The 233,370-nt window shown below is 45.6% G+C and overlaps 4 protein-coding genes across 12 annotated transcripts; 2 read left to right on the top strand and 2 right to left on the bottom strand.

Moving 5' to 3' along the window:
* Positions 1-3,635: 3,635 nt before the first annotated feature.
* On the bottom strand, positions 3,636-10,677 carry EEF1AKMT2 (EEF1A lysine methyltransferase 2). The gene is made up of 6 exons (XM_064716935.1): positions 10,547-10,677; positions 9,634-9,699; positions 8,992-9,106; positions 5,811-5,918; positions 4,765-4,981; positions 3,636-4,014 (listed from the first exon to the last, which is right to left on the bottom strand). The coding sequence occupies exons 1-6, from the start codon at positions 10,600-10,602 to the stop codon at positions 3,887-3,889; spliced, it is 690 nt and encodes a 229-aa protein (XP_064573005.1). The 5' UTR covers positions 10,603-10,677; the 3' UTR covers positions 3,636-3,886.
* Positions 10,678-11,911: 1,234 nt separating this feature from the next.
* Positions 11,912-25,302, top strand: ABRAXAS2 (abraxas 2, BRISC complex subunit). Its single transcript, XM_064717215.1, has 9 exons — positions 11,912-12,031; positions 13,216-13,306; positions 15,122-15,158; positions 16,795-16,861; positions 17,243-17,433; positions 18,000-18,119; positions 18,771-18,855; positions 20,301-20,415; positions 23,599-25,302. The coding sequence occupies exons 1-9, from the start codon at positions 11,960-11,962 to the stop codon at positions 24,066-24,068; spliced, it is 1,248 nt and encodes a 415-aa protein (XP_064573285.1). The 5' UTR covers positions 11,912-11,959; the 3' UTR covers positions 24,069-25,302.
* Positions 25,303-54,173: 28,871 nt separating this feature from the next.
* ZRANB1 (zinc finger RANBP2-type containing 1) lies at positions 54,174-97,172 on the top strand. 3 transcript variants are annotated; one of them, XM_064717487.1, is made up of 11 exons: positions 54,174-54,272; positions 66,316-66,413; positions 67,099-67,949; positions 78,786-78,973; positions 80,444-80,597; positions 82,938-83,009; positions 84,300-84,498; positions 88,624-88,744; positions 89,585-89,714; positions 93,816-94,045; positions 96,588-97,172. In XM_064717487.1, exons 3-11 carry the CDS (start codon positions 67,136-67,138, stop codon positions 96,804-96,806), a joined length of 2,127 nt encoding a protein of 708 aa, XP_064573557.1. In that variant the 5' UTR covers positions 54,174-54,272; positions 66,316-66,413; positions 67,099-67,135; the 3' UTR covers positions 96,807-97,172. The 3 variants fall into 3 exon arrangements, with proteins under 3 accessions (XP_064573557.1, XP_064573559.1, XP_064573558.1); XM_064717489.1 differs by having other exon boundaries at positions 67,053-67,949; positions 96,588-97,048; XM_064717488.1 differs by lacking the exon at positions 54,174-54,272 and adding an exon at positions 54,547-54,567 and having other exon boundaries at positions 96,588-97,047.
* A 3,834-nt stretch (positions 97,173-101,006) lies between these two features.
* On the bottom strand, positions 101,007-233,129 carry CTBP2 (C-terminal binding protein 2). Of its 7 annotated transcripts, none has more exons than XM_064717482.1 (10): positions 233,001-233,129; positions 155,865-156,023; positions 111,585-111,739; positions 109,772-109,916; positions 107,096-107,302; positions 106,347-106,561; positions 105,677-105,807; positions 104,758-104,885; positions 104,042-104,159; positions 101,007-102,550 (listed from the first exon to the last, which is right to left on the bottom strand). In XM_064717482.1, exons 2-10 carry the CDS (start codon positions 155,920-155,922, stop codon positions 102,370-102,372), a joined length of 1,338 nt encoding a protein of 445 aa, XP_064573552.1. In that variant the 5' UTR covers positions 155,923-156,023; positions 233,001-233,129; the 3' UTR covers positions 101,007-102,369. The 7 variants fall into 7 exon arrangements, with proteins under 7 accessions (XP_064573552.1, XP_064573551.1, XP_064573550.1 ...); XM_064717481.1 differs by lacking the exons at positions 155,865-156,023; positions 233,001-233,129 and adding exons at positions 139,273-139,771; positions 139,805-140,956 and having other exon boundaries at positions 101,197-102,550; XM_064717480.1 differs by lacking the exons at positions 155,865-156,023; positions 233,001-233,129 and adding an exon at positions 139,273-140,956 and having other exon boundaries at positions 101,197-102,550.
* Between the last annotated feature and the right edge of the window lie 241 nt (positions 233,130-233,370).

Raw genomic sequence — 233,370 nt, 5'->3', positions numbered from 1 at the left:
AGTAAACAAACAAACAAACAAAGAAACCCCCACAACCCTGAATCTCCTTTGTTATAGGTGTTAAACACCTCAAATCCTGTGATACAATCAAGGCAGCTGGCTCTTCCCAGATTTCAGAAATGCTGTTGCAACAGTGGGTTTGGATTCCAGAAGGTGAGCCCATAATGCAAACAGCTATTTCAGCCTCAGTGATGCTTTGCAACAGTGCTCTCAATAATGATTTGCAGGAATATTCTCCTGATGGGACAGAGAGCCTGCAATCACATGCTGCATCACTGCTGGCCCTGGCTGGAACAGCAGCTGCCATAATTCTGTTGGTGTTTCTGATGTAACCCAACAGCTCTTAAAAAACAGTTGTAGCTCCCAGAAATTCTTCATGTTTCAGCACAAAATTATACTGAGTTTCAAGAATAGAATATTCATTTCTTATCTCTTAAGCTTTCAAAAAAGAAAAATCTACCTTTAGTAAAGCAGCCTATGGACAGCACTGCAGGGCAGGCTGGGGAGGGTTTAGTGGAAGGTGTCCCTGCCCATGGTAGGGGTTGGAATGAGATGGTTTTTAAAGTCCATTCCAACCCAAATTCTGGGATTCCTTAACTATTCCTGCTCCTTAAGAGCCATCAAATGAACATGCCTCTCCTGCAGATAACAAGCCTGGTCACCAAAAGGGCAGTCAAGAGTAAGGAAACATTATCCTTCCCTCTGAATTTTCTGTGTTCATTCAGTTGTGCCATGATTTTCATGTCTGGTATTTCTCACTTTTTAATCCTTATAAAAATGATTATAGGAGTACTTATTTCAAGAAGGTATTGTGATGCTGAAAGGGCAAAGGCTTTCTGTCTTGAGAACCCATTTACCTGACACTCCAGCAGAGTCCCATGAGTAGAAACTCTCCTAGAACAGACATCTCCAATCAATAATTATTTCATTAATATCGCTTGTTCACCTCTCTCAGATATTTCACCCTGACAGTTCAGCTCTGTGATAAGCCCCATAAAATTCCAGAGTAAAATGCTCCAAGCTCCTTCAGTAGCACAAACCCTGCAATGAATTCAATGGTCTCTCCCAGTAAATGCCTCAGAAGAGAATCCCTAAACTCAGTTTTCATGGCAATAGGAGGCATCAGGAGCCAGGTTTGAGCTGCACCAGGCACAGATGTTGGTGGAGGTGCTTTGTTTGGGCTCAGGCACTAAAACCCATCCTCAATCTGCCAGGAATAAAAGGTCAGTCCTGGGAGAATTTCACCCTTCAGCATGCTGTCAATGAAGCAGGGAGCACAAACCCTTTCTGTTCTGCCCACACTCTATGCAAAACCACTGCAGGAAGGTTTGCCAGCTCTGCAGCATCACCCAGCCTAAACTCAGTCCTGCAGGAACAGCCTTGGGCTCAGCCACCTCTGGGATCCATGGAAGATGCTCATTTTACTACCCACAAACCTCATATTTGACAGTGAAATCACAGACAGAGTTTTCAGATAGCAAAACAATAGGAGTGAAACGTGTTTCAAATGCTGCATTTATTCTCCTGCATTTAGCAGCTGCAACCAAGAGTCACACACACAGCTGGGCAATGAAGATTCCAACCTTCAGGAACCCTCATGGAGCACTCCCCCAGCTTCCAGCAAAGACTTGCTCCTCCTAAATCACTGCTTTTTCCTCTGCCTCTTTTTCCAAGGTTTTTTTATTTTTTTCCACTGAAATGCATCAACATTTCATGAACTGCCCCAAATCAAGGACAGTCTTGGACAAGTCATTTCCAAATCCTCATAGCCAAAAATACCCCACTGCCTAAGTCAGTATTGGAGCAGCTTCCCAGACTCCATTATCCAGAAAATGCCAGGTTCCCAACAGAGCAGATTTTAAATAGTAAGCCTTTGGTTACTGTTGCCTTAAAAGAAAGCTCCTAAAACATCTTTTACAAGCATTTTTCTGCTCTCCAGTGACACCTGGAAGTGCTTGGGACTGAAGGAATATGCAAACTACAGATCAGATGCAGAAATCCTTATTTTCAGGCAATTTTAAGAAGCTTATTTTTTAGCTTTACAAGTTATATAAAAATATTACCCAGAGAACAAAAACTAATAATAATCAATTCTGTGAAGTGGAGAAAACAATCCTTGCCCTGACCCTTCCATATCTTGTGGAGTGGGAATCTATGGTTAAATTCCAAGTAATTGATTAAAAGAAAATCCATGACAGTCCTGATTTTATTTTCATCCCATGATTAAATACACATCATGACTTCATTAGCAAAAATTACAGATGGGAATAAAACAGATGCCCAAAACACATCCTGCCAGAGTCCTTGAAAATTAAAATTTCCTTGTATTAACTGTACCTGATGCCAAAAATGCCACAGGCTTTTTACTGAGGCTGTTATCAGCATTGTACTTTGAATCCTTTGTGCTACTATGCTAAAAAAATTCTCTGTTTGGATTCCCAGTTACATTTCCTAGCATTCCAGCTGGCTGCAGGGCAGGGGCAGAACACAGAACTACAACAAATGGTAACAAGCCCTTGCTTTTGGCACTCAGGTTAGAACCCAACTCTGACCAAATATACAAAAAATCATTCTGGGACTGAATTTTTTTCAGCACTGCTGATAAACCATTCTCTCGATTGAGTATATTTAATTTTACAAAAAAGATGCAGCAGTAAGATTTCTATATTGAAAACATCAACAGATGGATCACAGAGGGAGGACTCACCACTGTGCAAAAGAATGCCTTGATTCCTATCCTGGGAAAGGACTGGAAGTATTTATTGACCCTTAAAGATCTCCTGAGCCCTGGGAATGAGGAGAAGCATGGAAAGTAGGAGAAGCAATTCCCTGATAAGCAAACATGACCTTGCCTGTGAAACAAAACCTGATTGCCTAAGAGGGCCTCCTTGATGTTTGAAAGAACAAGTTTATTGTCACCTGCAAATGTGTTTGTCGAGGCATGAAGAAATCTCATTTTCCTGCCTTTCAAGCAACAGCAATATTCTGAGATTACAAAACAGAAGAAATGAAGGCAACGAAATTGAGCAAAAGGATTGCACACAGAAGTTTAAAAAACACATATAAAAAAGCATAAGGAATGGATAGTTATGCTTTGAATTCTTTTGGATTTATGCAGTTAAAATCCACCCTGAGAAATTCACTGGAAAACTTCTTGTCATTGTGGCTCCAAAGACATTCCCATACAGCAGGTTAATAATGAAGGAGGCACATGTCACACACCAGAGGCTGCAACATCACACCTTTATGTATTCATGAGATCAGGGAAAGGAACTGACCAGGCATGAACACACTCAGCAAAGGGAGACTTAAAAAACTCCCTCTGTGGGAAAAGAGCTGAGCTGCTTCAGAGGAGACACAATTATGCTAAGTCTGAAAATCTGAATTTAAAGTACCAACTGGTCCTTTTTGGAAAGTGCTGTGGATTTTGTATTCATTTCCCTCCCTACCAGCCACCCTCGTGTTCATTAAAGAGCCAGCACTTACACTGCAAAAGCTTGTTCCCTATTCCACTGCACAAGAGAGAAATGAGATTTTTGCTTTGTAGGATACCTTTACCTCTATAGGTCACTGCTTACCAGCACAGAAATTAAATATCAGACAATCTTTATATTTCAAACACAAATACCATTCAGTTATATTGGTCTCTGTATTTAGCACATCTGATTTTCTTCTCTCTTGCAAACTCGCAGCTTCCCTGAAACAAGTGAGGTTGTAGCAAGGACACAATTTATGGGCAAATGATGCAAAGCTGAAATGTTTCTAGGGCAATGTTTTATAGTCCCTCAGAGCTCCATACATAGTATTTTACTGTGCACTCCAAAAGCATTTATTTACACACGTGTCTGAGGTTTTCTGTCAGGTTTAAAGTTCAGACTTTTCTCATCTAATCTAATTTGTCCAAGATGGACGGCCTCACTTTTTTCCTTTGGAAAACCAATGCTGTAACACTGTTTCCAATTCTTCCTCCAAAGCAAAACTTGGGTGTTGGCAGCTCCTCCAGAACTTCAAATCCTGCCAGACAGAAATTGAAATGCTTTTATTAGAAGGAAGTTGTTTTATTCGCCTCTTGGATAACCCTTTGCAAACCATTCTTTATTTGTCTGGAAAACTTGCAAGTCAGTTAATCTGTGAGTTTATAGGACTGTTTTGTTACACTGCACCATGCTCCATACAGCTGAAACTCTTCCATGGATAATAAAAATCCTAGCAGGCTGACTTGCACAAATTAATGGCAGAAAAGATGAGAACCTGCCAGTAATTTCGGTTCCCCAGAAGGGATGGTTGTTTCAGATCCACACTGAGTTTCAAGCCTCAGGCATGAGATTCAGGAGCTGACTGGCATGTAAAAAATCAATCCCAAGTGGATCAAAAGTGATAGAAAAGGTCACAGACTTGCCAGTTCCCCTAAACATGGGTAACAATGTTACCCCAATTTCGGAGCAATCAAAGGGTGAACTGGGCCTGGTAATCAAGTACCCAAAAAGTATCAGCCAGCCACACACACACTTTCCCAGGGTAATTAGACTGAAATTCCCAACCTCCAAAGCGTCAGCAAACCTGTCCTCCCTTGGCACTGGCAAACACAGGAGTGGTAATTCCCGAGGAAAGCAGAGGGAGGACAGGCTGGAGCATTTACTAATCGCTCCACCTCCTCTAATCCTGATCTGGGAAAGTCAATATGCTAACACACACACATTAAAATTCCCTCATCCCTTCCTTCAGCAACCCCACGCTGGCAGAGGGCTCTGCTCAGCTGCCTACCTTCTCTGAACTCGTCCAGCAGCTCCTCCTTGGTCCAGTTGCAAGAGGTGATGAGGAAGAAGCCCTCTGGTTTCAGCACCCTGCCCAGGGATGCCACGTACAGCCTTCGCTTCCCCGCCGCGTCGCTGGGGTCCAGGCTGACGGCATCAAAAGTCCCCTTGTCGATGCAAATGTCAAAGCCTGACAGCTCAGCTGAGGGGGCCAGGAAGTCTTCTACCTAAAGCAGAAGTCTGCAGCTGTGAGAACAATCTTCTGCTGCTGAATCTTTAATGCAAAGCAAGACTTGAGGACGCAAAGCTTCAATGCTGACAATGGGTGTGCTCAGGGAGGGGTAACTCACAGAGCCGTGGCAGCTTCTTTCTTCTCCACACATTGAGTGATGATCTGTGTGCTGGAATCTAAAGCTCAAACTAACACACTTGAAGCTCACTCTTTAAATCACTATTTGTACTTTGATCCCTGCCATGTGCCAGGCACTGCACAAATGCAGGAGAACAGACAGAGGCTGCCACTAAGAGATTTTACAGCTGTGTGATGAGCAGAGACATCACACAGGTAGGGAGCAGGAGGGTACAACAGCACAGCAAAGAGCTCACAATGACAGGCAGCCACACAATCCCAGCATGGCTGAGGCTGGAAGGGGCCTTTGGAAATGATCTGCTCCCACCCCTGCTCCAGCAAGGCCTCTCAACCCTCCTGTTGTTCAGCTAATGGTAGGCATTCAACACTTAAGGATTTCTTCCTCTACCTCAAGTCTGAAATTCAGAATGTAGCAGCTAAAATACAGAACTTGCCACTTGGTAAACCACTACCCTGCTCCAAGCAGGGAAACTCTTGTTAGCCTTAATGACTATTACAAACAAAAAACAAATAAGGACCAAAAGCCTTCCCATAAACAGATTTATTTGGGTAGAGATCTCTCACAAATGAATCCCAAAAGACATCATTCATTCAGTACACTGAGTACATCTGAATATCAATTAGCTCATTTAATCTTGAGCTCAATTGCTTTCTATTTCCTCAATTACCTTTCTCTCAAGACTTACCTTTAATTTAATGTTAGACATCCCTTCTTTGTCTCTCACTTTTTCTGAAAGCTGTATTGCAGAAGGTGAATAATCAATCCCTGTGAGATTCATGTAGCCAGACTTTGCCTAGACAGAAGCAGAGAATCTTAATCAGTGTGCTAGCAATTGTTTTTATCCAGCCAGAACATTCCCTACCTACAATCCATCTCATCTCTCCTCCTCTTAATAATAGGAAAAAAACCACAACTGACCTTTTAGTCATTTTTATACCTGTTACCATTACAAGAGCTCAATAGCTGAATGAGCTGAAATAACTTTATTCTGCCAAAAAAACCTCACCAAAACGACTGGTGACTGAAAGCTGGTTTATGTCAAGTGGAAAACTGAGCACAACTGGGAAAAGTAACACCCTGGAGGGGCTCTCTTATCTGCACCAAAAGTAACTTAGAAACCAGGAATTTTCAGTGATGACACGTGACAGATGCTGCAAAATAAGGGGAAAAAACCTCTCGGACATGTACCATGGGAGATTGAGCAATTCTTTAGTGTATAACCCAAATTTTAAGAGCCAAAAGATGTAATACATTGCACTAGGACAGAAATCCACTGCAAAATCATACATTTTTCTAATTATTCATGCTAATGTCTATTTGAATACAACTATTTGCATGCTGCCAGGTGTCTGTATCAGCAATTTTCAGGCAGGTTATGCACCACATATAATAGCACACAGAGACTTTGTTAATCTAAGTTTGTTGGAGATAAGGATAACTCAGTTTAGGGAACTCAGTGAGATCCCAGCAGCCCTTTGGCAAAGCAGGTGGGCTCCTGGCATCAGCTGGAGCTGGGCACGTGGGAGGGGAGCAGGGACACACGTCCTGGCTCTGAGGCAGAGGCTGAAGGGACCAGCTTGGGGTAGAAGGTACAAACTCAGGGTACCCCACGTGTCTGGCAAGATCCAAACCTGATGGAAGAGCTCTGATCCTCTGGCCAGCTGCAGGCTGTCACAGCACAGACAGGGAGGAGGCTGGGCTTTGGAAAAACACATGGAGTGCTGTTAAGCAACCAGCTGCCTGTCTGCTTGTTCCAGAGGCTGACACCCCAATTGCCAGGAAAAGGATGAGGAGTTTCCACAAGTGTCCTTCCTCCTTGCAGCAGCCCCTGAGGCCTGAGCTCGGTGCTAACCAGCTGTTCTGAACTGAGGGCTAATTGCAGCTGAACACAAAGCCACTGTTGTTTGCATGGGATGGAGAACATTTATTGCTCAGGCTCCTGCCCACGTTCCTCCCCGGAGCAAAGCAGGCTTCCTCAGATGCCTGTGCTGAAGGTTTGGGGGTGGAGGAGTGGTTCCCACAACAGCTCCTCTGTTTGCAAAGGAAAGGCTTGAGTCACTTGAGGGAGTTCCCATTCACTCCTCTAGTCTGGGGGCAGAGAAGGAAGGTTTAGAGATAAACAACATTAAATGCTGCAGAACCTGTAGGGCCTGACTGTGACAGGAAGGGATCCCTCACTTGTGCCAAACGTGAGCACACTGCACCCTGCAGCTGCCCTGGAGGGGATTTGCAGCACTCTGTGCTGCTGCTGCTGCAGAAGATTGAAGAGCAGAAGGAGTTTGGAACATTATCAGCTCTGCCCTGTGTTCAGGGCTGACACCCCCACTTGGTGAACACTCCCCACTCCAGAGTATTCAATCTTCAATAGTGGTGGCTCCCATATTACTTATGAATACAAGAGGAGGCCAGAGCTTTCTGTGGCAGCAAGGTTTCCTCAGAAGAGCTGGAATTTTTGGAAGGCAAAAGAACAATGTCATGAATCCAAGCTCCCAGATCCCTGAAGTTCACAGGGATAATAAAAACAGCAAGGGGTGCCACTTATGTGATACTTTTGTACCCTCAAGCAGCAGAGAGCTCCTACTCATGTCCTCTATGACTGAGTTTTTTCCAGTATTGCCATTTCTGTCCCATCATGGAGTCCAACTCCAGTGGCAGAACACTCCTATGGTAGCGGCCAAAAGAATTCCAACTTGATTTCCAAGCCTTGCAGCTAGCACAGAAAAAATTCCTTTTACATCAACTAAGCAAGTGAGATGCTGAATTACTCAGCAAAAATAAACAAGGTAATTTTTGAAGCCACTCTTCAAGAGGGAACTGGACTGACAATTTCCTGTGAAAGAAACCACAGTACTGTGAGGTGCTTAATGTAAGGGAGGAGGGTGCTCTCACAGGAGTTAATAGTTTTTAAAAGCTATCAGGCTGTCATTTGCCCATTATAGTATGAAAAATCAGCTCCCATTTGCCAGTGGAGTCAGTATAAAATGGAAGTCTTACAAATAAGATTTTTCTGTTGGGTACTTCAACCATGATAGAGCTATCACTGCTCTCAACAATCACCATTATCAGGCTAATTTCTCTTAGTGAGATGAGCAATTTCTGCTTTTGGTGACATAAATTCTCCTGTGCTGTGGTGTAGCAGTAAGTCTCCACAAAGGCTTTAAAATCTTCTAAAATCAAAGTCCATGTTAAATAAAAATTCCACTTCAAACCAGACTTTGACTTTCAGTCCTTCCAATTCCATCAGGAACTAATGGAGCCAAAGGGGAATGCAAAACAACAGAAACTGTGACAATGTGACAGCCCCTTTTTTACCAACTCCCCTGCAGTATTACATCAAAAATCATCAATCAAAACCAGGAAAAAAATACTAGAATTCATTAACATCTTGTGCACAACAAAAACTTCAGAACACACCTGGTCAGATTTCCCACCCACCCTGACAGAAATGGACATTTCTTTAAAAGAAGTGTGAACAACTTTTAAAGTTATTTACATAAAATCCCTTGGGTTTACCTTCTTTTTTGTATCAATGAGTGCTATTATCAGAAATGTGTGCAGAGAAAGGGTCTGGTTTTGTACATGAGGGTACTTTGTGAATTAATCAACTTAACTTCCTTATCTGGGGGAGTTTAAACAACAGTGGGAAGAAATGCAGTTTTAAATGTGGGGAAACAGGAAGGTAAAGTTAAAACAAGAGATGCTCAGGCTGATTGATTTAGAGAAAGACTTCAAATTTTGAAGCCTGAAGTATTGACACTCTTGGTGTTTCACACAGGTTACATGACCACCACTGCCACGTGTGAGAACTGTATTTAAACTGCTCTGATTCTGTATAAAAAAATACACAAACTTTGCAAAATACCAACCAATTCAACCAGTAAAACACCATTGCCAGTCCCAATGTCAAGCACAGAGCTGTCAAGGGGGACCTTGTGCTTTTCCAGCCACCTGATTATGCGCACCATGCTTTCCTCTCCAAACCTGCAAAAAACAAGGGCTCAGGTAATTAAACCAGAAAAAAAATGTGCAAAAGGTACAGCAAGTTTACTTCATCTCTCACTCTCTCCAGCTTTTGCAAAGCCCTTTTCATTGTTACTCAAGTAAAAGCTGCCATAGCTCATATTTCATGTTTGCTTTGTTCAGATGAAAATGAATCCTGCAGCCTTGAAATTCACTGAAACTCCAACTCTGGCAGGTGAAAACATCCCTATATTAAAAAAGGAAGCAGCAAGGGCAACTTGTGTAGTTAAACCTGAGCTCAGGGATAAAAAGCACATTTGCCAGTAACATACAGCTCAATTACCAGCTCAATTTCTGTGTAATGACACTTGTCCAAGTGCAGCTGAGCAATCTTCACTGTGAAATTGGGCCAGAGAGGAACTGCTGGTTTCAATGGGAAAACTCCCCATCATTTTGTCACCAACTCATTGAATTGCTGGCTGTGGTTTTGCAATGTCTTTTACGGTAAAGAAACTACAGAAACACTCTGCAGAAGTTATTTTGTTTACCAGATTTCCCCGGTATCTCCAATGTCTTGAAAAGTTTGCAGTTCTCTTTCGTAGGCAGCATCCCAGCTGGAGTTGGGGGGGGAAGAAAGGAGAGGATATCATAATTAATACTGGGAAATATTTAGATGAAAGAGGGATGGGAAGAAAAATTGTAAGATAGATTTAGGTTAGATGTTTGGAAGAAATTAATTGTGAAGGTAGTGAGGCATTGGTCCTTAGCATAAGATGAGCATGAACATGTGGGAGAGAGCCCAGGGAGTTTCCAGGGAATGCCTGGAGATGCTCCAAAGGCTGGAGCCAGACTGGGAGAGCAGTGGGTGCATTCACCTGGAGAGAAGGCTCCAGGGAGACCTCAGAGCCCCTTCCAGAACCTAAAGGGTCTTCAAGAGAGCTGGAGAGAGACTGGGCACAAGGGATGGAGGGACAGGACACAGAGCATGGCATTAAGCTGACAGTGGGTAGATTTTGGTGGGATATTTGGAAGGAATTGTTCCCTGGCAGGGTGGGAGGTCCTGGCACAGCTGTGGCTGCCCCTGGATCCCTGGCAGTGCCCAGGGCCAGGCTGGATGGAGCCTGGAGCAGCCTGGGACAGTGGAAGGTGTCCCTGCCTATGGATGGGATTTAAGGTCCCTTCCAACCCAAACCATTCCACAATCCCATGAAAGGCTGAGACCGCTCTATCCTCTGTGCAGCAGTGCCACTCTACAGAATCACAGATTCTCTAAACAAATAAACAGCACATAAACCAGAGATCGGTTTGTGCCGAGAGAGGCACCTTAAACACCTTCCGTGTCCCCTCCCGCGCCGTGGGCAGGGCCGCCTTCCCCAGCGCGGGTGGCTCCGAGCCCCGTCCCGCCCGTGCCCGTGGCCGTGCCCGCCCCGCTGGGGCACCCGCCCGTTCCCCGGCACTCACTGCTCCCTGGTGCCCAGCACCGAGGGGCTGAAGGGCTCGTCCCCGGCCAGCGCCATGCCCGGCCCGCCCCGGAACCAGCGAGCGCTGCGGGCGGAGCGGCCGCGGCCGCTCCCGGGCGGGAGGAGCCGGGCTCGCCGATCCGGCCGTGAGGGGGGCGCAGGCACCTGAGTGGTTTCTAATGTTTTAAAGCATTTAAAACCGGCCCGCTCCGGAGCCTGGCGTGGTTTCTAATGTTTCCCAATCCCCCCGGGTTTATAAACTGGATATAATGTGGATTATAAATAAATATTGCAAATCCCCTCTGAGTTGGATGGGGTAGGGGGCCACCCGGTCTGTGCGAGGTGTCGCTGCCCACGGCAGGGGTTGTAATTAAACGGCCCTGAAAGTCCCTTCCGATTCCAATCGCTCCGTGATTCCATGAAAATCAGCGCAATATTTATATTCTTTTGGATATTTATTCGTTTATTCGTTGCAAATGCCACAGACGTTATTGCTGTTACAAGGTTTATTGCAAGGTGTTTTAATAAGGAAGTGAGAGTGATAAATAGCACTGCTGCTCAGTTGCCTCCTGTACAGCTCCGTGTGTGTGAACCGCGGCGTTTCTTCCCAGTATCCCATCCAGCCCTGCCCTCTGGCAGTGGGAGCCATTCCCTGTGTCCTGTCCCTCCATCCTTGTCCCCAGTCCCTCTCCAGCTCTCCTGGAGCCCCTTGAGGCCTTGGAGCGCCTCTGAGCTCTCCCTGGAGCCTTGCCAGGTGAACAGCCCCAGAGTAGAGGGGCTCCATCTCCCTCATCACCTTTTTGGCCTCCTCTGGACAAGCTCCAGCACATCAACGTTCCTCAGGATGAGATAGAGAACAGAGTGTCCAGGGAGGAGAACACGGAGCTGGGGAAGGATCTGGAGCCCCAGGAGAGGCTGAGGGAGCTGGGCAGGGGCTCAGCCTGGAGCAAAGGAGGCTCAGGGGGCCCTTGTGCCTCTGCACAGCTCCTGCCAGGAGGGGACAGCCAGGGGTTCAGGCTCTGCTCCTAGGGAACAGAGAGGGAATGGCCTCAGGACGGGCCAGGGGAGGGTCAGGTTGGACATCAGCAGGAATGTCTCTGTAGAAGAGGTTGTTAAATGTTGGAAAGGGTGAGGAGTCTCCACCCCTGGAGGTGTCCAAGGAACCCCTGGACGTGTCACTTAGTGCTCTGGGCTGAGTGACCAGTTGATGATCGGTCACAGGTTGGACTCAGGAATCTGTTCCAAACTCAATGTTCCAATGGCTCCCACAGTTTTCCACCCTTCCCATGGGGGATATGTGATCACACTGTCCCCCCCAGGACTACACCCCCCATGACGCCCCGCGGCGCCGCCGGAAGCCGGCCTGCGTCCGGCGCGCGTGCGCCGTGGCGGCGGCGGCGGCGGTGTGTCCGTCATGGCGGCGTCCATCTCCGGCTACACCTTCAGCTCCGTGTGCTACTGCAGCGCCAACAGCAGCGCCGACCACGTACGTGCCCCCCGCCGCCGCCCCGGGTCCGCGGGGCTCCCTCACGCTGCACCCCGGCCGGCGGCTGCGCTGCGGAGCTTCCAGGCCGCGCTGCCGCCGGTGGGGCCCGGCCGCGGGTCACAGCGGGCGGGGGCGGCCCCAGACGGACACAGCGGGGCGGGATGTGGGGTGTCCGGGCGGGATGTGGGGCGTCCGGCATGTGGGGTGCCCCGGATGCTCCGCGGGGTACCCGGGATGTGGGCTGCCCGGTTTGCTCCATCCCGGGTAGGATGTGAGGTGCCCCGGCTGCTCCCTGGGATTTGGGGTGCCCGGGGTGCTTCTCCTGCAGTGTGGGGACCCCAGGATGCTGCCCCCGGGATGTGGGGGTGGCTGGGTGGGGTGTGGGGTTTCGGAGAGGGATGTGGGGTCTGCGGGATGCTGCCAAGGGATGTGGGGTACCAGGGGTGCTCCCCTCGGGATGTCCGGGCTGTTCCCTGGATGTGGGGTGTCCAAGCGGGATGTGGGGTGCCCGGGGTGCTCCCCGCGGGGTGTGGCTCCCGCAGCACCCGGGCTGTGGCAGGAAAACGCTCCTGTAAAAGCTCCATGAGGGATTTTCCAGCAGCCACGGGCGCAGTGCAGATTGGGCTGTTCCCGAATCGCTGGGTTTTGTTGGCACCTTTTTAGCCTGAGCTTGCTCTTTTCCTCTGCACCTTGTGCCAAAACCTCCTGGTTCCAGCTCAATCTCTCCTTTATTTTGGGTAGGGATGGAGAATAAATTAATGTACCTTAAAATTGCCTTACTTTTAAATTGCCTCCTGGGTTTTGCAATCCCTGGCGTTGGTCAGGGTCCAGCCCAGTCTCTACACTAAAATTTGTGTAAGTCCCTGCAGGTTTGAACTCCTCTTCCCTTGGCTTTGCTGGAGCTTTTCCCCCTTGTATCTGGGGCTGAGCCCTCCCTTTTGTGATGGGTTTGCCCTGTGTGGGTTGTGTGCAGAGTGTTCCTTCTGGACAGCCCATCCCTGCAGTGTTGTAAAAGCAAAAAAACAGCTTTGGTAAAACCTCAGGGCAGTTTCTACCCACTGCAGCTCAGATGTGTCTTTCAAACTTCATCTTTGTTTCAGTTTGAAGCTAAGAATGTTACAGTAAATGACTGCATGTAGTGGATTTTATTTTCTATTTTTAATATTTTTCTTTTTGAATTGCAGGAAGGATTTCTGCTGGGAGAGGTGAGACAAGAAGAGACTGTCAGCATTAGTGATTCACAGATCAGCAACACTGAATTCCTACAAGTGATAGGTAAGTGAGGTAACTTTGAGTTGTTCTGAAACAGGCACTGCTCAGGTTTCATGTTTTCAGCAGGTTTCATTAAGAATTGTTTTATGGTGTGAGACAATCACAGGATTGTCTGTGTCAGACTTCCAGGATCACGTTTGCCACAGTGTCTGTGTGTTTGTGGTTGAGATGTGAAGAAAAGAAACAAATCTTTGCAAGTTACAGGGGTTTCATGCACCTCCTTTTATGGAGGAAAGATTATTTATTGAAGATATTTGTCTGCATTCTGTGATGGAAAAATTACTGTGGGGAATTTCCTGCTTGATACAGTTGCCTAAATACAGCTTGTGCTCAAAATAAAATTAATTTATTGCTTGATTTACCGGTACTGGAAGGGGCAGATTTTCAGAAGCAGGTTTGGATGGATGGCTGGGAGTGGGTGACATCATAAACTGTCACAGCAGGACTGGACAAGGAATATCAGTCAGACAATTTGTTGATAAGCACAAGTTCTGTACAGCTGATGTGTTGTGAAAACTGAGCAAAAATCAAAATCTTGCTGCTAAGTGTTGGTTGAAGGAGATGTTTTAGACATGAATGAGAGGCTGTTGCATGTTTTGTTTATAGAAAATAGGAAAGCCCTGAAAGAAAACTGCCTTTTTATTTCTGGGTATAAAACCAGCTGTTAAAATAGATTTAAACCTCCTTAAATGCCTGGCTTTGTGGCTGTGATCCCAGATCACAAAGCAGGCTGTGCATGAAGCTCAGTGAGAGCACAAACAGCAGTTAAAAACTGCTCCCTTTTAAATTCACCCCTTTGTCACATTATTGGTTCCAGTGAGAATGGAAATCACCCCCTCCTCAAGACCTGCTGGATATTTTTTTATTTGCCATTTTTAATTCAATACTTATTCATCAAAATTAACTCTTGAACTGCCAGTTCAGCTCATGAGATTGACAGTTTTGTGGCACTGTTGTCACAGATGACTTTTCACTTTCTTTTGTGTCTCCTTAGTGGTGGTGTTTCAATATATGTGTGTGTACATAGTATGTGTACTAGATACATATATACTAGTGCATATATACATATATGTACTAGATACATCTATTTTTTTATATATATATATAAAAATAAGTCATGTTTGGTGTTGCAAAGGCAATGTAAGATTGGATTTTTACTCTTTTCTTATTTTCCTCTGAGGTTGCTGATATGTTACAACCTTTGCTGATTAAATAAGCATCTTAGCGTTTGTCACAACCTTTTCAATGAAAAAGCATTGCCCTGACTTTTTAATATTTCATGTAACAGAATTATAAAGTGCAGCTAAATGTTTTGAAACTGCTTTTAACCCCTTTTCTCATTAGAGATTCTGTTTGCCTTGCCTCCTTAAACACCACAATCAGTGATTCCCTTCCCCATCTCTTTTTTATTCCTTGCTGCTGTAAGAAACAATGTAGATGGATGCAAATAAGGTGTTGTGGAAGGGTGTAGAAAAAAAGAAAACAGAAATCAGAAATGCCTTTGTGAGGAGTTTGTAACTATCAAATAGTATCAAAAGTGTGTATTTGAGGCTCAGATAAATCTCTGTGCATCTGAGCAAGTGTATGCCTTGCTTATTGAAATATTTTTCTAGGTAAAAGATCAAATGATGAAGTGAAGGCAGTTTTCTGTGTCATCACGTGTGGAGCCAGTGAGGGCAGTGTGTGCTGTGACACAAATGTTTCTTGCTCAGTAGCTCTGGTGTGGGAAGTTCATGCAAGATATGCCACTGTAATTTCTCTTTGCCTGGAGCAGTTGGACACATGTCACTTTTTTAATTTGTTTGTTTGTTTTTGCAGAAATCCATAACCATGAGCCTTGTTCAAAACTCTTTAGGTAAGCTTCTTTTGTTGTCTTGCAGTGGTGGCTGCAGAATATAAAACCAGGGAGCTCCCTGCAATGTATGAGCATTTCAAATGTCCCCAGCAGTGTTTGCTCATCTGATGGTTTTACAGGAGCACACACAAGTGGCACCAACCATGACAATCAAAGCAGGAGTTTACAGTTGTAGAGTAGCTTGGAGGGGTTTATTTCTCCATCTGTTTGGATTTCTGTGCAGCTGTGGAGGTAGGGCAGCTGTCAGGTCAGCTCATATCACTCTGATGATGAGGAGGAATGTCAAAATCAATTGAAATTCAATTAAATTTAAATGTTGTAGGCTAGGCTGGCTCTGCCTGGGCCTGGTGGGTCCCTGTGTGCCCTAACCCTGGTAACCAGCTGGGTTAACAAGTTGCTTTGTGCTTAGTGGTGCCAACCTAATTATTGTACAATCTTCAGCTTTCCAGTTATTTTTGCCTTCTGATCTTCTGAACTCAAGAATTTAAATTAAATATGGGGCTAATATATTCTATTTAACAGCTTCCATCTATTTACATGTAGATTTTCTCTATAGTCTTCCCTTGTTACCCAGTGTTGGCTGCTAAAGCACTGTCTAGAATTCCTTTTGAGAAGGAATTCCCAATTAATCTCCTCTCATCTTGAGAGATTTCCAGCCAATTAAGAAGACACAGTAGCTTAGACATTATGATTGACAGTGGTTGCATTAAAGAGAAAAGCTGCAGTCAGTCACTTTGCTGGCTGATAATTACAGAGAGGATACTCTTAACCCAGTGATTTAAAATGCTGCAGACTCCACACATGGAGATAAAGCACAGACACAGAAAGAGTTGGATGTCCACCAGGGTTATAAATAAATATTGCAAACATGAATTGAAAAATTTGTGTAAATATAACATAGTGTCTCAAATTTGTCATTAGTTGTAGTCTGAGTTTTCCCAACAACTTACACCTTGAAGTAAATGGCATTTCCACCCTTATTTACCAGCCAAGCACTGAGCTCAGGATTTGGTGGTTTTTTACCCCACCCCCCAAAAGTTGAAGTCACAGACCCCTAAACCAGAGCATTTTCCTGCACTGCTTTAGGTGTTAATATCAGCTCTTGAAAGAGACCAAGGAGGAATCTATTTTCAAATGTTCTTCCTTTTATCATCCACTCTGATCTACCTCAATACCTAAACCTGTCTGCATAAGTAGATTTATAAATTCCTAAATCTGTTCTGTCCACAAAATAACATGTCAGGATTTGAGTTCAGTTGTGGAAGCAGAGCCATTTGGAAAGCCCATGATACTTTGAATTATTGCTGACTCTTTTGGCATCAAGGATCCATCCAAGTGAGTGCAGTGGCAGCATTGGAGCTCCAGAAATTGATTTGGAGTTGCATTTGCAATGGCCCTGCTTTCATTTCTTCTGGGCTGGTAGGCTTCTGATTATCAAAGCTGAGTTTTACAGAATGCTGGTCACAACAAAACTGCACAGTGCATTTCTGTGGGAAAAGTAAGGCTCTGGAAGTTGCTTTGTATTGTTGAGAATGCCATCTACTTGTAGAACAGTCAAAGTAGAAATTATTTACTTTATGTATAATATGTGTGTATAAACTGTGTACTTACCTTTCTCTCTTCCTTTTTGTTCAAGCTTTTATGACTATGCAGGCAAAGTTAATGAGGAGAGTTTGGACAGGATTCTCAAAGACAGAAGAAAAGTAAGTTTTCTATCTTTTCATCCATTAGAAAGAGTGGGTTTGAGAAACAAAGGTGTTTCTAGAATAATTACTTTCCTTCACAAATCTGATGGTTTGTTTTGATCCAGGGCTTATCCTGTACAGAATTTGTTGGATTTGTGGTGCTTAGATTAAACTGGGAGCAATGTCTAACTTCCCTGAAGAAATGCAAAGGATTTGAGTGTAGATCTCCAAAAGTGTAGGGCTCTGTTGAGCATCTCAAACTCAAATCTTGAGGAATTCAGTTTGTTTTGTTGTGCTAAAGCTTTTGGGTGATGGTGATACCACAATATCAGCCCCTTTAAGGTAAATGTGTGTCTCTCAGGTAACACTGTGGGTTTTTCCTGATGTGTTTGATTGCAGAACGTTATTGGGTGGTACAGATTCAGGAGAAACACTCAGCAGCAGATGTCATACAGAGAGCACATCATCCACAAACAGCTGACACACATCCTTGGAGTGCCTGACCTCGTCTTCCTTCTCTTCAGCTTCATTTCCACTGCAAATAACTCCACACATGCTTTAGAATATGTGCTTTTTAGACCAAACAGAAGGTAAGCAAACTCTGCCAGTGAAGCAGTGCTCATTCTTTGTTCTGCTTTTTACTGCTATTTTTAAACTATTTAGGAGTTTGTACAATTGTACTTAAAGAGAGCTTTGTGTCAGTCCAACAATGTCTTGGGGTGCTTATTAATGATGACAGGTTTGGTTTTATTTTGGGGTTTTGTTCTGGTTTTTTTTTTGGTGCAAATAATTTATAAATTAATATTACGGTGAACAAAAATTCTTTCCAGTCTCTAAGTCATCAGACAAAAAAAATCTATTTTAAGAGACATCAAATGTCACTACCATGTTTCTTCTAGAGGACCTGAATATACCTCTGGTAGTTTGCACATTATAAAGGTTCTTGGAGGTGTAGAGGTAGCTCTGTATTAAGGGTTTTGATCCTGCATTTATTTTGAACACAACTTGTAAAATTCAGCTACTTTTATAACAAACCTAATGCAGGAGCTTTAAAATTAGATGAGTTCTGATTGTCAGAGGGATGGGATAATATCAATGCTTTTGTAAAGAACCTTTTTCAATTGAATTAATAAATCTTTCTGAACCTTCTCTGCAGGTATAATCAAAGGGTGTCACTTACTATTCCTAATCTAGGCAACACTAGCCAACAGGAATACAAAGGTTCTTCAGTGCCAAATACTTCTCAGAATTATGCCAAAGTTATTAAGGAACATGGGTAAGGACTTCTCCTTTTTAAATGAAGTAGTCATCAGGCTCTGCTCTCTGTACCTGACAGAGAATAACACAAATGTGCATGTTGAGCTGCAGAAAACCAGGTCTGGAGGAGAGTGGTCAGTTCCCAGTGTGCTTTTTTCCTGGTTAGATTGAATCTTTTAGAAGAGCCAAGGGAACTCAGTGCACTTTTCAGAAAAGCAGAGTTGGTGTGGCCAGTCCATGCTGGGACCCTTCTGGCTGGAAATTCTGACTTGATTTCTCCAAGTGTGCACTTGGAGTCTGCCTCAGAAGCATTGAATTCTTGATGGTTTTCTTAAGTATTTTCAATTAAATGCCATAAATTCAAAGTAGCTTTTCTGGCTGTTAACAATGAAATTATACAAGCTTAAAGATTTTGGCACAAGTTTAATCTCATTCAAATGAGACTTTATTGTTCCAGAAGGAGTTTTGGTATTGAATATGCTGCTGTCCAAATTTTTGTTTATGACAGTATGGTACATTTTTAACAATATACTATTGCTAAAATAGCATATTTAGCAATAAGATACATTTAAAAAATACAGTGATAGACTGCTTAACTGGAATTCAAAGACAGCATGAGCTAGAAGCCTGTATTGTCTTTTCTCACATATGATTTCTGCTTTCTTTTTAGTACTGATTTTTTTGACAAAGATGGAGTGATGAAGGACATCAGGGCTATCTATCAGGTTTATAATGCACTTCAGGAAAAAGTACAGGTAACATCCTTTACTCCATACTGGTCTGTATATATGTGGCATCTTTTATTCATCCTTTGGTTAAAGCAGGCATGGAGGAGATGGAGATTTTTAGAGCTCATAAGGAATTATCATGAACTGTAGGAAAATAAGACTGACTTTAAAATGAAATGTTTCAGTTTCTATTTAATGTGAGCTTCTGCAGTGCTTCTGTGTGGCCTCTGTGAAAGTGGTTGGCACAAATAGCACCAAATTTTTCTCTTTTGCAAGTAAAGGATTTAATACTTAGTGATTTAGGGGAGGTGTTAGTCATTTTTAAGGGTTTGCAGTGAAGAGAAGCCCTGCTGAAGGCTGTAGGGATTTGCAGAGGTTTAAAAATGCCTCCTGGCTCTGGGTATGGAGCATGAGCAGAGCACCATCTGTTAGTTAAAACTTGTGAACATTTTGTGTGGAGCATGAGTGAATCCTGCTCCAAATGTGCCAAAGCATCTGAGAATGCCTGGAGTGTCAGCTCTGCTCATTGTGAGCTTGTCAGCTCGCAGCTTGCCCTGTGTGAAGAGCAGTGGAGCTGTGCTGCAGGGGAGCAGCTCACACATCTGCTGCTTCCAGGCTTTCCCCTGCCTCTGCCCTGGGGGGATTGCTGCCTGTGCTCTGCTGCTTCCCTCCTGAGCAGGGAGCCAGGAGCAATCCCTGCAGCCAGCCTGCACAGGGGGAGCTGCTCCTTCTCACTGGGGATTTGCACCTTCCAGGGAATAGCAAAGTTTCTCTTCAGAGCTGTGTCCATCAGCTAATGCATTGCTGTGGGATGCTGTTCTTGCCAGGAGCATGGCTGTCCTCTGTGTGTCTGGACAAATGGAAATGGGCTTCCTTAGCCTGGAGAAAGGGAGGCTGAGGGGAGACACTGTCGCTCTTCTCCCAAGTAACAAGCCACAGGAGGAGAGGAAACCACCTCAAGTTGCACCAGGGGAGGTTTAGGATGGAAATTAGGAACAATTTTTTTCCCTGAGAGGGCTGTCAGGCATTGGAACAGGCTGTTCAGGACAGTGGTGGAATCAGCATCCCTGCAAGTGATCGTGGCCAATATTTAATTTCATAGAATCACAGAATGCTTTGGGTGGGAAGGGACCTTAAAGCTCCTCTCATTCCCATGGCAGGGACACCTTCCACTGTCCCAGGCTGCTCCAAGCCTCATCCATCCTGAACACTTCCAGGGATGTTGGACACCAACCAATTTTGCATCTTATTGCAAATCTCATGATGCATTATTTGGAGATGCTTTTCCTATAATGCAGCAACAGCCAGTAAAGAAAACAATCTTGAGGTTGAGTATTTCTGCTGCAGTTAAATCCTTCTTTTAGTTTTGTGCTTCAATGGCTTCTTGCCTGGTACTAGCTTTATTAATGTTGTCCTGAAACTATTTCCTCCATTTTTGCCCAATCTTAGCATATCTTACATTTTTCTCCCAGGCAGTATGTATAGATGTAGAAAAAAGTGAACGTGTTGTTGAATCTTTCCAAGCTGATGTAAACAAGTTAAAAAGGCAAATCGCACAAAAGAAGAATGAAAAAGAACAAGAAATAAGTAAGTTGCCTTTTAATTACCTTTTTTCTTTCAGAAGCAGGTGCTGTGAGGAGAAAATGTTTTGTGGAGTTAAAATAATTGTTGTATTGCTGATAACTCATGGGAAAAACCATCCCAGTGGGAAGGGCAGTATGATGGATTTGTGTTGAGTGACACCTGAGCTGTGAAAGTGTGTGTTGAAGGTCTTCCTGCTGGAATCATCCAGTGTTAGCAAGCTTAAAATACAGCAGAGACAACACTGTAAAGAAGGAATGAGCAAGTCAGTTCTGGAAATAACACAGGAAAAGATCAGTTGTAGGAAAAGAAAAGTGAGGGGAAAAAAAAGCTAAATACTGAAGAGATTCTTTTTGAAGTAATGTACTGTGCTCACAGGCCAGGAGTTATCTATCCATGGTTTTATAAAGTCTTTATTCCCACTCCCATTTGCTGACTTAGTGGTAAAGATGTTCAGCACTGAAATATCACTTCTCAGTGTTGAAGAAAATCTTTGTAGGTGTTGCTCATCTCATTTTGCTGCTCCATGATTTCCTGAGTCAGTGAGCCTTGCTGTGTGAGCACATTTGGCTGATTGCCACTCTGTCCTTCCCTCCTAAAAACGGAGTGTGGCCTCAGGAGACTTTGGTTAGCAGCAGATAAGTTTTGTGAAGCTCCTTCCAAAGAGGTATTGCTGATTTAATTGAATTTGTGAGTGCAAGGGAAGACTGAAGGTAGAGAGTAAGGGCAGAGAACAGGCAAATGGGAAATAAGATAAAAACCTAAATAATTCATAAGCAAATTCCACATTTCAGCAAACACTGCCTCTTTTTACCCATGTTTGATAAGCAAATAATGAAATTTTGTCATTTTAGCTATGAGGTGTTTTTTATTATTTCTGTATCCTGTTACCCAAAGCAGTGTGTGACAAAAGGGGGTTTAGGTGGGTGAGCACCCTAAACTCTGCAAAGGGCCTGCTGCTCCTGCTGTGAGTGGTATTTTAATTTTCTCCAGGCACTGTTATCACATGAGCATTTTAGTCAGCACAAGTTCTTCTTTGAATCTCAAAGATAAGGGAGCAGAGCCAGGATTAGCCCAGGACCATTTGAAAGGTGGAAGTAAATGAGTCACTGCTGTTTCCTGCTTGGCTGGAGATGAAGTAGGCAGGGAGCTGCTACTATGGGGAAGCAGAGGTGGATATTTAGTGTGACTGGAGCTGATCCCAGCACAGATGGGAAAAGCTGGGGGAGGAGGAGGAAGAGCAGTCAGTGCTCAACTCTGGCTACTACCAGGGAGATGCAAATGCTGGACTGAGAATTGATGCCAGAGCAGAGAATCATGTGAGAGGGCTGAAGCAAGAAAACATGCAGTATTTTTAGATGTGAGTAGTTAATTACTGAATCTGGCCTTCTGTTCCCTCACTTGCTCAATGCTGGGAGAATTTCCTTGGTTTTAGTGAGGAAAAGGGAGAGTTTGATTCCAGTTCCTGTGGGAGTGTTGTGTGAGAGCTTGGTGTTCCTACAAACCTTGGGTTAACAGGTTATGACTTCAACACTCCATTATAAAAGTTGGGACTTCAGCTGCCAGATCACTGCAATAGTTCTGTACATGCAGCAGGATGTTCCAGGTTTGCTGAGTGCTGTGCACTTCCCAGATGCCAGGAAATCTGCCAGTGCTGTTCTCCTGGTGTGGCCCAGAGCTGGAGTGCTGTTCTGCAGCCTCTTGAGGGAATGTGCTCTCTGCATTCCCAAGAGACATCTCAGTGACTTGGTCAGAGGGACTCTCACCTCCATGTGGGGTTTCTCCAGTAAATGGAGCTGATCCCATTGTGTCCCTCACCTTGCACATTCCAGTGTCAGTTCTGGCAGGATTGTTGGTTAGTAATCCCTTAGGAACCAGCCAAAAACTTCAGTGTCTGCCAGTGCTTAAAAAACTTCCTGCCAGGAAGTCTTTCCTTCTGTCTAGTGTGCAGTACTCAAATTTACCTTTCTGCAGCAGCCTCTTAGGCACATTTAAGAATAAAATGCTTTCTTCAGTCTTCCCTACTAATCCCAGTTATTCCACCCTTTCCTCTTAGGTTATGATTATTAGATCCCTTGTGTTTTGTAGGGTTTCTCCAGTTTTCCCTATTTTATAAACTATGGTGTTCATAGTTACATATATTTTGGTTGTATTTTTAGCAACTACAATGAAATGATACATGGCTGTATCTCCACAGCTGAGCACACCTCATGCATATTGATTTATAGTTTACATGAATCAAGTTTCTTTTCTGCAGAAGGATGCAAGTGTTCCTCATTTTTGCAGCTCTTGCAGTTCATTATTCCTGTGCATGTCTTCCTCAAATTATTTTCCAAATCAGCTCATTTAAGATGACTTTCACATTCTTGTTCTGATACCCTGCTACACTCCCAGCTATAATTCCATCATTTAGATTTTTAGTGTGAGTGCAGTTATTAAAATAATAATTTGAGAGAAGAAGACATGGTGATTTCTTTGCAGGTGTTATGAGATTGTCCCCTAGCACAAGGGGCATTGAAAGTACAAAGTGATACTTTTAAGATACAATATCAAATATCAATTATGGATGAAAAATGAGTTGAGTTTTGCTGAGTAAGACACAGGCAGAGAGGAACAGGTTGAGCTCTAGCACAGGTGCTTTTTGATGTGAGAAGGAGCTGAAAAATACAGAGAAAAGATGAGATGGAAACAGCAGCAGGCTGTGGAAACATCCTGTAGCTGTGTTTTTTGGGAGCTTAAACCGGAGGAAATGATCTGTACAGGATGACTGTGCACATGAAAGTGTAGCATGTTTGCACTTGGATAGTTTATTTGCTTTCTGACTCATTTTGGGTTTGAAAAGGGATCACTGGGATAATGGAGCTGATCCTGATGAGGTTCAGGCTGCACTGCTGAATTTAGGGGAGTTTGTCACGCTCAAAGAGAAGGGTGCAGCGTTAAACAAGGTTTGATGTGACAATCAGGGGCAGTGTATTGATGACTCCCTAAGCCTTAAATCAGAGGTATGAAAGATGGGTAGAGCAGACTGAGAGGACAGGATCCAGTGCTGGAGTTGGAAAGCAGTGCCAGGGGTGAGCATTTGATAACAAGCAGAAGGAAAGAAGCGAGGGCAGGCGAGGTGGTCACACTCAGGTATGTGGAGCACGTTGCCAAGAGAGCATTAAGTACCTCCTGTTCTTTGCTTTGTAGGAATGCAGCAGGCAATTTTAAGCAGGCAAATGCCAACAGATAACGTGGAAGCCATGTTTGTTCCCCGAATGTCCTACACTGGCTTTGCTGTGGAAGGCTGCACGCTGGAGGATTCCGACGTGTCCGATCCTCCCCCGCCCTACTCGGATTTCAACACAAGCACTCACGACAGCTCTGGCAGCCCCGGGCTCCTGGAGAGCAGCAGCATCTTCATGCCTCGGCCTCAGGCAGTGGGGTCTTCCAGTTATGTTTCCACAAGTGCAGGATTGAAATATTCTGGCAATGGAGCATCCATGCCATCTTCCCAAAGAGCGCTGCCTGACAATGTTGACGAATCAGAAGACAGTGATTATGAGAATTTGCTCGAACCCACAGAGTCCTCTGACAGTGAATACTCACAGACAAGGGAGTCACGACCTTCAGCACATCCCGATGGTGATTCCAGGAACACTCAGACTTCTCAGATTTGATAGGGGGGAAAACAGAACAAATCCACGTGACACTGTTTTTTCATAATTGTTACCGAGAGATTTTGGGGATTTGACCCGGAGGAAATGAACTACACAGGATTACTGTGCACACGAAATGTAGAAGACTTGCACTAGATGGTTTATTCACCTTGTGATACATTTTGCAAGTTTTATAATGGAATCATTAGGATAATCAAGTTGTACTAATACTGATGAGGTTCATGGATGTACTGGTAAAATTTAGGCAAAATGAAATTTATAGAGATCTTGTAGCTTTTGTTGCCATATTTTCTTTAAGACAATAAATTGGGATGTAGTAACTAAGCACAGTTAGTCTACAGATAATGTTCTCAAATCAAAACTTACCTCTTGCACTATCATGCCTTGAATTTTAATTTTTGAAAGGGAATAATAAATATATCAGCCGCCTTCCGAATAGCTTTCTATGGTAAGCCAAATTGGCCTTTGCAAGCAAAGAAATTTTGATAATTCTGAGAAGCCTGATAGGAAAAGACGTGGTCAACCTCCTTCTGTGGGCATGCCCTCATCAGAGGAGGGGTTTGGTCTGACCTTTTTTACAAACAGAATGTGTCTCACTTCAACTGATGGTTGCCTTTTTTTCTGTAAAGGATGTTTGGGGGGGTGGGATGCCTGGTAAATCATCCAGATGAATGTCATAAATAGAATTATTCTGGTTTCGCTGGGTTTACAATGACTTTATGCCACACTAGCCTCATTTATTGTCTCATGTGTTCTTTTAGCATAAATATGAAGTGCACATACAGGAGTAAATGACCGACAGAAGTAGTAAATTCCATCATGATTGGACTTTGGAGTCTGCAAATTGCAAACATCAGAGACTGCTACTTGCATTTTATTTGCATCTGAGTATTGGATTTACGCTTCTAGATGAGTTATTTTATGTGATAAATAGGGGATAGGGTAGGAGAAGATTGTTTGGAGAGTCCCCTGGGTTTATTACCTCTTTTCCTCTGGGTGAAACATGTAAATGATTATTTTAATTTGAATTACAGCTCTTGTCAGAAAACTGCCGTTTGGGATAAATGAAGTGTGGTATATTTAGAGAATTTCATGTTTGGATGCACTTACTTTTATTTAAATACTGCTTGTATGCTAACGTTGCCCAAAATATGTGAAATTGTGCCACTAAGAAGTTTGTATTATTGGACTTTATCCCTGATGTGTAAATGAGAAAATACACATTTTAAGATGAGGTTATCTGCAGCGTTTATCACTCTGAGGTATCAATAGCCACTTCTTCAGTTTACACCCAGAACAGCAAAGCAGTTGCTGAAAAATTTTAAATATCTCCAGTTTACCCACTGAAATTTTAGTCTTCTGGATCATATCCATAGGCAAAAGTCTGTTCATTACCCTCTCCTTACCTGTATTAAATTAAGCAAAATAACTTTGGGAAAAAAAAAATGAGATGTTAAAATTGCCACTTTTCTTCAAAGTGGTTCCATCTTTAAACATCAAGTGCTCTGGTTTTAACTAATTGCCATTGTTCTCATTAGCCTTAACTGGATGGATTTTTGTCTCGGAGTGTTGCAATCCCTGGAACAGAGACCTGGCTGTGGAGCCAGCACCTGTGAGCACCTGTGGCTCAGGTGTGGGCATGTCCATGCTGGAATCACAACTGACAGGTTGGCAGCCACCCTCTTCATTTCTGTTCTGCACAGAAACCTGCAAAATGTACATCTCTGAGAAAGCAGTTCAATGTGACAATAAAATCTTATTTAATCCTACCGCAGGTTTTAATGCTTGTCAGGTGCCAGCTGGTGGAGGAGCTCACTGGGAAGCAGAAGTGCAGCTCAGAAGTGTGTGAAGTTTGTTCAGGCTGGGGCTGAGGGGATGTGGCAGAGGGAGTTTTCCATGCCTGACACATGTTTGTACAAGATCTTTGAATTCTGGGGTTATTTAACAAAAAATGTCACAAGTTCTGCTTGGTTTTCCATGCACCATGCAGGTGGGGCAGGTGTGTCATTTTGTGCCTCCAGCCAGTGCTTACCTGCAGGTGTTTTCATTCCCCATAACTGCTGACTCATAAGGACAAAGGGTGTGGCTTTTTTGTTTTTAATGCAGGTGATCTTCTGGTAAAAATACACCTGCTTCAACTTCGCAGTTTTCTTGACAGTCCTGTCAAGAAACAACAATGGTGGGTTGAGATCTGTCAGAAGGCCCCAGGGAGCAGCTTTAATCCCAAATTGTGAATTTTCACACCTGTGCAACACCAGGGTTCCAGTGTGACTCCTGCACTGTCCCTGTTGGTGATTCCCAGGAGCAGGGCCTGTAGCTGTGTCCTCTCTCTGACAGGAAGGCAGCACTGAGGAAAAGCTACTGAAAATTGGTTTCTGTGTCCTTCTGTTCCAAATCCTGGAGTTTTCCTGGTACAACAAAATATTTTCTGGTTGATTGTGAGAAACCTGAAACTGCTGTTTCCTTTATTTCCAAATTTATTCCCCCTCTGACTGTTGATAGTAAGAAGAACAGGGATGCACCATATGGGAAGCCTCAATGAATTAGAACTATCACATATGCTTACAAAAGGAAGCATCAGCAAATATTTCTGAAATTAGCTTGGATTGACACTCTGGGAGTCTCCAAGTCCTGTCTTTGCTTATGGGATGGAACATGTTGGCAGAAAGACTTGTGAGCATTGTTAATTTTGGCATATTCATGACTCTGCAGGTTTGGAGCTCATGTCTCACGTCTCTGGGGACATTTCACTGCCTCTGACATGTCCTGAGTTAAAATGTAAAGAGAAGCTGTTACTGTTGGTGTAGCATCAAGATAAGATAAGCAAACGGATAAAACTCCTGTTAAGTGGGAAGATGCTTCTGAGTACACTGAATGTAACTAGAATCAGTCTGAAACTTTGCTTTTTTTGGTGCTGCAAGGTTTATTTTAAGGGTTATTTTTGATAACAGGCTTGCTTTGCTGGGTTGTTCCATGGTTCTGCCTCTGAGCAGTCTGCAGATCAGCTTAAAAGGTGTTGGTTTCTGGCTTCCTTTGAGGTGAATCTTCCTGAGGTGAATTTTCCTCTGGCTTTGTTTTCTCTCCAATATCTGTGGTTTCACACACACATTTCTCTGTCATGTCAGATTTGTGGGGGTATTTGCATTTGCCTTTATAGTGCTGCTTCTGTAGCTTATGGATTTGGGAAGAAAGCAGAATTTAATTCGTTTCATTAGTAAATTGGTAAGTACTTGGGCACCTTGCAGTGCCTGAAGGGACTCCAAGAGAGCTGGAGAGGGGCTGGGGACAAGGAATGGAGGGACAGGACACAGGGAATGGCTGTAAGATGAAGGAGGGGAGATTTAAGTGGGATTTTGGGAAGGAATTGTTCCCTGGCAGGGTGGGCAGCCCTGGCACAGGTGCCCAGAGCAGCTGTGGCTGCCCCTGGATCCCTGGCAGTGCCCAAGGCCAGGCTGGACAGGGCTGGGAGCACCTGGGACAGTGGGAGGTGTCCCTGCCATGGCAGGGGTGGCACTGGATGGGATTTAAGGTCCCTTCCAACCCAAACCATTCTGGGATTCTGTGAGCTGTGTTCAGGTCAGTGACAGGAATATCCTGTGGCTCACATTCCCATTTGTCCCCCTGGGGGGCTCCTGCAGAGCTCTCACCCCTACGCCTGTCACACCCCATGGAACCGAGAGTGACAATGTTCAAACTGGTGACTCCTGGCTTTTCTTGCTTCACTCTTACTGTAAATAACCTGATATTGTGCAGCAGCATCTTGACTGAAGTTCCTAAAAGAAGAAAAAGAGGAGATTCCTTTGCTGTGCACAAAGATCCCTGGATTCCCCTCTGGGAACAGCCGGTGTTATTCCCCCTGGTGGGAGCAGAGAGCTTCAAAGGCAGGAGGAGCAGAAGTTCAGGAGAGCTCGCTTTCCCAGAGCTGCAGCCTGGAGATTGTTCTCCTCATTCTGAGAGAATTTCAGGCTCAGCTCCCCAGGGCAAGCCCTGCAGATGGAGATGGATGTCAGAGCAGGTCAGCTGCATCCAGCAAAGTTACCTTCAGGAAAGAAGGATCATCACAATCCCATCAGCTCGTGGTGTGGGTGGCTCAGGAGTAAATCCAGCAGCAGGCTGTGTGCCAGTGGAAACACAGGAGGCTTTTCCACCTAGGAAAGTAGTTTTTTCCTCTTGCTGACCTTTAAATAAGATGGTAACTTGCACATCCTTGTCTTTTCCCTAGGCATCATCCAGAGAAAACAAAGCACCTTGTTGCCTTTTCCAGGTGTATAAGGGAGGGGTGCCTGCTGAGCTCTGCAGAAGGAGCTCCAGGCCAGCAAGGCTGGGAAAGCTGCTCTGCCCCACTCCAGCTCACTGCAGGGGTTTGCATGAATCATTTCCAGCTCTCCTCAGATCCTGCTGTTCCCTGCTCCAGGCTCTGCCAGCACCAGGGCTCTCAGTTCTCACCTGGTGCTAAAGAGTTGGGTGCTCCCCTCATGTGGATTTGTCTTTATTTGTATTTATTTCCTCTGGCTTTACTGGAGAAGGTGTTGGAAGGGGAATATAAAAATCCACAAGAGACAAGTCAGTAGAATAAACTACTAGAATAAACACACAGGTGTTTTGAAATTTTTCCATTATAAGCAATATATTTTTTTAACTTTTACCTAATTTATTTTCCCGCTCAACATTTTGTTTTGGGCAAATGTGGCTTTTTTTCCAAAGGAGGAAAAATAGTACTGCTAATAGTTTTCACTTCAGAAAGCCCATTTCTACCATGGGGATTGTTCCAACAATTCTTTTGGTGGCAGTTTGTGATTTTTAACACATTTTCAAGAGTGAGAGGCTGCTGTAGCTGTGAGCAGGGATCATTGGCAGTCTGTGATATTAATAAGAAATAGCCAATTTTAGCCATAAATAAAATGTTCATACTCAGCACTTAGGGAAAAGTGCTTTAAACAGGATGATATCACCCAAATGCTGTGGCTGTAACTTTTAGCCTGAGCAGAGAGGTAGCACAGAAGGCACTGCTTGGTGCTCAGCAAAATTTTTATCTTAAACCTGTAGAGAGGTTTGAGTCATAGAATATGGAATGTTTAAACCTCTCTGCTTTAAATATAAACGTATATATTATGTGATATATATTTGATGTGATATATTTTAAGTGATAAAGATTAGTTTTGCGTGGTAGGTTTTGATTCCTCGAGTGTAGGTTAGATTCCTGCTTTTCTAAGTATCATATATATATATATATAAAATTATATAGTTATAGATATTAAATATATTTTAATATATATTATATATTTTATATAATAATATATATAAGTTTATAATAAATATATACTATATAATATAGTATAGTATATATATTTATATATGTAATTATATAAATTTTATATAATACTAAAATATTTTATATATAATGATATATAATTTTTATAATAATATTACAAATATATATATTGTATTTTATATATTATATTTTTATGTTTATATATAAATAATTAGTTATAGATATTATATTATATTATCAATATGTTTTAATATATATTATACATATTTATATATTTTTTTAATATATATTATACTTAGAAAAGCAGGAGTCGAACCTACAGTACAGGAAGCAAAACCCTCCATACTTCCTTTATATTACTATATTACTATTTATTACTGTTACTATACTATATGACTAATATATATATTGTATTTTTTAATATATATATTATATTACATTATATAATATATATATATTTTTTTTTCTAAGTATAATATATTGCTCTGCAATAATACAAGGCTTTGGTAGGCAAGAAGGTGAATGCTCTGCTGACTTTGGGCACATTTAAGTAGCTGTCACTTGTTCACAATAACCCTTAATGCAGGGATGTTAAATTTCATCCAGCCTGGATACCTGGAAGAGCAGAAAGCTGAACTTGCCATGGGTGTATCAGCCATGCAAAGGGGGAGTTTTAATTCCCACAGAAATGGAGCTTGGTTTCAGCAGGTGCTTTTGAGCAGGTCCCTTCAGAAAGAGACACCTCAGGCTCTTCTAATCCTTGAATTTCAGAGTGCCCCACAATAAATCCCTGAGCAGAGACAGGAGAAAGCTCAGTCCCTTGTCCCCAGTCCCTTGTCCCTGTGCTCAGACTCCCAGGAGTGCCCACCCTGGAGCTCCAGAGCCCTCACACTGCTCATCCTGTGGAGGATGATCCCACCCTGCTAGGGTGGGATGAAGGATGTGCCAGTTATCCTTATAAATGTCTGATTTCTAAGGATAAATCAGACATTTATCATGATAATGATTAGAACGATATTTATAATGATAAATTTGGTGGGATTAAGGCTGTTACTTTAGCAGCAGGTTTCTTACCTGTCCCTGGTGGTTGAGGGGGGGTTTGCTCCTGTTCTGCCATTTTTTCGTGGCTGTGAATTGTCCAGACCCAGGTGAATTGTTGGCTTTGGCACATTTAAGGGATCTTAACCCAGTGCCTTTCCCTGTTATGGATGCACAAAGCCCAGTGCTGCTATTCCCATTTTTAACTGCTCTCCTACAGGTTGCTACCAGGGAATGTTTGCTTTCTGAGCTGTTGATTTTGCACAAAACTCCTTAAATCAAGCTTTTATACCCAAATTCAAACATTGCCTGTTGAGCCCATCTCCCAAAATGTATAAAGTATCTGTGCCTTGCTGCTGGAAGAGCAGGGAGTTTGCAAGGATAAAGGAGCAGGAAAAGGCATTGAGGCTTCAGCAGGGAGTCAGTGAGCCCTGCTGTGAAAAATCACCCTGTTAATTCTGGCAGTTCCCACTGAGCTGCTCACCCATGGCAAGGAGGAGCTGGGGAACTCCTCAGTTCATTTATCAAAGCCCTTGCAATTCAAAGCAGGTGAGGCAATAAAAAACTATGGAGCACTGAGAGATCATTTCTGCAGCCTGTGTGGGTGCTCTGTGTGCAATCCATGGGGCAGGGCTGGGGCTCATCCTGGGCACTTCTTCTGTGCTGATGTTCCCCAGGAACGAGATTGGTTTTGCCAGATTAAAAAACAGCCTTCAGTGTTGTAGGAGGGTAATTTCAAACCCAAATGCTGGTTGGTGGTGTGGAATTAACCCCAGGCTTTTGATGGGCTTGCCTGCCTCAGACAGGGTTTTCCAGAGCCCTGGAGGTGCCAGGGGCAGCCCCAGCCCTGCAGTGAGTCCCTTTGCAGCTGGAGTGACCACATGTGCACACATGAGGCACAGCTGTGGCATTGCTTTGATCTTCAGCTGAAGCTGGCACAGGTTACAGAAATCCACCTGCGACCCAGAAATGCACCTGTATCCCAGAAATCCACCCTGGTGACACCCAGCCTTGCAGGGAGAGCTGAGTGATTCCCTTTATCCAGCTGTCCTAGAAACTCCACTGCAGCTCATTTCATGCTGGCCCTTGGGAATCACATCTGAGCAAGGGAATTGGGTCGGTGTGGAGTCCCTGCTAACCAGCAGCTCACAGCACCTGGCTCCTCTATTTCTCTAATTTTCTCTGTTTCATGGTCCATGTCTTTGTCATTAAGTACAACTGGCTTGATTTTATTTTTCCATCTCATAGTTAGGATTGTTTTGAGGGCCCTACAAAATCAGATGGGGCAGCCACAGCTTTTCTGAGCAAGCAGGGCCTCCCCGTGTGGGACCTTCCCTCGCAGCCAGACCCTCCACTGCTCTGCCTCACAATTTCTTTATTCCTACTGTTTTTGGCAATGATCATTTTTAATACCTTTGGATAATTCTTAGCTGTAACTGCACAGTCATTGTGGGGGGGAATGATAATCAAAACATCCCTGATTTGAACAGCCCGTGCTTTTCCCTTGCCAGAAATACTCGTGCAGACTGACACCTGCTATTGTGTGGGGCTCTTTCTGCTTCAGCAAACTTCTCTGCAGATATTTCATCTACCCTTTTTTATTTTTTCAGTTGCAGTTACAAAAGGCACTGACTCAAGTTGTCATTTCAAAAATGGATTCAGAATAACAAGCTAAAAAAACCTGGATTTTTTTTCAGAGGAAGGTGAGAGAATGCAAAGTACTGAAGCCAAGCACAACTTTTTACAGGTGCTGGAAGGGGAGATCTGCACTTTTATCATCCCTGAGAATCCACATTTCAGGATGGTTTAGGCCAGGGTAACACCCTGAGAAAGCCAGGCAGTGTTTGGGCAGAGCTGGGGCTGCACTGGGGACAGAGGAAAGGCACAGAGGAGTTCCAGAGCTGGAATTGCAGGGGAGCTGGGATGGCAGGAGAGGCCATGGGGCGGGCTGGGGGCTGGCTCTGCCACACAGAGATACCTGAGGGACACTGTGGGACGGCGTGGGGCAGTGATTGGCCATTAATTAATTAGAAACAACCCCATGAGAGCAATCCCAGATGCACCTGTTGCATTCCACAGCAGCAGATAATCAATGTTTACATTTTGTTCCTGAGGCCTCTCAGCTTCTCAGGAGTAAAGATCCTAAAGAAAGGATTTTTAATAAGACATGCCCATGACAGAGTGTGAGGCCCAGAGCCTTTGGTGCGGCCTGTGCAGCAGGAGCAGGGCCCAGGCAGCTGCTCAGGCAGAGGGGAGAGCTCTGAGCAGGTGAAACTCTCATTGTTGCTACTGGCAACATCTCTGGGGTGCCTTTGATGAGTGGGAGGGCAGGAGGAGCCTGGCTCATCCCTCTCCTGCTCCTGCAGGATGGGAAGGTGTCTGCCACCCCTTTGCAGCTGAGCTCATTATGGACTCTAAACTGGTATTGATCATAAATTCTCTATTTAAACCACTTTGCGAGAAAAGCCCTTTCAGTCCACAGTGAACCTTTCCTGATATATTTTCAGGTTAATCAACAGTTTTCATCCTTTATGAAAAATCATGAAGCTTGTGTACTCTCTCTTATTGCAGCTCTCTCTCACTTGGAAACCTGCTCCACCCCTTCTATTTTCCAAAGCAAAACAATTAAAATCAGAGGTTGTTTTGCATTCCTATGTAGCTATTTTTAATGTCAACTCAAAAAATGGCACAGATAATTTTACCATGGGAGTATTTTAATACACATGCTTGTCACAGACACATTTTATGAAAAATCCTTTCCTTAGGATCTTTCCTCCTGAGAAGCTGAGAGGCCTCAGGAACAAAATGTAAACATTGATTATCTGCTGCTGTGGAATGCAACAGGTGCATCTGGGATTGGTCTCATGTGGTTGTTTCTAATTAATGGCCAATCACAGTCAGCTGGCTTGGACCCTCTGGTCAGTCACAAGATTTTATTATCATTCCATTCCTTTCCTTGCCAGCCTTCTTATGACTCCTTTTTCTATTCTTTTAGTATAGTTTTAGTATATAATTTTCTTTTAATATATAATATCATAGAATAATAAATCAGCCTTCTGAAACATGGAGTCAGATCCTCATCTCTTCCCTCATCCTGGGAGCCTGCAAACACCACACACACAGTTTTCCCCAAACAGTGTGGGTATTATTCCTGCCTTGCAGTGGGTTTGCTGAGTTCCCCATGCCCTGGGGTGTTGCCATCCCTCTGGGTTGGCCCTGGGAGCTGAGCAGAGAGCTCAGCACTGCCCAGCCCCTGCTCGGCCCAGCGCATCCTTTCTGCCATCCTGCTTTCCCCTTGCTGGCTGAGCACCAGCAGCTCGTCCCCTATCCCTGCCAAGCCTTCCCCAGCCACAGGAAAGGGATAATAATGCTGTGCCATGCATGAGGATTAATATTTTAAAGTGGGTTGAGGCTAAAGGGTGTTACATGGATCTGATCTGTGCTGCTGGAGGTCAGCAGAAGCTTTAGGATAAGGATGGAATAATAGTACTTAAAAAAAATAATTATGGTTTATTCTTTTGAAATCCAGTGATTTCCTGGAAGAACAGTGGGTGGTTTCAATGTAATGGAAGTTGATTACAAGACATGCAAACCCTGCATGGCCCCCAATGCCTGCCCCAGCCCTGGTGCCTCCCCTCCTCAGCACCCCAAGCTCTGCTTGCAGAGCAGTTTATAGCGAGCTCTGTGCTGCAGAAATATTAAAACATGTAATCAGATGATTGCCCACATGTTGTGTTTTCCTTTGCAGGGGTGGTTTTTACTCTCAGCAGTGGCACGGGGTGCATTGCAGGCCTGGGGGATTTGTCCCATCTCATATATATATATATATATATGGGACATCACCCTCTGCATGGGCACCCCAGTCTGGTTTGCAGATGAACTCCCAAATATGGAAAAAAGAAGCAGCTGCCTCTTTGCTGGTCCTTCAGCCATGCAGACTGATGGTCCATCTGCAGGGTGTGCCCAAGGGCTGGGTGGCAGGAATTTAGTGCCCTTTTCCTTCCTCACATTGTGTAGGGATCCAGGTCAGGATTCTGTGTGGGGATCCAGGTCAGGATTCTGTGCGGGGATCCAGGTCAGGACTCTGTGCAGGGATCCAGGTCAGGATTCTGTGTGGGGATCCAGGTCAGGATCCTGTGTGGGGATCCAGGTCAGGATTCTGTGCGGGGATCCAGGTCAGGATTCTGTGCGGGGATCCAGGTCAGGATCCTGTGCAGGGATCCAGGTCAGGATTCTGTGTGGGGATCCAGGTCAGGACTCTGTGCGGGGATCCAGGTCAGGATTCTGTGCAGGGATCCAGGTCAGGATTCTGTGTGGGGATCCAGGTCAGGATTCTGTGCAGGGATCCAGGTCAGGATCCTGTGTGGGGATCCAGGTCAGGATTCTGTGTGGGGATCCAGGTAAGGATCCTGTGCAGGGATCCAGGTCAAGCTGCAGGTGGGCACTGGGTGATGCCTGGTTAAAGAGCCAGGGATGAGCCACCCCAGCACACCTGAGTGTGCAAACACAGCTCCTGTGGAGTGAATCCATCCCTGCTTTTACCACCCCTGGCAGCCCTGGCCCTGCTGGTGTTTGGTGTCAGTTTGTTGGCACACGCTGCCCATCCCCTCATGGGATGTGCTGCATTATTCATCAGAGAGATGAAAAACTGGAGGAGCCGCTGTTGGTCCTGCTGAAGCTGTCTGTTCCTGCAGCATTGAAAGGAGCAGTCATTACCTGTCTCCCCTTTCAGCTCCAATTTGCCAGGATGCACATTTCCTGGGAAGCTCTGCAGGGCTCCTCGGGGCCGGCATGATTTATTTATAGGAGTGACCTTAGAGCCACTTGGAAGTCTGTCTGCTGACATTTGTGCACTGTAGAGCACTTGTGGCAAGAAACTCCCTGTGTTTCCAGTTCCCCACCCAGCCTGAAAAACTCTTTGCAGCCTGTTTTGCTGTTGAGTAAACCCCTGGATGTCCCAGCTGGATTCCTCCCAGGCTCACTCACACCCTTTGCTCATTTTCCACACCTGTGTTTCCCTGTTTCCACATCCAAAGCCTGTTCCCCCTCCAGACCCTGAGCAGCCCCATGGAACAGCACTCTGTGTTTCCCTGCTGTGGGATGCACCCCTTGTGCTGAAGCATTTTCACCAATTTAAAAAGTCACCAGGGTGAGCCAGCATTACCCAAACCTGCTCTGCCTGTGACCAGGGCAGATTATCAAAGGGCAGGTTCATGATCCATGGGCACACAAAGCTGCAGGCATGTTCAGGAGTGCCTGAGCTTCCCAGGCAATGTGACTGAGCTTTGTGTGTCCTGTTGCAAACAGCCAGGCTGGGCTCTCCCAGAAGGGTTTTGTTTGTACCCATGGGCTGTGAAGGGCTTTAAATAGCTCCTGACAATTATTTTAGGATTTTGAACAGGGAAAGAGCTGGTAAATGTCTTTGGAAAAGGTCTGATTGTTGCAGTGGGAGGGCAGGGACAGGGAGAGGGAGGTGTGGGTGCAGAGGGGTGTGTGGCTGCCCCATGATGGATGTGCAGTGACAGGACCCTTCTGACCATTGCTGTGTGTTTGGGGGAGGCAAACTTAGGGCTGAATCTTCTGCTGAAGCTGTTAAAATTCTCCAGCTTGGGATCTCTGATTGTGAACCATTTATCACTCTACATGGCTAAGAGCAGAGAGAAAAACAAATTACCCTAAAACTCATCACTGAGTTGCTGCCACGGGATGGGGATCAGAATTTGGCATCTGGTGCTCACCTCCTTTTCGGGGATCTCAGAAGTGTTGGTTCCCAGGCATCCCCCTGAGACCCTCCAGCAATCCCCTCTGTCCCCAGGTTCCTCAGTCCTTGCACTGTGCCTCCCCCTCACTGAGCAGCCCAGACGTTCATCCCACTGCTGCCTCAGCAGGGAAGGAGAAGAAAACTCTAAAATCCCTCACAGAAGGGTGGGAGAGCCAAGCAGATCCCATTGCAACAGAGAAACACCAAGCATGAGGCAGGGGATGGTGGATCCCACTGGTTCCGCCTGGGAATAAACAGGGAATTAATTCCTGTCTGGCACAGCCAACTCCTTCACAGGCTTTGGGCTTCACTCGGGGAAAACATTGATCTCTGCAAAGCAAAAGCACTAAAAATCTTCCAGGAAAAAAAGTGGTTTATTTCTACGGGGAGAAAATGGGACAGCTAAGGGAGAGAGAAGCAGAAGGGTGCCAGGGTGGCAGGAAGGCTTTGGGGACAGGATGGGAGGGGACATGGAGCAGTGGCAGGGCTGGACACCGAGCTGGAAGCCACATGTGCTGGTGCTGATGGTGGCAATCATTGCAGTGCCAGGCAGGGGAAGGGGGAGCTGCAGCCTTCACTGGTGTCTGCAGTGTTTATTGTCCCCACTGCGTTCCTGTGGGCATCACCTGAGCTCCTTAACCCTCCTCAATCTGCTCTGGAATATGGGCTCTGAGGAGGCTTCATCCATCCACACCTTGCCAGCTGATAAAGGACTTTCAGTCCCCTTCAATTATTTTCAGGTATTAGATATTCTGCAGCAGGAGCTGAGATGGTCCATGACCTCTGAGACATCTGAGTGAGAAATGATGGTGATGCTCCATTTCAACGAGGCAGACACTCAGCCTGGCTGGAAACATTCTGAAAATGAGGTGAACTAAGGAGTTAACAGCTTTTAAAGTGTCATAATGATGAAAGGAACTTTTAAAGTGTCATAATGATGAAAGGATTACAAAACCCTGAAGGTGGGAACAAGTCTTGACCCTTGTCTTGGGTTAATTCTGTGGGGGCAGCCCAGGACCTGGTGCTTTTCAAAGGGTTGTTCCAAGGGTTTACATCAGAGCAAAGGGAGGGAAACTTCAGATCTGCCATTGGATCGGGGTGGGAGTTCTCTGACAGGCTCTAATTTGAAATCTCTGAAGTCTAGGAGAGAGCAGTCCTTTTAAAGTCTCAAACTGGTGGCAGCTCCAAGCTGGGACATGATGTGCAGTCAGGGAATGGAAATTCAGTCATGCAAAACAGCCAAACATAACAGCTGCTGAAAGAGAGCCTGCTCTGGGGGGGGAAACAGGGAGGCTCAGCCTAGAAATTTATCCTCTCATGTCCTGCATGAGGCTTTTGGAAATTCCCCTTTAAACAAAGCAAAGGTTAACCCCTGCTTGGGAGAACCCCTAAAACCCTGCCCTGCTCAAGTCTTCCAAATGCCTCTGTGGAATTAAGGGTTAAATCCTGAAACCCATCCCTCTGTAAAGCGTCTCAACCACCTCCAAATCAGGTGAATTGGACTTGGAACCTCTCTTTAGGCTCTTCATCAGACAACAACTTCCATCTCATTTCAGAGAATTTCCGCTAAAGTAAAATATTTAAGCAGAAAATTTGTATTACTGGAAATCAAATTTGGAAAATTTGTATTGCTGAAAATCTGAAAGGATGATTTCCTCCCAGTTTGGCTTACAGAAAATAACAAAGCATCATGTGCCCTTGACCACACACATAAGTGATGAGGTAAACAAGGGAAGTTTATCTCACATCTGACTTACCAGGGGTTGTGGTGACCTACCCACAAGGTTTGTTTGAGCATTTTGCTTTTCACATGTTGTAATTTTGTTGTTTTCCTTGAAAAGCCATATCTATACTTGAGAAAACAAAAGGACAGAGGCACAAATGTGAGTGTACCACAGAACCCCCTCAGCAATTTGTGGTTCCCAGCTTCACACACATCTTTAAATTCTGCTCATTTTCAGTCCTGCATGGGGTTTCCATAGGGTTTCCCACCTATCTACAGAGGAAATGGGAATTTTCCTCCTCATAACAAATATTTGTTATTTTAGCTTCTGGTCACCACAAACATTTATTCAATTTTTTAAAATGAATTTTGAATTTCATCTTTTTTTGTGCCAGACCTCCTCATTTCTTTCCCTTGTGCTGATTTTTCATGCCTACATATGATTCAGTTAATCTTTCCCAAAAGAGTGTAGCAAATTAGATTAACGAGGCAAATTAATAAACCAGTGTAGCTGTGAGACCTCGTACACTTTACTTACCAAGTGCAGCACATCATCCTTCACTCAGAGGCCCAGCACAAGTTATTCATGAACAGATTTTTGCATCCTTGGTGCTGTGTGCCTACTGCTGATGCCTTGTGCAGGCTGCCCTGGAGCAGAGACTGGACAGAACTAAAGGATAAAGCAGGGATTTATTAAAGGCCTCTATGGATCCACCTTGGGCAGCACAAGAGCCCAGCCAGGGCTGCACCCAAGATGAACCAAAATGGCCCCAAAATGCACGGCCGGGCACGGGCTCTGTCCCTGGGATCAGTTCTGCTCCATTTGCACCTTGCAGTTCATTGTCCCATCCCAGCTTTAGCCCAGGCAGTCCCACCCTGCTTGTTTTTCTCTCTCCAACCCACGGTGTTTGTGCTCCTGGGCTGAGATTTGGATCATTTGTCCTTGGTGCCCAGCTGGAGCAGGAATTGTTTTGTCTCCCTGCTCTGTGCACAGAGCTCAGCATCCCCTGATGTGAGCCCAGACCCACACACTAAAGCAGAATAGAATCTGAAAAACATAAAAGCTAAACCTGAGGCATCGCTGCCAACCTGGAATGCCACAGGAGTTTGGTGGCTGTGCCCTGGATGCTGATGGCCACTGCCACAGCTGGAACCGAGGTGTGCTGGCTGCTCTGAACCCCTGCCAGAAATGCTCTGTAGAGCTGGAGATTTTATCACAGCCCATTGTAACCCGACAACAATGAAGCCATTAGAGCTTGGCCCCGAGCCCACAGCACTTGGAAATGTGACAAACTCACCTTTATGGGGACTAACAGCACGGTTTGTGGCTTTATCCATCAGCCCCTAAGTGACTGCACCTTCCACAGCCTCGCTGGGCTGAGTTTGGGGCTCTGCACCCTCCTCTGAGCTTTCAGGTCTTCCCCATCATCAGGCACACGGAGATCTCAGGGTTTCCCCACCTGTTTCCCTGCTGGGGTCAGGAAAAAGCAGCCCAGGCTTTGCAGAGGCTCAGTTTAGGAGCAGAAACTCTCTTTATTGGGCTGGGGAAGGTGGAGAATGACCAGCAGGACCTGCCTCAGCTCCCTGAAACCCTGAGGGTGCCCAGCCCAGCTGTGGGGGATGCTGTGAGCTCTGGACAAGCTCACGCTCCAAGCCAGGCCTGGAGCTCATGATCCTGATATTGATCTTTGTTTAATACAATATATTAAGCAATTTAAACAGGCAGCACCTGGCAGGGCTCCTTGGCAGGCAGCCCAAGCTCTGGGGAGCATCACTGCTGCCGCTGCTCAGCCTCCCCCAGCAGCAGCTCTGGGAGAGGCACAGAAACCAGGAGGGCAGGCAGCAGGGACCTGGCTGAGCACAGCCCCAGACAGCTTTTGTCTGAGCAGAGGGACTGGAAGATTTCTCTTTTCTCTTTCTAGAGACTGGAATTGTATTTTTTTTAAATAATATTGCCTTTTCTTGTCAGTTTTTTCCTGTGGGGTGGCTCAGGGGACACCAGGGAAGGCCACATTCTGACAGGCTGCTTTTGCTGTCCAAGGCAAGGAATGCTGAGAGACAAGGAAGTGCACAAATCCAGATGGGATTTGGCTTTTTTTGGTGGCTTCATTGCAAAGTGCACCTGTGTCTGCCTGAACAGTTTTAAAAGACAGATCCTGAGCACAGGGAGGTGGGACAGAGCAGGGGCTCCTGTGTGCCCTGTTCCAGGTGGTCTCTGCAAACTCAGAGGTGCCTGAGCATGGGGATGATGCTCTCCTGATCCCCCCAGTTCTCTGGGTGTGGAGATATCTGGGGATATCCACTGACTGGATATCCACTGACTGCCATGGAGCACCTGCTGGGAAGTGGGGACCTTGCCTCTGGTTTAGTCAGACCCTAAAGCTTCACCCATCCAGGCTGGAGACAGAAACATTTATCTCATCAGGGGGAGTAATTTCTGTGCATCCTTTAATCTGGGAATCCCACCTTCATCAGGGAGAATGGATCCAAGCACCCAAGAGCATCCTGCAAGAGACTGGGACACTGCCTGGAGCTCTGGCAGGTTTGGGACTGAATGTCTTCCCAAGTTCCTTTATAAGCAGAGTTTCCTACTTGTTTATGTCAATTGTGCCCTGTGTAATCTGTTTGGTTTGCCTGGGGGAACAGCAGGACACTAATTAATTAATGATGACAAGAATGACTCACTTTCCTTGTGCCCTCCTGTGGCACCTTCTTTGTCACAGGGGGAAGCAGGAGCACAGATCCTGGCCCAGGCTGTCTCCTGGGGAAAGGAGGGCAGCAAAATATGGATTTGTAGTGACTGTGCAGCATTTGTGTCCTGCCCAGTGTCACCACAGAAGAGGCTGCTCCATGAACAGCCACTCAGTGTTCCTGAGGGAAGCTGGGAATGTTGGGATTTTAATAGCACTGGGATTAACTGCCTGCTTAAATGAGGAAAGCAATAGCTCTGTAATTAGTGTGTGACTTCCTGAGCAAAAATGGGAATGCTGCTTGCCCTGCTGCTCAGGGAAGGGGCCCAGCCTGGCCCCAGGGCAGGAAAGCTCCTCCTGCAGGCTTGGACATCCCCACTGCTTCCCCAAAATCCCACAGCCTGCAGCAGCCCCAGCGCTGCACAAAGGCTGCTGCAATTCCATCTGGGAATCTGCAAGGGTGGGAAATCTCACCAGGATTAAAATTCTCCCCCACAAGCTGTGATCTAGTGAGAGCACAGAATTAACACCGTGTTTAGGGCAAAATAAAACAAATCCAGATCTGACCACCTGTTCTGGAACAGGAGAGAGACAGGAGGCTGGGCAGGGGGAGGAGCTGGGAACATCATGTGGAGGGGTCAGTTTTATTTGTGAGAGGGCAAAAAGCTCTTTGTTGTGGGCAGGTCCCTTCCCTCAGGCCGTCCCCACACTGGGCTGAGTTCTCCATTCCCAAACAAGGCTTGGTCATATCCTCTTATGACAGCTTAGAGTCTGTCATTACTGCTCATTACCAGATTGACAGAGCACAGCCTGTCCTTGCTGCCCTGCCTGCAGCTAAAATCCTGCATGCAGGAGTCAGGAATCCCTGCTGCTATTACAAATCATTGGAAATCCTAGAGGGAAAAAAGCCTCTGAACCCCAAACTCACAATTCCTCAAGGTCACTGTGTTAAAATAATACATATATACATATATTTGTATTTTTTTAATAGAAGGGAAAGATTTCCATGTTAAATTATTGCAAAGCAGCCTGATTGAGCCCCTTAGAGTTCCCCTGTACATTTATTTTTCATGCCACACTGTATGAATGTAAGATTGAACATCACACAGCTTCCTTTGGCCCCTGGCCAGGCAGAGGTTGGAAAATAATTCCCTTTTTTACAGATGTCTTTATCCATGTAGAATGGATAAGTTTAGACAAGAAGGATGTGAGCACTTCAGAGAAATTGATGTCCAGTGAAAGAAGAGCCCCACAAGGTCCTTGCCTATTTTCCTACGGATATTATAATGGTAGGAGAATGGAGTAATCTTATTTTCATTCCAGTGTGTAGGACTGCGAGCCAGCAATGCCTGGGTTGTGAGGAGCTAGTTTTGGATCGTTTAGGTATCTTCCTCACTCATTTGTCGATCTTAGAAACTCTCATCAAATTTATTAGTGGCAGAATGATGGGGGAATAGTTTCATGGAATAGGGCAATTTCTGCTCCACAGGAAAGAGGGAGCAAATGTTTCCTGGTTGGGGGGTTTGTCAGGCATGGGGTCTTAGGACGGATTAGTACTTTTCCTCAAACTAATTTGTCAGATTTGAAACTCTCAAACATAAAGACTCCAACTGAGGCAGACCTGCACTCTTGGAAAGTTTTTCTAAAGGAATAGGGAAATTGTGCTCAACAGAAAATGGCAGCTAACATGTTTTCCTTTCTTTCTTCATCTTCTCTTAGCCATTATTTTTGTGCTGAATGTTTTAATTTATCACCAAATACAGGTTTCCCTCTGTGCCATGTAAACTCCCTTGTCTGTTCAGTTTTAAAAGTGTACAGTGTTTTTTGAGACCATTTATTTAAAAAGAGCTTTAAAAATGAAGGTGGTTCATTGTACAGAACCCCTGAGACAGCTGCCAGGAGTGCTGCATAAATTACAGCCTCTTCTGGTGACCATTTAATGCAAGGAAGATGGAAAAAACCAGCATGCAGATGATGCTGAAAGCCAAGAACATTTTTCAAAACTCAAGGTCTTCACGCTAATAATGAAAAATTCCTTGTCTCTGCTGGGGGTGACCTTGTGAAAAGCAGCTTGCATGTGCATCTCAAAACATCAGGGCTAAATTAGGTCTCCATAACGTGAGTGCAGTGTGAACTAGGGTGTCTGTGCTCCCCAGAGGGGTCAGCGTGCCTGCAGGTAACTTGTTTAGCCTAGTTCAGATGCACTGAAACGCTCTGGGTCGTGCTCAGGTGTGCTGAGCTGCAGGTGCTGCTTTCTCCCTGCTCCAGAGGAAAGGACAGTGCAGAGCAGCTCACAGGTGAGGGCTGCTGGATGAGAAGTGAAACTTTTCCTTTCAGGTGGGAAATGAGCAGCTCAGAGGGAAGGGCTGTTGGAGAGGTGAATGCTGGATGAGAGGTGAAACTCTTCCTTTCAGGTGGGAAATGAGCAGCTCACAGGTGAGGGAAGAGAAGGATGCTGGATGAGAGGTGAAACTTTTCCCTTCAGGTGGGAAATGAGCAGCTCACAGGTGAGGGATGTTAGAGAGGAGGATGCTGGATGAGAAGTGAAACTCTTCCTTTCAGATGGGAAATGAGCAGCTCACAAGGTGTGAGGGAAGGAGAGAAGAATAGGTAATAGCATGGATGAGAGATGTGGAAAACTCTTCCTTTCAGATGGGAAATGCTGCTGCCTGGAAGATTCCAGACCCAGAGGGGTTGTGGTGAATGCTGGTGTGTTGAATCCAGGCTGCTTTGCACAAGCTCAGGAGCTCCAGCAGGATTCTGAGCTGCCCCAGAAGTGCTGCCAGGATGACCAGGAGATGACATGGAGCTGATGGAGTGTGTCTCTGGGGACATTTCCCATCTCTGGAGGCACCTCCATCACTTCAGGGTCCATCTCCAGCCTCGCTCCCTGCCCTGGACACCAGAGGCTTTAGGAGATCCCACAGAGCTTTGGAGAGCAAGTTTCAGAGTTCCTGGATAAATTACAAAAGCTCCAAATTCTGTGATAATTTTTGTTTTAAGCAATATTTTTCTTTTCCTGGAAAATTTTCCTTACTCATTACTTTCATTACCTCTTTTGTAGAATTAAGTATTTTAGAACTTTGAAAATTGAAGCAGGAAAGAAATAGAGGCTTTTAATCAGCTCTAGCTATAAACTTGGATGAGAAATATCAATTAAATTATTTTTTTTTCGTGGCCCTTCCAGTATTAGGCTGGCAGAAAAAGAAGCCAAAACTGTTCTTGGTGTTCTAGGTTAATGGTTTGTGTTTCTAATCCATAATCTCTTTTATTTCACGCAGTCTCACTACATTTGGGACTTCATGCTCTCTAGTCACATTATCTCTCAAGGAAAACCAGCTCAATTAAACTTCATTTGGGTTTGAAAAGAGGCAGAGTGTGCATGTTTTGAGACAATTAGTGCAAGCTCAGACTGCTTATCAGGGAAAGAATAATCAGTGTCAGTCAGACCTTGGAACAAGGCTCAGAGAAGCCATCAGTGGATCTCTATCCTTGAGTGTGAATCCTCCAAAGGTACAATCTGACCAGATTTTGTCTAGACTGCGCTTTGGCCAAGGAAAGCTGGACCAGAGGATCCTTGAGGTCCCTTCCAGCCTGCTCCTCTGGGATTCTCTGATACACATCTAAGCCCAAAGCCCTGTAAATCTGCAGGCAAACCTATGAGTACAAAAAATATTGTACAGGAGCCTCTGGGATGGGCTACAGCAGCCAGGAATCCCACTGCAATGCATGAGGGTATGGAAAGGAAAGGATTATGAAGGTATTCTGTCAGATGAGGAAAACCAGCTAAACAGGGCATATAGACCCAAAATGCCAGGCAGAACACAGATGCTAATATCCCTTATTTTTCCTGGAGTGTTTCAGGAAGCCCTTGATCAGTATTAGATGTGAGAACAAATCTGCTGATCCCTCTGCACTGAGCTGGGGTATTGATCCAGCACTGGCACAAACAGAAATGCCTTCTGCACTCTGGCAATCAAAAACTGCAGGAAAAAACCTAACCAGCTGGTTTGTTTTGCTCCAAAACACAGGAATTATATTTTTAACTAATGAGTTTGAGGAACTGATATTTGTGGTTCTCTTTTGGTCTTTGCTTTTAGTTTCTGACCCCTTTATTTACACTTAGTTGATATTTTATGCTTTTCTGTGCTGCATTGAGGATTAGAAATCTACTTTGAAAATAAAGCCTCAGATTCTAACTCAACCACTTGACTCTAGAGGCAGAAGGTCTAGGACAGGAAGCAAACATTCCAAGAAAAACATGAAAATACTGACAGCTGACAGAAGTGTGATGTAACAGTGTTTAACTGAGAAGATCTAACAGGACCATATGCTGAGGCAGTCAGCAGCTCTGAGGGGAAGCCAAAGTCCAAGGGACTTTTCTCCAGGGGTTATCAAACCTAAATCAGAAGCAGCTATTTTGATTCTGAGCAACACCAGCGAGGCCTTATTTGGAATATTCTCTGATGTGGGAGGAAGACAGCCAAGAAATGAACAGAGCTCAGCTTTGGAGCTGTGTGCTCTGGGGGAAGCCCAGCTCACTTGGCCTCTTCTCTGAGTGCCTGAGGACACTGGGAAAACTCTTGAGGATGAAGCAAATCAGGCAAGATGTGTACTTGGAATAAGAGAGTGAAAATTCAAAGCCAGGATGGCAGGATAAGAGAAATAGAAACAAAATGAAATGGCAGAATTTCTGTTTCTTCAGCACAGAGGTTGGAAAGCTCTAATCCAAACAGGTTTGGGCTCCATTTGAGAAATGAGCTCCCTCATTTGAGGCAGGTGATCAGCCCCATTCATCTCAACAGCCTCTGCTTCTGACATGGGTAGCCTGGACTCTCATCTACATCAGGCTGGATGGGGCTTGGAGCATCCTGGTCCAGTGGAAGGTGTCCCTGCACAGGGCAGGGGGTTGGAACAAATGATCTTTAAAGCTTCTTCCAACCCAAACCATTCTGTGGTTCTATGATCAGCTGTGTAATCAATATTCCTAATATAACCAGTGTAATGTGATGTTTCTATACCAGTGAAATGTGGCTTGTGGGCAATGGGACAAATCTGGACTTTCTCCCCAGGCCTTGGGTTTGCCCAGGCCCCTTGACTGTAAAAGTTGGCTTGGCAGAGGGAGGAACCATGGGATGTTTTGGGGAAACTGGGCTGTGTGAGAGCCATGCCCAGGAATAAAAGGACATGAATCCCTCCTGGCCAAGGATTTCAAAGATTCCACATCCAGTGAAGGAATGTGACCTTCCTGAGACTGAGCAGCTTCACCAATTTCCAGTTATTCGAGCAGCAGCTCAACATTTTGCATAATTTTGCAAAATTGGTTTTATTGATTAGGCTGAATTGCATTGTGCAGAGCTCAGACAGTGGCTCGGTCTCTCTGCTGCTGTGGTAGTGAGATGGACAGAGAATGATGGCACATGGAGCTGGCTGGCTTAGGGCAGCAGGGGTTTGCTCCTCAGGTAAATACCCTCCCAAATTCTCTGACCTTGCTCCTCACTCTGACCTCTATGGGAGATCCAAGTCCTTTCAGCTGTACACAACCCCAGAGACGCTCTGAACTGTCCTTTGGTGTTAGAGCCCTGTAAATTTACAGCTGTGCCTGGACATGGGCAGCTCCAGAGCTGCTGTCTCATACAAGTGAGAGCTTTTGAAGCTTAAACTTTCTTCAAAGGGCTCAGGCAAGAGAAACTCAGATGCAGCTGAGACATGTGGTTGGAAAACTGAAGCAACACGTTCCTGAAACACAAAATCTGTAATGTCTCAGGGTGGCAAGGATTATTCGGGAGACAGCAAACATACTTTTCATATGAAAGCAGCAATGTGTGCTACAAAAAGCCTGTTTATAATGCAGCTTACCTAGCAGACAGCCATGTCAAGCTGTCAATGGAGAGAGGACTGACAACAAGCTAATGACCTCCTGCTGCTCAATAAATGTCTCAGCTTTGCTCCAGCATCTCTTTGTGCAGTGGGAGGGAGACAGAGATGCCAGGCAATGTTCTCTTGCAATTATTTTATTCTGTTTCTACCCATTCTTTTAACACAACATACAAGAAAGGCGGGCACAGCAGCTTTTGTGAGGCCTGATATAAGTAAACAATAGTCGCTCAAGCTATAATTACTAAATTATTTTTTTCCATTTAGGAATAAAAGCAATCAAAGAAATGTCCTTCCAGAAAAATAATCTGTTTTGAAAATGATTTATTTTTCTGTTCCACTCATTGTATCTGTAAATAAGGCAAAGCATTATGAGGTACCCTGCTAGACAGCTTTCTGCAAGATTAAATTAGCAGTAAGATGGAAAGCTACTTTTTATGCAGTTGTTGAAACTGCCTATTAGTAATGAAGAGGGCTAAGAGAAGGTACAGGTTTTTACAGAACACACCTCTAAAATATATTAAATCATATTAATGTGATAAGAATTTATGGATCAGGCTAGGCCTGAATTAAAATAAAAATCTCATCCAACATTTCATGGTGGTCCAGAAAAAATGTCTTTTCCCCATTTTAATTCCAGACTTGTGTATTCCTTATCTTCCTCAGTTACCATCCAAGGTCTCCACTAATGGCTCTAAAGTATCCCTGATATTTTTCCACCACCCTGCTGAGCCAGTAGTGTGGTAATTGGCACTGCTCTGTTGGAATCTCACTCTTACTGGTTTGTGTTCTGGTTTCAATTTGAGCTGTCTGTGTTTAATCCTAGATTTGCTCATAAAAAGGATAAGTTTCAATAAATAGGTAAGAGAAAGGCTTCTGAGACACAGAATGAAAATATCCAGAATCCTTAAGCAGTCTATTGGTGGATTACGTCAACTCAAAGATAGATTTTGCTCCCTCTGGCTCATCAAATAATCTGATTAGCTGGTGCTGATTATGCTGGGCATGATGCACTGTGTTCTGCAAACCAGACACAGAATGTCCCTTCTCTGCTGCCTCGTGTGCTCCTGGACAGCCTTATTTATAATAAATCCCATTTTCACTTTTGCCAACCCCTAACAGCTTTGGCTCAACTTTGGGCCATATTAAAGGCACCTGATAACGCTGCCTTGCTGCACAGGAGAAGGGCTGGGCTCTCCTAGACCAGAAAAATGTCTGAGATTCTGCCTCTCAGCTCCACTGCCACTGGGTTTAGCATCTCTGGCTTTTACACAGTGTTTGGGGAGGGGTGATGCCATCACAAAAGCCAGCAGTCAGACGAGGGGGTTGCCTAACCCAGTATCAAAACCTGTAGCAGCACAATGTGGCATTTTCATCTCCTCCAGCCCCAGCTGGCAGTGGTGGAGGAGTCAGTGTTCTGCTGACCCCACACCTCATTTTCTGCTGCCAGAAGCATTTTGGAGGGGTCTGGGCTTGGTGCTAGTTAAATGTGTCAGTGGTGATGGTGACAGAAACAGTGGCCATTGTGCAGAGCCATCCAGGCTCTTTAGGCCTGACATTTCTGTACAGCAGTAAGTTTGTGGATTTCAGTCCATTTTTCAAATGGATTTTTGTCTCAGGTCCTCACAAATGTCTTCCATGCCCCTGAAGGGACTCAGGCTGTTGCATCCTTTAGGAGCTGCGTTGTGACTTGTCACTGCAGTCCCTGATGGCTTTCAGAGCACACCCAAAGAGCTCTGTGCATTCTCCTGTTCTATTTTTCTTTCCCCTTTCCCACCCTGTCTCACATTTCTCTCGGTCCCTCTGTCTTTTCCTCCTGTCTGTCCTCCCCCTGCATTCCTGAGCGGTGCCAGCCCTGCTGATGGTGCTGGGACAGCAGCAGGCACGCTGTGCTCACCATCTGGGCTGGGCAGCTCCTGCAGCCTCCCGGAGCCTGCAGATCCTCACTGGGGCTGCAGCACGGCCACCATCCCAGCTTCCTGCTGTTCTCCACAGAGCCCCCAGATCCTCACTGGGGCTGCAGCACAGCCACCATCCCAGCTTCCTGCTGTTCTCCAGAGCCCAGATCCTCACTGCGGTTGCAGCACGCCACCATCCCAGCTTCCTGCTGCTCTCCACAGAGCCCCACATCCTCACTGGGGCTGCAGCACAGCCACCATTCCCAGCTTCCTGCTGTTCTCCACAGAGCCCCCAGATCCTCACTGGGGCTGCAGCACGGCCACCATCCCAGCTTCCTGCTGTTCTCCACAGAGCCTGCAGATCCTCACTGGGGCTGCAGCACAGCCACCATCCCAGCTTCCTGCTGTTCTCCACAGAGCCCCCAGATCCTCACTGGGGCTGCAGCACGGCCACCATCCCAGCTTCCTGCTGTTCTCCACGGAGCCTCCAGATCCTCACTGGGGCTGCAGCACGGCCACCATCCCAGCTTCCTGCTGTTCTCCAGGGAGCCCCCAGATCCTCACTGGGGCTGCAGCACGGCCACCATCCCAGCTTCCTGCTGTTCTCCAGGGAGCCCCCAGATCCTCACTGGGGCTGCAGCACGGCCACCATCCCAGCTTCCTGCTGTTCTCCACAGAGCTCCTGCCAGTCCTCACTAGGGTCTGCAGCACGGCCACCATTCCAAGCTTCCCCTGGCTGTTCTCCACAGAGCCCCAGATCCCATGGATTTGCAGCACAGTCCACCATCCCTGCTTCCTGCTGTTCTCACAGAGCCACCAAGAAAACCTCACTGGGGCTGCAGCACGGCCACCATCCCAGCTTCCTGCTGTTCTCCAGGGAGCCTCCAGATCCTCACTGGGGCTGCAGCACGGCCACCATCCCAGCTTCCTGCTGTTCTCCACAGAGCCTCCAGATCCTCACTGGGGCTGCAGCACGGCCACCATCCCAGCTTCCTGCTGTTCTCCACAGAGCCCCCAGATCCTCACTGGGGCTGCAGCACGGCCACCATCCCAGCTTCCTGCTGTTCTCCACAGAGCCCCCAGATCCTCACTGGGGCTGCAGCACAGCCACCATCCCAGCTTCCTGCTGTTCTCCAGGGAGCCCCCAGATCCTCACTGGGGCTGCAGCACGGCCACCATCCCAGCTTCCTGCTGTTCTCCACGGGAGCTGCTCTCTCTTGGCCAGGCTCCTTCACCTACACAAGGTCTGCCCAGCTGAGGAAAGCTTCCAAGGTTCCCCATCACAGGGCTCAAAGCCTTCAGCTGGGCAGCCCCATCCCAATGGATTTGCTCCTTCATCCCCTTCCTCTGCTCCATGTGGAACTAGAGAGGAAACAAGAAAAATATGAGAATGTGGAAGCTTTCAATGTAAGTGCTTGCCACTTTGAACCTTTTTCTTTTTGCTGCTGAAATACATTTCAGGGTGCAGACTTTAGAGACATTTCTGCCCAGTTTTTCCAAGCTAGGTTTATTTATTCTCTATCTTTCTGGCTGTTTTGTCCCCAAAACAATCACCCCCATGCACTGTGACTACTTGGAGAGCTGTGAAGGGTCTCTTGCTGGCTCTTCCACATCTCTTCCAACCCAAGATATTCTATGGTTCTGTGATTGAGCCTCCTCTGACTTCAGCCTTGCCTGGATAGGACGGATCGTGATCTAGCTAGAGTGGAACACTTTTATGATTCAAATGGAATTGAGAAAAGCAGCCCAAGGATGGGATTTACTGGATGTAAAGGCTCAGGCTGACTCAGAGGATGGAAGACTGGTAACCAATCAGTGAACCATTTAAAACATCCTGTTCTCAATCCAAAACCTGTGCTTCCTTTGGATTTTTGTGCGCTTCTATTCCTCGCCCTTTATCTAAGCGTTGCTAGTCCTCCTTGCTCCTGAAAACACAGGATAAAGAACAGCAAGAGCAGGATCTGAGGAGCTGGTTGAGTAGGGAGCTCTGCATTTCCAAAGTTCAGCTAGTGAGGAATAACCATCTGGTGAGCACGTCCATCCCTGCTGCTGGAAAAGCTGAGGATGAATCTCCTGATGGGAGCCAGCGCCCTGCCTGAGAGCAAGGAGCTACCAGGGTAAAGAGAATTACATAAGAGCAAGATCTGCACTTAGACATCACTAACTAGATGTAATCTTTGCATTCAAGCTGAGGTAATTCTGCTGCAGCACAAAAACACTCCATGCCAGCAGAAAATAATTAGGTTTTTGTCTTTTTTACTTTTTTTTTTGTTGTTGTTGTTTTTTGCTTACCTGAAGCACAATTTTGTGTCGCTGAGGCTCCCCTGCTACTACACGCAACAAATGTGCTCCTGTGGAATGTTTCAATGCTTGCTTTCTAATTATAGCTTTGGGTATCATTTGCTCTGGTATAAACAGGGTGAATCAGAACAGAAACGTCAGGCAGGCTTGAGGGAAAGGCCTTTTACTAACAGGACTGAAAAAAATCAGGGCATCTTGTGAGGCAGAGCTCTCAAAGGGTTTCACGGGAGACAGCGGCAAATTGCAACTCAGGGTTGCGCCAAAAAAATCCTGAATTTATAAATTCTTTGTGGGAAAGGAAGGGAACTTCCCAGCCATCTGCCTCGCTGGCTGCCTGCAAGGCTCACACCTCGCAGGCACACAGGGTTCCAGGCTGCTGGGATGGCAACCAAGGGGGCTCTGAGCCGGGTAATCCTGCAAAATCTCAGCACTTGTGCACACTGCTGGGGTTTTACCAAATCTGTGGGCTCTGACAAGGAGATCTACTATCAGCTCTGGTAGGGAGAAAGGAGATTGGAGCTAGGATGGCTAAGGAAGGTGGGGAGTTCCAAGGGATTTATGATGTTTGAGAAATCTGGAACACATATATGTGTAAATGATATTTTCATCCCGTGGTTCTGCCGTGGGTTTGTTGTGAGGCACAAGGGGCAGTTGTACAACTCTGTGTGAAGGATTTGCAAGGCCTGAGCAAATCCAGCTCTGCAAAGGAAGGTTCCCAAAATAACAGCTTCAGCTGTCAAGTGAGTGTGACTGTTCCAAATTCCTTCCCAGGGAGTCAAAATTTCTCCTTAAACTGGTGAAAGAAAATGAAAATTTTGGGTGGGATATAGGAAATTATATCCCACCCTCCTTGCTTACAACTTCTGCCACCTCTAACAAAAATAGAATTATCTTCCTGACATTTAAAAAAAGAAAAGATGATCAAATACCAAATCTATTGAGGACTGGACTATCAAGTCATGTAGATTTTGATGTGTCTCCAAATTAGAAGTCTGAAAGCTTTTCTGGGATAAATTATATGTGTAAATATCAATGTTCTAAACTGCTGAAAGGTCATTCCTCTTGTATTTTATTGTTTAAGTCCAGAACAAATGGCAAACTCCTGCAAGGTAAACCTGGAAGGAGACACCAGCAGCTTTTTGAGCTTAAGCCAAAGACACGGCCTGACAATAAAGTCACCAACTTCAAAAACCTCAGGTAATTGGGAGATGCAGCCCAGGATTTGCTTTTGCTCTGGTAAATATTTTCAAATTCAATTTGACCACATGTTCTCCTTCAAACACTATCCAGGGACCTCTTTCACTACTCAGAATGCTTCTGTTCTGCAGATCAACTGTGCAGAGATTAAAATCTCTTAGAATCATAGAATTCTTTGGAATTATTCTTTTTCAGTTGGTCATAACTTTTTTCTAATCCAAGCCCCTCTGTAAATCTATGGTTCTAAGATATTCCTTGTATTTTCATATCTTTTAATGCAGTCTAATCTATAACAATTATTTCTGGAAATTTCCATTGTTGCACATATAGGGCAGCATTTACAATTTACCCCAACAGCTCTTCCATCATCTTGCCTAGATGTCAACAGCAAGGGATACATTTTCATTTTCTGGATGATTTCTAAGCACAGAGATGGTAAAATTCCTTAAGACAAGGAATATTTATTTAACATGACTTACCCAAGTCTTATTAAAAAAAAAAAAAAAGTAGTTATCTCCCATTTTTCTACAGTTTTGAGAAATGCACCAACTTGTTCAGTGGAGTCAGAAAGAGAATTTAGTAAATAATTAGTCTGGGAGAGAGAAATCACATTACCCTCCCCCTGCAACAGTTCTCAATGTTTATAGGGAACTAATTTAATTGCAAATGAAGACAAATTTCTATTTCAGTCTCCATAACTAATTACATTTTGCTTGTCCTGACTCCAGTCCTGTTTGCTTGCTGGACAAAGGGATTTTCTCTAGCACTGCTCTGCTGGAACATCTCAGGTGCTTTTCTTTTGTGCTGACTGAGGGAGAAGGGATGGATCCAGCTGCTCCAGGATAAGTTTCCCAATGCAACACCAAGCCTGGGGCATTGTCTAACAGAGTCTGGGAATGGGGAATGAAACCATGGAAATAAGAAAGTGCTAAAACATCTGAGAAAGCCTGAAATAAAAAGTAGTAACTGCAGCGGGGGGAAAAAAATCATGTATCAAATGATGTAAAACCCATGAGGGAAAAGCAAGGATGTGGAGAAATACACATTTTCTGTCACTGAGCCTACAAGGGCAGCTTAAGGAAGATGCAGGCTCGCAATTTTTGAGTGGAAAGCAAAAAAAATATTGCACAGCCAGCACAAGGACTGAACCCAAGGGCTGGCAGAGCTGTTGTTGCTGGTCTTTTCTTCTCAGAAGATAAATGGGCTTTGCACTGTGGGGCTGCTGAGTCCTTTTGGGCAGGGTGACACCCTGAACTCCAACCCCACACATTCACTGACTCCAGTCAGGAACAGCTGGAATCAACATGTGGAAGAAATGTTTAAATTTTATTTCACAGAATCAATTTAGATTGAAAAAGACCTCTGAGACAGAGTCAGACCTATGACCCAACACCACCGTATCAACCTGACCATGGCACCTGGTGGACTCTGGATTCCCATTAATTCCTTTCGTGCTCCATAGTGAAATATTTCCCAAGTGCTGATAAGAAACAGAGGACAGGGCCTTAAGCTGCAGCCAGGGGAGGTTCATGAGGACATCAGGAGGAATTTATTCACAAAAAGGGTGATTTGACATTGGCAGGGGCTGCCCAGGGAGGTTTGGAGTGCCCATCCCTGGAGGCGTCCAAGGAAGGGCTGGATGTGGCACTCAGGGCTCCGGGGACAAGGTGGGGATTGGGGATAAGGTTGGACTGGATGTTCTGAGAGGGCTTTTGCAACCTCAGAGACTTTGTGATCCACAAACCGGTGTTCCCCACGCCTGCTGCCTGGCCCGGTGCCATCACAAGGAGGTTTATTGAGGGATCACTCCCTCAGGAACCTGCGATGTCCATACATCCCGTACCACGGCGTGTGCGGGGGGGATGCTCTCGCCTCCACACCGCAACGCTCTGCGCGTTATCTCCGGCAACCCAGGTGCATGTTTGGCTCGGGGAAGGTGGCGGGGTGCCGAGGGGCCCGGGGTCCGTGCAGGGACAGCCCGGAATAGCCGGGAATAGCCGGGAACAGCCCCGAAGGTCCCGCCCTGAGGGGCCGGCACGGGAGGCGCCCCCTGGCGCCCGCCCTGCGCGCGGCACCCCGCGGCACCGATGACATCACCGCTCTGCGCAAAGAGCCGCCCGCCGATTGGCGGAAGGCAGGAGCGGGCCCAGCCAATGGGCGGCGCGCAGGGCGGCAGGCCGCGCTGACGTGCTGCTCGGCCGTGCGGGGGTTTATTTTGCTTTGGGCCGCTCCGGCCGCCGCCATTAGAGGAGCGCGGGCAGAGCCTCCCCCCCCCCGCCGCGCCGAGTGGGAGCGCCCGCGGCCGCGGCAGCCGCGGCGCCTCGGGAGAGACCATGTCGTGAGCGGGGGGGGAGCGCGGGAGGGGGGGGGGGCGGCGCGGGGCGCAGGCGGCTCCCAGTGCTCCGAGCGTGTTCCTGAGGGACTGAGGGACGGATCCCGGCGGAGAGGTAAAGCCCCTGTGCTCTCACTGCCCTCCTCGGGCAGCGCTGCAGGGCGAGGGGGCGCGGGGGGAGCGGGGGCGAGCTGAGCCGGGGCCGAGCGGGGACCCGCTGCGGGGTCGGGGGGGCTGTGAGGAGGCGCCTCCGGCGCGGCCCCGGATCCCGCTGCGCTCGGTGTCCCGCGTGGAACGGCTTGCTGAGGGCAGGCAGGCTGGCACAGCCTCCCTACAAAGGCAGGAAACTCGGATTTTTTCTCCCGTGGCTGCTGCTCCGGACCCCGGGCTGTGGTGCCTCAGTGTGCCTGGTGAGATCATGCCTGTGCTGCCTCCCTCCCACTTCTTCCCACCCTCCTGCTTTGATTCTGTTGGTGCTCGGATGTGCCTGTGTGGATCTGCACGCCGTGCTGGAGTAGGTGATGGGAGTGATGGGATGTGTCTGTGCATTTTGGGTAGCAGAACTTCCATGGTATTGCCTGTCCCATCCTTGGAAGTGTCCAAGACAGGATGGACAGGGTTTGGAGCACCCTGGGATAGTGGAAGGTGTCCCTGCCATGGCAGGGGGTTGGAACAAGATGATCTTTAAGGTCCCTTCCAGCCCAAACCCACTCCGTGATTCATTCTGTGATCACCTATTGTCGATGCTTCATCAGAAGTAAAGTACAGCGTGAGAAGCGTTTCCAAATCGAGCTCGTTCTTTGGGAACCGAAGTCCAAACAAAAATTGGGAAAGTTGAATTAAGGAGCGAGGCAGACCTTGGTAATCCACGCTGCCAGCGCCTCCCTGTCTGCCTTCCCCGTCCCAGACTGCAGCAGCTTCCTGGCAGGATAAGATAAACTCGTCTGCGGAGGTCATGGATGTGTCTGTGAGTCCTTCGCATGTGTCTGTGAGTCCTTCCTTGGCAGTGACAGGGTCAGCCTGTCCCCGCGGCCGGTGGCAGAAATAAATGATGGAGGAGCTGGATCCCGGTGTCCTGCACGGCTGGCACTGCCCGGCTGCTGAGAACTTTCTGCTGCCACGGTGACTTTCAGCCGTGGCAATAATGACAACTTTTTCTGGAATTCTTGGGGGTTGGTGTGGTAAACAGACGTTGTTTGACGGGCTTTGTGCTGTGCTTGAACAGTCTCTGCTCACCAGCTGCCTGCCGTGGGGCTGGCATGTGAGTTTAGTGCTTTGATGCGTTTGTTTGGGCAAAAATTGAAAGGTGAGCTGTCTTCTGTGTAGTAACTCCCTCTTTCTCTCCTTAGAGCTCACTCTGTTGCGAGCAGAACCTTTTAACCGTGGTTCAGGAGAGATCTGTTGTAATCAGTTTTGTTTTTCCATCTGCTTATCGGTCTCACAGAAGAGATTTGTGAGGCTTATTTATTTTCCCTCCCCTTTCTCAGTAGTTACTCAGACAGGGGGAGACAGGTGAGCAGCAGGAGGTGTTCTGGAACTCTTGCTGGCCTCCCTCTGAAGGCCAAGCTGAGTTGGTGTTTCAGCATGTGGAGGCTGGCGTGTCATATGTGAAGGATCAGTCTGCTTTAAGTCTGTCACAGCACTCAAAGAGAATAAAGCCTTTGGATGCGTGGCATTTGTGAAACTCTAATTATGTGGTGTAGTTCTCTTGAAGGAAAAAGAAATTGCTACCTTTGCTTTGCTTCTGCTGCTTAAGCAAGGGCAGGCAGGTGGGGGTGACACTGGTGGCACTGTCATCTGTTCCTGAGGAGCTGTGGCTATTAGCATTCTCTCAGAAGTATAATTACAAATATTAATGTAATTGGAATGCTGAGTGGCACAAAAGCATCAACGGGGTTCATCACAGGAGCGTGACTTTAATTGGGGACTAATTGCAGCTCAGAATGGGTCAGGGGGACATTTCTAGCTTTGTGTGTGGCCGTTCTCACTGTGTGTTGTTTGACCTGTAAATTCCTCGGGGACAGGAATTCCCACCCATCTTTGCTGCCCTTTGCAAGAAGGATCTGTAAATAAGCCAGAAGTGTAAGTAGGAAATAGTTTACTGATTGAATGGGAGGTTATTTTTAATACAGTCAATCAAATAATCAAATGTTCTCTCAGGCTCTTTAAAGTGAGATTTACAGGCTCCTTGGTGTATTAAGTTGGGTGTTACTGTTTCTCTTTCCAGCTTCTCTTTGCCATATCAGTTCTAGCACAGCTTCAGATCAATCCATTCCCTGTCGTGATGTGCTCTCTGCTAATCACAGCAAAGCATTGAAACTGCTCCTGCCAGTTCTCTTCATAATCTCGTGCCCTTTCCTCCCCCCAAAATTTGAAGACTGGGTTATTTTGGGCTGTTCAAAATTGATGTCAACAAGTAATCCTCAGTTTAACTCGATGAATTATGATCCACAGTCTCCTGGTACTAAAATGGAACTAAACTTTAGTTTGGCAGCTGAAAATGGCTGGCTTAGCTGTAACAGAGTTCTTAATTTTTTTTTTAAATGTGTGAGGAGGGAAACAAGGCAAAGTTGAAAAGATAATTTTTTTCAACACAGCTGCTGAAGAGTTTGCCATTTCCCTTGTCAGATGGAATAGCTTGGTAAAATCAGTTTAGTAACACGGATAATTGTAATTTTGTCATGTCAGTTGAATGGAATTTATTACACCTTAAAACCATTTGTCTTCAAATTAAGATTTCAAGCATTTGGGATCCAGGCAATTTGCTGGTACTTCTCATAGCGTTTCTTGTGTGGCTGTCATTGCTTCAGCTTGCACAGGATTGTGACTGTGCTCATTTTTACATCAGCAGTGGCTGGAGCACTGCTGCTCTGTGCAGTTCATTTTTTTGCAGCTTTCTTGAGGTGCAAGATTAATAATTACCACTTTGGGGTCTATCAGTTAACATGCTTTAAAAGAACAACTGTCACACTAAGAGAGTGATAATCTATAATAATATTTATGATTTTGTGTTTCCTTCTTTCGTGGCATAGGCGGTGTTCAGGAGCTCTGTGCTCAAACTGGAGCTTTGTCCACCTGGCATTTTTCAGAACAACTTCATTTTCCTCTGCTGATGTCCCATTGATGCAGAAACTCCCTGTGGTGTAGCCCAGGGAGAGGAGAGGATGGAGGGGATGGAGCAGGGAGTGAGTGAGGGCAGTGAGGTTTGAGGAGGGAACTCTCTGGTATGGAGTCCCTGGTCCAAGAAAGCAGAAGGAATAGGAGATTTTTTACAAGGAACACGGGCAGGTAACACAGTGCAAGCATTGCTGGTGTGTGCAGAGCATCTTGCCTAGGAAGCAGCCACGTTTGCAGCCCTTTTGCATTTTCTGCTGCACAGCAGATGTAATGAAGTTGGCATTTTTCCCTTTGGTTATTTGGGTTTGTCTTGATGTAATCTGTTCTGCTTGTCCTTAAGACAAGGATACTACTGCGTGCTTTGTTGTTGTTGTGTTTGTTTGTTTGTTTCTTATTATGGTCTACTAAGTTGGATTCTTTTTTTTTCCTTCCTAAGAATGGCTTGCAAATTTTAAAATAAGGACTGTTTTTACTACTGGAGATGACACAGGATTTAAGATCTTTTCAGAGCTGAGCTGAAAATACCTGTAGTGCTGAGACCAAGGTACAAAGTGAAAATATCCATGTAAGCTGCTGTCCAGGGAATGTGGGGCTGGAAGGATGGACTTGTGTCTGCTCTGGCAGATGGAAATGGGGCTGTGTAAGCAGGATCTGTGAGCCAGGAGGCTGCAGCTCCTCCTCCTGCTGTGCCAGCAGCCAGGGCACGGTGCTGCTTGGTTTTCTTTGGGTTCTGTTTGCCATTACTTCTGTAATCAAATGTTCAGGTTTCAAAACCCTCCATGTGGCTCTTTGACTTCACTTTGATTTAGCATCTGGTCCTGAGAAGCTGCTTTTAATAAAACACAGAAAGTTGGGGTTGCTGAGGAGTTTGTGGGCATTAAGAAACTTTGGTGTGTTTGTTTTCTTGGTAACTTCTGCGTATTCAGGAGTTGGGGTTCCTGAGCTAAAGAAAACTGTTAGAACCGTGATTTCTGTGACTAGAAGGAAAAATAAACTTGAGTGATGTGTTTTTTCTGTGGTTGGTTGTTATTGTTTTTTTGGGTTTTTTTCAGTGTATTAGAGCTGTTTTGATCAGTAATCTTTTTGTGACTTTGAATTTTTGCACACTTTTATAGGTCCACTCATTTAAAAGCTCTGTAGTTCTTGGTGCAGTCAGTTGATTATCTGGAAAGAAAAATATGTCATAAATCTCATAAATGTGTATAATTCCAGCAAAAAACAAAATAGGAAGTTTGTTTGATGATTGTTGGTTTATGAGAGATTCTTTTTTTGTGGTTGTTGGGACATAAGTGCACTGTGAGAACTTGACTTGTGGCTGATGTCCTTGAAAGTATTCCTTGAGTCTCCAATCCCCTTCCCAGTGTGTGAGCAGGGATCTGTGGGGACACTGGCATGTTTATTCCTTGCTGTTATTTCAGTGCTGCCCTGGAGCAGCTCAGTCTGCAGGCCCTGCGTTCAGGAGGTGCTGAGGATCTGCTTGGGGCTGTGCTGGTTCTCAGTGCCCTGGGAAGCCAGGAGTGCTCTGTGCTGGCTTTGCTGTCACTGTCACCCCCTGACTCACTGCCCTCACTCCCTGCTCCATCCCCTCCTCTCCCTGGGCTACACCACGGGGAGTTTCTGCACCAATGGGACATCAGCAGAGGAAAATGAAGTTGTTCTGAAAAATGCCAGGTGGACAAAGCTCCAGTTTGAGCACAGAGCTCTTGAACACCGCCTATGCCATGAAAGAAGGAAACACAAAATCATAAATATTATTATAGATTATCACTCTCTTAGTGTGACAGTTGTTCTTTTAAAGCATGTTAACTGATAGACCCCAAAAACCACTGGGCTCAGGTTTTACCTGCAGAGGCTTCCCCTTACCGGCTGCCTGCTGAGCTCATTTTTATCTTGCTGAAGGGCTCACATGGGCTGCTGGGCGAGTTACTTTTTGATTTTTGACCTCCCCATTGCTGTGTAGCTGTGCAGGGATAAAAAGAAATGTCACCTCATGGCTTTAAAAAAGGCTTATTTAAAGAAGGTTGTTCAGTGTTGCCTTTAGTAGAAACTTACTCCCACTCCAGAACCTGTTATTGCTGTTTTAGAGCTGCTACTCTGCAACTTTCCAGGAGTGCAGAGTACCCTGCAGTGATATGAAACGGATTGCTAATCATATGGTTAAAAAAAGGTGATTAAAAACAACCACCAAACTGGTGTCAGTGTCTTTAGAAGGAGTTTGGATTTGTTTTCCCTGTGGTATTTAACATTAGTCCTTTGCAGTGTGGTAAGCAGCAGCACCCACACTAGTGCACTTTGTGTGCTGTGATAATGACATTTTTGCTACTATTTTTTCTTTTCCCCTCTGTTTGATACTTTGCTGCCTTGGGAAGAATTGGATAGAATGAGTGTGGTTTGTTTGGCTCACTGGAGCTGAGGTGTATTCCAACAGCAAATCCTTTCCCAAAGGCGCTCCTGGGATGGATGAGGAGGGCAGTGCCCCGTGGTGGGTGCTGAGCGCGTTTCCTTGGGAGTCAGGAGCTCCCTGGTTGGGCTCTGCTCCCATGGAACAGGGACAGGACAAGGGGAAATCCATGCCAGGAGGTTTGGATTGAATGAGGGACATTTTTTCACTGGAAGGGTTATCAAGATGCCCTGGGAAGGAATGGTGCCAGCATCCCTGGAAGTGTTCAAACACCAAGTGGATGTGGGGACATGGTTTGGGGGCGGATCTGGAAAGGCTACGGAAGGGTTGGACTGCCACAAGTATGTGTCTGCAAAATTCCCAGGTTCAGCCCAGTTCTGGGTAGGACTCAATTATCTTTTATTTGTATCTTTGAATTTTAAATGTGAAAAAAAGGGAAAGAGCTGATGATATTTTCCTCCTCCCCACGGGGGCTGCCTGTGTAGCCCTGCTGTGATTCATGGTCAGCCCGCGCTGGGGAGCTCCGGGGGATAATGACCAGAAAATGTTCAAGTCTCGGTGTAGTGTTCCTGCCCTGGACAGGTTGAAGCGGCTCCGGGTCACGGTGTGTTTGCAGTCACAGCCTGACATCTGGTTTTCCTCCTGGTGTGCGAGGATGGCTGAGAGCTAAACACAAATGGGTCTGGTGTTTGAGGCACAGCCTAAACACAGATAAACTGTTTCTGCATTTGACCTCACTTTTTATAAAGAAACATCTTGTTCAACTTCTGTGCTTTGTCCAAGGCTAATGCCTTTTTAAAAAAGAAATTTTAACAGTTCTGTTGTTTTATTGTGTATGTTTGTTACTGTAGATCTTAAGTCAGTATTCATCTGTTGCTGTTCATGGTCAAATTCATTAAATGCTGCTGGCTGTATTTATGCAAATCTTCTATCATAGCTCATTATTTTAAGTAATTTTGCTTGGCTTTTGATTAGTATTGTGTGGGAGATGCTGTGCATTATGTAACAGTTAAACTGCTTACCCTTGTTTGCCCAAATGGTGTTGGTTTCTAAGCAGTCGTATTTAGTCCATCCTAACGTGTGGTAACATCTCATCTGGACACTCATTCACTTTTAATTGAGCTTAAAACAAAACAAAAGGACAGCCCTGACAAAGAAAGAGCACTGATCTGCAAGCTGCTGCTGCTGGGCTTTATAGATTATTTTCAGCAGTTAAGATTTCCCTATCTTTTAGTCACAAGTATAATAGAGCTGGATGGAGTTTGACCCATTTGAGATGAGTAATGAATAAAATGCAAACTTGCACCATGCAAAGTACACAAGAGGGTTAACTGTAGTGGCTAAGAGCACAGAAATGCTTCAAGAGATAAACATGAAAATAAAAATAAAGACAGCAGAAAGAGAAAATGTTTACTATTCTCCAATATCTGTTAATTCTGTAATGAGTTTCCAGCTTTTGCAGACATGTCCATTTACATTAAGTTGTAGACCTAAAGTTCATTGTCAGTCTTGTATTTCAGATGTCTCCAAAGATCAGAATCCTCCCAGATGTTTTCATTCTTAGTGCATGGAGCATTAGCAGAATTGGACATCCTCTTGCATGAAAGCTGCATATAAATTCTTGTGCTTATGAAAAGTCAGCAGTTGGGTTGGAAGTGTGAACAGAATATTGAAAAGAAAGCTGAAGCAAAATCAGCGTAATTTTTCTGAATACCATAAATACCTAATAAAGTAGATTTAAGAAGCTTTGAAATGAGATACGAATCCGTAAAGCAGAATGAAAACAATTTTTTATTAATTTTATGTAAATGAAACCCATCTGAATTCACCCAATGAACAGACTTCTGAATGTGTTCAGAAGTTAATTCTTACTTTCTTGCTTTTTCTGGTTAAGAGAACTGTGTTTCTTGCCATGTGTATCTATGTGAGAGCTGAAGTTGCCTGGATTTTAACTCATTCCCCACTTAGAAAAGTTTTAGGTAGTGAGGCAGGTCATACCTAAAAATCTGCAATGAGGAGTATTTTTGGTGATCTGGACTGTCAGAACTGAAGAAAATGTTAGAAGTCATTTAACATGCTAGATTGAAAATATTTTCATTGGAACTGTGTGACTATTTACAGGTTTTTTTTCTCTGTAGTTTCTAAATTGTGTTGTGATGTGCACGGGAGTGATTGGGTGTTCAATGGAATTGAGATTTGTGCCAGTCTGAGGTGGGTGATGCTCTCTGAGACAGCAGCCTGGTCCCTGCTGCTGGGGGGCAGAGGGGTCCAGGTGCGTTTGGGACAGCCCTGAGGGTGGGAGGGTGGGGCAGGCAGAGCCTCCCAGCCCTGCCTGTGTCTGTTTGCTGGGAAGGTTTCTGGGGTTCTGCATTCTGGGCTGCTGCAGCCTGGGTCCAGCTCTGCACCTGGCTGGTGTTCTGTAGGGAAATCAGCATTTCCCATGTAAAACCCCCACCTTGGAGAGCAGCTTGCAGAAAATCATCCCAGTGCTCTTTTGCTGAGATGACAGTGTGTTTTCTCCTTTTTGCTGTTCTCTTTGGGATTGAATCGTTGCCTTTTTAAAGAACTGTCCTAACAACCAAAGCAAACTGGGCTTGTTTGTTAAATTCCTTGCTTCAGTGTGTTTGGGCTAATGCACAAAATGCTTCTATGTTTGTGGCCTCACAGTAATCTTTCCATTCTCTGTTATAATACATAGATACTACTGCAAAGCTTCCAGACTAAGTGCTGATCTGATCTGTTTGTTCCATTGACAGGGTCAGGGTTCTTAATTTTATTAAAATTAATTTGAGGAGATGACAATGGAGCTTATTGTTCATTCCCATCAAACTGCAGAAGGCCAGGTTGAAGCTTTCTGCTTTTAATATACTGATCTGTGCAGGCTTGTACTGAGTTACTGAGAAAGAAGAGCAAACAGCTGAAGGTAGAGTGAGTTTGGTAAGGTAAGAGAAGAAAGTCAGTAAATGTCCCCCTTGGAACATAAGGCTAGGATTTGTGAAAGGTTTTACTTCTACACTCCTGAAGTGCTGAATAAATAGATTCTGCATTTGGTTACAGAGATCCCTTTCTTTTAGAAAAAGGTACCTCTGCTTATTGTGTTCATGTGAAAAGTTGCTTTAGTGTTTTTAAAGTAAAGAAACCAGCCTGCCTTTCTTTTTGGAGCAGCCTGTGAGAGGCACAGGAGGGGAAGGAGGTGGTTCTTGATTCACCTTACAAGCCTTGCTGCAGGCTGGAGCTGGCACCTTGGGCTCCCTTTTGCCTGTAAACCCAAAGCAGTTTTATTTGAAAATCCATAGACATGAAGCAAATGGATTGGAGGTGGGAGCCCTGATTTGATGGTGTGGTTATGTAAGGTTTCAGGCAGCACAGATGCCAGCACCATCCCAGCACAAATCTGTGGTGCAGACTGGGCTAAATCAGCATCTGGCCTGTGTGCAGGGAGGGCTTGATGCTTTCATGAAGTGGAGCTCCATGTTGTTCCTTCTTTGAGCCAAAGGAAAAACAACTTCTGGACACAGAGAATCATTAAATTGAGGGAGTGTAATGGATCCTGTCATAAAAGTGGTATTTGAGACCTTCTTTGTTTCTTCCCAGTTTGTGTGAGCTGTTTGGTGTTTTCCTGTGCACCCAAAAAGAAGAATGTTCTTAAAAATAGAAGCAAAGCAAAAAAAAAGTTATTCTAGGTCACCTTTTCCAGCTGACTTTATGTAGTAAAAGGGTGATCTGATAAGGTTTTGATTTGTTTTTTTGTTCTTTATACAGAACTTAATGTATTTTTCTCTTCAGTGTATTGAGTTACTCTACAAGTATGTCCAGAAGATACACAGCACGCTGTCTAAAGTGATCAACTGGAATTTGTTTGAAGTTTTGTGGGTTTTAGTTTCTTGTCTGCTGGTGCTTTTTGGACATAAAGGCATGCACCTGCACTCCACAGTCACTGGGTTGCTATTTCTCTGTCACAGGAGGCGCTCTGTGATTCAGCTGCTCCTCTGGGAGGAATCTAAAATAACAAGTTGACTTGAAAACAGAGTCAAAGAAGTAATTGGGAAAAAATGTAATAAGCTTCAAACTGCTGTGGCTGGATGGTGATGCTGTATCATCAGTAAATCACAGAATCACAGGATGGTCTGAGTTGGAAGGGACCTTAAAGCTCATCCTGTTCCAATCCCCTGCCATGGCTGGGGACACCTCCCACCGTCCCTGTTGCTCCAGGCCCCTTGAACACTGCCAGGGATTGCCAGGGCCTCCCACCCTCACAGGGAACAATTTATTCTTGATACCTCATCTAAACCTACTCCCTTTCAATGTGAAGCCATTTCCCCTTGTCCTGTCACTGCAGTTCCTGATGTAAACAAATGGGATGGGTCTGGTGTCTGTGACCTGCAGCTCTGCTCCCACCAGAGCCACCTGTGGGAGCTACCATGGTGGGTAGAATTGGAGGTCAGATCAAGTAAAAAACAGTAAAAAAACCCCAATGCTGAATTTCCTCACTGTACTTGATGTTAGCAGAGCTGTCAAGGAAGAGAAATTGTGTTGCTCTGTTGAGCCTTTTTATATTCTTTACTTCATAATAACCCGAGGCCTTGTGTTCAGAGGTGGTGAGCTCATATCTCAGAGGCTTTCAGAGCTGCACATACTCATCCTCTCTAAGAATTATGTCTGAGAGCATCTGCTTTTTAAGTGGCACAGAAGATGATTGCAGCTAAAAAGCTGATCTTGTGATATGGATGAAAGCTTTCCTGTAAGGTGGGATGTCCTGAGCTATTTTGTTTCCTGAGTAGTATCTCAGTTCTTGTTTAGATTGCAGCTCAAGTTGGAAAGGGGCTGGCTGCAAAAACAATCTCCTTTCCCAGCCTTAATAGCACTAAAACAGATGATGTCTTGTTTTCCTGCCCCATCCCAAATGGGGGTTGGGATTTGTCTGCAGTGGGAACTGTTTTATTTTAGGCCTTACAAAGCAGGGCAGGGAAAGAAACCATTTCCAGTTCCACATACCCATCACAGACTGTTTATGGATTTGATGGGAAGCATCACCTACTCCAACCAAACCAACTTCTCCTTCAGTAGGAATTATTCTCAAGCATTGGGACAGCCACTTTTGGTGGTCCTTGGTGGCAGTGGGCAGGTGCATGGGCAGTGTGCTCCTGCCTTCTCTGTTCTGAAAACTCTGTTCAACTCTCCCATGTTTTGAACTACAAAACATTAATTCCTAAAAATCCTCTACTGTTTCTAGAGAGAAGAAACTTATTAAGAAAGTAATTAAAAACCTTATTTTGGGAATTGAGGGAAAAGCTTTGACCCAATGGAATAGATAAATCTAGTGTCTAGTGTGCTCTTACAGGAGGTGCTTTGGCAGAGTAGAGAAACTTTTTTTCCTTAAAATTCCCAAAAAGTCTTCCTTGCAAAGTCACCTTTAATAAAATCAAGTTAACTTTGTATTCTGCTGTATATATGTATTTTTCACTTACTGTATTCTCCTGTGTATGTATATTCTCCTGTATATATGCATTTTTCACTTTGTCACAGATATGGGGCAGCTCCTTTTTTCCCCATTATAAATGGGCATGGACATCTGTCAGGAATGGTGGAGGGGAAGCAGCAGGAAATGTGATTGCCTTTCCAGCACATTGCTCAGTGTGACACAGTTTTATGGTGTAGAGGTGGGAGTGAAGTGCTGTGCAGGCTGCTCAGAGCAGTGCTGTGGAACCTGAGCTTTATGAGAGAGCTTTCTGTGTTCCTGCTTGCTCCTGGCCTTCCATGCAGCATAAATATGGATTGCTATGGAAAAGGATCGTGCTGCCCTCTCCTCTGGGCCAGCCATGCGATAGCCCCTCATTCATGCAGCCACCTGATCTGCTCCATAGATCACTTGAGCTCTTGGAAAAAACCCATGGGCAGTGCTGGAGTCCTCAGGAGCACAGAGTAGGAGTAAGGCTGGCAAATTTCAGTAGAAGGTTCAGCTATGCCTTAGAGCAAGGTGTGTGTGAAGGTATTTCAGTGGAGAATGTACTAACTCATGAAGCACTGGCTCATTGGGGAGCAGCTATTAACTAATTTTTAGCTTTAGGTCTAGTTTTGAATTTAATCCTGTTGTGAGTTTTAGTTTCCTAGGCTCTGGGTGGTTCTGTTAGCTGAGAGAGTGGCAAAATGATAAATAAGTGTCAGTCAAGTGATGTGACAAGTTTGTATTTAATGAGTTTTGCCATCTTAAAAGCAGCATTTTGTTGAGTTTTTCATGCTGGGTAACTATTCTGGGGTAAGAGAGGAAATGCTGTGTACGTTTGTCTGTTTGTCCTTTATCTACCTGCCTCACCCTTTCCCTCTATTATGCTCTACACAAAGCTTTTTCTGCCTTCCCCATCCAGTTTCAGATTGCAGTCAGAGTGTTCAGGGATGTTTTGGTGTGAACTTGTTGCTTGGATTTACTTCTTTTACTTCAGCAGATTGACCACTTGTGTAGCCACTGTTTTTTAATAAATATTGGTTTATGTTAACCAGTCTCTCGTGGCCTCAGCAGGTCGTGACTGGGTTTAACTGAGTAAATTGGGATTAGAATAGGTGTGGCATTTAATAATTAACTTTCTGGTTACTCAGGTCCAGTAGGAAACGTGTAATGAGTCTGTTTTCATTTTGTTTACAGGAATAGTTATCTGCTTAGTCTCATCCTTCATATTCAGCAATCTGAAGAAAAGGTCTGAGCCAGCATGAAGACAGAATCCCCTCTTCATTAGAGAAAAAGTGAGTTAGAATTGAGTTGAAATCTGAATTTGTAGCATGAAAATCCTCTCTCAGCCTGCCAACACACACAGCTTGTGCTTGCTTTCAAGTGGCATTTTCACTTTGTAACACCACTGGTATGGGTGATGTCCAGTCAAGACCTAGTCTTGGTTAAGCACATTTCTAAAATTTTCATATTGTAAGTATTTAATATAAATTCCAACACCCTCCTTTTCTGACAGAACTGCTTACTCACTGTGTAACTGCCCACCTGATACACTCTGTCCTTCCAAATCCTGTGAGGTCTGGTACAGGACCTAGGCTTTGTGTTCCTTTTCTTGTACTGCTGGATTCATACTGAATTTTATTTTGATAATTTAATATTTATAACTTGTTTCTGTAGCTGTACTGGTCATTGCCCCAGTATTCTCAGTGCTTAATGGGTATTCTGAATTTGTTGGGAATTGCAAATTTGAAGAGTTTTAGAAATGTAGGACTCATTTTTGCACTAGTAAATCCCGAATTTTGCATGTAAATGCCGGTAGTGATTTTACTCCCCTTAGATGTTGTAATAATATCAAATAAAAAAGACTGCCCATTAGGCCAGCCTGATTTTTATATCCACGGGGTTAAATCATTTGTTTTTGTTGTTTTGAACAGCTCCTTTGCTGGCTCTGTGTACTGATGGTGTGTTCTGACCCCTCAGCTTTCTGCTCGCCGCAGTTCATTTCAAGGAGTGCACGATGACAGAGCGTGGAATTAAATGGGCCTGTGAGTATTGTACATATGAGAATTGGCCTTCTGCAATCAAGTGCACCATGTGTCGTGCCCAGAGACCCAGTGGAACAATTATCACAGAAGATCCTTTCAAAAGTGGCTCCAGTGACATCGGGAGGGACTGGGATCCTTCGAGCACTGAAGGAGGGAGCAGTCCTTTGATCTGCCCGGATTCCAGTGCAAGACCCAGGGTTAAATCATCCTACAGCATGGAAAGTGCAAATAAATGGTCGTGCCACATGTGCACGTACTTGAACTGGCCCAGGGCTATCAGGTGTACCCAGTGCTTGTCCCAGCGCAGGACCAGGAGCCCCACGGAGTCCCCTCAGTCCTCGGGCTCCGGCTCCAGGCCCGTCCCTTTGGCCGTGGATCCGTGTGAGGAGTACAATGACAGAAACAAACTGAACACGAGGGCTCAGCACTGGACTTGTTCTGTTTGTACATATGAAAACTGGGCCAAGGCCAGGAAATGTGTTGTGTGTGACCACCCCAGACCCAACAACATCGAAGCAATAGAACTGGCAGACACAGAAGAGGCTTCTTCCATCATAAACGAGCAAGACAGGGCTCGGTGGAGAGGCAGCTCCAGCAGTGGTAATAGCCAAAGAAGATCTCCACCAACAACCAAACGTGAATCTGATGTGAAAATGGACTTCCAAAGAATTGAATTGGCTGGAGCTGTTGGCAGCAAGGAGGAGCTTGAAGTTGACTTCAAAAAACTAAAGCAAATAAAAAATAGAATGAAAAAGACTGACTGGCTGTTCCTAAATGCTTGTGTGGGTAAGTTGTTTACTGCTACCTTCTGCTCTTGTGCTGGTGGTTAAATATTTTGGGGCAATGAAGAATTAAAACAGAAACTTGGCATTTGATTTCAAACCAGCTTTTTTTATCCCTGTGTTTCCATTTAAAAAAGTAAGCCAAATGTAGAGGTTCCTGAAATAGCACCTGCTGAGAGAGGCTGTGAAGTTCATCCATAATCTGAACAGGGTTAGACGTGTCTCTCAAGTGTACTTGGACTTTTCTGACCTTTTGTAGAAATGGATATTCTTGTAACCAAATCCTGTTGTTCCATGTAATTGTCAAAAGGTGGAAAAATTACAAAGCCAATCTACAGAACATGAGTGCAGATAGTGCTGTAAAAATGCCATTAATGGATAATTAAAATTACTTTTCTTTCTGCTATAGCAAGACATGCTCTGAGAGTCAGCAGCTGCAGCTTGGGAGTATTTGTAAACAGTGTAGAGCTTGCAACAGTACAAGATGCTCTGTCAGATGTTAAAAATAACACCAAAATATGTAGCTCCAAGAAACTGCATGTGTAATACTGACCTTGAAAGTAATAATGTTGTATTAATACACATACTGTGTTGTAAATGTTTACAGGCTTTCTGAAAGTATTTTTGAAGTCAGCTGCTTCAAAAAACATTCAAATACCAGTTTTGTTTTGTATTTTAGTGCTTTGCTGAGGAAATGCTGGATAATTCTGGCAGTGCTGTTAAAGAACAGAGCCATGTGAGAGCAGGGTTTTCTGCAGTTTTTGACCTTGTGAGTGAACTCCTGTGCTGTGGCTTCCCAGAAGCAGATATCGTGTGCCCCAGCATACGAGCAGCTTCAACACTTGAAATATGCAACTATTTTTAGAGTAAAACACTTCATTTGAAACTCTGGCTCCGCTAGTGTGGCTCATGCTGTTCCTTAATGTTTCACAAAGTCACTTCATGGTTGTTGTAATCAAAGAGCTAATTAGTGGAGCTGCTTTGTGTAACATATTTGATCAGGTGGAAATGTTTTTGTGGGTATGCTGTGTTTGGTTTCTCTGAGCTAATAAATATTCTAGCTTATTTTTGTGTTGTGTGAGTAGTTAGACATGCTCACTTCCTTTTGGAAAGAGATGCCTCAGTATTTCCTGATACCTCCAGTTTCCTTACAGCCTTTATGCCTTCTGAAATGAAGCAGTTGAAATTCTGCATGATATTTTTTAAGTTATTGAGTACCAAGGGTCAGTTGTTGGAGGTTGTTCCTATGCCTTACAAGGGCATTTATCTTGCATTCTGAAAACAATTGTATTAAATATTTGGCTATTTTTTCCCTTTGATTTTTCAAAAGTGATTTTTTTTTTTTAGTATTCTAATGTTACTTAAAATATTTCACACTTTCTGATTTATCCTGTGTGGGAAGGGTTGTATTTATATTTAAGAAGGTGGGTTTGCAAGTATTTAATGTTGCTTGTGACTATATAGTTGTACATAAAACCCAAAACCATGTTCACAGAAGTTTTGTAATGCAATAATGATTTGGTCTGAAGGGATCTTGGTGAGAAAAGCAGAATGCAGGTGGAGTTGTGTGCTGGTTGTTGCTGCTGCCTGCTGAAAGCTTTCATGGGTTTCTTTCTCTGCCTTAAACACCTCCTGTATTCTTGGGGAGAGGGATGATGGGGGCACAGGAACAGCAAACAAAGCTGGTAATGATCTGTCCTTCAGCTCAGATTTTCATTTTGCATGTTGCAGATATAATTTATTTCCCCCATAATTACTCATTCTAATAGGAATAACCTTAGGAAGATTGATGGAGGTTGCATGGATTCTCTTGTGCAGTGGATCTGTGCTGCAAGAGCACACCAGTTCAGCCAGTAACCATTAAAGCAATAAGCTGAATTTCTGCTTGTGATCTTAGTGTGACTTACCTAAACCAGTTTAACTGTCAATTGAATAATTTTGCCCAAAGCATCTGTTTTTACCATTGAAATCCAGTGGGTCACTGTTACTTAGTGAGTTCTGTTTGTTTGCCAGCTGGAACTCCTGGGAAGTTGTAGCTGAGCTGAACACTTGTCAGTCCTTAGCCAAACCAAATTATAAACCAGGACAAGTTCCTGTTAAATACCAAGTAAATTTGTGAACATTGATGACCAGAGTTTGTGTGTTACCCTGCTCCATCTGACAGATGGTGCCTAACAAGGATTTGGGGGCTTCAGACTGAAACCTGAAAGTTTAAGATCAGTTCTGGAGGGTCCATTAGCTTTGAATCCATCTTTTGTAGGAGAGATGTTAAAATGTTAACATTTAAAGTTAGCCCTGAAGTTAAAAATAACGATTAAAGGAGTGGGAGGCATTCTTGGCAGAGTGGTTATTTTCTTTTCTCTGAGAAGATATTATCTGTCAGAAGGTACCAAGGAAAATGTCTGATACTTCAGGACAGCTGTTTGGTTGCACTCCCTCTTCACATCTCAACTCCAGTACAAAATTCTTTTTACTAGATTTTAAATTGAATGTCAAGTTTCATTAAAAAACATGTATCAGATTAGTCTTTTCCACATTTGTTCTTTTTAGCTGAAACATGGAGAGATGTGTATAAAGTAGATTTAAGAAGAGGTGTTTGTATTTGTTTTGTTTTGTTGGAGGCATCCATTAATGTTTTTCCCACCTTGGTAAGTAAATGTGTCATCAAGGCTTCTGTTCCCTGCAAATCCAGGCTGGAGAAAATGTGAGGAGTGCAGCTCTTGCCTTTCAGCATGAATAGTTTCCTTGATGGAGGGAATTCCTTCCAAATCAGAAGGATTAATGGTATTCCCCCATTCAAACTCTGCCAGCAAATGTACTTGAATGTTGCTTTTTTTATTGACTTGTTTTTTTCAGAGTGAGTGTATCTGCTGGGTGATTCTTTCTCAGAAAGATGAGATTTTAAACTGATTCATGTGGTGAAAATTGATTAAAATCCTAGCAGAAACTGGAGTAAGTGTGGCTTACTGGCTTCCTCCAGATGCCAATTTAAATTCCAAAGAGGAATTACAAATGGTTTCTGCAGTGACACCAATGTTTGCTACCAGAGTGGCCTAGAACAAGATTAATGTGGAGTCTAAGGTGACTCATTTCTTAGGGGAGGGAACTGATGTGCACGTAAATTAAACTTTATGACCTTTTCTGTAAGTTATGGCACCTGTGGCAGAGGCTGTCAGGCAGCCCTGGTGGGATGACAGAATGTGCTGTGCAGCATCAGGAGTTCTGTGGGGCCTGCTGAAGCTGCTTGCAGCTGGCTGTGGGTTTAAGGAGTGCAGATGATGAGGATGCCTGTAAAACCTCTGTGGCAGCCAGAGTTTGCTTGGGTGTTACCCTGGAGCTTCCATCTCCTGGCACCCCAGGGCTGCCTTTGTCAGTGGTGCTGGCACAGCGTGTTTGCTGCAGGGCACTGCTGGGGATTCCTGAGGTGGGAGTTACTAGGTAGAAGTAAACTGCATTTCTTCCCCTTTTCCTTTCTGCTCCCCTGTTTGTCACCTGCTGCCAGAGTGTGTTCTTCTCTTGGTTCAGGTCAGGTGGGTATTGCTGTGACAGAGCTCCCTGTGGGGATGGTGCACACATTCTCAGCTCTGTGAAAGAAACCACTAAGAGTGTTTCTTAAACAAATCCAGAGTATTTAGAGCAATCTGTGCTGAATCTTGTTTTGCAGTACATCCTTAAAAGGACTGTGAGTTCATTCCTAGTATTCCTATTTATGTCTGCTTAGTTTTTCCTTTGTCAACAGTTGTATCTCTCCATTAGATTTTTGAATTAGTGCCAGATACGTTACCCAGGCCTTCAGGAACCCTGTGGGCAGGGAGAGTCTCCCTGGCCAGACACTGGTATGGGGTTGTTGGGCTGAGTCCCACGCTGAGACACTGAGGCACCTCCTGCTCTGTGTCCTGCAGGGCCTCTGCCCCTTCTCTGAGTGCTCATAAAGGGAGGTGGCATGAGCAAGGTGCTTTCAGCTGGCACTGCCACCCAGAGCCATCCCAGGTGCCCCTCGCTGCCCTGCTGGCTGTTTGAGAATGCAGCTGGGTTAGGGGATGTTCTGGTGGGGGTTTGTTTCTCTTTGCCGGTGTTGTGAGTTCAGACTGACCTCCTGTCACATCCAGGGTACAGCTGGACCTTGGTGCTGTTGTTCATGCTGGGCAGCTCTCCTTGCTGCTGGAGCTGCTCAGGGAAGGGCAGCAGGGATCTGTCCCTCACTGCCAGGCTGTGCCTGGGGGGGCTGAGGGTCCCTGGGGGCACTGGGACAGCCCAGGCTCCCTCCCTGGGACAGGGGAGCGTGGCTGGGCTGCTGGGCCAGGTGCCAGTGATGGGAGATCCCAGCTCTCACCTGGCTGGGAGAGCTCTGGGTAATGTCACCTGTGCCTTGGACAGCTGTCCTGTCAGAAATGCTCTACACATCTGTGTGTGCACCTCTTTGAGACTCAGAACTTTCCTGCCTTGCTCCCTGGCACAAAATCATAACTCCTTTTCTTAAACACTGTGATATTTTATACTGCAAATAATTGAATAAATGATCAAGTTAAAACCAGTTATTTCAATTTCCCTTAGAAGCACTGATGGTTAACTTTAATAATTAACTTTAATGATTTTCCACTGTCCAGCCTCCCTTTGTGGTACAACCCTGCAAGTAACAAGGGGTGTGACAGATTGGAGAGTGATATATGGACATCTTTAAACAGTTGTTCTTACATCTGTGCTGCTTTGTCCTGTGATGATACATTCAAAACATACTATAGGGGTGTATGTAGGTAGAAGAGCTGTTTGCATGGAACAAAGAATAACCAATATTTATGCTCTCCTGCATTGAATGGCTTCAGGTTTTAGGTATGTGTCTTCTTGGAAGTATTTACTTCTCTTTTCTTTAGCTGATGCAAGGTGCTGAGCTTGAAGAATCAAAAAAATCTTAAGATACAGAAGTTTCTGTCTCTGTCATTACCTGCAGAGTGACCTACTGTTGATTATGTACTAATACTGACAGGGGAGGCTCTGGAAATCCAAAAAGAGAAGGAACAGAAGGGTGTGGAAAAGGCCCATAAAGGTTTTTCAAACCCTCTTTTTTATAAGTTGATGTGTCACATTTGCTTACAAAGCAGTCTGTCCTTCAGGACTAATTCTTCCTTGGATGAAATTGTGAGTCACTGTCAATAAAACTTCATTTATGGCCCCCTGATGTGCCCCTGGTGAAGAGCTGGAAGAGCCTGAGGGCTGACTCAGCTCCAGAAAATGCCCCAGCTCCTCAGCAGTCTGTGTTAGAGGAGAGGAGATTCTTCCCAGGTGGCAGAGTTAGGTTTTAGTGCCTCAGTTGAGCAGCCTCTCACTTGCTGGCACTTAAACCAGTCTGAGGATTAGTCCTTAGATGAGTAAATGAGAGAGAGCAAATCTGTGACAGACCACTTGCAGTTGTATCTGTGGCAGAAGAGAAGCAGCCCAGGGCTCTGTGCTCTGTCTCTGATCTGTTTTATGTTACAGCAGGAGCTGTCTCCACTTCTGACTTCTAAAATGTAGAACTTGGTTGTTTGAGCAATTTGCCCTCTCTTGCCAGGCAGATCAAGGCATTGTCCCACACAGAGGCACAGTGACCTCTGTAAGATGAAATATTTCCTTTTGCAGTTTGCTCAGATGGAAGAACAGAGTTATTGCAGGCATTGCTGCCTCCTTGAACCCCAGGAATCCCTGATCCCAGGGTGTTCTCTGGATAGTCCCAACTGCAGCAGTCTGCTGGAAGAATTCCCTTCCTGCATTTGCAGCTTGTGCCAGGCAGTGCCCCACAACCATCAGAAAGGTACTGAAGTAAATAAAGGTTGTGCTGTTGTGTTTTCCTTGGGAATTTTTCTACCTGGCTGCTCTGAAGCCACTGAAAAAGCCTGAAACAAGACTTGGTTTTCTAGAAATGCATGTAAGCCTATCTTGCATATTTTCCAAGTTTCTGTTACTGCACTAAACCCTATAAATATTTACATGTTCTAAAGTATAAACTTAATAGCACCTTAAGCTGAAATAGTTTGGTTTTAGCAGCTAATTCTGGCTTAGTTAATATGAGGATAATGTTGACATCTAATAAAGAAGGAAGTTGTAAAAGTTGTAGGAGGATCAAGATGGTAAGAGTTGTAATTGGGTGATTGATTTTTTTAAAAAATTTAGTCTTTTGGAATACCCTTCTTAATTTCTGTCATCTAATATATACTAAGATTGCAAATATCTGATCTGTGCTGTTTTTAAGAGGCAGGGCTTTGCTAAAAGAAGAAAAAAACCTTGGCTCCTGATGCTGTGAAAGTCTTCCAATGAGAGGAAATGCCTGAATTGCAAAATGGGAGCACAGTTGAACCTGCAAATGCAGAATTCTGACTTGCACTTGGATTTTCTCATGGCATTCTGTCCTCTCCCTTAGGATGTCAGACTACAGTCAGAGATTTTCCATGGGGCCAAGCAGAATTTTAGGGGTACACACACAGACTGGGGTAGTCAGGGGCAGCAGCAAAGGGACATTGCTGGAGTCCCCTTTAGAGGGGAGCTGTGGTCACTGGGATGTGTTTGCATTTGCAGCCACTCAGGGCTGTGCCCTCACCAGGGTTGGAGCTCCTGGAGCCTCTTCTGGGAACAATCCTAAGGCCAATGCCACTCTCCCTTCTGACATTTTACCAGTCTGGGGAATGCAGTGGGTGTCAGTGGGGAATAATCCAACTGGCACAGGACACAATTCAGTCTGCTTGTGTAAGTAATGAGGCACTTCTGTGTTGTGAAATGCTGGGAATTAGAACATCAGTAAATATTTCTGTAGTATTTCTCATAAACAGTGGGGGTTTTGAGCTCTGTTTAAATAGACTTAATGAATTGGAGGCTCTGGCTCATCCCACAGAAATCAAAGCCTTTGTAGGAATGTGCCTCCTATTGTCAGTACAAGCATATTCAGGTCTCATTTTAGTATGGTGATACTGAATTTCAGAACTGCAGGCATGGTGCATGTAGGCAAATTCACCTCATAGTTCTGGGGCAAGATTTGTGTTTGCTGGTTCATGTTTCTAACAGTCTGCCTGTTATCAGTCACTGTTAGATTTTGTGTTCACTGCTGCCTTGGGTTGTATGGACTGGCACTGTAAGCAGGGTGGCACTTGCTGGGCTGTCAGGGATTTTCTCTGTTTTTCTGAAGTGGCTGCATGGAGCAGATATTTGGTAGAACAGGTAAAGAGAAATGTTAACTTGCTGTGGCTCAGAGGGGCCAAGGAGGCTTGTAATGCCCAAGGAGTATCAGCCCTGTGAGTTGGACTAGACAAACAAAAACTTCTGATGCTTCCCCCTGCTATAAAGAGTAATTTTAACCTGTTTGGATTAAAAAACAGAGGATGACCAGATAGCATCCATGCCCACAGTCACATTGTGAGCTGTAGCTCTGCTGGTTTGTGTCATGCAGCACACCAACCCTGTACCTGAAATACTACTAGAAATACATTTCCTTGTTTATTTTTTTAAATAAGGCCTAGAAAGCATACTCAGCCTGGTTTTATGCATTACTTGATCTTGAGCTTAAACTTCATCAGCAAAGTTTAGAAATGTACTTTTGAACTGACAGCTTATATAACAATTTTAGTAATTCTAGGACATGGGGCTTTGAGGAATGTCAAGTATTGCAAGATGTGGGAATAAACTTCCAGAACTGGCAGTGCTGCATGGAGCACATGCACTGATCTGGATCCTTATGCAGCTTGTAGTAGTTGGTGCTTGGAAAAGGCATTGCCAAACCTCATGTGAGCCCCTCAGCATCAGCCTTGGAGCTCAGTTGTTGCTGAGGTTTGATGAGGAGTGGGATGGTAATAAGCAGCTGAGGGTGGGGGACTGGAAGAGCAATTAAAAAGATGAATTTCCCAGTAGTAGGCTGTAGTAACATGTACTGCTTGACAGGCTGGCTGGAATGTGATTTGGGTCTGATCATTGTCACCAAAAGATCAATTTAGGGATATTTGTTTGAATTTTGAAATCAGTTGTGGATGTTTGGATTCTCAGAATGGCCACCTACCAGTCCTGGGTGGTGTTTGGTGTGTTTGTCTGGGGGATGGTGCAGATGTGGTGCCAGGAGTCTCCCCTGTGTCAGTAGAGGGGTTAAAATACAAAAAGGGGTGATGTGCCTTTTGGCCTTTAACAAGGTGCTTCTCCTGAATTACTGTAACAATAAAAAACCAAGAATATAATAAAATAGCAGAGAATTCGCTCTTCTATCAAGTTTCTTCTTTCCTTTGATTCTTGAGTTTGCCAGAGCTGTGGTATAACTTGTTTTAAGAGGGCAGGTCATGAGAAATTTGATGTGTTATCTGGATAACTGGAAATTTGATGTGTTATCTGGATAAGAGAAAACTAACCACAAGCAATGCCATGCTGGAGCTACCTTATCTTTTATGGACTTAAATGCCAAACAGGTCTTGCTTTAGAATACCTTCCTGACACCAACTATACCCAGAAATACAATGTTTTTGTGGTTTTTTCTCTTTTTTTCCTCTTTATATTAGTCTAACTTAAAATGTGGTTTCTTAGCTCTCAATCTGAGTCTTATTTGTCTTTGAGGGATTCCCTAACAGCATTCTTAGTACAGTATCCTTTTGATGGCTCACCCAAGAGAGGAGCTGAACTGTTTTAATATTACCACAGGATAATTAATTTTGTTTCCCGTGTGGATTTGCCAGAGAAGGGAAAGGCTGAAGGGGCTGTAACTCTTTAGATTGGTGGCATCTTCAGGGACACATGTGCTTTATGTGACTGCCTGTTCTTACTGTGCCTCCATTGCATTTCAGCTCATAACAGCTTGTTACTGTAACAATAAAAAAACAAGAATATAATAAAATAGCAGAGAATTTGCTCTTCTATCAAGTTTCTTCTTTCCTTTGATTCTTGAGTTTGCCAGAGCTGTGGTAAAACTTGTTTTAAGAGGGCAGGTCATGAGAAATTTGATGTGTTATCTGGATACACATCCACATCTACACACACACCAAATACCAGTTTGGAGCAGTTGGTTGGAATGATCATTGCAGCAGCCATGAGGAATTGCCTTATCAGTGGCAGAAATGTTGCTTGCATGGAAATCAAGTCCTACACTTGGCACTTGTGACTCCTACAGAGCAAGAACTAAAATAAAATAAAACAGATAGAGCTCATCTGGGGAGAAAGCCAGGCAGGCACTGAATGAGAGAGTAGTGCTGGAGAGGAGCAGGAGTGTCTTCCTTACAGGAGACAGACACCTGCAGCACAAAACTGCAAAACACTGTCTGTGTGGTTTTCCTTCTGGCCTGGCCTGCTAGGACTCTGCAATGAGTGGGTAGCTACTGGATGACTGAAATTTGCAGTTGAATTGTTGTTTTGGAACTTCTCTGCTTCAGACCACTGTTGAATAATCCAGCTGGTATCTGTGGAAGCTTACACAGCACAGCTGATAACTTTATAGAGAAATGTCTTGCACTGATAATCCATTTTCTCCCTGTGTTTCTTCTGAAAGCTTTATAATCTCAGCATTCAAATGATACTTTTTGGCTGAGCTAAGAATGCTTTCCTAAATCCTGGATTAACCAGCAAGCCAGTGGTTACTGTGCTTCTCTGCTAGCAGCCATTTCAATTTGTTGTGTTGGAGTTTTTTTAATTTTGGTAGGGGATTTTTACTCATTTGGGATGAGGGGGTGGGAAGTGTTGTGGTTTTTTTCCTTTTTTTATTTAATTTCATGTCCTGAGTGGGAGTGATTGTCCTGACTGGGTTTGATGACCTTTCCTGTTCATCAGCTTGTGTGTGTTGGTGAGCAGATGAAGTGAAGGATGGAGTTGGGTCTCAATTTCCAGCCTCCACTCAGCTGCTGACTCTCAGGAAGGAGGTTTAGCTGCAGAAAACAGGGACTGGGTTTTCTCATTTGTCATCTGTGCTCTTCTCTGCTTGAGCTGCTGCAACAAGGGCTGCTTCTCAGGAGTGAGATTCCATTTACTGCTCCAGTAAAGATGGCTTTAGGGACACTTCTGTTTCCTCAGCTCAGCACTGCACTGTTCTCTCGTGGACCACGCACCTAAAATAGAATATATCTGAAGGAATTTCTAAATTTGGGAAGTCTTGTATTGGAACAGATCCTGTTAGCAGCTCCACATCTTACTGATGGTGTGTTCTGATAATTGCAGCTAAGGAATGCATTCAGCAGGATTGGGCTTGGTAGGAAGCATGGTACATAAATCCATGGTTTCCAGGGACTCTAGGAGACATTGGGGTCATTCATTGTTCCTCTCATCTTTAGAAGGTACACACAGTGTATTTAATTTCTCTTTAATTCAGTTTTAATGGAGTATCCTGAGTGAAACTCTCAGGCACCATTAGTAGCAGAGATGGTGAGCTGAAGAGAAAAATTTATGCTTTGTACCATTTGTACAAAAAAAAAAAATTGGAAAAAATAAAACTTTTAGTCCAAAAAAGATCTTTTAATAGGTCCTATTTCTATGATCTAGTAATTGGTGATTAAATAATCAAATTAATCTCTGTACTGTGAAGAAGTTTCTCTCTGGTCAACTGAAATGCTTGTGTGGATGTTACTGCTGGTGTTGCATCATGGGTCCACTTCTGAGCTGCCTTTTGGTCTCTTACATTTTCCAGCTAGTGTGGGTAATAGAAATGGTCTGAGATGAGGTAAGTGTAAATATTTTGTAGCCTTCTGCCTGAAATGATAAAAAAATTGGCAAGTTTCAAAGATTCAACTTGCAGTTATCTTTGTCTGTTTGGCCTGTAAGAGAACAGCTCCAGGTGAGCTGTGAGATGAGGTGGCTTGTTCCAGAATGGCTCCCTGTGTCTGAAACGGGCTGTGTGTTGTTTCTGTGCCCTCAGGAGTTGTGGAAGGTGACCTGGCTGCTGTGGAAGCCTACAAGTCGTCCGGAGGGGACATTGCCCGGCAGCTGACGGCGGACGAGGTGCGGCTGCTGAACCGCCCGTCCGCCTTCGACGTGGGCTACACGCTCGTGCACCTGGCCATCCGCTTCCAGAGGCAGGACATGCTGGCCATCCTCCTCACCGAGGTGAGTGAGCCCCCCTGGCCCCTGCAGGAGCTGCTCCCCTGTGTGCAGCCAGTGGTGCACAGCTCTGCTTGGTGCTGCTGCAGGAATTTACGTCCCCGTGCCTTGGGTTCTCCTCAAGGAGGGAGTTGGCTTTAAGAGACTCCCTGTGATGGTGCTGAGGATGTTCAGTTTGCTCATTAATGAACAGTCTTGGCACACGTTGGGACTTTACTGGCAGTGGAAGGGAGCTATTGTGAGGCTTCCTGTGCGCTGGTGAGGGAGAGGAAATGCTCTCAAAGCAAAGCACTGACATCAATGACAGCGCAGTTTATTCTCTGTTTGTTAATGAGTTTGTTAATAAGTCTACCTGGGCTGGCTTTCCTGGCTTTTGGGGCAGCTTCTCTTCCAGAGAGAGGCAGATTTCTTGCTTTGCAAAATTGCTGCATTTTTTTCTATTTCTTGCCCATTTTATAGACTGACTGATTCCTCTATTTTGCTCTTCCACATTCCATTGTGTCACCTGGCTTCTGGTGACCTCTGCTGTTCTCCATCTTTGCCCTGTAAATAATTCTGTTACCTTTTTTTGTCTGTTTCCCTAAACTCAGACTTTTGGTTTCTCACCTGATCAAGGCCAGATTTTTATTCTGCCTCCTTCCCTGATGCTTAGTGCAATTCTGAAAGCTGCTGTTTGCCTACAAAGCACATAAAGATGATGGAATGCTCAATGTTGAATAATTAAAAAGAGTAGATGAAGCAAGACAAATGTAGCTAAAGCCTTGAGTATATATTTATATATGAGTAATATCAGCAGCTTTGTGCTGCTTACATAACTCTGTGTGGATGGAGTTACATGTTTTAAAACAAGTTAATTTACTGAAATAATGTCTTAGGGATTTTTGTGTTTGGTTTTGTTTCAGTGCCTAGGAATACTGACTCATCTTGTCATTTCTGGAAATGCTTGGTAGTGTTTGAGCCCCAGTGATAATTTCCTTTTCTAGGATATGAATGAGTGAAAATGTGGGTCTTAAAGGTACTTTTTTTATATGCATCTGGTGTCATCCCTGTGCCACCTGTCCATCATTGAATGGGTTTCTGCTGCTGGTGAACTGGAGAAATGTAACTGTCTTAGTTTTTGGGAAGATTGTAGGAAACTTCTTGTGCAGTGCTAATAAAGTTTTGTTGAGTCTAGACTTGACTCAGGCATGAGATTTGAGATTGCTGTTATTATGAGCTCTTACCTATTGTTTTCCTCTTTTTCAGCTGGGAGTGGTCACCTTTTAACTCACTTCTTCAATTTAAAGATGTTTTTAACCAGGTCTATGTTATCATTCCCATGACAAATGAGACATTTCATGAAGAGTCACTAAACTTTACGTTTTTCAGGGTGCCAGTGTTTACAGCTCTCTTGCACTCCTTCTGCTGGTGCTCATCCCTTCCAGATCTTTACATTGCAAGGGCTGATGCTGAGTGCAGTAATGTGTTGTTTTCCAGGTGTCCCAGCATGCAGCCAAGTGCATTCCTGCCATGGTGTGTCCCGAGGTCACGGAGCAGATCCGCCGTGAAATCGCTGCATCTCTGCATCAGCGCAAGGGAGACTTTGCCTGCTATTTCCTGACTGACCTTGTCACCTTCACCTTGCCTGCAGGTAGCTACAAACCCCTTCTTCCTGCTGGGAGATTTTATTGCTTGGCCACTGGTTGGAAATTAGGTATTTTGACTTTCTGGTGGTGATGTAGGTTTTATTCATTAAGAGGCTTATTAATCAATTTATTAAGAGTTTTATTTTTCAAGACCTATTTTATTAGGTCAGATTTAGTAGCTGAATTTGATTACTCAGTATTTGCACTCTTCAGTCCATACACTTTTCCTGTGAACTGAGCATCTGTTGCCCTACTTAGACATGAAGAAATGGAAGACAAGTGGTGTGTTCTAAGGAAAGGCTGTGTTTAAAGTGAAGATTGGAGCCCAGACATTTCTGGTCCATGATGTGACTTTTCCCATGGCTATTTTAGCTTCCAGTTCTTGCTGTGGAGGCCCAGAGCTGTTCTTTTTACCTAGTTGTAGCAATTTTTGAATACTTTTGAGCTGCTCTGAGATCAAGAGAATGTTTACCTATTAAGAAGGAGCTATTAGAAGACTTGTAATCTTCAAAAGCTGTTTCCTTTAATAGAAGTGCTACCACTAGTCAGAAAATGTGTAGCTGCAAACTGTGCCAATCAGCAGATCTGTTTGTCTTTTTTATAAAACATTGCAAAAATTCTGTTTGGAACCCCCTGGGTTGAGTATTACCTCATCTCCTCTACAAAATTCTGGATAATATTTACCACTTGTGCACCTGACTGAGATGCTGTGTTCAGTTTTACTCTGTGGGTTGTGTGTGAGAGGCACTTGGGGTGTCTGGGAGAATAAAGTTTCATTGCTTTTTAAGGGAGAGGAGGGAAAGGGGCAACAAGGATTTCATAACATGTGAGAAATGTTCTCTCCAGAGCTTAAGAATTTGTTTAGTGTTTTCAAGAGAGACATCTTAAAGCACTGTGCAGATCTTTGAGTCATGTAGTAGCCATTTAGTAATTAAAAAATAAAGCTGTTCAAAAGCTTTTGTGCATCAAGACTTTCTGCTTTCCTCACACTTTGCCAACTGCACATCTTCTGCAGTTTGGCTCCAGAGAGCATTTCCAAGGATAGAAATGTGAATCACACAATCCTGCTAAGATATTACCTGAACAATGTAGTTTAGGAACCAGTTTCCACTCGACCTTTCAGATAAACAGATTGGATCCTCCTGAAGAGCCAATGCTTGGATATTAGAGAGCAAAGCTTTTACATTGATTACTGGTCACTGCAAGCAGTTTTAGCTTAAAAAGCCCCAATCAATCATACAAAAAAAAAAAAGACCACTCCACATCACCCTGCCTGCAGCAGGCATTAATGTGCTTCAGTAGCAACTCATGTGCCTAAATGTGGGCTTGAAGCCCTGGGGTACTGGACATCTGAGCAGGACTGGCAGCTACCACACTGCAATTAAGAGAGATCTTTGTGTCCTTGAAATACCACTTAGGCCCCAGTCCTTGTCCCCTAAAGTGCCTGAAGGGGTGCTGGATGTTCCTGTTCCTATTTTATTACTGCCTTAACTTTCACATGTTTAAGTTTCATGATTGTGCTGGAACCAGTGAAGTTTCTCTGGTTGCTGCTCTGCCTGGCAACCCTTTACTGCTTATCCTCTGTTGGAATGCAGGCCAGGAGCAAATATTTACTGTGTGGCACATGCTGAGTTTTAGAATGTGTGGCAGTGTTTGTTGCTTTAAATGATACAGCGGTCACAAAACAGTTCTGCCCATTATACAGTTTTCCACCTTTTTTTTCCCTTTTTTATTAGGTAGTTGCAAATTCTGTCTGTGATGCTCTTGGAGCAGTTGTCACTACTGGCATTTTCTATGGCATAGCTCAATAGTTTTCCCATGTCTTGTTTTTTAATTGCTGCAAACCATTGGGGTTCTCAGAGCTGTTTCATTGAAGCCTGAATGAGATCACAAAGGAGGGGAATGTTCTGGAGAAGAACTCATCCCTTGGCAAACTGGGAATGGATCCCTGTTCATTGGGATAGACTGCAGAGGAGAAGCCATTCCAGATGGGTGGAAAAGCATTGCTTAGGATTGAAGCTGTGCTAAAATACAATAGGGTTGAAAGTAAAAATACTCTTTTGTAAAATTTCTCATCTCAAAGTGCTTGTTCTCCACTTTCTCCTTGAGAGAAATCCAGTCTTACCCTGTGCATGCTGTGATGATCCTTTCTGCATCAGAGGTGTGACAGTGAGGCTGAGATGCAAACCTGCCTCAGCAGCTCTGCAAAGCCCTGGGTCACACATGACAGCAGCTTTCCAGAGGAGGTGTTAGGGCTGATAGGGCTAAAGCTGTTCTGTGAGTTCTCCTGAGCAGCAGTAACAGTAACATTTAGTGACTCTTGGATTTGCATTCTGTTTTTTCAGATATTGAAGATTTACCGCCCACAGTCCAGGAAAAATTGTTTGATGAAGTACTTGACAGAGATGTTCAGAAAGGTAAATGCACTGAGAACAGCTGGGATCACTCCTGGCTTTTCATTAGAGAATGTGTCTCTTCCTAAAAATAGACTACATGTGTCTCTATATGCATGGCTCTGTCCATGAACATGTTTTAAATGGAGATTGGATGCTTTCAGCTGGATCTGCACCCTGGAATTCATAAAGTCACAGAATGGTTTGGGCTGGAAGGGACCTTCTAGAGATCTTCTAGACCAGGTTGCTCCAAACCAGCAACTTCCAGAATGGGGCAGCCACAGCTTCTCTGGGCAGCCTGTGCCAGGGCTCACCACTCTCACAGGGAGCAATTTCTTCCCAACATCCCATCTAACCCTGCTCTGTGATAGTGGGATGCCATCCCCCTTGTCCTGTCACTACCTGCCCATGTAAAATTATTTTAATTTTAACATTTCCAGTCTATTTATGAGGCAGAGGGAAAATGGAGTCTGTAGAAATCATGTTTGTAGAGCTTTTAAAAAATCTTTAAAAGTCAGTTTTGAGTCACAAGCTTTTTAAGGAAAACTGAAAAAAAAGTCTTTTCATTTCAGTAACAATTCTCAAACAAATGATGGGGGAGCTGTGGTTTGGTTTTGGTTTATTTTATTGACATTAGAAGAAATTTCCTCAGCCAGTGTTAGTTGACCTGTTCATGTTGATGCCTTGTGAGGGCTCAACATGAGGGCTGTGAGAGCTGACCTAGAGCAGAGACTGGACAAAGTTAAAGAATAAAGCAGGGATTTATTAAAAGGCCTCCATGGATGCACCTTGGGCAGCACCAGAGCCCAGCCAGGGCTGCACCCAAGATGAACCAAAATGGCCCCAAAATGCACGGCCGGGCACGGGCTCTGTCCCTGGGATCAGTTCTGCTCCATTTGCACCTTGCAGTTCATTGTCCCATCCCAGCTTTAGCCCAGGCAGTCCCACCCTGCTTGTTTTTCTCTCTCCAGCCCACGGGGTTTGTGCTCCTGGGCTGGGATTTGGATCATTTGTCCTTGGTGCCCAGCTGGAGCAGGAATTGTTTTGTCTCCCTGCTCTGTGCACAGAGCTCAGCATTCCCAACTCACCATCCACTAATGTGAAGCTCAGAAGTGCACACTGTGTTTCAGAGTCTTGCTTTAGCAGCACAGACCCTGAAACATAGAAAAGCTAAAACCTGAGGCATCACTTGTAGTATGAAGACAGTTTTTATTCATGCAAAGGGGTAGATCATTGAGACTATGCCATTATTGTGCTGTGTGAATTCCCTGAGATAAACAAGAGCTTGTTCAAGAGCTGGCTGTGCCCTTGCAGAGCTGGAGGAGGAGTCTCCCATCATTAACTGGTCCCTGGAGCTGGGGACACGGCTGGACAGCCGGCTGTACGCGCTGTGGAACCGCACGGCCGGGGACTGCCTGCTGGACTCGGTGCTCCAGGCCACCTGGGGCATCTACGACAAGGACTCCGTGCTGCGCAAGGCCCTGCACGACAGTTTACACGACTGCTCCCACTGGTGAGTCTGGGCAGCCTCTGCCCCTGCTGCACAGCAAAGCCCCACTGCCAGCCCTCCCCAGTGCCCTGCTGGCTTGGCTGGAAAAGCCAGGTGTCTGCTGAGGAAGGTAGAAGCTTCCCTTGAAATGGAAAATGTAAATCTCCTCCCTCCAAATTGTTAGAATTTGGAAATTAAGGGGCTCTCAGGCAAAAATACAGGAATAGAAATAACAGAATAACAGTTGTTTACTAGGAAAATTAAAAATACAAATGTAATAGTGCCCCAAGAAAACAACAAAAAACCCAAACCAAACGATTGCCAGAGTCAGAGCAGTCCCTGCCCCCTGTGTATCAGGCGATGTCCCAGCCCCATCCATGGGGGCTCAGCCCTCCTGCAGTGCCAGCTGTGGCTCTGCTGCAGCAGGGATCCTGCACAAGGGGGGAGTTTTCCTTTGCAGCTCCAGGGCTGCTGCAGATGGGCCTGGGCTCCCTCTGGCCATGCAGGGCAGCAGAAAGCTGCTCCTCTGGCAATGCAGGGGGCAGAGGCTGCTGGGGTGTCCCAAAGCCCAGATTGGATCCAGGTAGGAATGCTTGGCTCCTCCCCTGGGCGGGGCATCTCCCCATGGGATGCTGGGATTGGATCAGCCCTGCAGGGACACTCACTGGCCATGGACAGAAGATAATTAATAATTAATGGCCCATGAACAGAAGAGATCTCCTGGAGGGAGGATTGGTTGTGGGAGAGATAAAGAAAAAACTGCCCAATGAACAGAGAGAACTGCCCCACCTCTGACACATGGCAATAGAATTCACACCCCAGCCACATCTTACACTGCAGCCCAAGACACCTGTGGGTTGTGCTCCTCAAAGCTGTCCAGTGGTCCCAGCTGGGATCTTCATCTCATGTTTTAAATAGGAGCACTGGAAACTTGGATGCTGTGAACTCAGGGGTGTGTGATGCTCAGCAAATGGCATTTCAAACACTAAAATGCTTTATACTTGTCAGGCATGCACTAACCACAGTTACTGCAGCTGCAGTTTGTGTCCTGGCAATGTAAATCATGCACATGCCATGCCCTGCTGCTCGGTGGGAGCTGTGCAGAAGATTGTTAGTAGAAGATAGCCTTTTATTCTTTATAAACTTTTCAGTGTTTTCATTCCATCTGCTTAGTTACAGCTTTACTCAGGATTGCTCTTTTTATCCCTGTTCTGTCTGCTGAAATAATGGTAGTAAAGCAGACAGTGTTGACATTTAACTGGTTCTATCATTTGGCCATAAAATTGATTTATCATTCTGTAAAGTTCTGTAAAACAACTTTTCTTGCTTTGCACTGACCTCCTTTAGTTGGATGCTGTGGTTTCCTTCTGCTAGAGGGACAATCTCAGTTGTTCCCCCAGTGGTGTCCAGCAGCTCTCCAGGGTGTCCTGGACTAAGGGATGAGCTGATAAAGACTGATAATCCAGTCACAGGTGATCCTTTCTTTGATGTTCTTGTAGTCAAGGACAGGAGAAACACTGTCAGCACATACTGCAGAAAGACTGTCCCTGTCCTCTTGCTGTACAGGAGATTAATTTAGGGGTACCTGTGAGTAAATTTTGTGCTGTTGAGGGAGAACTCCCCAAATTAGCATCCAGAGCTGGGTTCCAGAAAATGATGCTTCAGAAGCAATTCTCCCAAGATCCATGTCTGAGAGGATCTGTCACTGCTTTGGAGCTGTTCAGCATGGAGTGTGCATCTCAACCATGCAGGAATGTCCCTGGCATCACAGGCAGCTCCCATGAGGCCAGAACAGAAATTTAGGATAGAACAGGTTTTGTTCTTTGTGGTAACAAAACAAAACATGCTATCCCAAAACATGCTGCAAACTACTGAGCTTTGGACCAAATCTCCTAAAATGTTGGTGTTAATTGTGGTTGACTTACTGCTCTGTCTTAACATTACTCTCACTTAGAGGCTACTCAATCTTTTAAGTTTTTTAGTTTATGTCTAGACAGAATTTTCATTTTACTCTGTATTTGTGTACTCTGTATCTTCATTTTACTCTATATTTGTACTCTGTATCTTTATCCTTAATAGAACCATAATTTTTAACTGATTGATGTGCTCCTTCAAGGGAACAAGTCTTCAAGGAACAAGTCATGTTCTTGTTAGGAACAAGTCTTTAGAATAAATCTTTTAGCCAGATTTTGTTGTAAATTGATCATTCTGTACATCCTGTAAGTGCTGTATAGATTCCATTTGAGAAGATACATTTAATTTTGTGGGCTAGGACATGTGGCTGATAGGAAGAGATGTCGTCACTGGAACAGGCTCTTAAATGCAATCCCTGCTTAAACTTTTTTATCTAGTGGAATTATTTTTCAAAGCCTCCACAAAGACACTTAAAGATGGGTATTTTTATAGTCAGACAGAAAACACTCATGTAACTCATTTGACCTTGTTTTGTTATGTTTGTTTAGATGCTGAACAAAGAAAAATCTATTTACCAGAGACAGTCTGTGTCTGGTACTCAGAAAAGCTCCACAGTGAAGTTCCCAGAGGCTCTGGCCTGTGGAGTCTTTTCCACTCACCTTTCAATAACTCCCCTTTTTTAGTTTACACAAAAGTGTGTTTTGAAGTGCCCCTTTTGTATTCCACCATTAGCTTTTGCTGGAGAACAGGCACAATGCCCTAAGTTGACTTTCAGAATTTTATTCTTTAATGGATGCACTCAGTTCTCTTGTGTTAACCTGAAAAGTTTGCTTTTTATGAGATCAAAATCTTCTCTGACTAACTCAGGGAAGAAACTTCTTTAGGAGAACACTTTCACAGTCCAGCTTTTAGGGAGTAGTTTGGTGTTTTCCTTTTTCCTTTTTTCCCTTTAATTTTCTGGATTTTCTCTCTCATTCTGGTGGTGTGGGAGTTTTTGTTGTTGTTTTGCTTTGGTTTTTCTTTCCCCCAGAATCTGATTAAATTTCTTTCAGGAGAACTGGGAATGAACTAATTTAAACTTTTGAACTAACAAAGTGCTGTTAGAAATTTATGAGAGAAAACAGGCAAAATATTTATCAGGTTCAAAGGTAGAAGTGTTGGTGTGTTTGGATAAAAAGTGGAATATAGATACAGAAGATCCCCTATAGATATTACTATCAATCAGACCTATCCAAATATCTCAATAACAGGATTTTTAAGCTATGGAAATTTTTCCTGGACTCAGGAAACCCAGCCTGGCTGGTGGCTGCTGTCCTACACACCAAGATTTTAGGGTGATTCCACCTTCACTGAAAGCATAGGAAAGATCTTATCCACACACACTCACTGCCTGCTGATATTCTCACATTTTAATTAAATGAGTTCATTTCAGTGACATTTTTAATAAGCTGAAACTTCAGAATGGTTTCTTTGTCTTCACAGTAAAGGCCATTGTTTAAAAATTGGCTTAGCACTGTTCCCTAAATCCTGGTTCCCAATATGAAGTTATGGCTTTTCCATAGTGTGGTGATTGGACAGAGTTAAAAATTTAAAAAGAAAACACCTTCCTTTTAATGTGTCATTTTTCTTGGTAAATGGTTAAATAAAATATCATGACTAAACTAAATCCAATTTTGCACATTTGATTCTTATCCACACTGCTTTACAACTCCATAGAATGTGGAATTACCACCCTTTTGCTCCAAAATCTGGTATAAAACAGATTCTGCTTCTTAACCACGTGTTGGAAATGGAGATGCAAGCATTTTGAAGTTAATTGACTCATGATGTGGTTAAAAATAGACAATACCTATTTTTTGTGTGAGAAGAATGAGCAACTCCTGCTGTATGAAATGGAATGTCTCACTTATATTCCGTGTATATCAACACTTCAATAAGCCTAAATAAGACTTGAAAAAAACCAAACCAATCCCTATTGCAAGAGGTATCAAACTAGGCATGAGCCTGGCAGGAGCTTGGATCATGTCCTTTTTTTTTTAGTGGTTTTTAAGTGAAGATTGATAAATGGAGTCTCCTGAAGATAAAAAAAACAAAACAAAATTCAGTTTTCCTGCTACTTGCTCTCTTTCTTCCCCTTTCTTGGGATGAAGGTGAAATACTGCTGTCAGGATTATGGTGGTTGAGTAAATATTTTTGTCTTTACCACTTTTTTTCTCTCTCTGTGTAACATTTTAGGTTCTACACACGCTGGAAAGAGTGGGAATCGTGGTATTCCCAAAGCTTTGGTTTACATTTCTCCTTGCGAGAGGAACAGTGGCAGGAAGATTGGGCATTCATTCTCTCTCTTGCAAGCCAGGTAAGAAAACTCCTTTGTCAAAGGGCTTTTGGAAAAGATATTTTAATAGCTGGAAAGAAGTTTCAGAACTAGAAGATTTTTTCGGGAATAAGAATATTCCTGTATGAAGGAAGAATATTCCTCTTAAGCCAATGATCTTAAAATCTTACTGGGTAAGCTTTTCTGCTGATGTGGAAAGGTTCATTTGAAATTATAATTTTTGAGCTTCCTACTAAGCAGTGCAACACAAAAAAAGAATGGTGGTATTCGAGTGAAGTCTGTAGAACAAACTCATAGACAATCATATGTTTAATATCCAGCTCCTGCAGCACTTTTACCTCCCAAACACAAATCCAAATCTGTCAGCTTACACTGCTCAAACTCCAGCAAGCTGAGATTTTATAACTCCCCTCCAAAATGAGATTTACATTCCTATAAGCTTCCAGCTATGGGAGTTATTTTAGCTCCTCTTTTCAAGTATAAACATGATTTTGGTGCTATTTTTCTGAGATTTGTTTTGTATGTGCCCTTTTCCTATCATCAAAAGGTATTTGCCTTAAAGTGCCCTCAGATGAAGGAATTATTTTTAGACCTAACATTATGTAGAGTTTCACTTCTAAGTGGGGAATGAAATCCATTACATTGAATCTGGGCAGTAGGACAGAGAATTATTACTGACAGCTGACAAGCTGAAATGTTTTTCCTTATTTCCCATAATTTTCCAGTCTTTTGTTTTTCCTGTCAAAGCTTTATCACTCTTAAAAGCATTTTCTCTCTCAATTTGAAGACTGTTTTTCAAATTTCAAAGTAGAGGATGGTAAGTTCTGTTTCAAGTTCTGTCTTTCTTTGTGTTTGGTTCAGCCTGGAGCGAGTTTGGAGCAGACACACATTTTTGTACTTGCACATATTCTTAGAAGACCAATTATAGTTTATGGAGTAAAATATTACAAGAGTTTTCGGGGAGAAACATTAGGATATACCCGCTTCCAAGGTAAGCCTTGCATTTTCTAAATTCACTTTTCAACAGGGGTGGGCTGTAAATCACTAGTGACATGAAGTGACTGTCTGGAAAAGGATGGAATACTGTTGTAGGTAAATTTTCATTTGCTATTAAAAAGAACAAAATAATCTCCAAACTTGAAGTTTTTCATTTTATAGTGGGCATGGTGCCTGTAAAAGTGAATTCCATGATACTTTAAATGGGAATAAAAATTTTATTTGTGTTTCAGTGATTCACACTTTACAGCAAGTGTGAATACTGACTTATTTCCCATCAGTACTATAATTTTGCATAGCTTGATCAGGTTCTTTCTGAATTTTTTTCCCTCCTTGTCTTCAGGACAGCCTGACTGTCCTTCAGATAAATGTGAAGATGACTCAGTCCAGTTTTGCTTAGACTTAACATCTGTAGATTTCTAAAGATGCATTTGCTGCTTTGCAAACCAAATCTGTGTTTGGGCAATTTTCCCCTCTGTGACATGCTAATACTTTATAATTCAAATAATAAAACATGAGAGGGGATTGGGAGCATCTGCACAAACTGAGCTGTAAACAGAACCATGAGAAGGAGCTGTGTGTGTTCCAGGGCTTGGGACATTTGTTTTGCCCACAGTTCATGTTCCTGGCCTCAAGTACATCTGCTTGAGGGGGACCCATCTTTATTTATAGCTTAGCTGAGGGCTTCCCAAAACATCTTTGTGATTTGGAAGAAAAAAATGTGGTGATTTTGGAAGGAGGCAAGGCCATGATCTGTAGAAAACACTAAGCTGTGCAGTTCATGTTAATTTATAACTGTTTAGAGTCTTGGCTTTTAAGTTTGGGGCAATAACAAAACTTCATGTAGGGAAATTAATTACCTATTTGAAGAGTCTAAAAGTTTAGTAGTCATTGTAGTTAGATGTTAACTTTTATTTTGATGATGAAAGGCAGCTGGGAAGGGACAGTACTTGTGTCACTTAAAGCTGACACTGCAGCTTTGTGTTGCTTTTAACTCCAAGGCTTAGTGGTTTGCAGAGGTTTTATTTCCTAGATTGGGCATCGAGGCAGACAAGTGTTACATGGCCTAAATGTGCTGAAATTTTCCTGCACTGTGAACCAGAAGGGTGCCTGGAACTGCCTTTTACTGCACACAGGTTTCCAGGAATTTAGGCAGCCAGATAGTTACAGCTTGAGATTTGTTTGCCACAAGCCCCATCCATCCATGCATGGGAGCAGCCCTGGGAACAGGTGAACTTGGAGTCCAGTGTCACAGTAACTGGAATTGCTCCTCTCCCTGGCCAGCCACGTTTTTGTGCTCAGTGTGTGCTCATCCAATGCCACTGGCACAGCTGAGACCCGGCTGGGTGGGGTGGGCTGCCAGGAGGAGCCTCCTGCTCTGGGCCTGTGTGTGGGCCCTGCTCAGCCCCTGGGGCTCTGGGGAGTGCTGGGCTGTCCCTGCCTCTGTTTAACATCACATCCACCAGAAAAGTTCTGGAAGTGTCCAAGGCCAGGTTGGACAGGGCTTGGAACCACTTGGGAAGGTGGAAGATTGGGCAGGGGGTGGAACTGGATGGGCTTTAAGGTCCCTTCCAACCCAAACCACTCTATTATAGAAATGGAGAATTGAATTTTTTTAATGCTTGTTCAACATCATGGTTCAGTTTGTAGCACCCTCTTAGCCACCCCTAAAATACTCTTTTCCCAGGGATTCCTTGTTCCAGCTTGGCATCCTTGCTGTAGTTCCTGTGAATCCCATAATTGCCAGCGTCCTTGTTCCCCAGATTCCAGCTGACTGTTAATTCTTTAAATCCTAAACCTTCAGTGGTGGAATATTGAAGTTGGAGGGGAGACGACCCACCTTGCGTTGGTCAGCCATCGACTCTGATTTATTAATCAATCAATCACTTTTTATAACAGTGTTAATCAAGTTCATGCATATTGCAAAATCTGAGCTCACAATAAGTCCGAGATAACACACCAACCCCTCCTTATGTTTCCAATACTAAGATTTGAGTTCTCAAAATTATTCTTGCTTTCCCAAAATAGCCAAAGATAGAACATTTACTTGTTATGAGAAAGCTGCCTGAGAACTCTGATGTGCAAGGCTCTCAAAGCCTTCATGTTTGTCACTTTTACCTGTAATTAAAAATAACCTGAGAACCTCTGCTGTTCACAGAAACAGGCTGTGAGAACCTGCTCCACACAGCTGCCTTCTAGGCCATCTCTAAAAAAATCTCCAACAGTGGAAGATCTGCCCTAACTAACTTTCTCAAGCCCTAACTATGACCCTTCTGGTCTAGCCATGTGTATTTAGTGGCACAAATGTACAGCTTTTAAAATTGAACAGGAAAAATGATGACTGACTGAAATGATCATCAGGTCAGGCTGGAGAAACTAAATCCTGTCTGGGTGGCTTCAGGATAGGTGTCAGCCCATCCTCTTTATTTTCTGTGGCTTGTGTTCATGTCAACTGTTGTTACACGACCTCCTGGCTGTATATCACAGTGACTTTTATAACTCTTAAGAGCACTAGATATTCTCCCTGGCAATGCTTGAAATTCTTTTCTTGTGGAGCTCATCACAGTGTTGAGGAGGAATAGAAAGCACAGCCTTCTGTCCTGGGGAAATGATTAGTGTGGAATTTTCACCAGGATAAAACGATGGTGAAGGAGGATTTCCAAACACTTGCTGAATTTCAGTGTAGAGATGGAGGCAGACAGATGAGTTTCAGTCCTGAAAGTTCACATAGCTGTGCTCCCAGGAATTGAGGGACTGTCTTCCTTACATTTGGCTGGATGTCATCTTCAGTGTAAATTTGAACTTGGACTGGATGTTTGATTCTTGCCCTCAAATGCGAAGGTTTGAAACTTTGTGGTGAAACTTATCCTGTGTTTTTCACTTTCTGTGTTTAACATTGCTTTAGAGTGAGTCTTAATAATGGGGACAGGAGGGAGGGAGGGCTAAGAAGGTTTTGAAAGGATCTGTCTTTAAATTGAGATGTTGTAAAAACTTGTGTGACTCTTAATTTTAAACAAATAAGACTTTTAGGTAGCTCTTGATTGCCAATTCAAAAACAAGGTGGGGGGAGAAAAAAGGCACAATTATTTACTGGTAGCCCCCACTAATTTTTACTGCAGTACAAAAAGATGAGCTCAACACTTCAGCAGAACCTCCAAAGCCAGCCCTGCCTCAGGTTCCCATTTTAGCCCTGCCCTGCCCTCTCCATGGCTGTGAGGAGCTGTTTGCAGCAGCAGCTGTGCTAGGAGGGGTTGCTATGCTACATGTGCACTTGAGTTTATGTGGGGCTATTTTTAACCTGTCACAAGGTGAGCTGTGCTTTTGCTTAAGTTGTCTTGCAGCAGTACACACCAAGAATTATTTATGTTCCTGGAAGAAAGGAGTTCCAGTTTTATTTTGAGACCTCGAGCAAATTGCTGTCTTTATTGCTAAAAATGGTGATGAGAAAAAGTGCAGTTCTTCTCAGAATCTGTGACATCAGGTGTTGGTTGGAGCTGAACAAAGTAGTATCAGCTTTTTGGTGCTTTTTCATTTTTTTTTCTTTTTTTAATTGATATGAATAATTGATGTGTGTTAACTTAATCTGTGAGTACTGTATATGAGCAGTCCCATTCTCTGGGATGGGTTACATCAGTGCTGAGTAACATTTTGTGCAGTGAGTTCTTTTAATGCTAAGTTTTGAGAGCAGATGGTGGAATTTTTGCTCTGGTAAAAATAGACATCTGACTGTAACCTTTATTTCTGTCATGCAGAATCTTTTTTTCTTCAGTTTTAAGAAGAATTATCAAACATAAAAGGCAGCTTTTCTAATCTTGTTTTTTTGCTCATCACTGCACTATAGACCATAAATTTTAGGGCTGTTGTAATGTAGTGGTTGTGATTGTAAATTCCTATGTTTAAACTTGTATTGCAAAGATTGACTTGTGTTAATTAGCAACAATTAGCTCTACTGCAAAGCGTGGCCTGTGTCAGTGCAGACCAAACCATGTTTTAAATGTGCTGTGCTTCTCTTTGGCCCAAACCCCAAGGTTTGTATCAAAACCCTTCCTTGTGGAGCAGCATTCTGAGCCTTCCCCTGTGCTTTCCTTGCCCACAGGTGTGTATTTGCCTTTGTTATGGGAACAGAGTTTTTGTTGGAAGAGTCCCATAGCTCTGGGCTACACGAGGGGCCATTTCTCCGCCCTGGTTGCCATGGAGAATGACGGCTATGGCAATCGAGGCGCTGGTGCTAATTTGAACACTGACGATGATGTTACTGTTACTTTTCTACCCTTGGTGGACAGCGAGAGGAAATTATTGCACATTCACTTCCTTTCTGCTCAAGAGGTAAGAAAGAAACACCTGGTGTGTGCTGGGGGCTTTGTCACAGCCAATCCCTGCAGCTCAGCAATCTCTGTAGCCCCCTGAGTTTTGGTGTCTAGAGAATTACAGGGAGTGTGCTGTTCTGGGTAATTAAGGCTGCTCCCTTCCCCATCATTCCAGGTGATGCTGAAAGGTATTTTCCCACAAATTTGATGCTTATTTAGAGTTCTGTAAATAGGATGGAACTTCATTGACCATGTAAATCACAGAAATGAATCACAGAATGTCCTGTGTTGGAAGAGACCCACAAGGGTCATCCAGTCCAACTCCTGGCCCTGCACAGGACACCCCAACAGTCCCACCCTGTGCCTGAGAGCACTGAATACCACAATACCTAGAAGAGGACACAAAAATAAGGGGTTTGTCACTAAGGCAAGACTGAAATCTGCCTTTTAGGCTTTTTTTTTCCCTAAAAGATGAAGTACAAATATTGGCCTAGAGTTGCAGCATTTCCCACCTTCTATTCTAATGAAACTCAACTCAATTTTGCTTTAATAACTATGATAAAGACATGAAATTACTTCCCTAAAGGGTGTGCATGGGTGAAGAGAGGGCTGGAAAACTGAAGTAATTGCAGAAAGTGGGCATTCTGTAAATAAAAGGAGAAAATGATGAGCTTCAGGTCTAGAAAGGGATGTTTCCTTAGCAAGTGATATTTGTTACATTTTACAAGAGAAAATATTTCACACTGAGAACTTACAAAAATGTGTTTGTAAGGCCAGAAAGCTCTGTTAGGACTTCCCTCCTTATATATGGTGCCTACTGTAGATAAATTGCTGCTTAAAAATAACTGAAGGCCGTACTGGAAATAGACATGTGAAAAAGAGAGAGAGAGAAAGAGACAAAGAAAGAAAGATGGATGGATGGATGGATGGATTAGAAGAGCTGGAGAGTACTTCCAGAGCCTTTGGCTGAAAATGCAGTGGGCATCAGTTTTTCCTTTTGTGGGTGTGATGCTTTGGGGTGGCTACCTAGAACAGAGGCAAGATTGGGAGAATCCTAGACAAGATTAAGAGGATCCAGCGGGGCGCGCTGGGAGCAGAGCTGGCGCTGGACATCTGGGAGAAAGTGATGTTTCCTTAGCAAGCCGTGATATTTGTTGTATTTTACAAGAGAAAATATTTCACACTGAGAACTTATAAAAATGTGTTTGTAAAGCCAGAAAGATCTGTTAGGACTTCTTTGCCAATTGTCCAAACACACCGCAACAGACTTCCCTCCTTATTGTGGTGTCTACTGTAGATAAATTGTTGCTTAAAAATAACTGAAGGCCGTACTGGAAATAGACATGTGAAAAATAGAGAGAGAGAAAGAGACAAAGAAAGGATGATGGATGGATGGATGGATGGATGGATGGATGGATGGATGGATTAGAAGAGCTGGAGAGTACTTCCAAAGTCTTTGGTTGAAAATGCAGTGGGCATCAGTTTTTCCTTTTGTGGGTGTGATGCTTTGGGGTGGCTGCCTAGAAGAGAGGCGAGGTTAAGAGAATCTTAGACAAGATGAAGAGGATCTGGGAGCAGGGCCGGCACTGGGCGTTTGGGAGAAAGTGATGTTTCCTTAGCAAGCCGTGATATTTGTTACATTTTACAAGAGAAAATATTTCACACTGAGAACTTATAAAAATATGTTTGTAAAGCCAGAAAGCTCTGTTAGGACTTCCCTCGTTATATATGGTGCCTACTGTAGATAAATAGCTGCTTAAAAATAACTGAAGGCCGTACTGGAAATAGACATGTGAAAAATGGAGAGAGAGAGAGAAAGAGACAAAGGATGGATGGATGGATGGATGGATGGATGGATGGATGGATGGATGGATGGATGGATGGATGGATGGAGTAGAAGAGCTGGAGAGTACTTCCAGAGCCTTTGGCTGAAAATGCAGTGGGCATCAGTTTTTTCCTTTTGTGGGTGTGATGCTTTGGGGTGGCTACCTAGAAGAGAGGTGAGGTTAAGAGAATCTTAGATGAGATTAAGAGAAGGCAGCGGGGCGCGCTGGGAGCAGGGCTGGTGCTGGACATCTGGGAGAAAGTGATGTTTCCTTAGCAAGCCATGATATTTGTTGTATTTTACAAGAGAAAATATTTCACACTGAGAACTTATAAAAATGTGTTTGTAAAGCCAGAAAGCTCTTTAGGACTTCCCTCCTTATATGTGGTGCCTACTGTAGATAAATAGCTGCTTAAAAATAACTGAAGGCTGTACTGAAAATAGACGTGAAAAATAGAGAGAGAGAGAGAGAGAAAGAGACAAAGAAAGAAGGATGGATGGATGGATGGATGGATGGATGGATGGATGGATTAGAAGAGCTGGAGAGTACTTCCAAAGTCTTTGGCTGAAAATGCAGTGAGCATCAGTTTTCCTTTTGTGGGTGTGATGCTTTGGGGTGGCTACCTAGAAGAGAGGCGAGGTTAAGAGAATCTTAGACAAGATGAAGATGATCTGGGAGCAGGGCCGGCGCTGGGCGTGTGGGAATTCTCACTGCTGGTGTTTGTGTGCCCCAAAGATAGGCAACGAGGAGCAGCAGGAGAAGCTGCTGCGGGAGTGGCTGGACTGCTGCGTGACCGAGGGAGGGGTCCTGGTGGCCATGCAGAAGAGCTCCCGCCGGCGCAACCACCCGCTGGTCACCCAGATGGTGGAGAAGTGGCTGGACCGCTACCGCCAGATCCGGCCCTGCACGTCCCTGTCCGACGGCGAGGAGGACGAGGATGACGACGATGAGTGAGGGGGAATAAAGTGCAAATGAGCAGCGCAGAGTGTGTGCCCCCGAGTGAGCGTTGTGCTGTAGCAGTTGGGTGTGGAGCGACCCAGGTTAGGGGATACATGCTGGGAAGGATTCTCCGACGGCACGGGGAGAGGATGGAACGCTCATCCTGCTGCCCGGAGAGAGCCGAGTGGGCTGGACTACAGTTTGTATAAAAACACGAAAAAGAAACAAAAAACAGCTAATTTTATTATCAAGATGGAAAAAAAAAAAAAACCAACCAAACCAAACCGACCCCATTTTTCTTTCTGACTGTAAATCTGTCTATAAATGTACCGCATGTGGTTGTGTAAGAGGTTGTGTAATAGGAAACGTATACCAGCATCTTAATTATTGCAGAGAAATTTTTCAACTAAGGGCACTTCTGAAAGCACATGTGAGCTGGATGGATATCTCCTCCCTCTGAGATTCTTTTACAGTAGAACCTGGTCTTCTCCATCACCTTTTAGATACTCTGACACATTTCCCTGAAAGGCCTTTTCCTGTGAAATCTCACTAGTGCCCAGGTCAGATTGTGAGAGGTTTTTTTTGTTTGCACAGATATCCACAGCAAGTCATAAGCAAAAATGCGTTTGTTATTTTACTAATATTTTAGTTATTGCTGTGCCCACGTAATAAAGCCTAAACTCTACGGAACAAACTGGAAGAGAAGCTAAATTTACATGGAGTGAAATGATTTGTTTCCTGAAAAAGCTTTTTTGGGGTTTTTTTTTGCCTTTTATTTTTTCTTCTAATAGTTAATAGATTCCTTTCAGTATACATAAGGATATTTATTCAGAGAAGTGACCTAAAAGATTTTATTCCTGTGAGCATACACTAAACAAAATTGTGTGAAATCTGAGAACTTGAACACAATTGAGAATTTAATCTTGTCAAAACTCAGTCTTGCTGTGTTACAAATTATATCTTTTTATCATTTATTCTTTGATCACTCAAACTTTGCTGCAAATGAAAAAACACCTTTTTAAAGGTTATTCCTCGGTCACTAAATCTAGTGAGAATCCACTTGGCAGTTCTAATTAAAAAGAAAGAATCTATGCTCAAGTTGTTTAAAAGCACTGTTATATATTTCTCAGTATGTAAACCTGGGAATTTCTTGCATGTTGATTGATGTGGCCATACTTAAACTTATGTAAGTTCCTAAGACTGTAAGTTCAGAGTATATTCTCCAGTAGAAATTTTATTATATTTGATAACTTTAGCCATGTAACCTGTAATGGATAAAGTTTATCTAAAAATCTCACTGAAACACTAAAGGTTAATGCCAGTTTTTACCTATACAGTGCAATTCAGGTTGTCTTGAAAAGCACTTTTGATGGTGTGGTGGTTGAATAAGAAATTTTGCAGTAGATGAAATTGTTTTAATTAGAATTTGGAAAGAAGCCCCATAGCACCTATTTTTATGTAGTTCAGAGCTATGGAAACCCTGAGGAAGTTGCTGCTTTTTCTTCCAAATGCTGCTTAGATGGTGTTGAAACGTGCACAACTCCTACAGAAACTTGGTGACGACACCGAAAGTAAAGAAATAATGAAGTACTGTATTAATTTTGCAATTCTCCCGTCCTAGATTCCACTGAGGTTTATTATGTCTTCACCTTTTTTGGCCATTAGATTTGCTCTGCTTGGTGCATGCCCAGATTTCCAGGGGAAGGATGGATGCTGCTGTGCCATGTGTGAGTGACCCAAATTCACCACCCAACCCCACGTGCTACAGGGGTTCTTCATGAGCACACGGTCCTGGTTCAAGTTCCCTTTCTAAATTGGGATTTGTTTTTTATCCTTACCTTGCAGTGAAATCCTTTTATACCTTGTCTAGCTGAGGGTGTAAAGCTTTTCTGTCAGGGAGCTGAATGCAGGGTAAGCTGGGATGAGGATTTCTGTGCCCTGAGCTGGCGTGTGCAGCCTGTGCTGGAGTGGTTTATGTGTCGTGCTGTGACCATGGTGGTCCTAGCTCAGCCAGCCTGAGGAGCTCTCAGTGGCCAAACCTGTAACTTGAGATCCCAGCTGCCCTGTGGACAGAAGGAAAAGCCCCTGGTTCCATGGGCTGCTCAAGGATGCTGTGGAGTTCTCACCTTGCACCCATGTTCTTCTGGCAGCGCTGTTTGTTTGGGGAAGCAAAGCTTGTCCCAAGGGGAGAATTAGCAATGTGCAATTCTGCCTTGAGCCACAGTGGCCCAGCTCTCCTGCCCTGCCCTCCTGGTGTCCATGGGCAGCCTGCAGTGTGCCCCTGTCCCCAGCCCTGTGCTCAGTTCAGCTGATCTCACACGCACGCACCGATGAATTCCGCACTGCTCCGACAGGACAGTCCTGCTACTTTGGATCACTTGGCTTCCTTGATCATTGTTGTTTTGTTCTGATGTGCTGTACAATGGGCTGTTCAGGTTCACAAGCTTCACAGGCCCTTTGGGAGCTGGTGAAGTGTCTTTTCCAGAATCAGAGTAATCCAAACCTCCCGTACTGATGGATTAAAGAGCTGCAACCCCCGGCTTCGTGCTCACACTGCAGTCAGTGTGTCAGTGGCTCCTCAATCACACACCTGAAAGTTTACAGGCACGGAGGTTCATCTGCACACACTCCCTTGCAGCTTGTCAGCAAGTTCTGCACTTTCAGCCATGAAAATACATACAAAAAAATTGGGTTTCTCAATGTTATTTTCCTCATATATTGCTCGCAGCAGCACATGCTTTCCTAGCAAAGAACTTAGCTTTTCATTGCTACCTCCTTTACAGCTGGTCAAGAGTTTTTTCTGGTTTTATTTATGACTTCCTCAGTGAAAATCCCTGTATTTCTTTTGTTTTTAATATATTAAAATTTAGTAATTCTGGATTCTTCCAAAGTTCTGCTGCATGGCTTATGGCAAATACCCCTGAGTTGCATTTCCTCCATTACCCAGGTTGGTTTGTGTGTGTGGAGACTTTAATTTCTGCTTTTCCCTTTTCTCCCTTTGATTCAGTAACTTCCCTAATACCTTTTTAAAAGGTTTTATTCAGTGTTTGTCACCTTGAAGCTGCTTGTTTTGACAGCTACTTTGACATCTTTGGAGTTCTCCCTGGAGAAAAAGATGATTATCCCAGGAGATAACCTGTCTGCTTTCCCTGAGTGGGACAACAGCAGCATGGCTCTGTCAGCCACAAACCTTCAGCAGCAACTGTTCATTTCCAATTTCTTTGCCCAGTAATTTTCCATTTGAGAGCTGCAGCTCCTGGTGCTCTGGCATCTCCCAGCTGTGATGATATTCTTCCCCTTCCACGGCTCCAATCTTTGCATGTTTTGCTGGTGTTCTCCCTGCAGGCACTTGTAACCTTTGGGATGGCTTAACCTGTGTTCCTGTTGAGCTTGTGGCCCTTCTGACCTTGGTTTTGGCTGAAAGGGAAGCTGTGAGTTGGATGAAAGCTCCAGCATGTTGTGAGCTCGGAGTCACTGCTGGCACACGGATCCTGCGGCGCAGGGAGGGACCGGATTATCCAGAACAAAGTACCAGGGCTCGTTTATTTTTATAACAACTGAACCTTAACATCAATTCAGTGTTTTCCTCTTGGTTTTGATGGTCATTTTGGTGTCTCCCAAATGCTAGCCCTGTATGTGGCCTGTTTTATCCCAGTTTCTCACAGAGGTCACGGATAATTCACTGCTGGGCTGTGCTGAGCACTGACAAGGAGCAATCACTCTGTAACAGGTGACCTCTTGTTTGGATGTTTGAAGCTGGTAACCAAGTTTTCAGTTTAATTTTAAGCAAACAAAATACAGAGTTTTGTAACTTGGGCACTTTGGTTTCAGCGTTTTTCAGTCCCCATCTAACTCCATGTGTGTGGCACTTGGACACAGTGGTAAAGAAGGGTGCAAACACGAACAGCCAGGCCTCTTGCCCAGTGAGGCTCAAAGCCAGCAGCACCTCTTGAGCACTTTTTTGGCTTTATTTTCCAATGGTTTGATAATGCTTCAGCTCTTGAGAATGTACAGAAAATGTTGTTTTGAGTTGTAGCTGCCTTTGTACCTAGTGGAAACCCACAGTGATCTCTTCATCCCAGAATGGTCTGAGTGGGAAGGGACCTTCCCCTCCCACTGGACTGTAAAATGCACCAAGTGTGACCAGAATTATGTTTCTGTACCTTATGGTTACCTCTCAGTGTCTCCAAGCCCCAGATTGCAGCGAGAGCTCTTGCCTTTCAGAAATTATAGAAATTTTATCACTTTTTATTGAAAACTGCACTGAACGCTAAATGTCCACCTTTACAATAAACAAATACAGTAACGGTAACACACTAAACCAAAACATACTGATAGCCATTGGTTTCTTTTTTTGTCTGTTTGGGACAGCTCAAGATTTCTTTTTTTTTTTTTTTTTTTTTCACAGAAACAGGAATGTACCCATACAAAGGCTCAAAACAGGCCATCTTTAAAAACAAAAGGCGGTGATTCACAAAAGACTATGAATATAACATGTAACTAGTTGATACAAATCTAATAGGATTTGTTAAAATCAGTCACATCTAATAACACATCTTGAAGTGTTCTTGTATAAAATATCACGTGAAGAAAAGAAGACTTTTATCAATGTCTAAAAAAGTGGATTTTGTTCATAGACAGTCTGACAAGTTACCATAAAAAGTGTTTCCTGAGACATAAGGAAATGCAACATTATTCTTGAACCCTTTCCAGCTCAAGACTTTTTCCACTTGATAAAATAGCTGCAGATTTAAAACTGAGAAAATATATCTGAGTACAAATAGTGTGTGAAACTTAATACTTTCTTCTTTTTTTTTCCTTTTTTTTTTCTTTTTTTTCTTTTATTTTTTCTTGCATCATTGCAGGGCGTAGGTGGATGCACAGCTACTTTATTCAGTGTATTGGGCAGAGAAGAGACTGGCAGTTTGGTTTTCCTTAGCCTGGGAGGGCAGTGGTCACTGCCAGGAGCCCTTTCTGCCCTTCCCATCCCACAGATCCCAGCTGGAATGGCTGGAACTCGGACCTGGCAGGAGAACTTCTGTTACACGGCACTGGCCACTGCAAAAAGGAGGAGGAGGAGATTTTTCTTTTTTTTTTTCTTCCACTTCTAAGCCAGGACTGCTGCCCCCTGTTAGGAGAGGTCACCAGATGCAAGAGAAAGGAGAGGGCTGGAGCCACACAATGGTTTCCTGTTAACTCTGTAAGGATGGCTTAATTCAGTGGCCTGGACACAGTGCAGGAGCCCTGTCCTTCCCAAGGAATTGAGGGGGGAAAGAAATTCATTTTTATTCATGTGATTGATGCACAGATGAAGGAAACTCAACACACAATAACAGAAGTTGCTCATTAATGTATCACATCCTATTTTCAGCACTGCAGGGAGCAGGTGACTTCTCCAGGGCTTCTCCCCAGTCTTGGCTGCTGTCGCTTTGTCGGGAACACTGGAACATCAATGATGCCTCTGTCCAAAATCAACATTACAAATTTCGTATCAAATTCTTCTCTTTTTAGTTCATGTATAACTTCTTTTCCAATGTCTCTTGGTCCTAAGTTTATTGAATGGTTTTTAAATTATCTGCTATTGCTCGTTGGGGTGTTCCCTGTTGTCGCCGTGTTTCGTGGGCTGGTTGGGCGATGGAGCTTGGGAAGGATGTGCCACTGTGGGGAGGTTGTGGGTGACAGGGATGCCGCCGGGAATGATGCCCTCCATGGCTGCTGGGATTCCTCCTGGTGCCACACTGACCATCCCAGGGGGATACCTGCCACAGGGGACACAGAGAGGCAGGTTTGTCACAGCACAGCTCGTCACACACCCCTCAGCCCACACCACTGGAGGAAACACAGCAAGGACATCCCACATCCCTCCTGCAGCCAGGTCTGCTTTTCCTTTTAAGGTACAAGGGAGAGCTCAGAGTTAAACACCAACTGCTGTGCCTTGGGTAAGTGTCTTCTGCTACATCACTGGAACTGCAGCTTGTCCTGTGCCCTCACCATGGAGAGGCCCTTCTCCTTTGGAAATCTGGGTAAGGAGCCATCTAGAATGTTCTCTGAAAGCCCAGATGCTGGTGTGCTGACGCCATCATCCCTGTGTGTGAATACCTTGAACACCTACACCTGGTTTGTAAATATTTCCTGGAGCTGCATCTTCCTTGGGGAACAGCAAAACTCAAAAGATGGTATCAGATCTAATGAGCTTTTCCAAGAGCAGGAGGAATTGCACACGTTTCAAGAAACAACAGTGAGTTTGATAAAGAAGAATATTAATTATTTCTTCAGCTGTGATGTGGGGGCAACGAGGACAAAACCATGTGGAGCTCTGTGGCCATGTGAGGCCTGAGGGCTCCCACTTCCCTGCAGCTCCACTGCCTTGAGGCAAGGTGGGTTGGGAAGGGAGAAGGGAATTTCACCTGCCTGTGAGGGTGGTGAGCTGAGCCAGCTTACAGGGAGGGGCTCCAGGGAGCTCAGCCAGGCTGCAGCTCCCTGCAGAGCCAGGTTCAGCTGGGAAGCCAAGGCTGTCCTTGGGTGCTGGCACTGCCCTCGCGTTTGGGAACAGGAGTGGGAACAGGGACAGCTTTTTCCAGGTTTGGACATTGTGCTGCTCAGAGGGAGCCTTCACTGCCTGGGGCCTGCATGGCCCAGGAGCTGTCCTGGGCTCTGCTGCTGGGTAACTCTGGCCTGGCTCTGCCTGACATGACCTGATGTGCCCTGCAGGGCATTTTGTAGCTCAGAGTATTTTTGGCAGTGAGATACCCTGAATGAGCCCATGCTCCAGCTCCTTGAGCCTGATGTCTCCTACCAGCGCACTTGGAGCCATCTAAACAGAGCAGTAAATAACCCTTAATCTCGGATTAGGTGGAAATTGGGTCACCTGACTACAGCCCTGTATTTGGAGCTTCTCCTGTGGCTCATTAACCTACCTGTGAGCTGGGTCTGGCTCACAGAGATTGCTCATGGACAGGAGCACCGAGCTGCTGCTGCATTCAGAACTCACATCCAGTTTGTGGGGGTGTCCTGCCACTTCCAGAGGCACTGCCCAGTGATTCCCAGCCCATAGGGATGCGGCTGTGGGAAGGGAGGCTGCACCCACCCTTTGGATTTGGCTCAGCCCCATCAGGAACCCCCGTGCTGTGAGTGCTGGTCCCCGGGGAGGGGGTGACAGCACCGGGTGCCCACCCTCGCTGTGCCAGCCCGGTGTTCCCGCTGTCCCTGTGTGTCCCTGCGTGTCCCGGTGCTCCCGTTCTCCCGCTCACCTGTACGTGGCACCATTGAGCTCGGGATGAATCGCCTGCTGGTCTATTACTGACCACGGGGCCGTCGTGACAAAGAATTCCTTGTTCACGCAGTTCCTTAGGCTCTCCGGGATGCGCCCTGCAGTGGCAGAGAAAGGTGAGGCTGTGTCGGCTTCATCACCCTCCAAAGAGCTGCAATGCTTAAAATTCCACTATGTCTGTCAGTGTAAGGGGTGGGAGGAAAAAATATCCCACATTCCTTGTTTCAGGAGGGTGTTTGGGCTGTCCCGAGGTGCAGGGTTGGTGACCAGTTTCCCACCCTCACTCCCAACACTTGGCTTTCAGAGGAGCTGTTCCCTTGAGGATGACTTTCAGGACAAGAGAAGCACTCTTTAGCTGCGATATTGAGCCCACCACCTTGGAATTTGGTTTTGGAATGCAGTGCTGTGTCTGCACCACTGTGTGGGTTAGCACCAGGAACAGGAGCAGCTTCCTTATCCTGTTCTTCTTCCCAGTCACAGACACCAGTATTTGCCCATTCATTAAAAAAATAAAACTAACATAAAACTTGTCACCCAGTCACAACTGAACAGGGAACTTTGGGTTCTCAGCTCTTTTCCTGGGAAGCAGGCTGGGGTTAGATCCCTTTCCCCTGGGCAGGGTGAATCCTGTCTCTGCTCCTCCTGGCTCCCGTTGCAGGCACCCAGAGCCAAGCCCAGCACGCCCGGGGCTGGTACCTGTGATCGCGCGTCGGATTTCGGTGGCAGCAGCTTCTCTCATCTCTAGGGACGCCTGCTCGCTGTACCAGGCTGTGTGTGGGGTGCAGATCAGGTTGGGAGCATCTTTCAATGGGCCTTGAGCAAAACTGGGAGCAGGGGAAAACAAAAAAAGAGATTAATAATGTTTGAAAACAGAATGAAAGATGAACAGCAAAAGGCTGTGGCCTGCCCTCTGCAGATGGGGCTTGATGAACCTGCTCTAGTTGAAGATGTCCCTGCCCATGGCAAAGAATTGGAACTAGATGAGCTTTAGGGTGCCTTCCAGCCCAAATCATTCTCTGATTCCCTGGCCTTACCAGCCAGCCCAAAATGGCCACAGAAGTGCTGGGGAGGAGGCACAGCTTCTGTGCAGGGCTCAGAAAATGCAGGCTTCTGAAAATGCACCAAAAAAGGGCTGAAACACCATCCCATGGGATGTTTGGGCTTAATGCTCCCATGGGAATAATGTTTGGGGTGTCTGCAGCAATGTGGGGATAAAGGGACAGGCTGTGGGTGATCCTAGGGGTGGCAGCGGGGTTGCCCTTGTGTAGGAGCAAACTTTCTGTTCTTAAAGTATTTCTGTGGTGAGAGAAGCTGCACCCTCAGTTACAACCCAGCCCTTCCCAGGCTGCAGGCAAAAATGCCCAGCACTGAGTGCAGTGAATTTGTACTCAAGGGCTAGTGAATGTTTTGGGGTTTTTCCTAAACACAGGTTGGGTTCTCGTTCCAAGCTCCCAGTGTCCCTTTGAGCACACAGAGCCCCAGTGCTGGACTACACCGATGGCTGCTGCAGGGTGACAGCAGCAGGACTGTCCCCTGGGGCTGGGCAGTGACACTCAGTGGGTGCCGGGTACCCCTGATGGTGACACCGATGGCACCCCGCGAGCGGCAGCGTTACCTGAACGGCTCCGACTCGTGCACGTCGAGCGCGGCCCCTCGTATCCGTCCCTCCTTCAGGGCTTGGGTTAAGGCCTTCTCATCCACCAGGCCCCCGCGGGCCGTGTTCACCAGGAACGCCCCCTGCCTCATCTGTGCCAGCCCAGAGAGGGATGGGGTCAGCGGGGTGCACCCACCCCTCCTGTCCTCACCCCCAGCTCCAGCAGCATCCTGCTTTGTGTGCTCCAACCCTCCTGTCCTCACCCCCAGCTCCAGCAGCATCCTGCTTTGTGTGCTCCAACCCTCCTGTCCTCATTCCCTCCCTGGGATGTAGCCCCAGCTCCAGCAGCATCCTGCTTTGTGTGCTCCAACCCTCCTGTCCTCACCCCCAGCTCCAGCAGCATCCTGCTTTTCGTGCTCCAGCCCCAGAGCAGCCCCATCCCGCTGCATGAGGGTTTTCCATCTCTGGTTGGAGCTGGCAAATAAAACCCACTGTTGCCATCACTCTGCACCACAGGGATGGGGATCATTTACCTGGCAGGACACTGCTCCCCCTGAACACCGTGGGGAGACACACCTGGGTGCAAATATCTCTTCTGGAGCTGCTGGGGAAGCTGAGGGATCTGTGGCCAGCCCTGCCCACCACCCAAGCTCTCCTCAGCCATGCACGCACGTGAGGGTGAATGAATTACCTGCTTAATCGTGAAGTCGTTGATCAGGTGGTGGTTGTGTTCGTTGAGGTTGCAGTGCAGGGAGACGCAGTCGCTCTGGTAGAGCAGGTCCTGCAGGGTGTAGACCCGCTGGACGCCCAGGGAGCGCTCGATGCCGTCCTGCAGGTACGGGTCATAGAAGATCACGTTGAAGCCAAAGGCCTTGGCTCGGACCGCCACCGCCTGCGCAGTGCGACCTGTGCCGAAGGGAAGGGACAGGGCGAGTTAACTGAGCCAAATCCCCTGTGTCCGTGAGGCTGAGATCCCAGCAGGACCTGAGGATTGTCCCCAGGCATTGCCATGCCTTGCCTCAGTTTCCCCATTTAAACAAGCTTTTGCATTTAATTTGCTGATCCCACCTCTAACGCTGAAACTCTCTACAGCTGTGGCTGAACTTAAGCTCTGTTTTACACAGCCCTGACACTGTGCAGGCCAGAGTGGCTCAGGTTGGTGTGGCTGTGGCGCAGGGATGGGGTATTTTTGGGAGAGGACAGTAGCACTACCTCTAGAGTTGTGGTCCCTCTAAAACCCCACTGTGTTTCACCAGTGCTCCTCCAAGGACTCAACCACAGCTCACAAACAGCTCCCTCCCCAAAAACCCACGTGAGATATTCTCCCCATTTCACACCAGTGGTGGCTCTGGGTTTGGAAATGCTCCTTTTGGCTCCTCCCAGGGCCGTGCAGAGGCTCTGAGCCCCCAGGAGCAGCCCTCCCCCGTGTGTGGCACGCACCGAAGCCGATGAGGCCGAGCGTCTCCCCGCGGATGCGCGCGGCCCCCGAGGCCACCTCGCGGATCTGCTCCACGCTCTGCACGCGCGTGCCCTCGCGCAGCGCCTGGTACAGCCACGTGTTCCGCCGGTACAGGTTCAGCACGTGGCACACCGTGGAGTCGGCCGTCTCCTCCACCGCCGCCGACGGGATGTTGCACACGGCGATCCCTGCGGAGCCACACACGTCACACATCACTAATCACAGATAACACACACACATCACAGATCACAGATAACACACACACATCACAGATCCCACATCACAGATCCCAGATAACACACACACAGATCACACATCACAAATCACAGATAACACACACTCATCACAGATCCCACACACACATCACACATGAGAGATCACACATCACACACACACACATCACAGATCCCACATCACACATCACAGATCCCACATCACAGATCCCACACACACATCACACATGAAAGATCACACATCACAGATCCCAGATAACACACACACATCACAGATCACACATCACAGATTCCACACACAGATCCCAGCCCTGCCAGCTCCTGTCCCCTGGCTAAGGGATGGCACCCAGCTGCCCTGCCCACAAGCTCCTTACACTGCTATTTACTCTGTGTCATCATGATATTTTCTGAAAAATCCTCTTTGCCCAGGATTTTCTCCTGGGAAGCTGAGAAGCCTCAGGCTCTTCAAATTGAAAAGCCTCAATTTGAATTCAATAACAATTCAAATTGAATTGTTTTTGAAAACAGTAACAAAATTATTGTTTTCATGAATGGAAACAATATTTATCTGATTTGCTTTTCCTCTGTTTGCTGCTTTGGAATGTGGCTTGGACATTGTTTATCAACAGGTGAATGTCTGATTGGTTCCATGTGAATTGTGCTGAATTAATGACCAATCACAGCCCAGCTGTGTCGGACTCTGAGTCCGTCAGGAGATTTTATTATTCATTCTTGTTAAGCTTTCTGATGTATCTTTTCTCTTCCTGTAGTATAGGTTTAGTATAGCATAATATAAATATAATATAATATATGTTATATAACTATATATATGTATATATATATATATAACTATATATATGTTATATATATATATAACATATATAAATATATGTATATACTATAATATAATAGTATAGTATATAATAGTGTATTATAATATATACAATATAATACATATTCTATTATATTATAATATATTCAATATAATTTATTCAATATAATATAATAATAAATCAGCCTTCTAAGAACACAGAGTCAAATTCTCATCTCTCACCTCGTCCTGGGGACCTCACAAACACCACACTCTGTGCCCCTTAAACACCATGAATGATGGTTCCACCCCATCATCCCAGTGTGGGTCTAAACTGGAGCCCAGCCCAGCCCAGCCCAGCCCTGGCACTGTTGTTCAGGCACTGGTCATTGATTGACTACACAGTTTAAAAACCACCTTATGGAAAGCAATACCAATTAAACTTTACGCTACATTTGTGGGGAGTCATTACATTTTCTACTCGAAACCACATCATTTGGCCACCCAATTTGCCAAGTAAAAAAAGAAGGATTATGCTGCAGTATCCCATTACTTTATTCGTTATATCTTTCCTTTCCTGATGTTCAAAGGCACAGAACATTGTTATAATGGATAATAACAATAAGAGTTAAAAACATGAAGAAACCATTACACTGAGGAGACACTGTTCTCCTCTTGAAAAAAGAAAACAATTCACTATATTGAGAATTGCTTTTTTTAGGAATGACTATTTGCGACTCTCTTATCGCAATTATCTCTGTAAAACAGCTCAGGTGGAATGGCTGCTATTCTTCACTTCCCCAGAGATAACCTTTAATACAACATATCCCAAACACCACTGCAGGGCTGCTCCACAGACTGAATCCTGGGAGCAGATGGGTAAAGCCTGTTGTAACTCAGCTGCTGAAACCAGGGTACAATTAAACTCCTGGAGCTGGGGCTGTGCAGCCAAAAGTCTCTGTGAGCACCCAAACCAGTTTGGAAACTGGGTGGCCCCAGCACTGTCTTACAACATGACCCTCCCTATTTCTGGCAATCCACACTAAAAGCCCTTTTCAAGCTCCTGAGGCACCTTTGATGGGAAGGCAAAGGAGGTGGCAACAACCCAACACACAATTCCTGCTCCACCATCCAACACAGAGCCTTCCCAGCAGAGAGGGCATGACTCAGAGAACCAGCTCAGATCAACAGACTGATCTTGCTTAACTAAACATAATAAAACACCCTTCCTCCAATTTTTCTAAAGCTGTATCAGCTCTCCTGTGCCAGAAACAGAACAGCCATACAAATATCCAGCAGTATGAGGGGGCACCTGGAACTCAGAACAGTGCAGGAATGAGGGATTCAGGCAGGGCAAATTTAACATGAAATGAACTCAAAAGCTGCCTTCTAAAACTGCCCAGTTTTGTTCACTTCATGGTCAAGTTTTCTTGTCATCATAATCTCCGTGTGCAAAAACCGTGAACTGCACCTCTGACTTTAGGGGCTGAATGGAGATCCTGCCTGGAACTCTGCTGTGCCAGCATGGTCCCACGGAAGCAGCAGATCCCTGTGCTGATTTTAAAGGATTGGAAGGGCAGGGGAAGGAGTGAGGGTGCAGAGCTGGGACCTACCGAGCTCCCCAGCAGCTTTGATGTCGATGTTGTCGTAGCCGCTGCCTATTCGGACGATGACCCGCAAGGCCTTGAACTTCTCCAGGTCCTCCCGGGTCAGGGTGATGGTGTGGTACATCATGGCCCCCACAGCTTCATTCAACACCTGCAACACACACAGCAGTCAGGGCAGGGTGATGGTGGGGTACATCATGGCCCCCACAGCTTCATTCAATATCTGCAACACAACAGAGGAGTCAAGAGCCACCAGCACACCTGGGGGGACACCTGCAGCTCAGGAATCAGGAATATGACCCAGGGAGTTGGGCATTTTCACTGCTGACCTGCTGTCTGAGCCAGGTGTCACCAAACCCTGCGGGGTGTGACCCACCAACAGCTTTGGGAACGGACCTGGTGAATGTCTGAAAATGATGATGTTACATCTGAGCAGACCAGGCAGATAAAAACCACGTTTGTCTCTCACCTGGACCCTTTTCCACGTGGGTATCTGCAAACCCTCTGCTTCCAAGCAGCAGTAATTCTGCTTTTGAAAGGAATGAGGTGTTGCAGCAGTGTCTGTTGGGGTGAACAGGACTGTGTGACACCCCTGACACCTCCACCTCCTTGTGCATGTGAAACCCCAGCCACTCCAGTCACATCCAACCTTCCCTGGCTCTTCTCAGGGGGCCTGAGAAGCTCAGCAGGGGCTGCACAGTCACACAGGGCTTTGTCCCTTCAATAAAGATCCAGACCTATTCACCATAACCTACCTCAGTGCTCCAAAAACCCAAGACTCACCCAAACCCCCCAAGCCTGGCTCACCTATTAATGTCTCACAAAAAACTGCCATTCTCCTTCCCCCAAATTTAGTATCTGCAAAGACCAGCACTGATGCTATTTGTATTCCTCTTTCCCAGTTCTTGGAAGTGATTTCTGATCACTTCATTTGAAGTATCTAAAATAATACTTTTAAGAGAAGTATTTACATGCATTTGAGCTTCCAAGCAGAAACACTCATCCACAGTGCATGGATCTGCCTGAATGATTCCCAAAGCTCCTCCACTCCCCCTGGAGAGGGAGGAGCTGCTGGAGGTGCAGGAGCACCTGTGAAGTCCCACCAGCTGCACCTGGGGTGGTGTCAGCACAGCCACAGCAGCAGCACCACAGGCTTCAAAAAACATGAGAAACGTTAATAACATTGATGTGAAAAACCTGATGCAAAGAGATAAAGTGACTTTTTTTTTTTTTTTTCCAAAATAACATCTGGCTCCTGAAACAGCCTGAATGAATTTTAATCTGCTGTGGCTTCTGTTGATGTTATCTGCTGATTGACTCAAAGTGCAGCTTTGTACACTTTCTGCTCAAAAATCAAACAATCACTGACTGGTTTGGGTTGGAAGTGAGCTCATTTTTCTAAACGCTTGCTATGGGCAAGGACACCTTCCACTATCCCTGTTCAATCTGGCCTTGGGCACTGCCAGGGATCCAGGGGGAGCCACAGCTGCTGTGGGCAGTGCCAGGGCCTTCCACCCTCACAGGGAACAATTCCTAATTCCCAATCTCCCTCTGGCAGTGGGAGCCATTCCCTGGCTCCTGTCCCTCCATCCCTTATCCCTCTGCAGCTCTCCTGGAGCCCCTTCAGGCCCTGGAAGGTCTCTGAGCTCTCCTGGAGCCCCTTCAGGCCCTGGAAGGTCTCTGAGCTCTCCTGGAGCCCCTTCAGGCCCTGGAAGGTCTCTGAGCTCTCCTGGAGCCCCTTCAGGCCCTGGAAGGTGCTTTACAGACGTGGAAGAGCCCAGCCCCCGGTGCCCCCAGCCCACCCCAGCTGTCCTGGTACCTTCTCGTGGATCTCCTGAGTTGATTGTGCGTCACAGAAGGCCACGGTGGCCAGGTCCTTGAGGATGGGCATCTCCACGGTGCAGTCCCTGCCGTCCAGCAGCGCCACCAGGGGCCGCGGGTGCATGGGGCCGTTCATGATCTGCGGGCGGATACCTGCGGGCACACAGGGGTTAAACCTCAGCGGGGACCTGGTGACATCCCGGTGACACAGCAGGGACAGGGGTGACAGCAGCACGGGCTGAAGCCTGGCCAAGGGACTGGAGCACTCCCTGAGAACGCAGCTGTGGGTTTGCCCCTGGTTTGGTAGGGAATGGCTTTACCATTCTGATCACCTCAGAAAAACAAGTCCAAACAGAATCACTCAAAAAACAGGATTATTGGAAAATCATGGGAAGAGCAGGACACTGAAGAGCTCTTTAGCACAGAAGGTTTACTCTGATGTATTACCAGCTACCAAAGGTTCATGGGAACAGCAAAGCTCATCTTTGTACACCCAACACTCTCCTCTGAGATGAGGATGGAATTGATCACCAAGGGCCACAGAAGGCTGAATTTTATATTCTATTTATTGCTCTGTTGGGGATTAACTGGTTCATTTTGGGATAAGTCACTTAGAAATCTCTACACCCTACACCTCCCTTTCAGTAAAGGTGTTTATTATACCAGGACCCTGTGAAATACCTCAGGTGCCTTTCTCAGCTCCCAGGCAGTTTCTGGGCAGAGCACAGGGGAGGGGACCAGGTGCTCTGGGTACAAGGTGATGCTTTATTTCTGCTGCTGCACCATGAGGTGGCTGGAGCTGGAGGGTCTGGGTTTGAGTCCCCAAACCCTCACAGAAGCAGCCCCAGCTCCTTATCAAACCCCACATCTGCACAAGAACCTGCCAGGGCCACCAGCCAACATCTGTCTGCCCTTTAAATGCAGTGGTTGTGCTGCTTAGGGGAACAAGCCCAGGGCTTGGCTGAGGGCACTCCAGGGGCTGTTTTGGGGTATTTTGTGGGGGCATCTCCCCCAGCTGATGTGGGTGTTACAGACATGGGCACTGCTGGCCACAGTGATGAACCCCAGACCTGTGGGCACCAAGAACGTGGTCCCAGGGAGGGACCCTGCATTGCTGCTACACTCACACAGCCACACTCATTTTACATGGGAAAAAATAACTCCATGGAAACAGGCAGGTTAAATGGAGTGGGTTTAGTGGCTTTCCATTCCTTTTCTACTGAATGTGCTCAACAAACCCAGCAGACCTGACTGAAGGTTTTCAGCATTACAGGTGGGCGCTTTTGGAACTGGTCCTTCCCTCCCCCTTCCCCAGTGAGGTCTCCATTAGTGGAAGTAATCCATTATGTTTGCCTGCATTTCATCCAGATGGGAGTGCAAGTGTGTCAGTAGGCAGGGTAGAGTGCCGAGACGATCTGGATAAGGGAAAGAAGCTTGTGATAAGCAGATAAGCAAGAATAAAAACATGGCCAAATCTCCGAGCGCTTACACAATCCCTCTGGGCAGCACTGCACCCCAGCTAGATTATTTTCTCAGGTTAACAAGCAAGTGAATTATAACACTGACTTAAATGCTTTCTAATGTGTATGATCTCCAAGGCTTAGAGCATCACCTGCCAGCCTCACACCACAACTGCAAACTAAAAGGAATCTGATGCAGGGCCAAGGTGGCCGTGGCTGTGCCAGTCCCAGTGCCCACCAGGGACCAGGACCATCCTCAAGGCAGAGCAGTGGGCACACAGAGGTTGGAGTGGCTTCCTGTGAGCGTGGCAGGTGGAAGATGAAACCACAGGTTATCTGAAACTTTGACATTTAATCCAAGCCCCAAAATAACGGGTTATTATGCTGCCTTTACATAAGCTTCTTTGAAAGTCAAACGAAACATAGCTTTTTCTTCTTCCCTTTATTTTTTTTTGAAGCAGCATCTGTGTCTTTGCTTGGGATTAGGGATGTAATTGTGCATGATGACACAGGCTTCTTAGGCACGTCACCCTTGCCCACACACTCAAGTGCAGTCACTGAGGATGAATGTGGCTGGAACCCGTGAGGTACTCACAGGAACTGCTCTCGTTTCTCCTACTTCAAGGAGGAAATTTATTTCAGCTCGACAAGGAAAGTTCTGAAGCAAATCAGTACAGGATGAAGTGCATAATGTATGGAAATTACGTTTTAATGAAAACCATTGGCAGGTTTGTAGCTTAAACCCTGCTCTGTTTCCCTCACCCACCTCTCCCGCTGCCTTTCCACCACCCTGCATCCAGGAACCATCGTGGTTCCCACCTCTGCACAAACACATCCAAACCAACACATTTGGGCTGGCAAAACCAAAGCACCCGGCTCATACAGCACGTTTGCTCTGCAGGCAACTGCTTCATTGAGAACGAGGTATGCCAGGGATCAGAAAGTAATTAAACAGCAGCCACTCCTCCCGAAATTGTGCTAAAACATCGCAGCCATTAACCCTTTCACTCTGCCAAACCCAGGGTACAACGCTGTGTAAACCACGAGCATCACCGCCCCTGTGGGGCTGGGTACCAGCTCTCCTTGGGGCTGGGGTGGGAGCAGCTCTGCCTCCCAATTTCGGTGCCTCCCAATTTTGGTGCCTCCCACGCCATCTGAAGCTGATTTTTGCTGAGAACCCCCCCAGCTGTTCCTGCAAAGTTGGGGCAAGTATTGTTCAATACATTTTGGTTTTTTTAAGGCGTTTTTAGCCGCCTGGGGAGCCTGGCCAGCAGTGTGGGGAGAGCTTGCTAAGAAAGAGGGAGAGGAGGAATGGTTTACTGGGGGGGCAAAAAAAAAAAAAAAAAAAGAAGGAAAGGAAAAAGAAAAAAAAGAAGAGGCAAAAAAAGCAAGGTTTTTCAGGCACAGAGAACTCCAACTCCACCCCGGCTCACAGGCAGCGCCGCTTGTTGCACGCAGCCCCGCGTATAAAGTGCTTTTGTTTCATTTTTAATACACAAAGCCTGCTTGTCCTTTCCTGCCGCTCCTCCCCTTTGCCACCCACTTGTATCCGATCCCAATGGCACCCCTGCCAAGAGAATTAGGGAGTGCTCCCTGCTAAATGGCAGCCTTTGTGTGACCGCAAGACGGCTGGTACTATCTCACCGAAACAAAAGCAGAAGCCATTTGCCTAATTCTTATTAATCTCAGTTGCCTGCGCCATGCAGTATTAAAATAAAAAAAAAAAAAGGAAAACAGAAAAAAAGGCTTTAAACATGTTGCCCCTGCAGTATATAAAAGTGCATCAAGAAGCGATCCTGACACTCGCCTGAATTACCCGCTCACAACCAAGTAGCTACAGTTTTACAGTCAACTACACACTTTATTAAACAAACAGAAAAGAAACAGGAAATTTCCCCTTGCCTGGAAAATGTTGCCTCCACATTCTTCTTCTTATTAAAAACCACACATGGCAGTGGAGGAGTAGGGAGGGAGGAGGAAGGGGGGGACCCACACACGATAAAATACTACCACTTCTCAGTGCGCTGCCTCTCCTTTCGTCTACGAGGGGGTATCTTCAAACAAGCGATCCCGCGGCCCACAGCTGCAACATCTCAAGACAAATGTCTCTTTGAACACGCAGGGAAAAGAAAAGGCTTTTGTCCTGAGCCCCAGAAGAATGGTCTGAAATTGCGAGAGGAGTTTCAGTCACCTCTGCGCGGCTCCCAACTCTTCAGAGCACTCCCTCCAGACTTTGCCGAAGCTTTTAACTAATCGTAGTTCTTTCCCAGCCCTTGAATAAAATCATGTGAGTGCCAGCCAAAAAATCTTATGCTATGCACACTAAAGGGTTTGTATATGTCACAGTTGCTTTTCCCCCTTCCACTCCCCTCCTCCTATTGACTTGCACATATGACGGGGTTTTTTTTCGACTTGTCTCGAATGGATTTAATCTGTGCCACACTGCGTTTTATGTTTGTTTGGGTTTTTTTGTGTGCGTGGCTTTTTTTTTTTTCCCAACTTAAAAATGAAACATGCCTTTCTTTCCATGCAGAGCGTGGCTCCAGAGAAAGGCTGATAGCCTTGAGGAGCAGCACCTCGAAAACAAACACAAAGCACTGGGGAAAGCAAGGGCTGTGCTGATCCCAGCTGCACCCAGAAACCAAGGGCCAAATTCTTTCTTGATGTGTGAATCAACTGATTTTTCAGCATCACAAATGACACTCGATTGCTGGCAGGATTCACATCTCGGACACGTCCATCTCCTGGTCCTGCCCAGTTTGTCCCAAATAGGTAAAATCAGCCCCACGTCATTGTTTGAGGGAATGGCTGGAGTGTTGTAAGGAGGGTTTAGGTTGGGTATCAGGAAAGGTTCCAGAGGGTGCTGGCACTGCCCAGGCTCCCCAGGGAATGGGAACGGCCCCGAGGCTGCCAGAGCTCCAGGAGTTTGGACAACACTGCCAGGGGTGCCCAGGGTGGGATTGCTGGGGTGTCTGTGCAGGGACAGCAGCTGGAGTCAATGATCCCTGTAGGTCCCTTCCAACTCAGGATATTTTATGACTTTATAATTGTCACCCCAATCCCCCACTCTGCCAGGAGTATGTAGGGCACTGCTGCCGCTCAGTGAGAACGAGGGCAGGCTGTCCCTGTGCAGTGCCCCATCTCCAGAGCATGGCTTGCAGCAGTTGTTGGAGCAGTTGTTTTTCCCTCTTTCCAGTTGCCACTGCCACTGCCAGCAGCACCAACAGCTACAGACAATCCCTGTCCAAAATAACAAAAAAATCTGCACCTCATTCCTGTTCCACACCATCAGCACTGCCTCTGCACAGTGTCACTGTGCCCCCATTTCATCACCATCCTGCTGGTTCCAGAGCATCATCCTGAGCACACACAGCCCAGTGCAGATGGGTCCTGCCCACCCTGCAGGAGCTCTGGGACCCCCAGGGCAGTCCTGGAACAGGAGGAGGGGGCAGGAAAAGGGAGAACAAAGGTTGATTACCTGGAGTTGGTACTGACTAGTAACACTGACAGCACTGTCAGTCTCCCTAAAGTCCAGTCTCTGCAGGACAAGGGGATTTAGGCACAACTTTCTTGAGCATAAACCATTGCTAAAACACTTGAAGTTCCTAGAAGCTCTGCACATACAGCTGCAAGGACATGAACTGGTGTTAATGCAATGAAAGAAGAGTAGTGCATGGCCTCCGCTCTATACCAAAATGGGGGTGTTTGGGTTATTCTCACATTGGTAAATCCATGTCTGTGAACACCAAACACCAAGGAGGGACTCCAAGAGGAGCTAAACAGGGTCCAACATCAAACTCCCAAGGGTCACACAAGGGGATGGGAGACAGGGCTGCCCCAGGGATGTGCTGGCCCAAGGGCCATGCAGAGACCCTGAGAGGGGGAAAATGTGTGAGCAGGGCATGGATGGAGGGGATGGCAGACCCAGGGGGGCCGTGGGAGCTGCCAGGGCAGGGAGAGGCAGAGCAGATGGGAGAGGCCATATGGGGTGGTGAGGGAGGGATGCTACCAAGAAAGCTGAAAGGAAGCACCTGGGAGAGAAACTGCTTGCTCAGAGCAGCTCAGATTCCTCTATGCTTTTTCTTTGGGGTTTCTTTTTTCTCTTGTTTTTTGTGGTTTTTTTTTTGGGGGGGGGTGTTTGTTTGTTTGTTTGGTTTTGTTTTTGTTTTTTTGTAAGAGAGGGGTAGAAGAAAGAGGAGAAAAGCTCAAGTTAGGGTTTGTTTGGTGGTTATGATTCAGACACCATACAGACCCTCAAACTGTCCCACTGCCCAGGGCTGAGCTTTGCACTTTATATTATAAAAAAAGCCATGGAGAAAGTAGCAAAAAAACCCCCAATAAATTCTCCTTGAGTATGCTCCATTACCAAGCCCAGTGTGGGGAACAAATTGTACTCCTGGTGCTCAGTGGGCAGCTTTCCTGATATTATCCAGCACTCCCTCCTGTGCTGCACTTCAGCTGCAGGATATATCCTTTATTTTTCAAGGGTGGGATGTTCACCTCTGAGCTTCACATTCCAGCCATATGGAATGATGCACCAGGGACAACATCCCATTCCAGCTCTCCTTTGGGTCCCTCCCTGTCCTCTTTATCCATTTATCTTTCTCCCTTCCATCCAAACAGAAAAAAACTACAGCAGTAAAAAGCAAACTAGCTGCTCCAGGAAACGGACAGCTTTCATTGTTTTGGTTTTTGGTTGGATTTTTAGTTTTTTGATAGAAAAGATAAAATAAATAAACCCAAGGAGAAGGATGCTGTTGCCAGGGGAGAGCTGCTGATATCGGCCATCTGGGCAGGAGGCTGCTCAAACTTCAAATTGCCCCGAGGGATTCAGAGGCTGTAAAGACATTTTGGAATATGAGATCCTGAAATCAAGGCTAAAGATGAGTCTGTCGACTTGCAGTGACAGCCCTGGCATGGGGACAGCCTGAATTCTGCTGCCTGAGACCCCCACCAGGGCAGCAGCCAGGCTGTCCCCAACACACCAGCACTGAGGGTGCAAACCTGCCTCCAGCACACACAGACCACTGGCAGCACTATGGTTTAGACCAGAAATCCCCTCATATTAAAGAAAAGGTGAAGTATTAAAAGTATTAAAGCAAGCACTTGGATCCAGTTTGGGAAGTGGAAGGGATTCAATCCCACCAGCTGTCCATGTGCCAGCAGCACCTTTGGAACTTGCATTTGCACATTGATAATGAGAGATTCTGAGTGGAAAACAAAGAAAAGGCAACACTGGGAGCTGGCTGTAGGAATTAAATGCTGCTGCTAAGCACTGCCATCAGTCCTTCCTACTGTGCTGGACAGAAAGTGCTCTCCATCTTTTAAGCAACAGGGCTTCCTCTGAGCATCTCTGCTTTGCTGCTTCTGCTGGAGGTTTAGATCCCAGAAGAGGCTTGAGACAGCACTGGAGGAGCTTCTGTCTCTGGAGACACAGGACTGCTATGCTGGGGTGGGAGCCTGGAGAGCCTTTTGGAAGATAAATCCTCATTTCCATGTCCACCTGCAGCTGCTGTCATCTCAAGTCACTCATTTACAGCCAGAAGGGACAACCCCCCAAGGATCCAGCCCAGGCTTTACCTGACACCTTTTCCACAAGGGCAAAGAGCAACCCTTCAGTGGGAGCCCAGCTTGACTTTAGGAACCTCCCCAAAGCAATTTCTGGTCAAGCCCAGAGTGCCAAGAATGGCTGCAGCTGCCTCAGCTCCTGCTGCATTGCTGTGGATGGGCCAGGGAGCAGCTGGGGCAAGGGATGAGTGAAACCCCTCAAGGGATGAGTGAAACCCTTCAAGGGATGAGTGAAACCCCTCAAGGGATGAGTGAAACCCCTCAAGGGATGAGTGAAACCCTTCAAGGGATGAGTGAAACCCCTCAAGGGATGAGTGAAACCCTCCAAGGGATGACTCCAACCCTTCAAATCCACCTGCACACCTCCAGCACTTCACTCAAAGGTTTAAAAACCACAAGCAGTGAGTGCAATGCCAGGCAGCCAGGGGCACAGGGGCTGTCCCTGAGCCCTGTGATCCACACCATGGGCACATGGACTGTCCCTGGGCTGTCCCTGAGCCCTGTGTGCTCCTCCACAGCCACTCCATGATGCCCGCTGGCCCCAGCAGGGAGAGCCCAGAGCTCACTGCAAACCCACAGGTCCTGCCAAGGCCTTGTCCCTTCTAAGCCCTCCCAAAATAGCAGCTGGGCTCTGGCCAAGAGCACAGGGCCAGCTGGAACCGTGTGTTCAGTGACCCTGCTGCAAGGTCACCCCCAGAGCCAGGGCTCAGCCCCTGCAGCTGAGGCCACCGGACCTTTGGCAACTTTCTCCTCTCTCACATCCCCACCCCTGTTCCATGGCAAAGAGCCAGGGAGGAACCCTCAGCATGGCCAGGAAAGCCAAGTGTTGCCATGCTCCCACTGTTCCTGCTTTTTTGTGCCCCAGTTTCTTGCTTTGCTTTTTTCCCATTTCTCTCCCCATCCCAGCCTGCACCCACAGCTCCTCTGTGCTCTCCTCCCTTGGAGGGGTTTGAGAGCAGCTCCTCTGAGTGCATAAAGGATGGTGAAATATGGAATAACCCTGCGAGGTGCTGAATGGCTGCAAATCCCACTCATTTCCCTGAGATAAACACCCTCACCTCCCCGTAGCACCGGATTACAACCAAGTGAGAAAAACCCCCTAAATACCAACATTCAAAAGCACTTAACTACAACCTACTTGCTGTTAAAGTTGATTTACTTTCACAACAAAAGCTTTACTTGTCTATCATAGGATTTTATCATGGTTGCACTTTAAAAAAACAAACAGGGCACACTTTACATTCCTGTTGACACTTAAAGCAGCCCAGAGCCATAAAACCAGAGCAAACAAAGCTGGGGCTTGGCAGTGACCACCAAACCGCAGCTGCTCTCCTCTGTATCCTCCAAGGAACAGTGTGAGGATCACCTTGTGGGGCTCAGAGCCACCTGGCCTGCCTGAAGGTGTCCTGCTCATGGCAGGGGATTGCACTAAATGATCTTTTTAAAGCTCTCTTCCACCCAAACCAAAAATGTCCATGTCCTGCTCATGGCAGGGGATTGCACTAAATGATCTTTTTAAAGGTCTCTTCTGACCCAAACCATTCAGGGATTCCATGAGCTCCAGTATTTTCTGGTTCAACTAAAATTGAAAAACTCTGGTTGCACCTCAGGTGGGATTTCCCAAACATGAAGAAGACAGAGCTCTAAGTGTGACACCCCAGAAAAAATACTGAAGAGAGAATCACTCCTGCTTCAACCCATGTTCCCTAACTAATATATTTGATTATTTTCAATATTGCTGTAGAGCTGTCTCCTGAGATCCATCAGGAAAATGGTGAAGGATCCCACACTGTGCTTGCAGCCACCTTCCCAGAGCAGCATCTTCTGCTGGACAGTTTAACAGGAATGGGGTGACACAGGGTCCAGCAGCACCTCCTGGCCTGACATCTCCTCTCTGAGCCACCTGCAAGGCTGCTCACTCAGCTGAGGAAAAAACCAACCCAAAACCCCCCTGAGAAACCTCAATCTTTTTATCCAACTTCTCAGAAAAAAAGATTTTAGAGATGCCACACAATACAGCCCTTTTTAGCTATCTGTGCCCTCGAGCCATGCATTAATACAGCTGAGACTAAGCTGGATTGAGGGAATTTTAAATTGGTCTGCTGGATGATGTAGAAGGCTATCAAAAATTAAAAAAAAAGAAAACAAAAAAGAAAAGAAAAAAACCCACTCAAAAATGAAAAAAGAAAACAACACAAAATTGAATTGTAGGCTGGAGATTTCATGAGGTCAGGCTGAGCACACAAAACCTCCCACTGAAAAGCTTATTAATAATAATGTCTTATCTCCTGGAACAGAGAAATTACCTTAATTAATAACAATACACTGATTATTTACAAACTCAGTCATCTTAGAATATTATCATCTAATCAGTTTTTTAGACTGAGGACAAAGAAGTGCTGTTGAGAGCAGGGAACTCTGTATATCAAACTCTTAACCCTTCTGACTTTGCAGAGCCCCTCTCACCAATAATTCCTGGGCTGGGGGCACCCTGAAGGTGCCAAGGCCCTTGTGGCTACTTCAGGAAGAAATGAGAGTGTTCCCATGGGTATGGAGATTTGGCACAAAATGAGGCTAAATGTAGAAATTTTGTAGAATTTCATTGAATCATGGAGTCATGTAGGTTGGAAAAGACCTTGAAAATCATCGAGTCCAACATTTCCCAGCAGTGCCAAGGCCACCACTGATCCATGTCCCCAAGTGCCACATCCACATGGCTCCTAAACCCCCCCAGGGCTGGGGACTCCACCACTGCCCTTTGGTACACAGATGTCATGTTCCTATGAGTAAAATTCAAGCCAGAAAAAAAAGTCTTTTGTAATTCAGGGCGATTAAATCTTTCTTGAAACGTTCCAATCAAATTAAACCAAATGTGGTTTTTTGTTTTGTAAGTTGCTTTTAAATTCAGTTCTTTCAAATATCTGCTGAACCTTTTGAAAATTAAATTTATTTTAGTTTTAATGCAATGTGCAGTTGTGGAGATCTGAGGAAAAGCATGTGATCCCAGAAGCACGTGGGGGTTTTTTATTCCTAACTACAGAAGTTGCTCTAATAAAGGATATTATCTCCCCCTGGAAAGCTTCAGTTTTCCAAGCTGAATAAAGATAACAAAAAGTTCAATGATTAACTTTCCCATTCACTACTTTCCCTCTTTATCAGCCTTTTCCTGGCCACTAGCATTCCTGCCTGGCTGCAAAACATGGGCTGCAGCTCCGGACAAGAGCCTGTGCACCCAAAAGGGCTGGAAATGGCCAAAGCTCTCCCAAAAATTCCCAAATGACTTTTGAGATGTGAAATTTTTTTTGGTACAGTGGACAGAAGCTCTGAGTAAGGACCCAGGAGGAAGCTGAGGTGCTTCTGCCACCCCACCTCAGTTTCTCAGTGGTTTTGGAGCTGAAGCAAACCCCTCCAGATCTGCCAGCTGGGCTGTCCTGGGATCTGCGTGCACTGGCAATGGCTGAGAACATACCAAACATTTTTCCTTCTCCCTGACCCTACAACGTTCTGTGGATTAGTGCTAATCCCCAGCCACACATTTCACATCTTAGATTAAAACAGGGGGCTTGGGCAATGCTGACTGAACACCCTCACCGACGTTGTGACACCGAAGGGCCCCCTCACCCTGTGACCCTCCCTGTGGCAGCACAAGGGATGCTCACCCCACCAAGGGTTTCCCTCTGCTCCCAGGGTGGGCTGGAGTCACAGCAAGGTTAAACTCTCATCATTTTGTAAATCCTGCCCCTGAAGCTGCTCCCTCTCCTCCTCTCCCAGCCCAGCCAGAGGGCTCTCAGCCCGGTCAGCTGCACATCACTGCCTTCTGGTTTATGGAAAACCACGCTCAATGTCCAAATATTGCACAGATCCTTGAGTAATAGAGCTTATAACCTCCCCAATTTATCATCAGTGTTTAAAATAGCATCACTAATAAGTCATTGTAGTTGAAACATTTGTCTTAAACCAGAGCTATTTAAACGACGATAATCTAGAAAAATCTTTGCTAATCTGCTCCATCTTTGAGCAAAAGAAACACACACACTCCCTGGCTTTCATACTAAAACAAAAATGAGCATTGGCAGAGCAAGCAAAATCATCTACAAACACAAATCAACCTTTTCTCCTTGTGAGCCAGAGTAGCCCAAGGGATAACGGCACGATCACGCTCCTGATGGATTTATACAGCACATTTCATCTTCATTAATCCACATAACTCACTGGCATGTTCTTATTTTTCAATTCCAAGAACGATGAGCTATTCCTGTGCTACAGCAGCTCAACACCCAGCTCTCCCCAAGCACTTGGGCTGACCACCAGCCCCCAGGAGCTCCAGGGGTGTCTCCTGCCCTCCCACTCCCTTGGGAGGTTTGTGCCAGCTCCAGGCTGTGGCCCAGGAGCCCCCAAAGGCCACCACACTCCTCTGGCCACAGAAAGGGCCTTAAGGACCTCCTGGAGCAGCCCTGCCCTATCCCCCATGGCTTTTCGCATGGGGGCAACCTCAGCAATGTAACAAGAGTTAAAGGAGACAGATCCACAAAGAATTCCTGCACAGATCTGTATTTTCTCTCTGTTTTTCATGAGCTGGTGTTTTGGCTGACAGCATTCATATTTAAGGTGTCTTATTTTCCTGTGCATGCCAAGGATTGCTACAGTGCAGCTCCCAGAGCTGCTGGGAGGCATGTCCTGCAGGCATCCTGAGCACACTGAGAGACAAATAAAATCCAAACTGTAGAGAAACTGACTGCTCTTGAAACCACGTTAACTCTAATGGGCTGAAAATGTCTTCATTTTTATGTCTCTTCACTATCACAGTGCTGATGCAGGTAAGCACAGGATATAGGTTTATCTAATAATGTATACCCAAGACAGTGAAAAATATTTCACATTTGCCTACAGTTATAAAACTGTAAATCACACTGAACAATATCACTGCAGTAAGCTCTTTTCCTCTAACCATTTTCTATATTTTATTGGTTCAATAAAACCCATCACCTATCAACACAAGAGCTGTAGTTATTCGCCTTATGGTGAGTCTCAATTAATTTATTTAGTCTTAAAACTTTGCCATGAACCCACCACAGTGATGTATGGCAAAATGAACTGATCAGGTTTAATTTCTTTGTAGGGAATAAGATCAGGGAAGGGAGGGAAAGGGGTCTTGCACTGAAATTTCAGAAAGTTGACAAAATTTCCTGCCTTGCAGCAGAAGGCAGTTGGCAAAGAAGGATTCTGATGCATCCCACCCCTGTCTAGAAGTTTATTCACTTGATTAGATCATACAGATTACAAAACAAACCAAATCAAACTGAGTGTGTTGAGAAAACTCCTCGTGATCTTGAAAAAGAGGCTCCTGCAGCAACAACAACGCTGCATTGTGCCCCTGTGTGAGGGGGACCCAAAGCCCCCCCAAGGCTGCACTGACACAAAACCACCCTGCTGGCTGTAATCAACAGGTTCAGGAGACGTGGCAAAGAGGGGAAGTGAGACATGGTGCTCATCAAGACACCCAGCTAAATGAGCATTTTACAGTTTCACACAGCTTTCACCGTTCATTCCACAAATACCCAAGAGATAATTGTACAGCACTCAGTGTAATCTATTCCTCTAATTAATACCTTTGGTAATACAAAGAAAAACCCAGCATTGTGAAAAAAACCCAGAGCACGTGGCCAGCTGACTTTCCCAAGAATACTTAGGAATACAGAGCTGGCTTTTTAATTACCACCAAACCTCTCTGCATTTGGCAGCATTACTTTTAGCAAGAGCTTTCCCAAATCTCTCCCTGATTCTCAGCCCAACTTGAGTTGCCTTCCTTGACCTGCTGTCCTCTCTGCAAACAAATAAAATGTGTCTCCCTGAAGCCCTCATCCTTTGAAAGGAAAAAGGAAGGTGATTCTTGTGCAGAAACTTTCTAGAAGTTGCTCTCAACATAAGATCAGGATTTTAGAATGGTTTGTGTTGGAAAGGACCTTAAAGCCCATCCCACTCCACCCCAGCCATGGCAGGGACACCTCCCACTGTCCCAGGTGCTCCCAGCCCTGTCCAGCCTGGCCTTGGGCACTGCCAGGGATCCAGGGGCAGCCACAGCTGCTCTGGGCACCTGTGCCAGGGCTGCCCACCCTCACAGGGAACAATTCCTTCCCAAAATCTAATCAAAACTGACTTTACTTCAGCTTAAAAACCAACAGAGAGATGCCCAATAAAAAGAGACTTAGATTTGACACAGGGTGTGGAAATGACTCCCTGAGTTTACCAAAACAAGCTATTTTGTTGCTCCTCAGAAGAAGCAGACCTTGAGAGAGGTGCAGCTCCATCTCAGAGCCTTGCTCAAGGTCTTGCCAACTGACATGGAAGGGCTGAATGACTTTTTTTTTCATTTTGTATGTAATGTAAGGGCCACAATCCTTGAAGAACTGCTCTTCCAGCTCTCACTGAATGAACAGGATGGATGTGCACCAAGTGCAGCCACGTTGTCCTCTCTGGGGCCCTGCAGGAGGTGTGGGTGAGGATGCAGCACAGACATCCAGGCACATCTCACAACATATCTCACCCTCCTCTGCCTGGGTTCAAGCAATCAGCTTGTGGCTGCTCCGCTGTTTCTGCCCCTGTCAGGCACAAAAACAAAATCCCAGTTGCTTCTTCCTTGTGATTCACATGAGGAGTGCCTGGACTCAATGGCTTCAGTGTGGGGATCATTCAAACCAGCTGCAGCCACTAAAAGAATCCATTCTTCATTCCTGCGACCAGGCTTGCTAGAAAGTAGGGAGCAAATGTTCCACCCTAAATAGTTTTGGTCTGAGCACAAGAGAAGCTATTGGCAACAACAACATTGAGAGAAAGAATGTCTCAGCATCAGGTTCAGATGCCTTGCAAATGTATTTTGTATCCTCTACCCCAAACTGTATTTCTTTCTGCCTGTAACAGACTACAAGCTTTAATCGGCTCTGGCAGATTGCTGAGTGTCTTTATTTTGGCTAGTAGAGAGCTCCCTTCCATATGGGCCCTCTCTGGAATGGAAAGCACACTGACTGGGATGGAGAGCCCAACCCCAGCTGAGCACCAGGCCACCGTGGCCTCCACTGTGCAGCCAAGTTGTGCAGGAGCCACAGAATCACAAAATGACTTGGACTGGAAGGGACTTGATTGCTCATCCAGCTCCAACACCCTGAGGGACACCTTCCCCTTGCTCCAAGCCCTGTCCAGCCTGGCTTTGAACACTTACAAGGATGGAGCAGCCACAGCTTCCTCACTACCCTCACAGGAATGAATTTCTCCCCAATATTTAATCTAAACCCATCATCTTTCAGTTCAGCAGTTCCCTCTGAGTTACCAACCAGGCCTGATCTGAGCATTTTCTCTGGGCTCACTGGCAAGAGCAGCCCTGACATGGTGCATATGTTCTGAATTTGATGCACTTCAGAAACAAAATGAGAAAAGAAGTTATTGTGCTGCACTGTGAAATACCAAAAGCACTCAACTGTGCAGCATTAACGTGGCATTGTCTCCAGGACTCTTGTCCAAGTCCAGGCTGACAGGAGGAGCTGGCACACAGACACTGAGAAGTGCCCAAATCCTCTCCTCACATTCAGGTAGTTCTGCACAGCACAAGAACACACATGAATGCGTGCACATGAATCCTCTCCATCCAGTTATCAGCACAGCCTGAACTGGGGACAATGCTCATTAACAAAAGATACAAGGGAGGATAACAGCTAGAAGATAAAGATTTGCATTTATTAATGTCACAACATAAAGGAAATGATAAACCCCTGCAAGCCAAGTTTCTAATTTGGTCCTAATCCCACTGGGCGTGGCTGTGTGAGCCCTGGCTGCCTCTCTGTCTGTCCCACTCTCCTTTCCATCAGTCAGGACAAGCCTTTTCCCAAATCACAACAGCTGGCTGGAGCAACCCTCCACATCCTCCTTCTCACTACAACTTTCCCTCAGAGCATGATGACTTTTAAATCCTTTTAGGCTCAAAGCCCAGTAAGCAGTAAAGCCCAGCATAAAGTGATATTTATTTCTTGTAACTATTTTTTTTTAATATATGAATCCAATAGAAAAATAACCTCAGCAGTATTTGTCATTGCCAGAGGTGGATTTGAAGCTCTTACGAAGTGAATTTGCTGCCCATGAGGTGCTTGATGCCTGGTTCTTAACAGAGTTAAGAGGAGGAGCCTGTCCTGAGCCACAAGTTCTGTCCTCCTCCAGCTGTAGTAAGGAGTGACTTCAAATCTTTTGGGGAGCTGGAAACTTTGGTATGGACAAAGAGCTCAAATGAACAGCGACAATGGCTGCAGAGTGATCTCCTTAATTAGAAAATTGGCTGTGTTCCTAAGGAGGAGGAAAACAATGCTACAGACTGCCAAGGCAAAGAGCAAGGAAAAACTGCAGCACATGTAGCTCTGGAGGAAACACAAACGGGCTCTATCAGCCCCCCAGATCCTCCAAAACCATTTGTATTTATTAGGCTGAAAATCAAGCACAGTCCTGCTGCTGAATCAGACCAACACAGGCTTGTGATTATCACTTGGTCTTAATTAATTCATTTTGACAAGGCTCAAAACACTCTCCAGGCGATTTAAGACACCGTAAAAAATAAGGAACTGACAGTTTTTGACCTCAAGATGTCAAATACAGAACTGCTGTCGGGTTGTGACGAGCTGTCACTCTGTCCCCTGGACATCCCCACTGTGGCTCTGCATTTCCCAGGGTGGGCTGCAACCACCCAGCGTGGGCCATGAGAGCGCTGGCACGTTCTGAGAGCATCAGGCAGCCCATCCTCAACAGCATCTGAGAACCCCTGTCAGCACAGCAGCACTGCTGGGTGGTCTCCTCAGCCTCTGCCCTGCTTGGTGATGGAAAAAAAATAACCAGGAAGGCTGTGTAGCTTTTTTAAACAGCAGACAAAGCACAACAAACTCTCTAAGAATAGACATTTCAGAGTGTGTGTGTCTCTCAAACAAGGACAGAAAGACTGCACAGAAAAGGGAAGAAAACCACAGGCAGAGAAACTGCAGCTTTTCCCTGTGCTGGTCACAAGTGATCTGTCAATCTGACCTGTGCACCTGACACCTGTGATGAGAAAGAAGCTGATACCTGTTGTGCTGAGACAACTGAACATCTCTCAATGGAAATTCCAATGCCTGGTGCCAAAGCAGCTCCTGGGGGAGAGGCAGCATCTGGGGAGACTGGGAAGGCAAAGGGAGAAGAAAAGACTCCTTGGCTGCAGCAGGAAACCACCATGCTGATGCCTCTCCTCAGCACAGGGCTCTGCCAAGGAGAAACAGGGGTCATGGACTGTTTCCAGGGGTGCACTCGAGGTGCTCTCACTGTGACTGAGGTGAAGCTGGGGCCTCCCGGGCTGTGCACACTCCTCGGAGTGATGGGAGCCCCCCTGCCCAACTGAGCATGGGGAGTTTGGGTTTTCCTGCTCCAAACCAGCCACAGAATGAAACAAAACACGAGTGTCAGATGTGAGGGAGGCTGAGGAGCTGCAGACAGGTGACCACACAGCAATGGCTGAGTTTTTTGAGTATGGCTCCAAAAAGAAACCTCAGTACACCCTCACTGAGCACTTCCAGGAAGAGATGAAAGAGTCATCCCAAACTTGACAGGAGACTATGGATATCACTCCAGGAGAACTCCATAATTGCCTTACAGTCACACCCAGGAGCTCCATGTGGCTCAATGCAAAGCATCAAAGCACAGGTCACACACTGTTTACAAGAAAATTAATCTTAAAGCGAAATCTTGGAATCAAGAGGTTTTTTGAAAAGAATTTTTACTTGCTCGTTTGCCAAATTCTGATTAAAAATCTTTGCTCAGACCCCAAGGGCTCATGACCCACTTACCAAGCATGGCACTGCTGTATTTGGATGGACTTGAATCAGAGTATTTCTAACTCCACAAAGGGTAGGAGCTGGAGGCAAACAAACAAAGCGTGTAACTGTGCCAGCTGGAGAGGGGAAGTGTACCAAAAACTTGGAACACAAACATTTTGTGACTGCTACCAGCACCATTCTTCCCAAGCATGGAATACTTTCCTAGAAACTGGCTACCTTTAGGGCACCCTCTGTCCTGCTGCAGTGTTTTGGTTGGATTACTGTTGCTGATTCCAGGATTCTCCTCTTTGTTCTCCTTCCCTACCTTCTTCCTTCCTCTCCCACTTCTCCAGATGTGTTTGTGCTGGAGGAAAGCTGCTCCCCTTGACTCAGTGGGGCAGTTTCCAGCCCTGCCTACTCCCAGCACTGCCTGCAGCCTGGGTTTTCCAGCATCCCTCTGTATGTGCTTCTTCAAAGAAGAAAGTGCCTTATGAACAGATTAAAAGTCAGGGTGCCAAAGAATTTCCCAGAGTGGAAGTAAAGAAATTGGAGATTCCCCAGGAAATGGTCCAGAGTAAGGCCAGGTTCTCCCAGGCAGCATCACACAGAGGAATCCTGTCCTCTTGGCACCTGGCACAGGAGACCAATGATCAAACCAAAAAACACCAAAAGCTGGGTGGGAATTGCATTGCTACCTCCTGTCTTCTTAAGTCCAGCTCAGAGCAAAGCTGTTTCAGAGCCAAGCACAAGTTACAAGATGTATTTACCACCAACTTTCCAAACTTCCTTCTAGAAGGACAAGGCAGTCAAATGGATCTGCCCTGGATTTCTCCTACAAACCCCCACAGCTGCAAATCCTTTACAAGGTGATTTTTACTCAGCAAAGCACCTGTTTTTCACCCTGAGCACTGTCTCCCCTCTGACAAATATTTCTGTTTACAGTCTGGAACTTTGTCATATCGAGCTGTGACCAATTTCATTATCTCCACACACTCCTGCTGTGTCAATATTACATGATTGCCATTTCTCCTTCTCCTCCTGAACTGCTACCACGATTAACACTGCTGTTTGTGCTCACAAGTGACCTCCTTTGCTTTACTGTAGCCCACAGTGTCACAAATCCTAAAATTATCCCAAAATACTGACAGACAGGCCAGTTCTGACATCTGCTAGCTCCAAGGATCTTCAAACCCCTCTGTCAAACATCCAGCTCTGCCCTTCCTGCAGAACTCAATTCCTCCCTCTCCGGGGAAGCATCACTGGTCCCTTTCTGCTTCAATCCCTTCTAACTCTGAAGCATTTTGTGTTTCAGAGGCCCTGGGTACTCCTTCCATCCACCTTACAGCTCTCTGCACACTTTCAGAGTTCCACAGCAACACTCCAGACTTTGTGTAGTTCAATCAAGTTTAAAGTCTCCCTTTTTGCTACCACTCAGCTGTGCTGGTGAAGCCCTCATGGCAACCATTCAGAATGGTCAAAAAACCACAATAATTTATCAATTAATTTTGCACCCTCTCTACAGCAAAGCACAGTGGGTCCATATCTATGAATAATTTTCATTTCCTGAGTTATTTTTTTTTTTCTTGAGAGCATTGCACTGAGCTAGTTGGGTTAGATCTTGAATAGGAGCAAAAACCAGCCTGACACCAGAGTTTTAGGCTGAGCAAAACCAAAACTAGGATAAGCTGCCTAATCAGAATGAGAACAGGGATATGATGGTTTTACATAAAAATGTCAGAAATTAAGAAAAAAGAAACATTCAACATACAAAACGTAGCCTCTTATAAATGGCAAATGTCCAAAGCAGAACAACAGTGGTTAACACACAGCCAGTACTGCACCTCAAAGGCTGCACAAAAACAACCCAAAACTGAATAGCCAGCAGCAAACTAAATAGCCAGCATCAGTGATGACTGGTACCACATCCAAAAGCAATTTGAGCTTTAATAATTCAACACAATTTAATTTGCTGGTGGTAGGAAAGGTGGAATTTGCTTTTTTTCCGAAGGATGACGTGGATGGATATCCTATCTCTGTAAGGTACACCCCAATTTGTGGTAAGTGCTGGGCATGAGGCCAAACACACAGAACACACGCACAAAACACACAGAACACACACACAAAGCCTTGGTGTTCTCTGGATCAGGTCCACAAACCACACAAACCAAGATCAAACACGAAATTCTCCGACAAATTTAACATTTGAAACCATGGAACATCACCTATATTTATTTTACCCAGAAGACCTGACTAGAATTTTGTTTCAGAAATCCTCAAACTTGCAAGGCTTTGGTGGAATGCCTTTTCATGCCTGTTAATATCAGTCCCAGTGCTAATGACCCAACTTGTGAATGTACAGAGGGAAAACAGAGCTTCATGAAATATTGATACACACTTGGAATTTTGACAATTATCTCCAGAGCTCCTTGGTAAAACCTGAAAGCAAATAAATAGCAAACATTTCCTGCACTCATTAAAACACTGAAAAACAGAGGAAGAAACCTACTCATTATCCATTTGACAAATTTACCCTATTATTTTTAATAATGCACAGGCTTCCAATGCATGAAACCTACAGCTTCTCCTGCTTAAGAAACCACTGGGTTTGTAGATCTAATTTTAAGAAATGCAATAAAAGTCAGTGATGTAGAGCTGGCTCCTTTTGCAGGAGAGAGTAAAAAACCTTCTCCTGTTGAAATGAATGACAAAATCACAATTTTTCAAGTGAACTTGACTCACTGCCCTACTCTGGAAACTGCTCCTCTGGAAAGATATTGTACAAAAATTACAAATAATCACTTTGTTGGAATTTTTCATGCAAACTTCAGGAACAGAAAACTGGAGTGAAGAAGAGCTGATGAGCCAGAGCGTGGGGCTGCTGGTCCATGGGATGCTCCTCTGTATCTTGCTTATCTCCCAGCAGGGAAATGATCCCCTGGCTCTCCCTCTGGCCAGGGCATGGTATGGGAGATGCCACACTGCCCCAAGGGAGCCTGGGCTTTTAGGGTGAGCAGCAAATACAGAAAACACCTTCCCTGCTGAATAAAAATGAGCTCCAAGGGGAAAACTTCCACTGCAGAACATGACAGGTTGTTTGGCACTGCCCTGATGTTATTAGTTATTAGTAATCCTGGTTTTGGGACCTTTTAGCCCTGACTGCAGATGAAACAAGATCACATTCTCTGCAGACAAGAACGAAATGGAAATTTAAGACTCTTAAGTCAAATGTTTCAGCTGGTAAGATAACAGCTCCCACTTTTATGCAGGTCTACTCAACATGAGGAAGAATTCAAAGATGCTCAGATAGGAGAGATTATAGGAACTGCTGGCCAGGTGGGAAAACTAAAATGACATTTAAGCATTCTTGATTATTTCAGTGTCCCAGCAGGATGGTCTAGATACGGACAAGCTCTCTGCTGTCCACACTGAATCCTCTCTGTTATCCTTCACAATATTAATCACGATTCCTTGCATTGACAAAACAAAACATATGCACTTGCATGAGCTACTGTACTTTTTCAATATTCATTTAAACCTTTCTAACAAAACACTCAGAAGATGACAGAGAACAAAACAAATGTGTGTGACATCTCCATTCCTGGGTTTTTTTCCCTCTGCAGGTAACAGTGAGAGAGTCCAACAAGAGCCTGGGCCACCCTAAGAAAAGGCTGATAATCTATAGGGTCAGTAAGGGAATGTGTAGGAGGCAGCTCAGGGATTTGCAGTGTTTAGCACAAGTGTCAGGAAACGTGTTAAGGTTAAGAAGACCAGCAGGGGAGTCAGGTGGGTACTGCCAGGTTCCTGCATCCCACCCCCTGCTCCTCCTGATGCTCCCTGGATGGAGGGAACCCCCCTGGAGATACCACCTTCACACTGGGAAATACATGCCAAATATTTCCATGACACCTCAGTTCTGATCCTCTTTTTCTGACTTTTTTAGATGGGAATTATATCCTAAATTATTTCTCTTCACTGTGTTTGCTGTCTAAACAAAGTCCTGTCTGCCTGTCTGCTCGCCAAGCTAGGAAATAATAAATTGCTTGATAACCAAAACAAGACACTTCTGGCAAACAATGAAGACTGCAGAAGCACTGATCCAAATGGATAATGACTGAGACACTGATTATATTTCTGAGATTTTTTTTCTCCCCATCTATACATATGTCCATACATAAATAAAACATGAGAATGCCATCTTGGCTGTTCACACCAGCATTTACCAAGGATCTCCACCAGCAGATAAACCCTGCTGGTTTCCTTCTTATTGTGACAAGCTGCTCATGGTCCCAGATTACAGAGCCTAAACCACCCTTGTCCCAGGCACTGTGATGCTTTTGGGAACTGCAGGAGCAGCCCCGTGGTGTCACTTCTCCCACCTCTCCTAGCCTGACACTGCTTTCACGTACAAGATAAGGCAAGAGGCCACGATCTCCCTTGGCCACACAAGATTTTTTGGCTGAGATTCCAGGAGGGAATGCTGTAGGTGGGAAAGGACCATGACCCTCCACCCCCAACCCCACTGCTGGAGAGCTGTTCCAATGTGGAGCACAGCTCACGCACCTGGGGGCCACATTGCAGACAAAAAAAAGGAATTTATGCCTGGGAAATTAGTTGAGGTCAAGGGCTCCCAAACTACCAAAGAACTGGAGCCAGCAGGCTGGGGGAGAGGCAACAGCCCCAGAGCTGAGGGGGTTCCTTGCTGAGGGCCAGGGCAGGGGCTGTGCCATGCTGTGCCACACGACCCACGCTAAGCCGATTGCTGGCCGGACACCCCCTGCACCGGGGGAGAGGGTGGAGGAAGGAGAGCTGGGCACTAATCTGCTCCATCTGCTCTGGGGCAGCTAATTGGATTGAGGGCGCAGGAGGCAAGACCCTGGACACAGCACTGGGCACTCAGAGCCTCCTGTTTCCCTGAACAGGAACTGGGCAGTGCTCCAGCACTGCCGAGCGCCTCTGCCCAAACCCTGCCTTGGGACATGGCTGCTCCAGCACTGCTGCCCAACACCTCTGCCCAAACCCTGCCTTGGGACATGGCTGCTCCTGCACTGCTGCCCAACACCTCTGCCCAACACCCCTGCCCAAATCCTTCCTCAGGGCTGCCCTGTGTGGGGCACGACTGCTCCAACACCTCTGCCCAAATCCTGCCTTGGGACATGGCTGCTCCAGCACTGCTGCCCAACACCTCTGCCCAACACCCTTCCTCAGGGCATGGCTGCTCCAGCACTGCTGCCCAACACCTCTGCCCAAACCCTGCCTTGGGACATGGCTGCACCTGCACTGCTGCCCAACACCTCTGCCCAAACCCTGCCTTGGGACATGGCTGCTCCAGCACTGCTGCCCAACACCTCTGCCCAAACCCTTCCTCAAGGCACAACTGCTCCAACACCTCTGCCCAACACACCTCTGCCCTACTGGAAACACAACCCATGTAAACCCCACTCCCATAAGCAACACTTCATCTTAAACAAAACACTACCAACAGCAGACAAAAGACATTAAAAATTAGGGTTTTTTACCAAAAGGCAGTAGAATGCTGTTAATATCAGGTTGTATTTAGGTGTAAAAGTCAAAAGCTCACCTGCCAGTTGCCATCTATAAGCATTACTAATACCAATCCTACGTCTGCAACATTTATTTTACATCAGTGGCTTAATGATGTTGGTCTTCTGCTTTTCAAGGAGTCAGCTCAGCACCTACTTTGCTTTTAAAAATAACAGGCAATTCAGTTGTGCAGCATTTTCATTAAACCGGGCTGCAGTGTGATGATATGAGAATGACAAGGAGAAGAAATATAAAAAATGTTTAATACAATAATAATAAGAAACCTTTAAATTTTTTTTTTCCCCTCTGTGAACACGAAGTTTGTAGCTATGGAAACTACTTATGAGAAGGCTAAAAAAATGTCAGCAAATATAGTCAGAGAATGATCTGGATATATGAAAGTCCTAACAATGCTGGAGAACCAGAGACACAGGGTGAAAGAAAAGTGTAAATTGAAGATGACAACACTTGTGCATCTGACAACACGTTCTCCTTCGACAGGCCAAATTCATTTTTATTGCCATGGCACTAAAGTCAATGAATTGCAACTGGAATGAGTTTGACACTTTATATTGCTTTTGATAAAACCATTACAAAAAGTGTATTTCAGCCTTTAAAGAAGTATTTTAAAAGCATATTCCCTGCCACCAATGAACTGCATGTGCAGATTGGCCAAGACAGTCAGTATTATGTCAAGATAGTCAACAGCACATCTCCTGCACATTCTGCTCCTTAGCCATTCACCCTGCCAAGGTGGGCAGTTGGGGTCCCTTCAGTTTTAAGATCCCACACTCATGTCCTCAGCACAGGTTGGTGAGGGCCCTTCTGAGCCTTTCAAAGGCTTTCAGAAATTCACTCTGAGTTTTCCAGCTACTTCCCTTATCATTTTGCATATTAGAGTCTTGATGCTGTGACCATGGGGAGAGCAGACAAGAGAAAGACCTGTCTGTTTATTTCAACCTGCATTTTTGTATGGGAGTCATGATCCCAGTTAAAAACACTGCTCCGTGTTTTTGTTAGTGAGGGCAGTGCAGGGTTTACCTGGACTAACACACTAGCTGGGAATGGCTCCAAGGACATGCTATGGTCTGTCAGGTCAATGTGCAAATGAAATCAGATTTATTCAGTGCACGGAGCTTCCCTTGGTGCTGTTTCAGTCCAGATTGTTAATTGAGAGACCTTACATGGATTCCATGCTGAGGTTTGTACAGAAAACACAAGGAAGAAAACCTGAAGTCGATTTCTGAGCTGTCTGCTGTACTGGGCAAAGAATAAATCAACATCAGCAAATGCTCAGGAAATTTATATTGTGTAGGAAATATCCTGCTAAAGTGTGCCCATAGAAAACGGTGGCAATTTAGCTTAAATTAATTAGGTTAAAAGAATTAATAGCTTACAAAAGTGGGCAAATGTCAGTCTTTTAACCATCTTTGACTGGCTGTTTTAACCACCCTTTAACAACCACCAAGGCTCCTGCTCCTGCCTATGCCCTTCCCTCTTTGGGGGTTGCCCATGTGCAGAGTTTCAGCCTACAACTATGTGTGGTTAACACAGTTTTGATCTGTCACACGGGGGAAATACCAATAAAAGGCATCACAACAAGGTGTTAAAGAGTACAAGCAGAGCTGAGCTAATCACAGTGAAAGGCATTTCTAGCTGGGTTTTAAGCTGATAAAAGAGAGGATGAGTCCCCTTCACACTGGAGAGAACAACTTGTCCAAGGAGGGCAGCTGTCCTCAGCCTGGCTTTCTCTGCTCAGGAAAAGGTCAGGCTTTCAACCAAATCTTACAGCCAAGTAATTCTGCTCTTGCTCCCTGATGATACCCACCTGACTTTACAGGGCAGCTCTGCTCCTCATCCCTGTGGGAAGCATCTTCCCTTTTGTGATAATTCACTTTCACATCTTCATGTGTAAATGAGAGCTTGATAAGCCACCCAAGATACATATTTGCAATGAACCACCATTTCTCATTTAAGCTCCGTAAGTCCTGCATCAGAAACAGAAATCTGGACTGGCCACTGTTTTGGGAGAAGTCCAGGCTAGCTAAAAAAATACAAGACTTCTCATGTGCCAACTGCTTTACTACTAAAAAATTGGGTTAAAAAAAAAAAAAGTAATCTAAGAAAAATACAAAAATACTAGCAAAGATCATAAACTGAAGTTGCAAAATTTGGAGGCGGAGCTGCAGCAATGTGATCAGTGACCGTGAGATATTGTTTGCCCTCACCAGCTTTGCTGACCTGGACTATTTATTTCCCTGCCCTCCCTCCCAGCTCAGCACGGGGCTGGCCGCAAACCCTCTCTGGCTCAGCCCTCCTACTGACACGTGTCTGTCACTCAGACCTTGCAGGGCTCTCTTGCTGCTCGCCACTGCTGATCCTCTGATGGCCAGGCTGCAGGAGCACTCCCCTCAGCTATTCCTGACAAGGTCTCACTGACATGGAGAGCAGCAGCTTTGCCAGAGGAGCTCCTGGCATGGGAAGCTGGCTCATCTCTGGAGACGTCACCCTGCCACCACAGCAAAGGGTTTAAGGTGCTCATTCACCACCTCCTCTTCATACAACCCTTGCAACTCCCAGGAAGGCAAATTTACCTAACTTATTATTAATTAAGAAAAGCAAAGCAGTTGCAGCGTAAATCTCATTGCTCCTTTTCCCAAAGCAAGAGGTCCATAAACATGTGCATGTGCCTGTATCCCTGCCCAGGATCCTGCCTCTAACACCAGGCAGGAGAAGACACCTCCCTCGTACAAGCCCTCTGTCCAAACTCCAAAGTGAACAGTGCAGAATGCACTCAGAGTGTCAAAATCAGTATAAAATGACAAATGGGGTATTTAGGAACAACTCATTGTAGGAAGACTACAATGCATAGTTCAACAAGACTTTTAAAAAACCCAAAATGGTCTGGTTTAAGGTCTTATCCATATAACAAGCTTCAAAACATGACCGGGCTGTAACATGCACTTTATAACCCCCTACTGACTGAGTAGACATTAACCTACACTGACAGAAAATATTTGCAGCCATTTGGAGACAGAGTTTAATACTGAATTTTCTTTCACCTTCTAACTCAAATATCCACAGCCAAAGCTACAGCCAAGAGAAGGCTCATCACTCCTGAAAACACATCCTGGCTGGCAAATACAATTTTCCTGGATTTAGTCAAGTTTCTGCCATCCACTCAAAGCTTTACAACATCTTAACATATCTCTAACCTCAGCTTATCCCCTCGTGGGTAAGTGTGAACACTCCTGCTCAGCACAGCTCAAACAACTACAAACAACCACACACTTCCCCATTTTTAATCTTTCCATGTGCCTTACCTTGGCTTCTACCTTTAAAATACAGTTTAACAGGAAGAAAACCTCTCAGGCTATATGGAAAGGAAAAAGGGGAAATAAATAAAAATGAAGACAATTTTACAGGTCCTACTTCAGCTAAACCTTTCAGGGCCTTCAACGAGAAGATAATCTTTCTGTGATTATGGCCAAACCCTCTCGTTGCTTGGCAACACATAATTAAGGAATATGTTTTCAGATCCGCTTTGCAAGCTGGCCATTATCAGATGAAATTACTGGAGCAACAAATGTCATCCTCATGCAAATGAGATGGTCGTGGGCAAAAGAAGAAAAAAAGGAAAAAAAGAGGGTTGAGTAGCAAGAAAGAACTCAACAGCACAGAAATGCTGCTGGCTGCCTCTTGCTGTGTACCAGTAATTCTGGTGAAGAGGAGGGATAATTTCAAGATTTTTAGAGAATGGGGTTTGCAGTTGATAAATAAGAGCCAGGGAAGGAGGGATCTGTTTCCCATGGTGGAGGAGATTGCTCCCAATCCCTGTGCTCTGAAGGTCCTTCAGCCCAGAGCTGTCGCTGCGTCGGCATCGACCGCTCAATCAGACACAGCGCAAATAAATGAACATATTTGTGTTCCCCACATTATGCCAGTTCGTCTTCTTAGCTGCATTTATTTAAAAATACTGCCTGGATGTACTACTTTAGCATCTGATCCATGTCAACACAGAACATGTTGCCTAATATTGAAGCATTTTTTAGAAATCAATACATTACAACAGCTACATAAAGGACTCATAAGCGTGAAAGGACCGGCATTTACTTCCTAGCTGTGTAATTATGGTATGGCAGGGAAAGGGGTGTGCCAAGTGTCTGCATTTTGACAACTTTATCATTTCCACTCACAAAATCATTCTTTATTTAGATTCCTGTGGAATGGCATCACCAGTTTGGCACTGTCTCGATGCCTATAAATGGTATCCCTCTTATTAAGGCTTTGTGTGTGTGTGCTGGTACGGCAAATTGTTCGGGAATCATCTGCATGGGAGTTCATCTGCGCTGCCCAGGGAGAAAACTCCCTGCTCATAGAGTCATTACCAGCAAAAAAACATTCCAAGGGGTGTCTTTCCACATTTTTTTCAAACAGGTCAAGGCACAAATAAATGGATTTGATGAATTCCCTTGTATTTCTCCGGGTGGTTTTGGGGGTTAGTTTCTACCAGGCTCTGAGTGCCACATCTCCAAAGTGGAGGAGCAGATCCTGCTCAGATTGTTCAGTTTTTCATCCGAGCAGCCAAGAGCCGGAGCATTTCTAGAAAGGGAAGGCAAGTCTAGGAGCCACCATTCATTTTTATTGTTCCAGTGCTTAATGACAGGCTTTTAGTTTTAAGCACAGCCCTATTACTTTAACAGCTCTATCGCTTCACTTACAGGCATCTCGAGAAGGAAATCAAGGGGTTTATTTTGTATGCTTGATAAAACAGCAAATTAATAATAAGAAGCAAAGCCTTAGGTAATGACCAAAGGTAAGTCGATTCTCGAATAACACCATTAACTATCTGATGAATTTAGTCAAAACAATGCTAACCATTTCCTCACAGGGACACATTTGTGCCTGATAACAGCGGTAAAAAGTCAATCTGCAGCAAACCCTCTAGTCCTAATTGCTCAGCCAGCACAGTGTCTAATCTCCTGTTCTCGACAAACAACAGGAACGGCAAGATTAACCCTGGAAGCACTATCTGAGATACCGCTCATGTTTAACTGAAGTTGGCTAAACAAATAAAATATTTGGAATTTAACCACTGTGCAAGAATCAGCCTCTTTAGCTCTGAATGGCCAGCACAGCCAGGCAAAGAAATCCCCTTCACCTCATTTCCTACGTAGGACAGTGTCTAATATTTAGGCATGAACCCCCATGATATTTGACTGTGGGTTTTTTGAGGGGTAAAACAAGCAACAACAAGGTGGTTCTAAACTACTCTATGGACTAAGCCTTCAGTAATTACTTGGTTCAGGCGACGCCATGGTGGAGACGATGACGGGGGGCCCTGTGCGCCTGCTGAGCTTCGGGTACGGGGAGAGCTGGGCAGGGAAGGCGGGTCCGGTGGGTGCCAGGCTGCTGTCCCCTGCTGTCCCCGGCCGGCGGAGGAGCTGGGGGCTGCTGTGGGGGCTGGGTGCCGGTGACGCCACCGCTGTCCGCTCCCTCTTCATCAGCTCCATGGGCACGGTGTAGGTGGTGGGGTACGCCGTCTTGGGGCTGGCGTGCGGGTTGGCCGCCGTCATGGGCACGCCGACCGGAGCGGAGTAGGCAGAGGCGGGACGCGGGTGCGTGCTGCAAGGCAGGGGGGTGTTGTATCCCGAACCGGGGAGGAAGTGCGGCCCCTGAGGAGGCCCCGCTGGGGCTGGGTAGGTGGTGGTCTCCAGCAGGTGTTGGGTTGGGGCGCTGGATGGCCGGCGGTGTATCTCTACACCTCTTGGGGACAGCGGCTGCAGCGGTGGCGGGTGCTGCGAGGTGCCAGGGCCATCCACGGTGGGCACCCCGTATTCTGCCGGGAGCTCGCTGCGGTGGCTGAAGCTGTTGGAGCGGGTCCTGGGGCGCAGTGGCCCGCTCCTGCGCTCCTGTCTCTGCAGCTGCATCTCTGCCTTGTAGTTGTGGGCGATGCGGGACAGCACGCGGGCCTGCCCCAGGTTGGGTGCCACCGACTTGATGTCGTTCTCCTCCATCATGGCCAGCAGGTTTGGGGAGTCGAAGCCTTGCTGCAGCAGGGCAGCAAAGGTGCTCTCAGAGACGCCCTCCGCACGCAGCAGCGCCACAAACTCGGGGTCAAAGCTCCTCTTGCCCTCTGGCCCAGGAAAGGCGGGTGGCACCGGTGGGTGGGAAGGCGTCGCCACCGCCGCCTCGTAGCTGTCGTAGGGACCCTTGGCGCCGGTGCTCTCCCTGCCTGGCCCGTAGCTGCTGCTGGTGCTGGTGGTGGGATCCACCACCAGGCAGGTGGGGACGGCTTGCCTGGCTGCTGCTGCCACCTCGGGAGCCCGCTCTGCCCCATCGCTGTAACCTGGCCTGCTGGGGAAAGCGGGTGGCTCTGCCGCGTAGCGCGGGCCGGGGGGCTCCGTGCCGTACCACGCTGGGGACACATCTCTGCCACGCAGCCGCTGCCCATCCAGGGCCAGCTTGGGGTCTCTGTAGAGGCGGGTGGCATCGGGTGGGGCAGGTGGGCGTGCGGCGCTCTGGTCCCAGGACAGCCGGCTGCCAGGCGCCCCATAGCTCGCCAGCGGCCTGCCCGCCACGTGCTCGCGGTAGAGTCGAGGGTCCTTGGGTGACCTCGCCGACAGCGACGGGTCGCTGTAGTAATCCTGGGGTGGCAGAGAGCCCCGGCCTGCCATGGGCGCCGGCCGGTCACAGTAAGCGAAGTCGGGGACAGAGCCCTTCCTCAGGGGCCCCGGTGCGAAGGTGGCATCCTGGTACGGGTACGCCTCTTGCTTCAGCTCCGCACCGCCCTGCAAGATGATATCATTTGCCCGCGGTGGCTCATACCAGCCGCCCTCACCGCCATAGGTCAGGGAGCTCCTCCGGCCTGGCGGCCTCTGGTACTCGAAGGCATTCTCGCTCTCCCAGTTCCCCTCATACCAGCCCGCAGCGTCCCAGCTCTGCGAGCGGCCGATGTTGGGGTGCTTGCTGGGGATGGGCATCACCTCGAGGCCGCTTGCTCCCGCTGGCACGAAGAAGAGGAGGTGCCTTCCTTCTCAGTGCTTCTCCGGCACGCATCCAAACCGGGCCGTGCTGCGCCTGAGCCCTCCCGGGACTTCAGAAACCAGAGGTTTTGTCTTTCCAAGTGTCACCTGAATTATTAATCCTGGGTAACCTTAGCAGGCAGAGCATGCGGCGGCCGGCGGAGGGGCTGCCCCTGGCCGTGCGCTGCAGCCACAGCGCGGGAGAGCGGCCGCGCTCAGCCCAGATGCTTTATCCTGTGCCGCTGGGGACGGCGAGCGCACATGGACAACTGGCCGAGCAGTGTGTGGGGATTAGGAGCTAAATAAAACCACTAAAGCCCTCGCTCCATGTGACATCATTTTAGCCCGATGAAATCTCACGCACTGACCCAGCCAGCAACCTCAATGCAATTTTTCCCCCAGGGAATGATGATTTTTTTTTTTTGCTTGTTTGTTTTTAACTTGTTTTTTTTTTTTTTAGCATGTGTTTCCTCTGTTTTGGTTGTCTCCCCCCTCACGTGCTGGGGGAGGCTGTCCCGGCACCCAGCGGGGATGGGCAGCGGGATCACGGAACGTGCGCGGATCCGCTCGGCCCCACACAGGCGCATGTAAAAATAAAAAAGAAAGCTTCAGTGTCAGCTCAATCTTAATCCAACCTGATGAAATGCTAATCCACTGCACACAGCTAAGGACAAATTAAATGGGAGCCAGCAGACAGGCCTAAAAAAGGCCAGTGTAAGATACTTGGGAATACAAGAACAGTCAGAAATTAGTTAGGTATCTGTTTAGCACTTTATGAATATTATAATTTGCGTTGGAAATTACTTTTTTTTGTAGTTTCAAATTAGCCACGCTAACTAGGCTCCAGAAAGATTTTTTATAATATTACCATAATACGCAAATCCTTTCATCATCCCAGGGCAGAAAATTGTGGAGGTGTAATCTGGAATGTATAATTTTAAGACCCTAGCACAGGTCATGGAGAAGGAGGGGAGGATGAAAGGATCTAAAGCCTGGCCTAACAAAGCAAAAAGGAATAGTAGAATTTTGCCCATTATCTCCAGCTTCCTTTGGAAAAAGTACATGTTTATGAAATAGGAAAACACTCAGAAACATCACAAAAAACTCAGTTCGTACTGAGCAGTATTTCAACATTCATGTGGATTAAGCTTTTTTTACACTTGGAGTAGGCAAAGGGATTTAGATGGAATCACAGCACAGAAAATTCTTATTTGGGAATGTAATAAAAATTTCCATATAGAGTCATTGTTTTCAGAGGAGATATTAAAATGGCTCCCCAAAACATGTAGCCCAGATTATGACAGGCTGCTCATGCTCAAATATTCCTTTTCAAAGAAGGAATAGCTCAACTGCTCCTAATTTTGCTGACCACTGCTACAGAGGCAACATTTTATTTTTTGAATTAAAAAAGTCAGATGGAAACAATTTTGCTTTTCTCTGCTACAACAACAGCTTTCTTCCCCTCCAATACACCCCCTTCCAGGACAGACCCACCGAAAGGAGGAACAGTCACCTTCCCTGGCCTGTTTGCAAGACAGCTTGAGCATTTTTCCTGGCTAATCCACAATAAATGTTTCGTGCACAAGCCATCACATGATGGACTATTGTGCTATTATGATAGCTAAATCACTAATACAGTCTAATGCTTAAACTTGCCTATCATACTAATACCTCTGGGCTATATTTCTGACCCAAATACTGACAGGATCTTTGAGTAATCCCTAAATTTCTTTATTGCAGTAAATATTACAAATCCTCTTCAAACATTCTCTCCTCCAATTCCATCCTCAAGAATCACGATCTTGAAAATTATGCTGGATATTACACTGACATGCAAAACATGCGGCCTAAAATATTATTTATGCAATTCTCAGAGAATATCTGATTGGCATTATACTGAATTAACTAACAAACTTCAGACACACTGGAAAATTTCTTCTTTTGTGAGAGTCAAGACGGGAAGACACATTTGTGGCTTACAAATAAAGCAGAGAGTATTTTAACCAACAAAAACATTTTATTACAACAACATTTTGCTAAAGAATAAAATGTATTCCCAACTGGATACTGTGAGATTGATGCCATTTGCTTCAAAGCAGCAGAAGAAATCTACCAAAAATGTATATGACAAAATAATGAAATCCTGGTCTATAGATCAAGGGCATCTTGCACCATTGTCTTCTAAGAAATTACTAACAAACAGTCACCATGTAAAGCCCTGGTTGACAATGGAAAAAAAACATGCCATAGAGAAATGAAATTTCAAAAATGCTGATTTTCAACAACTGCAAGGGAAGCCAGAAGGGAGCTTGAAGCATTCACTACCTCTGAAAAAACCAAGAGCTTTAACAATAGAAACCTCACCCAAACCAACACATCTGTGAGTGGTGGCCATGCCTGGCCCAGGGCACACATGGGTGACAGCAACACATGGAAAGGCACCTCCAAACCCCCTCAATCCCACACACAGGAGCACATCTGGGCTCTGGAAACCACCCTGGCATCAGCCTGCCCTCACAGGCTTGGGCAGGAGATGTGCTCTTCTTCCTGCTCTTCACGGGGCCAGGAAACCCAAACTGGGCGCTGCCACTGGAACACTCATGCATATGGAAGGTTCACTCCGTAAGTGCTGACCTCAATGGAACAAACAGAACATTCCTGCGCTCCAAGCCAAGCAGAGGAGCAGGGGCTGCAGGATTTGCACATCTCCCTGCAGCCAAGGGCCAAATGTCCTCTCTGGAGGGCTCTGCTGGCCCCAGTTTTTGTTGACCAAGAGCTGTATGCAGTGGGGAAGATGTGGCCAGGAGCTGTGGAGCTGGGCTGCCTCCTGTGCCACCAGGGCAGCAAAGGAAATGTTACACCCCCAGTGAACCCAGGAATGAATAAGAAATTATCAGAATGAAATATTTATGGATAGGCAGGAAGGGTTTTCTCTTTTTCTGTTTTATGCAGTCTTAATAGCAGCCCCCTTGTAAATTCAAGCAGCATGGGCAGCAGGGCAATGAGGTGATTGTCCCCCTCTGCTCCACTGGTGAGACCCCACCTGCAGAGTTGTGTCCAGCTCTGGGGACTGAAACATAAGAAGCACATGGAGCTGCTGGAGCGAGCCCAGAGGAGGCCACAAAGATGACTTGAGGGCTGAAGCATCTCTGCTAAGGGGAAATGCTGAGAGAACTGGGCTTGTTCACTCTGGAGCAGCTTTGGGATCATCTTATCACAGATTTTCAGTACCTTAAGAGGTCCTCCAGGAGAGCTGGAGAGGGATTTTGTTGAAGGGCGTGGACTGATAGGACATGCGGGAATGGCTTCCCACTGCTGAAGGGCAGGGTTAGATGGATACTGGAAGGAATTCTTCCCTGTAAGAGTGGTGAGATCCTGGCAGAGGTTTCCCAGAGAGGCTGGGGCTGCCCCTGGATCCCTGGAAGTGTCCAAGGCCAGGTTGGACAGGGCTTGGAGCAGCCTGGGACAGTGGAAGGTGTCCCTGACCATGGCAGGGGGTGGAACTAAATGAGCTGTAAGGTCCCTTCCAACCCAAACCATTGTGTGAGTCTGTGAAATTCTATGAAATGATTCTGTTCCTATTTCTGCATCCAGACCCAAGCAGAATGGCCAGGAGAAGATACAGAGGCCCAACCTGATCCCATTGTGTTTCTTGGGAGTACAGGAGGCACCAGCACCCACATCCTCAACATGAGGGGGAGACAAGGACTGTGGAACAGACAGAAAAATTATTCTCCCTTCATCTTTTAATTCTAGAGGTATTTTGGGAAAGGAAAAAAAAACCCCACACACACAGAAGGAAGAAAAAAAAGCTGATCAAGAGATTAAATGCTCTGGTATTTCAGACCACGTGAAAAATGCAGTGTTTTGAATAATACCCTGATTTTCAGTTTCGCATTGATCTATTCATGGTCACAAATATCTGGTTACAATACAATTTGGCCACAATATTTGGTTACAATACAATGACCACAGAAGTCTGCTCTGAAAAAAGGTGATGACAGAGCAGAAGAAAGGTGGGCCCATTGTTGAGACACTGCATTCAAAACCAAGAGCAAGAAATCTGAGCCTGGAACCCTCTTGCAGTGGATGTGAAACAAGCACTGCTACAAAGTGCTGTTCTCTTCCCATGGGGAAAGTGTTTTACACCTAAAACCCAGGGTAGGAAATCAGCATGCTAAATCTGCAACACAACTGTGTAAACAACATTTTTTGGAATCTCTAGCACTGACTCAGGAGAGGTTGGCTGCAAAATTTCATTCATATTGATATAAAACATTTCATTACCTATTCTGAAAGCACATTGCTGGAAAAATTATTCCATGCAGCAAAATAATACAGATTGGGATTAGTTTTGCTTCTTACTATTGTAAAATATATTTCAATTACAAATTTAAATCCTGTTTATATTAGGGGAAAAATATTTTTAATGTAGATTAAGATGTTGATGTTTTCTCCCCAGTTATTTTCTTCTGGGAGAGAGTGGAACAGAAACAGTGTGCCAAATGTAATTTCTGGCAAAAACTGTAAGATGCAGCAGTCTGGGAAAGCTATTTCTCTTTCAAAGGCAAAGGAATCCTAGCCCTGGTAGTGAAAAATCCACTGGAGAACAAATACATCTCTTGTTAATGGAGAGAGCAGGTATCAGGACACTCAGCCTTTATACCTCGCTTTGCCACTGTCAGAGAGTAAATTGCTTAATTTCTTACTTGCTGATTCCCCTTCCATCAAGAGGGATATAATAATATACACCTCTCACACTCGGATGGTGTTAAGATTAATCAGTGTTTGTCATATGTTTTCAGGTGACAAGGTACAAAGCCACTGGGAGGATAAATGCTCCTGCCCTCCCTGCCTGGGCTTTCAAGGACTGCGTGTGATTGTGCCTAATGACCCCCAAAGCTCAGGAAGCCTCTCCTGAGCATCCTCCTCCCATGTTCAGCTTGCAGGATGCCAGGGGAGCAGAAATGAGCTGCTCTGCACTGTGGTGTACCATGGATGCTGTGGAGAAGAAAAGGAATGGGATGCAGTATGAGTAATGCACACACACACGCATGCATGCACAGCAATTGAAAAGAAACAAAATTAAAAAGAAAAATGAGAGAGGAAAAGCAGCAAGAAAATGTTCCAAAGCCTTTGAAACTACTCCATTTGCTAAAATTTGGCTCTGCGAAATCTCCCTCACAGTGGCAATAAGCACTCTGCCTAGATGGACTTTTTAACAGTCTCCTGAAATTAAGGGAGCACAAAGAGAAAATTAGCAGGATTGTGCTGGAATCATTTTCAATAATCAAAGGAGCAGCACAGCATCTGAAAGCACTCAGAGCTTGAAGCCCTGCCACATGCTTTTACCAATTTCCAAACCAAAAGCATCGATGCTTTGTAACTCCAACAAAACGCTCCCAAACACCAACTCGGTGCCGCACAACAAAACACTCTGAAGATCAGCCGGTTATTAAACAATCACTGCCTCATGGAACTCTGCATTTCGATGACTTTGAAGCAAAAAAACCAAAAGCTTATGTACATTTCTACCCCTCAGTGCTGGGATAGAATGTGCCATGAGCTGCCCTGAAATGTGACACACAAACCATGACTGGGACTGGTCGCCATCCTCAGCAGTGACACACAACTGGACTCAGGCACATAGGAAATAAAAGGTCAATGTGGGACCCCAACAAATGCACAGCAAAGAACCTCCCATGCCAAAGCCAGCAGAGGTTTCCCCTCTGAGCTGATGACACCGTATTGCAGTGCCCTTCTGAGTCATTCCCCAAGAACTCCCCCAAAACCGCACAAGCCCAGGTGAGCAGAGAGGATATGAGGCCTTTTCCACTCCCACCAGCCAGAGCCATGCTGAGAAAGAGCATTTCATGAAAAGAAATGAGTGACCTTTCCCTTTATCCCTGTGGAGCTGCCTCTCCACTGCTGTTCTGTGCTAATTTCTGGATGGAAGGGGTTGGATGTGGGAGATGTGCTCCTTCCCAGCCTCATGGCCAGCCAGCAATGCCTGCAATCACTGCCACACAACACCTTTCCATGGATATCCCCTTTCACAGGTGGGTGCCTTACCCCAATGTTCCCCATGATAAGAGGGAATAGCTGGAGCTATGTCAGGGGAGGTTTAGGCTGGGTATCAGGAAAAGGCTCTTCCCCAGAGGGTGGTGGGCACTGAACAGGGAATGGTCACAGCCCCAGGGATGCCAGAGCTCCAGGAGTGCTCTCAGGGATGCCCAGGATGGGTTGTTGGGGTGTCTGTGCAGGGCCAGGAGCTGGACTGATGATTCCTGTGGGTCCCTTCCAGCTCAGGACATTCTGTGAATTATCTTCTGTTTATTTCAGAATGAGGTATGTGCCAGAAGCACCCCACTGGGCATGTGGTAACTCATCACCTCATGTTCTGCTCCCCAGCAAAGCCTTGGAGGTTGCCCTGAGAAATTGTACATATCCCATCCCTGGAAGTGTCCAAGGCCAGGCTGGATGGGGCTGGAGCAGCCTGGGGTAGTGGAAGGTGTCCCTGCCCATGGCAGGGGATGGAACTAAATGATCTTTAAGGTCCCTTCTAACCTAAACCATTCCATGATTTGCCATCCAGGAAGAAAATCAAACTGCAGGTAACAAATGCAGGAAGGCAGAAACCATCTAAAACACACGTGCAGCTAAAAAAGAGAAGTGCAGCTGTAAAACACCCTTTGAGCCACTGGAATGAGCCTTACAAGCTCCTCCAACTTCAATCAAAAACCATTTTGCCTTCAAGTATGGGGAAACTCCAATAAAAGTTGGCAGAAACAGCACTGTCACATTCCTGCATCAACAAAGGGATAATAAAAACATCAGATGTATCCCTACAGCACACAGCTACACAGTCTCAAGGACTGCAAAATAAAAATCAATCTGGATGCTGAAGGGCGGGTGAAAAGCAGCAGACAAGGTTCATTGGGCACATCCCTCAACCATTCCAAAGATCTAATCTATGAATGCTCTTAAAAATAATCCTCCAGAAATCACATCAAGCACCTTGTCTCCAAAACTGAGTATTAGACTTTGAGGTCAAATCTCATCATTTTTAATAAGAATTCAGGATCAAGATTTGAACAGCATGTGTAATGAAAAGAGTGGGAATTATATCTGTCCCAGAAAGCAGTAGAGAAATCCGCTGTTAAATGAATATATATTGTAAATCTGAACTCTGCCATGCATGCCTGGGCTTTGCAGAGAAAATAATTAATTACTGGATTGTAACACAGGCCTGGGTAGATAAACAGGCTGGGGTTCAGGGTGTCTCTGCCTTACTTCCCCTGATGATGCCAAGAGCTTGAAACATGCACTTCCCTTTCACACCCATTGCAGATAAAAACCAAAACTAAACAGAAGGAAATACTACTTTAGCTAAAAAAGCATTTATGCCTTGCTTTTTTAAAAGACTGGTCTTTTGTACTGTTGCATTGCAAACTATCAAAAGTGACCTGTATCTCACTGTGTTCCCTCCCCATCCTTGCTCATGTTCATTTGCTGAGTCAATAAAATATCTGTATCATCAGCAGCAGCAACACAGTTTTTTTCTCAAAAACGGGTGTCAATCTACACTAAGGATATTTTGTGAACTTAATCTGTTTACTACTAAGTTTTGAGGTGCTAGATGGCAGCAGAGAGTGTTTTGTTTAAAATAAAAATTAAAAAGATAATATAAAAAAAGAAGAAAAACCAAATAAATAGTGTTAAGCTAATGGGTTGTATAAAAGTGTCACTAAGAAATGATCAATGTCATTCAATTTTAGGAATTGCAAAACCAACTCCAAACTTGCTCTTTGAAGAAAGCTCTCTAATGAAAACCTTCACTGTTTTGGCACTTGGATCCATTACATCTGTTTGTGGAGAGCAAAAATTATAAAAGAAAAGTTGTGTAATGTGTTTCCCTGCAGCTTTATTTTAGTACAGCCAGATGTCCTACTCCTGTCAAAATATTTACCAGCAAATATTCAGGAAATCAGGATAAATTTGAAAAGATTGGTCCAGATCCAAACACCATCCACCCCTGAAACGGTGCAATTTAGGAGTCAGATATAAGATTTTTTTTCCTGGTATTTTAAAGGAAATCCCATCCTGCTCTCATCTGTCCCTGAGGAGTGATCATTTCTCATCACATGTTTGGAAGCAGCCAACTTCCAAGCCCTGGATGCTGGAGGCAGCTTCTGCAGCATTCCAGAGCTCAGGAAGAGGAGCCAGGGCTGCCCCGGGGCCCTGCTCCAACAACCCCTTCCCAGTGAATATTCTGGGAATATTATCATTTTTCTGAGTAATCTTTAAATGCAGGAGAAGCATTTAGAGGAAGGAGGAAAAAACAAAACAAAACAAAAAAAACAGATAGGATGATAACATGTTAATCCCTAAACCAGTTAATTTAAACGGGAAATGTGGTAAGGATGGAAATTAGGTTGATGGTATTGAAGTCATCAGCTGTAATTGTTTCTTAATTAATGACACCAAGTTGTAAAGCGTGTTACATGGAACCTTGTCTGGAGGCTGGGGAAAATGGAAAAGTACAAGGCAGAATTAAGAGTCAGACATGTATTAAGTTCCCATCAATTTGGGTTTAAACACAAGGAGAACACAAGAGAAGTATTTTTTCTTATTTTGGTGCATCCAGCCCTCAAGCCCAGGGAAATGGGAGCTCCCCCTCCTCCAACAGCCAGAGCCACACATCCACTATGATGCACACCAAATTAATGGAATTTTTGTCTGCCACCTTATCTAAATGTGTCTCACTCTTGCCTGGATGCCTGGGGCATTTTGTCAGGCTGGCCTTGGATCTGGCTGGAGTCCTACATCTTGTCATGCACATTCCCCCACGGAACATCACGGGAGGGAATGTGCAGGAAAAGCATCCACACAGGACTGGAAGCCACTGGAGCGGCCTGTGCATCCATGCAAGGACAACAGCACACCCCTGGATACAAGCTCCATCCCAAAGCACAAAAAGAACTCATACAAGCATGCAGAGTTCTTGTTCAGCACTGCAAAAGGGTTGAAAAGCATGGAATAAGGTCAATAAGCTTGAATAATATCTGTAAACCCACTGAGGTTGCTTGAACTTTCTTCATCCACAGGATACTGTCTGATTTAAAAAAAAATCTTAAAATTTTAACAAAAACTATTAATGACAAGGAATTCCCAAATATGCCATGCTTCTAAAAGAGAAGAGATAATTAAGAACATTACTTTGCACTGGTAAAAAGAGGTGTAAAATCCAGCTTTTGTTTGAATTTGAAATGATTTTCTGAAACCTTCATAAAAGCCAAAGACTTAATTTTGGAAAAGCAAAACATCAGGAGCAGCCAGACAGATCTTCAGTGTGCATAAATCAGCACAGGGTGCAGTGGCAGAAGATCTGACAAGCTAATACTGCTTTTTCTCTAGGCTAAATGTGGCAAGCAACCCTTCCTTAAAAGCCTGATAGTTTATGTGCTTTGAGGTGGAAACTTAAAAAAAAAGTATAAAAAGCTTTATTGTGGGGGGAAATCCTTGTACTGCGTTTTATATTCATGGAACAAAGAAACTCAAATCCACTAGATAAAAAAGGTCTACATTTATTCTAAATAAGTCACTTTTACTCAGGACAAGCAGTTTCTTCCGTGCTTGATATCATCTTTAACTCATTGTTTCTCATCAAATGTCTAGTGGTGATAAGGATTTCCTGAGATAATAAGATTCTATTTCTAAGCAGTAAAAATAAGTATTATCAGATGCTACTCAGTGTGCAAATTTGCAAGAATGGAAGAAAATTTCTCCACCCAAATATCAAACATGTTCATTTTTGCTACTGTTACATTGTACAAAGCAGCAAGAATTGGAGGCAGCCACTTTCCACAGCTGTAGTTTTAATGTGTATTTTCCCTTTTGGTTCCAGGAGCAAGGTTCCTCTATTTTTTAGCAGGAGTGGACTGTGGCTGTTGAATGAGAACCTATTCCATAGTCTGCTGTTAGTGGTGTGTGAGCCCAGACCTCAGGGACACATTGTTCAAATACTCCTGAAAAGCCAGAAATATCACAGGTCTTCAGGGGCACTTCTATTGAGAGTTAGTGTGGGGTTTTTTTAACAACAAGAAAGTGCACAATAAGCAATAACTGATTATTAAGTGATTATTAAGTCCATTTCAATGGAGGATAAACTGAAATAAATAAAGAAGTAAAAAGCACCCTGCCATAGATTCAGGTAGGTACAAGAGTACCTACCATTATATAGTATATTTATTCAAATAATACTGGATATGGTCTGCACTGACTTCTGCCACAGGGGGAGGAGTGGAATACAAAATCCCAACCTCCCTGGGCAGCCCCTTCACCCACCCTTTAATCCCATGATCCCAGCTGGACAGTGTGTCATGGGAAGGTGCCTATTCAAGGTTTGCAAGAAAAATTATTGCATCAAGGACTCAGACCCACCCAAGAGGCTTCAGTAACCATGGTGGGGTCACATTCCCACAGGGAAACAAGGATTTGAGGGGAGTCATGGCCACACACAGATACTACAGTGGCTGGAAGGTAAATCCATGAGCAATTCCCACAGGAAGTATCACCACAGAAACCTCAGCTGAAGAGGACACCAGGGTGCCACTCAGAATGTAAGGCAGTAAGTCAAAAAGCCAGATACTGGTGCATTAAGCACTGAAAAGTATTATGTGACTGTGCTGGCATTTATCAGCCATCAGACATATCAAAGGATCTGAAAGAAAACAAAGAATATGGATGGCTTGTCTGCCCTGCAAACAGCTCTATTTTGCAAAGTACAGACAACTCTGGTGGCACAAACTGACACGTAAGGACACGATTTCCCACTGGATAATGACAAATCCTGGAGCAAAAACTGTCAGAAAATGTCTGGCTTTGCTTGGCCTTGCTATTATTTTTTCACTTTGCTTCCTGCTCATCTCAGGGCTGCCACTTTTGGGGCATGTGTTGAAGGCTGAACTGACTCATATATGTGAGAGCAAGCTGTGACCTCTAAAGCCAGGCTTGGCCATGCCATGGCACTGGTGTTGAACGTGCCCCTAATGGTCTGGGGCAGAGGCAGCACTTGGGATCACCATTCAGTGCTGTTGGGAAACCCATGTCCTACACACAGACAAGGTGCTGCCATCCTGCACCCAGGATGTGCCACCACTGCTGCCTTTTGACACTCAACAAGGAAATGACACAGTGCCAGAGCCCCTTCTCCCCTGCCTGCTCCCAGAGACACAACCAGCAGCTGTGCATGGGCTGCTCTCACTCCCTGCTTACTTCCTGGTGCTGTTTAATATTTGTTTAACCATACTGACAGAAGCACAGGATAAAGATCAGCTGAGCAAGCAGCAAAAATGATGCTGCAAGTTATTTCCTTGCCCAGGAATGCTGTGTGTGAGCAGTGGAGTCCCATGGGAGGGATGGATGCCATGCACCAGGAATGCCATGGTGTTCTGAGTGTGGGGTTTCCTGGAGGCACTGTCAGACACCTTGTTCTGCCACAGGTAGCAAAGAAAAAATCACATCTAATCTCTCTGTTGTTGTTTCCTAAATGAAAGGCAGGTGAGCTTCTACCCTGAGGGCTTTTGCTGCCATTTCTCTGAAAGGCTGGAAATGCACCAGGTTTGGGAAGGAGCCCACTCCTACACACAGCAACTTGGCTGCACAATTCAGGCCCTTTTTATCCCAGGCAGAGCAGGCAGGTCTGGCAGCTGCACATCCATGGCTGCAGGACTGTGCCTGAGCTTTGTTTCACACACAGCAAAGCCAACATCCCTCCCTCTCCATCTCCCACCGCAACACAGCTCCACAGTTTTTGTTGGAGCTCTTTTTTTGGTTTTTTTTTTTTTTTTTTGATTCACCCTGAGGTAAAAAACAGTCATGGAAAGAAAATTTCAGCTCAAACAAATGTTAAATATGGCAAAATCACAAGCTCATGGGAACAGGACCCAAAAGAGGGGCTGCGGGACAAGTTTGACTCCTCACAGCACCAGTGGCTCCACCTCTAAAGCATACTTTGAACCACTATGGAATAAGACACAATTCCACAAACAGGAATTATGTAAACCACTCTGCATATATTATTTGCAAAAGCCCCAGCCATTCAATGGGTCCATCCCACCACCCATATGGATCCAATTACAGAAGAGGCACCCAAAGTCTCTGGGACAAGCAGAAGAGAAAGAAATGGGTAAGCCAAGACCACTGTGAGCACAGTCCAACTTCACTCCATTCGGGTGGGCATCACCAACCCACTTAATTGCTGACAGACTATTCAAAATGTCTTTGCTGCAGGCTGCTGCCCTGAAATTCCTTTATCCCCCCAAGTCTGGACCTTCATCCCACCCATATTCCTCTACAGATCAAAATCTGCGACCTGGTTAAAAAGCTCACATCTTCAAACCAGCCTGCTCAGAGCAAAAAGTAACACTGTCACACAAAGATGTCATAAATAAATACTTAAAAAACCAACACCAGAGGAGCTGGTGAAGCTGAGCCATGCACTGAGACTGCACAGCTCCTCTCTTTGGAAGACTCATAAACCTGCCTGTAAAGGCTGTGAACTGGCTTTTTAAACTATACCACCTCCTTGCATGGCTTGGATTATTTTTCCACGCCAGATGTACATTTAACAGAGTAATACAAACACTGCAACTCCTTAATAAACTCTTTTAATGCCCCGACAGTTTGTAAGGCATTTCCCTCAACATGTGTCTGGTTATGGTTTCAGCAAGCCTGCAGGAAGAAGAAGAATCTGTCTGGCAGTTTGGACAGTGATTACAGCATGTAGCCCGAGGATATTTCACCTCCAGACCTGCCACCACCCTGCTGCATGGAATAAAGTCCATTCCCAGCAAACTCTGCAAGGCTTTGTGTGGGGAATAGTAAAAGGGATGGTATATGCAACTTAAGGAAAAGCACAGAAATCCACCTCTGTGCTGCCAGACATTTAGTCTTTCATCAGGTAAATGCAGCTTCGTATGCCATTCACATTTAAAGGGAAAAGCTTCTTAAGTGCTTCCACAGAACAGGAAATCGTTAAAAGCAGCTATTTTGGACCACATTGCCCTAAGCTTGATGGAGCAATAGATTCCTCTCACTGAACACAATTCTGTTTGCAAAGACTCCTCCATCTGCTGAACTAGTTCCCTAATTTCTCATCATCTTTCACTGATTATTCAATATACCTTTCCAGAAAAATGATCATTTTTTTTCAAAGTGTGTTTTTACAGCAGCTGGGATGGCCCCTTTCAGTGCTTTTCTATGCTATAATCCAAGATTAGGAGCCTATAGTAAAAATAGCCATCAGAGAGGCCAGTAGAGTATTCAGCTGTCCTACAATTCTAGTATTTTAGCAAATCCAAGCTTTTTGCATTTCTCAAGGTATTTTTTACAATGCTTCTCACACTCAGCCCTTGTCTGTTGCTTCCAAATACAACACAGCAGCGTCTCCCATCATTTCCACCAAATTACAAACCCAGTGGCAAATGACAAAGTATACTTTAAAAAGTTATGTCTCCTGCACATTTACAGATTAGAAAATAATATCTTTTGACCAAGAAAGAAGGAAAAAAACCTCATATATCAGAGAAAAATAATCTAAACTTCAATCACATCTAAAGCTCCGTTAGCAGGTTTGTTGTACGATCCTTTTGAATTTCTTGTACACTCAGCAAGTAGATCTGATGGTAAACATCAAACCAGAAAGGCAGCTTTTGAAAATCCAGGCTCAGCTGATAGAACTCTTTTAAGTCAAGTTCAAAGTAAGTTTTGAAGATGAGATAGTGTGCTACACCTGAGCGTTTATGACATTCAGTAGGAGAAAGAGGCAACTCCACACTGCAGCATACCCTGGATATGCAGCACACCCTCCTAACTCCTCTCCTCTTTGTCTCCCCTTTTCCAAAATCAACAGAGCAAAATTAAAAGAGACAAGTAATTTATGATGAGTTTAAAATAGCAGCAGTGTAGAGTAAGCAATAACACAGAAAAGTCAAGGCAAAATCCACCCTTGTCCCGCTGATCAGCGTTTCACACTGAAACTCCACAAAGCCCCACACATTTTGTTTAAACGGGTGCACAACAACTCCCCTATGAGCTCTGTGCTTTCTTCCACCACCTCACTGGCATTCACGTAATACTGCAAATTGTTACCCTGCAGGCCACCATCCATCTCCTTAAGAGCAGCTGAACACTGGAACTCCTGAAGAGATGTGAGATATTCCTCCTAAAATAACACTCTGCTCTGCACCTATTGCTGATGGCAGAACTTGCTTGAGTGTTGGAGAATTATTGGAGTGTACACCAAAAAGTCAGAGCTTGTTTGCCGCCACTTGATTTCTGTCATAAGTAACGTAACACCATGTGAGCTGCAATAGAAAATGTTTCCTAAAAACTTTTTTGCTGGAAAATTACTCTAGAAGGTAAAAGTCACCTGTGCTGAGACACTGTAACACACCATGAATGAAGAATTGAAGCAAATCTGCCTGACCCACACACACTGACCAAATAAAAGCTGCCACAACAATGTGCTCAAAACCAAAAGAACAGCAAATCTTACATTTTTCATAATTTTCTTACAGGATAACAGTAAATATGTTTTAAATTGGGACTAATCAAATTGTTGTAGTAGAAATTAGGATATGAGGAGGTGACTTGGTAATTAAGCAAAAATCTTATTCACAGGACTACACATGACTTCCAAGTGAGTAACCAGAGCAGTGTGAATGTATTTTGAGCCTACAGAGAGGACAGAGAATCCAGCCCTGGATTTGGATCTCTTTATGCCTAAGTACTGAAAGAAACAAGGAAAAATTAGATATTTCTACCCTCATCATCCATCAGAAAAATGAAAGCACACTCTTACCTTCACAAATTCTGTCCAGTCGCTGCCGCTTGACTTTGTGTTTATCCACAAGTGCCATTCTTGATGGGATTTTGCAACTTTCTGACTCAAAAAGCACAGCAGTCCCCCAGGAGCTTAGGAGAACTCACAGGAATCGGCGTGCATACCGCCACTGTGGATCTGCAGAGAAAGGAGAGCATTTGTAAGGTTTGCTCACTCCCCATCCCTGGAAGTGCTCAAGGCCTGGGTGGATGGGGCTCAAAACCTGGGATAGTGGAGGGTGTCCCTGCCCTCAGCAGGGATGGAACAACTGGGCTTTAAGGCCCCTTCCAGCCCAAACCAGTGTCAGATTTCCAGCACACCAGGTGAGATCTGCCTGTGCCCAGCAGCAGAGCAGGTTTTGGAAAGGACAGCTCTGAGCCTGCACCCCACAAGTCACACATCTGGCACCACAAATGAGTCTCTTTGTCCTCCCTGAGATTCAGAAAACCAGCCTTGCACGCAAGAACTGCCAAAGCCCTGCATGGGCTTCCCAGTTTTATTTCTGACTGAAAAAATCTATTCCTAGTGGATAAAATCCATGAGGTTATTTTGTAGGCTCACAGATGCTGAAAGATTCTTAGAGAGTATATAAAACAGGGGAAGTAGTTCTTGCTCCGCCAGTACTCTCATACACAAAACACTTTCATGTTTAAACCTTGCCCTGTAAAAGTCATCAATGAACCTTGAATTTACAAGAAGACCTTGATGTATATTCCAGCTGTCACCACAGTCTGTCCTTGCCCTCATACTTGAAGGGCCAGCCTTAAACTTCGGGTACTGTTTCTGGTGCACACATTTTCAATGCCAGAGAGATAAAATCATCCATGAAGCCACGTGTGTGGCTGATTGACAAGAAATGCTCTCCAAAGAGACAGCAGCTAAAGGTTTTCTGCATTTTGGTGGCACAGAGGAAGACCCTTAATGGATACTCTGAGGTCTGACACGTTTTGCTCCTACAGAGAGCCAAAGGTTTGTTCAATCCCTGAACACTGACCTGACTCAGCTGCAGCCTCTGAATGTGCAGTTGAGGTACTTCTACCAGGTTTGAATTTTTGATGTAAAATCCAGGTGAGAGTTTTTCAAAGCAAGCTCCGCAACAGCATTCACGAATCAAGACATGGAAGAAGAGACCTCATGCTGACAACTGAATTCCAACAATCCAACATAACACACACTAATATTTTATGCGACTGCTGATTCAAAATCCTCTTTTGTATTTTAAGGTGAAGACAGATGACCCTAGTAACAGCTACAAACCTTCCCAAGGAGAGATCCTGCTCAAGAAAAAGGCCTTTACCCACACAGCCATCCACCACTCACTGCAAGGCACCAAAAAAACAGAATTAATGTAAATCTGTGATTTCTAGAGACAAAGCAAAGCAGCACCACATTTTCAGAAGCTTTGCACGGAGAGGAGGGGAAGAGGAAGGCAGAAATGAGTGCAAGCACAGCAAGAAACCCTTGCCTGAGTAGCCATCTCTATCACCCTGTGGAGTCCCAACCTCTCTGCCTACATACAGTAGAGTGGTTTAAAAAAATTGATAAAAATTCTGAAAAGCCAGCAGTAACCACAAACCTGGCACCATTCATTCAAACTGAGCCCCAAACAGCTCCTCTCCAGCAGGTGAATTTTCACACTGCAGCATTTGCAAACAAAATTTTTGTGACAAACAAAAAAACCAACCGGTTCACGAAATGCAGGACAGAAAGAAGACACCACACCAGAAAATCCAGGTTGATGCCCAGAAGTTGACCTTGGGCAGTGCCTGTAACCTGGAGTTTTGCTTCCCCTTGTGCAAGAAGCAATAGCAACACTTAACTCATCCTCTGGAGCACCCTGGCAGGTTCACATAGCCCAGGCAAGCATTTCTACTTTGCATTTTATTCTCCTGCACCAGCACTGGCTCCCCTAAAAACACTCCAACAACTTTCCAGAAAACCCAGTTAACCAGTGCAGTAGGCTGAGGATGAGAGGGGTAAAGGCTCTAACAAAGCTGCTGCACTCTGGGATGACAATTTCATGGAGATTATTGTTATTATTATAAATGGTTATCAATTATGCATCACATTGATAGTTAATTTCCAAAAGGAAAGGCCTCGTGTCGGTACAGCTGAATTCCAACTAAGGATGATCGGCGATTTCCTGGTAGTTAATGGCCAATTTCCCAGCAGCACAACTGCAGCATAATCACTGAGATTTATAGCAATAATTAATTGATTTTTTTAAAACATAGGGATGCTAAAGAGCACGATTCCCACTCATATTAAAAATTAATGCAGCATTCTAGGAGATGCAGAAAACTTCCATTCCGGAGGCAGATGCTTGGTACAGTCAAAATATTTCATGCAACAAAAATTAAGCTGTTAGTGTAGCTAAAGCCCAAGTTGCTAGTGGCATTTCCATGATCAACATTTACAGGCACACACATGATTTTTTACCTCTATTACATCCCATTCCACTTCCAGGGAGAAATACCAGGTTATAAAAAAAAAATCACATCAGAAGAGTATTTTGTTCTGAAAACACTCAAATGGTTCATTATGTTGGGGCTGCAACTCCTTCCCCCTTTACTTCCCCAAACAAAACCAATTTGCAAAGTGTACTTAATTCTGACAGAGTGCATTTTCTGATGGACGAATGCGTCCATTAAAGTTTTTTCTTTCCCCCAGCCATCTCAATTCCCTGCATTACTCCCTGGAGGAAAACTTCCTACAAAAGAAACTAATAACAATCAGAGAAATTACTGCTCATCAGAGTCCCACACAGCTTAATGCAATGCCCATGAATGAGCTCCTTCCTAATGACAAGAACTGGCCCATCTTTGTCTGACAGGTGTCCTTGGTGGTACCAACCAGCAATAAAAGCCCAGCTCAGAAGACTTATTGAAAATGTGGCTGGAGCTGCTGAGCAGATTTGGCAGGGATGGATAAAATGGAGAAAAGCAGATGTGTGGGGCACAGAAACAGGAGGATATTCCCCAGCCTTTGCATGAGGCTGCAATTAAGAAAGCAGTTCTTCCATTTGTGGGATGGAAGATGCAATTAGTTGTGCACCCAACTCCAATCTATCCCCAATGGATTCTACAGCCAGCCCAAGCTCAAAACAATCCCAGGGCTAAATGTCCCCCACCATAAAATAAACACAATCAGACTTGGCAGAACAAAAATCATGGTCAGCAATTAAAAGACAAGAAAACCTCATTGTCTAAGGAAATTTGAGAGGAAGAGGCACACGCACAAAAATTGTACTTCATCCTCAGCAAGATTAGGAAACAAGTGAAGTGATTTACATGCAGTAATTGCATGGCCTGTGTTAGCCTCCAACAGTGTCTTTCAAAATGTAAATTTTCTTGAAAACCCTAGGACACGATGATAGCCCATAGCTATTTATTTATTTAAAGCAGGAATTTACTTAAATACAACACTTTAGGAAAAAACCCCAATCCTGAAGCAACACATTTAAATAGCTTCTAAATACTGCCTGTTAAAAAGCACAATCCATGAGCCAGAAAATGAGAGCAGAGAAAGCTGTATTAGGGCTTTTTTTATCCTAACTTTTGATGGAAAATGAAAAGAAATAAAGGTGATCTTCCAAAATAAGATGCATGGTTAGATAAAAGTAAGAGAAAAGTGATTTCATGAAGAACATCCTGTCTTCTAAGCTCTTTCTCAACTTACTCTTTTGTACCATGTTTTTATGGCCCATGAGGTAGGACAGGAGCATAAATATCAATCACAGAAGGGTCTGGGTTGGAAGGGACCTTAAAGATGAATCAGTGCCTCCCCCTGCCATGGGCAGGGACACCTTCCACTATCCTGGGTCATCCAACCTGGCTTTGGACACTTCCAGGGATGGAGCATCCACAGCTTCTCTGGGCACGCTGTGCCAGTGGTAATGTCTGTTTTAGAGCATCCATCACAGGCATTGTCACCAAACCACTCAGCACCTGGCAGGTGACTGAGATTTGCCCTTTCCAGTGCTCCAGACACAACATCTCACATGTTCCCTGTCTGTGCACAGCCTTGGGAAAGCAGGATGGTGTCCCCTACACCCTGTTCTGTGACAAACCAACTGACTGCATTTTCTACCCTCTATGAAATACAGCAGCAACAAAGTGGAGAGTCTCTACTACAGAAAAATACCAGCTCCACAAACTGCAAAAGGTCCCATTTCCAAACAGCAAAGGACAAATTCCATCCTTCTTTCCTCACATCTACACTGGGTTTCCACATGTACAATTCCTTACTTCAACAAGTGCAAATGTTTTGATGGTACTGCAGGGTATTTCCTGGGCTCTCAGGAAAACAGAGATTTCTGGAGAAGGTTTAGTACTCATGATTACTGCAGAATGTCAGTCCTCTCAGCTGGAAGCAGAGCAGGATGCCCAAGCAGAATTGTTGAAGTCAGGATCTGCCGATGCCACAGGCAGCTCTCCCCGTATCCTCCTTTGTGTAAGGCCTGGTTTTTCACAGCTCAATCACACTTGAATTGAGATCTGAAGGCAAGAACAGCCCTCGGAGCTGTGAACTGCCCCAGCCCTGCCTCAGCATCCCTGTGTGCTCACTATCCTGAGCTCTGGCCATCCCCACTGCTCAGCGTTTCAGCTGCCTGGGGAGGGCAGGAGGGGCTGGGAACCAGAGTTCAGTGCAAGAAAGGCAAGGCAGGGAAAAGAAAGCAGGAGCCACGCAGAGATAATGACAGGGGAGGGAAGGGACAAAGGAGACGGCACAATGCAGGAGGAGCACTTGGAGAACACTCTGCCAGCCCTCAGTGCAATGCCCTGCTCAGCCCCCATCACCAGCCTCTCCCTCCCACACTGCAGGGGAGGAGGGAAGCACGGAAGGAAAGGGACAGGCAGACAGACAGACAGACAGCACGGTCCCGCTGGGGATGGGTTTTTGGGATATTGTCTTTTAAAGCACAATGAGATAACTAGGGAAGCTCACACTGTTAAGACACCATTAAACCAAATAGCCCAGTAGGAACCAAAACCAGATTAAACATTTATACAAATAGTGAGAACAAACACGGAATTTCATTACCCAAAATAGGTGTTTTTTTGGTTTTTTTTGTTTTTTTTTTTTTTAAATAATGCCTCAGAGATATAAACCCACTCACTTGGGAAGTGGAATCACAGAGTTTCTGTGTGGCCAGGGTTTGACTTCTCCCACTCCACTAAACACTCAGCCATCATATGTGAAATAGGATGGTGGGGGGAAAAAAAGGCTTTTTCTCATTTTTTTGGGAGAACTACCTTGGCTGTAAATCACACCTTGGATTTGGCTGGGGTAGAGTTAATTTTCTTCGTGGTAACTGGTGTGGGGTGCTGGTTTGGCTTTGCACTGGAAACAGGGTTCATAATCCAGGGATGTTTTTTGTTATTGCTGAGCAGGGCTTACACAGAGTCAAGGCCTCTGCTTCTTGTACTGCCCCACCAGTGAGGGGGCTGGAGGGACACAAGGAGCTGGGAAGGGACTCAGCCAGGACAGCTCATCCCAGCTGATCCAGGGATATCCCAGACCATGAGGTGTCATGCTCAGCATGTAGAGTGAGGAAGAGGAAGGAAGAGGGGGATGTTTGGAGTGCTGGCGCTTGTCTGCCCAAGTCACGACTATGCATGGTGCAGCCCTGCTATCCTGGGCATGCATGAACATCTGCCTGCCCATGGGAAGTGGGGAGTGAATTCCCTGCTTGGCTTTGCTTGCATGCAGGGCTTTTGCTTTCCCTATTAAAGTGCCTTCATCACAACCCACGAGTTTTCTCACTCTTATGCTACCAATTCTCTCTCCCATCCCTTGGGAGGGAGTGAGTGACTGCATGGGACTGAGCTGCCAGCTGGGATTAAACCTCAACACCCTCCCAGCAGTCTGCAACCCCCCCAGACCACCATCACCCTCCAAACAGTGAGGGCAGGACTCCTGCTACGAAGCCATTATTAATTAGGTTTAATGTTTTTAGTAGTTATTATGATTTTGCTGCCACAGAGTGTTGGGTGATGTTCTGTGTTAAGGCTTTCCTGTGGGAATGCCTGGATGCTGCTGGGGGTGGCAGGAAGAAGAAGAATTATTTGTCCAGCTTCTTTTCCAGCCCAGAAACTTAACAATCCTTCAACTGCCTGCCTGGTGCCTTCCCCCAAAACCTGCTGGGGAAGGTGCACTCCCTGGATGCAGGGAAAACAGGGAGGCAGCAGGTTAAACGTGTTCATGGAGAGCCAGCACTCCCACGTGAGCACCTGCTGGTGGCACACAAAGGACTCTTCCACTCCTCATCACACAGAAAAGGTGAATAACACCCTGTACGAGTCTTGTGCTGAAGAAGTGGTAACAATTTTGAGGAACCTGCTATTATATGAGTGAACAAAATGTACCATAATGGCATATGAGCCTGCACATCTGCTGCTAAATTAAACACGCTACATAATGATGCAGACCACATCTTAAAACACTATGCAACGAGATACAGACCCTGCCAAAATAATGAGGCTTCAAAGATGACACAGAGAGCCTGATCCTGCATCCCTTACAGACCCTGAAAGACACAGTGATTATTCCTCAGCAGTTCTACTCCATCAAAGCTACTTGTTGACTCAGGAGTAGAATCACAATTATATACAGGTGCCCTTCAAAGGGAAAAAAAACATATGGGTATGCAGCATTTTTCTTTCTCTCCATCTTAATGATGTGTAAAGCACTAGAAAGGTTTTTGTTTGGAACTGGATTTTTTAGAAAAGTTTCTGTGAGAATCGTGTGTCAGGCTACAAATTCCTCTCCAGACTGGGTTCTCAGCAGCCAGACAGATATTATGAAGATCAATTGAAATGACAGTATTCAAGTTGCCTCAATAGCCATGGTACAAAAAAGAAGGGAGTGAGACATCCCTTTTATTTTCAACTTCTTTTACCTATTTCAATTTTCAACATTAGTGATTTGCTCTTGACTTTGAGAAAAGAAGATCCAGACAATGCTCCCTTGTCAAGTAGTAACAGCCTTCCACAGGTCCTCTGTGAGCTTTCAAGCAAAACTAGGAAATACCAGAACTGGCACTCCTTTCATTCCTAAAGCTGAAATACAAACAAGCAACCCCAACAGACAGCAAGAGAATTGCTTTAAAGAAAATAACTGTCATCTCTCTTTCTGGCACCAGAAGTGAAGCAGGTCGATGCTCTGCTTACCCTGCACCAACAGCCTTCAGAGGCTGGTGGTGGGCAAAACAATAACCAGGAGCTGAACCCCCATTATCCACTTAGCTTTGAGAGGGCCTAATCTATTTGCTAATTAATCACGGGCCTCCTTCAACCTCTCTTATCTTGTTTTTCTAAGTATCTGACGCTGATAACATGCACACGGATCTTGCTGAAGCACGTAAAGGGCTGGAAAACTACCCTTAAGTTTTCAAATGAAACCAGAGGAAAAGATAAATAAATAATTTTACATTCTCCAAGGATCCCTGCCATACTGGAAAATAAAATCTCATTCTATGTTTTACCAAAATTCCTAAATTACAAATTACTGACTTGCACTAATCACAAAGATGAATGCTGGAGAAAGGTGAACCTTCACTGTTTGCATATCTGGATAAGCAAAAGCTCTTCTCTACTCAAGCCATTAATTGCTCCTGTACCAAAAGCAGCACAGCAGATTAGAAATCCTGAGAAAAATGAGTATTTGCTGGTTTGTTGGATGAGTTATGCAGTTACTTGTCCATTAGAGGGCATTTTATACTGCGGAGTGAAGCGCCGGCAGCTTGGGAACAGCATCACTAACCCCATCTGGAGCTGCTGGAGAACAGTTTCTGTCGACTCTCATTTAGTAATTGCCACTTTTCAACCTTTCCATATGCTGCATATAGATGAGCAAGCAAGAGCAAGGACAAGAAGAAAATAAGATAAAACAGCTATGAAAAAAGTCCTGCTTAAATAAACCCCTTTCGTTTGCAGCTATTGTTGCTTCCAAGGTTTGGTTTTGTTCAGTTCACTTCTCGCCCCCACCCAGCTATACCACAGCAAACTTCATCCTTTTCACTCTCACAAATAGCACTTTATGTTTTAAATTGTGAACATGATTAACAGAGAACAACTGCAAACTGTGCCGTGGCATCATTACCCATCACTGGAGCGAGATGGGAGAGCTCATCCATCTCTGGAGCTGAACAAAGGCAAATCCAGCTTCCTCAGTGCCAAGAGGCAGGACATGGCCACTTACCTTCAGATGTGTCCTTCTGGTGACTACTAATACTGCTAAATGTGAACTGTAAATTGCTTTCAGCGTCTGCTGGCTAGGGAACCACACAAAGCCACCCACTCCCCTGCTCCAGTGGTTTTCCTCTCCCCATATAAATGCAAATCAAATTAGGAAAGAGGCAGATATCTCGCTATACATCTCCAGATATACGTATGTTTGTAATCAGGGTGGCCAAACTTCCTGAGTATGAGCTGCATACCAAAATCTCCATGGGGTCAAGAGCCACATGTACCAAGAGCCAGCCTCTGTACCCCTTCCTGCCACACACATCCCATGCTCCTGTGAATCCCTGTGTTTCTCCCATCCCCACAATTCTGTGCTGCTGATCCCCCAAGCCCATCTCCCTCTACGATCTCGGGGTTTGCAGAGGCACCACAGCAGCACCCAGAGCTCCTGCCTTGTATGATGTGACTGAACAACTGCATGTAGCAAACACTCCTGCAATACTCACAAGTTACTCCTGAATTCCTCCTCAGCAGAAAGCTGAAAACAGCAAGAGCAGCAATAAAAATCTGAAGCCCCCCAGGATCAGCACATTCCCTTGGGAGCCCAAGCCAAAGTACCAAGACTACAACCAGGACCACTTCTCTCTGAGACTCTTGCAAGTCCTTGGCTCTGTATCACTACTCCTAATTAAAAGAAATAATAAAATAAGGATGAGGACATCCTTACAGGCAAAGCCATGGCACACTCAGTGTTCTGAGCTGTAACCAGGTGCTGACAAGGACATGACGGCACCCACATCCCAGCCCTACAGGACATTCAACTGTAGTGTCTCCAAGTCTGGCATTCTAGCCTTCACTGCTAATTTCTTAATTCTTCCACAATCAGGACCAGACAATTAACTATTACATTGACATCCACACATGCTGGGAAAAGATCACACCAGCCCACTTCAAATCCTAGTTGAGGCCCAGAGGAGGAACCTTCAGCCCTGCAGGAGATTCCACCGTTCACCCAGAGGAAGAGAAAGATGAAGCCCCTCCTGCCCCAGCAAACCAGGAGACTCAGCTTTCCTCCAGCACACTGAACTCCCCCACACATGGCACAAATGCAATCACTTTGAATCTTTGTCCTGGGATCTCTGCCTGGACTGGGAATAGTGAAAGGCAGCAGTGACACTCTTCTGTCTCCAGGAAATCTTTGGAGTTATAGTTTGCCCTTATCTTAGTGCTTATATTTACAAGGCACTCTTACATAAAAAGCACTCATCTGCATTGACTTATTTAGCAACATGAAATAAAATAGCCTGAAGCTATTCATGTTGCTTAACGTACTTATTTTTTTAATGTAGACGATGCTCTGTGTAAAGGAATATTCAAAGGGGAAAACTGTGGTTTGTTTGTAACACTTATTACTATCACTGAAGAAAATATGTTCTAACAAGTCTCGGAAGGGGGAAACACGTGTAATACCTTTAACAGCTCAGCTAATTCATCTTCTGCTGCCCAACTGCTGGCAAAATCTCAAATGGAAACTCTTAGAATGGAAACATGGAAAAACCCCTTTCTCATGGTCTGAGACCTGTTCCCACTATACAATCTCTTTCCACCGGAGTGAGTCCTGTTTGTTTTCAGCACACAGCAGCTTTACTCGACAAAAAAAAAGAGAGTTCAAGAGTTCAAGGCTACGTCTCCATTCAGGCGTACACCCACAATGAGAACCGGGCTCTCCGGCCGGCGCTGGAGGCATTCCTCTCCCTCCACCTACCCACAAAAGGGCCTTGTTTGAGGGAAATGAGGAAGGAAGGAAGGGGCAGGATGCAAAGAACGGCAGTGAGGAGAACCTGGCCAGGTGTTGGGGCATCAAGCACCAAGGAGGGCTTGGATCACGAAACGGGTCAGCAGTGAGGATGGAGGGTGGCTTTTGGAGTAACAAAGGGCCTGGGGAGTCCCCAGAGATCTGCCATGCTCCAGACAATACTGAGCTCCATGGGGTCAAGCACAGGCACAGGCAGGATGGAAATGTGTGAGTGTTTCCATGAAGTCCCGTGAGAAAGAGCCCATCGGGATGCAGGGTGGCTCCAGGACAGCTCAACTGTGGAACGCTGCCTCCTCCTGCCCATCCCATCCCATCCCATCCCATCCCATCCCATCCCATCCCATCCCATCCCATCCCTGCTGCTTTCAGCATCACTCACACCGAGCCCAAGCAGAGAGAAGGAGGGAGCCAAGTGAGTAGAGACAGGTTTTGATAACAGCAATAAATAAGATTAAATAATTCTCCCACTACCAACCTTTAGCCAAGAGTACTCCCTGCAACCACGAGGTTTGCATCATCTACACATTTTTATTCCAAGCCTTGCCAGCTCCCTGTAGCAGGGCAATTTTGGGATTTAACAACACTCAGGTTACTGACCTAAATTCAGCCAGGCTCATCTGGAGCCATAACGGTCCATTGTGTGCCCAGGCCTGCTCAGGACTCCTTAATACACAGATTATTGATGCAATGAACTGTGACGGCTCCTATAGAGCTGTTAGGGTTTATTGTAGCAACACCTACTCGGGGTCCCTTTAATGCGCGGATCGGTGACACAATAGACAGAAACGGCCACGACTTGGGGATGCATTATCCCACGGATCACTGGCGTGACAGCCATGGCTCCAGCCTCCTGCCTCAGAGCAGCCAGCAGCAAACACGCCCAAACCTCACGTTCCCAAACCCTGGGGAAGCTGGGGAGGATGGCAGAGAGGTGCAGGACCTGACCTACCCACCCAAACCTCTGAGAGGTGGCATTTGCAGACAGCAATTTGCTACTGAAAATAAGGATTTATAATGAAAGCCCTGGTGGGATCAAACTTTTAGCAAGAACAGCCACAGGCCTGCATTATAGATCAAGGCTAAAAATCCTGTCTGAGAAATACATGGAAATTAGCCAGAAAAAAATCAGCGTCCAATTTTCAGCATTAAAAAAAAATAAAAAAAATTTATGTTCCAAGAGAACGCGACGAAAGCAGGCACAAAAGGAAAGTGCTCAAATATCTGTATTTCTCTCTTCTTTGCTTCTTAAAGAACAAAAATAACCTTACAAGCTGAGAACTAAGTACTGTTTAAAGAAAGTCACTAGCACAGGGAGACCTGGGGCTGAGGAAAGGAAAATGAAGACATCACCACGAATCAAGTATTTGCAGCCTCCTCACAAACATCAGCGAACAGTTCAAAAAGCTGCAGCTGGCTTTGCACTATCGCCTGCATCTTCCCCACCATTTACCAGCAGCTTTTTTTAACATCAGTGACACTTCACATTCAAAACTGCAGTTAAAAATAGACCATTGGTCCTCCCCTTTTAGCCCTGAAAATTCCCTCCCCTCCTCTCTGCCTCCCCACACACTCGCTGGTCCCTCCTTCCCCTCCTGCCCTGTTGTCAGCCACAGGGTGATGGAGGGGTGAGGGGGGCCCTGCCCAGCTGCAAGTCTCAGAGTCATGGAATCACAGAACAGTTTGGGTTGGAAGGGACCTTACACACTGGATAGCTCCAAACCCCACAATCATGGAATCACAGAACAATTTGGGTTGGAAGGGACCTTACTCACTGGCTATCTCCAAACCCCAGAATCATGGAATCACAGAACAGTTTGCGTTGGAAGGGACCTTTCACACTGGATAGCTCCAAACCCCTTCCACTAGACCCGCCAAGCCCCATCCAACCTGCCTTTGAACACTTCCAGGATCCTCCCACTGCTCCCCAGCACCTCATCCGACCCTGGGAGCATCCCCTTCTCATTTCATCCCAGAGCTTGTAGCTTTATTTACAGGAATGGAGGCAATGGCTCTATTCTTGGTTTCCCCTCCCACCTGCTTGTGCAGAAGATGTGAGTCCAAGGCTTTAAAAAACAAAGCACCCAACACAATGTTTTCTCCCTGGCCTTAAACCCTGCAATCAGCAGATCAAATGTGAGTGCAGAGAAAGAAATTCCTTTGTTATCCATAGCTACTCAAACACTGAACCTTCAAAACCTCCTCAGGAAACAGGCCTGGGGAACGGCTGCTGCTACTACAAGAAGCCCAGCACAAGAGAGACTCGAAAATCAATATCCTTCACCCAACTTATCAAATTTACCGAGGACATTTATACAGTGTAATTAAATAGAAAAGAGATACAAATACAAAAGAGTATTTGCACGGCACTGAATAGCAATTGCATTATCTCTGGGACAGAGGACACTTTGACAAAAAGGAAGGAAAACATCATATATCAACTGAAGAAGCTGCAAGGAGCACGGGGAAGGTCTCTGCTCTCATAGCTCACAGGGAATGTACAGCACTTAAGTAGAGACAGCCACAAAATATACATCAGCACGTACACCTAAGGCATTTCTGCAGGTCCTGCTCAGTCAGCCAAAACGATGCTGTCAGAATTACACTGGTGATGGATATGGTCCAGTTGCCTCTCACACTCACGTAGGGTCTCCAGCACATGTTGGGGCACTTCCCCCTCACTGCCGTGGCAGCAAAGCAGACGCTATTATGTTGCTTTTCAGCATATGAATGTACCAAGTAAAATCAATTTTGCCCAGTAATCCACTTGGTAAGTCAGGGATGCTTTCCACAACCAGCAGCCACCTCTGCAGACTGGCAAGATAAAATCTCTGCAAGGCTAAACCTGGGAAAGGCTGACTGTGGAAAAGGCAAACTAGATTATCTGGCTATTTGTTAAACGATTCTTCTCACAAGGCTTGTGTTACAAGCTTTTTGTGAGTGCTCCTCACTTTCAGGTAGAGCCAGCTCTGGCTCCTCACTCCAGGTCCCTCTAGGAAGCACACTGCTGTGGATGGGACATCTCTCTTGCCATGGTGACCCTAAAATTCAGAATAGCCCAGTGGGGTGCTGGACACACGCTCAGTGCTGGGGAACAAAAGGCAGGGGTGTTTGTGATTGCGGATCTGCTTCTACCTCAGCCTCAAAGATGTCATCTTCAGGGTTGCCTTCAACAATTAGGCATTGCCTAATTACACTGACCAATAAAACCCAACGAACAAAATGGGCAGGATCCCTGCACGCTGCTCCCCCAACACCAGGTGCCATGAGGAGAATCCCAACCATCCCCTTCCCAATATCCTCATGGGGATGAGGGAGCATCAGGTTAAAGGCTTCTTTGTTGCCTCTCTCGGGTCTTCGTTCTTTAATGTGAATCACACTCCACTCTATTTTGAGCAATCCTTTATTAAAAGTGCCTGTGAGTCATTTTCTCTAAACTTGAAACTCTAAAAATGGTAATGTTTGGGTAGTAGTCAGGAATTTTTAAGAATTTGCATTCTTCTCTTTTTGATTTAACAGGAAAAGGAGGGTAACCTGACTCACAGAGGGTTTGTTTCCCCTTGTCCTGCACAGAAATGCTGCTCTTGGATAGAATCACAACTCATGAAATAAAACTTCGGAACATCTTTCACCAAGTACAAACAAAGAGTACTGAAAAAACAAATACAAAACAAAGTATCTCATTAGAGAAAGACAAAAAACCCAACAAGTGACAACCTGGGAGTATCTATCAACTTATGTTCAGTATGCTATTAAAAAAGAGTAAAGATTTAGAGATTTATCTTTTTTAAAGATAAATCTGTGAACTTTGGAATAACATACATCCCTTTCCAGATGCATAACACAGTAACTGAAAATCATACTGCTAATTATTCATACCTCACATGTCCCCCAAAGGAAAAGTAAAGGAGACCAAAAGAATTATGAGGAAATTTTTCCCTGAGAGGGTGGGTGAGGCCCTGGCACAGGGTGCCCAGAGAAGCTGTGACTGCCCCTGGATACCTGGAAGTGTCCAAGGTTATATATCCAAGGGCTTGGAGCAGCCTAGGACAGTGGAAGGTGTCGCTGCCCATGCCTGGATGGGGTTTAAGTTCTCTTCCAAACCAATGTAGGATTCTGTGATTTGCTCTCTGAACCCAGGACAAATTTTGCACTGCACAGCACAGCAAATAAACTGGCCCACACGCACCACACGGAGCTTTTTTCATCACTGAGACATCTCATCCTGCTTGATGACATCCCATGAGACACTACTGCCACGTCAGCTCTGGAAACAGGCTCTTCACCAACAGGGAAAGGTCTCCAAAGAATGGATGGCACACACACCAGTCAGCCTCCACATTTCCCTCCTCCATTACCTCACTGCAGAGCTTGCTCCCATCGTCTCCAGGCAGGACTGGCAGAAGAACACAGGCTCTGGCCAGGAAATCCACCAGAGAAATCACCTTTAAATGTCTCCTGGATGAACTAGGCATCTCTGATGCTCCTGGGCACAGAAGTCATGGCCAGACTTGCATGTTCCTAGGCCCTTGTCAGGAATGAGAGCTTAACTGCTCTTCCCACCACATTTGCATTCCAAATTGCTTCAACTCCTGCAGAGATTCCCACCCATCACCATCCACAGGTGGTGTGGGAGGGAGGAAGACACCATGGTAAAAAAGCAGCACCGATGTGATCTCCAAGCAGAGCAGACCAGGATGGAGCAGAAATCCTCTTGATTCCCTTGGGCAGGACCAAGACCCATGGGGAAGAGAGGAGAAGGCACCAGCGGGTCCTGGGATGGCTCCACACAGATGAAAGACCCAGCACTGCCATTCTTTCACTTTTTGAGCTTGGAGGGGATTCCAAGATTCCATTCATCCTGCTCAACCATCACAAACAGGGATAAAGGTGATGGAGTTACTGCTCCAGCCACGGGGTTTCAAATCCAACCTGTGCAAGGAATGCTAGGGAAAATATTATAAAGGGAAACTCACTTCCCCCAGCTGCCTGATAGAGCCCATCACAGGAAACATCTGCCATCCTCCAGTGAGGACAAAAATCAGGAGGAAGTGCTTGGTCCATCCAGAGCAAAGAAAGTCAAAAATACTAAATTTCTAATTAGAAGCACACAGGTCCTGCCTGAGGTAGGAGATCCACCAGGTCTCAACAAAACAGTTTAAATAAGGAGTTTTATAGACTGCTGAGCATGAAAACGGCAGCAGCCCACTTGATGAGGTCAGGGACTGAAGTGGCCTATGGTACTTGTAAGAGAAAACATCTGTTGGTGTTAAAAGGTCAGCAGGAAATGAACACTATTTACTTTGTCCTTACTGGTTGGGCCACTGCTCCTCGAAAGAGAAGCACACATGGCTCAGCTTAGCACTGTCCCCTCGACAGCTGCCCCACAGCTGCCCACCTTCACGTCCCCCTGGTGCACCAGGAACCCCCTGAGCAGCCCCTATGAGGGGGATGAGGCTGTCCTTCCTCCTGGCAGACCCCAGGGAGCCTCCCTCCCTCCTCGTGGGAGGGAAAAGTCCTTCACACCGGCTCAGGAACAAGCCGTTAAAATAAATCCGTCAACATAAAAGCGAAAAAACAAGAAGTTTCTTCTGAAAAACAGGAAGCGTGAGGTACATAGCGGCTTAAAATAGCGCCCGCTCGATTTGTTGACAAAACACGGGTCCCAAGGGGTCGTGACTTTCTGTAGGTTTTTATTTTTCATGAGGGCTGCCAGGAGCACCTCTGTGGCTGCCCGGGGCTCTGGTGCCCTCGGCCGGGGCCTGGCACGGCTCCCTGTGCCCGCCCGGGAGGCCGATGGCTGCGGGCCCGGCCGCGCTTCCTGTGGCGGCTCGGGGCTCCCACAGGAAACCCCGACGGAAAACGGCCCCGCTGCGAACCAGGGCTCTCTCCAACAGGCAGGGACAGTGTTCAAGGCTGGCACACCCCCGAAAAAGCTCAGTCTGAAGGTCTAAGTGTGTAGGACTAGTGCTGGTTTCAGACTTTCCCGGCCTTGCTCTTCACGCGTAGAAGAGCGCAAGGCCGGCCAGGCAGGACGAGCTGCTGGCATCTCAGGACAAGTCTAAAATGATAATGGTCTGATCCTGAGCCCTAGAGCCAACAAAAATTCCTAAACCAGGAATTTCAGGATGGCATCTTCTGCAGAACAGAGGAGGAAGGAAATTTTATGCTTCAGCATTCTGTCAAGGTTGTGCGATACTCTTCCATTCCTCAGTAACTCCCCAGATGGGGTTCTGCCTCTCCTTCCCCACAATCACAAAACTATAGAGGGGTTTGGTTTGAAAGGTCCTTAAAAATAATGCAGCTCCACCCTTCCACACCTTCCAGGTTGCTTCGAACCCTGTCCAACCTGGCCTTGGACACTTCCAGGGATCCAAGGGCAGCCACAGATTCTCTGGGCACTCTGTGCCAAGGCCTCAGCACCCTCACAGGGAACAATTCCTGCCCAACTTCTAACGTACATCTCCCCTTTTTAGTTTAATACCATTCCCCTTTCTCCCATCCTGATTCAGTCTGCAGAGGTGGAAAGCAGCACCATTTTTTTGGTCTTATTTAAAATAAAACCTGAACCACATTAAAGCAAGAATAACCCTCTCAGATGATCCAGTGTAGACTAAAAGGACTGTACTGAAAAGCAGGATGAGATATCTCCCCTTTCCACATCCCCTGGCCTACAGACCAAGGCTGCCTGTGAGCCCTGCCCGCCTTCTCCTCACACACCACACCAGACACGAAGGGGCCCCAATGGTGAATAGCTAATTATTGGCCCACATTAAATTATTTCTCAAATTTAGATTTGTGGGTTTTCCCCTCGCCTAACAATACGCCTTTGAGAGCAGCCTTGCAAACACACTGGAGCAGGAGCAGCAGTGTAGCTCCATGTGCAATTAGGCCAGCATGTGGATCTTATTGCTCCTAAGGACTCTCATTTGATTTCCCGCACCACCAACTGGTGAGAAGTTTTCAAGTCTATATAGAGAAGAATTAGATCACTCTTTGGGGTGGTCGCATCTGGGGTTGGAAAACCAGATGGAGCGCGTTTTCCCGAGCCCTTTGTAATTGAACCAGCACACCAAGTTGCTAGGGAGCAGGAGAACACAATCCCTGCTCTGGGGCAGCCCGCAGCAACGCTGCTGCCAGCACTCACAGGCACTGTCTGAAGTGCCAGCAGGGAAAACGGTCACACGGGCTGGGGTTTGTACAATATCAATGTGAACATGGACCTACTGCAGGCAGGGAGGAGCTCTGAGACTCCTGAACATAAACATCTGCACCCACAGCCATGGTGTCACCAAAGGAACCCAGGAGATTAATTTCTTCAGCTCCCCAAAAATGCAAAGTTCTCAAGAGTAGGCTGAAGCTGGGGAATGAAGAGGAGAGTGCAGGAAGGAGCAATATGGAAGCTTCAGCATTTCAAGAGCTGTGTGGGGACTGAGCCATGAACACTGCCCTTCCTGAGGACCAGGAAGGTGCATCTGACAGAGAACAGGATGGACATAAGGCTTTCCTAATTAAAACATGTTTTATTGACTGAAGTGAGAGATGGATGAAGTGGTTGCCTCCAAACCTTGACCAGCAGCAATGCACATACACACAAAGCTGCAGCCTAACCACACACTGGTTTGAGCTGGAAGCTTGAGCTGGAAGCTCCAAGCCCTGCCCAGTGTGGCCTTGAACACTTCTAGAGATGAAGCAGCCACAGGTCCTCTGGGCTTCAAGTGCCTCATGACTCTCACAGGGAAGAATTTCTTACTAATACTTGATCTTATCCTGCCCTCTGTCAGTCTGAAGCCATTCCCCCTTGTCCCGTAATTCTGGGCCCTCACCCAAAGCCCCTCTCCAGCTCTCCTGGAGCACTTTCAGGTACTGGAAGGGACTCCAAGGTCTCCTCAGAGACTTCTTCTCTTTAAGTTGAACAACACCAGCCCTCTCAGCCTGTTTCCAGAGCAGAGGTGTCCCAAATGGCACAGTCTTTGCCAGGGAATGGCAATTTTAAAGACAAAAAATGCATCTATTTTTCCCAGTGCTTACCACATTTTAAAATGTATGGGTTTAAAACCTCCTTATCAGCAGCTAACATGGAGCACGAGTCCCCAACACGCAGGAAGCATATGGATATCCTACTCTCCTTTCCTTTCCTGCCATTTATTTTCCTCCTTGGAACTCGGAACATGCAACAACAAAGTCACGAGTCAAACCATAAAAATGAGGCAGAATTTCTCCTTCAAATGCTGAGTCTGCAGTTGGAGGAGCAGGAGCAACCTACAGCTTCCCACATGGCATCCCTGGGGCAGGGATGGTGAGGGAGGGCTGCTCTTCCTCCCTGCACCAAATATCCCCAAAGCACAGCGATTTAAAGATGAATTAGCCATTCCAGCCTAAGCAGAACACCTTTCAATATTTGTTTGGGATTTTTTCAGAAGGGAGCAACAAATACAAAAACAAATATATGTCCAGAGTCAGCACTGCACAACTCAAAAGCTACACAGATGACTCACTTCTCATGAACATGGCCTGCATATAAACATTCACCTTGAAAATAATCCTGCAACACTGAACCAGGAGAGCAGGAGGGTGGTGGGGACATGACAGAGCCCAGAATAAAGAGGGAATGGGTGATGGGGAAGCTGTCAGGAAGAGGGACCCAACTGAGAAATCCCCCTTGGAAAGCATATGTAAGCACCTGGACAGAAAAATCTCCTTGAAAAGCACTTTCAAGCACCTGGCTCAGCTATTTTATCAGATTTTTGCTTTCCACACAGCCCACAGGTTTTGTGCATGAAAATAAAGATTTTTCTTTCTGCAAATTATCGGCATTTTGAGTTGGTGTGTGAGGAGGACTCAGCTTTTTAAAGATTATTACTTCATAGGTGTTTTCATCTTAGAAAAAATAAGATAATATTTTCCTTTGAAGACACTAAGCTGACACCTTTGGTTTTGCATTTTTCACATCCAATTCCACACTGGTTAGACTTTTCCTTCTCAAACCAGTATTAATCTGGTCTTCCTTTCTGTATCCACCTTTCTCCTGTCTAAACATGTGGGAGTTTAACACAAGCTACACCAGACCTTTCCAACTGTGACTACAATGAACTCCTCCATGGCCCTGGAGCATCTGGAGCTGCTGGGATTTCTGAAATAACACAATGAAATATCTGGGTGACTACACAGCCAACTTTGGGCAGCCAATTTTAAATTTCTGGTTGGTGGTGCACTAAGGGAGTGCAAGGTTCAAGGGCTGGCCATCACACAAAGTGTTTCACAATGAATTCCCACTGCTTTCTAACCCAGCTGCCTTGTTTAAAAACAAGTGCAACTCTCTGAGGTACACAAATAATTAATTTCAAACCAAGCTCTAAAGCAACAGCTCCCAAACTTTCTTTCCTGGCTGCGACCTCATTTTACAGACCAGTAGCTCTGTGCAACCCCAAACAGCGGAATAAATATGGAACAAAATGAAATTTCCATCAGGCTCACGACCTTGTTCATAACTTCCCCAAACCTCATTCTGGAGCCATCACTCCACTCTGGGAACTGCTGTAACACAAATTATGTTGGAAATCCACACCCAGCCATGGACAAACCCCTGGTGGCACCCACAGAGTCACCAACAGCTCCACGGTCATGGAGGGGAGACCAACTCCTTTGGTTCTATGATAAAACTCTTATTTACCTCATGAGTTCAGTGATGTCTGTCTGGTTTTTCCCAGAAATGCCCCCAAATCTCTCCAGCCTGTTTCACAAACAGCAAAACCCCAAAATGTGGATGCTACTTAAGAGCATCCTAAATAAATCCCTTTCAAATTACCTCCCGTGGCATTTTTTATTGCCTCAAGACAGATTTTAGCTTTAGGGAACTCCGGTGCTTGGTGCACACTGCTGAGGATGCAGTCAGTGTCACACACATAAATTATCAAGTCAAATGACTTGCTCCACTATGTACCTCTGGTGGCAGGAGCTGAGATTGGAATTAAGGCTTTCCTGGTTCCCAGATCAGATCCTACACAATTACAGTTTTGCAGCCAACTGTACAAACGGGATGTTTCCAGGCTGGATATCAGAGACCAGCAAAGGGAAAACAAACAATGGGAATCACTTCAGAAAAACTTGATCTCTTCCTCTCCGACTCCCAAGTTCATGATTTTGGCATCATCCCTGATGGTGGTGACTTAAACAATAAAAAAGGCAACCAGCAAGTTCTTGCAGTAGAGAGGGGAAAAGCAACACAGATTCTGGGAAGGGATTTTTTGGCCATCTGCCCTCTTCCTGACATATTTTAAGAGATGAGAAATCCCCAAAATGGTTTATCCTGAGGGTTGGACCATGAACTGGAGCAGCGTGGCCATAATGGCTATAAAGTGCCATTCCCTGCACACACACATTGTATCCCAGGGCACCAACCTGAACAGTAAACACGAGGATATTCCCCTACATGTGCAGAAAACCAAGGATAAAAATTCAGTCCTTTGGCTCCCTACTGCCGTTAAAATTAATTGCCACATAAAATTGCTGATTCCTACCAAATGAAGCTACACAATTTATCAACTCAAGGATAGAGCAAACTCACTCGTGGTTTAAATACTTTATCTGAGTTATTACAGGATTCTGCACCAGCGACAGTTTTATGGATAATGTAGGTTTTGTAAATTCATTAGTACAGGACGAACTTTCAAAGCAAACAAAGGCATTAAACAAACACCACAATACTGTATTTACACACAAATTAGATTTCCCTTCCCTTTCCAAAGCCGTGCTGGGATACTTGAAGGAAAAATAGGAAAGAAGGTCTGCTGTAACACGACATGAAGAGAAAATAGGGCAGTTCATTAGCACCTGAATCAGTGGGGGCTGAGCTCAGACCTGTTTCCTGACCTAATACATGAGCAGGTCACTTGTCGGCTTCTGATTCAGCCCCTCCAAGCTCTTAAATTGTTGAAGAAGCATTTCTATACCACAAAAGGAGACTGGACCTGCTCCAGAGCCCATTGCAGTCCGTGGCATCTTTCCACTGATTTCAGCAGGCTTTAAAACAAGGGCACGATGTCCCTTAATTAAAGGGACCACGTCATCTGGAATCTACTCCATTTCAACCAAAGTTAAAACCAGTTTCAAGCCTATTCCTGGGTGAATCCCCCTGCCCTTTTCCCGTTGATTAAATGCTTCTCTTCCCAATTGAGATAGGAAACAGCTGCCAAGATGACACAGGACATGGGAGAAAGAGGAAAATTGCATCTCTATGACTTGCTGTCAAACCAAAGGAGACACTGAAAATAAGAGGAAAAACATTTTTTGGACTTTTACAACAAGAGACATGAAAAACAATTTCAGAAGGAAGCACAAATTTTCAGCTGATACTGCTTCTCCTGCAAGAAATCTCATGATGGAAACTGTTTTAACCTGTACTTGCTGGAAGGAATGACTAACATTGCTATAAAAAAAAAAAAAGAGATTGTAGAAAAAAAGCACTGTTTTTCTCCACTTTTCCATTCTGTTTACTCTGTGCATTTATCACCAGCATGTGTAGAAGCAGGCTCACTCTTTCCCCTGTGCAGGCAGTGAGTTAGTCACACTTTCCCCTGTTGTGTAGCTCCTTTAGTCAGCAGCAGGGAAGTGATAAAGATGAAAAAAACTAAACAAAACCAGGAAAACGCAATTGCGAAAAACACAGGAGTTAGCAGGAGGTCCTTGTAGGCAAATGTAATATTCAAATCGATTTGGCTTGCTTTAATTCAGGAGACTGCAATCTGGAAAGGAGCTCCTGCCTCTCCATACAGCCTCTCCTCTGAAGGAAGTGCACGAAGGGCACAGGAGAGGGAGGGCAGGGACACAGGAGAGGCAGCAGAGCTGCAGGAACCCCTGGTGCAAAGTCCAGGCAAAAACATTTCAGCAGCTGAGAAACTGCTGCTAGAGAATAGACGTGAGCCCCAGAGTCAGTGCCAGCTTCCAAGCCCAGCAGGGCACTCACTTTTTGCTCACCAGGTGTTAAATAACCCGCTCACAGTGGGAGCAGCCCAAGTTTTGTGGCCAGGGTAATGTAATTATGCACCACTGCTTCATTCTTGGGGGCCTGCTTATTAAAAATGCATTAAAGAAATAAATCACTGCTGACTTTGTCGTCCCCCTTCCCTTTTTTGCTGGGCTAAGAAGAGTGACTCGAGGTTTAAATAAACCCAACAAAAGCAGTAACAATAGGAAACTCCCAAACTTTATTTCCAGACTCACAGCAATTGCTCGTTTTCCATTAAATTATTTGCTACAGTAAGTACATGAAGTAGCAAAGATACCAAATCACCCTAATAAACCTATACAAAATTATCACCCTAAACCATCTGGAATCACAGTGCTCTGGTGGGCAGCTTTCCAGTCTTGGGACTTATTCTTGATTATAAAAACCACGGATTGGTCACAGGCAGAGCAGGGGGAAGCTGAGACTTTATATTTATTAGGCACAAATCTGCACCAGCCTGCTTTAACACAATGTAAAGGCCAGGTAGGATCCTGCTTCCAGGACTCTGAGGTCCAAATCCCACAGACACCTGGTGGGCATGACCAGACCTGGCTCTACCTCTGCAGAGAGGGGTATGGGATGGACACCAAACCCCAGGGAAGAAGGGCTCATTTCCAAGTGCCATCAGTGAACCCATTTGTGCTGCCACAGTTTCACCAGCAGGTGTGGGTGTGTCTCTGGATGATGGGGTTGATGCTTCAAGGTATCCAGGAGATGAGGAAGAACAAGGGGATGAGGCTGTTCTGCCTTCCCTGCACTGCAATTTTGGGGAGCAGCCCAGGGTGCAAGTCCCATCACTCTAACCCACGGTGCCCACATCATCCTTTCATCTCCCAGTTCAAAACACCCTCCTGGCTCTGTAAGGGCAAGGATTTGGCTTAAATCAGCACCAAAGAGTAGCACACCTCCACTTAAAATCAACCTCAAATCTGAGATATTCCCAATGCAGAATCCAGTCAGCAGGGATTTGGGAATGGTCCAGCTCACACAACTGTCCCATCCAACACTTCCCTGACCTGCAGCCTGGTCCAGCCTGGTTTCCTGCCCATGGCAGGGGATTGGAACTAGATGGGTTTTATGGTTGCCACCAACCCAAACCAATCTGTGACTCCATGATCCCGTGACATCCTTCTAGGAAAGCCCCAAGTCACCAGCAAGACAACCTGGAATAAAACCACCTACAAGCTTGTACAGAAAAACACTTCCCAGATAGTTTTTCCCCCCTCTCTGGTGTTAGTCATCAACCTTCCCAAATATAAAAACAGCTGAATTTAGCCCGGCCAGGCACTTCTGTCAAATACTTAAAGAAAAAATGGCCAGCAAGAGGCTGTGCAATCTCATGTGAACATTTCTGTCCCTGAAACAGATCTTAATTCTCTAAGGATCATCTCACATGCCAATGGGAAGCTCAGTAAGGGATGAGATATTTAATCTAATCTGCTTTCAAAATAATTTTGTTGGCATTGATTGTGCTGAATTGTATCTATGGGAAAGAATTTAAAGTAAGAGCAAATACAGACATATATGAGCCAGACAAGTAAGTCTCTGTTACCATTACTGTTGGCTGATAATTACAAAGAACAACAATCTAAATATTAATGTAAGGTAAAACCACCTGGTTTAGGCAGCCAGCACACAGCTGTGTTTTTAAAAATTATTCTAACATATGCAATATTATAAAAAATCCTCAAAAATGGTCTGGTTTTAAATTCTTTTGCTTGACTCTTCCCTTGTTACCCCAGAAAGCCACCCCTAAAATCTGAGCTGTGTGCAAGCCCAGCTGTTTCCTGGCTTTTCTATGCAAATTGTTCTCCCTGGATTTTATTGTGTGCATGTAGATGTCTCTCAGAACGCACTCAAGTTTGAATTAGGGGCCCTACTTCCATCAAAGGGCATTCTTGTAAAATAAGCTTCACTCTCCCAGTATCTGACACGGAATTATTATCCCATAACTCACGGGTGTCCTAGCAGTTCTGTATTAAACACAGCTCTGGAAAAGTCCCAGAGGGAAAAGCACATGAAGGGACATGGAGAGTCACTCAGATGTAAACCTGTAAAGCCAGGAATTCCATATTTCCCTGCCAACCCACAGAGCTCACACCATGTGCTGGGTGAGGATGTGCCTCCTGCCTTGCTGCTGAATTTTCACCTTTCATGATTAACTAAACACCGATTGCCTTATTGTGTAATTAGGTTAAATTAAAACTTAGCTTAAAGCAGGAAACACTTCCTTTTCAATTCCAATCAAAAAGCATTTAGTTCATTTTCAGTTTGATATTGGCATCTCCCTCCAGCATGACAAATTTAAAATTATTACTGTATGACAAATTATTACTTTCTGGAAAACCAGAAAGTAAAAGTTACTGTGGTAGCTGGTCTGAAAGCTCACAATTACCAGAAAATGAGGAGATTTCTGCTGCTGCTTTTCACACTTATTCCCTCCTCAGTTTCCCACTGACTTTCTGGCTTTGTTGCAAAAAAGAAACTCAAATGGTAAAAAGTTGCCCAAGTTATTTCCCCCTGACAAGGATTTTTTAACTCACTGCACCTATTACTCACCCTATAAATCAGCATTTTCTATCCACCCCTTTTTGGACAGCCAAGGCTGTAGTGTGTTTCTATACATCAAAATTGTATCAGCACTGAAAAGGAACCAATTAATCTTATTTATCAAATTCCAGCCTTAGACCAAAGTTTTTTTATGGTCAACCTCAAAATACCATTGGATTGATAATAATTGCCACCCTCACATCCACCAGCACAGGGCCAGCCTGGTAGGTTTTCTGGGGTGGCTCTGGAATATTTTACATGCAGACTTTGCAGGGTGTGACCCAAATTCTGTCCTCAATCACAGATATTCACAGAGTCACAAATGTGGGGACACAATCTGAAAGCAGAGTCTGTCCCAAGCTGTTCAGGAACCAATGACAGTGTGTGGTAATAAATTATTTATTATGCTCCACAACACTGCAACTGACTGGCTGTACTTCCTCCCCTCTCCATCAGAGAACACTGGAGCCCTCTGCAACTTCTGCTCAAGACTTCTCAGGTTACATATCTTTATTTTTCTTACAGATTTTCCTATAGGATTGTGTCTCTGCAAGGAGCCATTTGGCAGTTAAGGCAGTTTACCCAGAAACCCAGAGTGCTGTTTGGTTTTTTCTCCTCGTTGCCTCCATCTCTCTGGAATGACACCCCTGGCAGAGTGTCCAGAATCAATTTCCTAAACACAACTACAGGCCCACAAAATGCACTGAATGGAGCAAAAAGCCACACCATACTTTGTTAACCAGCACTGTACCATTCTCCAAAGGAATCCATCATGCACCAGGAGAGGAAAATAATGAAAGCCCTGTGTTAAGATTGCTTAATCCTGCTTCCAGTACAGACCCTGACATGTGATGGTGGGAAGAAATTCTCTACACACAGGGTGGGCAGGCCCTGGCACAGGGTGCCCAGAGCAGCTGGGGCTGCCCCTGCATCCCTGGCAGTGCCCAAGGCCAGGCTGGATGGGCCTGGAGAAATTTGGGATAGTGGAAGGTATCCCTACCATGGCAGGAGTGGCACTGGATGGGATTTAAGGTCTTTTCCAACCCAAACCATTCTGGGGTTCCACGATACCTCCCTCCCTCCCCTCACCATGCCACAGTGATATTTCACTTCACTGCTCTCAGAAACAGCTCAATAAACTGGGAACCCACCTACAACAGCTGCAATTCCTGCTGCCACCAACAAGGCAATGAAGACACAGCACCAGGAAGATCCTTAATTTGGATTCTCCAAGGGATGTGCATCCAAGAGCTCGCTGTCCCTGCAGAAAGCCCTCATCCAGAGCGTGGATGGGGCAGCTGGGAGGTGCAGGATCACACCCTGCCCTCCCTCACTGGCCATGTTGCTGTTGGCACCAAAACAGAGAGATCTGCAGGGGATGTAAGGAATTGAAATGGAAAAACCAGGAAATAAAATGTAAAAAGTGCATTGTGAGCAAGTGATTGAAGGAAGTAGCAGAGCCCTTAACAAATTGGTTATTTGTCTGGTTAGCTGATGCAGAAGTGGAACAGGAAATTAATTCAATATGCCCCAGACTTACATTCCACTATTATTTTCAGAGATTTTTCTTCTTTTTCCTTTTTTTCATATACATATAGAAGCCCAAAAGTAAGGTATTTCCAGGCAAGCCAGCATTTCATGCTGATGAGACTTCAATTAAAAAGATCTAATCATTATCTGAGCCAGACTGCAGACTGGCTTGGAAATGAAAGAATAAAACAAGACCAATTCAGAAGGAAAGACCCCATTCAGAACCCACCTGGCTACCAGCAGGTCTTGATTTGCTGAAAAATATCCCAAAGCAGTAGGTAACAGTCACACTCACACTAAAGCTTTATGAACAAGTTCCCACTCTCTGTGCCTCACACGATATGGCAGCCTGCCAGTAATTTTGCTTTAAACATGAAAATGGATATCAAATCCAGCTTTTTAGATAAAATAATGGCCCAGGAGATTGATGGCATTGCTACACTGCACAATGACCATTTAAAACGCTTTTGGCTGCAGCTACAAGGCTCCAGTGACCTCTAGAACCAGAGAAACTCCACGCAGCATTAAGAAAAAATAAAATTAGTGATTCACAATGAAGAAATAAAGTGATTCAGTGCTTTACCAAGAGGTACTGGCTGCAGTTAGCACTTCTGCAATGACACCAGTACTCAGGGTCGTGCCTAGAGAAGGAACAAACGCTCTGAATTTCCATAAATGAAATGTCTGCTGCTGAGATGGCACTAAAAATGGTACTGGGGGGTGCCAGGGAACTGAAGTGGAAGGGAAATAGGTTTTTCATTATCATTGTGGGGAACATCACTCCCCCACCACGTGGTCATGGCACAGGAGTGGGCAGTAAGAGAACGGCAAAAGGCAGAAAAGAGAGACAAAAGGGAATGAAGCTGGAGGAAGAATAAAGGGGAGAAACGAGGAGCTGAGACTAAAGCTGAAGGCAGAGTGGATGGAGCAAGAAAAGCCAGAGGAAGACAAAGCAGAGGAGGCACCCCCATCACACCTACAGCTGACTCACATTTCGGGTTACTTTCATTATTTCTTTGTATTCCGGCAGCATCTGGCATCTGCTGCTGAGATCAGAGCTGTGTTGTGCCAAGTGTGAATCAAGACCTTTCTGCTCATCAGCTGAAAATCCAAACAGACAAAAGGGAAAACTGAGCAAGGAACAAAACCATGCTGCCTGGAGTGACCAGGAGCTGCAGCAGCAACGAACCCACGCAAACACCACTTGGGTCATCCTGGAAGTACAGAGAGAACATAATTTATTTTTTTTCTACGCCAAGAGCTGATTCTTTCAAGTGGCTTTTAGAGCTCTCAGGATCCATCTGCCCCTCAGTAAGGGTGGGTCAAATGTTTGGGATTGTCAGGCACTGTCTGCATTTGCTGCTGTAAGCAGCTACAACCCAGCTGTGCTGCCATCAGGAACCAAGTGGGCTCTTCCAAGCATCCAGTACAGTCCACAGAGAACATTTAAGCTCATCTGACACCCATCAGGCTACAACAATCCTGGGTCTGAAGCTCCCAGGCTCACCCTTGGACTGCCTTGCACCCTCCAGGCTCAGCAGTCTCATTTAATGTGGAGTAAAAAGTTAGGAGAGCATTCCTCTTGTATTGTGCCAGGGAGCTGTGCAGAATTAATTATTGTGCAAATAGAGCTCTAAATCATTAACAAAAAAATTATTATAGCATCTGCCATCATTACTTGGCCCATTACTTAAAAAGCTGGATGCAATAAATAGCATGGGGAATGGCTGGTATTACACTGACAGAGCTCAAGAATCCAGGATATCAGAAAATGAGCCCTGCCCAGAACAGTTACACTTGGGCTCTGTGAGTACTTTGTAGTCAGACCAATACAGTAAGTCCTTCATCCCCAAGCACTTAAAAAAACCCAGCAGATAATCATTAAAAGAATGAAAACACTGTGGTATTCCTCCCAGGCCTTTTGTCTGTTCTTCCTGTTCTTTGGAACTTTAATAAACTTACATTTTTACATTACCCCATTAGATTTCTTAGATAAATATTTTAACTACGTCAAAATACCACAGCTTGAAATGGAGATGGCTTTTCTTTATTTTGCTTTCTTCCATGCTGGCTGCCAGCTCTGAGAGATGTTCCATCCACCAGTGGCTGCTCTGGTGGGGGTGCAAGTGCCCCCCACTCCTCAGTGCTCTCCCCTGCTGCAGGCACAGCTGAGTCCCACCACCCCTCAGTCTCCAGAAGAGGCATTTTCAGCAGGATCCCATTTGTCCCATGGCCTTCTCCATGCCAGCTGGGGATGCCTCATTCCTGACACTCCCAAGGCCACGCTGGACAAGGCTTGGAGCAACCTGGGATGGTGGAAGGTGCTCCTGCCCATGGCAGGGGTGACACTGGATGCCCTTTAAGGTCCCAAACTTTTCTGTGCCTCTGGAATCTCCAGTGGCAGCTGTAGAGTGCAAAGTCAGGCTTGGAAGGCACCTTCCAAAGAGAACCTCTTTGTGTTGCCCACACAACAACCAAGCAGAGCATCCTGCAGCAATTTTATTGGTATCAGAACTGAGCACTCAGAAGTTTATCACCCATCCTGGAAACATGTGCATGTCTCAGGCTCTGGCAGAACTCTGATCTGAAGCCTGTCTGGAATGGCCACGGGCTGGAGCAAGTGGCCATCAGGAGCTGTCCCCCTTGCTGGCAGAGGATGACACGGACAGCTCATCCCTGCAGGACCAGGGGCTAGCTCTGCAGCACACACAGATGAGCTCCTCCAGTTCCAGCAGGATAATCCAGAGCTCCAGCACACACACTCTGAGTTTACAGCTGAAATGTGACAAAGGATCCACTCACCCAAGGCAACTTTCCAACAGCAACCCATGGCTCCATGGCTGGAAGGGACCACACTGACTGACACCTTTGGGCCATGAAGTTAGAGAAATTTTTCTCTTTAAATAAAATACAATGTCTTTTACATTCAGCCTAAATTTCTCAGTGTCATGGTTAGCAGTACAGGCAGCATCCCCAGCAGGGTCCACCAGATGCTCGGTAGAGGCATTCTTAACACCTCCCTCTGCCAATTCCCACCTGACACACACAACTTTTCTTCATGACTAACTAACCAACACCCTTTTATTAAACATTTCTTGTTTGAATCCCCTCCTCAATTAGCTCTTCCTCTCAGAGCTTTTCTCCAGCCCCACGCCCTCGCTGTGGCCACGTTATCCTTTCCCTTCTTGCCTGATCAGAGGTTCTGTGCTGGCTCCTCTCCAACTCTGCTCTTCAATGCAATCATTTCACTTAAGAGCCTGGCAAGCTGGTTTGTTTTTTTTTCCCCCATGTCTGTTTTACACAATTTCAAAGCAATGGAACAAAAAAAAAAAAAAAAAAAAAAGGCATATTTTCCAGTATGATGAATAACAACCTTACACTGCAGCAGCTCAGCTCACCCATGAATAGGGCACTTTTTGAAATAATGAACAGAATAGCTGGTATGGTAAAACAGTGCACAGTGGAGGTCTGTGAAAAGGAGAGAGAATGGAAATGCAACTTCCTCACCTGTATCTTAAGAAAGGTGTCAAAATGGATCAGAAAGAATGAACTTCTCTGAAAGTCTCTTTAATTTTGATACAGAAGCACAAATAAATTAAATCTCCTATCTCTGTTTTTAAACCTTTATCTTCACTATAGGGAAAAAAAAAAGGGAAAACTAAGGTTAAATGCAGTATAACATGCAAACAGGAGCAGGCAGTGCACTGTTAGCCTGCACTGCTGGATACACTGGTCATCTACAGGGATCCATCCTCAAAACCAACAAAAATAAGGACTAACAGAGGCCACCTTTGTGCTAATTAAACTGTTTCACAGAAAATGACCAGACCTCCCTGCAGTTGCAAAGCTCAGAGAAACTCACTTCTGAGGTACCACTGGGACAACACGGGCCATGCCCACGGGTGCCATCAGGTCCCTGTGGCCAAGCTGGGCACGGCCACCCCCTGCCCAGTGCCACCAGTCCTGGGCTGTGAGTCAGCTCCCCCAGCAGCACTCCTCTTCCTACCGCTGGCAGAGCCATTAAAAAGGTTTTTTCCTGCGGTTAGTTTATATGCTGCAGCTCATTAACATCTCCTAATACCAGAACTTGAGGCTAATTAGGCATGGCAATCCTGAGGAACATATTCTCTGTTCATCTTCCCAAAGCAGGATGCTCCTTGGCGGCCCAGCTGTAGCTCCACATGCTACCATGAGGGTATCACCCTGGAAATAAAAATACTCCAGGATCCCACACATTACACAGCAGGGATCCCATACTTGTTAGTTGATGGCACAATTTACAGGCTGTTTTGCTTAAAAATTGGAAGCATCTCTGTCATCAAGGCAGATTCCTGCTCAGCAGCCTCAGGGAGTTTCCCCAATAGTTATCAATACGCCATGGCTTTCACAATAAAAACTACTGACTCGAAAACAAAGAGACAAAGTGATTAGAAAACTTAGGAGACTTAAACAAAGAGCATTTGACAGAACAATGCTAGCGGGAATTTTCTCCCTGTGGCTACAAACACACAGGAACAAACGGGCTGAGGGCTCTGAGACAGGCTTCATGCACATGGAATACTCCTAGGAGCAGGCTGTCCATGTACACATCATCTAGGAGAACACACACTGCACCAACACGTACCCAAGGAACACCAAGAGATGTGAAATGGGAGCTGTGCTCAACACCAAGCCCTTCTTCAAGCACAGGAGCTCCTGAAACCTGGTTTCCTACATGTGGACCACAAAAATGCTGGCCAAAGCCTGTCCAAAACTGGGACATTTTAAAGCTCCCTTTGCCCATTGGATGTTCGTGTTGTAGTTTTTTGTTCAGTGCAAACTGGGGTTGTTTTCTTCTGCCTGTTTTCAAAGATTATCCCTTCCATTGCCTTAGGTCTGCTAAAAATTACTCTGAGGGTTTACCAGTTGTGAATGAAGAAGGCACTGGCTAAACCTGTCTGGTCTCTAAATTCCCACAGATTTCCTTTCAGCATCTGCATTTTATACCTAAAACCTGCAAAACTGAAAAGCAATCTCTGAATAACTAAAGCAAAATATCCATATAGTTATGGTATTTTCCTCCTCAAGGACCCCACAATTGCTCACAGAACCCTTCCCGTGGTCCATCACTGGAGAATGGGAACCACTGAGGAATAAAAATGTAACTACAGACAGCAGAAAGGATGGTTTCATGCCTTTCTGCTCTTGTAAAAACATCACAGCATCTTTACAGATGATGAGAAGAGCCAAGGGAGGAGCTGTGTCCATGGGCAAGGATTCAGTGTGCCACCGAGAGAGCAGAGCAGCAGTGATGGAACAGCAGCAACCCCCTCTGAATCACCTGCAGCAATTCCTCTGGTGTGGGGTTTTTTCCTTCTCCTTTTCAAATCCTTCTTCTGGGAACTGAGTGGGAACACTGGAAGCATGAGCCAAATTCACTGCCCGAGGCAGCAGACCTGCCTTCAGCTGCCCTCTTATTTGCATTTTTCGAATGGATTAATTTCGAAAAGCTTTTACAAACCTGGCCCACAGATTACAAGATGGAAACAGGAAAAAATCCTGGACAGAGATGAAGAGACCACCTAAACCCTAATTTAAAGGCTGTCTACATGCAAACTTTCCCTCACTAGACACATCGATATAAAAATGTTTATCCACTCTTCCTCTGGAATCATTTCACATCACCAACGTGCCACTCCAACCAACTACAGAGCTTCATGTGGGGACAATGTGCCCAAAACTCCAGGAGGAAAAAAGAAAACAAGGATTTTCATTTTGGGCCAGCTCAATCCAAACTGGAATTTTGTTTGCTTTGAGCTGTCCAAGCCACTGACGTGTCGGAGTCCAGCGAAGCATTAACCCGTTTCACTAAGCAAGCATCGCATCCACCCTCTGGGCACAAAAGCTTTGGGTTTGGCACCAAAATGAGGGCTGCAGCTCCAAAGCCTGGCTCTGCACACAGCCCAGGAGCTGTGGAGTGGGTCCCCACAGCTCTCCAGGCTGGCCAGCCTGCTCCCAAGGAGAACCAGTGCTTCCAAAGGAGCAGGAAAAGCAAGGCAGGCTGGCATCTGCAGAGGTGCCAGGGTTTTGTTTGCCTGCGAGCAAACCTGGCAGCGCGGCCAAGCTCACTCCTGCGCTCCGTGCTGGGGCAGCTGATCCTTGGCAAGGAGGTGTGCCTGCAGTGCAAGCCACGGAAAACAGAGCGGGAATTTCACGTTGATCCAGGGTTAATATCGATTCCCTGCGCCCAAGGAGGAGCTGTGCGAGCGGCGCTGTTTTGTTCCCGTGCTCTCACAGGGGATTAGCTCTTGGCAGAGCGGTGCTGCCGGCAGGAGACTCCACCATCCGAGCTGTTCCTGGCACCGAGCTGCCTTGGCTGGAGCTGCTCCTGACTCCTAGCAGAAGTAGGGCTTCTAAAATCATTTCTGAATCCTTTTAATGGTCTCAGTGATGGCCAGCAGTGCTCGTGTCCCACCATCTTCCCCGCCAGGCACAAAGCTCAGAGCAGTGTCCTGCTCCGTGGTGAGGGCTCGTTAACACACAACTACTGCCCATCAGGACAGGGATCCTCTGTTTCTTCTGGCCAGATGTGCACTCACTAACCCAGACCACAGGAAGAGCTGTGGCCATGAGATGTGACCCACCTGGGACAGCACCCACCCTTGTTCCATCACCAGTGTCCCAAACAAAGCCCACCAGAGAGCTCTGCTTCCACAGATTTCAAACAGATTAGATGATTAATCCCTTATGGTTGATTCCCCATCCTTGGATGTGTTCAAAGCCAGGTTGGATGGGGCTCTCAGTAACCTAGTCTAGTGGAAGGTGTCTCTGCCAGCAGGGGATTGAAACTGGATGGTCCTTAAAGTTCCTTCCAACACAAACCATTCTGTGATTCTAACACAGAGCCACTGAAGCTGTCCCTGCAGAAAAAGCCACCTTCAAGGGACACACCCCAGGGACAGGGCTGCTTGCTGCCATCTGCAAGCTCACATTTGGGGCAGCACTGCCAGGGCTTTAACTGAGCAGGCATTCCTCTCCATCTCCACTTTGAACAATATTGTGCTGTTCCAGCATTGTACCAGTGAACTCACAGTGACCCTGTCAAATAAATATTTTTCCCGAGTAACACTGTTTTAAATATATTCATTTAGTATCCTTATTTGAAAACACTGGACAAATTAAACGACTGTAAAATTTGACTTTCCAGTATTTTGTGTTCAGATAAACTCCTACAGCACCCTCATCCATGGCAGCCAGCCCATATTTCCAAGTAACTACAGTTTTAAAAAGCCAACTATGTTTTTCAGTATCTATGCATTAATCATCCCTGCCAGTTCAAGAATTATTCTTGAGTTCAAAGGAAGAAGTATAAGGAAGAGGAATGCGTGTGGAGCTTCCCTCCACAAAATCTGCAGCCAAACCACTCTGTATCCCAGCCCTTACCACATACCCCATCCCCAACCAGGGACCCCCACAGGATCTATGAGTTTCCCTATTGCTTCCATCAAGACTGGAGTGTAAGAAGCACTTCTGTCTGACAAAGGCAACGCCGAGGCTGCTGAAAACACCGCTGAGAGAAGTCCTGTGCTCCCAGAGAAGTCACGTTAATTGAATGTGGCTTCAAAATATTTCAGATTCTCAGCAAGGATTTGGTAGCAGAGGAGAACATGCTGTGACCGACCGTATTTCTAACGCAGTATGAAAAGCAGTTTCAGTACACGCTGCCAAACAGTGCCAAACAGGCTAAAATATGCTTGTCCACAGAGAAGGGGGAACTTCCAAAGGCAGGAGCAAGGAGGAGGGAACAGGTCAAGCTGAGGGGCACTGTGGGGCTGCCCAACACTCCCAGTGTTTCAGCAGGCAATGGGGGGAAACATCAATTGCAGAGTGCCCCGTGCACGCCCCTGGTTTTATTGGATTTTCCTTTGCTCTCGTATTTTGAGAAAGGTTAAATATGTCAAACATTAGTCTACAAAACCTCTCACACAAATCCTCTTACTCACATGATCTTTCTAAACAGCCCCAATCTCTTCAACCACGCAGACATGGCTACAAGCTGTGACTATTGATAGGACAAGGGTGAATGGCTTTCAGCTCAAAGAGAGGAGGGTTCGATGGGATATTGGGAAGAAATTCTTCCCTGTGAAGGGGGTGAGGCCCTGGCACAGATTGTCCAGAAAAGATGTGGCTGCCCCATCCCTGGAAGTGACCAAGGCCAGCTTGGACAGAGCTTGGAGCAATCTGGTCTAGTGGAAGGAGGGGTGGAAATGATCTTTAAGGTCCCTTCGAACCCAGTCATTCTATTCCAGCTATCATCTCCTTAACCTCCTCAGCACACACTCCCTGGAACACTCTGAGCACCCTCATAACAGCATTATCATATTTTCCATATTTTCTCACCCATTCTTCCCATGGGTCTCACACCTTGCTTGCTCTTTTGTGACTGGCTGCACACTGAGAAGAAGATGTCTTCATGGACCTTATTAAGTGGACCCTCCAGTCTTTTTCCCCAGTGGTTCCAGTTCATTGAAAGCACAGCAATGAGTGCAAGGAGCTGGGAATGCTCCTTCCTGGGCACCCAGCCTTGTGTTTCGTAGTGGTGGCTTTCATCTGACCATGTGACCCTCCTTAATTTCAGCTCTGCCTCCTTCTGCACAGAGCTGCCTCCCACCAGAGATGCCACAGAATCCCTCACGGCCTCAGTGCCACCATTCCCTGTCCCCCCCTTTTTTCCAGATTATTATATTCAGACACACAGTCATGATGCAGATACTTAGAGCAAACTAGTATGCACCTATTCCCTGACAAAAAGCTGATGCTTTACTTGTTTTCTGTTCTCATCCAAGCTAGACATTTGTTTTAACAGAGGCTCTTTGAAAATCACAAAGGCTGGTTCTCAGAGAGCTACCACTTTGCTGGTTTGTGGGTTTTGTTTTGCTTTTATCTGATCTTTGTCATGTAGGCATCTTTAACTCTGCTTTTTTGGTGTAGCACTCAGATGAGGCACACAGCTGTTTTCCATTCCTTTTTCCTTAAAAAGAACACCAAGCAGGTGAATCTTGTGTACAGAGCCAGGCAGGCAAGACCCTGGTTAACTGCATGTACTGAAGACAGAAAATCCAAGAAAAGGAGGTGTCATAGAATCAAGGAATTATCTGGCTTAAAAAGGGAGCTTGAAGATGATCTAGTTCCAGCCCCATATCAGCATGACCCTGAAACTCAGCAGAGCAAAGTGGCTTCTCCAACAGAGCTCCTGCACATCCGTGTGTGTGTCCAGAGGAGGACCCACATGGGTGGCAAAGGACAGAGAGAGCCACACCAGCAGCACCCTGAGAGCAACTGCCAAGGCCACAAAATACAGAAAAACTAAAGATCTCTTACTTTTTAAACTGCAGTCCGTTATTTTAAAGATTTAGCACATTTCTGCACGTATTTCTAGAGAAGGTTTATGAGCATGCCATGTTCTCCAGAGGTTTCTGTGCCCCAGGAGCAGGACACCAGCACCTCAGCAGGGACCATGCTGAGCCATGGAGCTGCCATGCTCCCCTGTACCTGTCACTGCTCATCGCTGCCCCTGTCCCACTTGCTCCTCTCCAGCACGGCCATCAGGAAGCAGCTGAGCTGGGCGAGGCATTAACTGGGTCTAGGCTGGGGAAAATGCTGACACAGAACCTGCACATCCTGTCTCCAGCCTCACTCTGTTAACCCCAGAGTCCACCTAGCACACAGACTCTCCCCACAGCTCTGCCACCCACGGGTTTTCTTTCATTTTTCCCACAAACTTCCTTCCACTGCATCCTCATCCTTCCCACTTCACTGCAAGTTTTACCAGCCCACCTCCTGCCTCCACAGTTTCCATTTTCTGGAGAGCAATACCTTTGGTTTCACCAAATTTTCAGCTGTTTTGGTTTGGTTTCACCAATTTCCAGCTGTTTTACCAGCCCATGAGCAGTGCCAACCTACTCTCCCTGGCACCTCCCAACCCATCCCATCACAGTAAAGCAACACCAAAGATGAGAAAGAGCTGGAAACGCCCTGGTGCTAAGATCCACTTAATAAGTTGTCAGCCAGGTCCTGTGTATCTATTCTTGCGGGCATAAAGATCTCTGTCAGCAGTCAAAACACGGATTTACACCCCCAGCACAATTCTGAGCAGCATTTAAAGATTTTTAACGACCATCCCTTTGTCCCAGGGAGTTAAGCGCTGATCGAATGTCACAACGTGACACATGAATGCACAACAAGACGGAGCTTTGACAGGCAGCAACATTGTAATATGATAATTCCTCTTTGTCCCTTAATCGCCTCTGTTTTTTGCAGACTTGATTCACTTACCAACATGTGATCAATCACTGCCTTTTTCAGTGAGATAATTTTTTGCCCTCTATCTAAATGGCTCCTGTCAAAGGGAATCCAGTGCTAAATTAAAGCTGATATGCCTGTCTCTGCCCTTTTGTTTGTAGACTTCTTCTCGCACACAATTGATTTTAAATAGATTTTTTTAATGGGTTCCAACACTGTTTGAGTATATGTATTTTTAAAAATCTGTCTCCTTGAAATTAACACATTTAAAAATGGTCTGGAGAATATAATTTAATGGAGAGGAATAAATACCAGAGTACGTGATGGCACGTGTAACAACTTCCCACTAGAGTAAGTTGCCTATTTAGATCTTCCCACATGCTCTATTTAAAATGGGAAGAAGAACAATCTTAAGATTTGTGACAATAACAAGAAAGAGGATGGTGTCATTTAGGATGAAAGGAAGCAATGCCGAGATCACCACTCGTTCTGAGCCTCAAAGAACTGCCTCCTTATGAAGGCCACTACAGAACTCCTCACACATCTCTCTCTGGTGCTTGCAAACCCAGATGAGCATCTCCCTAACAGCAGCTAAGAGGTCTCTAGTGGAACAAGCACCAAGGAGAAGAGAATTTACCCTTGGGTATAAACAGAGGGCTATTTCTGCAGCTCTCAGGTGACCATCACAGGTGCCCCAGACAACTCTGCACCACCCAGCTCAGAGGCAAAGTGGCTGCATCTGCCCAAGCCCCTCCAGTCAGAGCCACTCACACGCCAACCACACAAACCCTCTGCCCTGCTGTCTGCTCTTCCCTCAGCTTCCTCAAGCACATCCATACCGCATTTGAAACCCCCAAATTTCACATTCTGTCCCTTCCCTCCAGCTCCTCTTTCCCACACTGGCCTCCTCCGAGCTGGGTCTTCCACTCTTTGCCCCAATCACCACCTCAGCCTGGCCCTCCAGAAGCCAAGAGCACATCATCTGTGGATCCAACAAAAGCAGGAATCTGTTCTCTCATTGTTGTGGCTTCTCCACCCCATCAGAGTGGCCAGGCTACCTGACAAGGGAATCTCCAGGAATCCCCAGGTGCATCCTCATCCTCCCAGCCCAGCCTGTGCAGCACCTCCCAGCTGCTGCCCTTCCTCACCACTCTAAGTGAAATCTGCAATAATGAAATGGGTGATTTCAAAGCTTGGTAAGATGACGCTTATTTAATTCACTGATTGAATGACAGTAAATTTTCGGCTGTGACGTGCATTATAAATTATTCTACGCAGTTTCAGCACTTGTCCTGGTTATGCACATAAGGCACTAAAGATTTTGCCAAGATATCTAATAGACACATCATAATTAGCCCTATAATATATATTAAAAAAAATCACCTCCTTTGATGCACATTTTTTCTTCTATTTTTGAGATAAGCACCTTAACAAAATGCTGGATTCACACCTCTTTCAAAGATGGGACAGAAGGAAAAAAAACATAAATTAATGTTTTCATCTTATGGCTCTATCAGGTTTTTCTTTCCTTTTCCTGTGCATAGGAAAAAGTGAATTAAAACAGCTCTGCAATGGAGGCATCACCCCTGGGCGAGGGCAAGCAGCATTCCAGTGAGGACACATCCATCCACAAAGGGAGTGGGAGCCAAGGCATTACAAACATACCCATAAATGAGTCTGGGGGAGGACTGGTTCCAGAAAAAAACAAACTACTCAACAACAAAAAAAGCTTATTTTTCAAAACATGTTATTATGGCACAAAACATATTTTGAGGTATTTTCAGCAAGGCACTGAATCCCCCCAGTATCCACTCTGTGCCTCTTGGCAGCTCAAGAATGCCAGGGCGCCCCGTCCTCGGCCAATCTGTTGCCAAGAGACACAAAACTGATATCGCTGGTGAGCAAAGCTGTCTTTGGGAACGTAGGAAACAGCCATCGACCTCATGTTCGGGGTTTGACTTAGTCAGCAAGACGTCAAGGAAGAAAAATTAACCTTTTGTTATAAGGTTTAAAGCTGACCGCTCGTATCCTCCTCCGAGGGAGAACCAGCCTGCCTGAGGCAGAAGCACGCTCGTGTCTGGTGCTGCTCTGCATTCAAACAACGTGGTTTTGGGGGGTTTAATGGTTATTTTTGTTTTGTGAGGAAAAACATAAAATAATCCTGAGAGCTGGGGCACGCGGGGAGGGTCTGACTTGGGGCATCTGGGCAGGTGAAGCATCTTCTGAGGAAACCCAAATGCTGGAGCTGGACCTCCCCATGACACTCAGAGAATTCCAGAATGGTTTGGTTGGAAAGGACCTGAAAGCTCATGTAATTCCACCCCCTGCCATGGGCAGGGACACCTTCCACTAGACCAGGTTCCTTCAAGCCCCATCCATCCTCATCTTAGACACTTCCAGGTGTTGAATGTATGGGTACACACTGATGTGACCCAGCTGAGAGGAATTCTGAGACTCCAACTGTAAGCTTCCAAAAGGTTTTCACTTTTAAAATTCCAGCCAACATCAAGCTCTTCAAATACTCATTACTCCAACTGATGAGTAACCTGAATATTTCCCTACATTTCGTTCTGGCACCTCTCTCTCCCTCCTCCAACCTGCAACATGGATGCAAACCCTTTCAAAAGGAATAATTTTCCCCTCAGAATTTTTCTGCCACAAGTATAAACACAGATTGCTGCCCTTCCCAGTTATGGAAATAAAATTCAGTGCCTTCAGGATTCCTTCAAAATACAAAAATATAAAAACAACACAACTGCTTTTGGATCTTCAGACTCCTTTCAAGCTCTCTCTGGACTGCTGCTTTTCCATTTGTTTCACTGAAGTTAAATAGTTGGAAATTAAGAATCTAATTAAGAAATACAGTAATTAACTGTAATTAAGAGTTACAGCAAGATTTGGAGGGTTTTTTCCCCCTAATCTGGAGCATAAATTTTTGCATGTTAAATTAAAAACTCCATTTAGGAATCAAAATGTTAGAAGGCGGTGAAGCAACTAGATATCAGTTTGATATTATCCAGGAAAGGTCAAATTTAAATTATAGGACATGTTTAAAACATTAAGTTGTTGGTGTAGCTTGCAGCTTTTGCATTTCAACTAATATACAGATATAAGAGCATATAGACATATAGAGGTATCCATATCACAGGTGCTCCCTATCAAATCACCTTCAGAGATGGAAAATTCAGCATTCCACACTAAATAATTAGGATTTCCAGGTGCTTTTTTGTCCCAAGGACTCAGAAGCACAACAAACCTCCACCAGGGCTGAAGAGCAAGGAATCCTGATAGATGGAGCCTTAGCAAACAACCAAAAGTGGGCTGATGGAAACAGGTTGTGGGTTTTGGGGGGGATTTGTATGGACTAGAAAATAAAATGTCTCGATATTATGACAAGAGGAAAATATCCCCCAGTTGTGAGAAGGGAGCTGAGCTGTGCCAGACCAGCATGTGGGCAGAGAGACACAGGGGGGCTGGGAGGGGGTGAGGAGAGTTAAAATTCCTACCACAAAACAGAAAATGAGATTAAAGGAGACATTTTGGCCACAAGGCCTTCTTTCGGCTGGAGAAGGCCTCAAAGCCAAAGTGTCTCTTCTAATCCTATTTTCTATTTCGAGAGTGCATTTTAATATCCCCTTTGTATATGGTACAATGACTTTAGCAAGTCCTATTTTAAGCAGATTTTCCACACTAGAAGGCGAAATGGGTTAAAATAATTGCCCTGTACACCTCGCACGCGTGACACTTTGTTTAATCCTGTGTCGGACACCAGGGATGTACAATGCAGAACACGGTCCATGGATAAAGGTGCCTTTCAGGATCAACAGCCCATGGCATGGAATGGGGGAACCAGGCTGAGAAACACGGCTCTCTCCCACCCACATCCAGTCCCTCACCTTCCCACCTGGACAGGGACCTGGCTGATGTCACCACACCCCAAAATTCCTCCTTCTTTGGGGAGCAGGAGGCACTGGCCATGTTCCAGCAGGTGGGAGGTGGTGTGAGCACTCTGGGCCCCAAAGCAGAGCCCATCTGCAGCTCCAGTGCAGTGTCCCCAAAGGAGAGACCATCCACAGCTCCACTGTGGTGTCCCCAAAGGAAAAACCATCCACAGCTCCACTGTGGTGTCCCCAAGGAGAAAGCATCCACAGCTCCAATGCAGTGTCCCCAAGGAGAAACCACCCACAGCTCCACTGTGGTGTCCCCAAAGGAAAAACCATCCACAGCTCCACTGTGGTGTCCCCAAAGGAAAAACCATCCACAGCTCCACTGTGGTGTCCCCAAAGGAAAAACCATCCACAGCTCCACTGTGGTGTCCCCAAAGGAGAGACCACTCACAGCTCCAGTGCAGTGTCCCCAAAGGAAAAACCATCCACAGCTCCACTGTGGTGTCCCCAAAGGAAAAACCATCCACAGCTCCACTGTGGTGTCCCCAAAGGAAAAACCATCCACAGCTCCACTGTGGTGTCCCCAAAGGAAAAACCATCCACAGCTCCACTGTGGTGTCCCCAAGGAGAAACCATCCACAGCTCCACTGTGGTGTCCCCAAAGGAAAAACCATCCACAGCTCCACTGTGGTGTCCCCACAGCCACCATCTCACTGGCCAACCTCACCTCTGTCTGGCTAAATTTGCAAAAACCTGCACCTGGATGTTTCCTTCTTCAACACATACACAAAACCCAAGAAATTGTGCATCTAAAGCACGAGGTTAGAAAATTCTCTTGTTTGCAACAAAACTCAGCCTTTTTTGAACATATCAGGTGAAATCCTGTTCCTGAGAAGCACAACAGCCCAAGGGAGAGCCACCTGTGCTGGGCAGCCCATGCCTTCACCTCCCTGCTCTAGGTCATGTTGTGGGAACTGAAGCTCCCCCATCAGTGACTCTTGGCTCTCCATCTCCCTGCCCTTTTACAGTCCAAGTGGTGGAGTCATCATCCCTGGAAATGTCTAAAAAACATCTGGGGGAGGCACTTGAGGACATGGTTTAGAGGTGAATGGGCAGGAGGTACCTCCAGCAGGAGAATGAGTTCTGCAATCCCACAAAAAAGGGAATTTCCATGCCTAGAAGAACCTAGGGACCCTTGGTTTCTACTAAGGGAGGTTGTATGATGAAGTCCCCATGTGAAGATCATAGAATTGTGTGAGTTGGAAAAGCTCTCTAAGATCATAAAGTCCAACAGTTAATCCAACACTACCAATTCACCATTAAACCACATTCCTGAATGCTCCATCTTGATGTTTTTTAAACACTTCCAGGGATGGTGACTCCAGCACTGCCCTGGGCAGGTGTTGCAAAATACCAGAAATATCAAACTACACACATGAAACTGCAAATATCAAACAGACAGAAGGGCAATGGACATGCAAGAGTGAGTGGGATGGCACCAAACAGGGGAAATGCAAGGCTGATGGGAGAACTGTTCATCTCTGATGATGAAAATTGGGCTGGAACAACAGAAACAAATCCAACTTAGCAGAGAAACTCCTGAAACAAAGAATATGCAAAACAAAAAAAACCAATTTTGTCCTCTCTACGTAGCATCAACCAGCAGTACCCAACCTCTAGGCAGCACACAGAAGACCAGCAGTCAAATTGAATTAAGGAGGAGGTTCAGCTATGCCTGGATGGCACAGGCAGCAGAGAGCTTCAGCCCCTCACCAGATGGATCAGCTGGGAAATACAGGAGAAAGCACCAACAGGCCTAAACATCACAGGGTGAGCTGCAGAAAAAAAAATTAATTATCCTAAGGACAGGTTAAGTACAACAGAAATTTTTCTGCATCCCAGCAGCGCTTTGTGCTAGCCAATGCTTAAGGCCGACGGAATAAAACAAAGCAGGTAAGAAATACAAAAATCTATGTAGCATGAAATATCTCTAAGAGACTTGTTTAGTGAAATTAACTAGTAGTTTAATAGAAAAAAAGCTTGATGTATGAGAGTGCTCCAATTTCTTCATAGAAATTAACATTTCAATCCTGTTTTTATCTAGAAGTCATTAAACTGTGCAACATGAATTATTGGAACTGTAGCAGAGAATTAACTCTATTCATCAAGTAAGTCCAAACAGTTTAGAGTGCATCTGTAATGAAAAAATAGCTCCACATTTCTATCTCTTCTCATTAAAGTAAACCAGTTTTCCCTCTCTCAGTATATAAAACTGTCTTCTCCTCATGTAATTTATATTACCATAAGCCAGCTCACATTCTAAACTATTACACGCCTCCAATTAATTTTTGCAGCTTTTGCCTGAAAATTTAATGAGATAGTAGTGTATGAACCTGCTGACTCCAGATTACATGTGTGCTTCCAATATTAATGTTGGCATAAAATAATCTGATACATACTTGATGAGAGCTTTCCACTATTGTGAGAGTAGTTAAGGCAATATGTAAACCAATTCCACTGATTTTCCTTCTCCTCCCACCACGTCTGCTATAAAAAATACCCCCAAAACCAGCTAAAATTATCAGTCTGAAATTGCAGAGCCTTGAGTTAAGCACTCATGAAGCAGGTAACATAACCAGTGCTTCCCTGGATGTTTTAAATTTATTTCTCACCTATTAACATTTATTTTAAGACTACACTTATTTCTAAATGCTTTTACTTTTGAATGCTGAAGGAGGAGAGGGACGTCAAGGCCAGGTTGGCTGGGGTTTGGAGCAACCTGGTCTAGTGGAAGGTGTCCCTGCCCATGGCAGAGGCTGAGTGGAACAAGATGAGCTTCAAGGTCTCTTTAATCCCAAACCATTCTGTGATTCTGTGTTGGGATTTATTTCTCCCCAAAAAGAAGGGCATATTTTAAATCCCCCTCAATGCCACCCTAACGCTCACAATGCTTGAAAAATCAAGACTTGGCACTGGTGCTGGAAAACCAAGGGGGGATTTGCTTCCCAGGAGTTTCCTTGGTTGCTTTCTCTTTGCAGCTCATTTTATGGGGATAACTCTTTAGTTAATTTTATGAACTGTTCTCCAGCATATTAGACAAATAACCTTTTCTTCAGAAGGACACACTCTTTGAGACTAACATTAAAGGGGAAAAATTGTAATATTCCTTTCCACTGCGACTTCAATTTACAACCACATATTGGGCATAATATGATTTTAATATCTACGTGCCCAAGAGAAAAATTGGCAAATGCGATGCCCTGCGAGATCAAATACTTTTATATATAGACTTAAAAACACTCATTTGGCACTCTTTGGTACAGCCCTGAATTTATATTTACAGGAAACTATAAACTGCTCGTGGTGAGTCACAGAGTCCCTGAAAACATGGATTTTGCACCGAACTGGCAGGAGCAGGGAAGCTGTGCCCAAGGAGCTGGCACAGCCTGGAAATGGGAGCCCAGTGGCTTTTACACTCTGCAGCCCAGCACCCATCCCAATTAAACCATCCCCTTGCACCATTAACACCTGCATTATTTCTGAGTTTCAAGCACAGGAGAGAAGCTGCTGGATGCAGGCAAGAATCATGGCTCTAGGAGATGATGTTTTGGGACACAGCCACAGCAAAGCCAAAATGTTCCAGCACTTGTCAGGAGAAGAAGCCTCACACACTACGTGATGCACAGAGCCCCAATACTCAGGTCTCTCTGAGACAGGAGGAGCAAACCAGTCAGATAAAAGACTGGGAGAAGGGATGGACAGAAGTGGACGGCAGGAGAAATAATATACAGCAAGTGTGGAGGCCAACGACTGCACACTTTTAACAGCTCCCAGTGGCTTCAAATCAATTTACATTTAAAATAAATGAATTAAATCTGATAATCTCTGATACCACTCAACCTATTTGCTCCAGGGCACTGAAATTCAAATATTCTCCAGTTCTGAAAATAGGCTTTCACCCACACGACAGACAAATGAAGACAAAGAATCCTCGGCCCAAACGCCACCTCCCTGGTTTTCACACCATCAAATGGCAAAATCCATGGTGTTCAAGGCATTTTACCAATATGACTTTTGCCCCTTGCAGTCCACCTCCTGCATTTCTAAGGTAGCTCTAAAAGGAAATATTTGGGTTTTAATTCTAGAAAATCGCAGCCATCCAGATGACACCAAGCAAACAAAAAAAGGGACATCCACCCCTGGCTCATGAGAACCCCTCAACCTGCACCCTGCTGCCACACTGGATGGGGCCACACCAAAAAAAAAAATGGATTATTGCACTGATTTTGGCTAAAAACAATCTTTTTGGTTTAGCAGGCAGCTATTTTCATCTGGGATCTGATTTTCAGCAGTGCTGTCCTGACACAGTCACGACGCTGGGAACCAGTGGTCCAGCCTGTAACACACACGTGATGATGAATATTTACATATTTATATCCGCAAGAACTCACTGGACTGAGGCTAAGATTACCTTTTCCTTTACAGATTTTAAAAAATCAACCACGCACTTTTTATTTTTTTTACACAGGCATGTCCTTACACTTAACAACTGCTCACACCTTTGTGCGTCAAAAGAAACGTGTAATTAAATTAAGAGATGCGCACACTCTTCCTTTTCTCCTGTCTCTTCTCCTTGAATGCCACGCCAGATAGCAAATCAAAATCTGCATTTAAATAGAATATTTTTAATGTATGAAAGTGGGCGGCCTGAGGGTAAAGAGGTATTGCATTCACTCACCATATGCACAAAATTGCATTTAAAATGTGATACTACGCTTTAAAAATTTATTGAATTTTTTTTCTCATTTCAGTACCTTTGTTTTATTATAACAAAATCTTCTGCTCTACAGAGAATTTTGTATCAAAGCCTGCTAATAAAAATAATGTGATATTACATCATTTTATCAATTTAATCTCCAGAAAAGGGATGATATTCAATCACATCTCATAAGTCACTATCTCTGGTAATTCCGGCCATTATTCAGCGCGAAATCCAAGCAGTCGGAATTCATTAACACAAGGCTGCTACAAATCTGCATTTTCCAGACTTTGTCAGAAAAGGCAGCAGCCCGAACTCAGTGACCTGGATCTAACATCCTTTCAGCAGAGAGGGCCCGGCTGCCCAGCCCTGCTCCCTCCCTGTGCTGGGACAAAGCCACCGGCCAGGTCACGGGGGCTTGGGGAGCCCTCCCTGCCATGGCAGCATCCTGGCTTTGGGGGGACATCCTGGGGTGGCTCCCCCAAAACGAGGGGCTGTCCCCTCCCGGGGTGCCAGCACCAGGGACATCTGTCAGGGCTGAGGTGTCACATCCCATCGGGCAGCCCGCGGGGCGATGGCCACACAGCGGTTTGGGGGCTGCATTATTGGGTCAGCAACTTCAGTGGGAAAAAAATTATTAGAAGAGTGGATTTTGAGGTAAATGGGATTTTGAGGTAGCTGCAGTGAGAGGCTGGTAAAATGACAGAGAGGTTTGTGGATGTGGTGGAACCCCAACCTTGTTGTGCCACAGGGACACAATAGCAAAGCCCTGCCAAACTCACTGGTGCAAAATCCACCCACAGTTTACCTTGCTGTGAGGCTGCTCAGTGTGTCAGCAGGTTTCCATATCCCACCCACCTCCCAGAGCCCCTTTTGTGGCTGAGAGATGCTCTCCATCCTTTGTTGCCCACCCAGCCAGGAGCAGCCTCTCACCAAAACACTCCCAAACCCAGGAACCCAAAATATCCCAAGCAGGAACATCCTGTCTTCCAATAATTTTCCATTGACCTCATCCATAAAATCCTAATTAGACCATATTTTGCTGACCAATAACCTCACCTCTTCACCACACAAGCAAGCTGAGGAAAGCTCCTAACAGTGCTTGTACAAAGGGTACAGGTGCTGTACAGGAACAGAATGCCAGCCAACTTCAGTGGCATCAGTCCCGGTTACCAGAGAAGATCTCATTATGTTACCACATTTCTCAATATCTGTAAAAATTGCAGTGATTTCCCCTCTACAGCTCAGGTGGGGTTAGAAGCAACCACAGTGCTGTGATCCAGTGGCACCTTCAACATCCTACAGATCACAGACTGACAGAATGGTTTGGCTTGGAAATGACTTAAAGACCATCTGATTCAAAACCCAAGGCTGCAGAGTGTTTCCATCACCCACAGGTCCTACTCTAATCTCACCAAAGCCTGTAGCATTGAAAAAAACCACTTTGGTTGGATAAATTTGTATTGATTTACCCATAGAAATACGGCACTTCAGCATGGACTACTAGAATGGTTTGCGTTGAAAAGGAGCTTAAACCTCATTTAGTTCCACCCCACCCATGGCAGAGACACCTCCACTATCCTAAGCTGCTCCAGCCCCAATGTCCAGCCTGGCCTTGGGCACTGCCAGGGATCCAGGGGCAGCCACAGCTGCTCTGGGCACCTGTGCCAGGGCCTGCCCACCCTCACAGCCAACATTTTCCTCCTAATATCTCATCTCAATCCACCCTCCTGCAGCTTGAAGCCACCCCTCTTGTCCCTTGTCACAAGCCCTTCCATGGCTGTACCTGCTGCTGTAAAGAAATCACTGCACCCAGGGAACGCCTCTATATCAGCATCATTTTGTACAGACTTGGCTTATTCTGCACAATTCACACTTCTAACAGAGATCCTTTTCCATTTCCTTCCTCCTTTGGTAGGTACCAGTGAAACATCCACCACTGACAGCAGCCACACTGGATTACTCTAATGCAAGTCAGATCCACATTGCCCAAGACCTCGCCTAGGAGAAAAGCATCTCCTAAGTGAGCAGCTTAAACCCACAGAGCAGCAAAACCCCACCCACAGCCACCACCAACCCACTGCTGCTCTCGTTTGAGAAACAGCACAGTGCCCTGCCAGTCACACAGACACAAATCTGCAGCAGAACTCCGAGCCCAGAAAGGTGAAAGTGATTATTTGTGAGAGCAGATGAGGCTGCTGCAATTCCAGAATAAAATGGTAATGTGCTGTTGGTAGCGAGCGGTACATTGTTTTAACGTGTTGTGATATTTATAAATATATGAAGTTTAAATAATCAGATGACAGAGAGTTCCTTTTCATCTCTTGAATGTTTATTATTCTTCACACATTAGCACTTTTTCCCCCAAATGTTATATCTTCTGCCATTTATAATTAATTTTAACAGCTTCTGCAACTTATCCCACAGGTTGTTGCTGTTTCTTTTAAACAGCGTGCTGCTGAGAAATTGATTTGTTTGCTCTGTGTGCCTACAGAAATCACATTATGAAATATGCATAAATGTCATTTCTTGGGCTGCTTCTGAGGATTAGCAGAGAAGAAAAGCTTGCTGAGGAAAAGGAAGAGACAAACAATAACAAAGCCCAACTTAACACCTAAATTCAGCCACATTCACGGCCTCTGAATATGGGAAACTCCACGGACTACACTGCATTTACCATTCTGATGGTGTTGTTTTGATACATACGCATTATTTATGGATTTTTCCAACAGTCACCCTTTCATACACATGTAATCAGAGCAGACTCTTAGCCCCAGCACTTTCCCATGCATGGGCTCAAACAGGTCCCTCCTTTCCAGCCCATGAAGCCACAGCTTGAATCCCCCATTTGATGCCTCAGGTTTGGCTTTTCTATGTTTCCCATTCTGTGCTGCTTTAGTGTGTGGGTCTGAGCTTCACATCAGGGCATGGTGAGCTCTGTGCACAGAGCAGGGAGACAAAACAATTCCTGCCCCAGCTGGGCACCAAGGACAAATGATCCAAATCCCAGCCCAGGAGCACAAACCCCGTGGGCTGGAGAGAAAAACAAGCAGGGTGGGACTGCCTGGGCTAAAGCTGGATGGGACAATGAACTGCAAGGTGCAAATGGAGCAGAGCTGATCCCAGGGACCGACCCGTGCCCGGCCGTGCATTTTGGGGCCATTTTGGTTCATCTTGGGTGCAGCCCTGGCTGGGCTCTGGTGCTGCCCAAGGTGCATCCATGGAGGAGATGCTTTGAGTAAATCCCTGCTTTGTTCTGTAACTCTGGTCTCTGTTCCAGGGCAGCCCTCACAAGGCATCCCAGGGTCAGCACAGAGCTTGCAGATGGCACCTGAGACCGTCACGCTCTCAAAAGGTTTTATGACAAAACAAAATCACACATCACAGCTGTGCAGTCCAACATCACAAAATCTGAGCTGGAAGAGATTCCCAAGGATCATCCAGCCCAACTCCTGGCCCTGCACAGGACAGCCCCAAGAACCACAGCATATGCTGGGATTCCAGACCAACAAAACACAGCAGCACTCACAGATTCAGATATAAACAACTTTTCCCCAAAGTCTGGAGCAGGACCTGCCCTGCCCTGCCCAGAGGAGGCAGAGGCAGCTTGCAGGGATTGCACGGGATGCCAGGCAGCTCTGCCATGCTATCCCCTACTGCAGAGCACGCTGAGTGACACGTTCTGAAATGCAAACCAGATATTTTTCTCGGAGACTTCGTTAGACACATCACTCTCCTATATTATTACAGAGAGCTGTCAAAACAGCCTGGTGGGAAAGCTCTTCCCCAGACATGTACAAGTATAAATTGTCATAGTATAAAGTAAATTCCATTAACGGCAACACAGTCATTATTTTGCATAATAAAAGTAAAGGCTCTTTGCTTGTGATCTATGTATTTACGACCACGGAACCAACTAGCACTTTCTCTTTTCTGATGCCTTTGTTAAAATTACAAGATAATTGGTTGCTGTTGCAGATATTAATGTCTGATAACAAAGTGCCTAAGGCAGGAAAGCTGAAGTGGTAGTGAAACAGCACCAGTGACAAACCTCAAATTCCTGTTCTCCGAGGAGTAACCAAACCAACTGAAAGAAAACAGTAATTTTTAATTTGTATCTTCACAGGCATTAGTTGAATGATGCATATTGCAAATTCAGAGGAAAACTTTTCTAAAATACATTTTTTAAATGCACATCTCTTAATTCTGGCTATGAAACCCCCCAAAAAACCCAACTGAGATATTTCAAGGACTCTTCAGAGTTCAGAATACCCCAGCATTCTGAGGCATATCGAAGAATCAGCCTAACTCCTAAAATATGTTGGTTAACCTCTCTGCTCTAGAAACAAACATATTTCCACCCATAAGGGGAAAAAAAAAGATTTTGAAATACCTGAGTTCTCAGTGATTAGTGCCAAGGCATTCCCAAAAACCTGCATTTCCAGAGCATGTCCATTCTGGTTGGAAGCAGGAGCGATGACACGCAGGAACACTCAGCCCTCCCTGAGTTTACACACACGTTGTGTTTATGAATAAAATTGCAGCTTCAAGCCTCAGCCATGATGAGCAATTGGGAGCCTGGCTGTTATAAATACCATGCCAATTGCAGCAAGCTGGGCTGGGGATAGTGTATATTATTTATTACAATTCAGTCTGTCATGGAATTAAGCACATTGAGCCAATTTCAATATGAGCACAGGGGGAAGAAGAGATTACATTCAAATGAATAAAGTTGCTTTGAAAACAAAACAATGTCATCTGGTAGCTTTTTTTTCCCCCCATGAACTCGCTCATTAATAGGAAAAAAATAACCTGCAGTTACTCACTCTGCACCTTTCCTGTCCCCTCTCCCTTCCTGTTGCAAAACCAGGGACATTTCTGGCATCTCCTCTGGGAAACTTGATGGCAACTGCTCAAAAGCTCAAGGATGGCAAGACCCCAAGGTGTAAATAAGAAAAACAAACATCTGCATCTGCTGTTACAAAGGATTCCTCACTAAAAGTCATTCACTTTTAGTTTTTTAATTATTCTTCTGTGATGGACACGATACCATTAATTTAATTTCAACTTGCATTTCCTATTAGTATAATCTACTGAGTTATCTCCACAGCAGTAGCAAAATCACTTTACGGTGAGCTATATCACTTCAGAGTTAATTACATGTATTTTAGGTTTGATAAATGAAAATAGGGTCTGTGATTAATTGAAGGACAATCAATATGATCCAGCTATTAGACAGCTTGATGAGGTATCCAGTGTATGAATATAATCTATAGTAATCAGCTAATTGAAGACTGTGGACTAAAAAGATTTTAGGAAATCCGAGCTTCAATCTGAAAAATATCCCAATAAAATGGATGAAGGAAGAATGCTCACAAAACCAAGGAAGGCTTAAGACCCATTTCTATTTTGGTTGGTTTTAAACAAAAAGAAATTGCTGCACTGACTTAAAAAAACTGCTTACTGTGATAAAACACAGAAGACAAGATGGATTTTTTAAGTGAATCATAGGAGTATTTCTTATTTACCTCCCCCAAACTCCTTGAATCATATTTTACTAACGCCTTGCGATTCCTGGAGCTGACAGAGGTGGTTAAATAGTTTCATTAAACACACTCTGTCTTGGTGTAGCCACATCCTCCATCAAATTAAACAGTCAAATAGTTGAACAAATGAACCTTTTTCATCTCTTTTGACATGAAACCAAGTGCGCAAAACAGGCATATACCGATGTGGGTTGGGCTTGTGATTCCAAAGGAGAGCTCAGGAAGGGAGAAAATAATCAATAGGAGCAAAGCTGGAGTGTTCCACGTTCAGAAAAATATGGAATTGGCGAGTGCAATCCGTCCAGCATCAGCATAAATGCTGACAACTGTTAATCTGCTGTAACCCTGATTAATGGTTGCAGTTGTCCATTAATACCAGGCGTTTTAACTTACTACTAAAATTGATTAGTCAGTTAAGAATTCAATCCTGATGCTCAATAAAACTGCACTTTCCCTGCAAAGAGGGAAGGAGGGGATGCAGCACTGCCATGCCCGAGGAGGGGCAGAGCAGAGGAGGAGCAGGGGGCCATTCCCAGGGCCATCCTGGCTGGCACATCCATCTCCATGCTCCTCTCTCCAGGTCTGCTGTTTGAGGTGGAAATTCAGGAGTTCAGTATTTTGGGGAACCCACCTGGGCAGCACCTGGGAAGGACAATTCCCCCAGGCTGGGTATTGCAGACGGGGTCTCCTTCCACAGAAGGGTCTGACAGGATCATCCCAACTCCTCCTGCTCCCCCTCAACACCACCCTGTGTTTTTCTACCTTTCCCAAGCAATAATTTCCATCCTTATTATTATTATTATTATTATCTTCCCACCCCGTTTGCCTTCCCAGCAGCAGCCACGCTTCAGTGTGTACAGAAGGGACTCGGCAAACACCAAGGGGGAAATGTCAGTTTGCTGCATCACTTGTTTTTCCCCAAATGCCACGTGGGGGTACAGGATTTCACACCACGGTACAGCAGCAGTGCCATGGCTACGGAGCTCTCCCAGCTCCTGCTGCAAACCTTTCCTTCCAGGGGCCCTTTGCCATGGATACCTCAAACACCTGAGGCAAGGGTTTTAGCATCCAAAAAATCAGGTTTGGGGCTGCACCTGGAGCCTGGCAGCGAGCGGGGATGCTGGAGAAGGAAACCGAGGAGGCAGCATCAGTGCGGAAGGGAGGAACGCTCGGTGCCAAGAAAATCATTTGTCATGAGAGAAATACCTTTTAAAGGCTGTCCTCAGACTCAGCTTAGATGAAGGAGATGTTTTCTGAACAGGTAAAGGCAGGAAAGCAGTTCTGAGGTTCTCTTTGCCAAGGGAGATATGCTTTAGAACCAAAACTACAGACCCTTTCCTTTAGGTCACCCTAAAAATCATAGAAACACAAAATCACAGATTGGTTTGGGTTGGAAGGGACCTTAGAGATCAATTACCTACAGCCCCCTGGATGGGCAGGGACACCTTCCATCATCCCAGGCTGCTCCAAGCCCTGTCCTTGGACAGTCCTGGGGCTCACAATCCTTCAGGATCCAGGGGCAGCCACAGCTGCTCTGGGCACCCTGTGCCAGGGCTCACCTCCCTCACAGGGAACAATTTATTCCTTATTTCTAATCTAAATCTACCCTCATCCAGCTTGAAGCCATTCCCCCCTGGTCCTATCACTACATGCCCTTGTGAAAAGTCCCTGAGGAGAGCAATAAATGACGGCTAAAAAATAACCCTGGAAGCAACAGAAAGAATCTGCTTTGGGCACTGGCAGCACCAACTCACAGCTGCAGCTCCAGAGATCCCAGTCTGACCTCTTCCCACGATTGTGGAGCTGAATTACTGTAAAGGTTCTCTGAGCACACCCTCCTGCAGCATCCCTGCACAAGCAGCAGCCCCTGGAGACAGGAGCAGTAATTTGGAGCACTCAGGGAGTGCACAAGTGGAGCCTGGGGTAAAGATGCACAGATGCTGTTTTCAATTAACATTTCCTAAGTGCTGTTGAAAGCAGACTGAAGAGGTGCTGAAGGGACCAAGCCATGGTCTTGTTCCAGCCAGATGCAGCCAAAATCTTCTGAAGCTGACTCCAGAAAGGTGGGAATAGCATCACGACAGCATTTTGGTGCATTTAGGATTCCTGTCCACTGGGACTCCCAAGGAAGCTCAAATCTGATGCATCAGTGCCACAAGATCTCCCACTAAGAGAAGGAATTAGATCACCACCAGCTCACCCAGAGCCAAACCCATGGTGGGACCAGCCCTGAGCAGGCTGCAGCCCAGCTCTCCCATGGATTATTCACTGCCAGTGGTTTGCCAGGATGCTCAGGCTCTCCTCACTTTCACAAATCACCCTTTCCATGGGCCCAGAGCTGCCAAGGGCACTCTGAGCACTGCAGACACTGCAGGCACACATCACAGATGATGGCAATGCCAGCAGCCTCCAGAGAGGCTCTGGGGACCAGACGCTCTGCTCACTGCCCCTGTTACATTCAACATTTCAGAGGGACAGTAAAACTTGTTAGCATACTGTCAGAAATAAAAAAAAACACCAGGAGAAAGAGGAAACTCCACACAACAAAATACCTGGAAGCCACCAAGGACTTTGGAATAAACCCACAGCTGATTCATAAGGACAACCCAGGACACAGGCTGGATTTCTTTTCATTATTTACCTGACCAGCAGCCTGGAAAACAGTGCTTGTGCACCGGAGGACATGAGCTGATTTCTCGTGATCTGCCAGGCTGCAGGACCAGATGCTGTGGCTGCTTCTTCCTGGAAACACCCAAGGTCAGGCTGGACAGGGCTCTGAGCACCCCGACCCACAGCAAGGTGTCTGTGCTCGTGGCAGGGGGTGTGAATAAATCATCTTTAAATCATCTCTAAGGTCCCTTCCAGCCTAAACCCTCCTGTGATTCTGTGAGAGCCCCTGGTGCTCCCAACCTGCACATCCCACACTTGTCATGATTACAGCAGCAGCAGCAATGATGCACTGGCCTCCTCTGCAAAGCCCTTTAATAACATTAATGTCTGTCAGGCCAGACTTTAAGTATTAACATATGGGGAGAAAGCCAAATAACTTAATATTATTGTGTGTGCTTCTGAAATAACACTCCACAAGGCCTCTTATGCTGAACATTAAACCTGCTTAAGAGAAGACATTTGAGCAGAATCAATTATTTTGCAGTAATTCTTCACATTGAATGAGGCATTTTAAGTATATGTTGTCACAGCAGAACTCTTCACATATTTAAAAGCACGTTTTCCATGAAATTTAGTTACAAAAACAATAATATGAATGTGAAATTTTCCTTTATGCAGCAAAAGGCATGAGAGCAAATCCTTCCCATGTCTGTAAACAGGAATATTCACATTATACCAAAGGTCCTACCAACACTTCATTATAAATTTCTCCCCTTATATTCAGGGAATTAGAAAAATCTCTGCCCAGAGGGGATTGTTTTCATAAACTCGGTGCACAGGGGTCTCAGTACAGGCAGGAATGTTTATGGAAAATCTGAGATTAGAACATTTCAAACTGCCTGGTTTCAAGTTGCACACATGTAAATCTATAAATAGCACGGAGAAAGTGTGTATGAAAAGGGAAGAAATAACACATTGTGCAAAAAAACCCAAGTTTGTCATTACAATGGAAAACGAACATTTTTTTTTTCTATTTGACTAAAAATCTAATTTACTACCAAGCTATTCCATTTTGCTGCTAGATTGCCACAAGTGTTATCTCCAGGAGTTTTTAATACCAGCCCTGAGCAGGTTCTGTGCAGCAGGGTGGGTTTAACCCTGCCAGAGACTTCCCCAGGAGCAGAGCTGGGACACTGCTCATTGCTTTGGCACACCAACAGGAGCTCCAGAGCAGCCCAGCAACTGCAAAGCACACAGAAACAGCAAAACCCAGGGGTTAAAATGCTCTGCAGCACCTTCAGGAACTCCACAGTGCTGGGCTTGATCCTAAAATCCCAGAAATGGGCACTGGGAGGGGGTGACAATCTGCGGACATGCCCATAGGACACACACACACCTCCTAAAATCCCAGAAATGGCACTGGGAGAGGGTGACACTCTGGGGACATGGCCATAGGACACACACAGCTCCTAAAATCCCAGAAATGGCACTGGGAGGGAGTGACACTCTGAGGACATGGCCATAGGACACACACACCCCTCCTAAAATCCCAGAAATGGGCAGTAGGAAGGGGTGACATTTTGGGGACATGGCCATAGGACACAGACCTCCTAAAATCCCAGAAATGGGACTGGGAAGGGATAACACCCTGGGGACATGGCCATAGGACACACAGCTCCTAAAATCCCAGAAATGGGAGTGGGAAGGGATAACACCCTGGGGACATAGCCATGCTCCTAAAATCCCAGAAATGGCACTGGGAGAGGGTGACACTCTGGGGACATGGCCATAGGACACACACACCCCTCCTAAAATCCCAGAAATGGGCACAGAGAGGGAGTGACACTCTGACACATGGCCATAGGACACACAGCTCCTAAAATCCCAGAAATAATATTATTGTGTGTACTTCTGAAATCCCAGAAATAACTTCATATTATTGTGTGTGCTTCTGAAATAACGCTCCACCAGGCCTCCACTCTGGGATGCAACATCCCAGAAATGGGCAGGGGCAGGGGGTGACACTCTGGGGACATGCCCATAGGAGGGGACACACCTCCTAAAATCCCAGAAATGGGCAGTAGGAAGGGGTGACATTTTGGGGACATGCCCATAGGACACACACAGCTCCTAAAATCCCAGAAATGGGCAGTGACAGGGGGTGACACCTGAGTACAACAACTGCAAGACATGCCCTGACAAGGCACAAAAGACCATTTTGATGACCACAGAGTCATCAAAAGCTTTAAAGACAGCAATTACATCAGACGGATAAAATATATACTGCTGCATCAAAATTAAATGAAAAATTAAATTAAAATTATTTTAATTTAGCTGACTCAGTTGGGATAATCCTACCCTCTACAGCATTAGGGCTTTGGCCAGTGAAGCACTGCAATCTCCTGAAATCTTATTAACTCAGCTAACTGCACTTTGCCTCCACTTTCCTCTAATTTTAGACTGAAACTCTCTACAGCAGAGCCCATGCAGGGCAAAAACAAATTTTAAACATTACGCTTTGCTGAAATGTACTGCAAGTATATTTTCTTTTGAAAGAGGCAGGGTGGATCACTTGACTGAAGCTCTCAGGATGTTAATATCTGAGGGCAAGCTCTGCTTTGGCAGTTCCAAGGGAAGGGGACAGCGAGGGAAGGCAGCACTGCTGGTGCCACAGAGCGCCTCAGAAATTCCTGCTGACACAGCTTCCTCTTCATCTCTGCCTCATATCAACTTAGTAGTCAATGTGTTATTTTAACAGCATGACAACAACTATACAGAATGTCAAATAGTTACCTTTTATCTGGAATTTTATTCCTGCCATATATTTCAATGGAAATATACAACTTAATGTTGCAACATATTTCATGGTGAAATGGGTAATAAAAAAACTATAGACTGTGCACTTCCCCTACAACATAAAGGAGGGATACACTGAAAACCTCTACTGTTTGCTACTCTTTGTTGTCCAAAATCTCCACACCAATCTACAATGTCTGAACTATAAACGTTGCTGTATTCAAGGCTTTTATTTTTATCTTTTTAATGAAACAAAATATAAATACAAAATATGCTCTGAATCCACCTGGCCAGCCTCAGTTCCAGATCCACATGGCCAGTTTCAGTTCCAGACTGATGTAAGGACATAGACAGAGCACAAACCCTTCAGACCACACTCTGACCCCAGCCTGGTGTCCCTCACCCTGCAGTGAGGTGCTGTCAGAACCCCAGGGAAGGAGAAAATCGGGACCAGGAAATTTTACACCAGCAGGTGCAAAGCAAAACCCCTCTCTCATCTCCCACACCATTCTGGTATCAGGCCAGTGCTGGGGGTGCTGCTGGAATCTCAAAAAATGCACATAAAATCACAGAAGAGTTTGGGTTGGACGGGATCTTTAAAAGCTGTTTAGTCCAGCCCATCCCTGCCCATCCACCCTGGCCTTGGACACTCTGAGGGATGAGGCCCAAACGCCTCCCCCTGTCTGACACGTTTTTAGTAATGCTTTCAGCAAACTGAAAGTTCCCCCTGTATCTTCAGAGAGATACATTTCCCCTTCTAAGTAAACTACAGACCAGGAAAGAAATATTCCCTGTCATTTTTCCATACAGATGACAGCTGGCTAATTAGTGAAATTATAGCTTTGTCAATATCACTTCACGCGCTCAACCCCTCTTGCTATTAAAAAAAAAAAAAAAAAGGAGCTGAAAGATGCAAACTCTTTCACATATTTATGTTTACCCAAGAAAAGTGTCCCTTTTCAAGGGAGGCCTGGTGGGCAGAGCTGTGACAGCCACAACAGCTACATGGAGCAGTCTCCAGGACTCATTCACCACTCTCATTGAAGGTCCCCTGGCTTGGCCATGTCCTACATGAATAATTACATACAAATTCACTGCTGGAGCACGAGGAGGAGAGAGAAGTTTTAGATGTTGAGAACATGAGGTATCTTAGGTGAATGATGCTCAGCAATTTTTCCTGCTGGAGGATGGATTTACCTGAGGACCATCAGGCTTCTGAGCTTTCCCCTCCAGCATCCAGGCTGAGTGTACTTGTTCTGCCCGGTGCACCCTTCAGAGTACACAGGAATGTACAAATAAACCATCAGACTCTGCTTTAAGATGTATGCCAAGGTTTTATGTCAGTCTAGGTCTGCCCTCCAGCAGGACCTGCCTGGCAGTGGTGCATGGCCTGAGAGCTGCAATAACTCCCGGGGCTGTGACTTCTCCCTGATCAGGGAACAGCTAAACCAGAATCACTACCTGTAGTTTTTGATGAGGTCAAAAAATGGAAGAAGATGGTACCGCTGGAGCTGGATAAACCAATGTGCTCCAAGGTCCCAGCAAAGCGCTCCAGCTCAGGACTCAGCAGAGGAGCCTGCAGGACCTGCTCTGACCCCTTCAGAGGAGGTTTCCAGAAACAAGACTGCACTCTGAGCTCCCTCTTGGCTTTCAGAGCCTGCACAGCAGCCTCCAGCTCACCCAGGGGCAGCCTGCTCACTGAGACACAGCACCAACACAACAGGGCATCCTCAAAGCTTTGCCAAGCCCTGCTCTATGTCACACCAAGCATGGCCATTGTGACATAAATCACCATTACCACCAAATCTGGCTGTCTTCAAGCTTATACCTGCAGACAACAGTCCCCTTTGTTTTGTTTCTGCCCAGGATTGCTGCTCAAGGTCCCTCCTTGAGAAGCAGCCCTGGAAACACCCTGATGATCTCCCAGCCCAGGGGGCTCTGCTGGCAGGGGCAGAATGAGCAGGGTATTGATTTGCAGGGTCCCCAGACAATGGAAGGAATGATGAATCTGACTCCACATTCTTGGAAGGTGAATTTATTATTTTATGATACTATATTATATAAAAGAATATTAAACTAAACTATACTAAAGAATACAGAAAGGATACTTACAGAAGTAAGTAGGAGGACACACACCTACCATCCCAAAAATGGGCACTGGGAGGGGGTGACACTCTGGGGACATGCCCACAGGAGGGGACACACCCCTCCTACAGAAGGCTAAAAAGACAAAAATGAAAACTCGTGACTCTTTCCAGAGTCACAACACAGCTTGGCCCTGATTGGCCAAAGAGAGAAAACAACTCACATGAATCCAATGGAACAATCACCTGTGGGTAAACAATCTCCAAAGACATTCCACATGAGCAAAACACAGGAGAAGCAAATGAGATAATTATTGTTTTCCTTTTTCTCTGAGGTTTCTCAGCTTCCCAGGAGAAAAATCCTGGGCGAAGGGATTTTCCAGAAAACGTGACAGTGACAGCAGGGAGCAGCTGCAGAGATCTCCAGCACAGCCCGGGCAGCATCCTGCTCCTCATCTCGTTCCTGCCAGCACCCAGAGCTCCTCATCTCCTGGAGACCTGTTCAAGATCTGCCCTTGACACACAGGCTGTGAAAGCTGGAGTGCAGAGCACCACATCCCACAGCTTCTCCTTTCCCCTGGGAGAAGCTTTGGTGTCACAGATATCTTTTATGAAAAATCTTTTCCCTAGGATTTTTCCTCTTGAGAAGCTGAGAGGCCTCAGGAACAGAATGTAAACAATGGTTATCTGCTGCTGTGGAATGCAACAGGTGGATCTTTGATTAGCCCATGTTGGATGTTTGTAGTTAATGGCCAATCACAGCCCAGCTGGCTCGGCCAGAGAGCCAAGCACAAACCTTTATTACCATTCTTTGCTATTCTATTCTTAGCTAGCCTTCTCATGAAATCCTTTATTCTTTTAGTATAGTTTTAATGTAATATATATCATAGAATAATAAATTAAGCCTTCTAAAACCTAGAATCAGACCCTCGTCTCTTCCCTCATCCAAAACCCCTGTGAACACCATCACACTTTGGCCCAGCAGCTTCATCACTTTGGTTCATCATGATAACCATGGAGAAGAGGACACAAGTCCATCACCAGCACCACTCCAAGCACACCAGCTCCTCTATGGGAGCTGCTCCCTTCACCCTGCAAAAACCCATCCAACCCCTCAGCTCTGCTCATCAGGGCAGAATGGCAACCCCAGCTGGATGTGGCAGAGCCAACAAGAAGCCAAAGGCTATTTTGGAAGGATGTGAAAAACTGCTGAGCGGTGATTTATTCAAGAGATTCATCAGTTCACCAACTTTCCGAGGCTTCGGAGATGGTATAAATGTAACAAGTGAGTCTCTTGCATGAATAAAAAATTACGTTTTACATAAATTAAATATATAATTTGATTAAACATGTTTATGTCTCGGCAGTGACATTTAGAATAGGAAGTATTCATTTTCTGTTTTGAAAGGAAAAAACTCTTTCAAATGTAATTTGAAGCTGTCAAACCAATCTTCTTTACAGATCTTTTAAATGTCACATACCTTCGAAAGGGGATGGCAGATTCCTTTTAAATATGCAATTGCAAACAGTCCAAGCAAAATCAAGAATTTATTAAAATATGCTACTGACATTTATACTGATTAGGTATAGCCCTTTCCTCACTCCCTTTCGATAGACTCCCCTACAAAAGATGTGTCACAACAGCTCCCATTAACTCTGCGCTCGCTCCAATTCCCCAGCACACAACCAGCCCTTCCCAACCAGCACAACCCAGCTGCAGGAGAAGAACCTCCTCTTCTCCAGGGGCAATAATATGGATTTGTGCTCCCTCTACATGAAGAATTGTATTTTTTTTTGATGATTTCTTACCAGCATGCCTGAAATTTATAACGAAAAATATTAACTGCACTTACTTTAAATCAAGGGCAGCACTACCCCTAATGGCTTTAAATGGGAGAGTGTGTTAATCACACACATAAAGAAAACCCACTGCAACTCATTCCAACAACTTTACAGGAGCAACCTGTATGCTTTGTTTTATAATCACAATATCTACCCTTATATTAGTCATTATTTACTCTACCTAGAATGCATTTCTGGACTGTTTTTCCTTTCCCTTTTCTACCAGTGAATGATCAAGTGCAGCAATGATGGCAGCTACCATTCCCAGTTGCTCCCCACTGACATATTGGACATTTTAGGGTCATTTTATTTTTTTTAAAAGACAAAGAATTTAATGATTATTTCTTCCCCTCTGTCATCAGGTCAGTGAAGTGCTCAGGCATAACTCTCATTAGCATTAATGGAAATCCCCACTGTAAATTCTCCCCCGTGAAGCAACATTAAAAGCAAGGCCATCCGGACCAAGTACACTCAAACTGGAAAATAAAAATATACCTCCCATTTCTTGCTACCTCCAAAGGGAAAATGTAATGGAGAGCAGGAGATTAAGCTACAATTCCTGTATCAAATCTTCCTTGTACTCTATAATTACTCAACACAACATACACAATAGTTACTCCTTAATGATGAGAATTTGTTGCATGTTATTGAAAGATTTTATTCAAACGCTCTCTCAACTTTCTGGTGCATAACACAGACAATTACAGCACAGCCACATAAATCACCATCACCACCAAATCTGGCTGTCTTCAAGCTTATACCCAGTGCTTAAAAATCCTCCAATACCTACCCATCCACCATGGAAAAAACACACTGGTGGGTTCAGCTCGTGAGGGGGAACAAAGTCACCAAGATTTCTGGGGATTCCCAAAGATGAGCTGTGGAACTCATGACATAAATATCAATACCCAATCCCTTGGTGAGCAGCTGCTCTCTGGTTCATGGCTCTGTCAATACCTTCTGCTGACACAACACTGATGATCAGTGTCAGAATCTTCCCTTACATACAGCCAGGGAAAGCTGAACACTGTAGGAAAGCACATCCATTTTCATGGGGTTCTCAACGACGAGAAGCTGCCCCTCAGAGCTCCTCCATGGCTCCCCTAAATCACATCTCCTGCAGAACCCAGGAGAGCTGGGCCACCAGAGGAGATCCTGCCTGACACCCACCACACCTGGAGAAACTCGCACCACATGGGGAATTGAGCTCATTTCTGCACTGAGCCCCTTGAAGGACACAGCATCACTTCCAGGTGAGGGCACTCAGCACCTTCTCTATCCCATCCAAACCATTTTTCGTGCTCCCACAAAAACCAAGGAATCTTCTCGCTAGCTGAGACAGTGTTATTCCCATTCCTTGCACTTGGCAAGTGGTCCTTGACCAACACTCATCTGCAGGGTAGGCCTAGCAAGGAATTTGTGTTCTGTTTCTGCTTCTCAGTTTACCCAGCTGCTTTTATTCATGGTAACACACAAACGCAAGAACAACCAAACACCTGAAGTGTAAATGGGACAGCTCAGCACTGGTTGTGTCCATCCCCCTTGGTTTGTGCAGTCCAGTCCCACCAACCCCTTTGGATTGCTGGACAGCACAAGAGTTAAGCTTTCTTAATGTTTAAATCAAATTCAGCCACTCCACACCACTTTCCAAACCTACATAAGGTCTTCCTACAGGTTTTGTCCATAAAAACAATTGGTCTGGTCTTCAGGCAGGACTCCCTTCCCCTTCCAAGGAATAAATGGAGGAACCAATCACCAAACCCTGCACATGCAGCATTTGCAGGCAAGGCCATTGCCCTGAGGAGAGCACCTTCAGTCCCTGAAGGTTTAACACTCATGAGTGGCAGCCTTGGGAGATGCCAGCAGGCTGCTTTCTGTCTGGCATTTCTGCCTGGCATTGTCCCCAAGCACTACCAGTGCAGGACACGTGCCACTTTTCCAGTGCCACCTGGAAAATGCAGGAGATCTGCCCGGTGGGCTTCCCAAAAGCACAGCCAGTCTGATCCACATGTGAGCTACTGTGGAGCACAGTTTTGGAGCCTGCCAGCAGCTGGTGGAGATCAGCATCAGCCCAGCAGCACGGCAGGAGCTGAGCCTGGCCTCCCATCCCCACAGGAGCATCCCTGATTTCCTCTGACAGAATCAGCGCACTCATCACCAGCCTTCTCCTGAGCCAGAGCAGGAGGTTGGCCTTTATTTCCACTTTACTGCACCCTGCTGACCCAGGACACGACTTAAAAACACCGGGGATGGAGTGACAAGATTTAACAGTCAAGTGATAACCACACTGGGTGCTAAAAGCCTCCTTGGACAGCTCTGCTTTGCCACGAGAGCAACACGGACACATCTCGGGAGAGCAGCCCATGGAGGGGACAGCCCAGCCCCACGGCTGCTGTGACAGCAGCAGGACACACACTGAGCCCTCTCAGAGTGCCCTCTGTGAATTCCCAGCAGGAGCTTTCCAATGACAACTGCAGAGTCCCCTCTGCAGGAATCAGTCCTGTCCAAACCTGTCCCCACTTCCAAGCAGCCCATTCACTCCTTGAGGCTTTCCTAAGCCAGCAGACCCACAGAATCACAGAATAATGAGGTTGGGAGAGACCTCTAAGATCATCAAGTCCAACCACAGTGAACCAGCAGCTCTCAGTGTTAGGTGTCCAGCACAGACACCATTCCTCCCTGCTGGATCATGCCGTTTGCTTCATTTGTGGAAGCAGGAATGAGAGAAGCAGCCAGAGAAGGAATAACATCTTAAAGATAGTTATGGAAGGAATTACAGAACCATAACATAAGGAATAACACCTTAAGATGGCTATGGAAGAAATTACAGAACCATAACACAAACTCCATACAGAGTGTGTGAGTACACAAGCATTTCTCCTGCCACAATATAGTTAATGTAAAACACGCTAGGATTCCATTCACACGGGCATTATTTTTGTTGATCTGCGTTTTTGAAAGCCATGGCTTCCTGCATTCCACAACAGAAACTTTACACCCACCAAACCTGGTACCATTTCATTTTATTCTTCCTGTCTTTATTCTATTTATTTATTCAGCTAGCCAATGTGAGAGGCCATAAATCGCACTGCTACTTAAGTCACAGGGGGAATTCCTTAAAACATAAGTAAAAACTCATAAATAACTTCCTGCAGTCAACAATGCATTCATTTTCTTCTCTGCCTTCCGACTAAACTTCCAGCTAACAAATCAAATCAAGTGCCCAAACGTAATTATTCTGTTATGATAATCATCTCCTTATACTCAGAGCATACCTTGGCTTATTTCTTCTCAAATCAAAACTATCAGAGAGGCCTGGGATGCTGGGAGAGAGAAGGAAAGGTTATGAGCCATTGATAAACCCAAAGTACAACAAGGAAAATCTTCAACTTGACCAAAGTCCTGCATCTTAAGCAGAAGGTTGGCCTTTTTGTGCTAGGTTGGTAAAAAAAAGTGATGCCAAATCCAATTTAGCCTCACTTTTTATTAGTATGACTCATAGAACAGTTTTCAAGGCAATGAAGTGCACGATATAAAGAAAAATAGATGATTTTAGAAGCAGGACAATTCCCCTAAACTTGCTGGAAGCAATGTAGCTACAAATAAATCCAGGAATTAATCTGTGACAAAGTCAGTAGAAAGGCAAGAAACCTTCACAGAACATAAACACACAGGACAACGTGGGGTGAACATTTATTTAACCTTACACAAAATCTGCAGTTTGCCCTGTGACTAGCCCTCAGCACTTCCAAACCTCAGCAGTCCCAAAACCTCAGCACTTGCCCACCCCTCCTGCTTGCTGTGGGCAGTGACAGAGCCTGGTGGGCATTCCCACTGGGATGGAGGCCAGGGATGATGCCCCAGGGGAACAATCCCACCCACAGCCACGGCCCCACTGCATCACCACTGGATCATGGAGTGATGGCCAGCACCAAGAGCAGGGCCAGCGGCATCAGGCTAAAAATAAAGCCCCAGAAATAACCTTGCCTTGGCTGCCAGCCTCCTGAGGAAGCAAAGGCACAGGGCTGGAGGGGAGCAACAACAGCCCTGGCACCATCTGTGTGGATCCGGCAAATGGACAGGGTCAGAGGAGAGGAGGTAGGGACCCAGCACAGGAGTGGAAATGCAGTGGAGTGGGAGTGGGAATAGGATCCCAGAAGGTGAGTGTTAGCCTGCCCAAGCCCATCCTCATCCTCCCCAGAGCACAGCTGGGGAAGGCAGAAGCTGCCACAGCCCATATGGAGATGTGATGCTGCCAGGCAGGGTCCAGGAAAGCAGACCTGGAGGGCAGCTGGTAACCCTACTCTACATCATTTTCTTTTATTTCACTGCTTTATTTCGTCATCTGTAAACAAAACCCCCATGACAAGCTTTTCCATGCAAGCACCTTCAGCAAGCCTTTGAAAACCTGCAGGTTTGAAACACAGAAACCAGAAGCCAGTCAGGCTGAGCCATTCCCAGTCAGAACATGAGCATTTCAGAGGACACCCAGCTCATTCCAAAGGTGCAGGTGAGGGAGCCAGGGGTGCTGAGCAGAGCCCTCACACCCAGCTCCAGCAGCACCCCCTGGCCAGCCCTGTGCCTCACCAAGGCAGCCACACCTCAAAAACAAACACCTGCATTCCCTCATCTGACCTATGGGACTGCCTGTGTGGTACAGAGTTCAGGAAGGGGCAGCAGAGCCACTTGGAAAGTGGTTTGTTTTATTTTAAACTAGCTAGTTTGGGGAAAGATGCACATCACAGGAGACAATGCTGTGGCTGGCTAAACCCTCCAGGTAAAAGGGGATTATACTGCAAACACTGATGTATCCTTCAAGCAGGAGCACCACTGAACTGCTGACAGATGATTCCCCACACAGCACACTTTAAAAGGTGAGGAAACCCTTCCAAGCCCAGGCTGCAGCCCTGTACTGGTGCAGGGAGGCAGAAACAGCACAGATCCCGGAGCCTGACCCATCCCATGGGTTTCAGTGAGAGAGGGATGGTCACCAGGCCAGCAGCCACAGCTCAGGAAGGGTCTGCAGCACTTCCCTCTCAGCAGACCTCACCTGAGTTTTCTGAGGGTTGTTTTTCTACTTTGATATATTTGTTTGATGCATTTCAAGTGAGATACTCCTAATTCTATACAATGGAAAGTGATTTTAAAATAAATTATTTGATTTCCAGATGAAAATATTCATTCAGTGGTTCAGAGGAAAAAAACACAAGAGATCTTAAAGGAACAGAGGCTCCCAGAGGTGATGGCGAGCAAGAGCCATGGGGCTCTCATCATTTTAAACTCATTTTAGACACACAACACAGAATTACAGAATGTTTTGGGTTGGGAGAGGTCTGAAGATCATCTTCCAACCCCTTTCCAGGGTCAGGGACACCTTCCACTAAACCAGGTTGCTCTAAGCCCCATCCAAGCTGACCATAATGTTGGCCAGCTCATTTAACCTGATGCTCTTCAAAATGTTCTGAAACCCTCAAATAAAGAACTCTTAGTGCAATAAAAAAAAATCCTGTATCATTTCTATCAGCAGCTTTAACTCCCTAACACTCCCTTGCACAAAGTTTACATTGGGAAAAATAATTAAACAGCTATTGGGCTGATTCTGTGCCTGCTCAGCAAGTATCAGTACCTTGGTAACTTCCTTATGACTTTACAGAGCTTCCTGTAATTGCCAGGGGATTACCAGAGTTACTGGGTACACTTTCAGGTTATTTCAGGGTTTTGGGACTTAGCTTGTGGCACATGAACATGGCATCACTCACACAAGCCAACACCTGCACGACTCCCTAGAGCAGATATTATTAAGTGCTGAGGTGGAGATTCCAAGGGATGGCCACTGAATTCACAGAAAAACATCAATTTGTGAGGGAAATGCTGTTCCAAGTGCCCTTTCCTCCTGCACCAGCCAACAGGGAAAGTCATGGTGTACAGCAGGGTTAGGTGGGATTGGGAAGGGACAAAGCAGAACACAAAAGGCCTTCAGGCTCTGGGGCTGGGAGGACCCACAAAAGGCCTTCAGGTTTTGGGGGAGCTGAGCTCCAACCTCAGCCAGACCTGGAGCACCCTGGTAAGCCCACAGCACTGGTGGAGATGGGGGTGATGATGAGACCTTTATATGGGATTTTGGGCAGGAATTGTTCCCTGGCAGGGTGGGCAGGCCCTGGCACAGGTGCCCAGAGCAGCTGGGGCTGCCCCTGGACCCCTGGAGCGCCCAAGGCCAGGCTGGACATTGGGGTTTGGAGCACCTGGGACAGTGGAAGGTGCCCCTGCCCATTGCAGGGATGATCTTTAAGGTTCCTTCCCTCCCAAACCATTCTGGGATTCCCTGAGCCTGTGAAGCAGCAGTGACCCTGCCGCGGCCATGAGCTGTGGGGTGGCTGCCCCACAAAATGTTCATTTAGTGGCTCAGAGGAAAAAAACACAAGAGATCTTACACAAACAGAGGCTCACAGAGCTGATGGGTAGCAAGAGCCACAGTGCTCTTGTCCATTTTAGACACACAACACAGAATTACAGAATGGTTTGGGTTGGGAGGGGTCTTGAGGAGCACAGACCTGTGCAGGAGCTCAGCAGGAGAGAGGATGGAGGTCAGGACCCATTGAACACCTCAGCTTTGCATGGTCCGTATCTAGCCCAGGAAGAAATGTGTTTTTCATGCCTTTTTTTTCTTCTATCTGCTATTTTCAAGTCCCAAAAAAGCTACTGGACACGGAGCATCATTATGCACACCACAACCTGAACACAGCAGGAAATTTTAACATTTCAGTTGCATGCACAAACCCCTCTAACACATGTATATTTTATTTGATTTACTGCAATACTTTTCTTCCATCTCTTGAAAGTAATTTTTCTCTAAAGCGTAACTGCTTAATTGGCAAGTGTACAAAATATAATTACACTGCATACAAGTTACAATATTGCTTATGGGAATAACACTGTTGATGCATTCTGCTTTATTTTGTGTTTAATCTCTATTAAGAGATCTGTGTGAAAATAGCAAGGTACTCTTGATCTTATAAACATGACATGTAGTTCAGTCATTTCCCTGCCTAACCAAAGCCCAAACAAATCCAATTGAAGGACAACAGAAAATTCCTGGGCTAGCTTGGCACGTCCAAGCTAATAAAATTCTTATATTCTCCTCTAAAGAAAGTGCAGTCCACAGGACACTTAAAAGGAAAATCCCCAGCGTCTCCAGGCTGAGGTTTGTCACATCCATTTCAGTCTGGGAGCGATGGAAGGACGTGGCACACAGGAAAACGTGGCTGTGTGTGACAGCAGCAGGGGGGTTCATTACATCCCCACAAGGACCTCTGCAATCCCATCTCTTACAATGAAAGGATGAAGAAGCATCACAGTGCCTGACTCATGGCAGCATGGGGAGCAGTGCTTGGCAGCAGAGCCTCTCACTTCCTGTGCCCCTGGCTCTGCCAGCCAGGACAATGCCATTCCCAAAGTGCAGGAGGATTTGCCATTCCCAAACTGCAGGAGGATTTGCCATTCCCAAAGTGCAGCAGGATGTGTTGGGAGAGGTTTGGGTTGGGTATCAGGAGAAGGTTCTTCCCCCAGAGGGTGGTGGGCACTGAACAGGCTCCGCAGGGAATGGGCACGGCCCCAGGGATGCATTTGGACAAGGGGGGATTGTTGGGCTGTCTGCAGGGCCAGGAGCTGGACTGATCATCCATCCCTGTGGGTCCAGCTCAGGAGCAGCTGTGGGACCCCTCCAGCAGCCCATGCTGTGAGCACTTACACCCAGGAGTAAGTTACTCTCACAGGAGGAGATGCCCTGAGCAGAGATGGGTCTCACTGCTCCGACACACACCTACCATCAGCACGGTTTAAGTGCCTTAAAGGTTTATTTCATTTGCTTGAGTAATGAGATTAATGTTTGTTTGTTTAAGCTAAATCATACAAAGGCAAACATCTAAATGTCCTTAATTCACAGCATTAGCCCAGGCTGTGTTACCATGTGAGCCCATCTCACCGCCCTGCTTTCAATTGCACCAACCAATTCCTGCTTTGCTCCAGCCCCTCTCCCAGAGATCACACAGCACAGGGACACCTCGAGAAGCCAAATAAACCAATCAACATTGCCATTTGACATTTTTCCACTCCTTGTTTTCTTTGCCATTGTTTTTTAACATATTTGACTTCTAGACCTAAAAAACCAGTGTAAACCCAGCAGATACAGACCTCTATATATATATATTTAAACTGAGATAGACATGGTAGACCTCTGTGCATAGATACAAGGTAGATAAACAGGTATACAGGTGGATATAGATATATATAGATATATACACATACTGAGGGGATATGAAACAATGTTCCTGCCATAGCAGCTCCTGCACACTCAAGCACCACACAGACCAGAGCCCAGCAATCCCACAGACCCCATCCATGAATGATGGATGAGATGGGCAGACCCACCTGCAAACTCACCTAAAAGCAGAGTAAACCTGCAAACATCCAGCTGGATATTCCCACTTGAAAATACTAATAAACATGCACACAAACACATTGCTTTCATACCTACCACTACCCCAGCAATGTACAATTAATGCTTAATCTGAATTTGATCTGTTTGGATCAGTTTTCACTCTTCTGCTCGTAGGTTTCTCACCAGAGACAGAGTTATTTCTGATGTACCATCATCACCAAGAACTGGCTGGGAGCTTGACTGAATTCTGCACAATTAGATACAGCAAATGACTATCAGAAAAAGGAATCCTGCACCTAAATTAACTCTCACCTGAGCCAGGCATTAGCCACAAAATGGAACAATTTTGTCCCTGTGAACTTCTCACCCCATGCCAGGTACCTGGTGCTGGCCCAGAGTTAACTCATCCCTGTGACAGATACAAGGCATTCTTTAAGGAAATGGTGGGAAATGAAGAAACTGTGATCTTTCCTGAGTGCTTAAGGTCCCTCCCTGCAATCTCCCCCTCCAAACAGAGGTTTCCTCTCAAGTCACCCTCTGGAAGAAAATCTGTCATGCTGATGCTTGGGATCTGCAAATCCCTAAATGTGCTCCTTTAAAGGGTGGGCTTTTGTGGATTCTGAGGTCAGAAGAGACCCCTGTGATTTTCCAGCCTGACATGCTGCACACCAACTTACCTAAATCAATCCCTGCTTGAGCCTCACTCACTCCAATGAGCAAACATGCCTGAACTTGGCATTTCCAAAGGTGGAGAAATCACCAGCACCTTCAGCAGCCTCTTCCACCATCATCAGTGCTGAAACCACAGACCTCAGCTCTATTCTTCTGGCTTCACCTTCCAGCTTTCAGGTCTTGTTAAAACTCCGCCTGGCAGACCCAAGAACTCTTTATTACCCAATTTATTTTCCCTGTGACAACACTAATCCTCTTAATTAATTCACCTTCCAGCATTCTCCTGGATAAGCCAGGCAGACAGAGGTCCTGGCCCCTTCCCCTGCGCCCCTTCCTGGCTCCTCTGGCATTCCCACAGCCCCTCCTGGGCAGGCAGCAGGACAGGGAGGCTGCCACGTCCCTCCCCAGCCTGGCAGCCAGCACAGACAAGGAGCACACAGGACCTTTGGCCACGACATCATCTCAGTGCTGCTCGTTGTGCCTCCCCGCTGCCCCACCAGGACGTGATTTCTGCAGGCAGCATCCTGGAGCTACAGCCCGGCTTGTTTGCCCTGAGATAGAGGAATTTACAGTTGGCCATCTGAGAAATATTACCTGCTTGTAGCCAAGCAATACAAATTGCTGTCACCAGCAGCAGCAGTCACTCCTGTTTGTTATTTACCACTCTGCCAGCCCTGGTGACATTTCAAGCTCCAGCTGCAGTGACTCTCTGCCTTATCACAGCTTGCTCAAACATTAAGCAGCGTGAGGACAAAAATGAGTGTTCAGGGAGGCTTCTGGAAAGGGTTGTTTGGGAATTATTCCTGGTTTTACCACTGGATTTTGAGAGCTCAGAGCGTTGTCCTGTACGTCCCCAGTCCAAAGAGTGCTGCTGTACCAAGCTGCATTTCTTGCTCAATTTTAAGGAACAAACCCTCCTCAGTTACTTTTGTCAATGCCATTCACGAGCTCTTTAAGAGAAAAAAGAAAAGTTGGTTCTCAAGGATGTGCTGCCCCTAAACCCATACCAATGGGAGGTGAGAGCATCACCATCCTGCCTCCATCCTCAAATAAATCCTCAGGATGCTTGCCCAGGGCTCACATGGAGCTGACAGGTCTGTGCTGCTCAGCCTGGCCCATTTCCTGCTTTTCTACAATAACACAAGGTGAGCATTGCCACAGTTCACAGGAACTCTTCAGTAGTTCAAGACTCAGTAAAAAATACACATTACTGGCTCAGTTAGCTCTGTAAACCTCTTCAGTGAGAGGCACCAGGAGCACAAAGGTCTGACTACAGCAGCGACTGCTCAGCGTTCACTTCCACCACAACATTCACAGGCACTAAACATAACATTACTTTTCCCCATCAAAAAAGTGCAATGTTTATGATTTTTCCACCCAGTTTTATTTCTAATCTCTTTCAGAACTGTTTGCTGTTCTCAACACTACCAGCCACAGTTTCTCTCTGCTTCCCTTTCCCTCAAGCTCTGATTTCTGTTTTTTTTTGCCACTGATTCCTCTCAGGCACCTGGATGTGCAGACATGGACTGAGTTGGAGCACCCCAATTCGGCGGCCAGCACCTTAAAAAACCCTGAGCACCTTAAAAAACCCATTCTCCCTCCTGACGCATCATTCAATGGAGTTTTTTTCAGAAACAACCACAACAAAAACCAGTGGCCACAACCTCACTGCCTGTGGCTAGACCAGAGTGAGAGCTCACCCCAGCAAAGGGTGAAGCTAAAGTTGGCATAGGTATCCCCCTTTTAAGCTTTGGGACACCCCAATTTCAGGTTTGATGTTTCACTGTACCATTTTTGTAGGAAAAAAGGGAAAAGCTCAAACAAGTGGCAAATATAAAACCTACATGAGCTTGTGCTGCAGGATCACGAAACCTCTAAGAACCATGAGAACATGAAAACTACCGAAAAAGGATTTTTTCCACATATTGCATTGCAATTAATTTCATCCACAACTAATCACAGCAAAGCTTAAGGCTCTCAATTTTTAAATGTAACATCTACTATTTAGCTTAATTACTTTGCTTAATTTACTGGCTCCTTCCAACATCCTGTCTCATGGAAAACTTGGTTTTCAACATCAAAATGAGAAAAAACCTGACACTGCATGACGACTCTACAGGTACCACCACAATCTCTTATATTTGGCCTCAGCTGTTTTTTAAAAGGGAATTTATTTGCAGGGTTTTCTGTCCACTAACACCAACAAAGGACATTTCCCACACCCAGGGTGTGACACCCACTGCCTGCACAGGGACTCATTGATGATTTTTCTCATTTTCTACCCCAACAATGATGTTACCAGCTCCAGCTGCATGGAAACTACAGGATTTACAGGTTTCCATCTCTTCCCTCTGCCTCTTTTTGGACCAATCCTGCACTCCTTGTGCACCTGTTACTATCCCAAAGGCCATCAGCATTTCAGAGGGGCTCATCACACTCCCAGCCAGGGTCACTCACACTTTGCAGAGCCACACATTTATAGTCATTACAACAATACCCAAAAGCCAGGCTAATTTTGGAATATCCCACAATTTTGTGCCAACCTCCTCAGCACACAAGCTCCTCTTTTTTCAGTGTGAATGGATCACTAAAAAAAAAGGAAAAGAAGATAGACAGCATCCATTACATATCTGTTATATTTAGCAACAGAGAATCCATCTGCATTATTCCTGGTCTCATTAAAGACTTGGCTCCTTGTAAATATTGTGTCTGTAATCCCCACGTTTTCCCTCTGAGCCTGCTTCAGGGGTCTATTTCTGTAATAATTGGTGTGTGTTGTTGCACAGAAACAGTGGCTGAGTGTCTGTCAACACTGCACAAGTGAATGTACACAGGAGCAACTGCAGCACAGCTCCAGCAGGTCCCTACAGCACCTCCTCAAAAACTCCCAGCCAAGGAACCTCAACTCTACACCTGGCCCCAAAAAATGGGGGGATTTGGTCAATCTTGGTGTGGCCACTGTGGTGGCAAAGATCCTTCCTAATCCCACCCTGCTCCAGCTGCTGGGTGAAGCAGAGCCCAAAATTCAACAACCAGGTTTATTTAAACTATATAAAACCTAATTCCATCAGGAGGGGTGGAAAGGAGCCCAGGGCAGTTGCTTTCAGCAGGACCACTGGTTTTTATTGGCTTAAAGGACACGTGAAATCACTGGCAGATACGGCTAAAGGAGAAAATCATTAATAATTAAACTCTACAACTGATGCATTCAAGTAATTCAGGTTTTATTTGAATCTTACCTAAAGTCTCAGAACAGATGGGACTTTATGGATGCCTATCAAGATGCCTACCTTGATCCACCCTGGAAGAACCATGTATGTGAAAAACAAGGCTGAATTATCCAAAATAACCCCGGCATGCATGGACACACAGCTCCTGCCAGCTGTGGAGCACAGGGACCCTACAAGGGATTCCAGGGACTGCCCTCCCCTGGGAAAACCACAGAGCAGGGATGAGCATCCAGGATCCCCCAGAGCATGCTCTGCTCCTGGCTGGCATTCCGGGATGGCCAAAAAATCCCATAAAATCCCCCAGAATCGGCAACCCCACCAGGCAGCAGCACTGATGACCTCAGAGAAGGGTTGGGTCAATCAAAGCTGGTTCCAACCATGCTGAGCCCTGCCACAGCTGCTGCAGGGGTCTGACATCAACACCCTGGGAGCTACACCCATCTCCCCGCTGGATAAAACATGTGAAACACCCAGAATCACACCACCAGTGGGAACAGAGGCAGTGACACACACACAGCCCTTTGGGGCATCCTCTGCAGCACCACAGCTTTGATGCTGCACCCCAAAACACTGCCCTTGCTCTTCACCACACTCCTCCTACATCTGAATTACAGACCTCAGACCAGGCAAAGCGAACTCCATCCCACCCACGCTGACTTCCATATCATGCAGGTGCAAAACTCTGCTTCCACCACGTGTTTCTCCCCTCAACTACAGCTGTAGCTCTTTCTGATAATCCCATGGAAGTTCCAAATCATACAACCAGGCTCCAATAAATCACAGCACATCCCAGGAAGGGTTTAAGGCAAAGCTGGGTGGAGCTTTGAGCTACCTGGTGTAATGGAAAGTGTCTCTGTCTGTGGCAGGGGGTTGGAATTGGATGAGCTTTAAGGTCCCTTCCAAATCAAACCATTCTGTGATTCTATAAAAACATTACAGAGGAAAAACAAAAACCCAAGCTTTGGCAGGAGGGCCCCCATGACCTTCCCACACAGCACCACCATGTTCCCCCCTCACCCAGATCAAGTCCAACAAAAAGCAAACTCCAGTGTTCCACCTGCATTATCACCTCAGAGAGGGGAAACAAAAACTAAAATGCTCCAGATGTTTACTGCTGGTTCTTAAAAAAATCTCTGGTGCAAGAAAGGGGAGAGCACACTTATAAAGCACCATTGTAGAACTGAACAAGTGACACTGATTCCTCTGTGCTCTGTCACCAAAACTCCTGCTGACTTCACACAGAGTGTTATGTGGTGACTCCCTGGTGAAATGCCAAAATTCCAGACTCCTCACCACGATGGGGCAGAGCAGAAGCAGAAAACACGTGGGTGGTACAATGAGAGATTTGGTTTCTAAGACCTTGTTGGTGCAGAGGATGGTCGTGACGCTTTTCATCCTTTCACCTAAATCTTATCTTGTTTCCTTTGGCAAAGGAGAAGGAGGGGAAAAACCCCAACCATGGGAACGTGGCACAAGGAATGGGAGGTGGTGGCCCAGGCATATCTGACCATGACAAACTGCATTCTAGAATTCCATCCTCATACTGAGTGTGACAAACTGCACTTGAAGTTACATCTTCCAGCACCACAAACAGCAATGGAGAAAACACCAATTTCTGCCTAAAATAATTCTGCAATCCCAGTAACCAGAGCAAAACCAGCAGCGACTTGCCAAAACCTCCTCTCCAAAGTTTCAGCGCTCCCTGCAAGAGAGGACCCCAAAAATCACCTTGCACCCATTCCTCCTGGTCTTTACATCAGCTGTGAGCCCTGACCATTCCTCCTTTCAGAGCCCATAATCTAAATACCCTTACAGCTGGACAGAGGAACCTGAAAAAAACCCAATTTCTAGGGCAGGTGTAAGTCATCAGCTCAAACTGGATTGCTCACCAGAAGCTTCACTCTTTACTTCTTTAACTTAGTACAAGCAAAATACAAAGCAAAGGCAGGAACCCTCACTAGATGTATGTGAGGAGTAAATGTGACACCCATCAGGTTTATGAGACAGCTTCATCCACCAGATCTTAACAAAACACTTGTCAATTGCCAGCGCTGTGTTCCCAGCAGCTTTTCCATTTCTTCTGCTTTAAACATGAAGCCCCTGTCAATTCCCACAGCTAGTAAACACCCAGGGAAAATTAACCTACCTTTTCCAAATGGTTGGGCAAACCCAGAACCAGGGGTTTTTTTAAATAGTATATTTCTTTCTTGCCAGAGTCAGCTGAACTGAAGAAGTTTTATTTGAACTGCAGCCAGCTGATGGATAAATCAACTTTTCTGGCCAAAGGCTTCAGTGTGTTACTTCCAGCTCATGCCTGGGACCTCATACTTAGAGGCTGATGTTTTTTCTGATACAAGGAATATTATCACCAGACCCCAGTGACAAATTTGTGTGCTGAAATGCCAGAGTTGAAGATGACAGTTTGTGCTGCAGTTCTTGCTGTGGGGAGATTCCTGTGAGTGTTTTCCATCCAGGAAAAGCAGGAGTGGAAAAAGGGCACAGCTTTGCCCTCGGAGGAGTGGGGGGATGAGAGGGAGCTGTCAGCAAAGGGGCAGCCAAACCCCACATCCACATGGGCTGGAAAACTGCCTTAAAGACAGGGAAAGCTGACAGCAAGGAAACATCATCTGCGATTTGTACACTATAAAATTGACAATAAAACCCTGGACCGGCGAAGCATCTCAGTCTGAAATTCTAGGAGAGAAAGGAAAAGCCAAATGCCCCTGCAATCCGTGCTCCTAAACACAGGAGAGTGCCACCACTCTGACTGAACTACCTTATTTTCTGCTCAGCTTCAGAAACACTTGGTTGTAACTTTGAAAAAGAAAGATATTTTGATTGCCCATGACTGGGGAGAGCTTGGATCAAGTGAGGAACAGCCCTGAGCCCCCCGGGTTTGCTAAGGATGAAAGCCAACCTCTGTCCCCCCAAATGGCTAACAGGTGGGTTTCACAAAACGCCTCCAAAAATAAAAAGCTCCTTTCTAAAAATACCACCCTGCATTCACGACGCCAGATTTTCCAGAAAAATACTGACGATAGCTGACGTTTCCCAAACAATCGCTTTCACGGGAACTCGGGGCTGCCCCTGCAGCAGAAAGTTTTGCCAGGCAAAGAACAGAAATCCTTGTTTAAGATTCGAGCCCCGTGGACGGACCCATTCCCCCAGCCAGCTCCGGAGCTGGAGCACAAATCAGCTTTATGGAAGTAACAGATTACAGAACACACCGCTACAAATTTTTTTTTTTTTTTTTTTACTAGAGGATGCGTAATTGAAATGTCTGAGATCCAACAGTCACCTCAGAATTCATAAATACCTCATAGTATTCCAAACACACTCTCCTATAATGAGACCGTCTTCAATTTTCCTTGGTAAAAGAGAGACCTTTAAAGAATGCTAAAGCAGGTCGGCGCCCTTATGCACTGATGGAAACAGGAACAAAAGCATTTTGTCACCACGCATCTCGTCTATCATTATTTCCCTCACTCCGCTTAAACAAATCTAAAAGTACGTGCCTCTTCTTCCTCCCCCGTGCCCAAATATCGGCAAAAACCGGGATTTTATCCCGAAGGAAAGCCACCATCTGTATGGGAACAAGGGACCGTTACACCGAGCCCTCACCGCCGATCGCTTTTTTCCTCCTGCTTCACTAATGTTTTTTAAAACACAGGATTAAAATGTCATCCCACCCCTCCCGTGCTGGGGAGCCGTGTGTATTCCTCTCCTCCGGTCACGGTGCACTTAATCAAGTGTGAATGATTAAAGTACTTCAATTAGAGCTACGTACATTCATTGCAGGCAATTCAAAGGCAGGGGAGAAGTGCAGCTGAAAGAAGAAATTACTTCTACTACTTTGAGATCTCCATCTCCTACTTTCCTCCTCCCCAGCACAGCCGGAGCCCTGGGACCCGGAGAAGTACCAGGCTCTAAGCTCCAGCCGGGATTTACCTTGGGGGCACGTCCCTCGGCAGGACAAAAGCCTATTCTTTCCCCCTCAGCAAGTCCTGCAAGTTTGGGGGGGTGAAATGTTTTTTTTGTTTTTTTTTTTTATGGTGGAGCGGAGGGGTGCGAAAAGAACAATCTCAGCGCCTAAATCCACGCACCCCCTCTGATTTTCCATTCTGGTGATACCAGGGAAGGGCTTAAAATGTCCAGATCGAGGGAGGGAAATAGACGTAATAAATAAATAGTGGGGAAATGATTGTGATTTCTGGCGGAGGGGTACAAGGTGGGAGGGAAGGAGCGAGGCGCGGCCCCGCGGACACCGCGCACCTCCGCGGGTTAGGAGCGTGCAGAGTTGCTAAGTGACTGAGGGGCGAGCGCGGTTATTCAGCAGCAATAAAAATATTTTTTAAAATTTTAAATAAAAAAAATAAAATGCTGCACCAATTTTTTTTCCTCCCGTAATCTACCTAAAATTAAGACTAAAAAAAAAAAAAAGGCAATAACTAAATACACTATCCCCCCCCCGAAAAAAAAATTATAAATTCTAAAGGCAGCGCAAGGCGGCGGCTGCTCCGCGTTCCCCGGAGCATCGGCCGCGCCGCACCGCGGGGTTCCCCCGTTGCCCAAACTTTCCTGCCGCCGCCGCCCCGTTAATCCCCCGGCAGATGTTGTCGGCGGCTCTCGGCACTAAGTAAACAATGCGGGGCCCGGCACAACAAAAGATTTCCCACTTCACCCCGCCGCTCCGCGCCCACCCGCGCAACTTGCGCGGCCGCCTCCCACCACCATCACATTTCCACCTACCCTCCCCTCCTCGGGTTGGTTTTTTTTTTTGCCTGCTCTGTCCCCCTCGCCGGTGAGGTTGACTAAAGCAAAGATGTCCTCGCTTTTCCCTTGTCCTTCTCGCCGGGAAGCGCAGCCGCCGCCGCCGCTCCCTTACCTGCTCCCGGCCGCCGCCAGCCCCGCGCCGCTCTTCACCGCCGCATCCCTTCCCGCATCCACCGCCGGGCTCTGCTTGCCGGAGATCCACCTTAAAAACGCCACCCGCTCGCACACCGCACAAAAAAAAAAAAAAAAACCAACTTAATCCTTCCCCCCCACCCCCCCTTTCCCCGCTCTCCTGCTCCGCCCGCCGCCGCGCCGGGAGCGGACGGGGGCACCGGAGCCCCGCAGCAGCAGCGGAGAGGATGCTAATTGCAACTTGGGGGGGAGGGCCGCTCTTTCCCCCCCCCCCCTTTCCTTCTTCCTCTTTTTTTTTTTCCCTGCTTTTTTTTTTTCCTTTTTTGTTTGGGGTTTTTTTTTTTTTTTTT

This window comes from Zonotrichia leucophrys, chromosome 6 (assembly GCF_028769735.1).
Source record: "Zonotrichia leucophrys gambelii isolate GWCS_2022_RI chromosome 6, RI_Zleu_2.0, whole genome shotgun sequence".
NCBI lineage: Eukaryota > Metazoa > Chordata > Aves > Passeriformes > Passerellidae > Zonotrichia > Zonotrichia leucophrys.
This window is presented reverse-complemented; position numbering and strand designations above follow the sequence as displayed.

Bases quoted from the DNA above. Each gene is read 5' to 3' on its own strand.
- EEF1AKMT2 (XM_064716935.1), bottom strand. From the start codon at position 10,602: ATGGCGCTGGCCGGGGACGAGCCCTTCAGCCCCTCGGTGCTGGGCACC. The intron at 9,700-10,546 runs GTGAGTGCCGGG...CCCCAACTCCAG, and splicing joins GTGCTGGGCACCAGGGAGCA to CTGGGATGCTGCCTACGAAA. The intron at 9,107-9,633 runs GTAAACAAAATA...TGTTTTTTGCAG, and splicing joins GGAGATACCGGGGAAATCTG to GTTTGGAGAGGAAAGCATGG.
- ABRAXAS2 (XM_064717215.1), top strand. From the start codon at position 11,960: ATGGCGGCGTCCATCTCCGGCTACACCTTCAGCTCCGTGTGCTACTGC. The intron at 15,159-16,794 runs GTAAGCTTCTTT...TTTTTGTTCAAG, and splicing joins CCTTGTTCAAAACTCTTTAG to CTTTTATGACTATGCAGGCA. The intron at 18,856-20,300 runs GTAACATCCTTT...TTTTTCTCCCAG, and splicing joins CACTTCAGGAAAAAGTACAG to GCAGTATGTATAGATGTAGA.
- ZRANB1 (XM_064717487.1), top strand. From the start codon at position 67,136: ATGACAGAGCGTGGAATTAAATGGGCCTGTGAGTATTGTACATATGAG. The intron at 67,950-78,785 runs GTAAGTTGTTTA...CTGTGCCCTCAG, and splicing joins GTTCCTAAATGCTTGTGTGG to GAGTTGTGGAAGGTGACCTG. The intron at 78,974-80,443 runs GTGAGTGAGCCC...GTTGTTTTCCAG, and splicing joins TGGCCATCCTCCTCACCGAG to GTGTCCCAGCATGCAGCCAA.
- CTBP2 (XM_064717480.1), bottom strand. From the start codon at position 140,956: ATGCCCATCCCCAGCAAGCACCCCAACATCGGCCGCTCGCAGAGCTGG. The intron at 109,917-111,584 runs GTACCAGGACAG...TGTGTGTTGCAG, and splicing joins CTCAGGAGATCCACGAGAAG to GTGTTGAATGAAGCTGTGGG. The intron at 105,808-106,346 runs GTAATTCATTCA...GGGCTGGCACAG, and splicing joins ACGACTTCACGATTAAGCAG to ATGAGGCAGGGGGCGTTCCT.